The sequence below is a fragment of the Ascaphus truei genome, chromosome 5 (assembly GCF_040206685.1).
Source record: "Ascaphus truei isolate aAscTru1 chromosome 5, aAscTru1.hap1, whole genome shotgun sequence".
Lineage (NCBI taxonomy): Eukaryota > Metazoa > Chordata > Amphibia > Anura > Ascaphidae > Ascaphus > Ascaphus truei.
This window is the reverse complement of record NC_134487.1, coordinates 301,211,371-301,499,728: the sequence shown is the minus strand read 5'-3', so window position 1 is coordinate 301,499,728 and position 288,358 is coordinate 301,211,371. Positions and strand designations below refer to the sequence as shown.

The following is a 288,358-nucleotide window of genomic DNA, read 5'->3' as shown; positions in this document are numbered from 1 at the left end:
CTAGCCATCGGCGGGGGGGCCTCCTGACTGGGGGGCTAGTCTCCGCCTCTCTGGCCCGCCCCCTCACCTCCCCCAGCCGGGGAGGGGCTACAGGTGGGCTACTTAAAGCCCAGCTGGTGGGAGCACGACCTGTTCGCTGCCTGCCAGCCATTTCCCACCCATCTCTTGATAGAGAATAGTGTAGGCAACCAGAACACCGATAGGTAGCTAATTAAGTAATAATCCCTGAAGAACAGGGCATTACTGGCCAATAATGCCCTGGCTGGAAGAGTTGAAGGCCCGAGGCGAAGCCGAGGGACTTTAACCCAGCCAGGGCATTATTGTCCAGTAATGCCCTGTTCTGAGGGGATTACTACTATTATAGGCTAAATGTAGGATTATTTCATAAATAATAGACACTTTTGTATAGTTAAATAGATTTTTTATTAAAATAAAATGGTAAATACATGAAACCACCTCTATATACGCTTACACTGCAGCTATCTATATCCACACACTGCCGCATCCTCTGTGTACACACACACAGCAGCTCACATACAAACTGCTGCTACACACACACACACACACACACACACACACACACACACACACACACACACACACACACACACACACACACACACACACACACAAGCACACCACACACAACACAGTGCCTCTACACACATACACACACAATGGAGCTCTAGACACACAACACCTCCTCTACACTCACTACACAGCACCTCTACACACTCAGCAGCAGCTCTACACACACAGCAGCTCTACACACACACAAACTCTGCTGCTAAACACACATGCTACACCCATAAACACTGCTACTGACACACACTGACACACACTGACACACACACACACACACACACACACACACACACACACACACACACACACACACACAGTAGCTCTATACACACACACACACACACACACACACACACACACACGAGCACACCACACACAACACAGTGCCTCTACACACATACACACACAATGGAGCTCTAGACACACAACACCTCCTCTACACTCACTACACAGCACATCTACACACTCACCGGCAGCTCTACACACACAGCAGCTCTACACACACACAAACTCTGCTGCTAAATACACATGCTACACCCATAAACACTGCTACTGGCACACACTGACACACACTGACACACACACACACACACACACACACACACACACACACACACACACACACAGTAGCTCTATACACACACACACACACACACACACACACACACACACACACACACACACACACACACATATCAGCTCTACACTCACAAACTGCTGCTACACATACAACAGCACAACACACACACACTGCAGCCACAATAAAAAATGCAACCACTTACTAAACTTTGCACTCTCCCCCCCAGCTCTACACACAACACAGCACAACACAGCACCTCTACACCCCCACACCCCCACACAAAACACTGCACCTCTATACACAACACACTTACTTCTTTGCAGTCTCTCTCCCCCCCCCCCCCCCTCCAATTCAACTAAGGGAGGAAGATGGTGTATGGGGGGAAGAGAGGTGAAAGAGAAGTGAAGGAGGGGGGAAGAGAGAAGTGGTGGAGGGGAGAGAGAAGTGTTGGAGGGGAGAGAAGAGGGGGTAGGGAGGTGAGGGGGGAGAGAAGTGAGGGGAGGGAAGAGATGTGAGGGGGGAAGAGAGAGGTGAGGGGGGGTGAGAGAGGTGAGGGGGGGAGAGAGGTGAGGGGGGGAGAGAGGTGAGGGGTGGAGAGAGAGAGAGGTGAGGGGGGAGAGAGAGTTGAGGGGAGAAAAGGGGTGAGGGGAGAATTGGGGGGAATGGAGATGTGGGAGAGAAGTGGGGGGACTGTGATATTAAGTACAACTACAGTAGATACAAAGAAATACAAATTACCTTAGTGGCACAGGCAGTAGATGTGAGGAGAGATACTGTATTACTTTGTTGCAAACAACAAAGTTAAGAGTTGGGACACAGCAGCATCTGACAGCACTAGCAAGCTGCCAGAGAGGGAGGGGGGAGAGGGGGAGAGAGAGGCTGCTTGTTCAGTGTGCTCACAGAGGAGAGGAGCGGGGCTGCTGCAGCTAAGTTTTAAACTTGCCGTTTTTTTCCCAGTGCGAGCCCCTGCTTCTCTGCTTTGAGGTGAGTTGACAAGTTGTCAAAAATTGCGGGCATTACTGAATGAATAATGCCCGGAATTCTGACCAATCAGAGGGCAGGGATTTCAGTAATGCCCGGAATTTTACAGCTTTAGCCTATAATTGTCAACAATTCCACTGTTTACCTGTCATGTTTTACATGTGAATATTGATGTCTCTTTGTGCTGTTTCTGTATGAAGTCTTTATACTTTATACAGGTGGCTCAATCGGTTCTTGCTTCAGCACGGATATCCTGAAAACCTGACCTGTTCAGGGGGTCTGAGGAATGGAGTTGAGCACCCCTGGGTTAGAACATCAAAATTAAAAGAGTACATGAGACTATTAAAACGTTATTATTAGATGTTTACTTTTTTAATCAATAGATTCATTGGTGACTATTTCCACACACTTTTATTATGAGATCTGATATTTATCTCCTTTGATTCCAATACAATACATTGTTTTTGTTTTTCAACATCTTAACTACTTCTTTGTGGGTTATTGTAATTGTACGTTCTTGTAATCCTTTTCTGTAATTTAAGCACTGTATTTAATATATATATATATATATATATATATATATATATATATATATATATATATATATATATATATATATATTTAAAAAAACATTTAATAAGTGATTCTTTGGGCTCTGAATGCACACTCTGGAAGGAATATTTACAGTTACATATTTACATTTTCGGACACAGATTTTGGTATGTTAGTTTTTCTATCATAAACAGGGACCTGAGACTGGGAGATTTCCCGGCTTGCTAGTGGCCGCCCCTCGGTGTGCCGCGCATCACCGACGCGCGGTCACGCGTCATCGGGAGCCTGCGCCCCCTGCACGCGCGTCCAGGGCTCCCCGAGGGAGCCCTGGTGTCCCGCGATGTGGGGGACGGCGGCAGGGGGTTCCGGGGGACCCGGCGGACCCGGCAGCGGTAGGGAGAGCGCCCCGATCGGAGGGCGCTCTTCCGCTGCTTCGGCGTGCGCCCGTCACCCTCCGGCGCGCGCCAGGCTACTGCTGCGGCCGAGAACGGGCAAATGCTCGAATAAACTCGGCCGCAGCAGTAGCTATGATTGCAATTGAGTAAGGGGTTAATATTCACTCATTGGAGGTACCTCTGTGCAGGAGAAAGGTGAGTTGGCTAGAGTAGCCGTGTGTATTAACCCTGATTACATATCTAAGTCATGCGCTCACTTGTGTGCTGTTCATGACAGGTGGTTTATGGGGACGGATTTAGGGGAGGTATTACTCATTTGAAGGACCTTTGTGAAGGTGAAGAGTGGGCCAGCTTGTGGGCTGTGTATTAACCCTTGTCCCGTATGCAGGTCACGTGCTCACAGGTGTGCCGTGCGTGACACGCCAAACATCCTAGACCACTTTATGGACCCCCCTGGACCTGTTCCATGAACTCCAAGTTTAAGAACCCCTGAGATAGAAGATGAGGGAGAGAGAATTTAAACGACACATGGAGAGACACCTGTGCACAAGAAATGCGAACCCCTGAGATACCTGGGAAATATGCTAATATGATATGCAAATGACTCCTATAAGCATATTTCCCAGGTATCTCAGGGATGCCCATTTATTACTCATACCCATATTTCAGTGTCTGGAGGAAGCTAAGGCTGAGTCCCCGGTGGTCGCGGCGACACACGCTATGGCGACACACCACAGCAAAGCCCTCTATGGGGCAGGCGCCAGTGGCAGTGAAGACAAGAATTTTGTCTTCCCGTGCTGCAACGCGGTTCTGTGGTCGGCGCGCAGCCAATGGCAGGGCAAATATGCCCTGTCATGGCCATGCCCCCCTTCATGGCCCCGCGCTCCCCTATAGCTCCCTTACAGACCGCCGATCGCAGCTGTAGTCTCTGCACGCACCGCCATGCGCGCGTGCAGCGGGGAGAATTTTGGCCATAGCCTAACACCACCTCCAGGTGAGACATGCTTAAGGAGAGGCGTGTTATATGAAGCTAACGTGAGGCCGTGGTAACCTATCACGCTATTAAGCCGATGCTAATGAGAACAATGGCGGCCGGTGTTTCGCATATAATTAGCTTGGTGGATTTGCGTTAAACTCGGGGAACAGAATGTCCATTACTGATTGTGATAACAGAACATTATGAGTCCGGAGTTAACGGAGCATTGTGGATCAGGACCTTATTTGGTTAACCAATTAACATCACAAATGCATTTGCCTGGGCTCAGTAAAGCTGTTGGTCCTGTCCATATCCCGCTGAAACCTGGATAGTCTGAGGTTGGCGGCGACTCAAGTAATTAGAACTGAAGTATAAAGCGCAGACGTGGGACCTGCAGAGCTGCAGTATCCTCCCCGTCCTGATCCCAAATACTCAAAGGAAACAATTTGCACAGAGTTTCTGCAAATAACTATAATGTGTCATATGAAATGTAGTAAAACAGCACATCATCTTGTATATAGTCACAGCCATTATTCCAGCTGCTTTATGCTAAAAAAAAAAAAGGTCTCTGATCATTGAAAAAGTTAGCTCTCTAAAACTCTAGCAATTTATTTTTTTTTTTTAAACTCATTTGATATTTTCTGTATTTTCATGCGATTTCTCATTGTTGGGTAGAATGGATTCATTTGTAGTTAAGGTCATTTCATTCCAGTCCAATTATATGTGTTACATTATCTGTGATTTTCTCACTAGGCACCAACTCACGGCTTTATTTTCTCAAAATTACAGCAAATTTTAAGGATATATTACTTTCCCTTTTCTAAGTCAGATCGTGCTTCGAAGGGTCAAAGCGGCTTACCCTGCGTTATAGGACATTGTCACTGGATGGAATAGTCGTACTCCTTTTGTAAACGTAATTGTGCATTTTTTTTGCCTATGCATGATCTTAACGCAGCTAAATTTGAAAAATCCCAAACATTTTTTTAATAAATAATTTCTGTAGTATTGCATAATACTGTATTTTTTTCGAACTCCTAATGCCATTTTTAAGGATTTTAAAAAAATGTACTAATCATCCTTTGGTTGCTACAGCAACCATTTAGAAAGTTATATCTACTTCCTCTTTTGAAACAGGCTCTGATAGACACCTTTTTTAGCTCTGCCCTTTGGCAGCAAAGTATCACTAACGGATCTGTTGCTGATTTCCAAACAGCAGACTGTCTATTACTCTGAAAGCTGTAACAATAATGTGTAACACTTAGCAATATAATGTTACATATCAGCTGCAGCATTTCACAGACGGCAGCACAAAGTTAAAAGGCGGCCATTTCGTTTGACCCATTAAAGACTTCCGAGTACGTAATTATGCACGATATTCATATCTGTACCTGTGAAACCCACTAAAAGAAGCACTAGAGAAAATAGCACATTTCCCCATAAATAGTTATTTTTCTTCATCAGTCTTCCAGAGTTTGGAAGTGTGTGGAACGCAGATGCTGAGTAACTTTAAGACTGAGATTCAGGTCTAGAGGCAGTGTGCTTTTTGTTGAATTCTGAGGCCGGTGAAGGTGTGAGCGTTATTTAATCGTGTAAGCTGAGACAGAAAAGGTATCAAAAGCATCCATTTCCTCTTGCAATGTTTGTAACTGGAGACTGTGGGGCCTATTCTAGTGCAGAAGCTTCGCTAACTTTGTTGCTATCTAGAACGGTTTGGCATTTGTGTTATCACGGTATTCAGAGAGAATCTGAAACCCTCTCACACCGTGGAGGTAGGAAAATGGCAATACTGCTTGGCTGTGACGGTGCTCGTCTCAAATCAGGAAGCGGCCCCGCAGGGCTGAGGTAGGGATGCAGAATAACTGACCAGAGCCCAGGGACAGAGTCCTGTTAGAGTATTCGTAGTCGGTAAGCAGGCAGGTCAGGGCTGGCGGCCAGTGGTGCAGAGTCCAGGTGACAGATAAAAGGTCAGGGCGGGCGGCAGAGGTGCAGAGTCCAGGTGACAGGCAAAAGGTCAGGGCGGGCGGCAGAGGTGCAGAGTCCAGGTGACAGGCAAAAGGTCAGGGAAGGCGGAAGGCAGCGAGGTCGGGGTCACGGTTCCGGAGTCAGCAACAGGGATTCTAAATGCAAAAGGGTAATAATGCGTGACGGCGAAGATCAAACGGAGCTGCAGCAATCAGAACTTTGCTCGGCGACTCCCACCAGGAAGTGCAGCCTTATACAGCAGGCTGCCAGTACACAAAATGGCCAGTTTGAACCTGAACTGGCAGCAAAACCCGGCATGGATCGAGCAGAATCCTTACAGTAATCCCCTCTCTAGGAAAAAGCTCTGGGCGATCTAAGCCGGTTTGGTAGGGAATCTCCGATGAAATGCCCGGACCAGTCTAGGGACGTTCCCGGATTTGATCCATGAATTCTCTTCGGGTCCATAACCCTTCAAATGGACCTAGTATTGTAGCTCGCCCTAGGATCTACGGGAATCCAGAATCTGGCGTACTTCAAGTTCCTCCTGGTCGTCCACCAGAAATGGTCTAGGAGGAGGGAGAATAGGAGGAGAGAAAGCGTTCTGGACAAATGGTTGGATGAGGGAGATGTGGAACACTAGATGTATCCTTAAGTTATCTGGAAGTTCCAGTTTGAATGCCACCGGGTTGACGTGTTTCAGAATTTTGTACGGTCCAATGAATTTGGGCTCGAGTTTGGAGGAGGGCCGTTTCAGTCGAATATTTTTTGTAGGCAACCAAACTTTATCTCCCACTTGAAACGGGGGAGGTGGTCGTCGATGTTTATCCGCCTGGGTTTTTTGCTGGAGGGCGGCTTTGGTCAGATTGGTCTGGATCTTCTTCCAGTGATTGCAGTTCTTGGATCTTATCATCCACTGCAGGGACTCCGGAGAGAGGACTGGAAGAAGGAAGGGGAACAGGATGGTACCTGTAGGCACAAACGAATGGAGATTCGAGTGTGGAATCGTTCATCATATAGTTGTGGGAAAACTCTGCCCAGATCAACCCAGTCATCCTGTAGTTCAGATACAAAACATCGCAGGAATTGTTCTAAGGACTGATTGGCCCTTTCAGTGAGTCCGTTGGACTGGAGATGGTACGAAGAAGAAAAATGAAAGGAGATGCCCATTCTTTGACAAAAGGCCTTCCAAAATCTTGAGACGAATTGGGATCCGCGGTCTGAGACTATATCCGTCGGCACTCCATGTAGATGAAATATCTCTTTAATAAAGATTTCAGATAGTTCTGAAGCTGTGGGTAGCTTCTTAAGGGCAACAAAATGGGCTTGGCATGTGAAGCAATCAACTACTACCAGTATGGTGGTCATACCCCTCGAGGGTGGTAGCTCCACAATATAATATATTATATAATATAAAATGGAAAGGTGGGTCCACGGGTGGGTGGGGACTGGCGAGGGCTGGAGCAGCCCACAGGGTAATGTCCTCTGCACCTTAGTCTGGGTGCATACAATGCAGACTGCCAAAAACTCCTCACCGTCTTTGCGGATTTCTGGCCACCAAAAGATTTGTTCAAAGAAATCACGTGTCTTCCTAACTCCCGGGTGACCAGCCATCTTGGAGTTATGATCCCATTGCAACACTTCATTTCTAAATTGGTGAGGGACAAATAGATTGGACGAATGAGTGGATGATGGCCTTGGATCCTCTGCCTGAGTCTGTGAAATCTGTTGCAGAAGTGAAGATGTAACTGCAGAGATTATCTGTGCAGGTGGAGTGATGGGCCCCTGCTCTATCTGTTTGGCATCGTCTGGAGAAAATTGCCTGGCCAGTGCGTCTGCTTTGATATTCTTAGATCCTGGACGATAAGAGATCACAAAGTTGAACCAAGTGAAGAAGAGAGCCCACCTTGCCTGACGCATTCTAAGTCTCTTTGCTCCTTCAATGTATTCGAGGTTCTTGTGGTCTGTCAGGATTGTGATGGGAGAAGTTGTCCCTTCCAGTAATTGTCTCCATTCTTCTAGAGCCATTTTCATAGCTAGTAGTTCCCGATTACCAACATCATAATTCCTTTCTGCAGCAGATAGTTTCTTTGAAAAGAAGGCACAGGGGTGAGTTTCCCATGAAAATCCTTCTTTTGAGAAAGAATGGCTCTGGCTGCCAAATCAGAGGTGTCCACTTCCAGTACGAAGGGTTTTCGTAAGATCTGGGTGGATCAATACAGGTGCGGAGAAAAGGCGGACTTGAGTTTCTCGTAAGCCAGAAGAGCCTCAGGGGGCCATATCTTGGGATTTGCCCCTTTCTTAGTAAGAGCCGTAATGGGCACAACTACGTCAGTAGTAGTTGGCAAACCCAAGAAATCGTTGAGTCCGTTTGAGGCCTATTGGTAGGGGCCAATCCAGCACTGCCGATACTTTCACACGATCCATCTCAAATCCAAGGGAGAAGATAACGTATACGAGGAAGGAAATCTTCTTCTGTTCAAACTGACACTTCTCGAGCTTGGCAAAAAGGGAGTGATCCCGAAGTCTTTGGAGAACCTGTCTAACCTGTGCTTGATGTTCGGACAAAGAACTGGAAAAAATAAGGATATCGTCCAGATATACCACGAGAAATCGAGTAGATCCCGGAAAATCTCATTGATGAAGTTTTGAAATTCGGCCGGTGCGTTGCATGACCTGAAAGGCATGCCCAAGAATTCGTAATGGCCGTCATGGGTATTAAAGGCCGTCTTCCATTCATCACATTCTCTGATCCTAATTAAATTGTAAGCTCCTTGAAGATCCAGTTTGGTGAAGATCGCAGCCTTGCGTAAGCTGTCGAAAAGTTCAGGGATGAGGGGTAGGGGGTACCGATTTTTTACAGTGTGTGTTATTTAGTACAGGCAGCACCAGCAGTCAACTGTAATAACACCTTGTTTTGTTTATACTGATAGTATGTACATGTTTATAGTGATAGTATGTACATGTTTATAGTGATAGTATGTACATGTTTATAGTGATAGTATGTACATGTTTATAGTGAACATAGTCCTTCCTTATTTAAAAATCAGGCAATAAAACAATTAAACATTCTGGCAAATCATGCTTTTGAGATTGTATGTTAGACCAAAATGTTCCTTAGTAAAATGTGCAAAATGTTTGTATTTTTTTTTTTTTTTAACAGGCTTTTCTTTTACAATTTTATTATACATAATTAGTGTGCCATTTCATTTATTAATTGCCCTGTTCTTATGCGCATAATGAAAAGGTTTTGCTTTGTAAGCAACATCCTATGTAAATAGATGCGGGCTTTGTTTCACCAGAAAGAAGAGCAGTAATTAAAGATAATTACACACTCAATAGACAGTAGCACATTTAAAATTCAAAATTGCAGAAATAGTGGGGGTTGGAATTTGCTGCCAATTTATTTGGCAATGTCTGTTCCTCTTTATGTATTCAATATTATATTTCATTCCAGTGAACTAATGTATCTCCTCTGGCTGAGATGACATAATTAAATGACACCAATATCAGACTAGCACCCTCTCTATCCATCTTTAAAACTGACCTTAAAACACACCTGCTTAACGAAGCATATGAGTAGCTCCGTGGCTAATACTATACACCTGATACATAAACCCTTGCCCCCTGCAGACGCACTTACCAGAATACAAAAAATGTGAATCAAGGCGTTGAAAAAAATATATAATAATATATGCAAAATATTTGGCTGCCTAAGTGAAGTGGAGGATCTCACACCTCCACAGAAGTTTGCTAGAAAGAAAAAAAGACCCCGGGCACACAAATATTGCTGATGAAATCTATAAGTGTTATGGTGTACCAAGTTTTCTTCAGAATAAGCAGATTAAACAATGTGCTGATATTAAAACCAAAAAAATATTCATTAAAATATACTTAAATAAGCACAGAAAAAAAACTTCCATATGTGGAAGTGAATTGAATATGGAAACCTGTAACTTGATTTAAGCTTAATCAAGCCCGCATAATTACATAAAAAATAACAAGACAAATATATCCAAAAAATGGACGTGGTCTAAAAAAGTTTGATTGGACCCTTTATAACGTGGAAACTGGCTGACTCCAGTAACTCCAAAGTTGGATTGCAATTTGAATGGGTATTGAACACAGTACTTTGTGTATAAATCTCTTTTTATCCAGAGGGATATATATTAGAGTCCGCGTGGATTGTTTATGCCAGATGTGGCTGTGCCCTGGTAGCCGGGGATACATGTAGATTCAGTTTGAAGTGTTGGCGTGCTTGCACCAGCAGAGATGTTGATATGCTGTGATGTGTAGAATGGTTCTCTACCAGAAGTTATAAGGACTGATTATTGGCAATGTTAATGCTGCATATTGGGATATTTTGGTGGGTAACAGTCTATGCACAGTTCTTATTCACGGACTGCTACAGGTAAGGGCGCGACCCTCCGCCGTTGGATTCTGTCCGATTTAGAGTTGGAGTCTGCTTCCCGTGCCTGCAGATCTCTCACGGCTGCAGTGTCCGTCTGTGCTAGTTACCTTGTTTTTGGCGTTGTACTCACACCTCAAAGGTCCTCGCAGCTGCCACTTGGCTCTCCATGCTTCGCTATTCCTCCGCTCCAACTTCAACTGAGTTAGTCATGTACTGATGACTTAAGCTTCGCACCAGGATCCACTCCAATCCGTCACGCGTCTATCACCGGCACGCCAAGCAGGTAGAATGCTTTCTCATCGGTAATCCAATTTGGCGCCAAACACGTACAAACAGGTGTGTGGGAAATGCAATACGGGAGCTCACAGGTTTGCAAGTTGCAGGTGTCTCACCCTACGCGTTTCACCACAGGTTGGCTTCCCCAGGGGTATGATTGCTGCTGTGAAAGGCTGCCTTTTATAGTGAGCACAGATGTGCTTCTTAATTGGTAAAGTTCTCAATCCAATTTCAATATGTAAAACTTTTCTTTCTTACCTTTTAGCACCGGCATTGTGCATGGGCTCTATTCCCGTCCCTCACGTCTAAAGCATGTTGTGAAAACATATTTAACAACCTTCAAACACATTTACATTCTGTGGAAACTCATCATAAGTGTTTGAGATATTTGTCACTAAATTATACATTTTAAATAGATGTTTTGAGAATGCTATAATAACCATAGGTACTTGTATTAATATGTATTTTCATATCACCAACATACGAACAGATACAAGTCAATATGCATGGTCTCAAGAATTGCTGATATGCTGTGTGCTAAAAAGTATTCTACTGCCATCTAGTGACTGAATTAGATATAAACAACAGATGTTTATCCTGAAATTTCGTATCGCAGAACACATCTAAGGCCTCGGCCATGTTAACTGCTTGCTGGCGCGCTCCCGCTCAGCACTGAGCCCCTACAGCCGCAATTAGAGCGGCTTTAGTAGGGGCTCACCAGCGCTTCCGCGCGCTTGCGGAAGCGCAGGTCTTAGGGGAATTTAAAATTCCCCCACTTGCCGGCGAGACAGGCCGGTCCAATGAGGGCGAACCAGCTCTGTGACGTCACTGGCCCGCCCCCTGAAGGCCCGCTGACGGCGCGTGCGGTAAGCAACCGCAAGGCCAGGGAAAGCACCCGCTTTCCCTGTGCCTCAGCGCGCCTCAGCGAGCAAGCAGGGAGCATGGACTCGGCCTAAGATTAATTTAAGGACCAACATGTTATTTGGATGCATTTAGACACTTTCTATTAAAGCTCCATTGATGTATTTAAAAATGGGGGACATAACAAAAACTATTGAGAGACTATTCAGCTTTATATATAGTGTATTAGGACTAGAGATATATGTCAGAGACAATATACACACAGTTCTTATGGTACAGTAGATATTTGTGTCAAAAGTTATGATGTAAAGATCACCATATGTAGATATATTGAAGATACTTTTTAATGATCATTTGTACAATTTAAATGTATAATTATTCATTAATGGGCATTTCACTGGAGATAAAGGTATGAAATGTAAGACAGAATTGGAAAATGTTGCAGTAATTGCTAGCAAAATTATAGTAGTGAGCACTTTATTGGATGGAAGTATGTTTAGAGAAAGGATACCAAGTCGAACTAAATATTGTGTCCCAAGGAGGTCAAGCTCTTGAGTGTATAAATCCAATATGATTCGGTTTGGGAAATGTTCTTAATGAAATCCCCCCCCCCCTCCAATTTGGTTTTACCAACTGAATGCCACAAAAGGTTAGATTATCCGGTTTACAATTGTGTGTCTCCGTATAGTGTTTAGAGACATCTACACCTCTCTCTATATTGCGGATATGTTCCTTGATGCATACTTTTAACGTTCTTTTTGTACGACCCACATACTGGTTCCGCACTCACACGATAGGATGTATACGACACCTTTGCTGTTGCAAGATATCCTTTCTTTTATAGTGAATTTCTCTCCCGTTACTTTTGACACAAATTCGCCCATTTTGCTTGGTTGATTTCTTCTGCAATGATAGGCTCTGCAGTTCATACATTTATGAAAACCCGCAGAGCCTTTTTCTAACCATGTTTTTTTTCTGCATCCTTTCAGAAAACTTGGAACCAATTTTTGTTTGAAATTCCTTGCCTTAGAATAGACCATTTTCGGCCTTTCAGTGAGAACCGCCCCAGGAAGATTATCTCCCTGCAATATGTGCCAATGTCGTCTCAAGATGTTTTCGATTTTCTGTGACCCACTGCTCCACTGTGTAATGAATGGAATGAAGTCATCAGATTTTCCAATTGGCTGTGCATTTCTTGTTTTATAGATTAAAGTTTCCTGTCTCTCTATTGTACGCACCTTCTGTAAAGCTTTGTCTACTATATTTGGGTCATATTTGCGTTCTATAAATTTATCTCTGAGAGAGGCTGCCTGAGTAATGAAATCCTCCTTCTTTGAATAATTTCGTTTTAGCCTACGAAATTCCCCATGGGGGATATTATCTAGTCATTGTTTTTTATGGTCACTAGTGGCCAATATAAAAATACTGCAACTAACAGGTTTGAAAAATGTTTTTGTGTTTATTGCTCCATTTTCAATGCTTATTTCCAAGTCCAGAAATTCAATGCAAGTTTTGCTGTATTGATATGTGAAATGTAAATTTACATCATTGATGTTGATGGCTCTGAAAAATTCCAACAAAGTATCCTCTGAGCCTCTCCAGACAATGACCACGTCATCAATTTACCTGTACCAGAGCACAAGACTCGCACCGAGGATGTTGTTGGACGATATATTATGGTCCTCCCACCAACCTATAAACAGGTTGGTGTAGCTCAGCGCGAATCTGGGTCCCATGGCGGGACCTTTGATTTGTGGGTAGTCGTCATCATCATACCAATAAGTGTTATGGCTTAAAATAAATGTAATCCCTCTGATTATAAACTCAATTTGGGCCTCTGCAAGATCCTCTCCTTGTTGAGATTATATAAAGTGGCGTCACATCCCTGCTCATGATCAATACACGTGTACAGGGATGTGATGTCACATGTTGCAAAAATGAATTCTTCCTCCCACCCCAAATTATCCAAGATCTTTAAAATCTGGGTTGTATCCATAAGTACGACCTCAAACCCTTGACATACGGTTGCAATAAAATATCTAGGTACTCAGAGAGATTTTGGGTCAAAGACCCAATCCCCGATATTATTGGTCTCCCAGACGGGTTATTTATGTCCTTGTGTATTTTTGGAATGTAATAAAATACAGGTGTTCTTGGGTTTGGTGTGTAAATGTAATCATATTCCTTCTTGCTGAGGATGTCTGAGGCCAATCCTTCATCTAGGATTAACTTGAGTTCATTTTTGAAGTTCTCAATGGGATTGCTTTTTAATTTTTTGTATGTAGTTGTATCTCCCAATAGTCTGAGGGACTCTTTTTTGTAGTCGGACTCGTCAAGAATAATGCTCCCCACACACCCTTATCTGCTGGTTTAATGACAATTGCGGTGTTATGTGAGAGCTCGTGTAAAGCCTTGTTTCATCTTTAGTGATGTTGTCCCTAATGACTACCTTTTGTGTCTATTTTGTCAATATCAAGCTCTACAAGTTTTTGGAAAGTCTCCAAGTATGGGCCTTTACAGAATGTTGGGAAGAACTTGGAGTTTTGTTTTAAAGACGTATGTCTATACTCAATTTCAGCTGTATTTGTGATTGCAATTGAATTTCTGGCACTGGCTTCTGTTTTAGATTTCAGAAAATACCTTTTGAGGGTCATCCTTCTTAAGTATTTCTGAAGATCGATGTATGTCTGAAACTTATTTATTTTGCTGGAAGGAGCAAAATGAAGTCCTTTTTGTAGGACAGATTCATGATGTATATTTAAGGGAAATTTACCAGAACGCCCTCCTGCTGTCTCTGTACGTTCTTCCTACCTACCAATTAGATTGTAAGCTTTTAGGGGCAGGGCCTCCTTTTCCTAAATGTTACTTTTATGTCTGAAGCACTTATTCCCTTGATCTGTTATTTGTATTATTTGTTATTTATATGATTGGCACATGTATTACTGCTGTGAAGTGCTACAGTATGTACATTAATGGCGCTATATAAATAAAGACATACATATATACACACATACATACATACATGCACATACACACACATACATACATACATACACATACACACACATACATACATACATACATACACACACACATACATACATATATACATACATACATACATACACATACACACATACACACACATACATACACACATACATACACATACACACATACATACACATACACACATACATACACACATACATACACATACACACATACATACATATACACACACACACATACATACATACATACATACACACATACATACATACCTCAATGCATTAATGTCTTGTCAGCTTCTTATCATTTGGAGAGCACATTTGGCATTTTGTACATTATAACTCAGTTTGTCCTATTTGTTCTACTCATTGCTTTTGGCATAATCTCAAATATTCAACTTTCTATACAGAACCTTGCCAGCTATTAGGCACTTGTGTTGCCTGGTTACCTCACTGCTGGGAATGCAGAGTTTGCATTCTTCCCTTGCTTTGTGCAAAACCGGATACAACCAATATGTTTTTGGCACAATCATTTTAAACACTCCACAAAGGTTTCGCTGGGTTCAGTCTTAAAGCAGCACTCCTTGCCATTTGGTGTAAACATGATTATAAGGGGGAGGGTAAGACAGAAAGTGAGCAACACTGTAACCGAATATATTTATCTTTACATAATACCTGTAACTATAAATATATATTTATCCAATTGTATAATTATGATGCTAAATAACAATATAATATATAATTATTAAAGGATTTGTTATTATTACTTTAAACAAATGTATTTTTGCGATGCATGCATTTTTATTTTGATGGGGCTTAGTTTTAACCAATTGGGCATTAGAGGGACAAGTATTGGACCCCTCGTCGCCCTTTAGGGTGCTGTCCTTTATATACTGTATTTGCATGGCTGTACCCAGCATCTTATCACCCAATGTAGCCGACACAAAAGAAGCTTCCGGTGATTCATCTGTAACACTTTGATATTGTTTGTAGGAATCTTTCATTTGCTAATCTAATCATTAAGCCTCTTTGAAACATGATGTATACAGGTATATACAGTACATGATGTATACAGATATATATAGTACCTGATGTATACAGGTATATAGTACATGATGTATACAGGTATATACAGTACATGATGTATACAGGTATATACAGTACATGATATATACAGGTATATACAGTACATGATGTATACAGGTATATACAGTACATGATATATACAGGTATATACAGTACATGATGTATACAGGTATATACAGTACATGATGTATACAGGTATATACAGTACATGATGTATACAGGTATATACAGTACATGATGTATACAGGTATATACAGTACATGATGTATACAGGTATATACAGTACATGATGTATACAGGTATATACAGTACATGATGTATACAGGTATATACAGTACATGATATATACAGGTATATACAGTACATGATATATACAGGTATATACAGTACATGATGTATACAGGTATATACAGTACATGATGTATACAGGTATATACAGTACATGATGTATACAGGTATATACAGTACATGAAATGTCAACTATTGTGTACAAATCCTGTGGGGTTTCTAAATGAATTAACACAACGATAAAAAAAAGGCTCAATAATCGTATGACTGTGAATGGGATATTGAATTCCTTGCAAATTGACTTTCTCTTCTTGTATCATGATATATATATATATATATATATATATATATATATATATATATATATATATATATATATATATATATCGATAGATAGGTAGATAGATAGATAGATAGATAGATAGATAGATAGATAGATAGATAGATAGATAGATCATGATACAAGAAGAGAACAGTTAGAAAACGTAACATGCAGCATTCCACAGGCAGTGGTCATCAATTCCCGTGTATTTGCTGATGTACACCAAAATGTATTTTGGGGATCTTTAATAAATTGTATCCTTTGTCAATATACATGATGTGTTATCTGGGGTGAGCGCTTCTAACAATCTATATACACTTTTCTCTTTTCGGAATGGTCTCCATATGAAGCAGCATCACAGTATACTCTGTATTTACACACCACCTATTCCTTCCCCCACCCCTCTCCCCTATCTTACTCTGGTTGGATATATTCACATTTATCACATACACCCTTAAAGTATTAACACTTTTCACATATATCACTCACTATTTAGTGATTTTACACAATACACAAAAAAAATATTTGTTTTTATTATATAGTATTTCACTTTTCCCATCTCTTTTGACGCTATCATTTTTTCTATATTTGTAGATATGTATTCAGTGATATGAAAAAGAAAGTACACCCTCTTTGAATTCCATGGTTTTACATATCAGGACATAATAACAATCATCTGTTCCTTAGCAGGTCTAAAAATTAGGTAAATACAACCTCAGATGAACAGCAACACATGACATATTACACTGTGTCATGATTTATTTAACAAAAATAAAGCCAAAATGGAGAAGCCATGTGTGAAAAACCAAGTACACCCTTACTGCTTCCATAGGAATTAAGATGCTAAGTAGCAGACAGGTGCTGCTAATCAAATGCCCTTGATTAATTGATCATCAGCAAGTGTGACCACCTCTATAAGAGCCAACGTTTTAGCAGTTTTCTGGTCTGGAGCATTCAGGTGTGTTTTAACACAATGCCAAGAAGGAAAGACATCAGCAAGGATCTTAGAGAAGCAATTGTTGCTGCCCATCAATCTGGGAAGGGTTATACGACCATTTCCAAACAATTTAAAGTCCATAATTCTACAGTGAGAAAGATTATTCAAAAGTGGAAAACATTCAAGACAGTTGCCACTCTTCCCAGGATTGGACGTCCCAGCAAATTCACCCCAAAGTCAAACCGTGCAATGCTCAGAGAAATTGCAAAAAACCCATGAGTTACATCTCAGACTCTACAAGCCTCAGTTAGCATATTAAATGTTAAATGTTCATGACAGTACAATTAGAAAAAGACTGAACAAGTATGGTTTGTTTGGAAGGGTTGCCAGGAGAAAGCCTCCTTTCTCTCTGCACCTAGGCCTGTAGGGTGTTCCCCCGTTACCTCAGTTGGGTGTGTGTGTTTCAAGAATGTGACAGTTGTGGATACCCTTTTCCAATTAATTCATTTTTATTAACTCTGTAGTTCTGTCTGGCGAATTTAATCCTGGTGTATTTGTCCTGGTCTCCTGTGACAATTCCGACCAGAGGAGGGAGCTGCGGAGTCCCTGGACAGGCGCCAGACAGGAGCAGCATTGAGGAGACTTCCTCACCCTAAGGTAAGATTGTTGAGGTGTGTGTGTTTGAGTGAGGGGGGGGGGGGAAGAGCGAGAGGGGGAAGTGTAAGGGACATTTGATTTCAGAGGCCTCACACTCTTTCCCCATAACAAGTAAACTGATTAAACTCCTTAAGTGTCTCTCATCTTCTCCGGAGCAGCATTTCCAGCGTTGCGTTGTTATGGAGATCCAACATCACATGGTGACGCGTTGCCATGACAATGTGACATCACCTGGTGATGAGTCGCCATGGCCACACGGCTTCTGGGGTTGTCTAGGGATCCATCCAAGTGTACCGGAAGAATAAAAGACTGTTCCTGTTTTATATACTCCAGCTCTGTTGGGGCCTGCAGGGAATGGAGACGCTGCAACATGTAAAGAACTAAGCAAGAAGCCTAAAGCCTGTCCTGTTCATCCCCACTACCACCGGCAGATGCTCAGGGCCTTCCTGTGAACCAATAGGTAGCACCATCACAAAGTAATCACAGTGATTCTCCCTTGGGGGGGGGGGCACGGGTTACAAGTATAAGAATTTGTGCTCCCCAAAAAACTTTCAATGCCTCTGTAACAGGGGAGTTATCCCTGTTCAGGTAATGTGCCTCTAATCCAGCAGTGTGGTGGTTAACTGCTGGTAGTCAATTAACAAACACCACCTGCCTGATTAGATTGCTTAGAAAAGCCTGTCTTTTGAGACAGGAAGTGAGACTCCTTAGCTCACACGTGAGCTGAACTTGGAGACAGAGCCGAAATTCCTTAGTCCACAACTGGGCTGAACCAAGGAAGGACAGATGTCTTGAGCGACAAGCTGACCACAAGACAAAGGGGACAAGATTCTAACCTGGAGCCTGACATTTCCTGTGCACACAAGGGTGCGGTTCCAAGAGAGCAGAGAAGCTTCCCCTACAGCAGCCCAGCTAACAGATAAGACTTTCATTTATAAGACTTTTTATATCTGTTCATTTCATGCTATATGTTTGGGGCTGGGAGACATGCTTATCTAAAGGGAGTGGTGGATTGCATAGTATTTCACTAGAAATACTCCCAAGTGAATAGAAGCTTTGTTTACCCTTGTTTGTATGGTTTCCTGATGTTAAGGAAACAGGCGCAATAAAAGCCTTATTTAATTTCACCATAACCAGTCTCCCTTGCATACCTCTGTGAGCGTCCGCCTACAGCCTCAAAGCACATTTTTTGGTGCTTTGTTTTTCAATGGGTTTGCCCAAGTTTTCAGCTTGGAGAATTTCTTAAATATAAACATTAGAACATACATACTTTCTAAAGCTTACCCAGCCTTTCAGGATAGTTGGGTCTTAAGAATTAAAATCGAATTAGCATGCATGTGTAATAACATAAAAGAACACAAGATGGCAGTCATGACTTATACTTCCACCTGGGAAGCGTTTCCTGGGTCTAAGGGTCCGATGCTCTAAACTCCGTTAAAGTTAGAGATGGGCAGTTTATGTAGCTCACTCTCGATAGACCAGGGATGACACCACTATTTCTTACCCCTGAGTTTTCCCCGGGTATAGTTGGGTCAAAGTTTGAAGCATGGAGATCGAGGGGCATCCATAGGATAGTAGATGTTATGGACATGGACAAGTTTCTTTCGCGCCGGTATGATATCCCAAATCGAAATTTGGCGAAATTTTCTTGTATCTTCAGATTCGGGGTTTTGTTCAAGGTGGAGGTCTAGCTCCACCCAGGACATTTTTCGAGACACTGTGCCGCAGGGCTCCAATTCAAAGAGGGTCAACTTCGATCAGGTACTCGGCGATCTTTCTCCATCTCTGGGATAAGAATTCGCTTTCATAGCACAGTGGGAAAGAGACCTAAATCAAACTCTGGAACCAGAAATATGGGGGGGAAATATTTGAAGCAGCGGCCACAAGCTCTATGTGTATAGTGTACACAGATCAAAGAAAATGCATGCAAAGTACTACATAGGTGGTACCTAACCCCGGAGTGTTTGGCCAAGATGCATCCGGGCACGTCCCCTATGTATCCCATTTCCCGTGTCTCCCGGGGAGTCAGCCAACCAAAAATAGTATAAGATACAGAGGGGTATGATTTGATTTGAAGTATGTTCATGCATATATATATATACTTATTTTTGCCGTTGGTCATTGATTGTGTATTGTTGTGTAAAGGTCCATAGGGGACCTGAAATGCTGTTTTTCCCCTGTTCTTGGCTGTCACATTAAACGGAGAATTTCATTATGAACTTGTGAGTAGAGCTCTACTTTGTATCTCTGTCTTAGAGGATACCTGCACTTTGAAGAAATAGTTCCACCTGATGAAGGGCTTAAACTCCCCGAAACGTTGTGATTGGAGTTCTCTGCAATAAATATGCAACTCAGATACTGAAGGTCCGAGAATCTTCTATTTCGTTTGCAGCGGAGAAAACGTTTTACTTTTGAAATATGTATATATATATATAAAACATCTTACAAACAACAGCTACATTTGCAACCTAATCTACGATTTTAGTAGACCCCGCCCATCACCAAACGTACATGACCCACCATTCTTTGTATACGGAGGGTCGATGGGAACAAGTACAGCATGCCGATCCCTCCAACTGCATCTCTCCTAAAACCCTGTTAATCCCTCCCCTTGTCTTCCAACGCACCAATTAACTCCATAACGCACTTTCAAATATCCCCTTAACAGGACGCCATCTCTTATCTTCTTGCCACGCAGTGGGAAGGGACGTGGAAGGATATCCTTGTTTTAGTATTCCTAGCATATGAAAGTATGTAATCACATCTGGGCTTGCAAATAACTAGATCTGGTGTCTCTTGAAAAGTGTTTTTCTGCGCTGGCAGATGGGTGAAGCGTTTCTTCACGATGTTTGGAGACCACAGGAATCTGTTCCTGCGTAAACCATGTGTAATAAAACACTGAACATTGTCATAGCAAAGCTAGAGGAAGACCTTTTCCTTTACATAAACAGAAACACAAGTGACGAGGGCCCACTTGTTTGGGTTACACGCGGATCAGAACATTCACTGCCACCGGCATAAAAAGTCACTCTTTTCTTTTATATTTATTTTGCACAGGTTTTTAAATGACCTGCGCCCCCACTTTGCGCTCCCCTGTATAAGGCACATAGGAGGAGTGGGTAATTATATCCCTATATAGGAGTGATTGACTGTATTGGATGTTATATATATGAAGAACCAAAATTGTGGGTTTAATGTGCACCTTCCGGACTCCTTTTAAAAGTTTTTTTCTCAAGGAGAGACAATTTAACATCTAATTAGAAAGATCTGAATCCGGAAAGAGTTTTCCTGTTCTGACACTGAAGTAAAAGGGTTGATCTCTTTCGTATTCGTGAGATACTCACAAGTTCGCGGTTGTACAACAGTCTTCTTCTGGGATTCCATGTTTTTTTATGTATGCATTTACGTATATAATGATTTAAGGCTTAAACGGAATTTTTGCATTCAGTAACGAAGGTCACATTTTTTAATACATTGTTCTATTTTGTGACTGCTGTCCTTTAAATTTCTCCGTAGTCCACCATTGTCTTTCTCAACAGGAATTTATTGTTTCTCTCCGTGCGCCGGCCTCCATTTCCTTTATTATACCATGCGACACCTTCACGCGAACGCTCCACAAGCCGGCACTTTGTACATATCGACTTCCATGTATTTTGTTCACTTATTTTTATTAATGTTGCCCTTTTTAAAGCTCTGTAAAGTGATTAGTAACTTTTCTTATCCTAGAACTACCTTGCATGAAAGAGATAGCTGCTTGTATTTTATTTGATCATTGGGGATACAACAAAATGGCTTCCCGCCTCCCAAAGCATTAATTTCCATTGTTCCAATTATTGCTTAGTGAACGGCACCAGAGCCTTGGTCACACTCAGAATGGAAAGGGGGGACTTTCTTTTCCGTCCTTGATTCTGGGTGATGGAGCAGGGCCCTGTGATAACTAAACGACGTTAGCAATTTCATGCAGAGATGTTAGTCTCCAAAGACCAAAAACCAGCAAGATTTGGGTGTTCTAGGGCAGGGGGCTCAACTCCAGTCCCCAAGTCCACCAACAGGTCAGGTTTTCAGGATATCCCAGCTTCAGCAGAAGTGACTTTGACTGAGCCTCTGATTGAGCCACCTGTGCTGAAGCAGGGATATCCTGAAAACCTGTCCTGTTTGGGGGGCTTGGGAACTGGAGTGGAGAACCCCTGCTCTAAGGCACCACATGACATTTCAATGAAAAAGTGCTATTTTCATCAGTGAGACTCCATTAGATGCTGAATAATTCAAGTGGGGTTTTTTTGTCTTTATGTTCAGTCAAAAATAGAAAAGATTCTCGCAAAAATAATAATAATACAGAATGACGAGAAATGTTAAATTCCCTAAACTAAAGAGATAGCGCCAAATAATGTACTGCCCCGTGCCAAGCCATTACACCGTGACTCTCACCCGCGGCGGTGACCTCGGGGTGTTAATAACCCCGGACCGGGGTGTCACATTATAGATAATATCTCTGCACAGTCAGAATGTATAAAAAACAAACACACAATGATAAATGTACAAGTATCACCTGCATGTGCACACACAAAAACAAACACACAATGATAAATGTACAAGTATCATCTGCATGTGCACACACAAAAACAAACACACAATGATAAATGTACAAGTATCACCTGCATGTGCAGACACAAAAACAAACACACAATGATAAATGTACAAGTATCACCTGCATGTGCACATACAAAAACAAACACACAATGATAAATGTACAAGTATCATCTGCATGTGCACACACAAAAACAAACACACAATGATAAATGTACAAGTATCACCTGCATGTGCACATACAAAAACAAACACACAATGATAAATGTACAAGTATCACCTGCATGTGCACACACAAAAACAAACACACAATGATAAATGTACAAGTATCACCTGCATGTGCACACACAAAAACAAACACACAATGATAAATGTACAAGTATCACCTGCATGTGCACACACAAAAACAAACACACAATGATAAATGTACAAGTATCACCTGCATGTGCACACACAAAGAAATGGGTTAGAACATCTGATTTAAGCTGTATTTGCTCCCCCCGCGCGCTCCTAATGGCTTTTTAATGAAATTCTATACGTTGGCGCACTCAATGTTTTTAATGTTTTGAACATTTTCAAGCTTTTCTAAACTCAGTAATAAACTTCACGAAAATGTCCGCACTTCACCATAGCACGAGCTCAAGTGTGCCACGTATGTCCGATATATTGTCTAGTGAAATAAAGACAGTAGCAAGTGGATTTTATGCTGTTTTATTTCATTTTTAGTGTTTTGAGCGTAGAGAGCGGTGCACAGGGATTTTTAAAATATTCATACGTCCCCCAAATTGTTTGTGTGAAAAAAGGAAAATGGTGCTGAAGTTTCTGTGCAGGAGACGTGGGCAGGAGACGTGTGCAGCAGGAGACGTGTGCAGGAGACGTGGGCAGCAGGAGACGTAGGCAGGAGACGTGTGCAGCAGGAGATGTGTGCAGGAGACGTGGGCAGCAGGAGACGTGTGCGGCAGGAGACGTGTGCGGCAGGAGACGTGTGCGGCAGGAGACGTGTGCGTCAGGAGACGTGTGCGGCAGGAGACGTGTGCAGCAGGAGACGTGTGCAGCAGGAGACGTGTGCAGCAGGAGACGTGTGCAGCAGGAGACGTGTGCAGCAGGAGACGTGTGCAGCAGGAGACGTGTGCAGCAGGAGACGTGTGCGACAGGAGACGTGTGCGGCAGGAGACGTGGGCAGCAGGAGACGTGTGCGGCAGGAGACGTGTGCGGCAGGAGACGTGTGCGGCAGGAGACGTGTGCGGCAGGAGACGTGTGCGGCTGGAGACGTGTGCAGCAGGAGACGTGTGCAGGAGACGTGTGCGGCAGGAGACGTGGGCAGGAGACGTGTGCAGGAGACGTGTGTAGCAGGAGACGTGGGCAGCAGGAGACGTGTGCGGCAGGAGACGTGTGCGGCAGGAGACGTGTGCGGCAGGAGACGTGTGCGGCAGGAGACGTGTGCGGCAGGAGACGTGTGCAGCAGGCGACGTGTGCAGGAGACGTGTGCAGCAGTTTAAAAGAAGATGAATAGTTTAGGGGAAATCAAAACAGGCTTTTATTAGCCGGGGTTTACACAACAAAACACAGTTTAGGCTTCCGGAAAAAGAGAGCAGCAAAATAACCAGCAGTCCCAGGGTGTCTTCCTGGATTAGAGAGACGTAGTCCCCGCGTGGTCTCTCCAGCAGTCCCAGGGTGTCTTCCTGGATTAGAGAGACGTAGTCCCCGCGTGATCTCTCCAGCAGTCCCAGAGTGTCTTCCTGGATTAGAGAGACATAGTCCCCGTGTGGTCTCTCCATCAGTCCCAGGGTGCCTTCCTGGATTAGAGAGATGTAGTCCCTGTGTGGTCTCTCCAGCAGTCCCAGGGTGTCTTCCTGGACTAGAGAGACGTAGTCCCCGCGTGGTCTCTCCAGCAGTCCCAGGGTGTCTTCCTGGACTAGAGAGACGTAGTCCCCGCGTGGTCTCTCCAGCAGTCCCAGGGTGTCTTCCTGGACTAGAGAGACGTAGTCCCCGCGTGGTCTCTCCAGCAGTCCCAGAGTGCCTTCCTGGATTAGAGAGACGTAGTCCCCGCGTGGTCTCTCCAGCAGTTCCAGGGTGTCTTCCTGGATTAGAGAGACGTAGTCCCCGCGTGGTCTCTCCAGCAGTCCCAGGGTGTCTTCCTGGACTAGAGATCTCCCTCACTGAGAGCTTCAGGCTTTTTTAAAGGACTCACGAGTCAACAGAGCAAGTTAATTAGGACAGTCTGCTCTAAATACAACAAAAGACAAAAATACTCAATGCTACATCCAATGTGACAAAATACGTCGTGTAGTTAAATACTTCAATGTTACTATTCACGAGTAAGGGTCATTTAGTTAAACCCTTTGGCCAAAGCGTTATAAGCCTGCAGCCACGTCACGGCATGACCACTATGCAGCCACGTCACGTACTATGCAGGTCCTAACACTACCTGTGAGAATTCTCAGTTACCCCTGCTGGAGGGAGAATGGTCTCATTGGGCCTGTCCTGCACAGGAACATGGAAAAACCTGCTACTTAAAAAGTGGTGTGGGGTGAGCCTGAACCCTGGGAGGAGGGGCCACTAACCTCCAAACCACTGAGACCAGTTGAAAATTAAAATGAATCAACACACAATCCCAGCAATCCCTTACCCCAGAACCCCCCCACGGTCTGCTCTGAATGAACCTGCTCGGTGCTGGGCTCCAGCTCTGCGCACAGGTTTCCCTGCAAAGCTCTTTACACAGGGAAGCCCCCCTGTTACAGGTACCTGTTATTAAACCAACAATGGTTGGGAGTAAATTGTGTGCAATCGTTTGGCACATAAATCAGGATCACATATCTGTGAAGGAACTACCAAGCGTTAGTTAAAGAGACGTGAAGGCCCACTCAGAATAAACACGCCCTATTTCTATTCATGTTTAACATCCACTAAAGGTGCAGTGTCTTCCGCATGTTTTTGCAAACACACAGAAATGCTACATATTGAAGAAATATTCAGCACCCTGTCTTCATTATATTACATTTTCTTTGAACAAACATTACACTAATTTAATAAAAAAAAATAACATTAATCCTTTTAGGGCCAGTACGTCAGTGGGACAATATTCTGGCTCCTGGATCGTGTCAGTTCTAACTGTTTTTCTCCTACTCTCACCGATTTGAAGCCGGTTTCATTGTATTCACATTGATTCACCCAGCTTGCTCCAGTCTCCCAAACGTCACATCGTGGTTAGACCGCTGATATTCACATTTGGAGCGGACATGTAGAGGAGCAAAATGTGCCCAAGCCGCCCGCCTGCCGCATTAACCATACAGTATATAGCAGCCAAATAGCTAATAGCTGGTGATATCCCAGGCCGGTCGTTAGGCCTGTCTTGTCTATGTACATCATCATCATCTTCAGCCCTTAGCGATCCACTGCTGGATGAAGGCCTCCCCACTGCAGCCTCTCTTCTCCATGTTTCTGCAACACATTTTCTGAATTCCTCTTCTCGTGATTGGTCCTCGTCTTGGTCTTTTCATATCTCTTTGAATCCAGTCGAGTACCATCTTTGTGATAATGTCACAGACTTTTCTTTGCCTGTGAAACATTCTCTTTCCTGTATACACAGGGAAGAGGAGACCAGCCAACCTAGAACAGGTAATACGGTATTTATAAACAATGTACAACATATTGATATACTAACCCATTAGAAACCCAAGTAGCTAGTTAGTCACAGTAACCCCATGGCTAGCTGGATATTTGGACTACTAAATGGTTAACCAGCAGGGTGCGACGATCACCATTTTATGCATGACGACATTCATTGTAACTCCTGAGAATTTACCCCTTGGCTAGTTAATAATCAGGCCAGTATTATATAAACTCTCTCATATAAAATGTAATATTGTATTCACACCAGTTTTCCTATGCCTGAATTATAGCTTAGGATCTTGACTTCATAATCCATGCAATGCAATGTGCTTTCTCTTTTTCTACTGGATTTTATCAATGAAAAGGTCACAGAGCACTCTGCACCATTCCAGCTGACATAACATTAACCCCTGGTGCCTGAAGTGCAGGAACAAGGCGTACAATACAGATATATATATATACAAACAAAATACAGATGTGTTACTGACAGGTAGGTACTGTATAATGGCAGGCTTGACCTTTATTAAAAGCAGTCACATTTACCCGTCTCGTCACAGCGCCAACTTCAGATGTGGTGGGTTTTGGGAGACAAATAAAAGGCAAAGAGAATGGTGCAGGGAGACACTGATTGTGAAACATTTCATAATCTGTGCAATTCCAAAGTGCGGGGAAACAGCCTCAGGAGAGGAAAATCCGGCTTGTGCAGCCAACACAACATAGCCAAACTATTTCTTCAGAGTGCAGGTCTCCTCTGGGACAGAGATACACAGTGCAGGTCTCCTCTGGGACAGAGATACAAAGTGCGGGTCACCTCTGGGACAGAGATACACAGTGCAGGTCTCCTCTGGGACAGAGATACACAGTGCAGGTCTCCTCTGGGACAGAGATACAAAGTGCAGGTCTCCTCTGGGACAGAGACACACAGTGCAGGTCTCCTCTGGGACAGAGATACAACGTGCAGGTCTCCTCTGGGACAGAGATACAAAGTGCAGGTCTCCTCTGGGACAGAGATACACAGTGCAGGTCTCCTCTGGGACAGAGATACAAAGTGCAGGTCTCCTCTGGGACAGAGATACAACATGCAGGTCTCCTCTGGGACAGAGATACAAAGCGCAGGTCTCCTCTGGGACAGAGATACACAGTGCAGGTCTCCTCTCACACAGAGATACAAAGTGCAGGTCTCCTCTGGGACAGAGATACACAGTGCAGGTCTCCTCTGGGACAGAGATACAAAGTGCAGGTCTCCTCTGGGACAGAGATACAAAGTGCAGGTCTCCTCTGGGACAGAGATACAAAGTGCCGGTCTCCTCTGGGACAGAGATACAAAGTGCAGGTCTCCTCTGGGACAGAGATACAAAGTGCAGGTCTCCTCTGGGACAGAGATACAATGTGCAGGTCTCCTCTGGGACAGAGATACACAGTGCAGGTCTCCTCACAGACAGAGATACACAGTGCAGGTCTCCTCACAGACAGAGATACAAAGTGCAGGTCTCCTCTGGGACAGAGATACAAAGTGCAGGTCTCCTCTGGGACAGAGATACAAAGTGCAGGTCTCCTCAAAGACAGAGATACAGAGTGCAGGTCTCCTCTGGAACAGAGATACAAAGTGCAGGTCTCCTCTGGGACAGAGATACAAAGCGCAGGTCTCCTCTCAGACAGAGATACAAAGTGCAGGTCTCCTCTCAGACAGAGATACAAAGTGCAGGTCTCCTATGGGACAGAGATACAAAGCGCAGGTCTCCTCTCAGACAGAGATACAAAGCAGAGCTCTACTTACAAGTTCATAATGTTCTCCATTTAAGTGACAGCCAAGAACAGTGGAAAGAACACGCTTCAGGTCCCATGTGGACCTTTCATCAGGTGAGGATTTTTATTTTCTAAAGAATCTTCCATCCAAAAAATCTAAGCTCCAAAATCCCTTCTGTGTCTACCATACCATGCCATACCACACCACAGGGTGCACAAACTTCTTCAGCCGGCGTCAAACGAAGATTAATTTAGGGCCTCATGCAGAGAGCAGCGCTATTAACAATCTCGCCATTTTCCGGTGAAAATCACGCTAAAAACAGCCGAAAATGGCGAGGTAGGAAAAAAGCGCCATTTTTTTTTTCTAATTGAAAATCTCGCCGCGCGGCTGGCGAGAAACTACATCTCGCCAGTCTGAAAAATATCCAAATTCAGAAAGGCGCGCTCGCCATCTAGCGGCTGTTTTTGGCGTGATTTTCGTCAATTTTCTCCGCCAACTAAAGTTGGCAAGAAGCAGGAGCTCGCCGGCTATAGGGAGAAAAAAAATGCGCGAATTTTTTTTTCTCCCTTTCAGCTGCGCGCATCTCCTCATTTACAATTCTCCACATGCAGTAATGCTAAAAATAGCGGATTTCGCCCATTTCTGCGTATGGAGAATAAAACTCTCCATTAAAGCTACTTTTTCTTAAACTCTCCAATTTATTCTAGCGCTGCTCTCTGCATAGGCCCCTTAATCTCTCTGAAAGGTTCCTCCTGCTCACCACATTATTTCTATTCCTGGGTCCGAATCATATCTGAGTTCAGGTTTTACAGCTCATGTACTGTAATTTAAAACTAAAACCAAAAGCTTATACTGTATCTATAAAAGGGAATGAAGTTTCTAATATAAATACATTATAGTTACAGGTGGGTCCAGTTGAGAAAGAGCTAACAGCTGTTACATGGAAATATTGGAGAAACAATGTTATTGAGTATCGCAGTTCAGAATGATGGAAATTAAGCTGTCTTATTTAGTGCCAATGACAGCTGCCAAGTGCTATAGTCAGGGCTGAATTAAACCTTTAGAGGCCCTAAACACTTAAAAGATTTTGGTGCCCCGTATATATCTAGTTAAAAATATAAACAATAATAAACCGTAAAATAACATTTTATTTTTCGAAATGAAACAAAACTTACAGTAAGATGGAAAATAATGTTTATTTTTGTATACTTCCACTTTATTTACATTTGAAAAGTTTTCTCCTACTTGTTCTGATTGCAAAGTCTTTGATCAGATCCTCAAAACTAATCTTGTATGTCATTTTTTTCATTTATTGTGGGAGCCCCTTTTCGTGGCACGTGGTCCAGCTGCACCGTTTGCAGTTTTGCACCATATGGCCCATGGTAAATCCGGCAATGGAACATTTCCGGGGGGCCCCCTTCCCTTGCTTCCCTTTTGCTTAATGGTTAATCCAGCCCTGGCTACAGTCTGCCCCAGATAATGACTATCCATAGAAACACTTGGTGCGCCTGGTCTGCTCATTTTCCTGCCTGTTGTAAAACCTAAGACCCTAATTGATCCCTTTATATATTTTATTTATAAAATGATTTACCAGGAAATGATACATTGAGAGTCACCTCTCGTTTTCATGCATGTCCTGGGCACAGAGTTATGATGACAGGTACATGTTACAAATACATATTCTCTCACTTTATTCAGTCAACGGAGCAGAAGGAAAAACAAAGAAAAGGAGCAGTGCATGTCCGACGCGTCATTCAAGAGGAACCGCAGGAAACCTGGGGCTTGTAACCTGCATTTACAGGACGAACTTTACACTGTTGTTCACCTATAGTTATTTATATTTTAATGCACGCGAACGCAGGATACGGAGCGCAAATACTCCCAGGTATATGTAAAAAGAAAACAAGGAAATATAACACAGCAATACAAAAAGTCAGAATATCAGGGAAAGATAGGCTCAAAAAGGGGCCTTTTCCCGCCTCAAGCAGGTGGGGGTTAAAAACCTCGGTAGCCAAGCAATGGGGTGTCAGCAGGTGATCCGGGAAGCAAACAGCAAAGTCTCCGCTCATAGAGATAAGAGAGAACCAAACAGAATGCAAACAGGCTTTTACTAGACACATACACGTATTCCGCCTCTTCCGGAAGGGACATCGCGATTCTGTTGGGAGGGATGAGAGGGACGCTGTGTGTCTCTGGAACTGCTGTGGGACCCTGTGTGGTCTCGCTGTTTGTTTTATCCAATGTTTGTGAGTGCAATACCTTCACTTTCTGTGTATTTGTCTAGTACAAGCCTGTTTGCCCTCTGTTTGGTTCTCTCTTATCTCTTTGCGTTAGACTTTGCTGTTTGCTCTCCGGATCACCTGCTGACATCCCACTGCTTGGCTGTTTTTAACCCCCACCTGCAGCACTATATTCCCTTGTTTTCTTTTAACATATTGCACTATCAATATATTCTTTTACCTTCACATATCCTTGCGCTTCCTGGAGAATCATCGACAGTATCTACCAAGAGGACAGACAGAGAAATCCTCGCCGGGTTATAGCAGCATCAGTATATGTGTCTGTATAAGTATCACCTTTTGATTATCTAATCACTGTTTACATTTTATTTTTATTTTTATTAGAAGTGTCTATATAAGTACTGTATCACTAATATCACTATTTTTAGCAAGATTTGATTTATTTAATTAGAGCGCCCCTATTTGATAAGTTTCCTTTTCACATTCTTTTAACATATAGCTGGGATTATTTACGCCCCGTATTCTGCCTTCGCGTGCATTCAAGACGATTGGAAAAAGTCTCATCCCATCGGAGCTGCACTATTCCCTATGGATACATTGTTTATAATCTTTTATTGTGGTTCTTTTTTCCACTGTGTTTATCACAATATTTTTCACTAATTTAATTCACGTTGTTCAATTCACATGTAATTGTTTAAGGATTTTTTTTTTTTTTTAAATCTAAAGTGTTATTTGTGCTTGAAGTTTATCACCTTAGTTATTTATATTTATAGGATTTCGCATCCAATCACCACTATCTTTATTACACTGTATTAACTCTTTGGTTGCCACTGCGCTCATTTTGAGGATACATTTTTACTTTAATTGTCATGCATGAGATTCAATATCTCTTACTCTTAAAAATAGTGTCTGAAACCACCTTACATTTTCCTTTTTGTTAAGCCTAGTGTAAGGATTCGTGCCGGGTTTTGCTGCAGTTCGGGTTTTCCAGGTTGCCTGCCCTTTTTGGCCATGTTGGTTACTGGCAGCCTGTTATATAAGGCTGCGGTTCCTCGTGTTAGTCGGCGAGCAAGGTCCTAGCTTTTGCAGCTCCTGTCGGACTTCGCTGTCACACTTTTCCCTTTCGCGTGTTTGGATTTCTCTGTTGCTGACCCCAGACCGTGACCCCGACCTCGCTGTTTTCTGCCTGCTCTGACCTTTTGCCTGTCACCTGGACTTTGCACCACTGACACCAGCGCTGACCTGCTGCCTGCTTACTGACTTCGGATACTCTAACAGGACTCTGTCCCTGGGTTCTGGTCGTTATTCGCCATCCCATCTCAGCCCTGCGAGTCCGCTTCCTGATTCGAGACGAGCACCGTCACACCTAGAACCTCATCAAAATATCATCTGCTCTCTCTCTCTGCACACGGCATATACACGTGATAAAGATGTTACTTTCTAAAGTATTTGTTAAGAAGACATGTGCAGATTTTCCATCAAAATCCAACTCTGACGCGGATTGGCGAATTCCTTCTAGCCACGGATTTCCACAGATTCATCTTAAAAAGTCAGATTTTCTTAAATGTGAACAACCTAAGTAGTTCCCTCTGATAAATGAAAAAACAAAACCTTGGCGGGAAAAAACAGCAAGATGTAGGTGTAGGTGGAATTCCATACGTTTGCACAGTTTTTGAATAGGAAAAGGGTTTGACCGAACCCTCACGGGTTTGCGAAACAATAAGAGTTAGAAATGTTGCAGCCGAACTCTGACACATCCGCACCCTCACCAGCCATTGTGCTAGAAATGTTTGGAAAATTTGATTGCAACATCGGCAAAGTGAATCTCGGCAGGTTCTCACCGCTACCGTGTGTACTATTTGTGGTCATTTTGTGCACTTCCTTTGTCTTTTCAGTATATAGAATTAAAGCTGCCATTTAAAAAAAAAATATATATATATTTCCCATTCAATATGCGCATCAATACAATCTGCACACTGACAAGTGATTAGCTAAACTGCAGAACAATCCGTTCTCCTGTAATCGATCGCTTGCTCCGGGTTATTTAATTCAGTTCTTGCACAGCATTGTGGGCAATGTAGTCCTGGAATATGATTAACTGGGCAGTTACTAGATTCAATTGGTGCACTGCTAGAGAGAGGGCGGGGCTCACGATCCAGAGCCAATCAGGGGAAGGGGCTGTCACTTTGGAAATGCTTCTTACATTATAAACATTAAAAATGTCTTTAAAACATTTTTTTTAAATGCTACAAGTATTTTCTCATAGAACAGAACTGATTTATTTTAAAAAAACACACGTAGGATATTGCTTGAATTGCAGCTTTAAGAGGTTTAATTAGAGTTTGTACTGAGGCAAAATGACCCCACATTTGTTAAATTGTCAGAAATCTGCTCCTACGGATAATAAAAACAACGCAAACTTGGATAAAGTTTCACCAAAGCAGTGAATCCTCAATACATTCAAAGTGGGCTGACAATTATCTGCGACATGCAGCAAATAAATGAACTGTAATTACAATAATTGCTTGCGCCTAATATTTTGGCTTTGATCTTTTTGCTCTTCAGAGAGACAGTGAACTTGTGAAGCTCGCTGCCCCAGCTTTATCTTTTTGTGTACTTAATGAAACATTTTCCCACAGCTCCCTGGACCACTTCCTTCACAAGCCCCACACTGGGAACAACACGGCCTACACATCTGCCCAACGTTTGGAAGTCTTCATAGGGTATTACACGGAGAACATGAGCTATTGTTTCATGTGAGTTAAAGCCCTGCGAGGACAGCTGCTTAATTACTTTTTCCAAATGATTCTGAGAAAGCCGTGGTAGATTCTGTGGGGAACCTATCTGTACGTGAAACATTTAACTGAAAACCTTTCGGGAGATATACGTTTTACTTGAGACCTTGCAAAGTATGGCAGACATTCTATACCAAGAAAACGTCAAATGACTATCAGAGAAAACACATACTGTACAAATGAAAAAACACAAAGGAATGAGCAAACTTTGCTCCAGTTGCTTCGCTGTGAGTTCATTACTTGCATTTTTGGGGATTTGTTATTTCAATGTATTACTGGGGTTTTGGTTAAAAAAAAATGTTTGTGTTTTTGGTTTTAGTATTTCTGGAACTCGATGGATTTTGGTTTCAATGAAAAATGATGGAAACACCTTTAAAAAAAGCAGGAATAAACTACAATAATATTATAATGTATAAAAAAAAAGCTTAAATAAATAGGGTAACATTTTGCCTTGGTTCGCAAGCTTGGGCCAAAGTTTGGCACAAAGAGTGTTTCTGTGTGGTATTGTTAATGGCAGAGTACTTCCTTACAATCCTGGGTAAAGGGGTACCTGCTGAAGTCATGCTGTCTATTGATAGCATCAAAGTAATGTGATACTAATACTGTGACTGGTATTGAACATCTTTAAAAAAATTCTATAATTGCTCTAGCTAATACTACAGGCTTAGGGTACATTTAGTATGAATATATACATGAATACATGCAGTGACATTTATTCACATAGGTTAGGCTTTATGGACATGTCTTTATTTAACCTCAACTACTGTGTCACTCTGTGTCACTCTGTAACTGTGTGTATCTACGCTTTTCAACACCTTCCTGCTATTGTAGAAGCTAACCTCAGTTTAAACACCTCTTCCCCCGGCCAACAGAAGATGGGCCACATCAAAGTGTCCCAAACGTCAGTTAGATGGTGCATTAAAGTGCAGGTGATGGTCAGTGGCTCTTGTTACATTGTTTCTCAGGGGCGGGCATCCGGGCAGGCTGGTGCCGTGAGCAAATGAATGGAGCTTTTCTTTAACTTTATTATAACAGTCCATAATACAACTTCATCTTTAGGAGCGTTCATGCAGCATTCCCCAAAGAGGCACAATTCTGTCCTTTGGTGTCACATCATGGCAATGCATTTTCCCAAATGAATGTGGCCGCTCCAACCTCCACTGGGACCCGTTAGCAGGGTGCCCGAACGTTTGAGGAAACACACAGTATCCCCCTAACATAGTTTCTGCTCCCCTCTATTCAGGACAGCGGAGAACCTATCCCTTCTGGCAGCTATTGGGTGATACTCTAAGAAACCTATCTCTAAGGAACTTATGATGGAGTGCCGTGCCATCCCCTCTTGTGGGTAGGATGCACCTAAGGGCCATATAGAAGGAAGTAGTGTATATTGGTGCTTCACCATAGATAGCTCATAAATGATATATATCATATTGGATCCAAGTTCAAGGACATGTAGAATAATCCATCCATAACATCCCAGGGTGAAAAAATAGACGCCTGATGGTGCCCACGCGGGTACCCCAAAATAGGTCTCCTATAATGGTATATACCACCCTGGGGGAAATATATCAGTCAGTCCAGCACTGGGAGGTAATAGTATGAGGGGCATAAGCCCTTTACCTTCCTTGGTGGTGTCCTTGAAGGGTGGTTCCGATCCAGCGTGCAATCCTCTCATACAAGCAGCAAGGGTGTAGAGGAGCACAGCAACGTTTCCTGGCAGCATACCAGCTAGTGGACCGCCAAAATCAGGGTAACACCAGACAGGGAATAGTATTAAAAGGATACTTTAATGGTCAGTATATAGACAGCAATGGTAGGGACGCACCTACGCGTTTCGTCCGTAAAGGACTTTCTCAAGGTGTAACTAGAGGTTCATAAGTGCATCCTTATATTCACAAACCTTTTCGCGCCAAAATCGCGGCATCCGTGACGTCATCTCCATGCGACTGATGGTCCCGTCGCTGCTGTGATGCGAGCCAGACTCCTAACTCACGCCCAGAATGGAGAAGACGAACACAAACGCCGCGATTGGCTGAGAAGGCAATACAATTGAATGTTAAAACTTTAATCAAAAAAACTACATCAAGCACATAATAGTACACTGACAATTCATGTAGACAAAACCAATGGATAGAAGACTGAGCCTGTCCTCTTAGAAAGAGAGGAGGACAGACAAGAGCAATCAATAACAAGTGAAAAAAATTAAAAACATGAAAAAAATAAAAAAAATATGAAAAAAATATAAATAAACAAGGTTAAAATATATACTTAATATGGGAACCAGGTTAGAAGTAATCAAATTAAATGAAAATGAAATAAAATTAAATTAGTGCCTACAAATGTATATGGAGTATTATACACTAGTGGTAGTGATTACTAAAACTAATTCCGGGCACCACATTAGGTATATAGGTACATGTATCAGAGGATGCTAAGGGAACATGGAACTCTCATTCCCCATCTCAATATATTGTGAAAGCTGGAATCATATACTAAAGATAGTATAGATAGATTAAGTATAATCTATAATTTAGTGTATCAATTAGTGCTTTGTATTGAATCCAGCAGACAATATAAGAAGTGCACAGAAATACTCATGATAACTTATAACATAGGTGATTGAGAAGAGCTTTGTTTAGACCAAAAATAATCAAAGCGGAGATATCTATAACAGAAAACCAAAAGATATATCATGTGATAACAATTAATCAAAGAAACTTATTTTAAAAAGTGCTGAATATAGATATCTATATATGATTGATATTATTTAAAGAGAATGTAATCTAATTTATTGTCAAAAAATTAAAAAAGAAGAAAATCAAATGATTAAACCCTTAATAATACATGATTTTGTTTTTGCATAAACATGTATAGATGTAATCTCTTAAGTGTATGGTCACTAGAGAGGCACAGAAATCCAAACATATATAGAGGAAACAACATTTACTGATTAAACATGATCATTAGAGATATAAAATATAAATGTCATTGTTTACAAATATAGGAGATGATTTGACCCGTATGATCATAAGCACCTCAGACCCATATGTAAGTTACTGAACTGAGGAAAAACAGCTATAAAAAATGTGTGAGATCCCAGTCAATGTTCATACCGTGAGGCACCCTGGTCCTTAATGTAAAGATCCAGAATGCCTCACGGCGATCCAACTGTAGGGTTCTGTCACCCCCTCGAATTGAGGGAGTAACTATTTCAATGCCCTGGAAAGAAAAATTGGTGGAACCCCCTCTGTTACAGCAAGAAAAGTGTTTAGAGACAGGGTGACTGAGATCTCCTTTACATATGAGCCTGAAGTGCTCCATCATCCTGGTTTTGAGACATCTGGTCGTACGGCCTACGTATTGGCATCCGCACCCACACGTAATAAGATAGACAACAAAGGTTGAATTACAGTTGATAAACATCCTATTATTATGAATGGTTCTATTTACAGTAGATGTAAATGTATTACCTTGTTTCATTTTTGGACATATTTTACATTTATTGCATTTGAATGTCCCTTTTGGTAGGTTTGCGTGATTTATTGTGGCTTTATTAAAGAGGCTTGGTGAAAGAGTATTGGCTAGAGTTCTAGCTTTTTTGAAAACTACTCTTGGACCTGATGAGATTATTGGTTTTAAGACAGGGTCTAAACATAGAACACACCAATGTTTTTTCTAGATATTCTTTATCTGTTCTCCCTGTTTGCTGAAGGGGGTGATAAAAAGTGGACACTCATCCAGAATGGGCTTTCTTGGGGACCGCTTGAGTAGGTCTCTCCTGTCCATGGCTGAGACCTCTCTAATGGTTCTAACCAGGTCAAAGTGATTGTAGCCCCGCTTAATAAAGCGGTCATATAGATCCTTGACCTGTATATCAAAGGACTCATTAGTGGAACAATTGCGTCGGAGTCGTATTAGTTGGCCCTTTGGTATACTTCTAATCAGGGCTTTGGGGTGGCAGCTGTTAGCGCGCAAGAAGGTGTTCCGAGAATTCGGTTTGCGGAACACATCTGTGTTGATTTTAAGTGAGTTATTAATATAAAGATATAAATCAAGGTAGTGTATGTGATGATAGTTGAAAGTGTATGTGAATTTAAGATTGAAGTTGTTAGTGTTAAGTGTCTCAATAAATAATAATAACGTAGTGACATCACCATCCCAAATAAACAGTAGATCGTCGATGAAACGACGGTAAAATAAAATGTGCTCCCTATAAGTGTTCACTTCTCCAAACACGTGGATCGACTCCCACCAACCCATAAAAAGGTTGGCATATGAGGGGGCAAAACTTGTCCCCATATTCCCTGTCTGGAGTTACCCTGATTTTGGCGGTCCACTAGCTGGTATGCTGCCAGGAAACGTTGCTGTGCTCCTCTACACCCTTGCTGCTTGCCATATAGAAGGACCCTATAATTGGTTGTGAAATTTCCCTCAATGGAAAATAACAAAGGGGCTTCTAATCTAGTTACTTACTACAAACTGTGTCCATGCATTTTTACAGGTAAGACCCCCTCCTCTGGTTCCTCCTGGGACCTGACGATCCTGGAGCCCCTATCCCTGCCCATTTATACCCCTTTCTCCCTACCCCTGTAACTAGGCAGAATAAGGGCGGGCTTAGATCTATGCTGAATCGCCTCAGATCAGGTGACCCTTCTAGCATGTTCTAGAAACAAGGATTTGCTAAACACCTGGCTAAGTACTTTGCAACATTTGCATCCTGACTACTTGCAACATTTATCTAATGGCTATTACTAGGATTAACTCTAACTCCCTGTTAGCCCCTTAGATTAGTGAGGATCGCACAGGGGTGCTACATAATATAAAGATATTATTATTATTATTTTAAGCAATTGGCTCTTTATAAAACCGAAGCACACTGGCAATAAACTGTAAAAAGGACAGAAAGTAATTGGGGTACTACACGTTTGTGTATGGATCGCCTCATTGTGAGCGGCACTGGCTCCTGCTGTGATGTTCTATGTGAACTTGGTATTTTTCTGCCATTTGCCAAGTAGAATAAGTGTATTCAACGTTATTTCATTCTTGCCTTGTTTACTAATGCACAAAGCAATTTATTGAAAGTTTGGATGTTTAGAAGGGTCACCCCAATGACTGCAGTGTGTTCTTCCTGACCAGCAAAGAATGTGATTAGGAAAAAAGTTCAACCACAATTACGAATGCTGGTTTCTTATCACTGCATTCCAGATGCCTTGGGGTTCATTTGATTTAAGCTGCAACGTTTTAAGTATTTTTCACAACTCTATTGGCAAACATTTGAATGAAGAGATCTGGGCAGGGGTACGGAGCAGGTGCAGGGGAGATAGCATTGATTTTCCATTTATGTACTGTGGGTGAAACAGCACAATTACATTCAGTCTCATATCTGTAGTGAGCAGTGTCATAGATAATGGAAAGAAAAAAAAACAAGAAAGAAAGACAATACATTTTAAACACTTCAATATTTTTCTCCCGAATTTTAAATTGCATATAGATTGTTGGCATAACAAATAAAGCATTTTTAATGAATGGATTTCCAGAGATACTGTATTTTTGGACATTTGTAGCACTTATTGCTTAACAGTTCTGGAATTTGTTAATAAACTGTCTTTTGTCATAACACAATATTTACACTTACCGATAACATTCATAAAAAGACATTTATTAAAAACCCTACAGGCAAAAAAAATATACATTACATGAAATGTATAAATAAATAAAAAGGGGAACATTGACCCATGTTCACAAAAAAAACTGCTTCAGAATTGCACCTCCCAGAATTGACATGTGGTGCTGTGACAATTAGGAAGGGGCCTGTGTTCCGCCTTTAGTGCACTTTCACCGGCGACAGTGGATAATTTCATTTTTCTTTATTATATGTTTTTCATTATGATTTTGCACATAGTTAAAAAGGCTTTCAGCAGTTTTTATTATTTAAATGCCTTTATATATTCGCTAAGGATAAGCACGACTGAGGGTTTGAAATACAAAACCCGCAAACAAGGGGATTGACCGTATTCCCTGAACATTGGATTTACAGGCTGCCGTGGACCCTGTGACCGTAACTACGATCCAAAGGGAAACTTGAAACAAAACATAATTTCCTGTTTTCGGATCTATTCTGGCAGTATTCCCCCTACCCCCTCCCCCTTCCCCTTCCCCCTCCCCCTCCCCTCCATCCCATCCCATGCAGCATTCGCTCTGCCTTTCAATTGGTGCCATTTTGCATTGTTGGGTTATGGTGCCGATGGGACTGGGACTACGCTGAAGGCTCGGCACATGATTTAAAAAAAATACGTTTTTATTGCAGTACGAAAGGGGGAAAAAAGCAAGAGATACAAAGAGAAGCCGAGGAAACAAAGAGAGAGCAACAGAAAGAAAGAATAAGAGAGGGTCACCCAAAAACAGAGGCACAGACTAGCGGAAGCAGAGGCAAAGGGGCAAAAAGACAGAAAGAGAGAGACACATCAGTTATATTCAGACTCTAATCCCATCCATTTCAATTCATATTCTACTATTATAATAAATATGTGTTATTATACAATAATTATATTAAATAATAATAATAATTATATAACATTTACAACTGGTTGCATTTTCAAAGGCCCATCTAACTGTTCTCTCTACTTATATACTAATATATACAGGCAGTCCTCGTTTTACAACGAATGGCTTATCCAACGCTATGCAATGCATACCTATATTCATTTTTACAACGCCAAAACAGCTTATCCAACGCTCTTACGACACTTTGCAAAGTTGTTTATGTGTATATAATATATATATATATATACATATATAATATAATATTATATTATACTATATAATATATTATATTATTAAATTACATGATATATTATGTTATATTATATATATAATACAGTATATACATTATCTAATGTATGTGTGTGCTGCGTATCTTATTGCCTGAGTAAAATATTTTGTGTATTTTAGCATTAAAAATGCCTTCAGGAACGGAACCTTTCATTTAAACAGTGTTCCTATGGGCAAACGTGTTTCGCTTTAAGACGTTTCGCTATCCAACGCCATTTTGAGTAACGCATTGTGTTGGATAATCGAAGACTGCCTGTACCTGACAATTCGCCATTCATTCCCAGCTGTTTTTTTAACACGTTACGTTACACTGGTGTTGCATATAGATACACTGTAGCACACCTACTTTCTGCTAGTAATACACGAGCCATTTCCATTTGTTGAACACTGTTACATTACACCCATATTAGGTAGGTGGTTGGCAGATAGAACCATGTGACGTCTCTACACTAGCCGTTCATTTCCTGTTGGTTGCGTGTTTGCCGTGCAGATAGAGCCATCTGACGTCTCTATACTAGTATACAAGCCTATTATTTTCAGGCAGGTTACACTGTGACACCGAGTAAAGTGTTTGCCATACAGATTGCACCATCTACTCTCAGCTAGCAATACACTAGCCAATCATTTCACAATGTTAACCTCTGTAACACTGCAAAGATGTTGGGTAAAGTGGTTATCATACATATAGCACCTACTCTCTGCTAGTATACTAGCCGGTTCACACTGGTGCTGCTTAAAGAGACACACACATACAGTAGCACACCATCAACTCTTGGTAGATCACCAACGCACTAGTCAATCATTTCCAGTTAACACCAATACTGATATGTTCTGTAACGTGGTTGGTATAGAGATAGCACCATCTGACCTGTCTCTATTCTCTGCTAGTACTGTATACTAGCCAATCAGTGTCACTTTGTTTAACCTTTTTTTAGCATGTTCTTGTATAGCGCTGCTAGTTATAAGTAGCGCTTTACAGAGACATTTTGCAGGCACAGTCCCTGCCCCGTGGAGCTTACAATCTATGTTTTTGGTGCCTGAGGCACAGGGAGATAAAGTGATTTGCCCAAAGTCTCAAGGAGCCAACACCGGGAATTGAACGAGGCTCCCCTGCTTCACACTCAGTGCCAGTCAGTGTCTTTACTCACTTAGCCGCTGCTTCTCCCAGGCTCCCCTGCTTCACACTCAGTGCCAGTCAGTGTCTTTACTCACTGAGCCGCTGCTTCTCCCAGGCTCCCCTGCTTCACACTCAGTGCCAGTCAGTGTCTTTACTCACTGAGCCGCTCCTTCTCCCTTTTTCATGCTTTATGATGTTATTTTACAATTGTTCTGCTTATTTTAAAATTTTGACACAACTTTTAAAAACCCAACACCAAAAATTAACGAAAAAAAAACAAAACCAAACACATCAAATCTTTGCAAAAAAAAACATCACAGATGTTTTATTTTAGACCCAAAACCAATTACACCAGTGCAGGTCCCACCGCTAAAGCAGCAATCCACGGAGGTTTTCTTTCTTTCCTTTTTAATGCAGGATTGAAGCAGGGGGTCTCCCGAGCTGAACCCCATTAATTTCAGCTCCGGGGCCCCCCTGCTCCCAGAGATACTTACCTCCAAAGGAGTCGCGGGTCTATCTCTGCAGTTTATAGCTCCCGCGTTATATGGGCCAATAGGAAGCCGCGCCGGGTGATGTCACTGCTTCCTATTGGTCCACAAAGCCTGGGAGCTTTGAAAAGCCGCCATAATGTGAACCCTGGAGCGGCTTCCGGCCCCCCATATGGAGGTAAGTACCTTAGGAAGCAGGGGCCCCCAGAGCTGAAATAATGGGGTTCAGCTCCAAAGACCCCATACTTCAATCCTGTATAACAAAATGTAAGAAACCCCCCCTCCCCCCCCAGCTTTTATTTAATATTCATCACAATATTCAGCTATTTACGTATTAATATTTTATTTCATATTTACATATCGACTATATTTCTAAAGCATTTTTTAGGTTTTATTGTCATATAACTTTACAACTAATGTTATGTGTTAATAATCATTATTACACGAGGGTGACATAAATTCAATCATTTGATAAGCTGCAAACCCATAGATCTGCAAGACTTGAAAATGTGATAATACTCCCCAAAAATGAAATTATCTGAAAAAAATAGTGGATTTCCACTCAGCTCTCTGCTTTATTTATTTCATTGATACCGTGCTACAGTATTCACAAATACTGTTAATACAGAACAGCTGTTGTCAGTATGCTAAGTCCCCCTGTAGGTCGTGGGAAACTTTATCCACCTAAAAAATACATCCTCCATATATATATTTAATATCAGTTGTGTCTAAATGTCCCCAAAAGAATTAGGATTTAACCACAAACACTTGGCCAGCTGCCTGTTTTATAGCAGTTGTGCCATATCTTGTTAAGAGTTGATTTATATTGACATAAACTGCTCAAAACTGAGAGGAAAATCACATTTAAATGTGAAACATTTCAACAATGTATGTGGGGAAGTTGTAACTCAGTTCTACTTCATTGAAACTCCTGGCCACTGTAGGAAGTTGTAGATATATACATACAAATATGAATATACCACGGGGATTAATTGGGTAGTCATTTGAAGAAGTTGAATTGTTATTTGTACTGTCAACAAACTATGGATGGAATGATTTCCCAGCGATATCCTCCGTCTCAGAGATCTTATTAGTCTCAGTTTGTGTAACTAATAGCCTCAGCTGCTGAAACAACGCTTGCTTTAAATTATCAGTTGCATTATTTTTATGTACCTTAACTAGGGTGGTCCCCCGGAGTTTATCCTGACCTCTGGGACCTCCCCTCCGCTGCGGGGTCACCAACAGAAAGTCGTGCCTTCACCTCCCGATGACATGGCAGATTTCTATTGGCCATCAGAGCAAGGCTGACTCTGGCAGCCATATTGTGCAAGTATTTTTGCCCCGATGGAGAAACCTACTTTCTCTACCTACTGTTGGGGTATTGCAGATCATCTCCAAGGGACCCCTAGTTTCCATAGTATATAATCCAACCCCCCGCCTCCACCCAGAAAAATAAACAAGCACAATGAACCGCTGCTGTAAAGGTACAATAACACCAAAGAAAATTGAGGATGGAGCGGGAATGCAAAGTACACTAAACAATGTTTCACTGTGTCAGTAAGAGCGACGCCATTTTTTTTTAACACCACATGTAGATCTTGTGTAATTCATATTCTGAGTTAAGGGTATGGCAATTATACTTTTAACTCGCCAAATAGCTCCCATGAATTAAAATAGCTGCCAGTCACTCTAAATTTATGGATATCGTTTTTCCTTTCTTATCATATTTGGAAATGCATAACTCTATCATAGCGAGACCAGATGATGCTGGGTTATAGTATATAGATGGTAAAAATGATAATTTAAAAAAAAAAAATTCTTATAAATGTTTAGATTAATTTGTTCTGAGAGCTCTCGGATATCGGGTGGGTGTCTTATTTTGTTTTGTGGTAATGTCTGGTATTTGTGCAGTGTTCTTGGATAATATATGAGCCGTGGTGTGGGGGGGAGGTGTCTTGGGGTGGGGGAGGGTGGTGTGGGGGTGAGGGGTGGTGTGGGGGTGAGGGGTGTTGTGGGACTGTGGGGTTATAGTAGTTGTTGATAAGTTTTTTTTCTTCTTCATGAATTATTGTATTTATATTGTTTCATGTTATTCAAAAAAGAATAAAAAGATTAATGGGCTTGACTTAGCGGTGTTGAGCCATAAGACACATTCCACTGCTGGCTGACCCTTTACAGCACACTGACCGCGAGTCATCAAAATGCGATCCTTGCTATTGCGCCCGAATTGGCGAAATCTGCCATTGACTTTAACGTGATGACTCCCAGCCATTGTATCTTCCGGCACCAGAAGGGGACACGGTTTAGCACTACTTAGTAAATATGACCCTTTTATTGATACAGTATGCTGCTGTATTCTTTATGGGGTTTTTTATACCGCAGCCGCATTCATCACCAAGAAGTATTTATAGTATTTCTAGGAAATATTATAATGTAGTATTGTTACATAGGTTTATAAATTCAAACCCCACAAACTTCAGTTTACCAGCATTCTATCACAGCAGGTGTTTAATAATCTATAATCTATAATAATCTATAAATACTTGGATTATCGAACTGGTTAAAATAATGATCAATTCTTTAAAAAAAAAAACATATCATCTTTTTATATCAATTAAAGATGTAAAAGAGTCAAACATTTTCAAGACTTTGGGCTATAACTGCAAAAACAACAGACTATAAAAGTGTTACTTTTAAATAATGATAATATAAATCAATATTACAAATCAAAACAAGCAATAATATTAAACTAACAAGTTAAATGTTAACATTTAGAATATTTTTACACTGGCATATTATTAACGTTAACAATTGATGTATTATTATTGTTATTATTATGATTATTATGATTATTATTATGATGTGTAATATTATTATTAATATTATTTAATATAATAATTTGCCAAAGCAAAACACACACACACACACACACACATACACATACATACATACATACAGGCATACCCCGCATTAACGTACGCAATGGGACCGGAGCATGTATGTAAAGCGAAAATGTACTTAAAGTGAAGCACTACCTTTTCCCCACTTATCGATGCATGAACTGTACGGAAATCATCATATACGTGCATAACTGATGTAAATAACGCAAGTGTAACAGGTTCTATAGTCTCCCCGCTTGCGCACAGCTTCGGTACAGGTAGGGAGCCGGTATTGCTGTTCAGGACGTGCTGACAGGCGCATGCGTGAGCTGCCGGTTTCCTATTGAGCGATATGTACTTACTCGCGAGTGTACTTAAAGTGAGTGTCCTTAAACCGGGGTTATGCCTGTACATACATACATACATACATGCATAACAGAAAGAAATCAGCGCTAGGACTAACACAAATGAAATATTATAAGTGAGTAAATGAGTGACTAATAAATGTACTGACCCAGGTGAAATGAGCTAGCAGGATGCAGCCCTAATGAGGATATGCCTATCTTGATTAAATGGAAGAAAGAAAAAAGGCGCAATCCTGTATAGCAATAAAAAACAGGAACATTTATTAATTAAGCAAGGAAGGCTAGGTGACTGAACAGATTAAAACAAACACAATGATGCCAATAGACACAATAAACACAATATATGACAATAAAAAACAAGAGTACTCTTGAAAATAAAAAAGAAGGGAAATGTCACCAAAAAAATGTCCAATAGCGCAAATGTAGGAGGCAGTGAGATGTGGGAGGAATTGTCACTTGATAGGTAGCAAATGACTGGAGCAACAAATGGGGAGAGGTATTTGACCTGTCAGATGATAGATTGCGGATGCAAACGTGGAAAAATCAGGCTGATATTGACCTCTATAGATGGAGATGGGAGGTAGGCAAATAGCACAGACAAGGGATTAAGGAATGGTCTCACCAAAGGATGTAACCGCAATGACCACAGGGGTCTCCGCGTCCCTCCGTCAGCACACCAACGAAATAACGCTGGAGATGAACACGTGATGCTGATCCGGGTAACACTGGAGACGCTGTTCCACTTCCACTTCCTGGATTACCCCCTCACACAAGACAGCTGTATTCGTTCAAGTTGAATATTGACTCGTGTCTCTGCTTGATGTCAGACTCAGACTCAGCCAGACAGACAGACAGACAGACAAATACAGCCTTCCACTTTGTTCCGCCAATACAACTGAAATAGTTGCTCTCACTCCTCACATGCGATTAGACACTCCTCTCACAGTTTCATCAGCTGTTGCGCCGACTTCTTCAAGGGTGAATTCTAGGGGATAAGTGGTGAACCTTTATAGGGTTGTCTTAAACCTGATAGGTTAATTAGTAGGAAGACAAATATGATGTCTCTTAAAGAGAAATACATACAGAAAATGACCATCAATGAAACTAGCATAGGGCCAATATATAGCACAAAAAAATCTAAGGTGATTGGAATAGGGCTGCAATATAAAACATATATAATAAGGCAAGTCAAATTAAGAAAAAAGATATTATTAAATGTTACATACCAATATGCCGCGTGGATATCTGTCATTGGAGTAACACTTGGTAGCTGCTGCTACATGTTTTATGTGGAGGACTAACTATTTTCGTCAAAATAATACAGCTACGATCGTAGGAACGGAACTCTCGCGAGATCGTGTGACGTCATCACGTCATCACGTCCTGCGGATGTCCCGGATGAACACAGAGGACGGGAGATGCCGGTATAAGCTGGGAGCTCTATCTGAAGCCTCGACTGTCTGCATCAGAAGATCGTTTGAGACCCCAAAGTACCGTGAGTACTGAGAGTACAATAGGTACAGTGAGAGACCCAAGCAGGGCTCACTTAAAACGGGGACCATATCCAGTCCTAGGAAACTGTGGGCACTATAAGTAGTGCAGGTGCAAAGTGTGACGTCATTAGAGCTCACGGCTACTCGAAGTGTGTATATACAATGCCTCATACCTGGATAAAAACACAGGTGCTTCGTTAAAGACTGTCAAAAACCAGCTGAATATTAGTAATCCCTATGAGTGTGAGATACTCTGAATTCTCAACCGTTTTATTATTATATTAATTTTTAATAAACTGTGTTACACTATTTGTATGTTTTTTACCTTCCTTTATATGCAACGCTACATACGAGATAACATTGGGCTGTGAAGTACGTGCCATTGGATGTTCCAGAGTTTCCATACTGTTCCAGATCCCAGAGTGGATACAAGGCTCGAATCAATTCATACACTGTGAGTGCATATCGTACCATTAAGGGGTTAAATTGTTAGAACATACTACCCTATGTTTCTTTTTCGTGTCTCCACTTGTGCCTAGGTCAATCTTTTGGAATATATATATATATATTCAGTGTTCGACAATTGTATACATTTACTCGCCCGGGGCGGGTGGATTTAACCCCCGGGCGAGTAAACATTGGCCCAAGCAGCACACGTGTTTTTTTTTTAAATTCCCCCGTTCGCGCTGAAATTTCCCTGCTCGCGCTAAAAAAAAAAAAAAAAAAAAAAAAACTCCCCTACCTGACTCCTGATTGGCGCGCGCTCCAGGCTTTGTGGGCGCGCGGCCAGGCTCTATATGAGCCCGCCCCCAACGAGCGGCCATTCTGCCTGGAGCTCTGTTGGAGGGTAAGTACTCTCCATGCTGCGGCCCCTCTGCTCCTTCCCTGTGATCCCCCTGGTCCCCACATGGCTCCCTACTCCCCACCGCGGAAGCTCTCCTGTCCTCTGCTCCTGTCCCATTCCCCTCCTCCTGTCCCCTCCTCCTGTCCCCTCCTCCTGCTCCCTTCCCCTCTTCCTGCTCCTGTCCCCTTCCCCTCCTCCTGTCCCCTTCCCCTCGATCCACCGATCGATGTCAGGGGCGGGAGGTCCCCGCTGCTGCAGCCCGGTTGGCTTGCGGGGGGGGGGGCTCGGCCCTCACCACGTGCCTCCCATGCGTCCCCTACCTTCATGATGGCGCAGCCGCCGCATGAGGTGGGGGGATGTCGGCCTGGCCCCCCCCCCCCCCCCCGCCAAGAGCATCATGCCGCCGCGGGCTGGGGGGGAAGAAGCAGCCTGCAGCTTGGCCGTGCACTGTGACATGCCGGCGAGGGGAGCAGGGCAGTGGCGGCCACGGCGGGGCTGACTGTCACATGGGGCGCCCAGTGGGGGATACCTCGCCACGTGCCTCCCACCCACCCTGCTGATTGGGGGGGGGGGATGTCGGCCTGCCCCCCACACGAGCGGGAGATGGGCGCGGGTGGGTGGGGGATTTGCGTGGTGCTGGTCGCGGCCTTTCCTCCCCTGTGTGTGTGTGAGCATGTGTATGTGTGTGTGTGTGTGGGAGAATGTGTGTGTGTGTGACACCAGAGGTCCCCCCCAGTCAGTAACCCCCCCCCCAGTCAGTCACCCCCCCAGTTAGTAACCCCCCCAGTCAGTCACCTTCCCCCCAGTCAGTCACCCCCCCCCCTGTCAGTCACCCCCCAGTCAGTGTCAGTCACCCCCCAACCCCAGTCAGTGTCAGTCACCCCCCACCCCCAGTCAGTGTCATTCACCCCCCACCCCCAGTCAGTGTCAGTCACCCCCCCACCCCCAGTCAGTGTCAGTCACCCCCCCACCCCCAGTCAGTGTCAGTCACCCCCCCACCCCCAGTCAGTGTCAGTCACCCCCCCACCCCCAGTCAGTGTCAGTCACCCCCCCACCCCCAGTCAGTGTCAGTCACCCCCCCACCCCCAGTCAGTGTCAGTCACCCCCCCACCCCCAGTCAGTGTCAGTCACCCCCCCACCCCCAGTCAGTGTCAGTCACCCCCCCACCCCCAGTCAGTGTCAGTCACCCCCCCACCCCCAGTCAGTGTCAGTCACCCCCCCACCCCCAGTCAGTGTCAGTCACCCCCCCACCCCCAGTCAGTGTCAGTCACCCCCCCACCCCCAGTCAGTGTCAGTCACCCCCCCACCCCCAGTCAGTGTCAGTCACCCCCCCACCCCCAGTCAGTGTCAGTCACCCCCCCACCCCGTCATTGTCAGTCACCCCCCCACCCCCAGTCAGTGTCAGTCACCCCCCCACCCCCAGTCAGTGTCAGCCACCCCCCCCACCCCCAGTCAGTGTCAGTCACCCCCCCACCCCCAGTCAGTGTCAGTCACCCCCCCACCCCCAGTCAGTGTCAGTCACCCCCCCACCCCCAGTCAGTGTCAGTCACCCCCCCACCCCCAGTCAGTGTCAGTCACCCCCCCACCCCGTCATTGTCAGTCACCCCCCCACCCCCAGTCAGTGTCAGTCACCCCCCCACCCCCAGTCAGTGTCAGCCACCCCCCCCACCCCCAGTCAGTGTCAGTCACCCCCCCACCCCGTCAGTGTCAGTCACCCCCCCACCCCCAGTCAGTGTCAGTCACCCCCCCACCCCCAGTCAGTGTCAGTCACCCCCCCACCCCCAGTCAGTGTCAGTCACCCCCCCACCCCCAGTCAGTGTCAGTCACCCCCCCACCCCCAGTCAGTGTCAGTCACCCCCCACCCCCAGTCAGTGTCAGTCACCCCCCCACCCCCAGTCAGATGTTCTGTCACCCCCCCACCCCCAGTCAGTCTCAGTCACCCCCCACCCCCAGTCAGTGTCAGTCACCCCCCCACCCCCAGTCAGTGTCAGTCACCCCCCCACCCCGTCAGTGTCAGTCACCCCCCCACCCCCAGTCAGTGTCAGTCACCCCCCCACCCCCAGTCAGTGTCAGTCACCCCCCCCACCCCCAGTCAGTGTCAGTCTCCCCCCCACCCCCAGTCAGTGTCAGTCACCCCCCCACCCCCAGTCAGTGTCAGTCACCCCCCCACCCCCAGTCAGTGTCAGTCACCCCCCCACCCCCAGTCAGTGTCAGTCACCCCCCCACCCCCAGTCAGTGTCAGTCACCCCCCCCCACCCCCAGTCAGTGTCAGTCACCCCCCCACCCCCAGTCAGTGTCAGTTACCCCCCCACCCCCAGTCAGTGTCAGTCACCCCCCCACCCCCAGTCAGTGTCAGTCACCCCCCCCCCACCCCCAGTCAGTGTCAGTCACCCCCCACCCCCAGTCAGTGTCAGTCACTCACCCCCCCAGTCACCCCTGCCCCACCCAGCCACTCACCCAGAAAACCACTCAACCAGCCAGTCACTCACCCAGCCTCTCTCTCTGTGTATCACCCACCCTCTGTGTGTGTCACCCACCGTTTCTCTCCTCTGTCTCCCCCACACTCTCTCTCCCCCCCACACACTCTCTCTCCCCCCCACACTCTCTCTCTCCCCCCCACACTCTCTCTCTCCCCCCCACACTCTCTCTCTCCCCCCCACACGCTCTCTCTCCCCCCCACACGCTCTCTCTCCCCCCCACACTCTCTCTCTCCCACACACTCTCTCTCTCTCTCCCCCACACTCTCTCTCTCTCCCCCACACTCTCTCTCTCTCCCCCACTCTCTCTCTCTCTCTCTCTCCCCCCCACTCTCTCTCTCTCCCCCCCACACTCTCTCTTTCCCCAACACTCTCTCTCCCTCTCTCCCCCACACTCTCTCTCCCTCTCTCCCCCACACACTCTCTATCTCTCTCCCCCACACTCTCTCTCCCCCCCCCACTCTCTCTCTCCCCTCCACACTCTCTCTCTCCTCCCCCACACTCTCTCTCTCCCCCACACTCTCTCTCCCTCTCTCCCCCACACTCTCTCTCTCTCCCCCACACTCTCTCTCCCTCTCTCCCCCACACTCTCTCTCCCTCTCTCCCCCACACTCTCTCTCCCTCTCTCCCCCACACTCTCTCTCCCTCTCTCCCCCACACTCTCTCTCTCCCCCACACTCTCTCTCCCTCTCCCACACTCTCTCTCTCTCCCCCACACTCTCTCTCCCTCTCTCCCCAACACTCTCTCTCCCTCTCCCCAACACTCTCTCTCCCTCTCCCCCACACGCTCTCTCCCTCTTCCCCACACTCTCTCTCTCTCCCCCCCACACTCTCTCTCTCTCTCTCCCCCACACTCTCTCTCTCTGTCACTCACACTCTGGATCTCTTATTTACCCTATATATCTTAACTGCCCTATACTACACCGAAATCTTAACTACCCTATACTGCTTTCTTCCAGATCTGGCTCAAGCTTCACACGGAAGACATCGGAACCCCCCCCTAACCCAGAAGACAGGTAATGAACACCTCCCCAATGTATAACATTGCGGGAATGAGCGTACCTGGACATTGAGGGACTGCAGATCAGGTAAGATCCCAGGTGGGATTGCTGCTTTAGATATTGTGAAGCGGGGACATCCAGACATTGGTTAAGGGGTTCAGGAAACTAGTCATTCACATCTGGCTTTTATTTCTAGATCTGACATTTACACACACACATGTAACAAGGACTAATTGTAGTATAATGTAATACAATAAATACATTTATGTCAAAAACGAATGTTGTTCTGACTAGGAATTTATTAAATGTATTTTATTTATATATTTTATTTTAAAGCGGGGTTGGGGGCGGGACTAGGGGCGGGTTGGGGGCGGGACTAGGTGGCGAGTAGATTTTTTGGTTGGGCGAGTAGATTTTTGGGTGATTTGTCGAACACTGTATATATTATATATATATATGTATATATGTATATATAATTATTATTATTTTTTATTTTATTGTGATGGAGATGTTTCATAAGATGTTTGCATGACATAATTTGTTATTTTGGTCCCATTTCAGATTTCAGTCTCTTAACAATTTACTACATTTCTGCTGGACATCCATCATTAAAGATGTCTTCAGGGATTTCAGATATTCTTGCCCCGTTTTTTTTCCTCGAGCTTCTGCCCATCGCTGCGGTCTGTTGTTCATTAAACAGAAGTCAGAACTTGTTTCCTTTTTATTTGTTGATACACAGAGTTTCTTTAATAATATGGAAACAGGGTTCAATCAAAAGTAATTGAACAATCTGGAAATCCTCCTAAAAAAGATCCTTATTATAAGGGTAAGACGTCACAGAAATAAAGTTAGCACACACTATGTGTATTTTTTAGCTATATTTTTTTGTGCAGGAAAAAATGTTTGTTAACGCTTTAGGCGCTGGGGCAGTGTCCAGTGCTCTGTAACTCAATGATTTGCGGGGGAGAAAATCTCCCACACACATTTAACAGGATGACTCTTATTTTTCTCTGTAATTGATGACTCCGCTTTATTGGTTTCTTCATCAGGGTGTCAAGATCTGTAGAATGAGATGTGACAAAGGATCGCGCTTCGGTTTAGTAATTTAGCCTGGTGAATATATTGTGCGCTTGCGTTATGATACGCTGCCGTTCCCTCAAAGTTCCATTCTGTAATCAGTGATTTTGTGGGGTGCAGTGGTCTACTTTGCAATAAATTTTCTCACTTTAAATACTTGTGTTGCATGATGCATGCTACATACTGTAGCTAAAAATACAAGAAGAAGAATATGCTTCTTTGTTAGGTTATAGACACAGCTGCCAGCAATAAGACTAAAATAGCAGTGGTTTTGCAAGTTTTCGGGGTATAAAATGGACATATACATTATGTGCAGGAAACGAAATATGTCTATTGTCAGTCTCACAGTTTATTCACATCTGCATCTCATAGACTTCAATGGCATTTCATTGGCGAATATTATCTTTTGCATTAAAATGCCTTTTTTGGGGACCTTACCACTCAACTCTCCCTGCATGTGTTCCTTTTAGGTTGATATCTCCGCAAAGATCCAAGATGTCGGTGTCACAGGAGACTAGGACTAAGACACCAGGGATCAATTCGCCAGACAGAAACACAGAGTTTATAATAATTTATTGGAAAAATGAATATCCACAACTATGTACAGTAAATCAAGACACACACTTACAACTGGGAAACTGGGGTACCCTATAAACGTAAATGCAGGGATCTTCCTAAAGAGATTTTCCCTGTTCTGTCTTCCTGCAGCTTGTCCAAGTTGCCTCACAGCTTGTTTCCAGCTTCTTCTACTGTAGCTGCTCCATAAAACACTCTCAGCTCACAGCTAGCAAAGAGCTGATCTTCTCTAGCCAGGTGTTTGTAATATGACCCTCCCTAATTGGTGGGTGGAAAGGGCAACACAATCACAATTACATGCAGAGCCTTACTTGGGAAGATCGCAGCCCACTTTCCAACATTCTAGCAGAAAACAAAATAACCCCTGGTCCCTGAAGTGCTGGAACCAGGCCACACACAGCCACCCACCCACACACACACACAGCCACCCACACACACACACACACACACACACACACACACAGCCACCCACAGCCACTGCCTTCCCAGCAGGGAAAGCAAAGAAACAGCACTCAGCAGTAGTATGTAGCAAAAAGATTGTATTCAAACAACATGATAGCACATGTGTAAACCAACGTTTCGATCCACTAAGGACCTTCTTCAGGGGTGCACCTCCCTGAAGAAGGTCCTTAGTGGATCGAAACGTTGGTTTACACATGTGCTGTCATGTTGTTTGAATACAATCCTTTTGCTACATACTACTGCTGAGTGCTGTTTCTTTGCTTTCCCTGCTGGGAAGGCAATCTGTTGCATATACTTGTCTTATGGAACATGCACCTGATGATTTGACTCTTTTGCTTGGCGTGCCAGCTGTGCTCTATCTATATCTATCTGTGCATGTGTGCATGTGTGCATGTGTGCTTGTGTGCATGTGTGTGTATATATATATATATATACAGTCATGTGAAAAAGAAAGTACGCCCTCTTTGAATTCCATGGTTTTACATATCAGAACATAATAACAATCATCTGTTCCTTAGCAGGTCGAAAAATTAGGTAAATACAACCTCAGATGAACAAAAACACATGACATATTACACAGTGTCATGATTTATTTAACAAAAATAAAGCCAAAATGAAGAAGCCATGTGTGAAAAACTAAGTACACCCTTACTGCCTCCATAGGAATTAAGATGCTAAGTAGCAGACAGGTGCTGCTAATCAAATGCCCTTGATTAATTGATCATCAGCAAGTGTGACCACCTCTTTAAAAGCCGAAGTTTTAGCAGTTTGCTGGTCTGGAGTATTCAGGTGTGTGCTAACACAATGCCAAGGAGGAACGACATCAGCAATGATCTTAGAAAAGCAATTGGTGTTGCCCCTCAATCTGGGAAGGGTTATAAGACCATTTCCAAACAATTTAAAGTCCATCATTCTCAGTGAGAAAGATTATTCAAAAGTGGAAAACATTCAAGACAGTTGCAAATCTTCCCAGGAGTGGAATTGCAAAAAACCCAAGAGTTACATCTCAGACTCTACAGGCCTCAGTTTGCATGTTAAATATTAAAGTTCATGACAATCCAATTAGAAAATACTGAACAAGTATGGTTTGTTTGGAAGGGTTGCCAGGAGAAAGCCTCTTCTCTCTAAAAAGAACATGGCAGCACGGCTTAGGTTTGCAAAGTTGCATCTGAACAATCCACAAGACTTCTGGAACAATGTCCTTTGGACAGACGAGACCAAAGTGGAGATGTTTAGCCATAATGCACAGCGCCACGTTTGGCGAAAACCAAACACAGCACATCAGTACAAACACCTCATACCAACTGTCAAGCACGGTGGTGGATGGGTGATGATTTGGGCTTGTTTTGCAGCCACAGGACCTGGGAACCTTGCGGTCATTGAGTCGACCATGAACTCTTCTATATACCAAAGTATTCTAGAGTCAAATGAGGCCATCTGTCCAACAGCTAAAGCTTGGCTGAAATTGGGTCATGCAACAGGACAATGATCCCAAGCACACCAGCAAATCTACAACAGAATGGCTGAAAAAGAAAAGAATCAAGGTGTTGCAATGGCCCAGTCAAAGTCCAGACCTCAACCCAATTGAAATGCTGTGGCTGGACCTTAAGAGAGCTGTGCATAAACAAATGCCTACAAACCTCAATCAACTGATGCAACGTTGTAAAGAAGAGTGAGCCAAAAAAACTCCACAACGATGTGAGAGACTGATAAAGTCATACAGAAAACGATTACTTCAAGTTGTTGCTGCTAAAGGTGGTTCTACAAGCTATTGAATCATAAGGTGTACTGTACTTAGTTTTTCACACATGGCTTCTCCATTTTGGCTTTATATTTGTTAAATAAATCAGGACGGTGTAATAAGTCATGTGTTGTTGTTCATCTGAGGTTGTATTTACCTAATTTTAAGACCTGCTAAGGAACAGATGATTGTTATTATGTCCTGATACGTAAAACCATGGAATTCAAAGAGGGTGTACTTTCTTTTTCACATGACTGTATATATACATATATATATACACACACACACACACACACACACACACACACACACACACACACACACACACACACACACACACACACACACACACACACACACACACACACACATACATATACATATACATATATATATATATAGTGACAGAAACCAGGGGATGGTAATAAATTCCATATATGGGGCTCCAGGGATACTGAACAGTTTCTATCCTGTTTAGGCTAGAAGTGCAGCCTCATAATACATGCAGTGAAACATCTCCAAATTTAGTGAATCCCATTCTATGGCGGAACTTGCATTGGTGACTTAAGGCTGCAGTTCAGTCTTTTTTTTTGTAATTTATTTTTTTACTTCAATAGTTTCATGTGGGCAATCTCTAATTACCTAAAGAACTGCATAGCTGCCGGTCAATTCGTTCTCCGTCTATTGATCGGCAAAGTTTGGCGCCATCTTTAAATATGGGGAATGTAAATCGTTGCTATAAAACCAAGCATGCTTGTTAAAATAGAATACAAGAAAATTGGTCTTTCAAAGTTGTTGTTTTTTAAACAAAAAATGCTAAAAGTATTTTTTCTTACTACAGAACTGATTTATTAAAAATTAAAACACAAATGCAGAATATTGCCTGACCTGCAGCTTTAAGAATGTTGCAACTTTTTTGCAAGCCCCGAAGTTACCACATTTGCAGACTCAGGGGAAGGTTTTATGAATTCTTATTCTAAGTAAATTATTTGTTATAAATGTAACATGTTAATAATATTTCTCAAATGTGTGCGTATCAGTTAGCTGGAGACGTTTACATCCCTTCGAGCATAGGAGAATTTTTATAAGGAATCCCTGCAGGTGCCCTAATGACGTACGGTGTGCATAAAGCAAAGTGCCCCCTAGGGGCCCTTACAACGTACATCGTACATCATTGCCCTCTGCTTGCTATGTAGGGAGCTGCAGGGAAAGTCAGATCCCCAGGCGTGCAGCCGTCGATCGGAGACGCGAGTAGGATACCGCTCTACACGGAGGAAACAGCCGGGAGATTCCAGTCATAAAGGTACCTACTTACAAGGCACAAGTTCGCTGGGCTAATTGTAAGTAGGATTTTAATATTAACATTGGCGGAGAGTTGGTCCTATCAGGATTCATTGGAGCTTATCACACATCACAGCTCACTTTGCGGCATATTATTTTATTGCAGTATTTTATTGTTTTATTAACCCAATAAATAATAAATAATATTCTTATGGAATATGTTATCATAGCACTGAAGTGTTCAGTCCATTACAATTGTAGTCCTGTTTTTCCCCTTGGACTATGTAGTCAAAGATAATGTACTATTAGTGCCCTGTTTTTGTCTTTATTATCCACATACATGCTGGCTTGCTGTGAGAATATTCTGGAGCCACGCATCAGCATAACAGACCGGGAAGAATCCACGGAAGAGCTATCTGTTTGCGGTCCACTTTGGGTTGTCATCCTTGGCACCATACAGGTCTTTTTTGTTATCAGAATTGTGATGTCCCCATCACAGCGTGGGATCTTATGTCCCAGATTAAGGCAGGAAACTTATTATTTCTCTATATGGGGTTTATTTATAGGGTTAAATAATACACTAACAGGCCCACCATCCCTTTAAGTCAAAACAAATCCTAAAATAAACACCTACCCTCTTAGGAGACTAACTATACATGCAACTTCAGCCCCTTACTAACGGGATGGACAGCTAAGCTTGTTACCACCCCAAAACAGGTACTATTATAGCCAAACATATATAGCTCAGAGAATCTCTCCTCTTTAAGTCCAATGTTAAGGACATCCCTGCTTCAGCACAGTCTCTCACCCATCCTTCCTAGGGGAACTCAGTCCTTTGAAAACTCAGAGAATCTCTCCTCTGTAAGTCCAATGTAAGGACAGGACATCCCCACTTCAGCAAAGTCTTGTGTCCTTCCTTCTTCCTGGGATTAACAACTCAGGCAGTCCTAGCAGGCTCCGCGACCACCGTCCAGCGAGCCTATGGGACTGTGCCATCTTCCACAGCTGGGGAGAACTCTTCTCTGCCCCCCTTCTCTGGGAACAGCAGTTTCTCTCATTGTGTAGTCACTTCCTGACTTTTAAAAAGGAGTTCAGCCTTCTCAATTATTTTGCAGCTGCTGCTGCTGGCTTCTCTAGGGAAATTAACTATCTGTATGCTGGAAAGTCCCATAGCTGCCCTATTCCAGCACCTAGAGACAGTGATTGTATCACATAATGTAACAAGCCTTTTTTGTTTCTATAGCAACCATTCGCAAAGTGACAGAGACTGAGTCAATAATCCTAATTTAGTGAACCCTCGAGCCGAATCTTCGCCGATCGATCACAGGAGAACGGATCGATTGGCAACTTAGCTAATTAATTATCATTGTGTGGATTGTATTGATGCACATATTAAAGGGGAAAAATGTAAATCAATAAAAAAAATGGCAGCTTGGACTACTGCTTTAAGTAAAGTATTAAACAGATGAATGCAGTATATGAAATCAGTTTTAGAGGGGGCTTGTTACAAAATGACACTCCTTTACTATAAGACATGCTGACCAAAGACAAATGACAATTTTCCATGCTTTGAGCTCAGTACTTATCTAGCGGTGAGGTGCAGGCTGAGTAATTGGCCTTCACGTTCTGCCAGTTGGCAGGAGTTTCAGATCGCTTTCTACAGTAAATACTGTTGCTAAGGATATAAAACAAGCTCTTTTGAAATATGCTTCTGCAATAGGAACTGTTCTACTAAAAAACACTGTACGTGTGTGTAACGGGTATTCCCTGTGAATACTAGCGTTACTGCCGTGCTGTGCAACCTGTGTGGCTCTCAGGAACCTAAGTCTCCGCTGAGGAGCCTGGGGAGACATACATATATTACTATCTCGTGGTGCAATGCCTCCACGTGGGAGGGATCCCAACGGAGTGGGAGGAGGCCCTCTCAGGAAATAATCACATTAAACGAACAGTGGCAAAACAGAACTGGCTTTACTGCATGTTACTGGTTAACAACAAATAACAGGTGTCCCTCCCTTGAGGGGACACTAAATACTGCGGTTAGCAATCCGCTTTCCCCTTACACCGGGTGATTCCACCCCGTGTCCATAATCCCCACACAATCTGTCCACACCCTTTGAGGGAGAAAACACATGACTGCGCAGTCACTAGTCCCGTAACAGTATTAAACAGTAAAGTTGGTGCACTTGCTGAACGGGGTTACCTGCCGAGCACTCCTGTGCTCGGACCTGCAATCGAACTTCATAAAGGATCGGTGGACGGAAAGACACCGCAACCACCATCCGGGGCGAACGGCCTCTGCAACGGTAGCGACGGTATAGGCCCAACTCTCTGGCAGTACGCGCAGTGTCGGCTGGGTCTATGCGGAACTTTCTATATAATAAGGGTAATGTCCCTGACTGGGGCCGGTCCCTACAATACTCAGCTGTAGTGTCGTAGGGCTATGTGGGGCCTGAGGGGCTGCTGGCCTAGTGCAGAGAGTCACTGACTCCTGCACGCTTTCTCCTTCCCTTAGCTGCTCCCGACACCAACTGAACTGCGTATGCAATCCCATGCATATATCTATCCCTTGAGGGGAGATTCTCCAACCCTATTGGTTCCTGATGTCACATGGGACGCTCCTGTTACTCATGGGAGATATGTCCCTAACTGTGAGGTTAGCTCCTTGCGCGCGTCTCCTGCGCATGCGCAACTCTGCCGAGCAATATTCACTGTACCCTGCACTTCGAGCCGCCGGGACCTTAACAACGCGACGGCGGCCTTAGCAACGGCCGGCACGCGTTCCTGAAAACAGCTGTAAGTGCAAGGAGAGAAGCCTGGCTACATGTGTAATATCTTAATCAATATTGCAAAAGCAAGGGACTACTCTGAAAAAAAATTCTTCTTTTGTGGCCTCAAGGACCTGGTTTCTCGTTAATATGAAAGTCTGTAATTCATCAGGCGTGACGGTTCAGCAATAAAACTCAGCGCACAGATTTGCTGTTTGAAGTGAAGCAATATTTCCCATGTTTGATGCACATATCAATTTCAGCATTTCAAACATGCCAATTAAATTTGATATTGCAGTACCGCTGACTTTTACTTTATTTTAACATAAATACTTTATTTTATTACGTTTGTGGTGTCTGGCCGTAAAATGGATTAGCTGTTCTTCTAGTTTTATCACTAGCTCAACTGAACCGTAAAACTGCATATTTCTGCATTTGGAGAGCATCTTACTATAAATATACATGTAATCAGGGACGCCGAGAGGGGGGATAGCTGTGGCCGGTGTCCCAGGCTCGCTGGCTGGGGGGGGGGCCCGGCCGGCGGTGCAAATTTGCCCCGACCTCTGACCAGGCCCTGCTGCCAGTCGCGGCCAGGCCCCGGCTCTCGGCTGCCTGTAAGCCTCTTCCTTTCGTTGTCCCAGGCTGCCGATCTTCCACTGTCGGCGCACGATGGGGCTCTCAACTATGCATGTATCAAGGGGCGAGCTGGGTAAACAGTAGATGAAAATACACAATAATGTGTTTACCCACAGCAAACAAAAAAGGTTTATAATTGGAATATATCAAGGAGATGCGCCTGTATAATATAAACATTGCCATATAAAAGCCTCCATGTCGAGCCAGGCATATATATACATGTATATATATATATATATATATATATATATATATATATATATATATATATATAAATATATATATATATATATATATATACACACACAGGCAAATCAACCTATAAAAAAGTGGTATAATAACCACAAGAAAAGCGTGTAATACTCAGCTGAAGTAAAGTGAAATAATCAGGAGTCCATGATAGTAAATGATCCCCGCTGAGCAAAAAAGCCCTTCCTAGACCCTGTGAAGGAAATCACCCTCCCCGCACTCTATCCAAATCGGCACAAAGATTCCTAGCGGAAAAAAGTTCTTTGGAGGTCTCTCATGCGTCCGTCACACTCAACGCGTTTCGCCCATAGGGTGGGCTTCTTCAGTCCTCAAGGGCCACCAACAGGTCAGGTTTTCGGGATGTCCCTGCTTCAACACAGGTAGAGCACAGGTGGCTCAGTCAACGACTCAGTCAACAACTGAGCCACTGACTGAGCCACCTGTGCCGGAGCTGGGATATCCTGAAAACCTGACCTGTTGGTGGCCCTTGAGGACTGGAGTTGGCCGCCCTTGCACTAACTAGTGTGTTCAATTTTATGATACATCCAATCATATCTTTATTAGCAGCTTAAGCAATGAAAAGGTTAATATGTAGTTAGGAGAAAGCTATACATATACATATACATATATATACTTAGTTAAGTTACGGTGGGTAAAAAAAGTGACAAAAACCCTCCACAGCAAAGCATATAGCAAATGGAAATATTCCTGTATGCTCATTTGCATGTCTTAGACAGGTCTGCAGCCCCGCCTTTCACCATTATCACCCAGCACACAGCACTTCCACTGCAGCAAGGGATTCTGGGAAATGACATGCAAATGTGCACACAGTGTCACCTTATATATGAAACAAAGAAAAGAAAAAGCGCCCGATCCTAGTACATTATTTCTAAAATATAAATTTAATAACTTCCATAGCTCACAAACAAAAATAGTATTTAGGCGTTTTATGAGATAAATACTCATGCCCCAATCAGGTCGCTGGAACTCCGCTCCGATTATATTATTTATAATAGTTTTTATTACTGGACATATAGGCACAGTCTTTTTTTTGTCTGTATATATATATATATATATATATATATATATATATATTGTGTGCAAGAAAGAAAGAGTGACCCCGCATCCACTCTGGTAGTTTGTGATAACCATAAGCCGGTAGATAACGGTGTAATTACCATGATCGGCGGTGCTCACGGGCCTGTAATTATGAAGCAACCAAAGGAAAAGAAGCCCGCTGAGAGCACTCCGGTGTACCAAAATGAAAAATACCATTTATTGATTGACACATGAACATAAAAAACAGTGCAGAATAGTTAAAATATGGCGTAGCCCCCAGACACGAGCACTACAGAAACACTGGAGCTGAGGACTGGTGAACTAACACTATAGTCACCGGTACCTATAAACACAACAGTGGGAAAGCACCTACGTCCACAGTGAGGTAAGTAGATGACCAATGGTACATAAATGGCACAGAACCACACAGTTAATGAAAAAAATGTCCCGAGTGCTTAAAGGAATGCAAATTACCAGCTGCCTATGGAAAAATATATAAATAAACAGTACTCAAGGTGAAGCCTGTATAAGCGAGATAGAGTCAAATCCCAAAGCTGAGAGTAAGCTGTATGTAGATAGTCCTCTCAGGCTGTAGACAATAACAATAGGCAGTCAGCAAGCCACATCAAGTGAATATTGGTGGACACATATGAAAACGTGTGATAATAGAAGTCCAATAAACATCTCACTGGAAAAGTTCATGTAGATGCTTATATTCCCAATACAAGGCAACAGTGTTCTGAAGTATAATTACATGTACTCCACAAGGAGAGTGGTCCAGCGCTCCCACTCCTGCGCATTTCGTCCAGCGACTTAAACTTGGAGTGGTGAGGTAGCTAGAGCGATGTGCTGTTTTAAAAGGACTTTTTCGCGCCTAGAAGGTGAAGCAGCTGATCTCAATCGCGGCTCCCGGAGGTGAGTAAGCGCTTCCGCGTGTCAGCGTGAAACGCACAGCAAGGTCCGCTACTTCCGCATTTGAGCTGTACGCGCTTTTGCGCATGCGCAGTAAGTCTCCCTGCCGGTATCAGGTCTCGTCTGTATTGTCGGCCAAAGTACACACATAATAACAAAGTACCCTCATACTCCATCTCTCCCAGTGTCAAGCATATAGGAGGGTGTCCATTATGGGAAAGTTGAACTGTTAATCCTAGAGGTGTACACGCGTGGAGTTAGACCACATAAAAAGGGCATACAGAGTGCTCTAATACGTAGGTGCAAGATGAAAATGCCTCAGTCTTGCACCAAAATCGCCTTGATACAGAGACCCCTAAGTTTTCTCTGGATAGAAAAAAAATACTTGACAATGAAGTAAATATTTTGCTAACCAGATATTTGATAGGTTCAGTAGCTTCTAAAGTTGTGCAAAGCCTTTAAGAGGTTTTTGTTAAGCCTTATATTTTGGTATAACACAAGCACGTGCCTAAATTAAAATCCCAATATTAACCCCCTGTAACCGTGGCCAGTTCACATTTGGGGCTGTAGGGCATTTTTACAAAAGTCTCCTGGGTGAAAAATAGTGGAAAACACAAAAACATTCCGGATTTATTAAATGTGCATTTTTATGTAAAATCTGTTTTGAAGCCAGAAGTCTTAGATAATCGACTCCCATTTATCCGACGTCTTCCAAGTACAAAACCCGTGCGGCAAAGACCGCGGCAAAAGGAGGAAACGCATGGCAACAAGTGGCATGGTGTTTGCTTATTAATCCGGTGATATTTTTGCTTAAACTCACCGTCATGTTACAGATGGAAACGTCGATGCGCTCTTTCCTATACCCCAGACATCATTAATTATACTGTACGGGCAGATGTTTGTTCTTGGAAATTGTACGACCTGTGTTGTGTACACTGCAACATTATCTAAAACAAATATATACCGTATGTTATTATTAACAGCTGGGATTTCACCTTTATATATGTTATGAGTGTGGTGGACACATAGTTGTTGGTTATAGTGCAGTGTGCTAGATTGTCACAGATGCTCTAAGATTTCCTTATAAGGTAATTGAGCAGGAATTCCTGCTCTTCATACTGCAGAAGCAGCACTTTGCGAAGACCACAGTTAAGTATAGTTTGGATGGCTGTGTTTATACGCCCTAATATTTTGTTGAAACCGATGTCAAACAAAAATCTGCTTATTTGCATGCAGATATTAAGTGATTTGACAAAACTGTAATTTCCATGACAAATTGTATTGTAATTTATAAGATTTCAAAAGAAATATTTATTTCACATTTTCCAAAACCTGTGAAATATTTCAAGAAAATAATCATTTCAATACATTGCAAAATGAATACACACGGAAGAAATACACATCTGTCAGAAATTAATACAAAAACATCCTGTAATATGGTAGTATTTAGGGACAAGACTGCATACTGTGACATAGAAATTAAAACAATTACAGCTTTAAACAGACTTAATGCTAAAGTTCATGAGGGAAAATATCAATTTCACTCTCAACAAACCCTTTTGGTAGCAGAAAATATCAAATGCAAATATCCATACTACATGGAATGGATTCATAATGATATGATCTAGTTTCAATATTTTATACAATATATTTTATGATGAATCTAATCCCACGGCACCACGTGTTTGGCAATGAAACAGAAAGATCCATATTGCTGAAATGCAAAGCTAATTTTCAAAGCGAATGCAAAGATGGGTTCTGTCAGCCGAAAATATGTCATGGATTATTTGTGCCTGGGGATGAAATTAACTAGTATATATTTGGACTAGGATCGCACATAATGAATGCTCACGGTGTATCATATAAGAGGCCTACATGGCCGGCCTGTATTTAGGCCCAGATAAGGGGTGGCATATTTCAGGGGGGGGTGACACATTTCGGAGGGGCGGGTGCTGCAGTTACAAAGGCCCCTCTCTCTTCCCCACAACAATTAAACTCATTGCCAGGGGAGAGCGCCGGGCCTCTGTAAAGGTCTCTTACCTCCTCCTGCAGTGCTACGGCGTTTAATGATGCTGCAACGTCATATAGTGATTCGTTGCTATGACAACATGATATCACATGGCGTGCCGTTGTCATAGGAACGCGTTGTCACATGATGTCGGGACGCTGCAAGAGGAGGAGGTCAGGGCGGCGAAAGGGTAAGAGCCGATGGGCGAGAAAATTCTAAAACCGGCCCTGCTATAAGGTTTCTATTAAATGCAAAACACCATTCAATCCAACGAAGGGCCCGCCATATACATGTAAAACAAATATATAATCGCTGCGCTTCTCCGTGTAAGGAGCATGCAGCTGGCGAAGAGATAGGCCATACAAATGTGAAAAACAGACAGTGAATCCCTGCGCTTCTCCCTAAATATATATATATATATATATCCCCATTTATTGCTATGCCAAAGGGAGAAGCGCAGGGATTCACTTTCTGTTTTTCCCACCATATACATGAACTGACAAACATCGTTTGCTACCATTGTACATTTCCAGGCTAATATCGTATCTTAGAAATGCTTTGCGCGTAAGTATCTTTCATATGGCTCATGTTAAGAAACTAAACAAGTTCCATGCATTTGAAAATAAGAACATTATTGCAATCTTTAATAATATTAATGTCTTTGCTGATGTCGCCTCTTATTTTACAGTTGTATGCTCTATAATAGAGAGCTTCTTATTATACGGCAGTATCCCAAATATACCCTGTATCTGCTTGTATTGGTTTTGTTTTTTAGGAGTGTAAAAATGGTTGCTGATTTGATCTCGTCGGAGGTAAATAAATACATTTCAAATTCATTTTAGAAAAAGATTTCAAAAACAAAGTAAAGAAAAGTGAACTGCACCTTTAAATATGTACAAAGACGGGAACATGTTAACCGATTTAATGCCTTGAGATTCACGGGGTTAAATATCGCTATCTAAGGTGCCCTAGATGCTGCCAAGGGCTAGCGATTTGTAATTCCTATTTAACCCAAGATTTGCTCTTTATTCAATGCAATAAATATTTCGAGTCCAGTATCACAGTTGTTAAGATTGATCATTGTCTTTGTGGGGCTTTTATCATGTTTCGGTTGCCCCCTGCTCTTCTGGTGTAATAAACTGTACTTTGGGCGCAATGAGACCCGAGTTATTTCTTCGCATCGAGTTGTTTCTTCGCATTGAGTTGTTCCTTCTCATGGAATTCCGTTTCCTCAGTGAGTTCTGATGAGACAGTTCACTTTTCTGAAGCGTTTGGATTAGAATAGATGGTTTTTCGTCCAACTCTCTGGCACTGCAACGGGGAGCTGCCACTTTAACGGTGTTTCCAAACTTGGAATAATCAACTGAATAAACCCCTTCTTCTTCAGTTACAATAGATACAAACCGATGTCCCCATTGGATTTCTTCAGTGACGTAGGAGGTTCTGGCTTGAGTTGTTATACCTGTGGTTTCCACAACTCCTTCAAGTATGACTATAACTTCCAGATCTTGAGTGGACAAGTCAGAGGCAGAAATCTCATAGAGCGGGCTACGCTTGTCTATCACGTGGCAAATAATCAAAGGAGCCACAAGGAAAATATTGTTGCTCTCGATTGAATTCTCAATTGGGATGTCTATTTGGTGAATGGGAACGACTTCCCCTTCAGCAGTGACAGTCTTCCGTACAACCTGGATCCTCACAGAGGCGCTGATAATCATGCTTTTCCTCAGGTCTCCAACCCGGAGCATGAAGCATAGTTTGCCGTTACGCACGGCTATGACGGCATATCGGCTGAAGATCAAGGTCTCTGCCCTTCTGTGCGACTGGGCTGTTTTCATAAAAATGCAACCCAGCATGACCGCATTAATGATTAAGCCCACAATGTTTTGCATAATCAAGAGGGAGATTGCCAATGGGCACTCTTCCGTCATCATTCTCCCTCCAAAACCAATGGTTACTTGGACCTCAATGGAGAAAAGAAAGGCAGAAGTGAAAGACCTGTTAAAAACAAACAAGTAATTAATACACTGGGTGAAATACATGAAGGTAATAACAGTAAGATCCCAACTCATCTAGCGCCCTCCTGAAAGATATTCCCATTAACAAAATACCTTGTTCCCTAAATTATGTTAACCTTATTTTATGAGATTTATATTTTTAGTTGGAGTTAGGGGTGTAGCTATAGCCAGGGCAAAGTTGGGGGGCCCGCTCTCCCCCCCTGTCGGTTGCCCATCTGTCTCTCTTCAGATAGAGACAGGCTTGGGTGGGTTGGAGGGGATCAGAGGATGATGCCGGTTGAGGAGAGAGGGTCGGGGGAGGGAGGAGAGAGAGGGTGGGGGGGAGGGAGGAGAGAGGGTGAGGGAGGGAGGAGAGAGAGGATGGGGAAGAGAGAGAGTGGGGATGGGGGGAAGGGAGGAGAAAGATAGAGGATGGGGGGAAGGAGGGAGAGAGAAGGGGGAGAGGGAAGAGAGAGGAGGTGAGAAGGAAGAGTGAGGAGGGGGAGTGGGAGGAGAGAGGATGGAGGGAGTGGGAGGAGAGAGGATGGGGGAGAGGGAGGAGAGAGGATGGGGGGGTGAGGGAGGAGAGTATATGGGGGAGAGGATTGGGCGGAGAGGGAGGATAGAGAATGGGGGGGAGAGAGTGAGGCTGGGGGGAGAGAGTGAGGATGGGGGGAGGGAGAGAGTGGAGATGGGGGAGGGAGAGAGTGAGGATGAGGGGGACATAGACAGAGGATGGGGGAGATGGAGGAAAGCAAAAAAAAGGGGGGGGGCACATTTGTCCCAGTTTTTTACATTTGAAAATCTGGTCACCCTAAGGAGGGGGAGATCTGATGATGATGACGTGGGGGGAGTGCTGATGATGAGAGGGAGAGAGCTGATGATGATGATGATGATGATGATGATGATGATGATGATGATGATGATGATGATGATGATGATGATGATGATGATGATGGTGAGATAGTTGATGATGAGGAGGGGGGGAGAGTTGAGGAGGGGGAAAGAGCTGATGATGAGGGGGGAGATGAGGAGGAGAAATCATGATGAGGGGGGAAGAGATGAAGAGGGGGGAGATGAGGAGGAGAGATGATGAGTAGGAGGAAGAGGGGGAGAGATGATGGGGAGGGGGAGAGATGAAGATGATGATCAGGGGTGATGACGAGGAGGGATGGGGAGAGATGATGAGGGGGAGAGATGATGTTGTGGAGGGGGAGAGATGGTGATGATGAGGAATGATGATGAGGAGGGATGGGGAGAGATGAGGAGGGATAATGAGATAAAGAATCAGGGAGAGGATGGGGGAGGGAGAAAAAATTGCAGTCAGTATTAATATTAATGGGGCCCTGAAATTATTTTTGCCCGGGGACCCGTGAATATCTAGCTACGCCACTGGTTGGAGTCAACACAAAGTTTCCATGAAATCTTGTACTACTGTAAACGGTGCAATATTCTAAGCAAACTGGTTGTTCTAACTGAGAGTTACATCTCCCAACCGAAATAGTTGGGAGGAGGAACAACATTTAAGGTCCCATATGGACCTTTCATCGGGTGAAAAATCCATATGGGACCTGCAACGTGTTCCTCCTCTGTTCTTGGCTGTCACAATATATGAAGAATTGCATTGTGAACTTGTGAGTAGAGACGTACGTTGTACCTCTGTCCTAGAGGAGACCTGCACTTTGAAGAATGTGCTTGGCTATGTTGTGTTGTTGCACAAGCAGGATTCTCCTCGTCTGAAACGGTTCCCCCGCATTTTAGATACTGGGTTGACATCTACAGTTAGCAGACAAATTCAAATGTCCAGGCCCAGTCTTGGTACCAAATGTTAAAGTAAAACCATCAGATTTTCCCAGCAAGAAACTATGAATAATATGTTTCCTCTTATATTTGACACAATCAGCAAAAATGGCATTGTGCATCAAAGCAAAATGCCATTGCACTGATAAAATGAAGGATGAGAGGGAGTTTTTTCCTTTATGTAATGAGATAGAGGCTCACTTAGCCTCATGGGGAGAATTTGAGGGTTTGGAATCCCATGCACTATTTACATCTATCACGACCTCCCATGCTATCCCACGGTAGTGCAAAGACTGCACAGTCAAAGACTGATTGAGCCACCTGTGCTGAAGCAGGGACTGATTGAGCCACCTGTGCTGAAGCTGGGATATCCTGAAAACCTTACCTATTGGGGGGTCTTGAGGACTGGAGTTGATCACCACTGGGCTAATACAGTTGTGTGTTTCACAGTTATAAATATTTTATAGGCAATAAGTGCAACAATACAGACATTACGAATAGAGAATAGTACCATGCTAGCCAGACATAACCAACAGAGAATGGTACTGTGTTAGCCAGACATTACGAATAGAGAAAAGTACCATGCTAGCCAGACATTACCAATAGAGAATGGCACCGTGTTAGCCAGACATTACCAATAGAGAATGGTACCGTGTTAGCCAGACATTACCAATAGAGAATGGCACCGTGTTAGCCAGACATTACCAATAGAGAATGGTACCGTGTTAGCCAGACATAAACAATAGAGAATGGTACCGTGTTAGCCAGACATTACCAATAGAGAATGGTACTGTGTTAGCCAGACATTACCAATAGAGAATGGTACCGTGTTAGCCAGACATTACCAATAGAGAATGGTACCGTGTTAGCCAGACATTACCAATAGAGAATGGTACCGTGTTAGCCAGACATTACCAATAGAGAATGGCACCGTGTTAGCCAGACATTACCAATAGAGAATGGTACTGTGTTAGCCCGCAGAATAGGCCATGAACAGCAAGGAAGAAGTGATACCTTTAATACTTCACTCGTTGTCATAAAGAATGCAGCTTTCAGGACCACAAAGGTCCATTCTTCATGCAGATGTTACCTGAGCAAAGGGCCATTGTGAACCTGAAAGCATGCGCTCTTTTTAACAACAAGTTAGCTATGAAAGATACTTCTGCCTTACGTTTTTATGTCTAATACAGGTAATAGTTACACATATTCATCAAAATGTCTCATTTTTCTTTGTAACATTTGTAACATCCATCTCATTTCATGTAATGTTATTTGATATTTGCATTGGCGGCGGCGGCCTTACCTGCACGCTCCTCACACACCAGCTTCCTCAAATAAGACAAGAAGTGTCAAAATAATTGTACGTTTTTGGTGGGTTAAGCAGTGAAACGGCACTTATTGGATGCTACATCCAAATATGATCATTACTCCAAGTTCATTTAAGGATTTTATAGCCATCAGTTTTGGTTGTTTATTTTAATAAAGTTATAAATAACTTGACCTAAATATAACAACACTGTAATAAAAATGAATATTAGCCTAAAGTCTTCCAGATGTTTCCAACTAGATGCCATTTTACAAAGTGTTCCTCCCTTCCTCCCTCTTAACTTACTTTACATTGGTCACACATGGCTCCAGGTATTTTACATTGTTCCTGATCATGTCCATGTCTCCATGGGCAAAGGCCACAAGCCACCACATCATGGCGAAGAGCAGCCAACTGCACAGAAAGGACATGGTGAAGATGACCAGTGTATGACGCCACTTCAGGTCCACCAGAGTGGTGAACACGTCCTGCAGAAAGCGTCCTTGCTCCCGAATGTTTTTATGGGCAACATTGCATGCTCCACTCTTGGCAACAAAACGGGCTTTGCGTGTACGGTCACAGACCCGTGGTTTACGTAGATTCTCAGCTGCAATTCTTGCTAAGACATATTCCTCTGGAATAATGCTCTTCCGGGCTAGCATTCTGCTGCTATCATGCTCTTCTTCCGAGCAAGAGATTGATGATTATATATCGTAGCTCAAGGGATCCATTCCCACCTGCTATCTTCTGAAGGAGTAATCTAAAGCAAAAAAAGGTGAGACAAGGGTCTTTATTTTTATACATGCATCAATGCAGACAACTTCCATACCTGTAGGTTAGAATATATTTGAATGGGCCAAACACGTGGTCTTCTTAGTATAAATATATAATATAGTATATTTATCTTCTGAAACATCATGGGTCTTTTCTGTAACATTGGTCAATTACAAAATATCACTGGCTACAACAGCGTTTCTCCAATACGTCTACTAAAACTTTGAACTAAGTAATAAGAAAAAAATAGGCAAATACACTTTTAAATGGAAAAGAAAAACAAAACTCCACTAAACACCTATTTTCTGCTCTATAACCCAACATACTGTATATTTGAAAATAAATAATAATGTATTTTAATATCCCACATTGTCCCACCACTGAGATGACATTCTAGCAGCTCATTTCCGGAGCACTTGTCTACGTGTTAGCCTCTAACGTGGTGAATAGACTATGGAACAATGCTTTTATAATTCAGATTTCATTGGAGAACCTGAGGAAGAGTGATCCATGAACAAACATTAACCCTCGGAGTAACCAAAGAAGTAGCCACTCCATCATGGGGTCAGGCACTCTACTCATGTTTAGTGGCTACACCATGCCCAATGAGTGCTTGTTTTTCAGGTTATCTGTATAGGGGAAAGACCAGGGCAACAATTAAACTCAGCAATGTACAGTATTGTGGTATAAACTCTGTTTGATTCCCTGGAGAGAAAAAAGATCTTTTTTTTTTCTGTCTAAAAAAAAAGTCATGTTTTGTTCACGTGAATCTTTTTCTTACTGTAAATATTGATTTCGGAGTTTTCAAACTGTTCTGGCCATGAAATAATGTACCTTCCCAGGACCCTCGTGCAGGACTATCAGTATATTTGCAAGTTCATAAATAATATTTTTAGTACTTTGTGTTATTTGCAGGAATGCTACAGAACCAAGCTATTTTAAGAAACATTCAATGATTAAGTATATTCTTTTTCCTCGTACAGACAAGGAGAGCAGGGTTTATCAAGACGTTACCATTTGTGCAATGCATTACAGCCCAATCTCTCACCTTACATCGCAGTCTTCCAGAAGTTTCGCAAGGAAATGAGCACGTGTATGAATGTTGGCATTATTAAGCAACATTATGTCTTTAACTCAGTCTATTGAATAAGATGCTGGGTTTCCAAAGCTGCTTTGATAGCAGCTGCAGTTCCCATTCATTGCTAGGCAGAGGCGCCATACTGCAATGCTGGCCCAGTGAGGTAAAGGGTGTGAAAGTCAAGGACGTTTCTCTAACAAAACTCTGAAATTACGCTCAATGGTTTCAAAACATATTAAACTTCGGGAATTTTTAGCAGATTGTGTTTTCTCACAATTCTCTATTATTGTCCTTGTTTTTTCAATGTTGACCCTTTTACTGCCTGAGGGTTCAGAACACACTCAGCGTTTGGGTCTGTCCAACTTTTGAGGTTGAAAATAGAGGCAGTAAAGAAGCCAGTGCAATTATCTATTAAAGAGACGGACGCTGAAACTTGTGTCATTTTCTACAGCGCTGATTTTCATTTTGTACTGCGCTGTGACGTATGTTGGGGCCTTATAAATAAATAACAATAGCGCCTGTAGCGGCAAAGAGTCCATCAATACAGGATTTTCTGTGATGAGTCATTAACCGCTGGAGAGTCACAGACCAATGTTCTTCATAGCCATAAGGACCCTCTGGAACTGAAGGGGCTATTATTATTATCAGCTGATGTACAGGAGCAGTAGGGTTGGGCTGAAAGAGGGTAAATGGCATACAACTGATTACCAATATTCCATGTAGTGATACAAAGGTAAGGAGGTAAGGTTCACACAGAAGCTCCTCCCCAATCTGCCACCATACCAGAGGGTTCTGCAGCAAAAGGCTTCAGCACTGAGTGTGTGAATAGTTCACTGACTCAGGGCTGCTGCTCACTGCCTAATGAGAGGCTAATGAGAGGCTAATGAGAGGCTGCCTGCTGAGCAGACAGTTCAGATAGAGACAGCTTGACAAGCTTTGAAGAGCTGGATCCAGCACGTGCTTTCAGAGTTACAGTTCTGTATCCTGTGTCTGTTATGTATCACAGCCCCCAATTCATACAAACACATCAAAATCAATATTTCCAGTTAACAACATAATAATCCATTAACAATACACATTGTATTTGCTTTTCTATTCAGCTAATTAGTTTAAGAAATGCATTAGCAGCAAACAGCCTTTCCTTTGCCAGGCTTTTGGCTGTGTTTTGTGAACTGAAACTAGTAACTATTTAAGGTAACTCTTCCCTGTAATACTGGAGGAATTCCAGTGTTAACCGGAATATTATGAAATATCACTATCTTTATACTACATACTACCCCAAATGTACCAACACTAAGCATGAACGCAAAGCAGGAACCATGGCTCGCCCTGCTGATATGCACCCACAGTCTGGGAAAGGAATGGGATACTCACTGCAGTGCCACATTGTAACGGAGATGCTGTGACTTTACTTCCAGAGGTGACTTCACAAGACAATCAGAAAGCTCCACGAGGTTCTGATGGAGAAAGTGTGAGTCGTTCTTTGGGAGAGGGTCCCAGATTCAACTGACATCAGCAGAGGGCACAGGAGGGGGGTTCAGATCTCCATACCCTGGGAATGCTCAATCCCTGCAGCCAGATATCTTCTGCTCTGGCCCCTTGCAGACTGCGCCTGTCACTGTCCTGCTGAGGTTTCCTTTCCAGCCACCTTCACCCTGTTTTCCAGGCTCACAGTTTGGGGAAGTTACTCCGGGAGACTTTTCCTTCAGCCCAAACATCTACTGACGTAAAGGGGAGGATTGTCTGTGACTTTTATCTCTGCTGCTGCACAAGACCAGAGAGATTACTGAGATGTCCCAGGAAGAGACTGGCTGTTCTCACTGCAAGAAGTGACCGAGTCCCAGGCAACACACAACTTTGTGCCCTGTGATAAAGAGACCTCATGTGCCAGGGGAGTGAGATCTTTTCATTGCAATGCAGTGTGCCGTGTGCTGAGCTGGGTACAATCAGATTGGGAAGGTTACCAGGTTGCAGACGTTCACTGGCACATTAAACAAAAGATTTATCTGATCATTCCTTAATTGAATGTTGACAATTTGGCAATGTTTTTTGCCCAATGAGAATTTAAAGTCTCCCCCTTCCCCCCCTCCAGCAATAATTGCATTTTTAGTTATAAGAAAAGCAATCTGCTGCCTAACTTGGATCAACACTGGATTTAATTAAAAATAAAAATAATGTAACAACAAATAAACACGCTTCTAGGTTGGTTCTATATTGCTGTTTTGAAGACATTATTAATGCAGAATGAAATAAAGTTGGATACATTTTTTTGTAATTGTATCAAAATACTGTACATTTTTAATTCCATTTTTAGATTGTTGATGCAGGTGCTTCTTGCTGGCAATGCTGGGGGCTAGTTTAATTAATGGTAGCGTGTGTACCTGGAATATACTGTATGAGGTCTTCCCTTTACAGCCGCAATCACAAGACTGGAACTTGGGGGGTCTCCAGGGCTATTTTTATTGCTGGGGACCCCAGTCCCTGGGATACGTATCGTTGTAGGTACCTGCATATCAGTCCCCTAAAGGGGAAACATGGCGATTGAAATCTTTAGATCAATAGGAAGCCGACATGTCATTTTTGTGTGGCTTCCTATTGGATGGCCATTTAAAACCCAGTGCAGCACCAGGAAGTGGCACCAGGGGTCCCCAGAGCTGGGGGGGAGGGAAGGGGAAAGGGAATGGAAGGGTAGAGGGAAGAGGGGAGGGAGGGGGGGCTTGGTAGGGGGAATTGCTGCTTCCAAGTTTCTATTATTTTTTTGCAGAAGAAATATCATTAAAGCTGGGGAGCTCAGGTCACACCCACTAACTAAAGACTTTTCCTGGACCCCCGATAGTTGAGCAGGGGGATGGAGTAGTTGCTAAGCCGTTGAGCAGGGGAGCAGGGGCGCAGGGGGTGGGGAGACGGGGGGCGGGGAGTACACACAGGTTGTTGGGGGGGGGGGAGCACACACAGGTTGTTGAGCGGGGAGGGAGCAAACACAGGTTGTTGAGCTTGGGGGGAGCACACACAGGTTGTTGAGCAGGGGGGCAGGGAGTACACACAGGGTGTTGGGCGGGGGGAGCACACACAGGTTGTTGAGCATGGGGGGAGCACACACAGGTTGTTGAGCAGGGGGGGCAGGGAGTACACACAGGTTGTTGGGCGGGGGGGGGGAGCACACACAGGTTGTTGAGCATGGGGGAGCACACACAGATTGTTGAGCGGGGGGGAGCACCCACAGATTGTTGAGCAGGAGTAAGGGGAGCACACACAGATTGTTGAGCAGGGGGGGTGGGGTGGAAGAGCCTGTTTGTACCTGTGGACCCTGCAGAGGCCAACTTCCGAGGTCGCTCTGCCGGGCCAACATCTGCTGTAATTCTTGGTACCGTTGTGCTGGCTCTCACCACCTGTCCATGGTCCTCACCACCTGTCCATTGCCCTCACCACCTGTCCATGGCCCTCACCACCTGTCCATGGCCCTTTCCACCTGTCCATGGCCATCACCACCTGTCCATGGCCCTCACCACCTGTCCATGGCCCTCACCACTTGTCCATGGCTCTCACCACCTGTCCATGGCCCTTACCACCTGTCCATGGCTCTCACCACCTGTCCATGGCCCTCACCACCCATCCTGGGCCCTCACCACCCATCCATGGCCCTCACCACCCGTCCATGGCCCTCACCACCCGTCCATGGCCCTCACCACCTGCCCATGGCCCTCACCACCTGTCCATGGCTCTCACCACCTGTCCATGGCTCTCACCACCTGTCCATGGCCCTCACCACCCATCCATGGCCCTCACCACCCATCCATGGCCCTCACCACCCGTCCATGGCCCTCACTACCCGTCCATGGCCCTCACCACCTGTCCATGGCCCTCACCACCTGTCCATGGCTCTCACCACGCGTCCATGGCTCTCACCACCTGTCCATGGCCCTCACCACCTGTCCACGGCCCTGCTCACTGTCACCTCTCCTTGTGACATTGGGCAAATAACATTTTCTCTTTGTAAATCAGGCACCAAAATGAGATGGAACTCTGTGGGATGGAAACTCGTGCCTGTAAAAGGTTTGTATGCACGTTCAACGCTACATAAGAATATTACTGAATAACAATGTTTTCCTTTTCTTCTATGCAATGTTTTTTTTTTACCACTTATCCCTGTATTGTGTCTGGTGTGTTTTATATAATATATAATAATGTTTGTTAACTAATTACCACTGCTTTTCCTAATCTTTGGTTTTTATTGTTGACTATTCAGTAGATCACCAGAAAATGGTGTTTACCAAAGAATTTGGAGATTGTGTTTCAGTTACCTTTGTGACTGTTTATTTGGTAAATGTTTTATGCCTAATGGGAATGTAAAGTTATATATATATACATATATATATATATATATATATATATACATATATATATACACACATATATATATACACACATATATATATATACTAGCTGAGAGACCCGGCGTTGCCCGGGATGTAATGTTCCCGTTCCTCTCTCTCCTCCCCCCTCTCTCTGTTTGTCCCCCATTCACATCAATCCAGTCCCCCCCCTCCCTCCCTCCTTTACAGCTTCATGTAGCGTGTGTGCGTCAGTCACTGTGTGTTTGCTCGCGCGTCAGTGAGTCTGAGGCAGAAACACAAACACACACAGACTGACTGACGCACACACAGTCAGTGTGTGCCTCAGTCAGTGTGTGCGTGCGTCAGTTAGGCTTTGTGTGCGCGTCAGTCAGTGTGTGCGTGCGTGCGTCAAAGGGAGGGGGGGGGCGTCAAAGGGAGGGGGGGGGGCGTCAAAGGGAGGGGGGGGGGGCGTCAAAGGGAGGGGGGGGGGCGTCAAAGGGAGGGGGGGGGGGCGTCAAAGGGAGGGGGGGGGGCGTCAAAGGGAGGGGGGGGGGCGTCAAAGGGAGGGGGGGGGCGCCTCAAAGGCATGGATTCCTCCCCCTGCATTTCCTGCAGTGGACAGGAGGGGGGGGGCAGTGGACAGGAGGGGGGGGGGCAGTGGACAGGAGGGGGGGGGCAGTGGACAGGAGGGAGGGGGCAGTGGACAGGAGGGAGGGGGCAGTGGACAGGAGGGGGGGCAGTGGACAGGAGGGGGGGGGGCAGTGGACAGGAGGGGGGGGGCAGTGGACAGGAGGGGGGGGGGCAGTGGACAGGAGGGGGGGGGGGCAGTGGACAGGAGGGGGGGGGCAGTGGACAGGAGGGGGGGGGCAGTGGACAGGAGGGGGGGGGGCAGTGGACAGGAGGGGGGGGGGGCAGTGGACAGGAGGGGGGGGGCAGTGGACAGGAGGGGGGGGGCAGTGGACAGGAGGGGGGGGGCAGTGGACAGGAGGGGGGGGGGCAGTGGACAGGAGGGGGGGGGGGCAGTGGACAGGAGGGGGGGGGGCAGTGGACAGGAGGGGGGGGGGGCAGTGGACAGGAGGGGGGGGGCAGTGGACAGGAGGGGGGGGGCAGTGGACAGGAGGGGGGGGGCAGTGGACAGGAGGGGGGGGCAGTGGACAGGAGGGGGGGGGCAGTGGACAGGAGGGGGGGGGCAGTGGACAGGAGGGGGGGGGCAGTGGACAGGAGGGAGGGGGCAGTGGACAGGAGGGGGGGGCAGTGGACAGGAGGGGGGGGGCAGTGGACAGGAGGGGGGGGGGCAGTGGACAGGAGGGGGGGGCAGTGGACAGGAGGGGGGGGCAGTGGACAGGAGGGGGGGCAGTGGACAGGAGGGGGGACAGGAGGGGGGACGCAGTGGACAGGAGGGGGGACGCAGTGGACAGGAGGGGGGACGCAGTGGACAGGAGGGGGGGGCAGTGGACAGGAGGGGGGGGCAGTGGACAGGAGGGGGGGGCAGTGGACAGGAGGGGGGGGCAGTGGACAGGAGGGGGGGGGCAGTGGATAGGAGGGGGGGGCAGTGGACAGTGACACACACACACACACACACACACACACACACACACACACACACACACACACACACACACACACACACACACACCTCAGTTGATGCGCCCTTTTTCAGTTCCGTTTGGCGCCGGAGGTGGGGAGCGACACCTACCTGTACTTCCGGGCGCCGCCACCGTCTGACTCGGCGCCGCGAGGGAGGAAGGGGGTCCGCCATCTTACGCGCCGCGTGGCAGCTGCGGGAAGCGAGGTGATTTGGAGCGGGGAGGGGGGAGAGGTGATTTGGAGCGGGGAGGGGGGAGAGGTGATTGGGAGCGGGGAGGGGTGATTTGGAGCGGGGAGAGGTGATTTGGAGCGGGGAGAGGTGATTTGGAGCGGGGAGAGGTGATGCCGCTGGGGAGGGGGAAGAGGTGATGCCGCTGGGGAGGAGGAAGAGGTGATGCCGCTGGGGAGGGGGAAGAGGTGATGCCGCTGGGGAGGGGGAAGAGGTGATGCCGCTGGGGAGGGGGAAGAGGTGATGCCGCTGGGGAGGGGGAAGAGGTGATGCCGCTGGGGAGGGGGAAGAGGTGATGCCGCTGGGGAGGGGGAAGAGGTGATGCCGCTGGGGAGGGGGAAAAGGTGATTTGGAGAGGGGAGAGAGGTGTGTGTGTGTGTGTGTGTGTGTGTGTGTGTGTGTGTGTGTGTGTGTGTGTGTGTGTGTGTGTGTGTGTTTTTTTTTTTATTTTTTTGGACCTTTGGCCCGTCACTCCGCCTCAGGCCAATGAGAGGTGTGGGGGGCGGGCCAAGGGAGTGGTGTGAGTGTGTGAGGCCAATGAGAGGTGTGCGGGGGCGGGCGGGCCAAGGGACCAATGAGATTGCCGCTAGGGACACCGGACATCCAGCAGGCAGGCATGCATGCAGGCAGGCAGGCAAACAAACATACAGTGCTTTCACTAATATAGTATAAGATATATATATATATATATATATATATATATATATATTACAATTAGTCCGGAAATAATTGGACACTGATACAAGTTTTGTTATTTCGGCTGTGTACCAAAATAAATTCAAGTTACAGTTAATTAATGAATATGGGCTTGAAGTGCAGTCTATCAGCTTTAATTTGAGGGTACTCACATCCAAATTGGAGAAAGGGTTTAGGAATTAAATCTCTTTAATATGTAGCCCCCTCTTTATCAAGGGACCAAAAGTAATTGGACAATTGACTCAAAAGCTGTTTCATGGACAGGTGTGGGCAATTCCTTTGTTATTTCATCATCAATTAAGCAGGTAAAAGGTCTGGAGTTGATTCCATGTGTGGCATTTGCATTTGGAAGCTGTTGCTGTGAACCCACAACATGTGGTCAAAGGAGCTCTCAATGCAAGTGAAACAGGGCATCCTAAGGCTGCAAAAAAAAAAGAAAATCCATCAGAGAGATAGCAGAAACATTAGGAGTGGCCAAATCAATTGTTTGGTACATTCTGAGAAAAAAGAACGCACTGGTGAGCTCTGCAACACAACAAGGTCTGGACGTCCACGGAAGACAACAGTGGTGGATGATCGTAGGATCCTTTCCATGGTAAAGAGAAACCCCTTCACAACATCCAACCAAGTGAAGAACACTCTCCAGGAGGTAGGCATATCATTATCCAAGTCTACCATAAAGAGAAGACTTCACAAGAGCAAATACAGAGGGTTCACCACAAGGTGCAAACCATTCATAAGCCTCAAGAATAGAAAGGCCAGATTAGACTTTGCCAAACAATATCTAAAAAAGCCAGCCCAGTTCTGGAACAGCATTCTTTGGACAGATGAAACTAAGATCAACTTGTACCAGAATGATGGGAAGAAAAAGTATGGAGAAGACTTGGAACGGCTCATGATCCGAAGCATACCACATCATCTGTAAAACACGTTGGAGGCAGTGTGATGGCATGGGCATGCATGGCTTACAATGCCACTGGGTCACTAGTGTTTATTGATGATGTGACAGAAGACAGAAGCAGCCGGATGAATTCTGAAGTGTATAGGGATATATTGTCTGCTCAGATTCAGCCAAATTCGGCGAAGTTGATGGGACAGCGCTTCACTTTACAGATGGACAATGACCCAAAACATACTGCGAAAGCAACCCAGGAGTTTTTTAAGGCAAAGAAGTGGAATATTCTTCAATGGCCGAGTCAATCACCTGATCTCAACCCGAATGAGCATGCATTTCACTTGCTGAAGACAAAACTTAAGGCAGAAAGACCCACGAACAAACAACAACTGAAGATAGCTGCAGTAAAGGCCTGGCAAAGCATCACAAAGGAGGAAACCCAACGTTTGGTGATGTTCATGCATTCCAGACATCAAACAGTCATTGCCTGCAAAGGATTCTCGACAAAGTATTAAAAATGAACATTTTATTTATGATTGTGTTAATTTGTCCAATTACATTTGAGCCCCTGAAATAAGGGGACTGTGTATAAAAATGGTTGCAATTCCTAAATGTTTCATACAATATTTTTGTTCAACCCCTTGAATTAAAGCTGAAAGTCTGCACTTCTATTGCATCTTGGTTGTTTCATTTCAAATCCATTGTGGTGGCGTACAGAGCTAAAATTATGAAAATTGTGTCAGTGTCCAATTATTTCCGGACCTAACTGTATATGTAACCCCCCTCATAAAGGGTTACTAGCAGTGGTAGCAAAGACTAGGCCCGCCCTGGTTTGCTATGGGGATCCAGACATCAAGCAGGGGTATTTGAGGAGGAGAGATGATTCTGGAAGGTTAGGTTGCAGCAGGACATGAGGAGAGGATCCTCGGGGAGAGTAGACACCCATGTTGTTAAGTTTCACAACTATTAGGAAGGGGACCTGGGCCTTTTTACCGTAAATGAACAAGATATGTACGTCTATTCAAGTGCTAAGCAAGGGCAGTGTTCGAAGGACAGTATTCATGTATGATGTAACATTAAGGGCAATGCGTCAATATATGGATGACCGGTCCCTGTGTTGGGGGACACCAATAAATTATAGTTATGCTATAAAAGTACATGGCGCCCCTTATTATACAACCTTGCTACCTCATCGCCCAGCCGCCTGAATCCAACCCGTGAGTCAAGGTAACTCATGCTGAGTATCCATATACACAAACCACCAATGTAACCTCCCTAGGAAGCCAGGCAGGGAGAGTTACATCCATTTATGATGATGTCGCCATAAACCTAAGCGATGAAACGCGTAAGAAGAGTGTGTTGCCATTGGCTGTGCCAGGAGCCTGCTGTATAGCGCCTTGTAACTACGGAGGGGAGCTGTGGAACTTGGAGGAGTGAGATTGCTGTAGCCGGGGGACCTGTATGTGGACGCACAACACTGGAGACACCTGGCTGTGAAGCAGACACATGTTCCCAGCCATGTGATTTGGAGCCCCATACCGGAAGACGCACAACGGAGGGCTGATGCTTACAACCAATGCGCATATTTTACTGAATTGTTGTAAGTGACCTTAATTTTAGCTTGTGATGTTAATACCTGAAACCCTCTACAATATGGCACCCGCGCTGTCCCTTTTTTTCATATATATATATATATATTATTTATATATATATATATATATATATATATATATATATATATATATATATATATATATATTTATATAATATGGTTCATGTTTGTGGTTAACTGTATGAACACAAATGTAATGCTTCATTTACAATAGCTGGTGATAATACCCTAGTACCCACTTCTGTAATGGACAAAGTAATACATGTTAATGGAACAACAACAAAACACTAGTATGAACTTTATTACTCTCTAAATTAAAAGCAATTGGGAAATAATACAATCTCATATTTTTCTGGAGGGGAAAAATGAAAAGATCTGTATTATGATACAAACAAGAAATTCCCCAAAGACAGATTTTTGTACAGTTTAACCGCTTAGCAATTCTATGCATTCCACTGATGTCTTAAAATTCCATTTTGTGGGATTATTCTGGCAATTGGTCTGAGTGGATATTTGTTCTCACATTATCACTTGGAACATGAGAAATATGTCAAATTACTCATTTTCATCAACAAAAAAACGAGGGCATGTGTCAACCTATTCACTTTAGATCTATTAGACTTTAAATCTATTCACTTTAGATTGTGATTCACTTTTGTGCTACAGTTTTTCAATTTTAGTAAAAAAAAATGACATAAAATAAAATTACTAAAGTAATACTATTAGTTTTCTTTTAATCTAGAATGACTTTCTCAGTTGGATGCGATGCTTTATGGAGCTGGGCGAGTTCGAAGGGTCAAATTCCAACTGTTATCGACCCCTCTGAATCACGGCTCACCCTGTTGGAATCCAATTCTTTGGTGAAAAGGATGCAAAGCCTAATTTCCACTTCTGAGTCAGGTACCACGAAACGCAGCGTTTCCTCCCTGTAGAGCGCGCGCTCCTCCCATCCTTGCTAGATGGAAAATAATTAAAGAATAAAAAATATGAAAATGTATCTATATAATGTATATCTTTATAAATTGGGGATTGCCTGTGGAGATAGGAACAAGATTGATTAGATTCAAAACCAAGCAAACGTCGGTGACATCATCTCAGGGGCAAAGAAATGAAAGTAGAAGTGGGCTGGAAATATCAGAAGAAGAATTTCCAGGGATATCAAAAGACCAAGACGACGACCAAAAGTAAGGTTGAAATCAGAGAGTTTGTTGGAGCTACGTGGAGACGAGAGGCTTGTAATCACAGTATCGGGCAGATGATTGGGAACGCCTTCATCCTGCAGTGGATCTACAAGGGATGAGGATGATGATGATGATATATAGATATATTGTAGCACATATATTTTTATGCCCTTGTGTAAATATGTCTGTAAATACATAATTTAAAATGAAATATAATAAACATAAAATATGAATACATGTAACAAATATTTTTATTAAGTACAATTTTAGTAAAGAACCCAGTGGAGTAAATATATATGTACTATAATATAATTTAATATATTTGTGTTAAATAAGTTAATAATACCATTTCGTTCATAATAATATCATAACACACATAGATGTATTTATTTATTTTTTTAAATCTCCAGAGATCCACATTTTACATTTATTTTATAAATTTGGGAATAAAACTTACAGATGGACAGTAACTCTCGGTAATGCCGAAGGAGAGAGCATTTCAGCAGGTGTACACCTGGTTGATGTGGGAACCTATGTACCAATACCCCTGCAGATTACTTGGCATGACGAAAGCTCTGATTTCACAGTGGGTGCCTGGGTATGGTTGGTTTTACCACAAAACAAAGGAGGACATAAGCATGGGGAAGTGATAGCAAAAGGGCAAGGAGCGACCAGATTGGTCTTAGTACAAGGGGCCCTTCACCCTGATTATGTTCCTGCCTATCGTTTAATAGCAGTTAATTGATATTTGTTTTCCTGTGTGTTTTGCTGTGTCCGTGGATATCTGGGTGCTCGGGATCCGCCGCATACTGAACACTTTTTCCAATCAAACCAACCAGACGAATTGTCGGATGTGTGGACCCACCTCAGTACGTGAAGAAGGTGGTTACCCGTATATGAATTGATGGATCTTTGGAACCACCTCAGTGTGGGGAGAAGATGGTTACCCTTATTTGGGTGTCCCATGGACCATGTGACACTGTCTCCAATATACAACCCATTGCAGTTTTAGTATGTTACCCATCTGTAAAAGTTAATTTCCAATCCAGAGAGGGGCTTGTTATGTAAAAACAAGTCTAGTATAATGCAATATTTCTTTTTATTGATCCTTATGACAGTAAGAGAGTGTGACAAATGAATGAACACACCCACCTTCCCCCCTCCAAACAGTAATCACTTTGTGCTGAACTGAAGGAAGGTTTGGGGATAAAGATGACATTTTCAGATCAAGTTAGAAAAGAAAAAGCAATCAGCAAAAAGAACATTTAAAAAAGATCAGGCATGTTAAAAGATTTAAAAACATTTCAAAATATCAGGCAGATCATAGCACATTACAACAGACCCCAAATCCTCACTCGATACTGATTTTAGTGCAACTGTATTTCCCATCTAATTCTTAATCAGATTTGATTGGCTGGGCTTCGTCAGAAACTCGGCTGTCAAACAGTCTGTAGAGTCTCTGACGGGACTGGTTTTTGGCAAGTGCAAGTTTTCTTGGAAACTGTGCAGTACTGTATACTGAACGTTTTCATATCCACTAGCTGTATTTATTGTATTAGAATGTTCAATAGACTAAACATACAGTACTAAAAATACTTTATACAGCCTTTATGTTACGTTATACAAGCACCTCTTCAAATACTGCCCCCACCCTTCCATAGGTCCTTACCTACTCTATAGCAGAGGGTCTGCATGGGTCTGACTCATGCTTCCTGGTGAAGGTCTCACCTCCTCTGCTGATTGGATCCCTATGTCATTCTAATAATTCTATGTAGCGCGCTTTCCCCCACCCCCTGGGAGATGTGTGGCTAAGGTGTATGGGTGTGGTGCAATACCTGATGGTGCCCAGGAGCTCTGAGCCTCTGCTGCTGATTGGATCCCAATGTCATTCTAACAATTCTATACAATCTTGTATTTGGTTGCCGCCACTGACAACACAAAGCGCATGCGTAGAAAATGTGCACCATTCTCCACTGCTTTGTCTTGGTGCGCATGCGCATAATCCTGCTGTATGGAAAAGCGACATCACATGCTATACGGACTACACGGTGGCCGCCATTAACAATACAATGCATGTGCACTACATTTCACTCACAGCGCTACCTTCTCCTGAAAGTGATTAAGCAATTTCATTAGTTGAGTCACACACTGCATTACATCATTAACACGATACGTTAATGCACAATGTCACGTAATAGTGGGACATACATGACACACAATCCCACATTTATAGTTGCAATAACGTTGGCTGCACCTGTAGATTCACTAAGGTCCATGGAGGTGAAACGCACCCGACCCGGTGAAGCGGCCATTAACTTCATCGGACACATAGACCCGCAAAAAAACCTCTGTGAATCTCCCCATTGTATTTCAATATTCTACGATGTAGCACCCTACTAACTGGGAGTGATTCAAATGGCTTCCTATATATTCTTCTTATATGTGTTTCCGAAAACAAAAAAAGACTATTCCTCCCGCAGAGCAAAAATGAGCACTAATTAAGTGTTGAGTTCAGTAAATGTCCATGCCAAAATGACAAATGATTTAGAAGCATTACCGCTGAATATCTACTAAATCAGTTTGTCCCAAGAATGGCTAACAATAGGGGTGGGTAGCGGGCGCGATATATCTCAATGCTTATTTTTGACTTGTGAAACCATAAGTAAATTATGTAGGGTCACATCTAACAAATTAAAAGACAACCTTTTTAACACCACACCCCATTACATAACTAAAGCACATATTTCTATAATTCAGCATTTAAACGTGTTATTCTTTCAATGATTTGATCCAACCAGCTGTTTCTAGTCATAGAAATTGCGATCTGCTTTTCTTTATACATGTGCGTATTTGATGTGTGCATTTGTCATCGCTAGTTCCCTTCCGTTTTAACTCTTTAAAACGGTGCGGCACATTCAGTGATACCAGGCATCAACGTTTTCCATGAAACGTCAGAGTGTTAAAAGATTCATCAGCAATAGGGTGTCTTATTGTACACACCACAGTATCTTTCCTGTATGTTTTATGGTTATATTTAGCATTGTTGATCATGGGTATCACTGCTCTAAAATACAATAAATCGTTAAATATCAAATTAAAAGTCATTCCAAGCGAAGACAAAATAAAAAGCAGAAAATCGTCTACATCTAATGTTTTTTCCATGATATTTAGCTGCTTACGTTCTGAGATCATATGGAGCGAAGCAGAGGATATCGCTAATTTGTGAATAATTCTTGTAACCACCTTCATGACTTTGAAAACTCGATGCTGTGCAGGATAGTTTATTTGCTTGATCAGCATACAAATGACACACTGTTACTTATACATGCAGTATACATCCTAATGATGAAATTGAATAATGTGGTTACAGATGCAGCAGCCATTATTAGAACAAATCACGGCGCTGTTCTCGTGTGCGCTGCTGTACTCCACGCGGCATTAACGCGGCCAATCACACCCGGCACACGTGTTTATCGCGGTTGCTTTGTTTGAATTTCATGGATTCTGTATTGCATCCGTGGCAGAAATGAATGAATTGTAATGTGTACAGAACTGTGCAACTGGGTCACTGTGTCATTGTGTTACTGTGTCACTGTGCTACTGTGTCACTGTGTCACTGTGCTACTGTGCAACTGGGTCAATGTCAGTGTTTAACACTAAAATGCCATTTTCTGCACTCGCGTCTTATGGCGGGAAGGTTGGAAGAGATCACGCACCATGACATGGGTATTCCGAGGTATACAACTCTACCCCCGCTGCTGGAACATCTACCTCCGCTGCTGGGGCTGCTCCCGCTGCTGGGGCTTCTACCTCCGCTGATGGGGCTTCTACCACCGTTGCTGGGGCTTCTACCTCCGCTGCTGGGGCATCTACCTCCGCTGCTGGGGCATCTACCTCCCGCTGCTGGGGCTGCTCCCGCTGCTGGGGCTTCTACCTCCGCTGATGGGGCTTCTACCACCGCTGCTGGGGCTTCTACCTCCGCTGCTGGGGCTGGGAAACTAAGAAGCCTCACATTTAATGAGTTGTGAATAACCTTTCCAAATTAATAGGGTCTCTACTAGAAGCACTGCAAAAAATCAGCACATTTGGGGGCGCATACTGGAGCGCATTATCGCTCGGGGCAATACTGTCCGCACCATCAATATGTTAACAAAGCGATGTGCGGACAGTAAGGCCAAAGTGAAGGGAAAATGAGCAGACCATGCTGTAGAGTCAAGGAAGACCGAGGGCCGCATGTCCCCTTGCACCTGACCCATCTGGAGCTGGTCAGCTCCCTTATCTCACACTCCCAGGTAGTGGGACTACCTGAGCTTGTGGGCTCCACGTATTTTGAGAGACCTGGTATGTGACAATACAGTACATATATAATGCACATGTAAACATGTCACTTTGGACACTACCTAGAACATCAGAGCAAACAGTACTGTGTTATTTGCCGAGCACTCACACATACAGGTGAGGAATACTTAGCTAAATAATATACGTGACATGCTTACATGTGTGCCCCATAAGATTACAAAACTCTATAGGTCACGCCTTGCACATTGCAGTAAGGGATCAATCAGTATAAAGTGATCCTTTGTCTATTTCAGGACCATGTAACTGCTCACTAATCAGAATAACAGTAGTTTAAGCTACACTTAAAGAGTCTCATTATAGTGGCTCAGTGAGTAAAGACACTGGCTGGCACTGAGTTTGAAGCAGGAGGAGCCTGGTTCAATTCCTGGTGACGACTCCTTGTGACCTTGGGCAAGTCACTTTATCTCTCTGTGCCTCATTCACCAAAAACATAGATTGTAAGCTCTGCGGAGCAGGGACCTGTGCCTGCAACATTTCTCTGTAAAGCGCTACGTAAAACTAGCAGCGCTATACAAGAACATGCTATTATTATTATTATCTCAAAAATTTCATGTCTATCTTGATTAATCATCTTAAGAAAGTTATCTAAACACACACTGTACCCAACACGTATCTCCTATGATTCACCATCAGCAACCTGCTGCTAGTCTTAAGGTTCACTAAAGAATTTTGTTGGTCTTCCTTCTGCTAACGATCACCCAACTGCCTTACCAACTTACCTGTGTTCCTCAAATCATTTTCCTTTCTAAATGCATTCCAGGCTTCTGATGTTAGCCATTGCAGACCTGTTAGAAATAGTCACTTTCAAAGAACTTATCGTCCTAAAGGTGTCAATGTAATTGCTATAACGGTGAAGGGGGTGTCTGCTTAGCGTGTAATAACTGGTAAGGGAGGGGTGCTATCAGGGAACTGGTAACAGTCTAATTATTTACAAAAAAGGGTCCCCCCTGATGCACTCTACCTCACAGAAAAATGTGAAATAAAATATAACTTTTATTGAGCATAATAAAATTATTAATTAATTAATAGAGTAGCTCTGATGAAGTGCTGTGTACAGCGTGAAACGCGTAAGAGCGGCTTTTATTTTTCCTGCACCATGTTGTCTGCCGACCATTAAAAGATTTTTTCATTAAGCACTTTTTCTACTGCACGGCTGTGCTCCGTCCTTCCTTCTTCTCGTGGGATCACCTTTTTGTAAATAATTAGACTAAACGTAATTGCACCACAAAGGGTGATACAGTGTAGCATGTTCCAGCTCTCACTCGTGTGCCTGGGAGTAACGGCTTTCTAACGTTTCCCAGCAGTTTGTGGATCACGACCTCTCTATATTAGCCTGCTATAATGTTCATAAAAGTAAGAGACGTGTTTCAAAATGCCTTATTTGGCCTACCAAATCTATACTAATGTGCTAACATGTACCCATGTTCTGTATGTATGTGCTTACATGTACCCATGTTCTGTATGTATGTGCTTACATGTACCCATGTTCTGTATGTATGTGCTTACATGTAACCATGTTCTGTATGGATGTATGTGCTTACATATACCCATGTTCTGTATGTATATATGTGCTTACGTGTACACATGTTCTGTATGGATGTATGTGCTCACAAGTACCCATATTCTGTATGGATGTATGTGCTTACAAGTACCCATGTTCTGTATGTATGTATGTGATTACATGTACCCATGTTTTGTATTGATGTATGTGCTTACATGTACCCATGTTCTGTATGTATTTATGTATGTGCTTATATGTACCCATGTTCTGTATGTATGTATGTGCTTACATGTACCCATGTTCTGTATGTATGTATGTGATTACATGTACCCATGTTTTGTATTGATGTATGTGCTTACATGTACCCATGTTCTGTATGTATTTATGTATGTGCTTATATGTACCCATGTTCTGTATGTATGTATGTGCTTACATGTACCCATGTTCTGTATGTATGTATGTGATTACATGTACCCATGTTTTGTATGATGGTATTGGATGATATGATGTTTTACTTTTTCAGGATCATCGTACAGATGTCGTATGGCTGCAGAGCAGGAGGAGGAGGAACCCGCAGTGACCCTCTATCTCACGGTCCGGATGTCACAGCGGAGGGTTTACATACTGTATAAAGCCGTTTTAGTGAGATTCTGCATTTACACAGCTGCTATACTCACGTGTTAGCTCTAATATCCTGCAAATAGAATGTACCCATAAGGAAGCTATCTCAATCTTTCATTAGGTGAATATCGGAAAAAGAAAAGTAAGTGCAGTCTCTGAACAGCACGGATACTCAAAAACTATCATTTTATTAAACATGCAATTTAAAGTAAAAGGGCATTCTATACTTCACCGCTCTAAACATGGTAACAATTGGATGCAAATTTGTGCTCTTCGTTCCCCTTCATCCTTGCTGCCTAGAGCCTACGCAGTAAGAAAGCTAAATGCAGAGATTTGGGAGCCAGGTTATCAGTGATTCCCTTATTGATTTCTCATGAAGTGGGAAAATAGACACCGTGGGTCCCGTGTTTCAGTGCCATGCACAGATACATTTGTGTTGCTCTACAATGCGTCAAATGCACCAAGATTGTTGCACTAGATCAGGGGTGGTCAACTCCAGTCCTCGATGGACCTCGCAGGTCATCTATTAGGGATATCCCTGCTTTAGCACAGGTGCTGCAATCAGTGTCTCGGTTAGAAGGCCTGGAGTTGGCCACTCCTGCTCTAGAACCTTACATCTGGAGCAGATTTCTACACCAACCTCAGACCTGGCAGATTTGCTGATGCAGAATGAAAGGAGTTAAAGTAACACACAGAGGTGCAGAATTTGTGATATCTCGTTACATTCTGTGCTTATGTAACGCCGCCTTTCTCAAACTGACTCTCAAAGCGCAGACAACGGAGCAAGGTTCTCGATACATTGACGCTGAGCTGCAACAACAAAAAGTGACACCATTTGTGCCAGTTTTCCTCCGAAATTGCCCTAGCACATAGAGCAGCTAGGATTTCCCTCTCACGTCAGAACATCTTCAGAAATATATTCTGCGAATACAAAAGTCTGACTTAACTCGCGGGTCAATGTTCAATATACTGTGAAGCCGTCTTCTTTCCGCCCAACAGGAACACGTTTTAGGCTCATTCATTGGAATAGCATATTGCCATAAATCCCCAAACGTAAAGGGCTGCATAGAATATAGACAGAGCCATGTTAAAATGTGATGAGTGAAGAAAAGTTTATTCCAACGTGCCATACAAATATTGTAAAACTTAGAGAAAAGATTCAGATCTGTTTCTCGGCAGTACATAAGATCATGCTTTTTTTAAATAGCAAATATAAACACATTTTTTTTTAGAAAACGCTATAAAAATACTGCGTGCTGCGTAAAAATCCTTCACATGTCGGCACGGACGAATGAAGCAAAGATGCCATCTTCCTGTGCTAGAAGGTTTTCTGGGGTGTCGTACTCGAGAATATTGCCCCGTCGCATAACTATCACCAGGTCCGCCGTGAGAATGGTATGCACGCGATGCTGCGAAGGATAAACATGCGTTAGTACGTTTGGTACATCAGTTTCACCAAAGGATTTCTACTTTAGCTGAATTTCTTATGATCACGTGAACATTGTTACTTTTAGCCATATTTACTGAGTAGTCTCCTGCCATTAGACGCCTTTGGGTGCTGGAAGGTGCCCTACAGCCCACTCACACGTCGGAAGGTGTGTCATGGAATAGCAATGTTGGTAAATACTGTAGCGCTCAATATCCTGGAATGTTTTGAATAAGTTATATTCAGTCTCTGGATGGGATCCATGCACAGATTGTCAGGACACTTTGTACTGATCTGACATACCTGTGTTACTATGTCACCGTCATGGATTGGGACACCCCTACGTTCCAATGATGTAATACATATATAATTTGGGAGTGATTGCTGCATTGGTGCAGAAAGCATGAAAATGTTGGTGAAATCCCAGTTAGAAAGGGATAGAAGCTAATAGGTGCTACACCTAGGGCCCCATTAACTAAACCAAACAACTGAATCTTAATGCCATTGAAATGAATTATTTTAGCATGCACTAATCTACTTGTGTTCCTTAGTAAACGAGGATTGTATTGTTATCACCGACATACCAGAGCAATCCAAGCAGTGTTTTTCTTTTTTAAGCAGGGGGTCTCGGGGGCTGAACCCCATTCATTTCAGCTCTGGGGCCCCCCTGCTTCCAGAGGTACTTACCTCCGCAGTAGGTGCCGGTATCCCTCTGCTTTTTATAGCTCCCCCATCACATAGGCCAATAGGAGGCCAAACTGGATGACATCACGGCTTCCTATAGGCCCGGGGACCTTTGAGAAGCAGCCATTATGTGAACTCTGCTAGCCGAGCAGAGCGGATACACACGCACCTACTACGGAGGTAAGTATCTACATAAGCAGGGGGTCCCCGCAGATGGAATTTACCGAGTTCAGCTACGCAGACCCCCTGCTTCAATTCTCTGTTAACATTTTTGTTTTTTAAACTTCGCCAACTTGGATTTCCGCAGGCAAAGGGTAGCAGCCTATGGGGCAGGTTTAAACATTATAACGTTCAGTGAAAGTGTGACACGACTGTCTGCTTTCACACTATAAACTGTTGTTGGCTGGGATTGCACGTTAAAGTAATGGCAAGATAATGCAATGGCCAATTGGAGTCATTTTTATTCATTTACTAAGGCTGCGATGATGATTAGGATTAGAGGATTTTATGCTCAGCAGAAGGTTTCACCACATACGCAGCCCAGAAACATTTGTGAATTGAGGATGTAGTTAGAAAGATTAACAGTGGAACTGGGATTTATTTTACAGTTGAATAAACAACTCGAGTAATAAATAAACTCAGTTGGTCACTGTAAGCTTCTCAATTTACTGTACCTGCCGCTGAAATGGCACGGTTCCTGGTGCAAAAACAGAACAAAAAAACCTTTTGGCTCGTCTGAACATCTTGTCATTCTTTGGACTGGATGGAAGACTTGGGACCTGCGATTTACCAGTACCGACCAGTACCGACCAGTACCGACCATTATCTCAACCTCAAAAAAACATATCTATTCACTAAAGTCCTATCATTCTCCTAAACAGATAATGACAGATTATGTAGTATTTTTCACTGGCCGTCTCTAATTACCAGTGTTTTGTTTGTATTTAATCCAGTTTGTTATTGTATATTCCTAAATCATAACCATGCAGTATATGTTTACGTTTTTCTTTACTTTTTATTTTATTGCCCTTAAAGCCTTGTTATTTTGTGGGGAAGGCGTTAAAATGATGCAAACAGTTATGCAGCGTTTGGAAAGAAAACAAGACTGCAATAATTTACTGGCAGTGGGAAGACTGACCCACATAGCCAGGCGCCTCGGATCCCGGTGTCAGATCTGGCAAACGTGAAGATGGCACCATTAGCAGCAGATAAACGTGCCACTATGAAACAGCCAGTGTTACAGTGTTACAAACCCTTTCTTTTCTGATGACTTCGCAGATCAGATGGTTATAAGGATTGGTGTGTCCAAACCAACAAACACATGTCTCCCAGCACAGATAGAGACCTCCTATACAGTCACATAGATGTTGATCCTACTGTCCTTATTATTGTAATACTATTTAAGGATCAGAACTATAACTCCTAAATTCATATAAAACTTTGTGTCCTTCATTGAACAATAACAATAATTTTCAGTCACATTTTCAATTTAGATTTAAAGCAGCAATACTACAGTATTTTCCAACTTTTGTTAAAATTATTTTAATATGTAAAGCTAGCATGTGACATTGGATAACTCTACGTTCTTACCTAAGCTGACAAACGTTTGGTGCTCCTGTGATAAATCTGTCAAAATCCTGATTGTGCGCCAAACATAAGGGCCGCCTTTCAGTTTCAATCAATCCTTCAGTCAGTGTAACTCAGCAGCTACAATGTATTCTTATATTACTAAGGTAACATTATCTATTGTTACAGTTTGTAGCTCAAACTGCTGAGAACATTTGCAACAAATTATCCCAAACAGGAAACTGTCGCAAAGATCTTGCATTTCGGGTGAGGTAGATTAAACCCTGCTATAGAAATCAAAGGATGCTTGAAAAATCCTTACAAATGGCACGAAGAGTTGAATAAAAAAAAACAAAAAACAAAAAAAACAGTCACTATGATCTAATACTACAGAACTGATTTATTTAAAAAAAATAAAAATAAAAACATAAGATTTCAGTAGTTTTGCTGCTTTAAGACTCATCACATTAGAATACATAGATGTAAGATATATTCCTTATACATCACATCAGATTTAAGACTAATTGAGAATCTGATCTACCAACCAGAGAGGCAGAAGATTTCTGGGAAGACTGAACAGGCGTAATCTATTTGTGGCTTTTGACCAGGTAGGAAAAGAGTCCATCCACGTTCAAGAGCAGGTTTGAGGCAGTATCGCTCTCTATTAAAATACCCTCGGAAAAGGCTAACACGAGGTCTGCATCCACGATGGTGGACACTCGGTGCTACAAAGAAGGAAAAGAAAGACAGGAGGAAGAAAAGGGTAGAGGGACAGTCAGCCGTGTTAAAAGAGAAACATGTAGCTGCTGCAAAGGGGAGAAGATATGCGGGTCTGTGATATTATTAAGCAACTGAAAAAAACGGTCCTTAAATGCAAAGCAAGTACTATATACAGTATGGGCAGTATACGCATTACTAATTGCACGTAAATACATGTCAAGAATAGAGTCAATAAAAATGGAAAAGATGATAGAGCCGGGGTGGGCAAATCCAGTCCTCCAATCGGTCAGGTTATCAGGATATCCCTGCTTCAGCACAGGTGGCTCAATCAGTGGCTCAGTCGAAGACAGCCACTGTGTAAGAGACGTGTTCAGAGGTACATATAATGGAGATCGATTTGGGTGAAATTATATCTTGGCTTTATTGAGGCTGTTCCTTAATGCAAAAACACAAAATAACAGACGCCTATCCCTGTGTAAGGGGTAACTTACTTCTTCAGTCCCTTTCTGCAAGGCTGGAGGGATAATCCCATTACCACCCTATTCCCCAAAGTCTCAGGAGGTACCTTAAAGCAGGTGTCCCTTCATGTCAGTTTCTGGTAGGTTCCTGGGTCCCCTGTGTCCAGGAATATAGGTCTCTGGGTGTCTTGATCTCTGCAAAGCCTTTCTGCTCAAGACCTCTGTGTGCAGGCTTCCCTGCTTTCCTCTTGTCAGCTCCCTTGTGTACTAAGGAAAAATCTCCTTCCTGTTTCTGGGAACAGGCTTTTTCACAGAGCTGTGATTAGGCAGGTGGAGTGGTTGATTGCAGGCGTGCAATTAACCAGCACACTGCTTGATTAAAGGCAAGCCTGTTAACAGGGATAAGACCCTGTTACACACTGATTGAGCCACCTGTGCTGAAGCAGGGATATCCATAAACCCTGATCTGTTTGTGGCCCTTGAGAACTGGAGTTGGCCAGTCGATGACTGAGCCACCTGTGCTGAAGCAGGAATATCCTGAATACCTGACCTGTTGGTGGCCTTTGAGGACTGGATTTGCCCACCCCTGTGATAGACTTATAAAAGACTAAGGTAAAATGAAAATGTAAGGATGAAAACACACATATCGAGCGGAAGATAAATGTATCGTAATGCACATTTGAATTTTTTTTTTTGCTTGCGGCTAATATTAGAATCTTGTTCTACAGTTTTCCGGAATGTAAAACATTTTAAAAGCCAAAAAGGGCGTTTGTCACGGGAGAAAAATGACAGGCCCAGATGTTTTATAGATCACATTATAAGACTATCTGCATACCTCTCTATAATCACTTCTGCAACCTGCTGGGCATGCCACGCAAGCGCATCATTTCATATTATGCAACAAGGCGCACGCCACTAATTCGAAATTCTTCAAATGATTGGTATTTTAATTTTTTTAAATAGACAAATGCCCTTTATTTGGTAAATTCAGTGCTGCTTCACAATACATAAGCCAGTCCCAATTTCAATGAAAGGTTCAATCATCGGATAAGAAACGCACATGCGTGGAGAATCACTAAGCACGGACGCAGGGTATTGCACCCTGACTTAAGTTAAGGGCAGGTAATGACGGAACGGAGTTCAGTGCATCGGTGCCGAATGAATCTCCCCACACTTCCTTATCGTGCGGTACCTTGTTCCATTAATAATGCGCGATCCAGATCTTCATACTTACAGCGATAGTTACTACAGTGCGATCCGCAAACGCAGTCATCACCACCTTCTGCAAGATGTTTTCCTGCAAAGGAAAAGAAAAGTTAGTACATTGACATCTGTACTAATAAATATGTTATATAAAGCACTGTGGTGCACGGCTTGTATTATATCTCACACGTGCCATTAAATACAGTATTTTTTTGGAACACTTCGTGGGGCCTCACGTAGAACACACAACTACACGTATGAATTAATTACACTAACAACCCTAATAATTACACCGTTTTTATGTTTCATTTTAGAAAACAGTTAAATGATGTGTTGTTATAAAAATGCTGATTATAAGATAGACACTACAATAAAAATGCAGGAATCAAACATGCCCGACTGGTAATCCAGACAAACGTTTACTTACTGTGGCCATATCTATTGAAGCTGTGGCTTCGTCCATTATAAGTATACTGCTCTTCCGAACGAAAGCTCGGGCTAAGCAAAAGAGCTGCCGCTGTCCCACGCTGAAATTCTCTCCTCCTTCAGTTATCACCGCATCTGTTAAGGGATGGACTCGAGTTAGGCCTGTGCTAGCAAACCGGCCACTGAAGGCTCAGAGCCTTTGTTAGGACAGGCCTAACTGATCAACAGTATTGCACTTAAAGATCAAGCTAATGTTGAATATTGCTACATACACACCTCCCACCGCCTTAAACGTATTTGGTTTAGAGAACAGAGATATTAGCTTCTTCCAGCGACATTTGGAAGGAGGAAAAGGGAGATCTAGAGGCCTATGCTATAAGCCTCAATAAGCCACTTATCGAGGCCTTTTCGCCAAAAAGGCCTATTGCTATTCAGTAAGCCTCGATAATTGGCCGATAAAAACCTTTTTCTGCATTTTGTTTTCTCAAAAAGCGTCAGGTTCTCACATTCGTGCAATTCTGTTTTAGTGATAGATTAATGTAATTGATGTGTAGTTGAGGGTCATTAGTTCTTTAATTGTTGTGCTGTTTAGGGGGTGGTGTATTTCTTTGATTATTGTGTATTTTTGGCCTTAATTATTTTTATTAGGGTGACCATTGAGTGATATAGTGACTTATCACGCCCATATTATATGGATAAGATATACCACTGTGCCAATCAATGGGTACAGGATGGGTATAGTGGGGCTGGGGTAGGTTTTTAGTCCTCTAGGGTGGGTAGTGTGGGACAGGAGATAACACCATAATTACTATAGCAGTTATTAACAGCTAAGGTGATTAAGGGGTTAGGGGCCATTAGATTGTATTTTTTCTTGTATTGTTGCTGGCATCGGAGGACATGGACCTGCAGTATGCTGACAAGGACACCCATCATGATGGCAGGGGTAAGTTGAACTTTTTATTTACTTTATTAATGCTGGCTGGCTAATGTTTGATTTTATAATGGGCAAATGCACTATTATCCATATCGAGATAATAGAATTTTTGCCCATTACTGTACTGTGTGTGTTTGGGGGGGTTGTTGGGGTAGAGGAGGTGGGTAGTAGGGTTGATGTGTTTATTTTTCTTTCTTGGGGATAGAGGGATTGGGTGAAGGGGGTAGTAGCCACAAGGATGGATGTTTAGGTCTTCGGGGGGGTAGCAGGACTGGTTAACCCCTTCATTACCATAGCGGTTTCACCGCTATGGTAGTGAAGCGGTTAACTCCTCCCACAATCTTCCAGGCGGCCTAAGCACCCACCATGGGACTACTATCTCCTTCAGCCACCCCCTCTGCCCCAAGAAACAGGCTATTGAGGTTTAATCCCTTCATTGCCTTAGCGGCTGGGCGCTAAGGTAATGAAACTGTTTTAATATAAATTTTAATACTAGTGTAAATGAGCAGGGGGTCTCCGGAGCAGAACCGCGTCGATTTGAGGTCCAGGGACCCCCTTCTTCCTGAGATACGGGCCCCCGATATGGGGTGCCGGTATCTCCTATGCATTTAAATGTCTCGCGTCACGTGACCGTGCGAATAAAATGCATAGGAGGTACCTGCACCCCATAACGGGGCCTGCATCTCGGGAAGCAGGGGGTCCCCGGACCTGAAATCAACGCGGGTCTGCTCCGGAGACCCCCTGCTCATCTACACTAGTATTAAAATGTATACTAAAAACTTTTGATCTCTGGCGAGATATGCGCAGGGAGAGGCGGCTCTCTCTGCCATCCAAAACAAATCGCCTGGTGAGGCTTTTTCAGAGGGGCGATCATCACGCCGCCGGCTACTCGCCCATTTTGGGAATTTTGCTATCACAGGCAATCAAGGTGTTCTCAACACTGTGATAGCAACTCTCACAAAAACAGGCTGCGAAAACAGCCCAGCGATTTTTTTTAATGAAGAATACTAGCATAAGCCCCTGATCTTCCATTTGCTTTTGTTGTAGTTTAAATTTTCATCAGCCAGAAAGAAGAAAAACATATTTTTTTTCACCTAAGTATCAGACAGTTTCCCTTAAAATATGGAGAGTGTGATGTGATGTAAGTATGAGAGGAACCTAAAAAAACCTTTTGGCTCCTAACATTAATAACAACTTTTAAATCTTATTCTCCAAGTGGCGTTTCCAAAGCAACAATAGAAATAATGCTATTTGGTTGAGTGCTGTAGTACCTACTCTCAACTAGGAGCATCTGGGGGCAGATTTGGCTCAAGAATAGAACTGAAAGTAGGATAATACCTTGCAGGGTTTTGCTGCTTTAATATTATTATATAATAAGGGAGTAATAAAGCATGTTTTGTTTAGACGTGATTATTACCATTATACAGTGCTACAGTATTTTATTCCGGCTGTTCATTTTATAATATACTGTACATACTCGAACACTGAGCCACTGATTGAGCCACCTGTGCTGAAGCAGGGATAGCCTTAAAACCTGACCTGTTTGTTTCCCATGAGGACTGGAGTTCGCCACCCCTACATGAATGCATCTTTATTTTAACACCGACTTTCATTGATGCACAGAATGGTGATATTACCGATGTTACCATACAAATATTTGAAATAGTTTGTTAATCTCCTTCCAGTTCCCAATTGAATGCTGTGAAATTGCAAAGACTTTACTTACCGTAGACCACACACAAAAAAAAGAAGTTAGTTCTGGAAAAGAACCGTCTTTTTCTCCTTGTAAAATGTATCTCCTCTAGAACAAGCCTACTGTACGTCACAACCGCACCGGAGACAATCAACACACACGGCGACACGTGCAAATGATTTTAGAACAATAAAAAGGAAAAGTAAGGCTGAACGGATCCACAAACAAACGCACTTAATAAGACGCACAGATACTGCACGGCAGTTTTCCACTGTCAAGTTATTAAATATGTTATTAGTCACATATGCAGCAGCGTGATGTTTTATGTCTTGTTTGCACGAGACGCCCTAGCTCAAGGTTTGTTCGAATGACTTTAAATGGAAAACTTGGAGTCTGTCTCTGAACCTGGCTTCATCTCCACATGATTCTCAAAACTGCTTCCGATCAACTGGAAAGCATGCGCACAGAGCCTGGGCTCTACATCAAAAACTCATTACTCTCCAAGCATATGATTTAAGATGATAGGCTTTGCTCAGACCTACCCAGACCTCCTGGCAGTGCCTTCACAAGGTTCTTCAGCTGTGCAATTTCAAGAGCTTCCCAAAGTCTATCATCGGTGCATTTGCGTTCTGGATCCAAATTTAATCTGTACAAGAAGCAGAAGCCCCGACAATGGTTTAATTGTTTTGGTTTGGTTGTGTTAAACGCCCTAGTTAATGACGTAAAAATAATAAAAAAAAGCATTCCTGTAAGATTACTCAAAGGCAGATGTTCAGGTACGTGGACATTTTTGAGACCACGTTGTTTAGGGTTAGAACCACATAAGGAATATCTCCGACAATGCAGTTAGTATTGTGAATGATGCATTCATGGTTAGGATGCACTCTGAACTTACAGCTGGAGTTCTATATTACAAAAAAAAAACGCTGTGTTTAAAAAATTATCTAAAGCAGCTTTCCCATAATTTCAGGGTTTTCTGATCTGTGAATATTAGTTTCAAATCTGATTACTTTATTTCATCAGAAAGCAATGACTAAAAAAAAATATATATATATATATATATATATATATATATATATATATATATATATATATATATATATATATATATATATATATATATATATTGATGAGAAAATAATTTATGAGCTACATAATATGTGTGAGTCCATTATGTTCAGTTTATGGGTTAGTGAGATACATGTTCAGTTTATGGGTTAGTGAGATACATGTTCAGTTTATGGGTTAGTGAGATACATGTTCAGTTTATGGGTTAGTGAGATACATGTTCAGTTTATGGGTTAGTGAGATACATGTTCAGTTTATGGGTTAGTGAGATACATGTTCAGTTTATGGGTTAGTGAGATACATGTTCATTTATGGGTTAGTGAGATACATGTTCAGTTTATGGGTTAGTGAGATACATGTTCAGTTTATGGGTTAGTGAGATACATGTTCAGTTTATGGGTTAGTGAGATACATGTTCAGTTTATGGGTTAGTGAGATACATGGGTTTTACCAGTAGCCTGTGCAGCTGACAATCATGGAAAACAACTAGTCTTAAAATCTATTTTGTGGAAGCCTTATTAAGGGTTTGTAAATGTAGGAACCTGTTTCATAAGGGATGAGTATGTCTAAAGATGGGTGTATTTGGAAACAATGAAAAGAAAAACTCTTCTTTTCTTCCATCTTATCTTTCCTATCCACTTTGTACTCACAGATTAGTAGATCAATAATTAGCCATGAAGGGAAAAATATGTAAACAACCAATAGATCATGAAATACTTAATTTGAATATTGATTATATATCTCAGATGTGAACATTGATATTGGATCAATAATCCTTGCACAAGTTGTATCGTCTTCAATGTGACTTTCCTTTTGTAAAGTAAAAAATGTGTACTGTATGTCTCAAAAATTGCAATAAAAAAGATTGAAACAGAAAAATCGCGAATAGGTTCCAATTGGGGGATGGGGAGGTTTCAAATATTCTCTTTTACGAATTTGTGATTATTATTCGCTTATTTTTGCCTTTTCGAGCATTCACGTAAAATAAAAAGCTAGTAGCATTTTCCAAACTGTAATGGATTTGTGAATATTCGAAAACGCGTCAAATGCCATTTTCGAGGTGAATGAGAATCACTAACTATGTCCCGAAGCAGGGAATGTTGGGAAGGAATCAAGTAACAGAACTGAGGGCCTTACTGAAACAAACCGTATGTGGGGAGATGATCTTATTAGGTCCTTTGTCATCAGAGACGCCTGTAATGCAGGGATGGCCAACTCCAGTCCTCAAGGGTCAGCAACAGGTCATGGTTTATGGATATCTCTTCTTCAGCACAGGTGGCTCAATCAGTCCCTGCTTCAGTACAGGTGGCTCAATCGGTGTCTCAGTCTTTGAAGTGGGATATCCTGAAAACCTGACCTGTTGGTGGCCCTTGAGGACTGGATTTGGCCGCCCCTGCTGTAACGCATTGCTTCACATTCATTTTCAATACATTTAGGCCCCATCAGCACGTAAGAACAACATCAGCAAAGTGATATGTAGGATTCACAGTGCTCTAATAAAGGGAACCGCACCCTAATCCCGCCTCAGATGCACCTGACTGAATGGAAGGGAACGCGGGATTGTGGGGAGATACCCAACACCTGAATTTGGTGAATTTCCCTCATACAAGTGAAACATTCTCTTGGATTCCTTTAGAAAAAAATTGGTCAATTGGGAAAGATGATATTAATCTTAGCAGCATAGTAAGAGCTAACATTGAACACAAGGAATGTAAGGGAGTATATATTATTCTGTTGTCTCTTGGGCAATAATGAGAATAACTGTTTCTGTGCGTCCTTCTGCATTCTGCACACATTTGCTTTCACACACGTTAACCAGTTATAACTGGAAATTATTCCAAATAAAACAGAACAGGGTTCAAGCATTGATCACTTGCATTTTTTTTTTTTACTTTTTAAATATGTTAATTGATTTTGCTAAATGCTTTGAGTGTATTATGCTATGTATTATACTGCAAAAGATTAATTAACAAAGTATTTCACTCCAAGAAACTCATCTTAAAATTAATGTCAAAAATAATCCAACAGACCTCGTCCTATTACCCTTTGCTCATATTTATGTACTTAACAATCCTTAATCGAGGACAGCGTAAATATATAATTTGATCTTTAGGCTGGATGTCAATCACCTTCTATACAGTACATCGCCTAATAGTGCATGAATCCAGCATGTACACGATGTTAGTGTAAGGATATTGTTTGATATTATAAGCCCCCAACCCACCAACCTCTAAATATTCCCCCGCCCCAATTTCCGCAGTGGTCAGCCTTCCGCTCATAGCCAATGGGAAGTCATGATACCCTTCCACCATATTGATTCATAGAGAATAAAACCCATTTAGGGGATTCGTGCTTCAACTTTCATCAACATACAGATGCAGCTCTGGTTTATTTACCATGGTCTTCAAACTACAGCCAAAAAGTACGTTCAAAATAGATAAGCAGAGAACTGAAAGGTCAATCCAGGGATTTGGAGGCAGCGGTGTAAAGGTACATACCGAATGGAACCACTGAATAATACGGGATCTTGTAGAATAATGGAAAGTCTGGAGCGAAGAGTGTGCAGAGGAAGCTTGGAGATGTCAATACCGTCAATTACAATTTTCCCTGTGTAAGCAAAATATAATGCAAGAGAGAAACAAGCAGTGTTCGTAATTACTTCCAGCATGTACAGGGCCCGTATATAATAAGCAGTCTTCTGACATAACATCGCTCCTGGCACAGTAAGACACCTTACAGCTCATTGCATGTAATAGACTGTAGGGTGTCGTTCCGTGCTGGAAGCGGTCTCATAGTTATAAAGAATGTAACTACTGTACTAGGTGTTCTGTGTCCTAAACAAAACTTGATGAAACAATGTCGTGCATCTAATGCTGCTAAAGAAAAATACATAATACTGCATGAGGTCGGTCAAGACGCTCTTTTCAAGCCTGAATGAGATACTATTGCATGATTGTTACATGTAAGTAAATAACACAAATCTGATTACACACAGTAGGAGGAGCCGAGGATTTGGAGAATGACTCCCTGTATTTGCTTTATAATTGATATGATTTTATTGTTATTCAATTTATGATGAACCAAAATGTAGAAAGTGAAGCAAATCAGTTACAGACACAAGAGAAAGGCAATTTGAAATGATCTGAAGGGTATTGTATTGATACAACGAAGGATGGGGGAAAATCGCTGTGAATATGGATAAAGATTTCTAACCTTCCCGGCTGCACAGAGGATAGTATAAAGGATAGTATAAAGATTTTCATTGCCACAGTCACATGCAATTCTGGTTTTGGTGTGTTTAGCTTACTACCAGATTTACATACCTATAAGGATTTTATATATTGTATATATTTTTTTCTAGAGGTTTACTGTACATCTGCTGAATGAGCAGGAAAACTTACAATCCCATTTTGAATAGCACACAATGAATATCTGTTCACATGTCTAATAGTTTTATCAACGAATACATTGTTCTTCCGACATTACTGTTGGAAGTACTATAATTCATCCAGTAGCCCAAGCACGCTGCCTAGGGGTCACACTCGATTCCTCCCTCAAAATCTCTTCTCACATTCAAAAGGTAGCAAAAAAACTGTCGCTTTGTCCTCCGCAATATTACCAAGATACGCCCTTTCCTCTGTTGCTCGGCTGCTAAAACTCTGACTCAGGCTCTCACTCTCTCCCGTCTCGATTACTGTAACCTCCTGCTGTCCGGCCTTCCTGCCTCTCACCTGTCTCCCCTTCAATGTATCCTAAACGCTGCTGCCAGAATCACTCTACTATTTCTGAAATCTGTCTCAGCGCCTCCCCTGCTGAAATCCCTCTCCTGGCTTCCAATCAAATCCCGCATCTCGCACTCAATTCTCCTCCTCACTTTTAAAGCTTTACACTCCTTACATCTCAGGAGTGCAGCTCCTCCTTATATTTCAGCCCTAATTTCTCACTATACACCATGCTGACTCTTGCATTCTGCTCAAGGATGTCTTCTCTCTACCCCCTTTTGTATCTAAAGCCCTCTCCCGGCTCAAACCTTTCTCACTGACCGCCCCACACCTCTGGAATGTCCTTCCCCTCAATATCCGACTAGCACCCTCTCTATCCGCATTTAAGACCCACCTCAAAACACAACTGCTTAAGGAAGCATATGAGTAGCTCTGTGCCTGATACTATACACCTCATACATAAACCTTGGCCCCTAGCAGACGCACTTACCAGAACTCCCTCCTACTGCCTCTGTATGTTCTTCCTACCAACTAATTAGACTGTAAGCTCTTCGGAGAAGGGACTCCTTTTCCTAAATGTTACTTTAATGTCTGAAGCGCTTCTTCCCATTATGTGTTATTTGTATTATTTGCTATTTATATGATTGTCACATGTATTACTGCTGTGAAGCGCTATGTACATTAATGGCGCTATATAAATAAAGACATACATACATACAATACAAACATGCTAAACATACATGGTTAATTCATATTTTATAAGTTACTGCAATATAAAACATGTCGTCCTTTCTACAGAAATAAAGAATATCCAACCTCAGATACCCTTTTTACTTCCACATTATTTGTAGGCTGTAATCATAATTATTATGACATTTCCGTGAGCGGAAACAGGATGACTTCCAGCGTAGAAATGTTGCACAACTAGAATCAGATCAATGATTACGTTCTGCTTCACCGTTATTGCGTTTGTCTTTTACGCTATAAAAACTGCAGTAACACAGATGTAATAGTGCATTGTATCACACCAATATGCGTGTGCAGTCGCTGTGGTATTCTTTTACATCATTTCCTAAATTCCCAGTTATAAGAAAAGGAAACGTAATCACATTAACCAACCATCAAATATATCCACCATTCTGAAAAAAGCTAGCGACAGCGACGATTTGCCACTCCCGGTCCGACCACAGATCCCGACCTGCGTAACGGAAAACAGAACGTGAATAAAACACCCGTTAAGCAAATCAATTGTAGTGTTCCACAGATAGGGGGCAGGGTGGGAAAAGGGTGCAGATACATTCTCCTTCAGTGGTTATTGGCTATGAGTGATACAATGTACTGTACCTTCTGCCCTGGCTTAATGTAAGCCTTGACATGTTTAAGAACGGGTTTCAGGTTATTCTCATATCTGACACACAAATCGTGAATTTTTATTTCTCCTTCCTTTGGCCAGTCCTCGGGGACCTGCGATGGATCTGAAATAATTGCGAATGCAGGCGAAAAGTATGGGTGAAAATAATCATATTAAAGACATGGAATTACTGTATGCCACGGGTGACCCAGTCTCATTTCTTACGGACAAATTAATTTAGTTCAGATTTTAGCTACATTTCTTCTTTTAATTTTACCAGAGAAAAATGAAAACTCTTTGTTTGAAGAAGTGGATGGCAATCTTATGCTGATGCTTTTATCCCCCAAATCACAAAATAAATATATGAATATATATTAAAGTATGAAAAAATAGAACTCTGCGCAGGTCACCGGCTCACTATAGAGGAACAGACTTTAATGCGTTATACACACGGTTCAGCAGTAATCCTCATCCTCAGAATCCCTCAGACAGACCATGTTTTACTGTATATAGTGAAACAATACTTTCCGTGTTTATAAACTAACTGCAACTTGTACCCTCTCCTAAGATTTGGGATAGATGGAGTCTCCTGAGAAAAGAGTTGAACCCCGCTGTTCTACAGGGAACCTTAAAGCATTAATCCCCCTGCCCTACGTCATCCTTTTTAAAACTTTATTTATTGTTTTCGGGTCATAATTTGGACAGGAGTATCTTTTAGAGCTGAACTGTGCTATTCTCCGCTCTAGGGGATCCCCTGAAATGTACCTCTGTATGTACCCTCTGAAATGTACCTCTGTATGTGCTGCTTATATTTTTCCTCCCGAAATGGCCAGCCGGTCATGCTCACCACTGTGGGCCAACAGGAAGCTGCTCAGTGAATAAAGACACTGACTGGCACTGAGTGTGAAGCAGGGGAGCCTGGTTCAATTCCCGTTGTCGGCTCCTTGTGCCCTTGGGCAAGTCACTTTATCTCCCTGTGCCTCAGGCACCAAAAACATAGATTGTAAGCTCCACAGGGCAGGGACCTTTGCCTGCAAAATGTCTCTGTAAAGCGCTGCGTACAACTAGCAGCACTATACAAGAACATGCTATTATTATTATATGACATTGACGCTTCCTATTGGAGGACTCTGGCAGCCATCTTCATTTTTCTGTTTGTTTCACCTGCTAACGCAAAAGGTACATTTCTTGGGAACCAGCGCTGAACATAGGGGAGTTCAGCTTCGGGGGACTCCCCACTGAGATTATGATAATCAATCTGAAACCCTTCAGTGTACATCTGATTAGCCCCAAAAGCGGATGCCTGTTGGGGCTTCCCAAGAGCTGCTCCCCTCTGCACAGGACCAGCGTGTTAAGGGTCAACATTTGTTTGTACTTTGTGGAACGTCAACCCCACCCACTGGAATATTAATGAGCTAAGAGGACAAAGTATTTTGTATTCGCAGCTGCATTAATTCTGAACGCCTTCAGTGTACATCTACGTCGCCCCAAATGCGGACAGCCGAAGGGCAGCTAAAGGGTGTGAGCCGTTTGCTGCCGTTCGCTGATGTTTGGTGATGTTAAAGTGTTTCGATTTCAATCTGAAACTCACCAGCCCCTTTATCCCTTGTACCCAATTTTCCAACTCTGTCTGTCTCTGAAATGTCTGTGAATTGACTGAATAACCCTGTTCTTTTAATGTAACCATGTATTGTTAGTACTCTATGCCCAGAACATACTTGAAAACGTGAGGTAACTCAATTAATTACTTCCTGGTAACACATTTTAGAAATAAAAAAAATAAAATAAGATAAAAATAAGAGCCACAATTTGGGAGGGGAGCAGCTGTCTTAGGGAACTGAGGAAATGTTTAGACGATTGTGTAAGGAAGAAAAAAATGAATATTTTACCAATAGTTCCTTCATAAGTCTCAGATTCGATGTTCATGAAGCTGTTCACCTTCTTCACTGCGCCTATTTGGACTTCCAAGTCTGCTAAGTTTCTTACTACCCAGTTCAGATAATTTGTTACCTAAATTCCAAGGAGAAAATGAGTGAGATACGGGTATTAATGCCCTGGATGTGACGTGACTTGCAAATACCTGAAGAAGAACTGTTACTTTTTATAAAGTGCCAGCCTTATATGCAGTTGCAGTACATAAAAGGCAAGTTGACAATTTAAATGATGCTGACAAAATATACAGTACAGATAACAAATAGAGCCCAAAAGAGGGAGCTTGCTCTAAAGAGCTTATAATAATCCATCTGTGATTTGATAAAGTGCCTCAGAAATGCCGGAGGTTTTGTTTATAAAATCTTGAGAAAATAAATTCAGAACAGAAATCTGGATCTGATCTATCGGTCCAATTTGTTTTTTTGTAAAAACAGTCATATCTGTGCTATAGTTATATTAGAATTATTAAATAATGCTAACTGTCGCCAATTATATAGTTGTGTGAAAAGATACTGTTCTTTTTTTTTAATGCTTTCGTCCCTCTCCTAGATTTTGCCCATTTGTGTAGATAAGACTATTTTATCATAAAACAGCTGCGGTACTCAATGCCAATTAATACTGTATGTCAATGATGCATAGGGTAAGTGCTATACAGTACGTACCGTCAATGCATAGGTGAGGCCCAATCCTACGAGCCCAGAAGTAAGTCCGTTAATAATGGAAGCTACGGCTGCCGTGAGAACAATACAAGCTCCCAAGTAATCCTAAATAACACAAGATGGTGTAGTGGCCCGCATTATATTTAAAACACACCATTATTTTGTAGCTTTATTGCACAAACATATAGTATACTATATCTGTTATAATATTTATATACATTTGCAAATCTGCTTTACTCAAACATTTCACCAATATGACTGGAAACTTCATGCAAGCGAAACAGGACAGGTTCTCACATCTCTACGGGTGACTGGGCTGGGCCACTGCTTATTTATCTCAAATTGGTTTATTATGATCATTCCTTGCATCATTTCTAATAATACAGGTGTACAGGAAATGTGTACAGTTATTCTCCACATGAAAATTAGCCATCCGAGTGCTCTACACTAAGGAAGCATGAGAGACCCTGATATGAGAGAGAAAGAGAGGAGGGAGAGAGAGAGATAGACGGGGACGGGGAGAGGGAGAGGAGGGAGAGAGAGAGAGAGAGAAAGAGGGGGAGAGAGGGAGAGAGAGAGAAGGAGAGAGGGAGAGATACAATTTATAGAATTGTAGAAGTCCATTGCACTGTCCAGAAGTGAAGGAACAGCAGTACTAACATATCACTTTTAGTGGCAGGCAAAAGAATGATAGGGGAAGTTAAGAGAACTAGAGCTGTGTTGCATCAAGAAGACAGACGGTAGATTAACAAATAAACACAAACCTAAAATAAACAAAAGTAGAAGACACTTAGAGAAAACTTTCTGGGACTGTATCAATTCAGTGTAGCTATTGATCTACGGGAGGGGTTCTCAACTCGTCCTCAAGCCCCGCCTCCCAACAGGTCAGGTTCTCAGGATATCCCGGCGTCAGCACAGGTGGCTCCGTCTTTGACTGAGCCACTGATTGAGCCACTTATCCTGAAAACCTGACCTGTTGGGAGGGGGTTGGGGCTTGAGGACTTTATGATGAAGTTTTATTTACTTGATACGGTATTTATTTTGGATTTACTTTGAGAAGTGTTCCAGTTTAAAGAAGCAAACATCCGTGTTCTCTGGCCTGTGACCTTTTCTAAATGAGCACGGTGTTAGGCTTTTTGTTTTACAAATATTTGGTCACCAAACAAAGCCGTGAGTGTGTTCTGTAAAACACCGCAGGCTTCCACTGCAAGCGGAAAAACACAAAGTAACAGTGTTACAATGTCCAATGAAAACAAAAGGCTGGTACAAAGCCTGGACACAGCACCCCCAAACAATACAAACTGCCCGGGAATATCTACATTTATAGGGAAATTCATTTTTATAGATCTTACTGGGACAAGATACATGAGATATCAACATTATTAATTGCAGCCAAAGGATGTAACACAAATAATACTCCATGTTTTATGTACGGTAACATTCATTTGTGATGTAATGAGAAGGGCAAGGTCGTGCTTTACCCTCCAATACCCTGCCCGCTACACTGCCCACTACCCTGCCCACTACCATGCCCATTACCCTGCCCACTACCCTGCCCACTACCATGCCCATTACCCTGCCCACTACCCTGCCCACTACCATGCCCACTACCCTGCCCACTACCATGCCCATTACCATGCCCACTACCCTGCCCACTACCATGCCCATTACCATGCCCACTACCCTGCCCACTACCATGCCCATTACCCTGCCCACTACCCTGCCCACTACCATGCCCCTTACCCTGCCCACTACCCTGCCCACTACCCTGTCGCTTATACTGCGCACTACACTGCCCACTACACTGCGCACTACACTGCCCATTACATTGCCCACTACCCTGCCGCTTACACTGCGCACTACACTGCCCATTGCCCTGCCCATTACATTGCCCACTACCCTGCCCACTACCCTGCCGCTTACACTGCACACTACACTGCCCACTACCCTACACTGCCCACTACACTGCCCACTACCCTGCCCACTACCCTGCCGCTTACACTACCCACTACTCTGCCGCTTAGAGTGCCAACTACCATGCCGCTTACACTGCCCATTAACACTGCCCATTAACACTGCCCATTAACACTGCCGACAACCCTGCCGCTTACACTGCCTCTTACACTGCCCATTACACTGCCTCTTACACTGCCTCTTACACTGCCCTTAACACTGCCCATTATTACACTGCCCATTACACTGCCCATTATTACACTGCCCATTACACTGCCCATTACACTGCCCTTAACACTGCCCATTATTACACTGCCTCTTACACTGCCTCTTACACTGCCCTTAACACTGCCCATTATTACACTGCCCATTACACTGCCCATTACACTGCCCATTACACTGCCCATTAGGTAATGCTTACCCTGCCCATTACACTGCCCATTACACTGCCCATTACACTGCATTTCCAAACTTTTGTCTTCATTACGGCCCATAAAATTATTTTGTTATAGCTTGAATTTCCATGTTTTCTCTTCACATCATATTACAAATAAGAACAGGGAACTTCTGCTGTTACTTGGTGTAGCACATTTATTAATTAAATATTATTAATGTAAAAGCTGCGATTTAATGTAGAAAGCTATGGACAAAAAGAATAGAAAAAGAAAGCTCGTGCCATCGGGGAATATGTATATACTGCATAAACAAGCAAAGGGCATATCCTGGAAATGAACTCTGACCTCCATGTCCGCTCAACCACCAAAATACCGTAACGCGTATCATGGCTTCTCTTGCCAAAGCTTTGTACCTCTGATGAACTTTGTACATCGGACAAAGCAGCGAGAGAAGCCGCGAAACGCGTTACGGTTTTGGCGGTTGAGTGGACTTGGAGGTCTGAGGTCATTTCCACGATATGCTCTTTGTTTATTTATGCAGTAAATACATATTTCCCGATGGCACGCGCTTTCTTTTTCAGGCTGGCCACTCTGCTGGCGCGGTCAGCCTCGTCATCCCCTAGAAAACAAGCGTTTTCGCCATGACGTACAGTACAGCACCAGCTACATCATAGGGACACCCTAAAGGTTAAACACTTTTCAGGCATTATAATACCCATAGGGGATTCTCTCCTGTTTTCAGCCATTTACTGTTTGTTTCCACAGCTCCTAAATCACAGTAAGATGTAAACCTGTACTTACCGTTCTGACCTCCAGCCATCTGTTGGCAGCCGATAGAAACAAATAAGCCATGTTGTTAGTGTCGGTCAGCTCCAGCATGCGCTGCTTAAATCTGGCTTCATGCCTGCAGATGAGAAAGTGTGTTCCTATAACCTGCGCTGTCACTGACAGTGTACACAGCACTGATAAAGAAGCTCCCCAAACAGCTTGCATGCTAATTTTAATACCCGAAGTTCAGGAAAACAAAGTCATTTACCCACAGGGACTCACTGTGCTTGAAGCCTGGTTCTTCCAGCTCAAAGATAATGCCATTTATTACCACCTGGGATGGCGAAAATCTTTGCGCACGCTCTCAAATTTGTCAAATTTTGGCCATTCATAGCTGGTGATAAATGTGGGCTATAAAAGAGTGAATTTAGCTAGAGATCACCAACTGTGACTATCTTACTTAGAGAACCGCCAAATATTAAATTTCAGAAATGTTTCGCCCAAACTGTTGGTGAATATTGGCAAAATATACTGGCACATTTTGGCACATTTTGTGAGTTTTTGCTTAAATAGAGAAATGTTCATTTTTCAAAGTTCAAATCAACAAATAGCCCTCGATCGAGCCACTTATTGAGCCACCTGTGCTGAAGCAGGGACTGATTGAGTCACCTGTGCTGAACCAGGGATATCCTAAAAACCTGACCTGTTGGTGGCCCTTGAGGATTGGAGCTGGCCACCCCTGGTGTAAATGAACCAGCTATTACTTTTGCCAGTCTAAAAGAAGAACCATGTGCCTGGCAGACAATGACTCATTACATTACATTCAATCACACACTACATTACTACTTTACAGCATATGGCTTCTTAAATAAGCATTTAAAATATATCTATATCTTTCATGTTCCAACAATCTATTATTTAAACATAAACAGAGTTCAAGGATAAAAGTGTTCTCTTTGTATGAAAAGGCTCTGCTAATTGCAACGAAAGTCAGAGAACCAGTGTGATAGACACGGACGGAACGTTCTTTTCATGGATTCCCATATTAAAGATATGCTTCTTTTTGCCAAGTGGAAAATCTGACACACGTAGCCTGCGTTTCTTCACACACAACTAGCTCATCCTCTATTAGTAGCCATCTGATGAACACAAAGTCATAGCTATTATAATCCATTTAACTGCTGTGGCAAAATAATTAAAGAAGCTTGCGAGAAACTGCATAGAGACACATACAATTTAACCTGTCGAGTAAGACACTTTTCTGAAGACGTCATTACAATGTTTACCTACCTGTGAATTCTACGAACTATATAAAAAGCACCCACACAAATCCTTTATTCACACCCTATCTACTCCTTCCTGCTGCTGGGGATCTCCCCTAAGCCTGAACCCAGACATACACACCTGCTTTCACCCACGCCTCCCTGCCTCCCACTCTCACCCACGCCTCCCTGCTTCCCGCTCTCACCCACGCCTCCCTGCTCTCACCCACGCCTCCCTGCCATCGCTTCCCCTGCAAATGGTGTTAACCTTCTGATCTAATACTCACTAACCTTAAAACTCACCCCACAAGTTAAGCATCCCAATATCCTGCACTCATGGCTATTGTCCCACACTCAGCCACTCCTAAAACCCATTGTGGCCAAGCACTGCCATCTACAGCACTTATTCCCTCACCTGCTGTCTCTGTAAGTCTCCCATCAAACATCTTAGATTGTAAGCTCTTCGGGGCAGGGATTTCCTTTCCTATTGTGTGATTTTGCTGCACTTATTGTATTATTATAATTCCCTGTACTGTATTCTTTGTGAAGCGCTGAGAACACTTTTGGCGCTATATAAAGACATACAATACAATATAAAATACTAAGACTTACATACAAGGTCAGTTTTTTATATGAAGATTTCTGATACATTTGTAAAAAAAAAAAAAAAAAGTGGATTTAATTGGGAAATAATCTATTTTCTTGATAACTTGGTTCAAGCAGTGAGACTGTCTTCAGGGAACACAGAGTGTGAAAGAACATTTTTGCTGTAATCCTATCCCCCCAATAAGTTGCCAAAGCATACAGTATAAATGAATATTGTCCTTGCTAGTCTCCAAATAGGGGCATGAAGCTAACTTCACGTGAAGCCTAACCGCGGGTCTTCACAGCCCGGTAATGTCCTGCTAAGTCATCGCTTCTCCGATTCAATGGGTGTTAGTGATAATGAAACACGAATGATATGTCAGTCAAACAGCAGGTATCCACTAAAGACTGTCAAGGTTCATACAAGGACTTAACGTCACATTAGTAAGGGCAGGGGGGTTCAACTCCAGTCCTCTAGCCCACCCCAACAGGTCAGGCTTTCAGGATATCCCAGCTTCAGCACAGGTGGCTCAATCAGAAGCTCAGTCGAAGACAGGGTTTTCATTTCCTATTGTCTGATTGCACTTGTTGTAATATAATTCCTTATACTGTATGGTCTCTCTAGTAAAGCGCCACGTACAGCTGTAGGCGCTATATATGTAAAAATATACCTACATAGTCAATAGTTGACTTGAATCCAAGTTTTCCGCGGATCACACTGCTTCGGACTATAAGGAATAAGGGGCCTATGCAGAGAGCAGCAGTAAGGGGAATAGCGGCATTTTTTGGAGAAAAATGCCTGTAGAAAGGCAGGTACTGGCGAGTTTTAAAAAAAGCGCAATTTTTTATTTTTTTTGCAAATTTCGCCGCGGGGCTGGAGAGAACCTAAATCTCTCCAGTGTTGAAAACTGCCGTATTCAGAGAGGCGCGATCGCCATCTAGCGGCTGTTCGCGCCAAAAAAATGGCGCGATTTTCAAAATTTTGCTTCTCCAAAAAAATTTGGCAAGAAGCTGGAGCTCGGCGGCCGGTGGGGGAGGAAAAAAAAAAAACGCGATTTTTTTCCCACAAGTTTCAACAGCGCGCATATCGCCGGTTGAAACTCTCCATATGCAGACAGGATTCTAAATGCAGTTTTCGGACCTTTCTGCATATGGAGAAAAAAACTCTCCATTAAAGCTACTTTTTATTCCCCTCTCCAATTTTAAATAGCGCTGCTCTCTGCATGAGGCCCTAAGTCCCTATACTGGTTCATTCCTTCATAACACTGCAATGATGCCGATCAGTCATTTTTCCACATTAAGCAGAAAGGATTGAATATGAAAATGCCACCTCAGCTAAAAAGCTATTAATAGTTGCAGTTCTTGACCAGAGTTGTACATATTATTAATCATACTGTGATCCTGGATCTTTGGGGAATAGAATATATGAAAATTGTCCTCCTTCCAGCCTCAAATTCCTGCTCGGAAAAATGCCACACACACATTTGTTACCATGTTGGAATGATCTGTGTTATAGCAAACAGGACCGCAAACAGGACGGGGCTCGGAGGATAGCTTCCCCCCACACAGGGGCAGATCCGCAAAGCTCCGTTAGGGGCAGATCTGTGCAAATACCCCAACGGCAGCCCAGTGCTACTCCTTAAATAACGTCTGGTTATTTTGTTTCCAGCCGTTAGTGATAATGATACGCACAAGAGGCGCGTCCACTAACATTCATGTTAACGCAGAGATTTAACATGATATTAGTTCGGTCATATTTAAAAGTGGCTTTAGCTCCCTCGGTATAGTGCTTAAGACTAATAAAATAGCGCTACCTCTCCTGCTAAATCCCTATTACCAGTGCCTGGGCAGAGCTAACGCCACCTACAGGTAAGACTGGCATAACGCGATTCATGCTACGCTAACACAAGGTGCTACGGTCACATGGCGCTACGCTAGGGTGAGGTTTCAGGAGTCCAAAATTAAAGGGAAGCGCAAGGGTGACCAGACGTCCCGGATTAGCCAGGACAGTCCTGGTTTTTAGCCGTTTGTCCCGGGTCCCGACTTTTCAGGCCACGGTCCAGGTTTTTCTCCGCGTTGGCCGCACATGTCCATGCACAGTCAGTAAGAGAAAAACCAGGACAGTGGCCTGTAAAGTAATTCGCGCATGCGCAGTCGACACTCATGAAAGCGCAACATTTGACCCGGTTTCTAACGGAACAAACATGGTCACCCTGCATTAAACCTATTCTAATGAGAAAAGGAAAGGCCGTTCTTTATACATCTAATTAGCTTTGTGGATACCGTTACACTCGGGGAAAACACAAGATGTTTTTTGCCCTGATTGCCAATCTGTCCCATGTATTTAGCAGGGATTCCTAGGTGGGGATTGTCGCTACAGGGTCACAATTTCCCCCTCTCTGGGAGCTGTTCCACCAGAGTTTATACCGTCACGTTACCTAAAACAGGAATGGACGTGATTCCCCCGGATGTATATCCACAAAGCCAACAATATGCAGAAAGAACGACTAACATACATCTTATTGGAATAGGCTTAATGTCACCTTATTGTAGCCCTAATGCTTTATCTTCCAATAATGTAACGTTAAGGATATCTTAGTGTTACGCCGGCCCAGACCCTTAAATAAAGAGGTCAGGGAAATACCCCTATGTTAGTTAACTCCTGCCTAATTGGGGCATTACACCCACCCAGCAAGAAAGAGAGCTATGCTATGAGAGCCAAGGGCTATAAATATCCCCTCAAAACACACCTTCAGACAACACGTGGAGAGACACCTTGCGTAAAAAATGGGAACGCCTGAAACACCTGGGAAATATACTAATAGGGGTCATTTGCATATACTATTAGCATATCTCCCAGGTGTCTCCGTGGTGGCCATTGTTTCTAAGGTAGATTAATCGATTTTTTTAAATCAATCCACAAATATGCACAATTGTGAATAAAGGCCAAATTCTAAGATTAGAGAATAATTTGCCCATCCCTAGGGATTACAGGTATAATACACTTACTCAAACCTATTAAATGTTTCTGATGATTCCGATGCTCAAAATACACAAACAACGTAGTGTTTCTATATATACTGTATAATAATTACATTATTTAAGCCAACTACATCAGGAATTTTATTGCCTAATGCAATATCCTTTATAAAAATCCAGTTACATATAAAGGACACTGTATTTTGAGTGAATAATATAATTGGGAAAACACTGGCTCCTGGGAGCTTGTTAATGTTCCCACCCCAATGTTGTCCATTGTCCAAAGTTTGTAACCCTTTCTTCTCGGCTCTAGTTTGGAATATGGGTCCGATAGTAAGACATAATTAGGGTTACAGTTTAATTTATACAGCCCCAGTGTCAACATGTTCAAAATGAGTGGTGAGAGCTGGAGAATGTAACAGATTTCTTAACATTGATACATGCAGTTACTTAGATAAACATAGAGTGTAAGCTCACGCGAGCAGGGACTGTGTGTGTGCCAATCCCATGCGCAATGCTGCGTACCGCGCACTATACGGCAATTGTGAAGCACTTTGAGTCCCATTGGGAGAAAAGCGCTGCTTTTTAACTTGTTTATTAATGACCTTGAGGTTGGGATCGAGAGCAAAGTCTGCATCTTTGCTGATGATACTAAATTGTGTAAGGTAATAGAATCAGAGCAGGATGTAATTTCTCTTCAGAAGGACTTGGAGAGACTGGAAACGTGGGCAGGTAAATGGCAGATGAGGTTTAATACAGATAAATGTAAGGTTATGCATTTGGGATGCAAGAATAAAAAGGCGACTTACAAATTAAATGGAGATATATTGGGGGAATCCTTGATGGAGAAGGATTTAGGAGTGCTTGTAGACAGCAGGCTTAGCAATAGTGCCCAATGTCATGCAGTAGCTGCAAAGGCAAACAAGATCTTATCTTGCATCAAACGGGCAATGGATGGAAGGGAAGTAAACATAATTATGCCCCTTTACAAAGCATTAGTAAGACCACACCTTGAATATGGAGTACAATTTTGGGCACCAATCCTAAGAAAAGACATTATGGAACTAGAGAGAGTGCAGAGAAGAGCCACCAAATTAATAAAGGGGATGGACATTCTAACTTATGAGGAGAGGCTAGCTAAATTAGATTTATTTACATTAAAAAAGAGGCGTCTAAGAGGGGATATGATAACTATATACAAATATATTCAGGGACAATACAAGGAGCTTTCAAAAGAACTATTCATCCCACAGGCAGTACAAAGGACTCGGGCCATCCCTTAAGGTTGAAGGAAAGGAAATTTCACCAGCAACAAAGGAAAGGCTTCTTTACAGTAAGGGCAGTTAAAATGTGGAATTCATTACCCATGGAGACTGTGATGGCAGATACAATAGATTTGTTCAAAAAAAGGTTGGACATCTTTTTAGATGGGAAAGATATACAGGGATATACAAAAAAAGTATACATGGGAAGGATGTTGATCCAGGGATTAATCCGATTGCCAATTCTTGGAGTCAGGAAGGAATTAATTTTTCCCCTTAATGGGGTTTTTTTGTTTGCCTTCCTCTGGATCAATAAGTAAGTATAGATATAGAATAAAGTATCTGTTGTTTAAATTTAGCATAGGTTGAACTTGATGGACGTACGTCTTTTTTCAACCTCATCTACTATGTAACTATGTAACTATGTAACTATGTAATTATTATTTCATTATTATTACTTATAAAAACACATTCCCACTCCGGTAACTAGCTGTATTAGAGGTTAAGGAATCCCCTGAATGGGAAACCATTGACCTTCGAAGAGGAAAATAAGATGGCACATGGACTGGCTAATAATTGTTCATTCATTGTGCCAAGAACGCCAACATTTCAGCTGTGTAGAACAGCCTTTATCAGGTGAGGGCAACCAGCCGCTATGGACTACTGACCTTCTCCAGAGATGCAAAATGTGAATATCCTCGTGGGAGAGCAAGATTTCATTATATTATACCCAGCATGGATTGACTGAAATATTTCCATGTGCTGTACATCTCTACATCATATTACTGATCAACAGCTAGGGAAATCTATAACATACGAGGCACGTACTTGAATGCTCGAATGGTTGTGAGGCCTTCTGCCGTTTCTGAAAAGTGGCACAGCAGGGGGAGCTGGGTATTGTCATCGAGTTCCTGGAGGTCTCTGTGTTCAAAGGGAAATAAAACCAGGACAGAAAATGAGTGAACAGAACACACATACCGTGTATACAGAGGACACAGAGTGCAGGTGCAGGTGTGTGCAGGTGAGCGCAGAACACAGGTGTATCTGCACAGGTGCAGGTGTGTGTGCAGTTGAGTGCAGAACACAGGTGTGTGCAGGTGAGTGCAGAACACAGGTGTGTCTGCACAGGTGCAGGTATGTGTGCAGGTGAGTGCAGAACACAGGTGTGTGCAGGACACAGGTGTGTGTGCAGGTGAGTGCAGAACACAGGTGTGTCAGAGACACTTACAGCAAATGTTTGAAAAGATACTGGAATGCTTACAGAATAAAAGCATTGCTTAACCCTTGCAGAGCTATGCGTCACTGTCACCTCTGGCAGCGGACAGGTTAAACCACCCCAAAGATAGACAGGTGTGACAACTCCTCCCGATTTCTTGTTGACTCAGATGTTATGCTACACCAGGGGTGGCCAACTCCAGTCCTCAAGGGCCACTAACAGGTCAGGTTTTCAGGATATCCCGGCTTCAACCTAGGTGGCTCAGACATTGACGACAACATCTGTGCTGAAGCAGGGATATCCTGAAAACCTGACCTGTTACTGGACCTGGAGTACTGGAGTTGCCCACCCTTGTGCTACATTATCTAAAACATTTCCCGTATCACTTGTTAACGTTTAATAACATTCTATGTACAGCTCTGCGCACACTGTCAGCGCTGTATAAGAAACCAATATTATAGCGCATGAGGTTATTCCCATCTGCAGATCCTATTACTTTCCACAAGACTGAAGAGACCTCACAGCTTGCATTAAAATAATCAATATACACGGCCTTATCTTTATTCAAACATGTGCATGCGCCTCTGGTGCCGCAGATCCAACAACACCAGAGTGCCCGCAGATCCAACACCAGCAGAGTGCCCGCAGATCCAGCATCACCAGAGTGCCCGCAGATCCAGCAACACCAGAGTGCCCGCAGATCCAGCAACACCAGAGTGCCCGCAGATCCAGCATCACCAGCGTGCCCGCAGATCCAACACCACCAGAGTGCCCGCAGATCCAGCATCACCAGAGTGCCCGCAGATCCAGCATCACCAGAGTGCCCGCAGATCCAGCACCACCAGAGTGCCCGCAGATCCAGCATCACCAGAGTGCCCGCAGATCCAGCATCACCAGAGTGCCCGCAGATCCAGCACCACCAGAGTGCCCGCAGATCCAGCACCACCAGAGTGTCCCCAGATCCAGCACCACCAGTGTGCCCGCAGATCCAGCATCACCAGAGTGCCCGCAGATCCAGCACCACCAGAGTGCCCGCAGATCCAGCACCACCAGAGTGTCCACAGATCCAGCACCACCAGAGTGCCCGCAGATCCAGCATCACCAGAGTGCCCGCAGATCCAGCATCACCAGAGTGCCCGCAGATCCAGCACCACCAGAGTGCCCGCAGATCCAGCACCACCAGAGTGTCCACAGATCCATCATCACCAGAGTGCCCGCAGATCCAACAACACCAGAGTGCCCGCAGATCCAGCACCACCAGAGTGCCTGCAGATCCAGCATCACCAGAGTGCCCCAGATCCAGCACACCAGAGTGCCCGCAGATCCAGCAACACCAGCGTGCCCGCAGATCCAGCAACACCAGTGTGCCCACAGATCCAGCATCACCAGAGTGCCTGAAGATCCAGCAACACCAGAGTGCCCGCAGATCCAGCATCACCAGCGTGCCCCCAGATCCAGCACCACCAGAGTGCCCGCAGATCCAGCATCACCAGAGTGCCCCAGATCCAGCACACCAGAGTGCCCGCAGATCCAGCAACACCAGCGTGCCCGCAGATCCAGCAACACCAGTGTGCCCACAGATCCAGCAACACCAGAGTGCCCGCAGATCCAGCATCACCAGAGTGCCCGCAGATCCAGCATCACCAGAGTGCCCGCAGATCCAGCACCACCAGAGTGCCCGCAGATCCAGCATCACCAGAGTGCCCGCAGATCCAGCATCACCAGAGTGCCCGCAGATCCAGCACCACCAGAGTGCCCGCAGATCCAGCACCACCAGAGTGTCCACAGATCCAGCACCACCAGTGTGCCCGCAGATCCAGCATCACCAGAGTGCCCGCAGATCCAGCACCACCAGAGTGCCCGCAGATCCAGCACCACCAGAGTGTCCACAGATCCATCATCACCAGAGTGCCCGCAGATCCAACAACACCAGAGTGCCCGCAGATCCAGCACCACCAGAGTGCCTGCAGATCCAGCATCACCAGAGTGCCCCAGATCCAGCACACCAGAGTGCCCGTAGATCCAGCAACACCAGCGTGCCCGCAGATCCAGCAACACCAGTGTGCCCACAGATCCAGCATCACCAGAGTGCCCGCAGATCCAGCACCACCAGAGTGCCCGCAGATCCAGCACCACCAGAGTGCCCGCAGATCCAGCAACACCAGCGTGCCCGCAGATCCAGCAACACCAGTGTGCCCGCAGATCCAGCATCACCAGAGTGCCCGCAGATCCAGCATCACCAGCGTGCCCCCAGATCCAGCACCACCAGAGTGCCCGGAGATCCAGCATCACCAGAGTGCCCGGAGATCCAGCATCACCAGAGTGCCCGCAGATCCAGCAACACCAGAGTGCCCGCAGATCCATCACCACCAGACTGCCCGCAGATCCAGCATCACCAGCGTGCCCGCAGATCCAACACCACCAGAGTGCCCGCAGATCCAGCAACACCAGAGTGCCCGCAGATCCAGCATCACCAGCGTGCCCCCAGATCCAGCACCACCAGAGTGCCTGCAGATCCAGCATCACCAGAGTGCCCGCAGATCCAGCAACACCAGAGTGCCCGCAGATCCAGCATCACCAGCGTGCCCGCAGATCCAACACCACCAGAGTGCCCGCAGATCCAGCATCACCAGAGTGCCCGCAGATCCAGCATCACCAGAGTGCCCGCAGATCCAGCACCACCAGAGTGCCCGCAGATCCAGCATCACCAGAGTGCCCGCAGATCCAGCATCACCAGAGTGCCCGCAGATCCAGCACCACCAGAGTGCCCGCAGATCCAGCACCACCAGAGTGTCCACAGATCCAGCACCACCAGTGTGCCCGCAGATCCAGCATCACCAGAGTGCCCGCAGATCCAGCACCACCAGAGTGCCCGCAGATCCAGCACCACCAGAGTGTCCACAGATCCATCATCACCAGCGTGCCCGCAGATCCAACAACACCAGAGTGCCCGCAGATCCAGCACCACCAGAGTGCCTGCAGATCCAGCATCACCAGAGTGCCCCAGATCCAGCACACCAGAGTGCCCGCAGATCCAGCAACACCAGCGTGCCCGCAGATCCAGCAACACCAGTGTGCCCGCAGATCCAGCAACACCAGAGTGCCTGAAGATCCAGCAACACCAGAGTGCCCGCAGATCCAGCATCACCAGCGTGCCCCCAGATCCAGCACCACCAGAGTGCCTGCAGATCCAGCATCACCAGAGTGCCCGCAGATCCAGCACCACCAGAGTGCCCGCAGATCCAGCATCACCAGAGTGCCCCAGATCCAGCACACCAGAGTGCCCGCAGATCCAGCAACACCAGCGTGCCCGCAGATCCAGCAACACCAGTGTGCCCGCAGATCCAGCAACACCAGAGTGCCTGAAGATCCAGCAACACCAGAGTGCCCGCAGATCCAGCATCACCAGCGTGCCCCCAGATCCAGCACCACCAGAGTGCCTGCAGATCCAGCATCACCAGCGTGCCCGCAGATCCAGCACCACCAGAGTGCCCGCAGATCCAGCAACACCAGCGTGCCCGCAGATCCAGCAACACCAGTGTGCCCGCAGATCCAGCATCACCAGAGTGCCCGCAGATCCAGCATCACCAGCGTGCCCCCAGATCCAGCACCACCAGAGTGCCCGCAAATCCAGCAACACCAGAGTGCCCGCAGATCCAGCATCACCAGAGTGCCCGCAGATCCAGCAACACCAGAGTGCCCGCAGATCCAGCATCACCAGAGTGCCCGGAGATCCAGCATCACCAGAGTGCCCGCAGATCCAGCAACACCAGAGTGCCCGCAGATCCAGCACCACCAGACTGCCCGCAGATCCAGCAACACCTGCGAGCCCACAGATCCAGCACCACCAGTGTGCCCGCAGATCCAGCACCACCAGAGTGCCCGCAGATCCAACAACACCAGAGTGCCCGCAGATCCAGCAATACCAGAGTGCCCGCAGATCCAGCAACACCAGAGTGCCCGCAGATCCAGCACCACCAGAGTGCCCCCAGATCCAGCAACACCAGAGTGCCCGCAGATCCAACAACACCAGCGTGCCCGCAGATCCAGCATCACCAGAGTGCCCGCAGATCCAGCATCACCAGAGTGCCCGCAGATCCAGCATCACCAGAGTGCCCGCAGATCCAGCATCACCAGAGTGCCCACAGATCCAGCATCACCAGAGTGCCCGCAGATCCAGCAACACCAGAGTGCCCGCAGATCCAGCAACACCAGCGTGCCCGCAGATCCAGCACCACCAGAGTGCCCGCAGATCCAACAACACCAGAGTGCCCGCAGATCCAGCATCACCAGAGTGCCCCAGATCCAGCACACCAGAGTGCCCGCAGATCCAGCATCACCAGAGTGCCCACAGATCCAACAACACCAGAGTGCCCGCAGATCCAACAACACCAGCGTGCCTGCAGATCCAGCATCACTAGAGTGCCCCCAGATCCAGCACCACCAGAGTGCCCCCAGATCCAGCACCACCAGAGTGCCCGCAGATCCCGCACCACCAGCGTGCCCGCAGATCCAACAACACCAGCGTGCCTGCAGATCCAGCATCACCAGAGTGCCCACAGATCCAACAACACCAGAGTGCCCGCAGATCCAACAACACCAGCGTGCCTGCAGATCCAGCATCACTAGAGTGCCCCCAGATCCAGCACCACCAGAGTGCCCCCAGATCCAGCACCACCAGAGTGCCCGCAGATCCAGCACCACCAGCGTGCCCGCAGATCCAGCATCACCAGAGTGCCCGCAGATCCAGCAACACCAGAGTGCCCGCAGATCCAGCACCACCAGAGTGCCCGCAGATCCAGCAACACCAGAGTGCCCGCAGATCCAACACCACCAGAGTGCCCGCAGATCCAGCAACACCAGCGTTCCCGCAGATCCAGCAACACCAGCGTTCCCGCAGATCCAGCAACACCAGAGTGCCCGCAGATCCAGCATCACCAGAGTGCCCGCAGATCCAGCATCACCAGCGTGCCCGCAGATCCAGCATCACCAGCGTGCCCCCAGATCCAGCATCACCAGAGTGCCCGCAGATCCAGCACCACCAGAGTGCCCGCAGATCCAGCATCACCAGCGTGCCCCCAGATCCAGCATCACCAGAGTGCCCCCAGATCCAGCATCACCAGAGTGCCCGCAGATCCAGCACCACCAGTGTGCCCGCAGATCCAGCAACACCAGAGTGTCCGCAGATCCAGCATCACCAGAGTGCCCGCAGATCCAGCATCACCAGAGTGCCCGCAGATCCAGCACCACCAGAGTGCCCGCAGATCCAGCATCACCAGAGTGCCCGCAGATCCAGCACCACCAGAGTGTCCGCGGATCCAGCATCACCAGAGTGCCCGCAGATCCAGCATCACCAGAGTGCCCGCAGATCCAGCATCACCAGAGTGCCCGCAGATCCAGCATCACCAGAGTGCCCGCAGATCCAGCAACACCAGAGTGCCCGCAGATCCAGCACCACCAGAGTGTCCGCGGATCCAGCATCACCAGAGTGCCCGCAGATCCAGCACCACCAGAGTGCCCGCAGATCCAACATCACCAGAGTGCCCGCAGATCCAGCAACACCAGAGTGCCCGCAGATCCAGCACCACCAGAGTGCCCGCAGATCCAGCACCACCAGAGTGCCCCCAGATCCAGCACCACCAGAGTGCCCGCAGATCCAGCACCACCAGAGTGCCTGCAGATCCAGCATCACCAGAGTGCCCACAGATCCAGCATCACCAGAGTGCCCGCAGATCCAGCATCACCAGAGTGCCCGCAGATCCAGCATCACCAGAGTGCCCACAGATCCAGCATCACCAGAGTGCCCGCAGATCCAGCAACACCAGAGTGCCCGCAGATCCAGCATCACCAGAGTGCCCGCAGATCCAGCAACACCAGAGTGCCCACAGATCCAACAACACCAGAGTGCCCGCAGATCCAGCATCACCAGAGTGCCCACAGATCCAGCAACACCAGAGTGCCCGCAGATCCAGCATCACCAGAGTGCCCGCAGATCCAGCAACACCAGAGTGCCCACAGATCCAACAACACCAGAGTGCCCGCAGATCCAGCATCACCAGCGTGCCTGCAGATCCAGCATCACCAGCGTGCCCGCAGATCCAGTATCACCAGCGTGCCCGCAGATCCAGCATCACCAGAGTGCCCGCAGATCCAGCATCACCAGCGTGCCCGCAGATCCAGCATCACCAGAGTGCCCGCAGATCCAGCACCACCAGAGTGCCCGCAGATCCAGCATCACCAGCGTGCCCGCAGATCCAGCATCACCAGAGTGCCTGCAGATCCAGCATCACCAGCGTGCCCCCAGATCCAGCACCACCAGAGTGCCCGCAGATCCAGCAACACCAGAGTGCCCGGAGATCCAGCATCACCAGACTGCCCGCAGATCCAGCAACACCAGAGTGCCCGCAGATCCAGCATCACCAGAGTGCCCGCAGATCCAGCATCACCAGAGTGCCTGCAGATCCAGCACCACCAGAGTGCCCGCAGATCCAGCATCACCAGAGTGCCCGCAGATCCAACAACACCAGCATGCCCGCCGATCCAGCATCACCAGCGTGCCCCCAGATCCAGCACCACCAGAGTGCCCGCAGATCCAGCAACACCAGAGTGCCCGCAGATCCAGCACCACCAGAGTGTCCGCGGATCCAGCATCACCAGAGTGCCCGCAGATCCAGCACCACCAGAGTGCCCGCAGATCCAACATCACCAGAGTGCCCGCAGATCCAGCAACACCAGAGTGCCCGCAGATCCAGCACCACCAGAGTGCCCGCAGATCCAGCACCACCAGAGTGCCCCCAGATCCAGCACCACCAGAGTGCCCGCAGATCCAGCACCACCAGAGTGCCTGCAGATCCAGCATCACCAGAGTGCCCACAGATCCAGCATCACCAGAGTGCCCGCAGATCCAGCATCACCAGAGTGCCCACAGATCCAGCATCACCAGAGTGCCCGCAGATCCAGCATCACCAGAGTGCCCGCAGATCCAGCATCACCAGAGTGCCCACAGATCCAGCATCACCAGAGTGCCCGCAGATCCAGCAACACCAGAGTGCCCGCAGATCCAGCATCACCAGAGTGCCCGCAGATCCAGCAACACCAGAGTGCCCACAGATCCAACAACACCAGAGTGCCCGCAGATCCAGCATCACCAGCGTGCCCGCAGATCCAGCAACACCAGAGTGCCCACAGATCCAACAACACCAGAGTGCCCGCAGATCCAGCATCACCAGCGTGCCCGCAGATCCAGCATCACCAGCGTGCCCGCAGATCCAGCATCACCAGAGTGCCCGCAGATCCAGCATCACCAGCGTGCCCGCAGATCCAGCATCACCAGAGTGCCTGCAGATCCAGCATCACCAGCGTGCCCGCAGATCCAGTATCACCAGCGTGCCCGCAGATCCAGCATCACCAGAGTGCCCGCAGATCCAGCATCACCAGCGTGCCCGCAGATCCAGCATCACCAGAGTGCCCGCAGATCCAGCACCACCAGAGTGCCCGCAGATCCAGCATCACCAGCGTGCCCGCAGATCCAGCATCACCAGAGTGCCTGCAGATCCAGCATCACCAGAGTGCCTGCAGATCCAGCATCACCAGCGTGCCCCCAGATCCAGCACCACCAGAGTGCCCGCAGATCCAGCAACACCAGAGTGCCCGGAGATCCAGCATCACCAGACTGCCCGCAGATCCAGCAACACCAGAGTGCCCGCAGATCCAGCACCACCAGAGTGCCCGCAGATCCAGCAACACCAGAGTGCCCGGAGATCCAGCATCACCAGACTGCCCGCAGATCCAGCAACACCAGAGTGCCCGCAGATCCAGCATCACCAGAGTGCCCGCAGATCCAGCATCACCAGAGTGCCTGCAGATCCAGCACCACCAGAGTGCCCGCAGATCCAGCATCACCAGAGTGCCCGCAGATCCAACAACACCAGCATGCCCGCCGATCCAGCATCACCAGCGTGCCCCCAGATCCAGCACCACCAGAGTGCCCGCAGATCCAGCAACACCAGAGTGCCCGGAGATCCAGCATCACCAGACTGCCCGCAGATCCAGCAACACCAGAGTGCCCGGAGATCCAGCATCACCAGACTGCCCGCAGATCCAGCAACACCAGAGTGCCCGCAGATCCAGCATCACCAGAGTGCCCGCAGATCCAGCAACACCAGAGTGCCCGCAGATCCAGCAACACCAGAGTGCCCGCAGATCCAGCAACACCTGCGAGCCCACAGATCCAGCACCACCAGTGTGCCCGCAGATCCAGCAACACCAGAGTGCCCACAGATCCAGCAACACCAGAGTGCCCGCAGATCCAGCATCACCAGAGTGCCCGCAGATCCAGCATCACCAGAGTGCCCGCAGATCCAGCATCACCAGAGTGCCCGCAGATCCAGCATCACCAGAGTGCCCGCAGATCCAGCATCACCAGAGTGCCCGCAGATCCAGCATCACCAGAGTGCCCGCAGATCCAGCACCACCAGAGTGCCCGCAGATCCAGCATCACCAGAGTGCCCGCAGATCCAGCAACACCAGAGTGCCCGCAGATCCAGCAACACCAGAGTGCCCGCAGATCCAGCATCACCAGAGTGCCCACAGATCCAGCAACACCAGAGTGCCCGCAGATCCAGCATCACCAGCGTGCCCGCAGATCCAGCATCACCAGAGTGCCCGCAGATCCAGCATCACCAGAGTGCCCGCAGATCCAGCATCACCAGAGTGCCCGCAGATCCAGCATCACCAGAGTGCCCGCAGATCCAGCATCACCAGCGTGCCCGCAGATCCAGCACCACCAGAGTGCCCGCAGATCCAGCACCACCAGAGTGCCCACAGATCCAGCAACACCAGAGTGCCCGCAGATCCAACATCACCAGAGTGCCCGCAGATCCAGCAACACCTGAGTGCCCGCAGATCCAGCATCACCAGAGTGCCCGCAGATCCAGCAACACCAGAGTGCCCGCAGATCCAGCACCACCAGAGTGCCCACAGATCCAGCATCACCAGAGTGCCCACAGATCCAGCATCACCAGCGTGCCCGCAGATCCAGCACCACCAGAGTGCCCACAGATCCAGCAACACCAGAGTGCCCGCAGATCCAGCAACACCAGAGTGCCCACAGATCCAACAACACCAGAGTGCCCGCAGATCCAGCATCACCAGAGTGCCCGCAGATCCAGCATCACCAGCGTGCCCGCAGATCCAGCATCACCAGAGTGCCTGCAGATCCAGCATCACCAGAGTGCCCGCAGATCCAGCATCACCAGCGTGCCCGCAGATCCAGCAACACCAGCGTGCCCGCAGATCCAGCATCACCAGAGTGCCTGCAGATCCAGCATCACCAGAGTGCCTGCAGATCCAGCATCACCAGAGTGCCCGCAGATCCAGCATCACCAGAGTGCCCGCAGATCCAGCATCACCAGAGTGCCTGCAGATCCAGCATCACCAGAGTGCCCGCAGATCCAGCATCACCAGAGTGCCCGCAGATCCAGCAACACCAGAGTGCCCGCAGATCCAGCATCACCAGAGTGCCCGCAGATCCAGCATCACCAGAGTGCCCGCAGATCCAGCAACACCAGAGTGCCCGCAGATCCAGCACCACCAGAGTGCCCGCAGATCCAGCATCACCAGAGTGCCCGCAGATCCAGCAACACCAGAGTGCCCGCAGATCCAGCATCACCAGAGTGCCCACAGATCCAGCACCACCAGCGTGCCCGCAGATCCAGCACCACCAGAGTGCCCGCAGATCCAGCATCACCAGAGTGCCCGCAGATCCAGCACCACCAGAGTGCCTGCAGATCCAGCATCACCAGCGTGCCCCCAGATCCAGCACCACCAGAGTGCCCGCAGATCCAGCAACACCAGAGTGCCCGGAGATCCAGCATCACCAGAGTGCCCGCAGATCCAGCAACACCAGAGTGCCCGCAGATCCAGCACCACCAGAGTGCCCGCAGATCCAGCAACACCTGCGAGCCCACAGATCCAGCATCACCAGAGTGCCCACAGATCCAGCAACACCAGAGTGCCCGCAGATCCAGCACCACCAGAGTGCCCGCAGATCCAGCATCACCAGTGTGCCCGCAGATCCAGCAACACCAGAGTGCCCACAGATCCAGCAACACCAGAGTGCCCACAGATCCAGCATCACCAGAGTGCCCGCAGATCCAGCATCACCAGTGTGCCCGCAGATCCAGCAACACCAGAGTGCCCACAGATCCAGCAACACCAGAGTGCCCGCAGATCCAGCATCACCAGAGTGCCCGCAGATCCAGCATCACCAGAGTGCCCGCAGATCCAGCATCACCAGAGTGCCCGCAGATCCAGCAACACCAGAGTGCCCGCAGATCCAGCACCACCAGAGTGCCCGCAGATCCAGCATCACCAGAGTGCCCGCAGATCCAGCAACACCAGAGTGCCCGCAGATCCAGCATCACCAGAGTGCCCACAGATCCAGCACCACCAGCGTGCCCGCAGATCCAGCACCACCAGAGTGCCCGCAGATCCAGCATCACCAGAGTGCCCGCAGATCCAGCACCACCAGAGTGCCTGCAGATCCAGCATCACCAGCGTGCCCCCAGATCCAGCACCACCAGAGTGCCCGCAGATCCAGCAACACCAGAGTGCCCGGAGATCCAGCATCACCAGAGTGCCCGCAGATCCAGCAACACCAGAGTGCCCGCAGATCCAGCACCACCAGAGTGCCCGCAGATCCAGCAACACCTGCGAGCCCACAGATCCAGCATCACCAGAGTGCCCACAGATCCAGCAACACCAGAGTGCCCGCAGATCCAGCACCACCAGAGTGCCCGCAGATCCAGCATCACCAGTGTGCCCGCAGATCCAGCAACACCAGAGTGCCCACAGATCCAGCAACACCAGAGTGCCCACAGATCCAGCATCACCAGAGTGCCCGCAGATCCAGCATCACCAGCGTGCCCGCAGATCCAGCAACACCAGAGTGCCCGCAGATCCAGCAACACCAGAGTGCCCGCAGATCCAGGGAAAAGGGAGACCAAAAAGCGCACCAGCACAAACGGAGCAGGAAGAAACCAGAACAAAAAAATGATTAAAAGGGCACTTAATGTGGCAAAAGACCCATCCAATGCATTTCGAACGTCGCAGCGTTCTTTTTCAAGGATCCCGCAGATCCAGCATCACCAGCGTGCCCGCAGATCCAGCATCACCAGAGTGCCCGCAGATCCAGCATCACCAGAGTGCCCGCAGATCCAACAACACCAGAGTGCCCCCAGATCCAGCACCACCAGAGTGCCCGCAGATCCAGCAACACCAGAGTGCCCCCAGATCCAGCACCACCAGCGTGCCCGCAGATCCAGCATCACCAGCGTGCCCGCAGATCCAGCATCACCAGCGTGCCCCCAGATCCAGCACCACCAGAGTGCCCCCAGATCCAGCACCACCAGCGTGCCCGCAGATCCAGCACCACCAGAGTGCCCCCAGATCCAGCACCACCAGCGTGCCCGCAGATCCAGCAACACCAGCGTGCCCGCAGACTTTCCAATGTAGACATATCGATCATTTTAGAAAAGAAAAGCATGGTTGCGACAACCCCGGTGATGAAAATGAGCACAACATGTATGTCGTAAGCGGTACGTCATGGCAGCCCCATGCACGGCGGCTCCTGGTACAGCGGCCCCTGGTATGGCAGATCTTGGCACCGTGGCCCCTGGCATAGTGGCCCCTGGCACGGCAGCCCCTGGCACAGCGGCCCCTGGCACAGCGGCTCCTGGCACAGTGTCCCCTGGTATGGCAGATCTTGGCACCGTGGCCCCTGGCATAGTGGCCCCTGGCACGGCAGCCCCTGGCACGGCAGCCCCTGGCACAGCGGCCCTTAGGACATTAGCAGGTATATAGGGCACAGTAAATGTTACTTTAGTTCCTGATTCTTGTATAATTGGTTTAGTTTGCATATAATACTTACTTGGAGGCGACTCTGAAGTATTTCTGGATAAAGTAAAAAGCGATTCCAAGCGGGACAAGAGCGATTAAGAACACTGGGGTCGCGTAGGAAATCACCCCAATGGCCGAGAGACAGAGTAAGGTGGAGCGAGTAAGGGACTCCACTGTAGGGGGGATGTGCTAATGCAGGGACAAATAAGAGAATATTGGGATTTGGTTAAATCAATTGTACAAAATCTGAACATTAAATTAAATAAATGGTATGGCGACTTCTTCTTAGAAAACCTAATTCTGCGCTTGGCTCCGGGGAAAACTTTCCCTTATGACGCACTCCTCCTTTCCTCGCTGCCACTTGGCGGCACGGAGGGAAGGGCGGAGGATGGTAGGGATGAATCAGCTAGCTGTGAGGGGAGGGCGGGAGGCGCAACAATTATATATATATATATATATATATACAGTGATTTGTGTCTTATCTTTCTACAATATACTTTCTACAAATTCAAACCTGAGCGCTGTCTGCTGATTCCCATGCGAACGGTATCGTATGCTTATTTACTTATTAAGGGACATGCATCTACCATTTTTGGGTTACAATTGGAGTGCCGGCTGTTCACATACATATATATATATACAGTGGTTGACAAATCACCAAAAAATCTACTCGCCACACAAAAAAATCTACTCGCCACCTAGTACCAAACGTGTGCTGCTTGGGCCAATATTTACTCGCCCGGGGGTTAAGTCCACTCGCCCGGGGCGAGCAAATGTATAGGTTTGTCGAACACTGCATATACATATACATATACATATATACATATATATATACATATATATTTGTTTGTTTCAATAAAGTTTTTTGGCTGAATCAATTGTAACATCGCCCGAAGAAGAGATCAGTGTATCTTGAAAGCTTGCACAAATAAAAGCATTTATATATATATATATATATATATATATATATATATATATATATACTGTATACTGTATACATACACACACAATATATAAATACATATATACTGTATACACACACACACACACACACAAACACACACAAACACACAATCTATATACACACATGCATTTGGAGCAAAAAAAAAAATTATTACAATTTAAAAAATGTTGGGTTCAAAAATCACATAATCTCCATAATTTAAAAACAGAAATAATTTAGTGTCAAAACCAAAATACCCCGCCCATTAATAAGAGGGTTACTGCAGTATATTATAGACAACTTTGAACTGTCCCATCTACCAATTCATTTTCTGCTGGGATTTCACTGAGAGCAGGAGTGGCCAACCTCAGTTTTCAAGGGCTAGCAACAGGTCAGGTTTTCACGGTATCCCTGCGTTGTTAGCACAGGTGGCACAATCAGTGGCTCAGTTGATATCCCGAAAGCCTGACCTGTTGGTGGCCCTTGGGGACTGTTGTTGGCCACTCTTGTCTTAGAGGTTCTGTTGAAATAGATACAGGTGAATAGTAATTACAGGTGGCTTATATCTGAGATATTACAGGCTTATTGTGCAGTCAAAGCCTCTTTCAATAAAATAATGATTTCTCACCTGATCAATAATGTTCGTATCAGCAGAAAAACGATTTAAAATAAGGCCCAGAGGGGTTGTGTCAAAGAACCTACAGTATTGAACAAAGAACAAAGTAATATATTTGTAATATATGATAAGGTTACTGACGGACTTTAGAAAAGCATGGGGTATTTTAAAGAAGGATTTGTCTTCATCATGTACACACAGGCACAGTATGAATGGTACACACAGGTACAGTATGAATGGTACACACAGGTACAGTATGGATGGTACACACAGGTACAGTATGGATGGTACACACAGGCACAGTATGGATTGCTGTTTTTTCTTGGGAGCTTGGTACAATAGGCAGTCATTTCTGGTATTTTATAGTTTATAGTTAGACTCATCATGTCATATAAAGGATTTAAATATCTTCATTGAAGATGGGCCACAATTCTAACTGGGAACACGAGGGAATACTCTCCGAAGGACCTCCCTGCAGATGTGGGACTTTCTAGTTATTGAATTCACACATGCATTATAGGCAGTGGTCTGGGATCGGTGCGGGATTGGTGTAGGATTGGTGCAGGATTGGTCTGGGATTGGTGCAGGATTGTTGCAGGATTGGTCTGGGATTGGTGCAGGATTGGTGCAGGATTGGTGCAGGATTGGTGCGGGTTTGGTACAGGATTGGTGCAGGATTGGTGCAGGATTGGTGCAGGATTGGTCTGGGTTTGGTACAGGATTGGTGCAGGATTGGTCTGGGTTTGGTGCAGGATTGGTGCAGGATTGGTCTGGGTTTTGTACAGGATTGGTGCAGGATTGGTCTGGGTTTGGTACAGGATTGGTGCAGGATTGGTCTGGGTTTGGTACAGGATTGGTGCAGGATTGGTGCAGGATTGGTGCAGGATTGGTGCAGGATTGGTACAGGATTGGTGCAGGTTTGGTCTGGGTTTGGTGCAGGATTGGTGCAGCATTGGTGCAGGATTGGTCTGGGTTTGGTGCAGGATTGGTACAGGATTGGTGCAGGATTGGTGCAGGATTGGTGCAGGATTGGTGCGGGTTTGGTACAGGATTGGTGCAGGATTGGTCTGGGTTTGGTACAGGATTGGTGCAGGATTGGTCTGGGTTTGGTGCAGGATTGGTCTGGGTTTGGTACAGGATTGGTGCAGGATTGGTGCAGGATTGGTGCAGGATTGGTACAGGATTGGTCTGGGTTTGGTACAGGATTGGTGCAGGATTGGTGCAGGATTGGTGCAGGATTGGTCTGGGTTTGGTACAGGATTGGTCTGGGTTTGGTACAGGATTGGTGCAGGATTGGTGCAGCATTGGTGCAGGATTGGTCTGGGTTTGGTGCAGGATTGGTACAGGATTGGTGCAGGTTTGGTGCAGGATTGGTGCAGGATTGGTCTGGGTTTGGTACAGGATTGGTGCAGGATTGGTGCAGGATTGGTGCAGGATTGGTACAGGATTGGTCTGGGTTTGGTACAGGATTGGTGCAGGATTGGTGCAGGATTGGTGCAGGATTGGTCTGGGTTTGGTACAGGATTGGTCTGGGTTTGGTACAGGATTGGTGCAGGATTGGTGCAGCATTGGTGCAGGATTGGTCTGGGTTTGGTGCAGGATTGGTGCAGGATTGGTGCAGGATTGGTGCAGGATTGGTACAGGATTGGTGCAGGTTTGGTACAGGATTGGTGCAGGATTGGTGCAGGATTGGTGCAGGATTGGTGCAGGATTGGTGCAGGATTGGTACAGGATTGGTGCAGGTTTGGTGCAGGATTGGTGCAGGATTGGTGCAGGATTGGTGGTACTGGGGTATGGAGAACCGTTATTTTTTATTTCACTTCCTTTTTAGGAAATTCACGCTTACCTAATTGGAGCCAGAATGATCTTCTTGAGGAGGTTGTGATGCAGGTTTTTGGCGGCGGTAAGACCCATCCACTCCACAGTCAGAGATGTGATCAAGCACAGAACGATCCCCGACCCGCTGAGAATGCTAAACCCGGCGACATAGTAAGACCGGTCAAAGTTTGCTGCAGTCTATGGAGAAACATTATACAAAAGGTCAAACCAACCCCAAATAATGTATACAGTTTTACTGGACCCCATCAGATCCCATTCTGTTAGTGCAGGGGTGGCCAACTCCAGTCCTCAAGGGCCACCAACAGGTCACGTTTTAAGGATATCCCTGCTTCAGCACAGGTGGCTCAGTCAGTGGTCCTTGAGGACTGGAGTTGGCCATGCCCACTTTGTAATAATGTTGCTTTTATTTATTTGTTTTATGTGTGTTATGTTATTGTAACTGTGCTTGAATCCAGTTAATGATGATTTGTGTTGTTCTCTTGTGAAGCGGTGTCTTATGAAGTGCTCCCACGGGCATATGAGCGCTGACTTGCTGTATAAAGCAATGATGAATGTTACTATACACTTCACATTCTCCTTTACTTCCAACAAAGGCTGAGGTTGTTATTTGTACCTATTGTATCACTAAACATTTCCAATATGTCAAAGCCCTAATGTATACAAGAGCTATCCTGCTTGTAATACCTGTGCTTTAAATGATAGCCTGTCCCTCCCTCATCACCCCTCACACACACACAACCACCCCCCACCCCCACACACACACCCACCCCCACACACACACAACCCACCCCCACACACACACAACCCACCCCCCCCACACACACACACACAACTCATCCCCACAACCACCACCACCCCCACACACAACCACTCCCCCCCCAAACACACACCCTTCCCCCCCCCCCCCCACACACACATACACACAGAACCACCCCTCCCCACCCACACGCACATACATATTTTATCTACTAAAACTCATAGTTCATGGAGAAAATGGTGGTTTATAGAGATGAATATTAAAAAAACAAAGGTGGAGAACATTTGACCTTGCACATGAGCTGCTGATTTCCATTTAAAAAACACCCAGCGCAGATCCGTGTGCGTCTGCTCCCTTCTTCCACATTACACCAACTGGCACACAGGGTCAGTGGGATAGGTTTGGCAACAAAGAAAATTGAAAGAATATATACAAGACTTCTAATTTTAATCCATTTTTAGTGGATTAATTTTCCTCACTGTGGGTCTCTATAAGCACTTATATAGGGTTTGTTGGGGTTGTCTCACTGATTTTGTCCATTTTTTTCCATTTTTCTAACATGTTTCAAAGCACTACGGAGTTTTTCACTCTCCTCCATCTCCCTCGCAAAATATCTTCGGCTGAAGAGTGGAGGAGATGCAGAGCCCAGAGGAGTCTGGCGCCTGCGCAGAGACGGAGGTGACTGACTACCAAGTTACAAACAGCAGGGCAAACTCCGGGACCACATATCACCGGCAAGCAGTGACGTCACGCAAGATGAAAGATCGCGGGATTTCCGGATCGGAAGCCGACCAATTAGGATCGAGGATGGATGCCGCGGTGACTACGCACACGCCGAACGTGGACGTCCGTGCTCATGCAGTTGGTGTAATGCGGAAGAAGAGAACAGACGGACAAGGGCCCAGGTGGGAGAGCTGGTGATAATTTTGACGTTTTTCACATTGTTTAGGACAATACATACAGGACATTTTTGGGCGGAGGGAATGCCGGTCACTTGAAAAAGGCCGCTCTGGTGGTCGAAACGTGGTTTTAATCTGACAATAAATGTAATTTTTGAAAATCCGTAGTGCCCCGAATCATCCTCTGATTCTGGATTATTTTGGCAGGTATTCCCTGAGCCAGGAGCACTGTATGTATTGACAACATGTTATTTGGTGTGCAGCATATAACATTTTATTTGCAATGGTTAATTAACCACTTCAGTGCATGACAGCCCATAATGCATTGCAAAGCATGATTATGAGGGGAACGAGACACTGAAGTGTATATTTTGAATGTAACAATGTGATACAATTACAATGACTACATATTCCATTCTGTGAAACCAGCGCGGTGCTGACATGGCTGATTCCGATGAAGCATATACAAAGAAACTGGTACCTCTAAGTGCTGTATTACCGCATTGAAATCTGTGCCGTTGGTGCTTGTACTGTTTGGCCATGTCTTGGATTTGGAGGTCCAGTCAGCCAGCCAGTAGTCAATAGCCACGATGACCGAGTGTTTCATAAGCTTAGAGAAAATCATTAGAAAAAGCAAGAGAAATCCTCCCGAGCTCAGATATCTCCAGAAAGTCCTCCACGGCATCTTTGTCCTGAGTCGCATGACTGTTGACATGTTATCATCTTCGTCTTCCTCCTCTTCTTCCTCTGTATGTCAAAAGTATATAAAGTAACAGGGATGTGAACGTTTTAAAGTCTGTTAAAAGCGACATAATATGTTCATATTTGAACATTACCCAATCCTTTGTCCTTGTGGATAATACGGATAGCTGATAATATGGACTGCCGGTTAGCATGGATTACGGGTTTGTGGGAAATAATTGGATTTCTCCATCATTTTCACCCTTTAACATTTACTATATTTGATTAGATTACAGATGTAACCAACGTTATTGTAACCGGCGGCGAGCTGCAGCGGGACACACGCCGTACCCGCGGGAGGCGAGCGCAAGAAGGGGGCGGGGTTATCTCATCATCTCGCAACGCACGCTACGGGCATCAATAACGCCGGCAACATCTGTATGACAGATTTCTGAACAATTGTTGCTCATAACTAAAACATCAACATCACGATAATTACCTTTATCATACAATACTTGCCAAAGACACTTCTGTGCTTTGTGGATTGCTAAAATTGTGTAGCATTTAATAAAGGTAGATCAAATATTTTCCCCCCGTAAATAGATATCAGAACATAATGTGAGGCCCTTTTCCTAAATGCTTATTAATGCTCCAGGACATCTCCATTTTTGCCTTTTAAAAATAATTATTCTCTTGCATCTCAATGGATGCTACCAGTTCTTCCGGGCATTTCTTTATTATGATCATGGAAGAAATTTGAAGTCAAATTTTGAAATGTTTCCGTAACTTCTTTTGTCATGTACACACAGTAAAGGAAAGTAATTAGTGTAGTAACTTTGCTAACCTTTTGAGGCTATGTTTTAAGAGGCGGCAGACGGCATTTCACCGAGAATTGCCTCCAGCAGAGACATGATACTGTACCTTCACCTTCGTCCTCCGTCTGAGACTTGGCTTCTCTGGAGTACATTGCTCTCCTAAGGGTTTTCCTTTCCATGGTAGCGAGGTCAGCCTCTGTGTCCTAGAGCAACACGGATTATTCACGTAACAATAATGATATCGGGGACCGTGTATATAAACATGCAGAGCAGCGTTTTCATGCACGGAACCGTTTTCCTGTTAATAATAATAATAATAGCATGTTCTTGTATAGCGCTGCTACTTATACGTAGCGCTTTACAGAGACATTTTGCAGGCACAGGTCCCTGCCCCGTGGAGCTTACAATCTATGTTTTTGGTGCCTGTTCCTGTTCCATTCAATGGAAGAGACAGTTTGTTAGGAGCCACAAAGTTAACGTCACAATTTGTGACACAGATTGAAGGAAGATAAGGTGGGGCATAGATCAGCACAATTACATACATCTCATTATACTCTCTGCGGGATGTAACTTCCCCCTAACTGCTCCACAAATTGCTTTTGACACACGTGATGCAAAAATTGGAGCAAAGACCTTTGTAAAAAATGTTTTTCACATGAGAGCAAACTGAAGCCGACACCAGGAGGCCGGAGGGGGAGAACAATGTGCTGCTTCCCTCCTCGCTCACTCCATGCCAGAGTCCCCACATCCAAAGCCCAGGAGAACCCCCTCACTGACTCCATCATCTCAGGGATCCAGGAGCAGAGCGCGTTTCCTCCGGCGAGTTAAGTTTATAGGGTAAAGCTGGCACCAACACAGGATTCTGGGATACAGGCTGGGATCACTTTTATTTGTAAAACCTCAAACGTTTCTTCTTCCGATTTAAGAGCAGTCATTTTGTGGCCTTGAAACCACACGCGTAACGACCGGTCCCGTTTGTCTGACTTTAGCTTGCTGCAGCGCAAAACATCCGGGCAGCGTCAATATCATGTGAGTGTGCCTGGGTGCTTTCTGCAGGTGTGGGTGTGCCTGGGTGCTTTCTGCAGGTGTGAGTGCGTCTGGGTGCTTTATGCAGGTGTGAGTGTGCCTGGGTGCTTTATGCAGGTGTGGGTGCTTTCTGTGGGTGTGCGTGGGTGCTTTCTGCAGGTATGGGTGTGCGTGGGTGCTTTCTGCAGGTGTCGGTGTGCGTGGGTGCTTTCTGCAGGCGTGAGTGTGCGTGGGTGCTTTCTGCAGGTGTGGGTGTGCGTGGGTGCTTTCTGCAGGTGTGTGTGTGCGTGGGTGCTTTCTGCAGGTGTGTGTGCGTGGGTGCTTTCTGCAGGTGTGTGTGCATGGGTGCTTTCTGCAGGTGTGTGTGTGCATGTGTGCTTTCTGCAGGTGTGGGTGTGCGTGGGTGCTTTCTGCAGGTGTGGGTGTGCGTGGGTGCTTTATGCAGGTGTGTGTGCATGGGTGCTTTCTGCAGGTGTGGGTGTGCATGGGTGCTTTCTGCAGGTGTGGGTGTGCGTGGGTGCTTTCTGCAGGTGTGGGTGTGCATGGGTGCTTTCTGCAGGTGTGGGTGTGCGTGGGTGCTTTATGCACGTGTGGGTGTGCATGGGTGCTTTCTGCAGGTGTGGGTGTGCGTGGGTGCTTTCTGCAGGTGTGGGTGTGCGTGGGTGCTTTCTGCAGGTGTGGGTGTGCGTGGGTGCTTTATGCAGGTGTGTGTGCATGGGTGCTTTCTGCAGGTGTGGGTGTGCGTGGGTGCTTTATGCACGTGTGGGTGTGCATGGGTGCTTTCTGCAGGTGTGGGTGTGCGTGGGTGCTTTCTGCAGGTGTGGGTGTGCATGGGTGCTTTCTGCAGGTGTGGGTGTGCGTGGGTGCTTTATGCACGTGTGGGTGTGCATGGGTGCTTTCTGCAGGTGTGGTTGTACGTGGGTGCTTTCTGCAGGTGTGGGTGTGCGTGGGTGCTTTCTGCAGGTGTGGGTGTGCGTGGGTGCTTTCTGCAGGTGTGGGTGTGCATGGGTGCTTTCTGCAGGTGTGGGTGTGCGTGGGTGCTTTATGCACGTGTGGGTGTGCATGGGTGCTTTCTGCAGGTGTGGGTGTGCGTGGGTGCTTTCTGCAGGCGTGAGTGTGCGTGGGTGCTTTCTGCAGGTGTGGGTGTGCGTGTGTGCTTTCTGCAGGTGTGGGTGTGCGTGGGTGCTTTCTGCAGGTGTGGGTGTGCGTGGGTGCTTTATGCACGTGTGGGTGTGCATGGGTGCTTTCTGCAGGTGTGGGTGTGCGTGGGTGCTTTCTGCAGGTGTGGGTGTGCATGGGTGCTTTCTGCAGGTGTGGGTGTGCGTGGGTGCTTTCTGCAGGTGTGGGTGTGCGTGGGTGCTTTCTGCAGGTGTGGGTGTGCGTGGGTGCTTTCTGTAGGTGTGGGTGTGCGTGTGTGCTTTCTGCAGGTGTGGGTGTGCGTGTGTGCTTTCTGCAGGTGTGGGTGTGCGTGGGTGCTTTCTGCAGGTGTGGGTGTGCGTGGGTGCTTTCTGCAGATGTGGGTGTGCGTGTGTGCTTTCTGCAGGTGTGGGTGTGCGTGGGTGCTTTCTGCAGGTGTGGGTGTGCGTGGGTGCTTTCTGCAGGTGTGGGTGTGCGTGGGTGCTTTCTGCAGGTGTGGGTGTGCGTGTGTGCTTTCTGCAGGTGTGGGTGTGCGTGTGTGCTTTCTGCAGGTGTGGGTGTGCATGGGTGCTTTCTGCAGGTGTGGGTGTGCGTGTGTGCTTTCTGCAGGTATGGGTGTGCGTGGGTGCTTTCTGCAGGTGTGGGTGTGCGTGGGTGCTTTCTGCAGGTGTGGGTGTGCGTGTGTGCTTTCTGCAGGTGTGGGTGTGCGTGTGTGCTTTCTGCAGGTGTGGGTGTGCGTGGGTGCTTTCTGCAGGTGTGGGTGTGCGTGTGTGCTTTCTGCAGGTGTGGGTGTGCGTGGGTGCTTTCTGTAGGTGTGGGTGTGCCTGGGTGCTTTATGCAGGTGTGTGTGTGTGCGTGCGTGCTTTCTGCAGGTGTGGGTGTGCGTGGGTGCTTTCTGCAGGCGTGAGTGTGCGTGGGTGCTTTCTGTAGGTGTGGGTGTGCCTCTGTGCTATCTGAAGGATCACTTAAAGATGACAGTGCAGTCTTCTCCTGCCTTGGCATATCTGAGCTAACCTACTTTCTAAACGGCATGAAATATTACCTGTCAACAATATCTGGGGTTTCCGCGCCACCTCCTCTGCACAGCCACCTGAGCTCACCCTTAGCTGCCAGACTGCCTGGGTCCAAAGCTATAGTACGCTTTCAGGTAAGAGAGCAGTGGCCCTAACAGAAACAGGGCAATCCCTTAAAAACTCCATCAAGTAATAGTAGTGAGTGCCTGACAAGGGAGTCTGTGTGTGAGTGCCTGAGAATGAGGAGGTGAATGGGTAAGATCTTACGGGTGGGTTTCATATTGTGACTGGGTCTTCCTTCCCCAAAACGGAATGAGTCGTTCATGTGGCATAACAGCCACCGCCATTGTGTGGGTGATACCCCCAGTGTCCTCTTTTTGAATTGCAAAAATATGGTAACCCTAATAAAAGATTACAAAGGATCCTGTGATGTCAGGAAAAGGGAGCTGGAGGAGCAGGAATATCGGGATGCTTGATACGTCCCATCCCCATAACTCTTTTCAGGCAAGCGTTGACATATACTGCCCTGTTCTGGTTATTATCTTAAAAAGATTAGTAACAAGCACTGCAAAAATGTCAGGAACAAGCAATAAAAGTAGTTAGGGGCTCGGATTACAATCCTTATTACGGGGTATTTGGATCCGCTCAACAGGTTAAAGTTGTTTAAGTTAACACCGGGGGGAAAAAGGGGGTGTGATTGGAGCGCTAATGTGAAAAGTGTGAGGTAATGTGACCTGATTGAATTCAGGTAAACCCTTAGTGTGGGCTAGGCTGCCCGGTAACTAACGGACTGAAACAAAATCAGAAAATAGTAGACAAAAACAAATAAAACCGGCCTTACAAGCCCATAAATATGTGTCTTAGAGTCCGAAGATGGATGAAAAGTGTCCGAAGTTCTCCTGGTCTTGAGCTTCCAGGAAATAGAATGACCGTGTGTCCCATGATACAGTATGTGAATCAAACACAGGGAAATATCATAGTGCAATAGTGTTATTACAATACAAGACTGACACTACAAAAAACAAAGAACACTCGATACAATTGACTGACACTACAAACGAGACATACAAAACCAACTGACAAATAACAATGAAGACAGCAAATAGCAAGGCTGAAAATATCAAAGCTAATTTAATACAACATAAAAAACAATAAAATTGCTCATATAAGAATGACAAGGAGATGGCTGGTCCGGTACGTTAAAACCGGGGCCCTACTCACAAGGTGGTATGAGTATACAGGCACTGGGAATTAAGCGGCGGTGAGGTGTCAGCAAATCCTGCGCATCACGCTGGAGTGTCTATAGATGCACGCCAGTGCCTTCCTGCCTTCCTGCCTTCCCGGGCGGATGCTCCAATGCGGGGAGTGGATTTCCGGGGGAAATGAACCTCTTCCTACTCGCAACTTGGAACACGCACGTCTCGAGTCAATGACGTCAGATATAGCTAGTGAACTTTAACCCTACGCGCTTCGTGCGCTTGTGCGTCACTTATTCAGGGAATATGAAGTGACGCGCAGGATTTGCTGACACCTCACCGCCGCTTGATACCCAGTGCCTATATACTCACCTGGTGAGTAGGCCCCCGGTTTTAACGGACCGGACCAGCCATCTCCTTATTTGAGCAATTTTATTGTTTTTTATGTTGTATTAAATTAGCTTTGATATTTTCAGCCTTGCTATTTGCTGTCTTCATTGTTATTTGTCAGTTGGTTTTGTATGTCTCGTCTGTAGTGTCAGTCAATTGTATTGAGTGTTCTTTGTTTTTTGTAGTGTCAGTCTTGTATTGTAATAACACTATTGCACTATGATATTTCCCTGTGTTTGATTCACATATCACGGGACACACGCTCATCCTATTTCCTGGAAGCTCAAGACCAGGACAATTTCGGACACTTTTCATCCATCTGCGGACTCTAAGACACATACTTATGGGCTTGTAAGGCACCGTTTTTATTTGTTTTTGTTAAGTTAACACCAGTTATCTTACCCTGCAAAACATAAACATATAGTTTTCCGCATACAGTAGCTGTACAACTGAAAGAATGTTATGCTACAATGTTTATGTTATTATAATAAATCATCAAGTTCTTACCTTTTTTAATTCCTGATCTTGGCGGTTCATCAGAGTTTTCCAATGTTCGTAAAGTTCAACGTCGTTGTTCTGGATGTCCTTTAAAGTCCCCTCTCTTAGGACAGACCCATCTTTCATGGCAATAATCTAAACAAAAACATATTGACAGAAGAGGATTTACTGATTGGCTGTTTTTCAGCTTCATGCACATACTGTACAGTACTATAGGTGTATTTTATACTTTGAGACGAAAAATTACCTGAGAAAAGGAAGCCTCGGGAACGGTTCCCTAAATGTGATCCCTAGACCACACGTTGCCTCCAAATACTTTAATACTGGTTTCCCAACCACTTTACAATTCACAGGTGGCTGCTTTTACCTGCTTTTACCTGCAGCCTGTGCATTTGATATCACTAATAAAGTCTTTTGTTTTCGATACTTGTACGGTAATAAATACACTTAGATAGATTAGATTACTGAGATACAGATGTAGCAGGTGTTATTGCAGTTGCTGGTGCACGCCAGTGGGCATGGGCGTCCGCAGGAGGGGGCAAGGGGGGGCGCTTGCCCCCCCCCTGGATCCAGGGCCGCAAACAGGGGGGGCACAGGGGGGACAAGGGGTACTGCTTCCCGGGCCCCGTGGGTCAGGCCGGGCCCCGTGGGTCAGGCCGGGCACCAGTTAATTAAATAAATAAAAAATAAAAAAAGTTTAAAAAAATGGCGCCGATTCCCCGCTGTCCCGGCGCGCATGCGCAGGGCAAGCAGGGCCCGCTTCCCCCCGCTCCCAAAGTGGGACAGAGGGGGAAGTACAAGCAAAGCTCCTCTGCGGCCCGCTCCCCCTCTCGCTCCCAACGTGGGATGGAGGGGGAAGTACCAGCTCCTCTGCGGCCCGCTTCCCCCCCTTGGCCAGCTTCCCGCGCACCCACCTCCCACGTGCCCCCCGGCCCACCTCCCGTGGCCTTGCCCCCCCCCACCGAGCCCACCTCCCGTGCCCCCACCGAGGCCCCTCCCCAAGCCCACCTCCCGTCCCTGGCAGCTGCCGCGGGGATATCGGGGGGCAGAAGGGGATATCGGGGGCAGGAGGGGGAAGCGTCCGGCGACAAGCTGCACCCACCCGGTCAAGGTAAGTCACCCCACCCAGTCACTGTCACCTACTGTCACTGTCACCCACTGTCACTGTCACCCACCGTCACCCACTGTCACTGTCATCCACTGTCACCGTTACCCACTGTCACCATTACCCACTGTCAATGTCAACCACTGTCACTGTCACCCACCCAGTCACTGACTGTCACTCACCAAGTCACTGTCACCCACCCAGTCACTGTCACCTCACTGTCCCACCCAGTCACTGTCACTCACTCAGTCACCCAGTCACTGTCTCCCACCCACCCACTGTCTCCCACCCACCCAGTAACTGTCTCTCACCCACCCAGTCACTGTCTCCCACCCACCCAGTCACTGTCACCCACCCACCCAGTCACTGTTACCCAGTCACTCTCTCCCACCGTCATTCACCCACCCACCATCATTCACCCACCCACATTCAACATTCACCCACCCACCCACTGTCATTCACCCACTGTCATTCACCCATCCACCCACTCACTCACTGTCATTCACCCACCCACCCACATCATTCATCCACCCACCTACCGTCATTATCCCACCCACCCACCGTCATTCAACCGTCATTCACCCACCCACTGTCATTCACCCACCCACCCACTGTCATTCACCCACCCACCCACAGTCATTCACCCACCGACCCACCGTCATTCACCCACCCACTGTCATTCACCCACTCACCCACTGTCATTCTACTGTCATTCACCCACTTACCCAGGCAGGCAGGCAGACACATGACTTTTGTTGAAAATATAAAAATAAACAGGTTGCATTGTAATATTTATTCTGTATCAGAATAAGAAAACAGTTAAGTAAAAGTTGCGCTCTAAAAGATATTTTTTCGTGGTAGGTGCGCTATGGGTTCAGGGGGGCGCTATGGGTTCGGGGGGGCGCTATGGGTTCAGGGGGGCCTGCTCCTTTCATTTGTCCTGGGCCCCATGATTTCTGTTGGCGGCTCTGCCTGGATCACTCGCAGTCCTGGGCTGTTTTTGGCATTTATGGCGCCGTACAGTACGTTAACGGCGCTATAAACGCCAAAAACAGACTCTGGGTGGACCGGGACGGAGGTGGGTGGGTGCCCCTGGCGCCACGGCAGGCAGCTAGTGGTAGGCTAGCCTATGCTGCTACGCAGGAGGAAGCGCAGCGCACTGTCATTGGTAGCACTCGGGAGTGATGCGGCTCTCATTGGTAACACTACCTACCAATGAAAGCCGTCTCACTCCCAAGTCGGGACCAATCTGTGCCGCAGCCGGGACCGCCATTGCGCTGCGGTTATAAATTATGCCCCCCCCCCCGAAAAAATTTCTGCGGACGCCCATGCCAGTGGGTGCAATAACTTGTTAGCTCCGCCCATTTTTAGTGCGCCCCTAATTAAAACACAATGGCGTCTGCTCCCGCTGCCGCGCTCTGTGTGCCCAGCTACAACGTGTAGGAACAATGTCTACTACATCGGTACTGCCGAGTAAACGAGAATGTCAGTATTAGGTGATACCTAATTGATATTTTAGGACAAGCTTTCGCGAGCTCTCTCTCTTCCTCAGGTCAGCGATACTGATTTACAAACTATTCCATGAATTTAACACAGATACTTCTATTTAATGTACTGAGATATAAATGCATCGGTTAACAAAGTCAGATACTACAAACAACAAACAAAGTAACAGATACTACAAATAACAAAGTAACCGATACGACAAACAAAGTAACAGATACAACAAACAAGAAAGTAGCCGATACTACAAACAAAGTAACAGATACTACAAACAACAAAGTAACAGATACTACAAACAACGAAGTAACAGATACTACAAACAACAAACAAAGTAACAGATACTACAAACAACAAAGTAACAGATACTACAAACAAACAAAGTAACAGATACTACAAACAACAAAGTAACCGATGCTACAAACAAAGTAACAGATACTACAAACAACAAAGTAACAGATACTACAAACAACAAAGTAACAGATAATACAAACAACAAAGTAACAGATACTACAAAGTAATATATATTACAAAGTAACAGATACTACAAACAACAAAGTAACAGATACTACAAACACCAAAGTAACAGATACTACAAACAACAAAATAACAGATACTACAAACAACAAAGTAACAGATATTACAAACAACAAAGTAACAGATACTACAAACAAAGTAAAAGATACTACAAACAACAAAGTAACAGATACTACAAAGTAACTGATACTACAAAGTAACAGATACTACAAACAACAAAGTAACATATACTACAACGTAACAGATACTACAAAGTAACAGATACTACAAACAACAAAGTAACAGATACTACAAACAACAAAGTCAAGTGCAAGAACAGCACTTACAAATTATTCGTAATTTGTACGAAATTGTATGAAGTTGGTCCACAATCTGGAAACGTTTGAGCAGGTTTTGTAACTATTTCATACACCTAATTGGCATTTTATTCCAGTTTTAATGTAATTCAAACTGGATGTAGCATTCTCGGTCAAATAAAAAATGGAAAAGCAAAGTAAGTGTTCAAATCATGTGCTGTTATTGCATGCTACACGTGAGTTTAACATCTTACCCAGTCAGCTTGTGGCAGGTATTGTAATTTATGTGTAACCAGAACAACCGTCCTTTTATCTTCCTGAAGAAACTTCAAGATTCCTTCTTGCATTAGGTGATCACTTAAATGTATATCAAGTGCGGAGAATGGGTCATCCTAAGTCCACAGGAAAATAAAATACATGTAATTCCTTTCAACCAAGAATTTATATACAAATGATGAGCACCACAGAGGAATTTAAAATTCTATTGAATATTCATTGAACTATGTGAATTGTGGCTATAGCGTGCCACTGGAAACTATTCACGCAGCAAAAGTGACATTTTCAGCAGTTTAAAGACATTTTTGCAGAATATCACCAATCAGAAGGTCATTTCTTTATGACAAAATACATATATTTGTTTAAATGATTATTATTATTTGATCCACTAATAGACGCATTGATCTTTTACGCAAGTCTGCTAGTTCCTGCTCCTGTGTTTTACATCTCCCCTTCCGCTGCACCTCACAAGGCTCCTGGTTTTGGAATGCGTTCCCGAGGGGTTTGTATATACTGTATGTTGTTAAAATATATATTTAATATAGAATAAAGTATTGGATATGGTTAATAAAGAATATCTATTTGAATCAATTATTAGCATCTGTATTGCACTGAAGGGGTTATGCCAGGGGTAGCCAACACCAGTCCTCAAGGGCTACCAACAGGTCAGGTCTTCGACTGAGCCACCGGTGCAAGGATATCCTGAAAACCTGACCTGTTAGTGGTCCTTGAGGACTAGAGTTGGCCTCCCCTGGAGTATGCAATCCCCATAATGCAGCCATGCTTTGCTGTACAGAAATGGGTTACATGCTTTGCTGTACAGAAATGGGTTACATGCTTTGCTGTACAGAAATGGGTTACATGCTTTGCTGTACAGAAATGGGTTACATGCTTTGCTGTACAGAAATGGGTTACATGCTTTGTTGTAAGCTGACATAATACAGCTATTCCCTTTGTTCCCAGACATTAGAAGTACCCAGCAGCACAAGCCTGGTCACAGTAAGATACATATCCTTACCAGGAAGACAATGTTGGTATTTTGATAGAGAGCTCGTGCCACACATATTCGCTGCCGCTGGCCTCCACTTAAATTAAGCCCCTAATGAATACAACATCCATAAATAAGCTTGCATAGACAAAATATTTGTACAAGACGAGTCCGACCAGAGATGCCAAAATAACTCGAGCACTGTGCCTGTGACGTGAATTTTAATATAAATGTATCGTACAACTTTTCATTTTTGGGTTGAAGTTACTGATGTTGGCATACTGCAGGGTTTCTCAACTCCAGCCTCAAGACCCTCCCCCCCTCCCCCCACCCCAACAGGTCAGGTTTTCAGGATATCCCAGCTTCAGAATATGTCAGTCTTTGACTAAGCCTCTTTTTGAGCCACCAGTGCTGAAGCAGGAACTGATTGAGCCACCTGTGCTGAAGCAGGGATATCCTGAAAACCTGACCTGTTGGGGGGTCTTGAGGACTAGAGATGAGAACCCCTGCATACTGTATCATTCTAATGCTAACAAGAAAGCAGCAGCATATTTAAAGAAAGGGGCAACCTCACATTCTGAAACATTTTACGGCAGCAGAATGTCACGTCCGCACCAACACAACAGTTTGTACACTGTACATACAACAATTTGTACACTGTACATACAACAATTTGTACACTGTACATACAACAATTTCTACACTGTACATACAACAATTTGTACACTGTACATACAACAATTTCTACACTGTACATACAACAATTTGTACACTGTACATACAACAATTTGTACACTGTACATACAACAATTTCTACACTGTACATACAACAATTAAGCGGAACATATTGTTTGTTTGTCACTTGTTTAAGACAGCAGATTATGTTTTCGTGATAGTTATGTAGCACAATAAAAACATACCAACTCTCAAATAGCTGATCTTCCTGATAGCCCTTTCTCTCTCTCCACCCCCCCCCCCCCCCACTCACCCTCACTTTCAAGCTTCCTGCTAGCTTAATGTTGCAACCTTAAAGTAGTGGGCATTAGGGTGAAGAGAGGAGAAGATATGTGTGCAGTGGGTCACAGGAGAAGAGGAGAGAGCAGCAGGGTGCATGGGGAGATGAGGAGAGAGCAGTAAGGTGCATGGGGAGATGAGGAGAGAGCAGTAAGGTGCATGGGGAGATGAGGAGAGAGCAGTAAGGTGCATGGGGAGATGAGGAGAGAGCAGTAAGGTGCATGGGGAGATGAGGAGAGAGCAGTAAGGTGCATGGGGAGATGAGGAGAGAGCAGTAAGGTGCATGGGGAGATGAGGAGAGAGCAGTAAGGTGCATGGGGAGATGAGGAGAGAGCAGTAAGGTGCATGGGGAGATGAGGAGAGAGCAGTAAGGTGCATGGGGAGATGAGGAGAGCAGTAGGGTGCATGGGAGAGAAGTGGAGAGAGCAGTAAGGTGCAAGGGGAGATGAGGAGAGCAGTAGGGTGCATGGGAGAGAAGTGGAGAGAGCAGTAAGGTGCAAGGGGAGATGAGGAGAGCAGTAGGGTGCATGGGAGAGAAGTGGAGAGAGCAGTAGGGTGCATGGGGAGATGAGGAGAGCAGTAGGGTGCATGGGAAGATGAGGCGAGAGCAGTAGAGTGCATGGGGGAGAAGTGGAGAGAGCAGTAGGGTGCATGGGGGAGAAGAGGTGAGAGTAATAGGGTGCATGGGGAGATGAGGAGAGCAGTAGGGTGCATGGGGGAGAAGTGGAGAAAGTACTTGGATCCTTGGGGGAGTAGAGGAGTGTGCTTAGGTCCAGAAGAGATGGGACTTAGTTCTCCCTCTTGGATGGAGTTGAATGTTGGAATGTATGCAGAATATTTCAGTACATTCAGGGATTTTACTGATTTTACTTAGTCACAAGTCATACAAAGAATCAACTTTCATATTGAAGCAGTCGTAATATAAATCAGATTTCATTTTATACAAAATATACATCCCCCCCGTTGTTCCCAACTTGTTATTTCCTTCCTTATTAGCCACTTTAACTTAGGTTTTAGTTTCATAATAGCAACAAATATCAAACTTAGATTGTAAGCTCTTTGGGTCAGGGACTCTGCTTCCTCATTCTTCACTTTTATGTTTCATGTGTTTATTCCTATTTCTTCATCATTACACATTTTGATACAAATGAGGCTGCAGAGTTTGCTGGGGAACGTGGACACACTTTGACCCCACCTGGTCCGGCAGTTTGAATAGCGCCAGTATTACCCGAGAGCGGGTCCCACGGACGCCCATCCGGTGCTGAAGGAGGAGGGAGGAAGTGGACTTTTCTAGATAGGAAAGCTTGGCTGCACACAATCGGACATTTGGTCGCGGCCCGCCTTAGACCTTTGGACGTCGAGAGCCTTCGCCGCAGTCGCTCCGCCGCGGGACAATCCGCCACCGGCCGATTCACCATTAAGGTAAGTCAACGTAAGGGTGGGTTTCCGGTTTCCGGTTAGTGTAGGGGGTGAAGGATAGGAGTTTTTAGGGTAAGGGGTTTAGATAAGGGCTTTTAGGGTAAGAACTTAGAGTAATGGGGTTTTTAGGGTAAGGGGTAAGGTTTACCTTGTTACCTTGGCAGCAACAAGGCTGGCGGAGAGATGTCCCTGTGACTGTGGAGGGGAGGAGAGGAGGGGAGGGGAGAGGAGGAGAGAGGAGGAGAGGGGATGGGAGAGAGAAGGGGAGGGGAGGGGAGAGGATGGGAGAGAGGAAGGGGAGGAGAGGGGAAGGGGAGAGGAGGGGTTGGGAGGGGGGATGGGAGGGGGAGAGGCGGGGAGAGGAAGGAGGGGGGAGAGGAGAGGAGGGAGGAGAGAGGGGTGGAAGGGAGGGAAATGCTTGTGCAGCAGAGGGAGTCGTTGTTCTGCCTCCCACCCATATAATCCCAGCTTTAGCCTGGCAGCTGTACTCTTTGGCCCAGATCCCCTGCTAAGCCTTAGCACACCTCAGCCCCCATTCCTATGATTGAGAGTAAAGGTGTGCTAAAGCTTAGCCCCCGTTTGTGGATCCGGTCATTTGTGAACGATAGCAAATCTGACTGCATGGAAAGATCCAAAATAATATAAGTATATAAATATATATATATATATATATATATATATATATATATATATATATATATATATATATATATATATAAAATTATTATTATTATTATTTATGTTTTAATTTTTACCCTCTCTCCAATTTCTGTTTGATCTCCAAATGGCAAGAGGTCAATATCCGGCTGTAGAGAGCAGGCGTCAGTAACAGCTTTGTACCTGCAAAAAAACAGGAAGAAGTAGAAGCAGAAATATACATATTTTCACCAAGGGAACTGTGGCCGGAGCTTTCTATGGCTTGCATTTTACACTGAATATACAGCTCCTTTAGATACATATCATACATCAGGGGTAACCAACTCCAGTCCTCAAGAGCTACCAACAGGTCAGGTTTGCAAGATATCCCTGCTTCAGCACAGGTGGCTGTCTCTGCTTCAGCAAAGGTGTCGAAGACTGAGCCACTGATGCTGAAGCAGGGATATCCTGATAGCCTGACCTGTTGGTAGCTCTTCAGGATTGGAGTTGCCCATCCCTGTCATAGATAGTGTTAAGTTGAGATGTACAAAGCTGTGGCAGGAGGGCGAGAACATGTCATGTTTGCCCTTTTTTGAACCAGTGAAACATTTTGCTGCTTAGTCCGAGTTTGCGAGTGATTCGGCGATCATTAAATGAGCGATTCCTCCGAGAGGTTTCCGGAGGGGAACCGCGTTCATTTCAGCGCCGGCGACGTCCTGGTTCCCGAGACTATGGGACTTCTTGGAGATTTAAATCCTCCACGACCTGCTTTCGATGGGCCCGCGTGACGTGGGAGATTTAAACCTCCATTTTATTTCCCCTGGGGGGGATGATACCAACAGCACCTTACTAGACACAGGTCAACTCCCAAGACCCTCTGCTTCCATTACAGGGAAGAGAAATGGGGAGGGGGCAAAAAAAGCCGAGCAGGAGGAACGGCTCCTTCAAGTAATTCGCCTAATATGCTAATTTGGGAAAATCTGTAAAATTGCCGAAGTCGCAAAATCCCCTAAAATCGTTCTATTTCCTTAATGCTGAGACTATAAATAGGGCACACGCACACTGGTGGATCACTTTGCCCCCCCTAGGCTCACACGGGCAGGGTCGCTCCTACACCCCCCCCTTGTGGAAGAGCGACCCCCCCTCTCCTGCAGTGTAGTGGCTTTATGATGTAACGATGGCAACGCGCCATCATGTGACGATGCGGAGGCACTTGACGGCGGTCGCCATGACAACGTGACACTGCAGGATGGGGCGCCGCCTCCGGAGAAGGTTTATTTTAGGTTTTAAGACCCGTTTCTCAAGACAGGAAAATTGCCGCCCCCAAAAAAATTGCCGCCCCCAAAAAAATTGCCGCATGGCCTTGTGGGAAATTTACCTCTGCACACCCATCATTAGCTGGCGATATTTAGCCGGAAACTTGTCAAATGTTTTTCAAGGATGCGTAATTGGGGGGTAGGGGGGGTTTTTATTTAGCATTGTGGATAGTTTCCATCTCCAGAGGTAACAAAATCCAACTGCAGGATTTCTCTTACACTTGTTTTTTCCGGAAACAGGAATGGTGCGCCTGCGTTCTTTAACACGGCTGCTACTTACCTCTGCTTGATGAAAGGACTTCCAAATGTTATATTTTCTTCTACGGTGGCGTTTAGCAGCCACGGCTTCTGGCCGGCGTAAGCCACAGAATGTCTATTTTTGCTGTAAAGTAAAAAAAAAATATATATGGAATAATTAGGATACACCAGACTTTGTGCCGAATTGTTTGGTGAAATGGTTCCTCGTCCATTGACGCCAACCAAAAAGAAAAGAAAAGTGTGAATTCACGACAAGAGAAAATAAAAAGAAGCAAAATAACCAACCGTTCTTAATTTGTGCCAGTCTATTTGTATTATTACCTCCTCCCCGCCATATTGATAAATACAATTTTATAGGGAGAGGGGGAAGTAGAAACTTTCCTGATTGACAGCAATCAACATCAACAAGTAGATTGAAATCTCGATCTAGAGCATGGGGCTCAACTCCAGTTCTCAAGCCTCCCCCCCCCAAAGGTCCGGATTTCAGGATATCCTAGCTTCAGCAAAGGTGGCTCAATCAGAGGCTCAGTCTTTGATTGGGCCCCCTTTGCTGAAGCAGGGACTTATTGAGCCACCTTTGCTGAAGCTGAGATATCCTGAAAATGTGACCTGTCGGGGGAGTTTGAGGACTGGCGTTGAGCCCCTGTTCTAGTATGAAATCAAAGTGACCTGTTCAAAAAAACTCAAACACTGCGCTGAGGTCACAACAAGCCTCCTGCCGATTCAATAAAGCAGAAGACAGGTGACAGAGCCCGGGAACACCTAACCTCTTCCCCCACACACAATACAAGGACCCCAGCACACCTAACACAACCCTCCTCCATAGGAATGACCGACCCATATTAGACAAAGCTGGTAAACAGGATCTGTCGGTCATTGTACAATCCTAAATAAGACATAACATTAAAACATTATTACAGTATACATTTAAATATACCAAGTGGTCAAAACTTTTCTTCTTTTTCTTCTATTTTCATATCGGACGTCCCTTCCACACACGCCCTCTCTAAGCCATTTATTGAAGGGTTATGCGAATGCTCGGCCCTTATATATGCCTGTCGCTGACACATAACATGAGCTAGACAGCAGCTTGGTAAACTAACCAATCAGATTGGTTGATTTACCATGTTCTAACTGCTCTTAACACTGACGTAGGATGGTGGTGGGACGTTTTCTTCTACATGACACCATTGGTAAGGTAAGAGCAGTTCGAAGGTAGAAGAAAAGTCTGACATATTCTTTCAATTTCCAATGAGGATTATTCTAGAAGAGACGATAAATGGCTTCAATCAACATCGAGGGACCTTGGTGGCCAGGATTTGGGCAGGTCTTCAGACCCTGGTGGCCCTTTTTTTTCTTTTGGCCATGAAATGGTGATCCAGTGAAGACTGGGTTGTTTTTTACATTGATGGCATTTTGGAAGGGGGCTTTTTTGTGGTTGGTCATTATGACCACTATGGTTACAAAGGGGTAATAATGTTGTTATTTTATATATGTGTGTATTTGTTTTCACTAAGGGAGGGGGCACTAAACGACCCCGACGCACCCATACCCCTCATTCTATTCAACCAATGTCAGTCCCTTTGCCCTCCCCTGCTAAGCAACATTTCCTCCCACTCCTCCCCAGATTAATAAATAGGAAACTTGTCGGCGGGCCTGAAGCTAATCGTCTGTTTCTCTGGTTGAAATACAAGTACAACTAATTTTTTGCAAATGAGTCGAAAAGTGGAAAATAAATTTGGGGGGGGGGGAGCTCTGAAATATATTTGCAATGCCAAAGCTGCATTTGAACTGGGTCCAACGTCTGAGAGCGTGGAAAGCAGGGAATAAGTGAGCGCACGGGTAAGTGACTTCAGGCACAGTGGATACTGTATGTCCATTAGAGTTCTGCTTAAATGTTAGTTTAGGTGTATATGATTGTTTTAGTTCAATGTGAGAAATAGCACGGAAAGATACCCTGAAAGAGAGAGAGTATGAAAAGCGTCTAGAGACAGGAGACAAAGGGACATAGTCTATATCTGCCGGAGCGGCTGATTGGGCCGTTTCAGTGTATATAGAACAAACCCCGGAGTATTGACTGATCAAATGACTCAAAAAACACACTGGGCTGAAAAAGCAAAAAATGTAAAAAAAGCTAGACATGTAATGAATGGGTTAATTAAAAATATATACGCTAGGGAAAAAAAGAAAGGGGAAGAGAGAATTAAGGGAGCAAAAGAGGCAAATATAAAGGGCAATGTTACCAATTGTAAAATACTGGCTCTGTTTTTAACGAATGAAGAACGGACTCACGCAGATCCTCGGGGGTTGAGCAGACAGGTTTAGGAATGGTTATGGAAGGAAAGAGATTTTAGAAGAGCGGGGTACCACTGAGATTAGTCGGACTGCGTGTGATGGTGGCATCTCTACCGTGAAGAGGAGGTGAGATGCAGGAAAGGAAAAGGGATAGTTAAAAACTAAAAAATCAATCCACACAGAATGCCACGGTGATTACTGGTTCGAATCGCACAAAATAACCACGTGAATGTTATCATGCCACAGTTTATAAACATTGTAGTGAAATGTTATCTTCCAATTTCACAGACGTTATCGGAAGTGTCTAGAAGTAGATTGTCCAGTATGGTTAGAAGAACGAAGTAAATCAGGGGTGCTCAACTCCAGTCCTCAAGCCCCCCCCCCAAATGGTCAGGTTTTCAGGATATTCCTGCTTCAGCACAGGCGGCTCAATCAGTCCCTGTTTCAGCACAGGTGGTTCAATCAGAGGAAGACTGAGCCTCTGATTGAGCCACCTGTGCTGAAGCTGGGATATCCTGAAAACCTGACCTGTTGGGGGGGCGTGAGGACTGGAGTTGAGCCCCCTGAAGTAAATCATAAAGCACCTAATGTGAAAAAATGGAAAGCCAGAGGAAGCAAACCATTAATAATGTTATCGATTTCACACAGAGAAAAGAAATACCTTCTGTCTGCTTCAAAGACAGGGTCACTTTCATTTACACTGCAAGGTATGGGAGACACGTTTCAGTATTTCAACTAAGCACTTGAATATCTAGCAATCTAAGTACAAACGTGACTCTTTCTTCCCTGCAGTAAATAAGGATAGCAATAGTATAAATATATAATATCTGCTTTATTCTGAAACCCGGGTAGTTTGTGCTAACCAGGAAAAGAAACGTTTTAAAACCCTTTATGGTGAGAAATAGACAGACATTTTGGATCTCAGTGTTGTTTTGTAATATTTATAAACAGTGATTTTTTGGAAAAAAATATGTGCTGGTACCCGGCTGCGGGGGAAAGCGTGGTGCATTATAACTTCGCACAGCGTTACGTGACATCACGTCATGGCAACGCGGCACCATGTGACGTTGTGGTATCACATTTTCATGGCAACATGGCGCAGTTTGATGCCGCTTATTTATGGCGACACGTTATCAAAGCAGAAGATGCCAGAGATAAAGAGGAGAAGGTAACAAAAAAAAGGTGCCGGTACATTGTACTGGCGCGAACCGTCACAAAAAAAGCCCTGCTCATAAACAAACATTTTATAGCAAGCAGAGTTACCCATATGTAGTTTGGGTCAAGAGTAGTCATGGACATAAACAAGCTGTTAGCTGTTAACAGAATATACCTATAAGTGTTTGTGACCATTACATGTTATATGGACTCATTGGGAGTTGCAGCAAAGACTAATGTACAGATTTAGCCTGTGCCACTTGTGCTGGTGGCATACGTATAACACTGCCCGTATTCAAAAGGATTGAAATATATTATTGATATATGGACAGTAACACAACAGGCATTACACTGTGTAGCTAGTAACTACTCCCCCCATTGGGATTATTAGACTAGATAATACATTTCTGTGTTGAGCATGAACTCCTTACTCGCCCAATAAGTATGGTGCCCCAAATGCTATCTGGAGTCTTTTCCTGTGGTACATCCCAAATCTAGCCCTATTTAGGGATATCCTAAAATCGTGACCTGTTGTTCACAAAACAAATGTTATTCTGGGTAACAGATGTAAAACCATGGAGCTTATGTTTTGCAAACATTTTCAGCATGTGTATCGCTGGCAGGAACCAGAGATTTTTTCCAGTCACAGTTGTGGTTAACATTGGAAAAATAAACACAATTAAAAGTAAAATAAGAAAGCCTTTAAACAGAATAGGTTTATTGTGAGCTCTGCAATAAAAGTGAGATGGAGAGTTCCCCACCACCTCCCCCCCCCCAAAAAAAAGAAGAAAAGCCATTATGTAAAAGAAAGCTTCAGAGCAAAGACATGACATTATTAATGTCCAAATGTGGTTGAAAATCCTTTTATATCAAGTAATCAGAATAATACCATAATGTTGCATAAAATAAATATTAAATGAGAGAGAGAGAGTGAGAGAGAGAGAGAGAAAGGAAGAAAAAGAGAGCGAGAAAGAAAGAGAGAGTGTGAGAGAGAGAGTGAAATAGAGAATCAGGACAAGCACTTCAGGATCCAGAGGTGACATTTATTTCTCAGAGACAAATGTCACCTTTGGATCTTGGAGTGCCTGGCCTGATTTCCTCTATCAGATGTGCTGCCTTGGGGGGAGATAGAAGTGCTCCCCAGCTGCGGAAGCTGGCTAAAGAGGACCTACAGAGGAGAGTTTCTCTGGGCTCAGGTGGGGCCGAGTTCCCCAAAGAAGGAAAGGACGCAAGATCGTGCTGAAGCAGGGACGTCTTCTCCATAAGGACTAAGATAAGCAAAACCCTTACTATTGTATGCAGACTGTGTTACATTGTTGCATATGCCAGGGCATGTTTTGGCTTGGGAATCAGCTTAGCTGGCCATGCAGTTAGTGAGGTTGAAAGCTACGGTGTAGTTAGCTTTCCCTAAAGGGAATAGGAGTTTATATTATTTGGTTTTCTTAAAGGGACGGTGGGCCTGCTATATGATTTAATCCCTGTAAATAAAACCCCTGCAGTTAAACTTTATACAGCCGGGGCCTTACATCCGGCCTTACATTGGGACAAATGAGATTGCAACGTGGTCTGGGCATCACAATATATATACACATATATATTAAATATTTCACACCTAATACATAGTGAATTTGTGTAGGCCCACCAAAGTTTCCCGAATCCCAGAACTATAGTCCCGGGTTGCTGAGCAGTGGAAATGGGTGTGTACTTGGTTGGCCAGTTGGGTGGGAAGACACCTGTTGAACTTGGGTGGGCAGGTCCTTCTGCTTGAGCCTGGCAGAGGAAGGAGTCTGGCTAGTCGATCATGGATCTTGGGCCTGACTTACAATTGGCTGGATCCAACTCCTGGGATGGGCCCAGTCCTGGGACATGGCTCTTTTCAGTGGCTCTGCATCGGTGTATCAATGCAGAGCATATCTCCAGAACAGAAATAATTTAGAGATTGTGCAAAGAAGGACGCCTAATATGGTGAATGTTCTACATCGTAAAACTTATTTGGAAAGACTGAAGGACCCCAAGATGTACACCTTGGAGGAGAGAAGATACCGGGGGAATATGAATGAAAGTTTTAAACATATCATGGGTTTTAACAAGGTACAGGAGGGAAGCATGTTTCAGAAAGAGAAGTGTTAGAACAAGAGGTCATCCTATGTTAGGGTGACCAGACGTCCTGGTTTAGCTGGACAAGTCCTAGTTTTTAAGCCTTTGGCATGACTTTTTTGTCCACTGTCCCGATTTTTATCGGCGCCAGCTTCGCATGCGCGATAGACCCATACTGACCACGCATGACCGGCTGGCAAACACCTATCGCACATGTGCGGCCGGCGCTCGCCATTCGGGCATGCGCAAAATTTGTCCATGTTTTTCCCGGGACAAATACAGTCACCCAATCCTACGCAGCTGGAGGGCGGCAGGCTCGGAGGAGGGAAGGTGGGAGAATCTAATACAGTATGGGAATGAAAAACTGCTTGGGATAAACAAAAGGCAATCCTAGATATGGAAGAAATTCAAGGACCAAGTAGGGTCGGAGGTGTTGGAACATATACCCATATGGATAGATTAGGTTGGCGAAGAGGCACTTATCTACCGCTAAGGTCTGTGGAAGGGTAACGCCCCAGATCAGGTGTTAACTGCCATTCAAGTCAATCATTTCTATGTTAGCAAGGCATGTTATCCTCTCCAACAGATGGTGAAGAAAGGCAGTTGTATGCTGTATGCCTGCACATTGGCGTTATCACGTCACCCCATGCGTGTGTCATCCTGCAATTTGGGCAATGTCGTTATTATATTCAAATGCATCATATTCTTTTTGTCATTTACTTCCCTTTCCTTAGCACAGGGGTGGCCAACTCCAGTCCTCACGGGCCACCAACAGGTCAGGTTTTATGGATATCCCAGCTTCAGCACAGGTGGCTCAATCAGTCTCTGCTTCAGCACAGGTAGCTCAATCTGTCTCTGCTTCAGTATAGGTGGCTCAATCAGTGGCTAAGTCTTTGACTGAGCCACCTGTGCTGAAGCAAGGATATCCCGACCTGTCCTGGAACCAGATTCCATATTCTCTGTCTCCCTTTGCAGCTCATGGGATTAATTTCTCCCTAGTTTAGCTGCCTGTTATTTTCCCTGTCCCAGCAGCTAGCTGCATGTGAAAAGGCAACATTATTGTTACATGTTGTTTACACAGCCTGTGTTGGTTGCCTGCATCTCCTATTCTCCTAGCTGAGAGTGGGCTATTCCTACCCCCCTGTCCTTGCTGACAGTTAGTATAGTCTCACTTCCCTTCTAGTGTGACCCTTGCTCCTCACTTCCTTTTCACCCAGGACTCTGAGTGAGTACCTGCCTGCTATTTACCCCAGCAAGGCCTTTCTGTTTTACCCTGCCTCATCCTTGATACACTGCACTTCAGACAGAGAAGCACTCCACACCCACACTACATCTGCAAGTACCTTTCTTCCTGTGATTTCCCTCAATAAAACTAAGGCCGAGTCCATAGAAGGCACGTCCGTGCTGAGCCGTGCGGACGCTCTGCGCTGAGCCCCTGCATCCTCCATGGGGGGCTCATGCGAGCGTCCGCAGGCGTGCTGAGGCGCTGGATTTTTCAGCCGACAGCCAAGCTGTTTTTCAGAGCGCTGTCAGCTGAAAACATCCAATCAGCGCGGAGCAGCGTCAACGTGACGGCGCCGTGACGTTGACGTCGGTGCGTCGCGGGCGATTGGCCCAGCGACGTCACTGCCCCGCCTCCCTCAGTCTCCCCCCGCCTCCCGATCGCGCCCGCTGGCTCGCCTGCATGGGCATGAAATAGCGCAGATTTCAGCAGGCGAGCCTCAGCGTCAGCTCGCCTCAGCGCTGCTACCCCCCTCTATGGCCCCAGCCTAAGAAAGACAAAGGACTTGTTTGTGCTTTGGAAGAGGGAAGGCATGAGTTAAGCTTACTGGAACTATTCATACATCATTCGTGACCCTGGTTTCAGGAAATGACCTGTTGGTGGCCCTTGAGGACTGGATGCGCCCACCCCTGGATTAACATTACTTGCCATGCCTGATGCGGTGTAGCTAACACTCTGTATCAAAAGCAGAAAAGGAATCCCCAGGTTTCCTCCATTTGATACACTGCACTCTCCTTTGGAATGATTCATAGAAACCACTGACACGGAATGTTAATGACACGGAATGTTAATGACATGGAATGTTAATGACATGGAATGTTAAAGACACGGCTTTCAGTGACACAGGACACCCTACTGTACATTCCAAAGCGGGAACTCCTATACATTGCAATCCTACAGTAGCCGCGGCTTTGCCACAATACCTTTTAACCCCAGTTTCTCTAGTGAAGAAATTAATTGTTGATGTGATTTCAAAAGTCAACACTCAGTTTACAACTTACAATCCTAGCAATTGGCACCGGGTGTAAGGGAGAGGGGCGCCGGTGTAACAGAGAGGGGCGCCGGTGTAAGGGAGAGGGGCGCCGGTGTAACAGAGAGGGGCGCCGGTGTAACAGAGAGGGGCGCCGGTGTAACAGAGAGGGGCGCCGGTGTAACGGAGAGGGGCGCCGGTGTAAGGGAGAGGGGCGCCGGTGTAAGGGAGAGGGGCGCCGGTGTAAGGGAGAGGGGCGCCGGTGTAACAGAGAGGGGCGCCGGTGTAAGGGAGAGGGGCGCCGGTGTAACGGAGAGGGGCGCCGGTGTAAGGGAGAGGGGCGCCGGTGTAAGGGAGAGGGCCGCCGGTGTAACAGAGAGGGGCGCCGGTGTAAGGGAGAGGGGCGCCGGTGTAACGGAGAGGGGCGCCGGTGTAAGGGAGAGGGGCGCCGGTGTAACGGAGAGGGGCGCCGGTGTAAGGGAGAGGGGCGCCGGTGTAACGGAGAGGGGCGCCGGTGTAAGGGAGAGGGGCGCCGGTGTAAGGGAGAGGGGCGCCGGTGTAACGGAGAGGGGCGCCGGTGTAAGGGAGAGGGGCGCCGGTGTAACGGAGAGGGGCGCCGGTGTAAGGGAGAGGGGCGCCGGTGTAACGGAGAGGGGCGCCGGTGTAAGGGAGAGGGGCGCCGGTGTAACGGAGAGGGGCGCCGGTGTAACGGAGAGGGGCGCCGGTGTAACGGAGAGGGGCGCCGGTGTAACGGAGAGGGGCGCCGGTGTAACGGAGAGGGGCGCCGGTGTAAGGGAGAGGGGCGCCGGTGTAAGGGAGAGGGGCGCCGGTGTAAGGGAGAGGGGCGCCGGTGTAAGGGAGAGGGGCGCCGGTGTAAGGGAGAGGGGCGCCGGTGTAAGGGAGAGGGGCGCCGGTGTAACGGAGAGGGGCGCCGGTGTAACGGAGAGGGGCGCCGGTGTAACGGAGAGGGGCGCCGGTGTAAGGGAGAGGGGCGCCGGTGTAACGGAGAGGGGCGCCGGTGTAACGGAGAGGGGCGCCGGTGTAACGGAGAGGGGCGCCGGTGTAACGGAGAGGGGCGCCGGTGTAAGGGAGAGGGGCGCCGGTGTAACGGAGAGGGGCGCCGGTGTAACGGAGAGGGGCGCCGGTGTAACGGAGAGGGGCGCCGGTGTAACGGAGAGGGGCGCCGGTGTAAGGGAGAGGGGCGCCGGTGTAACGGAGAGGGGCGCCGGTGTAACGGAGAGGGGCGCCGGTGTAACGGAGAGGGGCGCCGGTGTAACGGAGAGGGGCGCCGGTGTAACGGAGAGGGGCGCCGGTGTAACGGAGAAAGTTCGCCAGTGTAACGGAGAGGGGCGCCGGTGTAAGGGAGAGGGGCGCCGGTGTAACGGAGAGGGGCGCCGGTGTAACGGAGAGGGGCGCCGGTGTAACGGAGAGGGGCGCCGGTGTAACGGAGAGGGGCGCCGGTGTAAGGGAGAGGGGTGCCGGTGTAACGGAGAGGGGCGCCGGTGTAAGGGAGAGGGGCGCCGGTGTAAGGGAGAGGGGCGCCGGTGTAAGGGAGAGGGGCGCCGGTGTAAGGGAGAGGGGCGCCTGTGTAATGGAGAGGGGTGCCGGTGTAAGGGAGAGGGGCGCCGGTGTAAGGGAGAGGGGCGCCGGTGTAACGGAGAGGGGCGCCGGTGTAACGGAGAGGGGCGCCGGTGTAAGGGAGAGGGGCGCCGGTGTAAGGGAGAGGGGCGCCGGTGTAAGGGAGAGGGGCGCCGGTGTAACGCAGAGGGGCGCCGGTGTAAGGGAGAGGGGCGCCGGTGTAAGGGAGAGGGGCGCCGGTGTAACGGAGAGGGGCGCCGGTGTAAGGGAGAGGGGCGCCGGTGTAAGGGAGAGGGGCGCCGGTGTAAGGGAGAGGGGCGCCGGTGTAACGGAGAGGGGCGCCGGTGTAACGGAGAGGGGCGCCGGTGTAACGGAGAGGGGCGCCGGTGTAACGGAGAGGGGCGCCGGTGTAAGGGAGAGGGGCGCCGGTGTAAGGGAGAGGGGCGCCGGTGTAACGGAGAGGGGCGCCGGTGTAAGGGAGAGGGGCGCCGGTGTAACGGAGAGGGGCGCCGGTGTAACGGAGAGGGGCGCCGGTGTAAGGGAGAGGGGCGCCGGTGTAACGGAGAGGGGCGCCGGTGTAACGGAGAGGGGCCCCGGTGTAAGGGAGAGGGGCGCCGGTGTAACGGAGAGGGGCGCCGGTGTAAGGGAGAGGGGCGCCGGTGTAACGGAGAGGGGCCCCGGTGTAAGGGAGAGGGGCGCCGGTGTAACGGAGAGGGGCGCCGGTGTAAGGGAGAGGGGCGCCGGTGTAACGGAGAGGGGCGCCGGTGTAACGGAGAGGGGCGCCGGTGTAAGGGAGAGGGGCGCCGGTGTAACAGAGAGGGGCGCCGGTGTAACCGAGAAGGCAAACACAAGAGACATGGAAGAACTAACAGCACTGCCGGGCTACACATGAAGTTCACAAATTGGTTACTATTCCACATGGCTAAAGCTGAGGATGTGTTTATCCTGAGAGACGTCCACTGACTGAGAACGAGGTTCCTTATTATTTCCTGATTACAATGGCAGTGAAATAAAAACAAAGTGCCCCAAACTGTCTCATTTTTGAGCGCCTGGAAACACGCAGTGTGGAGTGATGCTTTGTACTGCAGATTTCTGCAGCAGTAAAGGTTAGTAACAGAGAGGTTAGGTACAGTACATGTGCTGCTCCCCAGAATACTGCTAATTTTCCGGGAACGTTTCTCCGCCATTTTGTATTGCTCACATGGTGCTAATCTTACTTTGGTTTTCTTACATTACATGTGTAGGGTTATCGCTAATGTAAACACATCCTCCACAAATGGCCATTATTTTATCAACAATAGATCGCTCTATTAACAGGACCGGCTTTTACTTTTGCAGGGCTCAGTCCGGGGCTTTCTCGGGGGCCTCATACCTGGTCCTGTGTGCAGTCTCCTCCTCAGATGAAGCGGCGTCATGACATCACAGCGCCATGTGGCGTCCCGTTGTCATGGCAACGCAACGCCATTAGACGTCGCGGAGCCATGATAACGGGACGCTGTAGGAAGAGATGCTGCCGGACAGGTGAGAGACTGTTACAGACGCCCCGCGCTCTCCCGCGGCAGTCAGCGTTATTGTTGTGGGGCCTCTGTAACCGCAGGGCTCGGTGCGATGGCACCTACGGAACAACTATCAAGCCGACCATGGCTCTATAACAAGGGGTTGCCACGTTCAGTCCTCAAGGGCTACCAACAGGCCAGGTTTTCAGGAAATCCCTGGATAAAATAGTGGCTCAGCCAAAGACTATACTGGAGGCCGCCAACAGGGGGGGCCGCCGGGAACACTGTCCTGGGCCTGGCCCCCTGCCATCCACAATACAGTTACCTCTGTACATACAAGAAGGACCTTCCCTTTTTCTGGATGCCACCCCTATATGTCCCTCCCTTCCCTCCTCTCCTGCAGGACTGGAGGGCCCCCCCTTCCCTCAGCACTGCCCATCTATCCATCCCTTCCTTAGGCCTCCACTGGCCTGCAGGGCACTCCTGTGCACTGGCCATGTGGCTCAAGCAAGCCCACTTGTCCCAGGCCCATGACTCCCTTATACTACCGTGTGTGTATATATTTGGGGAGGGGGCTTATTTTGTGTGTGTGTCTGTGTGTGTTTGTCTGTGTGACAGGATGAGAAGGGGGAGTTTAAGAGATAGGGGTGTAAGAGGGGGAGGGGAGAAGTGGGGGTGTAAAAGGGGGAGAGTGAGAGTGTAAGAGAAAATGGTGGGGAGGGGAGATTCTCACAAGGCCGCCGACACATGGGTGGGGGGGGGGGGGCGGGTAGCCCCGGTGGAAACTAGTCCTGGGCCCCGGGAAACCTGTCTGCGGCGCTGACTGCCCCCACCTGTGCTGAAGCAGGGATATCCTGAAAATCTGACCTGTTGGTGGCCCCTGAAGACTGGAGTTGCCCCTACCAACCCTCCCCCCCCCCACCTCCCTCCCCCCCCCTGCTCTGTAACATAAACTAACCCCCAAAAAGGAAATGCATTCAGTAACCACATACTTTCCAGAAAGGTTTGTGAATTCCAATATCAAACAGAGTAAATTGACCAGATTATCCAGCCTAAGAAGTCACGTTATCATGCAATGTGTACACGGCCGGCGGACGCAAGAAAGTGAATGTTTAACATTATTTGGATTAATGATTAACAGAAGCAAAGAAAATGTGTTTTATACTTCAGTACCTTATATGTCCATCTGTATTCAATTCACCTTCAGGATGTCTGAAATTAGCAGCAAAATACAATCATGTTTGGGAAAACTAAAACACACTGCTGACTGTATACATACGTCAAAACTAGCAAGCGAAAACCAAATGTCAAGTCTGTGTTTCTACAAACAATACAATTCAATTCACATTCTTATATTATTTCCACGTTTATCTTTTAATGCTCTGCGCAAAGTACTTCGTTTTTGGTTTCATCTTCGGAAAAAAATTCAATGTAATTATCTCGTTAAAACAGACAACAAACTATAACCAAGTAGAATTATTATTTGTATTATTATTTACATCTGATGATTTACGTTCGTCTTATGACCGAATGGCTTTCCAAATAATGGAACATTAATAAGAATTTCTGCTTCAGTTAAAGGGGCAGAGATCTTCCCCGCATCGCCATCCCTGAAACGCTGAAGATCAGTGAGGGGGGAAACAAGGACTATAAAATATTAAAAACAAATCAAAAGGAAGGAAATTAGTGCAACAGCGGAAGGTGCAGTGTATACAGTGATGTATAAGCAAGCTGACACTACTGTAACTTTCAGCAAACTATTCTACCTGGCAACAAAAAAACACCCAGCACAAATCTCAGGCAGTAACTTATAACGGGGGGAGATTGTGACACCAGCAGAAAGTGCCGGTTACAGCAGCACATGCAGTGCAGTGGATGAGCTTTTCTAGCTGTGAAGGGGTTAATTATAATTCCCTATTATGCTGGATATAATGTAGAAGATAGACGTGCAATTAATCCGTATTCTGAAGAGTTTCTTGGTTTATGTTTGGGGCCAGAGAAACCTGGAAGTAGCATGCCGTACCCCGGGTAACAATATAACATAGCACCGTACCCCGAGTAACAATATAACATAGCACCGTACCCCGGGTAACAATATAACATAGCACCGTACCCCGGGTAACAATATAACATAGCGCCGTACCCCGGGTAACAATATAACATAGCACCGTACCCCGAGTAACAATATAACATAGCGCCGTACCCCGGGTAACAATATAACATGGTGCCGTACCCCGGGTAACAACATAACATAGCGCCGTACCCCGGGTAACAATATAACATAGCACCGTACCCCGAGTAACAATATAACATAGCACCGTACCCCGAGTAACAATATAACATAGCGCCGTACCCCGGGTAACAATATAACATAGCGCCGTACCCCGAGTAACAATATAACATAGCGCCGTACCCCGAGTAACAATATAACATAGCGCCGTACCCCGGGTAACAATATAACATAGCGCCGTACCCCGGGTAACAATATAACATAGCGCCGTACCCCGGGTAACAATATAACATAGCACCGTACCCCGGGTAACAATATAACACAGCGCCGTACCCCGGGTAACAATATAACATAGCGCCGTACCCCGGGTAACAATATAACATAGCACCGTACCCCGGGTAACAATATAACATAGCGCCGTACCCCGGGAAACAAATAATATAGCGTCGTACCCCGGGTAACAATATAATATAGCGCCGTACCCCGGGTAACAATATAACATAGCGTCGTACCCCGGGTAACAATATAACATAGCACCGTACCCCGGGTAACAATATAACACAGCGCCGTACCCCGGGTAACAATATAACATAGCACCGTACCCCGGGTAACAATATAACATAGCACCGTACCCCGGGTAACAATATAACACAGCGCCGTACCCCGGGTAACAATATAACATAGCACCGTACCCCGGGTAACAATATAACACAGCGCCGTACCCCGGGTAACAATATAACATAGCGCCGTACCCCAGGTAACAATATAACATAGCGCCGTACCCCGGGTAACAACATAACATAGCGCCGTACCCCGGGTAACAATATAACATAGCGCCGTACCCCGGGTAACAACATAACATAGCGCCGTACCCCGGGTAACAATATAACATAGCGCCGTACCCCGGGTAACAACATAACATAGCGCCGTACCCCGGGTAACAATATAACATAGCGCCGTACCCCGGGTAACAATATAACATAGCGCCGTACCCCGGGTAACAATATAACATAGCGCCGTACCCCGGGTAACAATATAACATAGCGCCGTACCCCGGGTAACAATATAATATAGCGCCGTACCCCGGGTAACAATATAACATAGCACCGTACCTCGGGTAACAATATAACATAGCACCGTACCCCGGGTAACAATATAACATAGCGCCGTACCCCGGGTAACAATATAACATAGCGCCGTACCCTGGGTAACAATATAACATAGCACCGTACCCCGAGTAATAATATAACATAGCGCCGTACCCCGGGTAACAATATAACATAGCACCGTACCCCGGGTAACAATATAACATAGCGCCGTACCCCAGGTAACAATATAACATAGCGCCGTACCCTGGGTAACAATATAACATAGCACCGTACCTCGGGTAACAATATAACATAGCACCGTACCCCGGGTAACAATATAACATAGCGCCGTACCCCGGGTAACAATATAACATAGCGCCGTACCCTGGGTAACAATATAACATAGCACCGTACCCCGAGTAATAATATAACATAGCGCCGTACCCCGGGTAACAATATAACATAGCACCGTACCCCGGGTAACAATATAACATAGCACCGTACCCCGGGTAACAATATAACATAGCACCGTACCCCGGGTAACAATATAACATAGCGCCGTACCCCGGGTAACAATATAACATAGCGCCGTACCCCAGGTAACAATATAACATAGCACCGTACCCCGAGTAACAATATAACATAGCACCGTACCCCAGGTAACAATATAACATAGCGCCGTACCCCGGGTAACAATATAACATAGCACCGTACCCCGAGTAATAATATAACATAGCACCGTACCCCAGGTAACAATATAACATAGCGCCGTACCCCGGGTAACAACATAACATAGCGCCGTACCCCGGGTAACAATATAACATAGCGCCGTACCCCGGGTAACAATATAACACAGCGCCGTACCCCGGGTAACAATATAACATAGCACCGTACCCCGAGTAACAATATAATATAGCGCCGTACCCCGGGTAACAATATAACATAGCGCCGTACCCCGGGTAACAACATAACATAGCGCCGTACCTCGGGTAACAATATAACACAGCGCCGTACCCCGGGTAACAATATAACATAGCGCCGTACTACAGGTAACAATATAACATAGCGCCGTACCACGGGTAACAATATAACATAGCGCCGTACCCCGGGTAACAATATAATATAGCGGCGTACCCCGGGTAACAATATAACATAGCGCCGTACCCCGAGTAACAATATAACATAGCGCCGTACCCCGAGTAACAATATAACATAGCGCCGTACCCCGGGTAACAATATAACATAGCGCCGTACCCCGGGTAACAACATAACATAGCGCCGTACCCCGGGTAACAATATAACATAGCACCATACCCCGAGTAACAACATAATATAGCGCCGTACCCCAGGTAACAATATAACATAGCGCCGTACCCCGGGTAACAATATAACATAGCGCCGTACCCCGGGTAACAATATAACATAGCACCGTACGCCGGGTAACAATATAACATAGCACCGTACCCCGGGTAACAATATAACACAGCGCCGTACCCCGGGTAACAATATAACATAGCGTCGTACCCCGGGTAACAATATAACATAGCACCGTACCCCGGGTAACAATATAACACAGCGCCGTACCCCGGGTAACAATATCACATAGCACCGTACCCCGGGTAACAATATAACATAGCACCGTACCCCGGGTAACAATATAACACAGCGCCGTACCCCGGGTAACAATATAACATAGCACCGTACCCCGGGTAACAATATAACACAGCGCCGTACCCCGGGTAACAATATAACATAGCGCCGTACCCCGAGTAACAATATAACATAGCGCCGTACCCCGGGTAACAATATAACATAGCACCGTACCCCGAGTAATAATATAACATAGCACCGTACCCCGGGTAACAATATAACATAGCACCGTACCCCGGGTAACAATATAACACAGCGCCGTACCCCGGGTAACAATATAACATAGCACCGTACCCCGAGTAACAATATAATATAGCGCCGTACCCCGGGTAACAATATAACATAGCGCCGTACCCCGGGTAACAACATAACATAGCGCCGTACCCCGAGTAACAACATAATATAGCGCCGTACCCCAGGTAACAATATAACATAGCGCCGTACCCCGGGTAACAATATAACATAGCACCGTACCCCGAGTAACAACATAATATAGCGCCGTACCCCAGGTAACAATATAACATAGCGCCGTACCCCGGGTAACAACATAACATAGCGCCGTACCCCGGGTAACAATATAACATAGCGCCGTACCCCGGGTAACAACATAACATAGCGCCGTACCCCGGGTAACAATATAACATAGCGCCGTACCCTGGGTAACAATATAACATAGCACCGTACCCCGAGTAATAATATAACATAGCGCCGTACCCCGAGTAATAATATAATATAGCGCCGTACGCCGGGTAACAATATAACATAGCGCCGTACCTCGGGTAACAATATAACATAGCGCCGTACCTCGGGTAACAATATAACATAGCGCCGTACCCCGGGTAACAATATAACATAGCGCCGTACCCCGAGTAACAATATAACATAGCGCCGTACCCCGAGTAACAATATAACATAGCACCGTACCCCAGGTAACAATATAACATAGCGCCGTACCCCGAGTAACAATATAACATAGCGCCGTACCCCGAGTAACAATATAACATAGCGCCGTACCCCGAGTAACAATATAACATAGCGCCGTACCCCGAGTAACAATATAACATAGCGCCGTACCCCGAGTAACAATATAACATAGCGCCGTACCCCGAGTAACAATATAACATAGCGCCGTACCCCGAGTAACAATATAACATAGCGCCGTACCCCGGGTAACAATATAACATAGCGCCGTACCCTGGGTAACAATATAACATAGCACCGTACCCCGAGTAATAATATAACATAGCGCCGTACCCCGGGTAACAATATAACATAGCACCGTACCCCGAGTAATAATATAACATAGCGCCGTACCCCGGGTAACAACATAACATAGCGCCGTACCCCGGGTAACAATATAACATAGCGCCGTACCCCGGGTAACAACATAACATAGCGCCGTACCACGGGTAACAATATAACATAGCGCCGTACTACAGGTAACAATATAACATAGCGCCGTACCACGGGTAACAATATAACATAGCGCCGTACCCCGGGTAACAATATAATATAGCGGCGTACCACGGGTAACAATATAACATAGCGCCGTACCCCGGGTAACAATATAACATAGCGCCGTACCCCGGGTAACAATATAACATAGCACCGTACCCCGAGTAATAATATAACATAGCGCCGTACCCCGGGTAACAATATAACATAGCACCGTACCCGAGTAATAATATAACATAGCGCCGTACCCCGGGTAACAATATAACATAGCGCCGTACCCCGGGTAACAATATAACATAGCGCCGTACCCCGAGTAATAATATAACATAGCGCCGTACCCCGGGTAACAATATAACATAGCGCCGTACCCCGGGTAACAATATAACATAGCACCGTACGCCGGGTAACAATATAACATAGCGCCGTACCCCGGGTAACAATATAACATAGCACCGTACGCCGGGTAACAATATAACATAGCGCCGTACCCCGGGTAACAATATAACATAGCACCGTACGCCGGGTAACAATATAACATAGCGCCGTACCCCGGGTAACAATATAACATAGCACCGTACCCCGGGTAACAATATAATATAGCGCCGTACCCCGAGTAACAATATAACATAGCACCGTACCCCGAGTAATAATATAACATAGCGCCGTACCCCGGGTAACAACATAACATAGCGCCGTACCCCGGGTAACAATATAACATAGCGCCGTACCCCGAGTAATAATATAACATAGCGCCGTACCCCGGGTAACAATATAACATAGCACCGTACCCCGAGTAATAATATAACATAGCGCCGTACCCCGGGTAACAATATAACATAGCACCGTACCCCGAGTAATAATATAACATAGCACCGTACCCCGAGTAATAATATAACATAGATCTGTACCCCGGGTAACAATATAACATAGCGCCGTACCCCGGGTAACAATATAACATAGCACCGTACGCCGGGTAACAATATAACATAGCGCCGTACCCCGGGTAACAATATAACATAGCGCCGTACCCCGGGTAACAATATAACATAGCGCCGTACCCCGGGTAACAATATAACATAGCACCGTACGCCGGGTAACAATATAATATAGCGCCGTACCCCGGGTAACAATATAACATAGCACCGTACCCCGAGTAACAATATAACATAGCACCGTACCCCGGGTAACAATATAACAGCGCCGTACCCCGGGTAACAATATAATATAGCGCCGTACCCCGGGTAACAATATAACATAGCGCCGTACCCCGAGTAACAATATAACATAGCACCGTACCCCGAGTAATAATATAACATAGCGCCGTACCCCGGGTAACAACATAACATAGCGCCGTACCCCGAGTAACAATATAACATAGCACCGTACCCCGAGTAATAATATAACATAGCGCCGTACCCCGGGTAACAACATAACATAGCACCGTACCCCGGGTAACAATATAACATAGCGCCGTACCCCGGGTAACAATATAACATAGCGCCGTACCCCGGGTAACAATATAACATAGCACCGTACCCCGAGTAATAATATAACATAGCGCCGTACCCCGGGTAACAATATAATATAGCGCCGTACGCCGGGTAACAATATAACATAGCGCCGTACCCCGGGTAACAATATAACATAGCACCGTACCCCGGGTAACAATATAACAGCGCCGTACCCCGGGTAACAATATAACATAGCACCGTACCCCGGGTAACAATATAACATAGCACCGTACCCCGGGTAACAATATAATATAGCACCGAACCCCGGGTAACAATATAATATAGCGCCGTACCCCGGGTAACAATCTAACATAGTACCGTACCCCAGGTAACAATATAAAATAGCGCCGTACCCCAGGTAACAATATAACAGCGCCATACCCCAGGTAACAATATAACATAGCGCCATACCCTGGGTAACAATATAACAGCGCCATACCCCAGGTAACAATCTAACATAGCACCGTACCCCGGGTAACAATATAAAATAGCGCCGTACCCCGGGTAACAATATAACATAGCGCCGTACCCCAGGTAACAATATAACATAGCGCCGTACCCTGGGTAACAATATAACAGCGCCATACCCCAGGTAACAATATAACATAGCGCCGTACCCCGGGTAACAATATAATATAGCACCGAACCCCGAGTAACAATATAACATAGCGCCGTACCCCAAGTAACAATATAATATAGCGCCGTACCCCGGGTAACAATATAATATAGCACCGAACCCCGAGTAACAATATAACATAGCGCCGTACCCCGGGTAACAATATAACATAGCGCCGTACCCCGGGTAACAATATAACATAGCGCCGTACCCCGAGTAACAATATAACATAGCACCGTACCCCGAGTAATAATATAACATAGCGCCGTACCCCGGGTAACAATATAATATAGCGCCGTACCCCGGGTAACAATATAACATAGCACCGTACCCCGAGTAATAATATAACATAGCGCCGTACCCCGGGAAACAAATAATATAGCACCGTACCCCGGGTAACAATATAACATAGCACCGTACGCCGGGTAACAATATAACATAGCGCCGTACCCCGGGTAACAATATAATATAGCACCGAACCCCGGGTAACAATATAATATAGCGCCGTACCCCGGGTAACAATCTAACATAGCACCGTACCCCAGGTAACAATATAAAATAGCGCCGTACCCTGGGTAACAATATAACAGCGCCATACCCCAGCTAACAATATAATATAGCACCGTACCCCGTGTAACAATATAACATAGCGCCGTACCCTGGGTAACAATATAACAGCGCCATACCCCAGGTAACAATATAATATAGCACCGTACCCCATGTAACAATATAATATAGCACTGTACCCCGGGTAACAATATAACATAGCGCCGTACCCCAAGTAACAATATAATATAGCACCGTACCCCGGGTAACAATATAATATAGCACCGAACCCCGAGTAACAATATAATATAGCACCGTACCCCGGGTAACAATATAATATAGCACCGTACCCCAGGTAACAATATAACATAGCGCCGTACCCCAGGTAACAATATAACATAGCGCCGTACCCCGGGTAACAATATAACATAGCACCGTACCCGGGTAACAATATAACATAGCACCGTACCCCGAGTAATAATATAACATAGCGCCGTACCCCGGGTAACAATATAACATAGCGCCGTACCCCGGGTAACAATATAACATAGCACCGTACGCCGGGTAACAATATAACATAGCGCCGTACCCCGGGTAACAATATAACATAGCACCGTACCCCGGGTAACAATATAATATAGCGCCGTACCCCGAGTAACAATATAACATAGCACCGTACCCCGAGTAATAATATAACATAGCGCCGTACCCCGGGTAACAACATAACATAGCGCCGTACCCCGGGTAACAATATAACATAGCACCGTACCCCGAGTAATAATATAACATAGCGCCGTACCCCGGGTAACAATATAACATAGCACCGTACCCCGAGTAATAATATAACATAGCGCCGTACCCCGGGTAACAATATAACATAGCACCGTACCCCGAGTAATAATATAACATAGCGCCGTACCCCGGGTAACAATATAACATAGCACCGTACCCCGAGTAATAATATAACATAGCACCGTACCCCGAGTAATAATATAACATAGATCCGTACCCCGGGTAACAATATAACATAGCGCCGTACCCCAAGTAACAATATAACATAGCACCGTACGCCGGGTAACAATATAACATAGCGCCGTACCCCGGGTAACAATATAACATAGCGCCGTACACCGGGTAACAATATAACATAGCGCCGTACCCCGGGTAACAATATAACATAGCACCGTACGCCGGGTAACAATATAATATAGCGCCGTACCCCGGGTAACAATATAACATAGCACCGTACCCCGAGTAACAATATAACATAGCACCGTACCCCGGGTAACAATATAACAGCGCCGTACCCCGGGTAACAATATAATATAGCGCCGTACCCCGGGTAACAATATAACATAGCGCCGTACCCCGAGTAACAATATAACATAGCACCGTACCCCGAGTAACAATATAACATAGCGCCGTACCCCGGGTAACAATATAACATAGCGCCGTACCCCGAGTAACAATATAACATAGCGCCGTACCCCGGGTAACAATATAACATAGCGCCGTACCCCGGGTAACAATATAACATAGCGCCGTACCCCGGGTAACAATATAACATAGCACCGTACCCCGGGTAACAATATAACACAGCGCCGTAACTCGGGTAACAATATAACATAGCGCCGTACCCCGGGTAACAATATAACATAGCACCGTACCCCGGGTAACAATATAACATAGCGCCGTACCCCGGGAAACAAATAATATAGCGTCGTACCCCGGGTAACAATATAATATAACGCCGTACCCCGGGTAACAATATAACATAGCGTCGTACCCCGGGTAACAATATAACATAGCACCGTACCCCGGGTAACAATATAACACAGCGCCGTACCCCGGGTAACAATATAACATAGCACCGTACCCCGGGTAACAATATAACATAGCACCGTACCCCGGGTAACAATATAACACAGCGCCGTACCCCGGGTAACAATATAACATAGCACCGTACCCCGGGTAACAATATAACACAGCGCCGTACCCCGGGTAACAATATAACATAGCGCCGTACCCCGGGTAACAATATAACATAGCGCCGTACCCCAGGTAACAATATAACATAGCGCCGTACCCCGGGTAACAACATAACATAGCGCCGTACCCCGGGTAACAATATAACATAGCGCCGTACCCCGGGTAACAACATAACATAGCGCCGTACCCCGGGTAACAATATAACATAGCACCGTACCCCGGGTAACAATATAACATAGCGCCGTACCCCGGGTAACAACATAACATAGCGCCGTACCCCGGGTAACAATATAACATAGCGCCGTACCCTGGGTAACAATATAACATAGCACCGTACCCCGAGTAATAATATAACATAGCGCCGTACCCCGGGTAACAATATAACATAGCGCCGTACCCCGAGTAACAATATAACATAGCACCGTACCCCGAGTAATAATATAACATAGCGCCGTACCCCGGGTAACAATATAACATAGCGCCGTACCCCGGGTAACAATATAACATAGCGCCGTACCCCAGGTAACAATATAACATAGCACCGTACCCCGAGTAACAATATAACATAGCACCGTACCCCAGGTAACAATATAACATAGCGCCGTACCCCGGGTAACAATATAACATAGCACCGTACCCCGAGTAATAATATAACATAGCACCGTACCCCAGGTAACAATATAACATAGCGCCGTACCCCGGGTAACAATATAACATAGCACCGTACCCCGGGTAACAATATAACATAGCACCGTACCCCGGGTAACAATATAACACAGCGCCGTACCCCGGGTAACAATATAACATAGCACCGTACCCCGAGTAACAATATAATATAGCGCCGTACCCCGGGTAACAATATAACATAGCGCCGTACCCCGGGTAACAACATAACATAGCGCCGTACCCCAGGTAACAATATAACATAGCGCCGTACCCCGGGTAACAATATAACATAGCACCATACCCCGAGTAACAACATAATATAGCGCCGTACCCCAGGTAACAATATAACATAGCGCCGTACCCCGGGTAACAACATAACATAGCGCCGTACCCCGGGTAACAATATAACATAGCGCCGTACCCTGGGTAACAATATAACATAGCACCGTACCCCGAGTAATAATATAACATAGCGCCGTACCCCGGGTAACAATATAACATAGCGCCGTACCCCGAGTAACAATATAACATAGCGCCGTACCCCGAGTAACAATATAACATAGCGCCGTACCCCGAGTAACAATATAACATAGCGCCGTACCCCGAGTAACAATATAACATAGCGCCGTACCCCGAGTAACAATATAACATAGCGCCGTACCCCGAGTAACAATATAACATAGCGCCGTACCCCGGGTAACAACATAACATAGCGCCGTACCCCGGGTAACAATATAACATAGCGCCGTACCCTGGGTAACAATATAACATAGCACCGTACCCCGAGTAATAATATAACATAGCGCCGTACCCCGGGTAACAATATAACATAGCACCGTACCCCGAGTAATAATATAACATAGCGCCGTACCCCGGGTAACAATATAACATAGCGCCGTACTACAGGTAACAATATAACATAGCGCCGTACCACGGGTAACAATATAACATAGCGCCGTACCCCGGGTAACAATATAATATAGCGGCGTACCCCGGGTAACAATATAACATAGCGCCGTACCCCGAGTAACAATATAACATAGCGCCGTACCCCGAGTAACAATATAACATAGCGCCGTACCCCGGGTAACAATATAACATAGCGCCGTACCCCGGGTAACAACATAACATAGCGCCGTACCCCGGGTAACAATATAACATAGCGCCGTACCCTGGGTAACAATATAACATAGCACCGTACCCCGGGTAACAATATAACATAGCACCATACCCCGAGTAACAACATAATATAGCGCCGTACCCCAGGTAACAATATAACATAGCGCCGTACCCCGGGTAACAATATAACATAGCGCCGTACCCCGGGTAACAATATAACATAGCACTGTACGCCGGGTAACAATATAACATAGCACCGTACCCCGGGTAACAATATAACACAGCGCCGTACCCCGGGTAACAATATAACATAGCGTCGTACCCCGGGTAACAATATAACATAGCACCGTACCCCGGGTAACAATATAACACAGCGCCGTACCCCGGGTAACAATATCACATAGCACCGTACCCCGGGTAACAATATAACATAGCACCGTACCCCGGGTAACAATATAACACAGCGCCGTACCCCGGGTAACAATATAACATAGCACCGTACCCCGGGTAACAATATAACACAGCGCCGTACCCCGGGTAACAATATAACATAGCGCCGTACCCCGAGTAACAATATAACATAGCGCCGTACCCCGGGTAACAATATAACATAGCACCGTACCCCGAGTAATAATATAACATAGCACCGTACCCCAGGTAACAATATAACATAGCGCCGTACCCCAGGTAACAATATAACATAGCACCGTACCCCGAGTAACAACATAATATAGCGCCGTACCCCGGGTAACAATATAACATAGCACCGTACCCCGGGTAACAATATAACACAGCGCCGTACCCCGGGTAACAATATAACATAGCACCGTACCCCGAGTAACAATATAATATAGCGCCGTACCCCGGGTAACAATATAACATAGCGCCGTACCCCGGGTAACAACATAACATAGCGCCGTACCCCAGGTAACAATATAACATAGCGCCGTACCCCGGGTAACAATATAACATAGCACCGTACCCCGAGTAACAACATAATATAGCGCCGTACCCCGGGTAACAATATAACATAGCGCCGTACCCCGAGTAACAATATAACATAGCGCCGTACCCCGAGTAACAATATAACATAGCACCGTACCCCAGGTAACAATATAACATAGCGCCGTACCCCGAGTAACAATATAACATAGCGCCGTACCCCGAGTAACAATATAACATAGCGCCGTACCCCGAGTAACAATATAACATAGCGCCGTACCCCGAGTAACAATATAACATAGCGCCGTACCCCGGGTAACAACATAACATAGCGCCGTACCCCGGGTAACAATATAACATAGCGCCGTACCCTGGGTAACAATATAACATAGCACCGTACCCCGAGTAATAATATAACATAGCGCCGTACCCCGGGTAACAATATAACATAGCACCGTACCCCGAGTAATAATATAACATAGCGCCGTACCCCGGGTAACAATATAACATAGCGCCGTACTACAGGTAACAATATAACATAGCGCCGTACCACGGGTAACAATATAACATAGCGCCGTACCCCGGGTAACAATATAATATAGCGGCGTACCCCGGGTAACAATATAACATAGCGCCGTACCCCGAGTAACAATATAACATAGCGCCGTACCCCGAGTAACAATATAACATAGCGCCGTACCCCGGGTAACAATATAACATAGCGCCGTACCCCGGGTAACAACATAACATAGCGCCGTACCCCGGGTAACAATATAACATAGCACCATACCCCGAGTAACAACATAATATAGCGCCGTACCCCAGGTAACAATATAACATAGCGCCGTACCCCGGGTAACAATATAACATAGCGCCGTACCCCGGGTAACAATATAACATAGCACTGTACGCCGGGTAACAATATAACATAGCACCGTACCCCGGGTAACAATATAACACAGCGCCGTACCCCGGGTAACAATATAACATAGCGTCGTACCCTGGGTAACAATATAACATAGCACCGTACCCCGGGTAACAATATAACACAGCGCCGTACCCCGGGTAACAATATCACATAGCACCGTACCCCGGGTAACAATATAACATAGCACCGTACCCCGGGTAACAATATAACACAGCGCCGTACCCCGGGTAACAATATAACATAGCACCGTACCCCGGGTAACAATATAACACAGCGCCGTACCCCGGGTAACAATATAACATAGCGCCGTACCCCGAGTAACAATATAACATAGCGCCGTACCCCGGGTAACAATATAACATAGCACCGTACCCCGAGTAATAATATAACATAGCACCGTACCCCAGGTAACAATATAACATAGCGCCGTACCCCAGGTAACAATATAACATAGCACCGTACCCCGAGTAACAACATAATATAGCGCCGTACCCCGGGTAACAATATAACATAGCACCGTACCCCGGGTAACAATATAACACAGCGCCGTACCCCGGGTAACAATATAACATAGCACCGTACCCCGAGTAACAATATAATATAGCGCCGTACCCCGGGTAACAATATAACATAGCGCCGTACCCCGGGTAACAACATAACATAGCGCCGTACCCCAGGTAACAATATAACATAGCGCCGTACCCCAGGTAACAATATAACATAGCGCCGTACCCCGGGTAACAACATAACATAGCGCCGTACCCCGAGTAACAATATAACATAGCGCCGTACCCCGAGTAACAATATAACATAGCGCCGTACCCCGAGTAACAATATAACATAGCGCCGTACCCCGGGTAACAATATAACATAGCGCCGTACCCTGGGTAACAATATAACATAGCACCGTACCCCAAGTAATAATATAACATAGCGCCGTACCCCGGGTAACAATATAACATAGCACCGTACCCCGAGTAATAATATAACATAGCGCCGTACCCCGGGTAACAACATAACATAGCGCCGTACCCCGGGTAACAATATAACATAGCGCCGTACCCCGGGTAACAACATAACATAGCGCCGTACCACGGGTAACAATATAACATAGCGCCGTACCCCGGGTAACAATATAACATAGCACCGTACGCCGGGTAACAATATAATATAGCGCCGTACCCCGGGTAACAATATAACATAGCACCGTACCCCGAGTAACAATATAACATAGCACCGTACCCCGGGTAACAATATAACAGCGCCGTACCCCGGGTAACAATATAATATAGCGCCGTACCCCGGGTAACAATATAACATAGCGCCGTACCCCGAGTAACAATATAACATAGCACCGTACCCCGAGTAATAATATAACATAGCGCCGTACCCCGGGTAACAACATAACATAGCGCCGTACCCCGGGTAACAATATAACATAGCGCCGTACCCCGGGTAACAATATAACATAGCACCGTACCCCGAGTAATAATATAACATAGCGCCGTACCCCGGGTAACAATATAATATAGCGCCGTACGCCGGGTAACAATATAACATAGCGCCGTACCCCGGGTAACAATATAACATAGCACCGTACCCCGGGTAACAATATAACAGCGCCGTACCCCGGGTAACAATATAACATAGCACCGTACCCCGGGTAACAATATAACATAGCACCGTACCCCGGGTAACAATATAATATAGCACCGAACCCCGGGTAACAATATAATATAGCGCCGTACCCCGGGTAACAATCTAACATAGTACCGTACCCCAGGTAACAATATAAAATAGCGCCGTACCCCAGGTAACAATATAACAGCGCCATACCCCAGGTAACAATATAACATAGCGCCGTACCCTGGGTAACAATATAACAGCGCCATACCCCAGGTAACAATCTAACATAGCACCGTACCCCGGGTAACAATATAAAATAGCGCCGTACCCCGGGTAACAATATAACATAGCGCCGTACCCCAGGTAACAATATAACATAGCGCCGTACCCTGGGTAACAATATAACAGCGCCATACCCCAGGTAACAATATAACATAGCGCCGTACCCCGGGTAACAATATAATATAGCACCGAACCCCGAGTAACAATATAACATAGCGCCGTACCCCAAGTAACAATATAATATAGCGCCGTACCCCGGGTAACAATATAATATAGCACCGAACCCCGAGTAACAATATAACATAGCGCCGTACCCCGGGTAACACTATAACATAGCGCCGTACCCCGGGTAACAATATAACATAGCGCCGTACCCCGAGTAACAATATAACATAGCACCGTACCCCGAGTAATAATATAACATAGCGCCGTACCCCGGGTAACAATATAATATAGCGCCGTACCCCGGGTAACAATATAACATAGCACCGTACCCCGAGTAATAATATAACATAGCGCCGTACCCCGGGAAACAAATAATATAGCACCGTACCCCGGGTAACAATATAACATAGCACCGTACGCCGGGTAACAATATAACATAGCGCCGTACCCCGGGTAACAATATAATATAGCACCGAACCCCGGGTAACAATATAATATAGCGCCGTACCCCGGGTAACAATCTAACATAGCACCGTACCCCAGGTAACAATATAAAATAGCGCCGTACCCTGGGTAACAATATAACAGCGCCATACCCCAGCTAACAATATAATATAGCACCGTACCCCGTGTAACAATATAACATAGCGCCGTACCCTGGGTAACAATATAACAGCGCCATACCCCAGGTAACAATATAATATAGCACCGTACCCCATGTAACAATATAATATAGCACCGTACCCCGGGTAACAATATAACATAGCGCCGTACCCCAAGTAACAATATAATATAGCACCGTACCCCGGGTAACAATATAATATAGCACCGAACCCCGAGTAACAATATAATATAGCACCGTACCCCGGGTAACAATATAATATAGCACCGTACCCCAGGTAACAATATAACATAGCGCCGTACCCCAGGTAACAATATAATATAGCGCCGTACCCCGGGTAACAATATAACATAGCACCGTACCCCGGGTAACAATATAACATAGCACCGTACCCCGAGTAATAATATAACATAGCGCCGTACCCCGGGTAACAATATAACATAGCGCCGTACCCCGGGTAACAATATAACATAGCACCGTACCCGGGTAACAATATAACATAGCACCGTACCCCGAGTAATAATATAACATAGCGCCGTACCCCGGGTAACAATATAACATAGCGCCGTACCCCGGGTAACAATATAACATAGCACCGTACCCCGGGTAACAATATAATATAGCGCCGTACCCCGAGTAACAATATAACATAGCACCGTACCCCGAGTAATAATATAACATAGCGCCGTACCCCGGGTAACAACATAACATAGCGCCGTACCCCGGGTAACAATATAACATAGCACCGTACCCCGAGTAATAATATAACATAGCGCCGTACCCCGGGTAACAATATAACATAGCACCGTACCCCGAGTAATAATATAACATAGCGCCGTACCCCGGGTAACAATATAACATAGCACCGTACCCCGAGTAATAATATAACATAGCGCCGTACCCCGGGTAACAATATAACATAGCACCGTACCCCGAGTAATAATATAACATAGCACCGTACCCCGAGTAATAATATAACATAGATCCGTACCCCGGGTAACAATATAACATAGCGCCGTACCCCAAGTAACAATATAACATAGCACCGTACGCCGGGTAACAATATAACATAGCGCCGTACCCCGGGTAACAATATAACATAGCGCCGTACAACTGGGTAACAATATAACATAGCGCCGTACCCCGGGTAACAATATAACATAGCACCGTACGCCGGGTAACAATATAATATAGCGCCGTACCCCGGGTAACAATATAACATAGCACCGTACCCCGAGTAACAATATAACATAGCACCGTACCCCGGGTAACAATATAACAGCGCCGTACCCCGGGTAACAATATAATATAGCGCCGTACCCCGGGTAACAATATAACATAGCGCCGTACCCCGAGTAACAATATAACATAGCACCGTACCCCGAGTAATAATATAACATAGCGCCGTACCCCGGGTAACAACATAACATAGCGCCGTACCCCGGGTAACAATATAACATAGCGCCGTACCCCGGGTAACAATATAACATAGCACCGTACCCCGAGTAATAATATAACATAGCGCCGTACCCCGGGTAACAATATAATATAGCGCCGTACCCCGGGTAACAATATAACATAGCACCGTACGCCGGGTAACAATATAACATAGCGCCGTACCCCGGGTAACAATATAACATAGCACCGTACCCCGGGTAACAATATAACAGCGCCGTACCCCGGGTAACAATATAACATAGCACCGTACCCCGGGTAACAATATAACATAGCACCGTACCCCGGGTAACAATATAATATAGCACCGAACCCCGGGTAACAATATAATATAGCGCCGTACCCCGGGTAACAATCTAACATAGTACCGTACCCCAGGTAACAATATAAAATAGCGCCGTACCCCAGGTAACAATATAACAGCGCCATACCCCAGGTAACAATATAACATAGCGCCGTACCCTGGGTAACAATATAACAGCGCCATACCCCAGGTAACAATCTAACATAGCACCGTACCCCGGGTAACAATATAAAATAGCGCCGTACCCCGGGTAACAATATAACATAGCGCCGTACCCCAGGTAACAATATAACATAGCGCCGTACCCTGGGTAACAATATAACAGCGCCATACCCCAGGTAACAATATAACATAGCGCCGTACCCCAGGTAACAATATAATATAGCACTGAACCCCGAGTAACAATATAACATAGCGCCGTACCCCGGGTAACAATATAATATAGCACCGAACCCCGAGTAACAATATAACACAGCGCCGTACCCCGGGTAACAATATAACATAGCGCCGTACCCCGAGTAACAATATAACATAGCACCGTACCCCGAGTAATAATATAACATAGCGCCGTACCCCGGGTAACAATATAATATAGCGCCGTACCCCGGGTAACAATATAACATAGCACCGTACCCCGAGTAATAATATAACATAGCGCCGTACCCCGGGAAACAAATAATATAGCACCGTACCCCGGGTAACAATATAACATAGCACCGTACGCCGGGTAACAATATAACATAGCGCCGTACCCCGGGTAACAATATAATATAGCACCGAACCCCGGGTAACAATATAATATAGCGCCGTACCCCGGGTAACAATCTAACATAGCACCGTACCCCAGGTAACAATATAAACAATATAAAATAGCGCCGTACCCTGGGTAACAATATAACAGCGCCATACCCCAGGTAACAATATAATATAGCACCGTACCCCGTGTAACAATATAACATAGCGCCGTACCCTGGGTAACAATATAACAGCGCCATACCCCAGGTAACAATATAATATAGCACCGTACCCCATGTAACAATATAATATAGCACCGTACCCCGGGTAACAATATAATATAGCACCGAACTCCGAGTAACAATATAATATAGCACCGTACCCCGGGTAACAATATAATATAGCACCGTACCCCAGGTAACAATATAACATAGCGCCGTACCCCAGGTAACAATATAATATAGCGCCGTACCCCGGGTAACAATATAACATAGCACCGTACCCCGGGTAACAATATAACATAGCACCGTACCCCGGGTAACAATATAATATAGCACCGAACCCCGGGTAACAATATAATATAGCGCCGTACCCCGGGTAACAATCTAACATAGTACCGTACCCCAGGTAACAATATAAAATAGCGCCGTACCCTGGGTAACAATATAACAGCGCCATACCCCAGGTAACAATATAATATAGCACCGTACCCCGTGTAACAATATAACATAGCGCCGTACCCTGGGTAACAATATAACAGCGCCATACCCCAGGTAACAATATAATATAGCACCGTACCCCATGTAACAATATAATATAGCACCGTACCCCGGGTAACAATATAACATAGCGCCGTACCCCAAGTAACAATATAATATAGCACCGTACCCCGGGTAACAATATAATATAGCACCGAACCCCGAGTAACAATATAATATAGCACCGTACCCCGGGTAACAATATAATATAGCACCGTACCCCAGGTAACAATATAACATAGCGCCGTACCCCAGGTAACAATATAATATAGCGCCGTACCCCGGGTAACAATATAACATAGCACCGTACCCCGGGTAACAATATAACATAGCACCGTACCCCGGGTAACAATATAATATAGCACCGAACCCCGGGTAACAATATAATATAGCGCCGTACCCCGGGTAACAATCTAACATAGTACCGTACCCCAGGTAACAATATAAAATAGCGCCGTACCCCGGGTAACAATATAACAGCGCCATACCCCAGGTAACAATATAACATAGCGCCGTACCCTGGGTAACAATATAACAGCGCCATACCCCAGGTAACAATCTAACATAGCACCGTACCCCGGGTAACAATATAAAATAGCGCCGTACCCCAGGTAACAATATAACATAGCGCCGTACCCCAGGTAACAATATAACATAGCGCCGTACCCTGGGTAACAATATAACATAGCGCCATACCCCAGGTAACAATATAACATAGCGCCGTACCCCAGGTAACAATATAATATAGCACCGAACCCCGAGTCACAATATAACATAGCGCCGTACCCCGGGTAACAATATAATATAGCACCGAACCTCGAGTAACAATATAACATAGCGCCGTACCCCAAGTAACAATATAATATAGCGCCGTACCCCGGGTAACAATATAATATAGCACCGAACCCCGAGTAACAATATAACATAGCGCCGTACCCCGGGTAACAATATAACATAGCGCCGTACCCCGGGTAACAATATAACATAGCGCCGTACCCCGAGTAACAATATAACATAGCACCGTACCCCGAGTAATAATATAACATAGCGCCGTACCCCGGGTAACAATATAATATAGCGCCGTACCCCGGGTAACAATATAACATAGCACCGTACCCCGAGTAATAATATAACATAGCGCCGTACCCCGGGAAACAAATAATATAGCACCGTACCCCGGGTAACAATATAACATAGCACCGTACGCCGGGTAACAATATAACATAGCGCCGTACCCCGGGTAACAATATAATATAGCACCGAACCCCGGGTAACAATATAATATAGCGCCGTACCCCGGGTAACAATCTAACATAGCACCGTACCCCAGGTAACAATATAAAATAGCACCGTACCCTGGGTAACAATATAACAGCGCCATACCCCAGGTAACAATATAATATAGCACCGTACCCCGGGTAACAATATAACATAGCGCCGTACCCTGGGTAACAATATAACAGCGCCATACCCCAGGTAACAATATAATATAGCACCGTACCCCATGTAACAATATAATATAGCACCGTACCCCGGGTAACAATATAACATAGCGCCGTACCCCAAGTAACAATATAATATAGCACCGTACCCCGGGTAACAATATAATATAGCACCGAACCCCGAGTAACAATATAATATAGCACCGTACCCCGGGTAACAATATAATATAGCACCGTACCCCAGGTAACAATATAACATAGCGCCGTACCCCAGGTAACAATATAACATAGCGCCGTACCCCAGGTAACAATATAACATAGCGCCGTACCCCGGGTAACAATATAATATAGCACCGTACCCCGGGTAACAATATAATATAGCATCGTACCCCGGGTAACAATATAATATAGCACCGTACCCCGGGTAACAATATAATATAGCATCGTACCCCGGGTAACAATATAATATAGCATCGTACCCCGGGTAACAATATAATATAGCATCGTACCCCAGGTAACAATATAATATAGCATCGTACCCCGGGTAACAATATAATATAGCACCGTACCCCGGGTAACAATATAATATAGCATCGTACCCCGAGTAACAATATAACATAGCACCGTACCCCGGGTAACAATATAATATAGCACCGTACCCCGGGTAACAATATAATATAGCATCGTACCCCAGGTAACAATATAATATAGCATCGTACCCCGGGTAACAATATAATATAGCGCCGTACCCCAGGTAACAATATAACATAGCGCCGTACCCCAGGTAACAATATAATATAGCGCCGTACCCCAGGTAACAATATAACATAGCACCGTACCCCGGGTAACAATATAACATAGCGCCGTACCCCGGGTAACAATATAACATAGCACCGTACCCCGGGTAACAATATAATATAGCGCCGTACCCCGAGTAACAATATAACATAGCACCGTACCCCGGGTAACAATATAACATAGCACCGTACCCCGGGTAACAATATAATATAGCGCCGTACCCCGAGTAACAATATAACATAGCACCGTACCCCAGGTAACAATATAATATAGCGCCGTACCCCAGGTAACAATATAACATAGCACCGTACCCCGGGTAACAATATAACATAGCGCCGTACCCCGGGTAACAATATAACATAGCACCGTACCCCAGGTAACAATATAATATAGCGCCGTACCCCGAGTAACAATATAACATAGCACCGTACCCCGGGTAACAATATAACATAGCACCGTACCCCGGGTAACAATATAATATAGCGCCGTACCCCGAGTAACAATATAACATAGCGCCGTACCCCGGGTAACAATATAATATAGCGCCGTACCCCAGGTAACAATATAACATAGCGCCGTACCCCGGGTAACAATATAACATAGCGCCGTACCCGGGTAACAATATAACATAGCGCCGTACCCGGGTAACAATATAACATAGCGCCGTACCCCGGGTAACAATATAATATAGCGCCGTACCCCGGGTAACAATATAACATAGCACCGTACCCCGAGTAATAATATAACATAGCGCCGTACCCCGGGTAACAATATAACATAGCGCCGTACCCCGGGTAACAATATAACATAGCGCCGTACCCCGAGTAACAATATAATATAGCACCGTACCCCGGGTAACAATATAACATAGCGCCGTACCCCGGGTAACAATATAACATAGCGCCGTACCCCGGGTAACAATATAACATAGCACCGTACCCCGGGTAACAATATAACATAGCGCCGTACCCGGGTAACAATATAACATAGCGCCGTACCCGGGTAACAATATAACATAGCGCCGTACCCCAGGTAACAATATAACATAGCGCCGTACCCGGGTAACAATATAACATAGCGCCGTACCCGGGTAACAATATAACATAGCGCCGTACCCCGGGTAACAATATAATATAGCGCCGTACCCCGGGTAACAATATAACATAGCACCGTACCCCGAGTAATAATATAACATAGCGCCGTACCCCGGGTAACAATATAACATAGCGCCGTACCCCGGGTAACAATATAACATAGCGCCGTACCCCGAGTAACAATATAATATAGCACCGTACCCCGGGTAACAATATAACATAGCGCCGTACCCCGGGTAACAATATAACATAGCGCCGTACCCCGGGTAACAATATAACATAGCGCCGTACCCCGGGTAACAATATAACATAGCACCGTACCCCGGGTAACAATATAACATAGCGCCGTACCCCGGGTAACAATATAACATAGCGCCGTACCCCGGGTAACAATATAACATAGCACCGTACCCCGAGTAATAATATAACATAGCGCCGTACCCCGGGTAACAATATAACATAGCACCGTACCCCGGGTAACAATATAACATAGCGCCGTACCCCGGGTAACAATATAACATAGCACCGTACCCCGGGTAACTATATAACATAGCGCCGTACCCCGGGTAACAATATAATATAGCATCGTACCCCAGGTAACAATATAATATAGCATCGTACCCCAGGTAACAATATAACCTTTGCGTATTTCTGCGCTCACATCTCTAATATAAATACACAGGCCACTTACTTGCTCCAGTGCACTCTGCCCTCAAACGTCTGCATCTCTCCCAGTATCGCCAGCAGCAGAGAGGATTTGCCACAGCCGACTTGTCCCACAATCATGGTGAGCTGGCCTGAAAGAAATACACCAAACATGGTGAGCTGGCCTGAAAGAAATACACCAAACATGGTGAGCTGGCCTGAAAGAAATACACCAAACATGGTGAGCTGGCCTGAAAGAAATACACCAAACATGGTGAGCTGGCCTGAAAGAAATACACCAAACATGGTGAGACGTTTCACCAATCTAAACTGTTTCATATTATGTATATTATGCAAGAACATACGCTCACTGTGTCTCTCCTACTGACAATGCTATTACACGATGCTGCACTATTACACGAGGCGGCACTATTACACGAGGCTGCACTATTACACGAGGCTGCACTATTACACGAGGCTGCACTATTACACAAGGCGGCACTATTACACGAGGCGGCACTATTACACGATTCTGCACTATTACACGAGGCTGCACTATTACACGAGGCTGCACTATTACACGAGGCTGCACTATTACACGAGGCGGCACTATTACACGAGGCGGCACTATTACACGAGGCTGCACTATTACACGAGGCGGCACTATTACACGAGGCGGCACTATTACACGAGGCTGCACTATTACACGAGGCTGCACTATTACACGAGGCGGCACTATTACACGAGGCGGCACTATTACACGAGGCGGCACTATTACACGAGGCGGCACTATTACACGAGGCTGCACTATTACACGAGGCTGCACTATTACACGAGGCTGCACTATTACACGAGGCTGCACTATTACACGAGGCTGCACTATTACACGAGGCTGCACTATTACACGAGGCGGCACTATTACACGAGGCGGCACTATTACACGAGGCTGTAATATTACACGAGGCGGCACTATTACACGAGGCGGCACTATTACACGAGGCGGCACTATTACACGAGGCGGCACTATAACACGAGGCGGCACTATAACACGAGACGGCACAATGACACGAGGCGGCACTATTACACGAGTCGGCACTATTACACGAGGCGGCACTATTACACGAGGCGGCACTATTACACGAGGCGGCACTATTACACGATTCTGCACTATAACACGAGGCGGCACTATTACACGAGGCGGCAGTATTACACGAGGCGGCAGTATTACACGAGGCGGCACTATTACACGAGGCGGCACTATTACACGATTCTGCACTATAACACGAGGCGGCACTATTACACGAGGCGGCACTATTACACGAGACGGCACTATTACACGAGGCTGCACTATTACACGAGGCTGCACTATTACACGAGGCTGTATTATTTATATGACCAGAATATGGAATTGTGTCTTGTTAAATAATAACAATGACTAATAACAGATGCACTAATTGTTCTGTTTTCTTTTCATCAATTGCAGATGAACCCTTTTGTGGTTCAATAAACTGAATAAGGGTTCATAGGTTTCATTAAGCATGAAAAAGTACTCATTAGAGGGGACACCGGTCACATGACACAGCTCTGGCGAGTTCATACCACGAATGTTTGGGGAGTGCCGTACCTGTAGGTATGTGGATATCTATGCTGGACAGTGTGGTGGAGCCGCTTCCCCAAGAAAAATATCCATTGGACACCTTTAATAAAAAGGCAAATATGAGCAGAAAGACACATTGTTACATTCCAATGATACTTTATCACAAGTGCTCAGACATATTGTCATACATTGCAACAGCGGTGAGAGACCTGGACATTGTGGTCCGAGTCCAAGTTACAGTAATTGGCTTTTGCAGATAATAGCAATATCATATTCAGATGTGATGTCACTGGTGGATATCAGCAAACGTTTGCAGCCAAAAACAACTGAATATTTAGCTGTTTTAAAGGAAGTCACCTAATGCTTACAGTCACCTAATGCTCACAGTCACCTAATGCTCACAGTCACCTAATGCTTACAGTCACCTAATGCTCACAGTCACCTAATGCTCACAGTCACCTAATGCTTACAGTCACCTAATGCTCACAGTCACCTAATGCTCACAGTCACCTAATGCTCACAGTCACCTAATGCTCACAGTCACCTAATGCTCACAGTCACCTAATGCTCACAGTCACCTAATGCTCACAGTCACCTAATGCTCACAGTCACCTAATGCTCACAGTCACCTAATGCTCACAGTCACCTAATGCTCACAGTCACCTAATGCTCACAGTCACCTAATGCTCACAGTCACCTAATGCTCACAGTCACCTAATGCTCACAGTCACCTAATGCTCACAGTCACCTAATGCTCACAGTCACCTAATGCTCACAGTCACCTAATGCTCACAGTCACCTAATGCTCACAGTCACCTAATGCTCACAGTCACCTAATGCTCACAGTCACCTAATGCTTACAGTCACCTAATGCTCACAGTCACCTAATGCTCACAGTCACCTAATGCTCACAGTCACCTAATGCTTACAGTCACCTAATGCTCACAGTCACCTAATGCTTACACTCACCTAATGCTTACACTCACCTAATGCTCACAGTCACCTAATGCTCACAGTCACCTAATGCTCACAGTCACCTAATGCTCACAGTCACCTAATGCTCACAGTCACCTAATGCTCACAGTCACCTAATGCTCACAGTCACCTAATGCTCACAGTCACCTAATGCTCACAGTCACCTAATGCTCACAGTCACCTAATGCTCACAGTCACCTAATGCTCACAGTCACCTAATGCTCACAGTCACCTAATGCTCACAGTCACCTAATGCTCACAGTCACCTAATGCTCACAGTCACCTAATGCTCACAGTCACCTAATGCTCACAGTCACCTAATGCTTACAGTCACCTAATGCTTACAGTCACCTAATGCTCACAGTCACCTAATGCTCACAGTCACCTAATGCTCACAGTCACCTAATGCTTACAGTCACCTAATGCTTACACTCACCTAATGCTTACAGTCACCTAATGCTTACAGTCACCTAATGCTCACAGTCACCTAATGCTCACAGTCACCTAATGCTCACAGTCACCTAATGCTCACAGTCACCTAATGCTTACAGTCACCTAATGCTTACAGTCACCTAATGCTTACAGTCACCTAATGCTTACAGTCACCTAATGCTTACAGTCAAAAACATTGAAGCAGATTGTGCCCCTTTCAGAGGATTTAGATATCCTTATGTCCCTTAAAGGAGGGAGCCAAAAGTTAGCCAGCCCAACTCGCTGTAATTGCAAGTGTCAGACGGGCTGCAGTGAGTTGAGATGTATCACTGCTCCCTTTGGCTTCTGCTTCTTAGAGAACAGCCTTCGCCTGTCCATTTCCACCTTCCTCGCGTGCACCTGGTGGGAATAAAGCGCGCGCACCTGGTGGGAATAAAGCTAGCGCACCTGGTGGGAATAAAGCGCGCGCACCTGGTGGGAATAAAGCGCGCGCACCTGGTGGGAATAAAGCGCGCGCACTTGGTGGGAATAAAGCGCGCGCACCTGGTGGGAATAAAGTGCGCGCACCTGGTGGGAATGAAGCGCGCGCACCTGGTGGGAATAAAGCGCGCGCACCTGGTGGGACTAAAGCGCGCGCACCTGGTGGGAATAAAGCGCGCGCACCTGGTGGGAATAAAGCGCGCGCACCTGGTGGGAATAAAGCGCGTGCACCTGGTGGGAATAAAGCGCGCGCACCTGGTGTGAATAAAGCATATGCACTTGGTGGGAATAAAGCGCGCGCACCTGGTGGCAATAAAGCGCGCGCACCTGGTGGGAATAAAGCGCGCGCACCTTGTGGGAATAAAGCGCGTGCACCTGGTGGGAATAAAGTGCGCGCACCTGGTGGGAATAAAGCGCGCGCACCTGGTGGGAATAAAGCGCGCGCACTTGGTGGGAATAAAGCGCGTGCACCTGGTGGGAATAAAGCGCGTGCACCTGGTGGGAATAAAGCGCGCGCACCTGGTGGGAATAAAGCGCGCGCACCTGGTGGGAATAAAGCGCGCGCACCTGGTGGGAATAAAGCGCGCGCACCTAGTGGGAATAAAGCGCGCGCACCTGGTGGGAATAAAGTGCGCGCACCTGGTGTGCACCTGGTGGGAATAAAGCACAGAAGAATATTTTTCGTTCTCTTTTCGTGCGTTACACTGCGCTCAGCTTTGATGGGTTAGAATTTTTGGAGCATATACACAATAGTCGTCGCTTTTGGCCCTGTAGCCAGGATTACTTCTGTGTAAATAAGAAGAAAGAAATCTGTTCATAGAAACCTTGATTGCCACTTCTTCGGTCTCCGAGGGACGGCGCTGCCTCCGTGAAGGCGGTTCCATCTGGTACCTCAATGGCTGCTTCCGGTTAATGGCTTTTGAATGCTATTAATTACAGAGAAAAACAAAAAAAGACAAATTGTTTGACTGCTATTTTTATAACATCTGGGGCAGTAAAACATGTTTCTATTTCCAGTCAGAGGTCCCTTTCATGTTTAGTTCTTTGTTAAACAGACATCTAACCACATCAACGCAGTTACGTAAAGAACAAGCAATTATTCGCTGCCGCAAAATGTTGCAACGTGATTTTCCCCCCCACGGACGCGTTTTCCGTGTGTTTCGCAGACATAAGGTCGAAGATAAATATAGATTTTCAGAGCCTGTTTCAAATAGCGTTTCAGACAGGATTAGGTCTGGGAAAACCACAATGCAATGGGATTCACTAACCTCCTCTATGGATTAATGCAGGGGAGTGCAAACTGGGGGGCATGAGATTTTCTGGGGGGGGGGGGGGCACGGCGCTTACAGAGGCCCCGTGCTCTTCCCCAAAGCATTTAAATTGAAAGCCGGGGGATCGCGCAAGGCCCCTGTAACGCCTCTTACCTTGTCTCCAACGGCTTGGAGCGACGTATCGCCGTGGCAACACAGCAGGGTCAGGTGATGTCACATTGATATGGCCCTGCAGCGTCATTTGACCCCGGATACAAAGTAAGAGGGGGGGGGTTGGCTCGAGCAGGGGGGAGGGGAGAACGGGTAGGGGACGCAGGGGAAAGAGTTTGCGCACCCCTGGATTAATGCACTGCGTCCTGTCTTAATTTACAGTACAGTCAGGTAAAGCCGGATTGCAGCGCATTACCAAAGGGACTGCTGGGAAAAGATGCAAGCGCAGGTGCTGAACGCTCCGGACAAAGAAGTCACATGTTGCCCACCACCAAAGGAAGTGACATGTAACGTTTACTAGGTATACTTAAACATATACAGTATCACTGTATAAACTTCACAACACTAATTAAAAAATGAACGGTGGTGTGGTATACAGTATTTTGCTAAATCAACAAGTATTCAGACTCAGAAATGAATAATAAAGCTAAATCACACGTAAAGCAAAGTACTGAAGCCCTGATAGTATTTAGCGAAACCACACTGGGGACTGATAGGCTGTGGGTAATGTATGCAAGTGTGTCAGGCTAAGGGCGGTATAGGCTATGACAGCGGTGCGCAAACTGGGGGGCGCGCTAGATTTTCTGGGGGGGGGGGTGGGTCGCGGCAGTTATAGAGGTCCCACGCTCTCCCCCCAGGAATTTAAATTAAATGCCGGGGGACCGCGCGAGGCTTTTATAATACACTTACCTTCCCGCGACACGTCGTCCTGGTAAACCAGCATCAAATGACGCCGCGGGGTCACGTGACGACATGTTACCATGGCGGCGTAACGTCACATGACCCCACGCGTCATTTGATGCCGGGGTCGAGCAGGGAGGGGAGGAGGGCGCGTGAGGCTCCGAGGAGAGCAGGCAGGGGTGCACACGGGGAAAAGTTTGTGCACCCCTGGGCTAGGATGTAGGTGAAATTAATTACCAGAAAATAGAGAGATCCAAATAAACCTATACTGGCACTAACTCATTACAGCATAAACAGTGTCACAGTCACTGGAAATGATGCATGTGGTATACACAGTATCAGCCAGCATACAATGTAGCAACAGTGCACTGCTCCATGCTAGAGAGAAAAGCTGGCTCATAATAGCTGAGGCACAAAGAGAGTAACAAATGAGGAAGTGTCAGGCTTACCAGATGATTAATGCTAGAGAGAGACTACACTGAGTTATATCCCCACTTAGATATCCCTCTTGCTAATCCCTACAGCTGTATCAAGCACCCACCCAGAGACGCTGCTGCAGAGTCAGCAATCAGTCATTTATAACAAGCATATTGCTAAAGAGGCTGACGTCCGTTTCCATCCTGCAAGGGAGATTCGTCAGGCGCGAAACGTACGTCGGGCTCCTTAGCAAAATGCTTGTTTTAGCGGTTAGGGTAGGGGATTCATTTAAGGGGTTTAGCAGTTAGGGTAATGTGTTAAATTAAGAGGCTTTTAGGGTAAGAGCTTAGGGTAGGGGGTATTAGGGTAAGGGCTTAGGGTAGGGGGCTTTAGGGTAAAGGCTTAGGGTAGGGGGCTTTAGGGTAAAGGCTTAGGGTAGGGGGCTTTAGGGTAAAGGCTTAGGGTAGGGGGGTTTACGGTAAAGGCTAAGGGTAGGGGGTATTAGGGTAAGGGCTTAGGGTAGGGGGTATTAGGGTAAGGGCTTAGGGTAGGGGGTATTAGGGTAAGGGCTTAGGGTAGGGGGTATTAGGGTACGGGCTTAGGGTAGGGGGTTTTAGTGTAAGGGCTTAGGGTAGGGGTTTAGGGTAAGGGCTCAGGGTAGGAGGTTTTAGGGTAAAGGTTTAGGGTAGGGGGGTTTACGGTAAGGGCTTAGGGTAAGGGATATTAGGGTAAGGGCTTAGGTTAAGGGGGTTTTAGTGTAAGGGCTTAGGCTAGGGGGTTTTAGGGTAAGGGCTTAGTGTAGGGGGTATTAGGGTAAGGACTTAGGGTAGGGGTTTTTAGGGTTAAGGCTCAGGGTAGGGTTCTTTTTGTAAGGGCTTAGGGTAGGGGGTTTTAGGGTACGGGTTTAGAGTAGGGGTTTAGGGTAAAGGCTCAGGATAGGAGGTTTTAGGGTAAGTGATTAAGGTAACGGGTTTAGGCACTTACCTTTGCAGTGACGCTGGCGGCAGCGGAAGGTTCTGGCGGTAGGGTGAGTTGCGACAAAGCGCCGGCGGCCATTTGGTTGCGGCAAAACAGCAACGACCAAATGTCCTATCCCATACTGGCGCTCAGAGATTCTCAAACATGTTTTTTATGAAGCAACAATGCACGTTCAACATAAAGGCGCATTCAAAACATGCGACACTTATAGTGCACTAACTGGGCAAGGAGAGATGTGCCTACTTAAAGCAGGATGATCGTCTTTTGCTTATTATTATTTTAGATTATTAATCATTACTTAAATCACTAAGCAGGGGCAGAAAGTATTATTTGTGCTCAGTGCTTATTATATTACATCTAAAACTGACTCTGTGGGAGCCACGCACACGTTACACATCAGGGAGGTTACAGGTTAGAAAAGAGCCATCACGTGAATGCTGTGTAACCCGGCAGGCCTTACATGTAAGATCATCAACAAGGATCAGTAAAGTGTAATGTGATTAAGGCCTCGGGCATGGTCAGCGCTTATGCTCTGACCCGTGCTGAGGCGCGCTGCTGCTCGGCAGTGAGCCCCTGCAGCCGCAATGAGAGCGGCTTTAGCAGGGGCTCGCGCACGCTTGCGGAAGCGTGTGTCTTACCTAATCTTCAGTTTTGGCGCTCACGGGAGCGCAGGGCCGGTCACGTGAGCGATTTGCCCAATGAGGGCGAACCAGCTCCGTGACGTCACTGGCCCGCCCCACGCCCACAGACGGCGCGCGCTCTAAAGCCAGGGAAAGCACTCAGCCTCAGCGCGCCTCCGCACGGCTTCAATGTATGGACTAAGCCTAAAGGTAAACTGAAGGAGATGTGGGATGCAGACTTTCTATGTCTATCAAAGTATCATAGACACTTAAATGAGTACGCCGTGCATTAAAAAAAAAAACATTTTTTATACAGTATTGAAGCAGGGGGTCTCTGGAGCTGAACCCCAATAATTTCCGCTTCGGGTAACCCCGGCTTTTGACACACTTACCTCAGCAAAGTTTAAAGTTCCACATCACGTGGGCCAATAGGAAGCCGGACCGGATGATGTCACGACTTCCCAGAGACCCGCCGGGCGCGGGAGCTTGGAAAAGCGGCCATTACATGAACCCCAGCTATAAGAGAGGCTTCCGGCACCCCCTATGGAGGTAAGTATCTCTGGGAGCAGGGGGTCCCTGGAGCTGAAATTAATGAGGTTCTGCTCCGTTGAGCCCCAACTTAAAACCTATGTTAAAAATTTGTGAAAGACTTTACATATTACCGCGCTCCTCCCTATATATATATATATATATTGTACATATTACCGCGCTCCTCCCTATATATATATATATTGTACATATTACCGCGCTCCTCCCTATATATATATATATATTGTACATATTACCGCGCTCCTCCCTATATATATATATTGTACATATTACCGCGCTCCTCCCTATATATATATATATATATATATATATTGTACATATTACCGCGCTCCTCCCTATATATATATATTGTACATATTACCGCGCTCCTCCCTATAGAAGTTTGCTGCAGGTAAAAAGATCGGCCTTACATATAGAAAACAAAAAGAACGATTCCGGCGCTCCTACCAATCAGGCTAAAATACAATAGTGATCTCATGAATAAGGGTTTCTGGCTCATCTGCTTTACATAGCAGTTCCTTGGAGGTGTGTGTCTCCCCCCTCCAGGACTGAGCCCCTACCAGTTTCCCAGTTAGTACAGGTACAATACACCCCCCAGTGTCAGTCTGCACATCACCCTCCGAGAGCAGGTGAATGTATAAGGCTGACAGAAAGAAATATGTGTAAGTTTTATTATATTCACAGCAGGGAATTTGTGCACCCACAGTTTACCTCTATAGTGAGGTAACTATGATACTGGCTTTGGCCAGCTTTTAATTGCACTACTCACAAAAGCATAAGCTTTATTTAACCCCTTCAGGGCTTTCTCACTTTTTTCACTAATCCATGGGACATTAATTACATATATTCAGTGTAGGTACCTGCAAATGTGGTTATGCCGTGACGGCGCTTTGGCCAAAGGGTTTAACAAAATAACCCTTTTTCATGTCATTATTATTTCATTTTAGCCTAAATGGTAGGAGCGCAGGAATCGTTCTTTTTGTTTTTCTATGTTAAAAAAATATTTAAAAAAAAAACGCATGGATTGCCGCTTTAAAGGAGCAATTATACATAGTCGGACAGAAAACAACCTTTGGTAAAGAACAGTCTAATTTGCTTCCTTAAACAAGTCTAACCATGCTAATAGCAAATGTTTGTCTGCTTTTCATTTTGGGGGAAATGAAGTACAAACTGAATTTCTTAGGGGCCTCTGAATGGGGAAGTGTTTTCTTTATACTTAGCCCCTCCCCTCCCCCCCCCCCTCCCCCCCCCCCCCCCCCCCCAGTCCTTATCAGAAAGCCAATAAGAGTTGGTGAAATGAGGGGGCTTTGCCTGTGCAAGCATTTGATGCACAGAACACACAGTGACATCAGACAAAAGGGAGCAGCCAGATTAAATCATGTTCACCAACAGGTTTACAAAAATAATTAAAAAAATACTTATGTGGGAAAGATTTAGTTAAGAAATGCAATCAAACAAACAGATGTCACCCCTTAAACATTTCACTGGCATTAGTTTCCTTGAGGGACTGCCCCTTTAATACGGCACCCCAGCCAAAAATAGGAAGAAAATGACTATCAGAAACATCATTCAAACTGTAAAACTAACCCACCCTCAATGCTAGTTCAGTACTTCAGGCTACCGTTTCAATCCAGCAAATTTCGTTAACAGTGAGACATGTAAGCAATTTCTAGGTTACTCCTAAGAACAGACAGAGCTGAGATTCGTTGGTCCGCATTCAAATGCATTTTATACATAATACATGTTATGGCTGTGAGAGGCCTCATCGTTTCCAAATATTCATGCATTACGTTATCTGCGGATGATCATATTGCCTGCGTAAACTTGTACGCAGGTCTCGTATAACACATATACACAAAAGATTCGATTAACACCACAGTACACAGAGTATTTTCAATCACAAAGGTTCTATTTATTGGTAATATAGAACAACGTACTATTCCGGTGTGTTTTCTGCAAGGATCAAATGGAAGGGACGAGTCTCCGTTTCTCCAACTGTCCTCTCTAATCTCGTCACTTATAAAGAATTCATTCAATTTCTGTACACTAAAGGGAAAAATACAAAGATATTTAATCTGTGACATGTACTGCTGGAAGGAAATCATCTGATGGCATTTTAACCCAAGTTTGTATCCCATTTTTATTCAAAATACCTACAAATAACACCCCAGCTGTACATAAAGTAGGAATGGGCCACAAGAGGCGATAATAAGGGCGTCAGTCAGATGCAAACACTGCATTGTTTCAGCACGTATTGTATCTCAGTACTTCTTTCTCCGCTCAGCTTCCCTCACTTAATTCATTATTAATTGTGCCTTTTGTCTTTTATTATTATTATTATTATTAATCACCTCTAAACACCAAGTAAAAATAGAAAACGGTATTCAGCATTTGGATTACTGGATAACTTTGTGTTTTTTGTCTGTGCGGTTGTTCATGTGTTCTGTCTCTACAGGCCAAACGCCCTGACTCATTCTGATTACATTTTGAGGGTACCTTCCTGCCATCCTAACAGATCTATATGTATACATGTATTTCTGGGGTTATAGGTTGCTGGGATTGTGTGTTTATTAATCCTAACAGATCTGACAGAAGTTTCAACCAAGTCGCTGCCGGCCCCCATCTTGGAATACATTTTTAGTTTTTAAGCGATAAAAAAAAAAAAGACATCTCATCGATCGGATTCTTGATACAAAACATTAAATCTATTATTTTACAACTTGTACTAGTGCATTTTCAGACACTTTGCTTGAACTGTTTCGACGGAATGAAATATTTAAAATGAAAATGAACGGGTAACCACAGTAATAAACAACAACAATAACAACCACAACAACAATAACAACCACAACAACATACTTTGACATCTAGGTGGCAGTGATAAGAAAATGGCGGATGAGAAACTGTATTTCACTTATTGTGCTTCGGATAGAGAACGGATTACGATTTTTGAACATTCAGAATGTTGAAAATATTGACGCTAATTTTGTTTCTTGCTGCTTGGGTTTAGGACCCGGCTTGTGATGTCTCGGATAACACTGAACCCTGACCTTGCACACATCATCCATGCAATGTTTACTCGCTCGTCCCGCAGCGCGCTAGAAAATACAGCATTTTCCTAGTCAAGACAAACACGGACTATATGGTTTGACAAGAAAATAAAAGCAGCCAGATATAAGGCATGAACACACATTCCCAGCTAGCTCAAACTCCCACACCCACCACATCATGAATATATATTTATGTCAACAAGAGAGCTACTGAGCGTGGCGATTGTCTATAACAAGAGACACATATGTTTTGTCAATGGGATGTAGCATTGGGCACCCCTGTCTCTTGTTACATACAGATACAAGGCATTATTACGCTGCTCCGTGATTGCAACCGTGGCATGAAATGCTTCCACATCCACATGATTACGTACCTGACGAGGGCTTTTACGGCGAATCTGACCACCGTGGAGAGCAGGAAAAGGGGAGTGACCAAGATGTGAAACAAGGAGAGTGACGCAAAGGCGTTCGCTGGGGTCAGGGGACTCGTGCTCACGTAAGCATGAGTCACAAAGGTCTAGGGAATATGTTGGACAGAATTGGACAAGTTAGTTACCATACATATAACAAGATTCGCAATACAGAATAGCCCTCATTAATTCATTTATTTATTTTATTTATTTATAAAATGTGTTACCAGGCAGTAATACATTGAGAGTTACCGCTCGTTTCCACGTGTGTCCTGGGCACAGAGTTACTGTGTGTAACTGAACTCCCAGATATCTGGGAAGGTCTATACACCTCTGAGTTTGGGAAGGGATAGGGGGAAATCAAAGGAGAAATCATATATTGGAGGCATTTCTTTATGAGGGGCGCCAACTCAATTTTTGCTTTTAAAAAGCTGTATCCCTGAAAAAGATCTTGGCAACCTATATTATAAAAAGAATAAGTAGAAGATAAAAAAAATATCTTCGTTTTTCTGACCCAAACCTCCCTGAAAATAGTTTTAGAAAGAAAGAAAGAAAGAAAGAAAGAAAGAAAGAAAGAAAGAAAGAAAGAAAGGGAAAATAAAATGATTGAGTGAGGAGGAGGAGGGGGATTGGGAGGGAGGGAGTGGGATGGGGAGGGAGGGGAGGGGGGATGGGGAGGGGAGGGGGGATGGGGAGGGAGGGGGGATGGGGAGGGAGGGGGAGGGGGGATGGGGATGGGGAGGGGGGATGGGGAGGGGGGGGAGGGGGGGGAGGGAGTGGGATAGGGAGGGAGTGGGATAGGGAGGGGGGGAGAGGGATGGGGAGGAGAATTGGGAGGGAGGGGGATTGGGAGGGAGAGGGTGCATCAGAAAGACAGCATAGCTGCACTGCCAAACTAATGTTAAACATTGCAAGCCTGATTCAACTTAATTGTGGTTGCCACAGTCAGACTCCATATCACCCCAAATTATTCTACATCATGCATGAGAAAGGACTGACCGGGATGTCCTATCTCATATTCGGAATATTACAATGCTTACATCTATTTATAATATACAGCAATGCGCTCCTGGTTATTATGAGGTTTACATTGCACATTGTTCTATTGCCATTTGTTAAACTGGTATAAAAATATTCTTACACTACTGAAAGGACATAGAAAATGGACTTACTGCGAGCACGGCTGCTATGGGCATCGCTGCATTCATAAAAACTGGGCAAATAAGACACAATTAAGCATTAAACATTGTGCTATTGGTTGACAATGTCAAAACTTTCCTACAGAACATAGCAAACATAGGTGGAGATTCATTAAGCTCCAGCAAAGGGGACGGGAGTTTGATCACAAGCCATTTAAATCAGTGGGATTGAGCTCTGGTACCCCTTATCGGAGTTTAGTGAATCCTGCTGGCGTTTAACTTTGTTGATTCCTTCGAAGTTATTTAATAAAAGCTGTATGTTTTTTATCTCTCCTTACAACACAAACTGAGTTATCAGAAAATAGCGTCTCACACTGTTATCATACAACGTCCCGAATCAATACTGGGTCTCCCCATTATTTCCCAAAGTAGGCACGGGATCACACTGGCCGCTGTCTTTATGCTGCTGAGCGTAGCTCTTGCTTCATGGTGTACAATTAATGTGTATGTCACCTATATACCTCACTATATAGTACGTATGGGATTACAGGGTGGCTCATGTTGTAAGACATTTAATTTGCCAGGAGCTTTAAAACATACACACCATTTTCCTTTAAAGCAGGGGGGCGCAACTCCAGTCCTTAAGACCCTCCAATAGGTCAGGTTTTCAGGATTTCCCAGCTTCAGCACAGGTGGCTCAATCAGAGGCTCATTCGAAGACTGAGCCTCTGATTGAGCCACCTGTGCTGAAGCAGGGATATTGTGAAAACCTGACCTGTTGGTGGCCCTTGAGGACTGGAGTTGAGAGTCTCTGAGTTAATGGATTCTAGAAATGATATACAGCACAGTATGTAGATATCATTAACCCAAGCTGTGCTGAAATGCGGTGTAATGCGGCAGGCGTAAGATTATAGGGATCCATGTTAAAATGGATAAGAAGTAAAGCGTGACACTGTGCTAATTTGCATGTCATTACCCAGAATCCCAGGCTGCAGAGAAAGTATTGTGTGTTAAGAGATAAAGCGGACAGGCAGGTTTGAGGACCTGCCTGGGACGTGTGAAAGTGCCCACACACAAGTGGGGTTTGATTTGCTGTAGAAATGAGATAAAACTGGGTGACATCCTACTGGAGAGTGACGTGTGAAGGGCGAAGGTTTGCAGACTTGTCAGCTCCTTCATTCGCGTCTCTTCAACGCTAGAGCAGAAAATGTTCTCCCACGCGTACAGCTTCAGCAGCTTTATGCCTTTCAGGATCTCGTTCGTTTTCTTTAATCTCTCGGTAGAATAATCCTTATTGGAAAGGGAAAAAAATTCCCGTTAAAGCCACTAAGTGATTAATTATTGCGGTCCTAATATTTGTTACTAGGATCATGATTTCTTATCCAGTGGAACACAAATATTGTATGTGCCAAACAAAATGCCGGATTTATAGAATTAGTTATGTTAGAACTGATGTATCTTCAAAACTCAGCACATACCAGGGGCGGAGCTATAGCCCGGGGGCCCGCTCCCATCCTCCCCCCCCCTCATTGCAGGGCCTGAGATGCAGAAAGGAAGCACAGAGGGAAATTCCTTCCTCTGCAGAGCCTCTGTATTTGGGTGGGGCCTAGGTCAGGAGGCGGGGCCTCAAGTAGTGAACCGTGAGGCTGGAGCTGCAGCCTGAGAGACAGGCTGGGAAAGGTGAGAGGGAGGGAAGAGGCGGGGCCTCAGTCAGTGGGTGAGGCTGGAGCTGCAGCCTGAGAGACAGGCTGGGAAAGGTGAGAGGGAGGGAAGAGGCGGGGCCTCAGTCAGTGGGTGAGGCTGGAGCTGCAGCCTGAGAGACAGGCTGGGAAAGGTGAGAGGGAGGGAAGGGGCGGGGCCTCAGTCAGTGGGCGGGGCTGCAGCCTGAGAGACAGGCTGGGAAAGGTGAGAGGGAGGGAAGGGGCGGGGCCTCAGCCAGTGGGCGAGGCTGGAGATGCAGCCTGAGAGACAGGCTGGGAAAGGTGAGAGGGAGGGAAGGGGCCTCAGTCATTGGGCGGGGCTGGAGATGCAGCCTGAGAGACAGGCTGGGAAAGGTGAGAGGGAGGGAAGGGGCGGGGCCTCAGTTAGTGGGCGGGGCTGGAGATGCAGTCTGAGAGACAGGCTGGGAAAGGTGAGAGGGAGGGAGGGGGGGGCCTCAGTTAGTGGGTGGGGCTGGAGATGCAGTCTGAGAGACAGGCTGGGAAAGGTGAGAGGGAGGGAGGGGGGGGCCTCAGTTAGTGGGTGGGGCTGGAGATGCAGTCTGAGAGACAGGCTGGGAAAGGTGAGAGGGAGGGGCGGGGCCTCAGCCAGTGGGCGAGGCTGGAGGTGCAGGCTGAGAGACAGGCTGGGAAAGGTGAGAGGAAGGGGCGGGGCCTCAGCCAGTGGGCGAGGCTGGAGGTGCAGGCTGAGAGACAGGCTGGGAAAGGTGAGAGGGAGGAGCGGGGCCTCAGCCAGTGGGCGAGGCTGGAGGTGCAGGCTGAGAGACAGGCTGGGAAAGGTGAGAGGGAGGGGCGGGGCCTCAGTCAGTGGGCGAGGCTGGAGCTGGTTTTCAGCATATCCCTGCTTCAGTACAGGCGGCTCAATCATTGGCTCTTTCGAAGACTTCACCACCTGTGCTGAAGCAGGGATATCCTGAGTTGCACACCCCTGTCTTAGCATCATATGTAATATTTGACAAAGTATTTTATGTTAACAACACTTAAAGCAAAACAACAACATTAAAAATGTAAGAGCTGAAAAATCGAACATATGTTAATGGCGGTCCCTGTATAAACTGATATTAGTAAATGCAGTCGAACTAATCTCTAAAATGTTCCAAAATAATATTAGCCGTGAAGCAATGTAAGAATTTGACATTTCATCCTTTAGCTTTGACTGCTTGGTAAATCAAATCTGTACTGTATAAAACCTGCCTGATTTGGGTCCGAAAGAGTTTTTGGGACATTAACCAGTAATAGTGGTGAAAGAGGACGCTTCAGACTAGTGTTCAGGCCATGTTCACATGTAATGCTAAGCCAAAAGACTGATATTTTACAGAGCTATAAGGTATCATCCATATGTGCATTACATTTAGGACTTTACTCACAAGTGTGCTCTTCTGAACCTCAGCAAGCTTTGTGGCAATGAAGTACTGCACAGGAGCGAGTAGCACTATCACGGCTGCACCAACCAATGCGCTGAGGCCCAGCAGTTTGTAAAGGAGGATAACTCCCATTATAATCTGAAAAACACAGCGTTACCATTTTTGGAAAAACACAGCAGAAACTCCAGACATAATAACAATAAAAAATGTTTCAGAGCACACTACCAACAATGTAAGAGTATAAGGCTGCGCTCATAGTGCCGGCGACGCGATGGTGACATCGTGTCGCGTCAAAACAAATGCATTATCGCCGTCGTCGGCGCTAATAGTGCACGCGACGGCGACAAAGCGACGGAGCGACAGTGCTACCAGAAATCTGGTAGTCACTGATATTTCATTTTTCCGGCGACGGTCTCCCCTTTTGGCCAATCAGGAGCTTCTCCGTCCCTCTGCCATCCCCTTTAATGACGTCACCTAAATTTGAAATACAGTACAACTCATCGCAATGGTGACGGCGACGGGTGACGTCATCGGCCGCGTTGCCGTCGCCGGCTGTATAAGCGCAGCCTAACTGTGTTGCGACTTCTGCGTCTCACAGTCCTTTCACCATACTGTAATGTGCTTCATTCAGAGATCACTAAGGGGACTATTATATAAGCCTTTATAAATAAAAAAAAATTGCTGGGCCGTTTACGCCGCCTGTTTTTGAGCGTTGCTATCACGGTATCAGAAAGCATCGATTGCCTGAGATAGCAAAACCAAACGGGCGAGTAGCCGGCGGCGTGATGATCTCCTCTCTCAAAGGGTTCACCCGGCGATATGTTTCCGCTGCAGAGAGAGCTGCACCGAGAGAGCGCCGCCTCTCCCTGCGCATATCTCACCTGCGATCACAAGATTTTAATATACATTTTAATAATATGTAGATGAGCAGGGGGTCTCCGGAACAGAATCGTGTTTATTTCAGGTCCGGGGACCCCCTGCTTCCCGAGATACAGGCCCCGTTATGGGGTCCGGTATCTCCTATGCACTGAAATGTCTTGTGTCACATGACCGTGGGAATAAAATGCATAGGAGATACCGGCACCCTATAACGGGGCCTGTATCTCGGGAAGCAGGGGTTCCCCGGACCTGAAATCAACTCGGTTCTGCTCCGGAGACCCCCTGCTCATCTACCCCAGTATTAAAATGTATATTAAAACAGCTTCATTACCTTAGCGGCTAGCCACTAAGGCAGGCCTTCACAACTCCAGTCCACCGAGGGCCGCAAACAGGCCAGGTTTTCAGGTTATCCCTACATCAGATAATAAACTGATATGTGAAGAAAGAATCCCCACATCAAGATCCCTATAATTTGCACTCAAAGTACATTCTTTTAACACAGAGATATAATAATCCCAAGAATATCAATATTCCAAAGAATGGAGGATATTTATTTTATTCTTGTGTATTTTTGGCCTTAATGATTTTTATTAGGTTGACCATTTAATGCTATAGTGGCTTATCATGCCCATATTATATGGGTATGATGAACCACCGTGCCAATCAAAAGTGGGTTATCGAGGTTTATAGAATAGGCCCCTAAGTATTCATCACTCACCTCTTGGATTGCTTTACATCAGGGGCGGCCAACTCCAGTCCCCAAGGGCCACCAACAGGTCAGGTTTTCAGGATATCCCTGCTTCAGCACAGGTGGCTCAATTGGTGGTTCAGTCTTTGTCTGAGCCACCTGTGCTGAATCAGGGATATCCTAAAAACCTGACCTGTTGGTGGCCCTTGAGGACTGGCGCTGCCCACCCCTTTTTACCGTAAGCTATTAAACTAGCAATGCCTAAGAATTTCTAAGTGATCCCACTTTATTAGGTTCATTTAGATTAGAACCCCAATGCAGAAGCCTGCTTATTTTCCGAAAAATATATAATTCTTTAAGTTTCTTTTGAAAATGCCTAATTGATTGCATTGACTGTGAATGAAAGCAAAGTAAACATTTTGTTCAGGTTTTACTACCAGCTCCCACGTATGCGTCTTTATCACATCCGGGAGCATGAATTCCCCTCCTCTGCTCCATGCTCCATGCTCTACATGTCTTTTCTTCCTTAATACGGCCAAGAACCAGAAAAGAAAGTGCTGCACAACAAAACCAGGCAGAAAAACGGACCATAGGTCCCCGTACCATGCTGCACGAGAATCTCTGCTCGTAAATGTCAATAAAAAAGAATTAGGTAAACATCTATAATAATAATAATAATAGTAATATTTATAGTTAGAAAAAACGTATCAAATAGTTTCAATTAAAAAAAATAGTTCATTCAACATTTTTTTGCTGACCCCAAAATGGTGTTACCAAGGAGTATATAACCCAGGGACACGAGAGAGACGAGAGAGAGAGACGAGAGAGAGAGAGACGAGAGAGAGACGAGAGAGAGAGACGAGAGAGAGACGGAGACGAGAGAGAGATGAGAAAGAGACGAGAAAGAGAGACGAGAGAAAGAGGCGAGAGAGACGAGAGAGAGGCGAGAGAGACGAGAGAGAGGCGAGAGAGACGAGAGAGAGATGAGAGAGAGATGAGAGAGAGACGAGAGAGAGAGACATGAGAGAGACGAGAGAGAGACGAGAGAGAGATGAGAGAGAGAGACGAGAGAAAGAGGCGAGAGAGACGAGAGAGAGATGAGAGAGAGAGACGGGAGGGAGGAGAGAGAGAGACGAGAGAGAGAGACGACAGAGAGAGACGAGAGAGACGAGAGAGACGAGAGAGACGAGAGAGAGACGAGAAAGAGACGAGAAAGAGAGACGAGAGAAAGAGGCGAGAGAGACGAGAGAGAGGCGAGAGAGACGAGAGAGAGACGAGAGAGAGACGAGAGAGAGAGACATGAGAGAGACGAGAGAGAGACGAGAGAGAGATGAGAGAGAGAGACGAGAGAAAGAGGCGAGAGAGACGAGAGAGAGATGAGAGAGAGAGACGGGAGGGAGGAGAGAGAGAGACGAGAGAGAGAGACGAGAGAGAGAGAGATGAGAGAAATAGACGAGAGAGACAAGAGAGAGAGACGAGAGAGAGAGAGACGAGAGAGAGAGGCGAGAGAGAGAGAGACGAGAGAGAGACGAGAGAGAGACGGAGACGAGAGAGAGATGAGAAAGAGACGAGAAAGAGAGACGAGAGAAAGAGGCGAGAGAGACGAGAGAGACGAGAGAGAGACGAGAGAGAGACGAGAGAGAGAGACGAGAGAGAGATGAGAGAGAGAGACGGGAGGGAGGAGAGAGAGAGACGAGAGAGAGACGAGAGAGATGAGAGAAATAGACGAGAGAGACAAGAGAGAGAGAAGAGAGAGAGAGAGAGACGAGAGAGAGACGAGAGAGGGACGAGAGAGAGACGAGAGAGAGAGACGAGAGGGAGAGACGAGAGTGAGAGACGGAGATGAGAGAGATGAAAAAGAGGCGAGAGAGACGAGAGAGAGAGACAAGAGAGAGAGACGAGAGGGAGATGAGAGAGAGAGAGAGACGAGATAGAGATGAGAGAGAGAGACGGGAGGGAGGAGAGAGAGAGACATGAGAGAGACGAGAGAGAGAGACGAGAGAGAGAGACGGGAGGGAGGAGAGAGACGAGAGAGACGAGAGAGAGAGACAAAAGAGAGATGAGAGAGAGACACGAGAGAGACACGAGAGAGAGAGAGAGACACGAGAGAGAGAGACACGAGAGAGAGAGACTGAGACTGTTTTCCCCAGAGAATGAGGGGAGATAGAAGTGCTCCCCAGCTGCGGAAGCTGGGACAGGACCTACAGATGAGTTTCTCTGGGCTCAATGTGGGATTGAGCTCTCCTAGAAAGGAAGGACAACAAGGCCGTGCTGAAGCAGGAACGTCTGCTCCAAAAGGACTAAGATAAGCAAAACCCTTATTATTGTGTGCAGAGCCTGTATACATTTCTCAGGTGCATATATCAAGATAAAGGATCCAGAGGGGGCGTCAAAACATTGGGCCAATAAAATAGTTTTTTTGCATGCCTCCCCCTTTGTCTAAATATATATATTTGTGTGTATGTATGTGTAAGTGTATATGTAAATATTTTAATAGCTGCCATCGGTGTGTACCATGGTCTCTTATTCATTTACTGAGAACTCATTTTTGTTACCAATGTTTCCATGTTTTTGGATAACTGCTCTGTGAGGTTTCTTCATGTAACAGTGATATTGCCAATGTGGGCACTATCACCCGGAAACTCCTATTGAAGTCAATAGGAGTTTCCGTCCAATAGTGCCCCGATCAGCACTATCTCAGTTTAAGGAATAACCCCCTTTAGGGAAATAAAAATATCTGCCAAATCCTGCAGGTCCCTTGGGCCAATAAAAAGCTGAAACGTCGTCGGGGGTATGACCTTGTGGCTTCCATGTTGGACAACCATTTAAATGTAACATATCAGGAACTAAACTGGCTAATATCTGAAAACCGAGGCGGTCTCCGGAGGTACAAACTGCGCTGGTTTTCTCCAGAAGACCCACTGGTCTGTAAATAAATGGTGACATTTGGCAGGATTCCTGCTTTATTACACGCCCATTAATACCAGCAGAGGTTGATGATAGGCGGACCGGAAACAAATGTAAAACCTGGAACTGTAACACGTTACTTTACCGGCCAACTAGAAATCCCTCTATATAACAAATTGTGTTAACCAATTTCTCAGTACTTCCTAATTTGACATTGTTGTAAGGCAGGCTGAGCACAGCCTGGACATCTCCGCCCAGGCACTACAGATAAAGACAACAGCAGTAACATAACCCCTATTAATGTGGACACATGTAGTACTTCTTACTTATTAAATATGGCAGCACGTAAACCTCTGAATTTACAGTCTAAGTTCAACAAAGGCACAGTTCTGTTCACACACATACAGATTGCTGCATGCAGAAGGTATGCCCTAATACTGTATATTGCCCTATCTTTAAATCCGGGATCACTGCTAATACCATTACAATACTAGAGCATCTACAATGTTGAATTGTTTCTAAATTTACCAGTGTGGGCTCTAAAGCGCATTGATTATACTGTAACTTGTTGGGTTTTGGTTCCTCTAAAAAATATGCCCTTACTTTGATGCTGTACCTGAACAGGCATAGCCCATAGGTTGGGACACAGGAACAAGAACCACATCAGTTGATTGGTTTCGATGGCAACCAAATTATTAATCTGGCCCAAGGTCATCTCTCCCATGGACATGTTGGAAGTAGAAAGTCTCAGTATCTTATTATATATCATTGCCTGCAACAAAAAGTTACACATAGACACTATATTAGCAAATTATCTTTATACATGTGATATAGATATCAACTGATAGTTTTTTGTATTTAGATATTTGGCCTCTAGATGATTGTTTTATGTTACAGTATATATTATTTACAGTATCAAATTAGTAGATGATAAATAATGTTATTAAAGCATCAGTTTGGTCAGGGACAGAGATTCCCTCCATGAGATAAAGTGATGGTGTGTTTCAGACTTGGCCCAATACTGATGATATGTGTTTTAATTGTTGAAAAAACTGAAATATTATACCAGTAAGGCCCCGCGGAGATTGATGCCGGTTTCTATGGTGACGTAGTACGAGGCCTGTAAAAAAGTTCTTTGGAGTATAAGGGCCAAAAATAGGAGAACAGCCAGCACATAAGGATTTTCTAGGAATTCCTTGGAAGAAAGTAAGTATGGGGAAAATTCCTGAAACTGAGAAGCAAATAAATAATATAAACAACTAGCATATGAGATGGAGAAAAGGATGTGCACTGTATACAATGTCAACATAAGCAATTATCTATGTTAAATCAACGATGACAGGCAAGGTGCCCTAGAAAACCATGAATAACGCATGCAATTAAAGAGATTTTTATTTTATAAATTGAGTCCCTAAATATAAGCAGCCAGTTAGAAAACACCATGAGGAAGCCATATATATATATATATATATATATATATATATATATATATATATATATATATATATATATATATATATATATATATATATATATATATATATATATACATACACATACATATATTATATATACATACATCTATATATGGATTAGTAAACAAGATGATGAAGTCAAACAAGAGTAACCAAACGTGTTTCTTGCCTCAGTCGCCGGTATTTGCGTTGGTCCAGCCGTGGAGTTAGTTTTATTTATTTCGCCAAGTCGTTGAACTATTCCCGAAATGCAGAGAGGACCAGCAAACCCCAACAGATCAGCCAAGTAACGGAAAGTACTACTCAGCAGGATTGGTCGACCAAAAGCCCTATAAATGGCCAGCCAGATAGATGGCTTCTTATTAGGCTGGTCTGCTACTTTTTTCTGCAAAATATATTAGGAGGCAGGTACTTATTATATAATACTGAGATAGGTTCCAAATTAAAGACTGTTGTTGATATTGGATAGTAAGACTAGACAGTAATATATTTAATATCTTCAATATAAGACCAGGGTGCAAACTAGCCTTTAAGAAGACTGTTCATCTTAACACATTGGAAACTCCCATTACTTTGCCATCATACCCGTGTTCTCTTTCACACTGATGTTTTTGAATATCTATTACATTAAGGAATTCTATTGAACTATCATACACTGTCCCCTTCTTCTTTTCCCATCTATGTCTTGGCTGTGTTTGTCACTCAACACACATTCTTGATCTCAGCCCATTCCGACTGACAATTTCCACACATAACTACAAACAGCGTATATCCCTTTACTGCATATACTCTCCTAACTCCCACTGTAAACTACCATTCTACAAATTGTATGTAATCTATGACTTAATGTACAACTACTATACCTGAAGAAGAACCAAGTGAGGTTCAAAAGCTTGTATAATGAAAACTATTGTTGATCCAATAAAAGTATTGCCTACTGCCTACCTTTTTTCTTTTTCAGATTTCCACATATAATAAGAGATCAATACAGCGTTTTCTAAGACAGTTCGTGGAAATGGGTGCAATGCAGATACTGCAAGACTGCAAAAGCAGGCAATGTACAATCAAGTACGCAATCTGATTGGCCAAAATCCAAGTAGTCCTTTAAAACCAGAGTCAGAGAAATATCTCACCTCATAATGGAAAGATGTGGTTTCTGCCAAATGTCAGGATTTAAGCATTACATTGCTTACCCCCCTTCTAGAGAAGCTTAAATTAGAAAGAGGACATCTTCACAAGATATTGAATAATAGCCTTTTATTTATAACAGGGTTTTTGGGAACTTCACTTATTTATTACAGACTCCGAAAGCATCAGATAACATGTGCCTTTTAAGCTTCAAACATTGTAAAAGATTACGAATATCTGGCTATGAAGGAGAAAGATGTGTTAAGTAGCATTGCTGAGCAGCATTTTAAACACAAAGCTGAATGACTTATTATCCATATTAGGTATTTTTTTACCTTTTGTTCTTCATATGCATCTTTCAAGCTGACATAGTTTGTAAGTGCTCTCATAGCTATTGGCAATTTTCCAATTATTTTCAAATCTATGGGCCTCTTGTGTGCTGAAATGATAAGGGTGTTCATCCACCAGTATGTTGCTTTTGAAAGCAAATTAACAAATGGCTGAAGAAATCTCACTCCTAAATCCTGGAGGTCTTCCGGTGGTTTTACTTTCTGGGGGCTCATAGAAAATACATACTTCTAAAACAGAAGAGAGACAAAGAACAGACGTTACATTGTTACAGAAGAGAATGTGCTGCTTACGGTAATCAGTGAATAAGGAGGTTAAAGGTACTGTACCATACCCTGACTCGAATGACATTGATCTCCACTGCCATCAGCAGGCCATAGAGAATGACCATTGTCCCAGTGATACAGAAGCGTAACTGGTGTGGCCCTATGCCTTTCTCACAGTACTTCACGAGCTTGATGGTTTTTGAGATAAAAGCCAATACCCAGTAAAGAAACAGAGCTGCAAAAAGGGGAAGAAAATGTGAAAAGATTCTTCTAGAAATGTATTGATCTACTTACTCTTCATTACACCAATACTGTGTAACTCTTTGAACTACAATGTGCTAAATTATTTTATCCAACAATCTATTGTCATCGACATTTAAATCCGTGTTACTTAATCGTTACTTTTAAGGAAAAATATAAATGCTATATTTTAAAGCGTTTGTGCTCTGTTTTTTATTTTTTTAGTTCTCTTGGCGCTATTAAACATTGCGTGAACTAATAAATCTGTTGTCCCTTTCTATGTTGGTACAGCATGACCCTATTCTCCTAAATAAAACTATAATTCCTTGTATTTAGCTTATTATTAAACACTTGTAAATTCCCAGTCATGTGACTTGCCGCCTTACTTCTGCAGTGCTAGCAGCACAATGAAATCTGCGTTTGGCCTCTTACCTAAAAGTAATTTGGGGAAATTTGACGTTTCAATATTGTGGTAGTAGACTATAGATGTGGTAGCAGCTACAAACCCCATGATAGCAGGCATGAAGAGGTGCAGATGGCGAGAAGCCATGTGTCTAGAAAGATAAGAAAGAAAGATAATGAACAAAATCAGAGCTATTCATTTCTGTTTTAGAGATATCCAACATTTAATATATTTCCAGCAACAATGTCCATATGTTTAAGCATTAATGTTTCATGTGATGAACTGCAGTGCGATTTTACTGAGTATCTAATATGCGTGAAGTACCAAACAAAATGTACAGGAACTCACAAAGCTGAGAAACATACAAGCAAAGACTATTTGTTGATATGTGGGGTTAAGAAATGTGTACTGTTGTGCAGCATATAAGAATCCCACGTGTGAGCTCATTCACACGTCTCAGACAGGTCTGCATCCCTGCCTCTCCCCATTCTCTCTTAACATACAGTGCTTCCACTGCACCCAGGCATTCTGGGTAATGACATGCAAATGAGCACTCACACGGTGTCACTCTTTATTTCTTATCTATTTTAACATGAATCCCTATAAGCGTCCGCCTGCTGTATCACGCAGCTTTTCAGCGCATCCTGGGTTAAAGTTTAGAAACTCAAATTGAAGCCAGTGGAAGTTTCTATCGCACGATCGGCACTATCACTCTTTAATAAATAACTTCCATGTGTAAACTTTTCACCAGACTTCACAAACTGTCCGACATGTTTACAAAAGTTGGGGCTAAAAGTGCTCTGAGAGTCAGAAATGAACACTTCCTGGTTTATGTCAAAGTTTTTGTGACATGTGGCAGTCGATGTGACTGTATGTGAGTGTGTCTCACATTTATACCGACTGCTCTATTTCTACGTGTGTTAGCAGCACGTAATGTGCCCGCCGCTGGCAGCGAACAGCGGATGCAGACAAGTGACAAGTATTGCGATAAGTTCTCTTTCTGTTCTAGGTGCGCGTGACTCAGTGGTTTGTTGGTGATGATGTTTATCTGGGTTGTTTATCCTGCTGCGGAACTCCAGGGATAAACACTTATATACACACTGTTACCTATTGCGAGTCCCAAAAAGGGTGGTGACTATGTCAGGGGAGTTTTGGTTTTCTATTATTTCCTCCCAAACTTTTTATTAGAAACATTATACCCCCTTGATACTGGATGGGTCCATAGCACAAAGGAAAACGTGCTCATGTATGTTTCCCAATTGTCTCCGGGGTTAGAGCAAGAAAATTGGGAAGATCTCAAAGGGAACAGTGCTTCAAAAACCTTTTAAGCAATAACCAGCAGAAAGCACTAATAAGTGTTGTAAGAAAGTCCGAGATGTGTCCACATGAAGAGATACAATGTAAATCCCTGTTAGTGTTGCCTCTGATATATGATATATTGTATCAGTACAGTGACTATTGAATAAGCGGACTGCTGAAGGCAGAGGTCTGTTTCACACATGCAAAAACTTGATGTACTCAGTGAGCATAACGTGATCTCCATTTGTAATATGTATACGAGTCGCGCTTGAGGTAAAGCAGAGGTACTCAGGGGATCTCTTCAAACGTGGACTGCAGTCGGTGTGATCCTGCCGGTAGACCGTATGCAGGCGGGAGAACGAGATGGCGGTGCACAGCTGGAAAAATCACCAGGGGTTGGAGTACAAAGCAATAAAAAATGTATTGGCACATTAATGGCAAGGAGTGTCTTTTAAACCTTGTCCTTCATGTGCCAATACATTTTTCACTGCTTTGAATTCCAACCCCTGGTGATTTTTCCAGCTGTGCACCGAATCTCGTTCTCCCGTCTGTCTCCGGGGTTAGCTTCAATATTGTATTAAAAAAAATTAATTAAATCTTTAAACTGTACTTTTTGCTTTTGTAAAATGTATTATATTTAGGGTGCAGGGACTTACGTATCGGAAACAATGCCCTCTGCGATTTCGCAGACATGCACAAACAGGAGCGCAAACGTTAATATCCATCGCAGGTTATGTCCAGGGAAATGCAGCCACGTGTTGTGATGAATCTGCACCTTTGAGCTTTGACTTCCCCACCCTGAAAATGTTAGAAAACAGAAGTTAGAGACAGGACACAGCCACTAATTCCACCATGTCCAAGGCTGCGTCCATGTTATCACGCACACGCATGGCATGTCCAAGGCTGCGTCCATGTTATCACGCGCACGCATGGCTGAGGCTGCGCCCATGTTATCACGCACACGCATGGCATGTCCAAGGCTGCGTCCATGTTATCACGCGCACGCATGGCTGAGGCAGCGCCCATGTTATCACGCACACGCATGGCATGTCAAAGGCTGCGTCCATGTTATCACGCGCACGCATGGCTGAGGCTGCATCCATGTTAGCACGCACATGCATGGCATGGCTGAGGCTGCGTCCATGTTATCACGCGCACGCATGGCTGAGGCTGCGCCCATGTTAGCACGCGCACGCATGGCATGGCCGAGGCTGCGTCCATGTTATCACGCGCACGCATGGCTGAGGCTGCGCCCATGTTAGCACGCGCACGCATGGAATGGCATGGCATAGGCTGCGTCCATGTTATCACGCACATGCATGGCATGGCCGAGGCTGCATCCATGTTATCACGTGCACGCATGGCATAGGCTGGGTCCATGTTATCACGCGTGCGCATGGCCGGGGACGCGTCCATGTTATCACGCGCACGCATGGCTGAGGCTGCGCCCATGTTATCACGCGCACGCATGGCTGAGGCTGCGTCCATGTTATCACGCGCACGCATGGCTGAGGCTGCATCCATGTTAGCACGCACATGCATGGCATGGCTGAGGCTGCGCCCATGTTAGCACGCGCACGCATGGAATGGCATGGCATAGGCTGCGTCCATGTTATCACACGCGCGCACGCATGGCATAGGCTGCGTCCATGTTATCACGCACATGCATGGCCGGGGACGCGTCCATGTTATCACGCGTGCGCATGGCCGGGGACGCGTCCATGTTATCATGCACACGCATGGCCTGGCCGAGGATGCGTCCATGTTATCACGCACATGCATGGCCTGGCCGAGGCTGCGTCCATGTTATCACGCACACGCATGGCCTGGCCGAGGCTGCGTCCATGTTATCACGCACACGCATGGCCTCGGCCTAACGCGGTCACAGGCAGGGCGGCCTTCATTCCCAACTGTTTTGTTACAATCTTATTTTTTATTTCACCTTTTCTATTGCAAAATCATGAAAACTGGAATTTCTATCACCTCTGTGACTATGGGGTATTCATTACACTGTGCGGTAGTGCCCTGATTAGCACTATCAGAGTTTATTGAATAAGCCCCTACTGTATATATTTCCCTCATGACACTAGACCTGTTTCTGCAGTACTTGGATTCTTCAATGTTAATATAAAGATCGAACACTATTGTACTAAATGCTAAATGTTATATAAGTAGTATGAGGTACTCGTGGCTATGAGCAAGCATCAGAGTATTAATGTGCAGTATATAGTGGAAGGAGAAGAAATGCATTCACCGGGACATGGCATTTTACGGCTGATAAGACACCCCCCCCCCCCCCCGTACCTGCCCATGGTCCTATCTGCTGTAGGACTCACACCCTGTCTGATCCTTGGAGCTTCCGTCTGTATTCCGGATTTCGCCTTATGTCTATCCCAAACATGTGGGAATTCCCTTACTGCATTAGCATTTACCACCTCTGCTGAGAGGCTATCCCAGGAATCCACCACCCTTTCAGCAAAGCAGTAGTTCATTGCCTTTCCCCCGAGACTGTCACCTTCCAGCTTCAGAGCGAGGCCTCTTGTTTTAGCCCTTCTCTTCCTCTGTTGTAATCCTAACCCCCCCCCCCCCCCCCCCCCACCTCTCCTCCAAGCTGTATATCTTGAGGTCCTTCAGTCTTTCCTGGTAAGTTTTATGCTGTAGACCCGGGGTAGCCAACTCCAGTCTTCAAGGGTCCCCAACAGGCCAGGTATTAGGGATATCCATGTTTCAGCACAGGACTGAGCCACCTGTGCTGAAGCAGGGACATCCTTAACCTGATCTGTTGGTGGCCCTTGAGGAGGACTGGAGTTGGCCAGCGCTGCTATAAATCACGCACCAATTTACGAGTTCTTCACCCTTTACAACCAAGCATCCTGCCGGCTTTCCCAATTGAGCTGTGCTGAAGCAGGGATATCCTGAACACTTGACCTGTTGACAGGGCTTGGGGACTGGAATTGAGCACCCCTGCTCTAATCCACCTAAATTATTATTCATGAAACTGTTCAGAATGAATACTAGTGGTGTGTCTTATAAAAGGTGTAAGAGTAGGATACTTACCAATAAACAATATTGGAAATGTTATAAAAAGGAGGAAAACATGTGGAACCAAAGTTAGGGCATCCAGGAAGCAGACATTGTTTAACACACCATTGTTGACGTTGTAGGAAGAACTTGTGTCGTTGCCACAAAATGAGAGGCTCATTCTCTCTGTTGGGCCTACTGAAATGAACACACAAAAAAACACAAGACACGCAATTGAAGAGCAGCTGGATTATTCTGATCTCCCACATTACATTATTTCTCAATTAGGCACACAATCGGTACACAGCACATGATGGATAGCTACGTCTTTATACACTGTAACCAAATCTCATTATCTTCCGCTGGAATGTTCATGCTATGAATAGTATACCACCCGTGGGTATCACATACTGTAGCATGCTTAGGAAATAAATACAGTCTGCCGGGTACATTGGGCACAAAGAGGAGTAAACTTTTAATGGGCAAGAGAATGGTCAAAAATACTCCCAAATCAAGGTGACACGGAAAAATTGGATGACTCACAGGAAAATGCAAAAATTACATTTTGCGAGAAAAATGTTTATTATATACTGTAGTTTCTGGGGCAAACAAAAATATGTTTTGGGAAAGCACTGCTTCTCATTTTTCCAATTACTCAACACATTTATTTTTAATGACGTTAATGACAGGATGAGCAAGGTTGGGGTGCTAGCACATCCTGTCATTAATGTCACAATGGAGGCCAAACGTCAGTTTGCCGTGAATGCGTGTCACCGCCTTGTATTGCCGTGAATGCGCGTCACCGCCTTGTATTGCCGTGAATGCGCGTCACCGCCTTGTATTGTACCTCCTGCCTCTTGACACTTTAAAACTCTAATATTGGCCATTTCAATATCGGTTATTGTTAGGGTGACCAGACATCTCGGTTTTTAGGCCTTTGTCCCGATTATCTATCGGCACCGGCCGCACATGCTCGATCGGCGCATGCTGAATTGGCATTGGCCGGCTGCTGGTGCGCCACTGGCGCACGCGCACGAGCGGTCGGCAAGAGCCAATCGTGCATGCTCAAAAGCGAACGGCAAGTGCTCATCGCGTATGCGCAGTCGGCGCTCACCGTTTTCTCACGTGCAATCACGAGCGCAACTGCGTGTGCATGCGCGACATCTGTCCCGGTTTTTGCCAGGACAAATATGGTCACCATAATTATTGTAAAGAATTCAAACTAGGGGTCCTCAGAGGCGGAACCGCGCTACTAGGGGTCCTCAGAGGCGGAACCGCGCTACTAGGGGTCCTCAGAGGCGGAACCACGTTACTAGGGTTCCTCAGAGGCGGAACCGCGCTACTAGGGGTCCTCAGAGGCGGAACCGCGCTACTAGGGGTCCTCAGAGGCGGAACCGCGCTACTAGGGGTCCTCAGAGGTGGAACCGCGCTACTAGGGGTCCTCAGAGGCGGAATCGTGCTACTAGGGGTCCTCAGAGGCAGAACCGCGCTACTAGGGGTCCTCAGAGGCGGAACCGCGCTACTAGGGGTCCTCAGAGGTGGAACCGCGCTACTAGGGGTCCTCAGAGGCGGAACCGCGCTGTTTTCAGCTCCTGGGAACCCTCCAGCTCCCAAGATACTTTCCGGTTTAGTTGCTGGTGTTACTACCTGGACATTTAAATGGTCATCCAACACCAAGCCACAAAGTCGTCCATCCCCCAACCCCCCCCCCCCCTAATGTGGCAGTTTCTTATTGCACTCAGGACGGGCAAGATTTGGGAACCATTTTCATTTCTCTTAAGGGGAGGAAAACACCAGCAACTAAATAGGTAAGTAATAACCGAAAGGCGCGTATTACGCGCATAAAATGTGAGTAGGATCACTATTATTTATTATTGGGATTTTTTCTATTTTTACTGTGTTGCACTATTGTGTATTTTTTCTCCCCTTTTTTTCGATATATACCCACCTGGATGCGCGTGCGCTCCTGATCTTTTTGCCTTCATCACCTTAGTGGTCTTGGGCTGAATCCACTTCAGAAGCAGCACCCATTACAGGACAGTCCACATTTATTTTCTTTGTATTTATTTATTTGATCCTTTTATTGATTTACTACAGCATTTGCGCTCCATACTCTTGTTCTCATGTGTATAACTCTATGTCATGGAATGTAACCAATTCGAGGGTGTTGTTTGTAACACTATAAAACAATCCACACATCCAATGTGTGTATGAAATTCAAATGCAAACAATTAAATACTTAATCAGACACCCTCAAAGGATTTTCCTTAGGGGAAACCTACAAATATTGAGGAAATCTAAACAAAATGTTGTATATAATAAACTTAAAATATCATCACAATGTATTCCTGCAAAAAAGTATATATAAAAACAAGATATAGGTGAATTTCACCTATATCTGTGTATGGGAATAGAATGTAAAGAGCAGAGATAACTTTTTGTTGTTGTTGTACTACATATATACACACACGCACACACACGCATTAATTCCAACATCTGTTTTTATAGTGTAGAACTTAAGGGATGTATTTTTTTATTTAGACCCCTGGGGATTTGCTGAGACATGTGGGATTCATTAGTCGGGAATATTTCGGTGGAAAATAAATGAGATCTCACTCTCCCGTTGATCTGTTGCTGGCGAGTGATGTGATTTCACCATTGCTTTTACTGCCACAGAGGGTCCCTCATTCCCAAGGAGCAAACCACAACTGTGGTGTGATCTGTCCATTGAACAATAAAAAAAATGGTGTTTTGTCTAAAGATGTAACAGAAATGAAACATTCATTTATATACACTGGATTTCTGAACATGCACATACAGGAGCAGTCCCCTTACCCAATTTTAAAGTACACATTTTTATTGATGTAGCCTTTTAAAAAAAACTTTTTCCTACTCTCTACAGTATTCTAGTACCTTAGCTGTGACAAGTGCATTTCCGTGCGAGAAATGCCTTTTCGCACAGACCTGCATGTCGCCATATTCTAAAAGCACTTTTCGCATGTCCAAACCGTGCCATATGGTTTTAATAAATGGAATTTAATCTCGGCTCTGTAGATCTGTGCAGTGCGGCAAAAATGTCTCAAACTCACATATGTTCGCAATTCACTGGTATTCTAGTACCTCCGTAAAGTCAAAAAATGCTACATTATTCTCACCAATTGCCCCAACAGGTGTGAGATTGGCAGCTTTAGCCCTGCTGGACAGGGACTCCCTAATTCCATGTGATTAATTACCTCTTTCATGTACCTTTTCTCTGTACTGTCTACCTAATCATGTACAGTATGTAACCCTCCCTGCCGGCTCTTAAGGTGTTTACATCAGATAACTCTGTACATGGCCGGGCTCAGTCTCTCATACCGTGTCAGGGTGCTAGGTCAGTGCAGGCTGGTCTCAGCCTCTCATACCATGTCAGGGTGCTGGGTCAGTGCAGGCTGGGCTCAGCCTCTCATACCGCGTCAGGGTGCTGGGTCAATGCACGCTGGGCTCAGCCTCTCATACCGTGTCAGGGTGCTGGGTCAGTGCAGGCCGGGCTCAGTCTCTCATACCATGTCAGGCTGCTGGGTCAGTGCAGGCCGTGCTTAGTTTCTCACACCGTGTCAGGGTGCTGGGTCAGTGCAGGCCGGGCTCAGTCTCTCACACAGTGTCAGGGTGCTGGGTCAGTGCAGGCCGGGCTTAGTCACTCACACAGTGTCAGGGTGCTGGGTCAGTGCAGACTGGGCTCAGTCTCTCATACCGTGTCAGGGTGCTGGGTCAGTGCAGGCCGGGCTTAGTATCTCACACCTTGTCAGGGTGCTGGGTCAGTGCAGGCTGGGCTCAGTCTCTCATACCGCGTCAGGGTGCTGGGTCAGTGCAGGCTTGGCTCAGTCTCTCAGACCGGGTCAGGGTGCTGGGTCAGTGCAGGCTGGGCTCAGTCTCTCACACAGTGTCAGGGTGCTGGGTCAGTGCAGGCCGGGCTCAGTCTCTCATACCGTGTCAGGGTGCTGGGTCAGTGCAGGCCGGGCTCAGCCTCTCACACCGTGTCATGGTGCTGGGCCAGTGCAGGCCGGGCTCAGCCTCTCACACAGTGTCAGGGTTCTGGGTCAGTGCAGGCCGGGCTCAGTCTCTCACACAGTGTCAGGGTGCTGGGTCAGTGCAGGCCGGGCTCAGTCTCTCATACCGTGTCAGGGTGCTGGGTCAGTGCAGGCCGTGCTTAGTCTCTCACACCGTGTCAGGGTGCTGGGTCAGTGCAGGCCGGGCTTAGTCTCTCACACAGTGTCAGGGTGCTGGGTCAGTGCAGGCCGGGCTCAGTCTCTCATACCGTGTCAGGGTGCTGGGTCAGTGCAGGCCGTGCTTAGTCTCTCACACCGTGTCAGGGTGCTGGGTCAGTGCAGGCCGGGCTTAGTCTCTCATACCGTGTCAGGGTGCTGGGTCAATGCACGCTGGGCTCAGCCTCTTATACCGTGTCAGGGTGCTGGGTCAGTGCAGGCCGGGCTTAGTCTCTCACACCGTGTCAGGGTGCTGGGTCAGTGCAGGCTGGGCTCAGTCTCTCACACAGTGTCAGGGTGCTGGGTCAGTGCAGGTTGGGCTCAGCCTCTCATACTGTCTCAGGGTGCTGGGTCAGTGCAGGCTGGGCTCAGCCTCTCATACCGTGTCAGGGTGCTGGGTCAGTGCAGGCCGTGCTTAGTCTCTCACACCGTGTCAGGGTGCTGGGTCAGTGCGGGCTGGGCTCAATCTCTCACACAGTGTCAGGGTGCTGGGTCAGTGCAGGCCGTGCTTAGTCTCTCACACCGTGTCAGGGTGCTGGGTCAGTGCAGGCTGGGCTCAGTCTCTCATACCGTGTCAGGGTGCTGGGTCAGTGCAGGCCGTGCTTAGTCTCTCACACCGTGTCAGGGTGCTAGGGTCAGTGCAGGCTGGTCTCAGTCTCTCACACCGTGTCAGGGTGCTGGGTCAGTGCAGGCTGGGCTCAGTCTCTCACACAGTGTCAGGGTGCTGGGTCAGTGCAGGCCGGGCTCAGTCTCTCATACTGTGTCAGGGTGCTGGGTCAGTGCAGGCCGGGCTCAGCCTCTCACACCGTGTCAGGGTGCTGGGTCAGTGCAGGCTCGGCTCAGCCTCTCATACTGTCTCAGGGTGCTGGGTCAGTGCAGGCTGGGCTCAGCCTCTCATACCGTGTCAGGGTGCTAGGTCAGTGCAGGCTGGGCTCAGCCTCTCATACCGCATCAGGGTGCTGTGTCAATGCACGCTGGGCTCAGCCTCTTATACCGTGTCAGGGTGCTGGGTCAGTGCAGGCTGGGCTCAGTCTCTCACACAGTGTCAGGGTGCTGGGTCAGTGCAGGCTGGGCTCAGTCTCTCACACAGTGTCAGGGTGCTGGGTCAGTGCAGGCCGGGCTCAGTCTCTCACACAGTGTCAGGGTGCTGGGTCAGTGCAGGCCGGGCTCAGTCTCTCATACCGTGTCAGGGTGCTGGGTCAGTGCAGGCCGTGCTTAGTCTCTCACACCGTGTCAGGGTGCTGGGTCAGTGCAGGCCGGGCTCAGTCTCTCACACCGTGTCAGGGTGCTGGGTCAGTGCAGGCTGGGCTCAGTCTCTCACACAGTGTCAGTGTGCTGGGTCAGTGCAGGCTGGGCTCAGCCTCTCATACAGTGTCAGGGTGCTGGGTCAGTGCGGGCTGGGCTCAATCTCTCACACAGTGTCAGGGTGCTGGGTCAGTGCAGGCTCGGCTCAGTCTCTCACACAGTGTCAGGGTGCTGGGTCAGTGCAGGCCGTGCTTAGTCTCTCACACCGTGTCAGGGTGCTGGGTCAGTGCAGGCCGGGCTCAGTCTCTCATACCGTGTCAGGGTGCTGGGTCAGTGCAGGCCGTGCTTAGTCTCTCACACCGTGTCAGGGTGCTAGGGTCAGTGCAGGCTGGTCTCAGTCTCTCACACCGTGTCAGGGTGCTGGGTCAGTGCAGGCTGGGCTCAGTCTCTCACACAGTGTCAGGGTGCTGGGTCAGTGCAGGCCGGGCTCAGTCTCTCATACCGTGTCAGGGTGCTGGGTCAGTGCAGGCTGGTCTCAGTCTCTCACACCGTGTCAGGGTGCTAGGGTCAGTGCAGGCTGGTCTCAGTCTCTCACACAGTGTCAGGGTGCTGGGTCAGTGCGGGCTGGGCTCAATCTCTCACACAGTGTCAGGGTGCTGGGTCAGTGCAGGCTGGGCTCAGTCTCTCATACCTGCTCAGGGTGCTGGGTCAGTGCAGGCTGGGCTCAGTCTCTCATACCTGCTCAGGGTGCTGGGTCAGTGCAGGCTGGGCTCAGTCTCTCAGACCTGGTCAGGGTGCTGGGTCAGTGCAGGCTGGGCTCAGTCTCTCACACAGTGTCAGGGTGCTGGGTCAGTGCAGGCTGGGCTCAGTCTCTCACACAGTGTCAGGGTGCTGGGTCAGTGCAGGTTAGGCTCAGCCTCTCACACTGTGTCAGGGTGCTGGGTCAGTGCAGGCTGGGCTCAGTCTCTCATACTGTCTCAGGGTGCTGGGTCAGTGCAGGCTGGGCTCAGTCTCTCACACTGTGTCAGGGTGCTGGGTCAGTGCAGGCCGGGCTCAGCCTCTCATACTGTGTCAGGGTGCTGGGTCAGTGCAGGCTGTGCTCAGTCTCTCACACTGTGTCAGGGTGCTGGGTCAGTGCAGGCTGGGCTCAGTCTCTCACACCGTGTCAGGGTGCTGGGTCAGTGCAGGCTGGGCTCAGTCTCTCACACAGTGTCAGGGTGCTGGGTCAGTGCAGGCTGGGCTCAGTCTCTCATACAGTGTCAGGGTGCTGGGTCAGTGCAGGTTAGGCTCAGCCTCTCACACTGTGTCAGGGTGCTGGGTCAGTGCAGGCTGGGCTCAGTCTCTCACACTGTGTCAGGGTGCTGGGTCAGTGCAGGTTAGGCTCAGCCTCTCACACTGTGTCAGGGTGCTGGGTCAGTGCAGGCTGGGCTCAGTCTCTCATACTGTCTCAGGGTGCTGGGTCAGTGCAGGCTGGGCTCAGTCTCTCATACCGTGTCAGGGTGCTGGGTCAGTGCAGGCCGGTCTCAGACTCTCACACCGTGTCAGGGTGCTGGGTCAGTGCAGGCCGGGCTCAGTCTCTCACACAGTGTCAGGGTGCTGGGTCAGTGCAGGCTGGGCTCAGTCTCTCACACCGTGTCAGGGTGCTGGGTCAGTGCAGGCTGGGCTCAGTCTCTCACACTGTGTCAGGGTGCTGGGTCAGTGCAGGTTAGGCTCAGCCTCTCACACTGTGTCAGGGTGCTGGGTCAGTGCAGGCTGGGCTCAGTCTCTCATACTGTCTCAGGGTGCTGGGTCAGTGCAGGCTGGGCTCAGTCTCTCATACCGTGTCAGGGTGCTGGGTCAGTGCAGGCCGGGCTCAGCCTCTCACACCGTGTCAGGGTGCTGGGTCAGTGCAGGCCGGGCTCAGTCTCTCACACAGTGTCAGGGTGCTGGGTCAGTGCAGGCTGGGCTCAGTCTCTCACACCGTGTCAGGGTGCTGGGTCAGTGCAGGCTGGGCTCAGTCTCTCACACCGTGTCAGGGTGCTGGGTCAGTGCAGGCTGGGCTCAGTCTCTCACACCGTGTCAGGGTGCTGGGTCAGTGCAGGCTGGGCTCAGTCTCTCACACCGTGTCAGGGTGCTGGGTCAGTGCAGGCCGGGCTCAGTCTCTCACACAGTGTCAGGGTGCTGGGTCCGTGCAGGCCGTGCTTAGTCTCTCACACCGTGTCAGGGTGCTGGGTCAGTGCAGGCTGGGCTCAGTCTCTCACACCGTGTCAGGGTGCTGGGTCAGTGCAGGCTGGGCTCAGTCTCTCACACCGTGTCAGGGGAGGGGGCTACATGGACATTACTGCAAACATTACTGGGCAATGATGCCCTGGCTGGAGAAATTAAGGGTCTTTAATCCAGCCAGAGCGATAATACCCTTGTCTGCATGAATTATTACTGTATAGGTTAAATGTACAGGATGTGTGTAAGAATTATTTTTCTAACATTATTTATCTGTCCATCTAATTGGGTGTGCCCCATGTGCTCAGTTACCGCTCCCCTCTCTCCCTGACCGCTTGGGCTCTTCAGTTACCCACTACCAGCAACTGCTAGTCCACGCCGTTCTCATACTTAACCATCAGGGTCCCCCTCCCACTCAACAGGACAGTCCTCACAGCAACTGTGATGGCAATGTGCCAGAGAATATGGGGCATTCATTAATAATCCCCAAAGAACGGGGCATTACTGGCCAATAATGCCTCGGCTGGAGGAGTTGAAGACCCAAGTTTGGCCAGTAACGCCCTGTTTGAAGGCGATCATTACTATTATATGCTAAATGTATGATTTTTTTCCCCATAAATAATATAGGCACTTTTGTAGTTCTATTGATTTTTATAAACATATTCAACATTTTCTTTTGTGCTTTTACTGTACTTGTTTATTAAAATAAAAATGTAAATACCCTAAAGCCCTCTCTATACACACACACAACACACACACACACACACACACACACACACACACACACACACTCTGCATTTCCCCTCAGTACACACACAAAAATAAACACACACTGTAGTCCCCCTCTATATAGAAACACAATAGATAAACAAAATTGTAAATACACTAAAACACACACACAAACACACACACACACACACAGGTTGGGGGAGGAGTCAGTGCCTGGCTGCAGGCAGGGTGGGGGAGGAGTCAGCACCTGACTGCAGGCAGGGAGGGGGAGGAGTCAGTGCCTGGCTGCAGGGAGGGTGGGGGAGGAGTCAGTGCCTGGCTGCAGGCAGGATGGGGGAGGAGTAAGTGCCTGGCTGCAGGGTGGGGGAGGAGTCAGTGCCTGGCTGCAGGCAGGGTGGGGGAGGAGTCACTGTCTGGCTGCAGGGAGGGTGGGGGAGGAGTCAGTGCCTGGCTGCAGGCAGGGTGGGGGAGGAGTCACTGTCTGGCTGCAGGCAGGGTGGGGGAGGAGTCAGCACCTGGCTGCAGGCAGGGTGGGGGAGGAGTCAGCGCCTGACTGCAGGCAGGGTGGGGGAGGAGTCAGCGCCTGACTGCAGGCAGGGTGGGGGATGAGTCAGTGCCTGGCTGCAGGCAGCGTGGGGTAGGAGTCAGCGCCTGGCTGCAGGGTGGGGGAGGAGTCAGCGCCTGACTGCAGGCGGGGTGGGGGAGGAGTCAGCGCCTGACTGCAGGCAGGGTGGGGGAGGAGTCAGTGCCTGGCTGCAGGCAGGGTGGGGGAGGAGTCAGTGCCTGGCTGCATGGGTGGGGGAGGAGTCAGTGCCTGGCTGCAGGCAGGGTGGGGGAGGAGTCAGTGCCTGGCTGCAGGGAGGGTGGGGGAGGAGTCAGTGCCTGGCTGCAGGCAGGGTGGGGTAGGAGTCACTGTCTGGCTGCAGGGAGGGTGGGGGAGGAGTCAGTGTCTGGCTGCAGGCAGGGTGGGGGAAAAGTCACTGTCTGGCTGCAGGCAGGGTGGGGGAAGAGTCACTGTCTGGCTGCAGAGAGGGTGGGGGAGGAGTCAGTGCCTGGCTGCAGGCAGGATGGGGGGAGGAGTCAGTGCCTGGCTGCAGGGTGGGGGAGGAGTCAGTGCCTGGCTGCAGGCAGGGTGGGGGAGGAGTCAGCGCCTGACTGCAGGCAGGGTGGGGGAGGAGTAAGTGCCTGGCTGCAGGGTGGGGAGGAGTCAGTGCCTGGCTGCAGGCCGGGTGGGGGAGGAGTCACTGTCTGGCTGCAGGGAGGGTGGGGGAGGAGTCAGTGCCTGGCTGCAGGGAGGGTGGGGGAGGAGTCAGTGCCTGGCTGAAGGCAGGGTGGGGGAGGAGTCAGTGCCTGGCTGCAGGCAGGGTGGGGGAGGAGTCACTGTCTGGCTGCAGGGAGGGTGGGGGAGGAGTCAGTGTCTGGCTGCAGGCAGGGTGGGGGAGGAGTCACTGTCTGGCTGCAGGCAGGGTGGGGGAGGAGTCACTGTCTGGCTGCAGGCAGGGTGGGGAGGAGTCACTGTCTGGCTGCAGAGAGGGTGGGGGAGGAGTCAGTGCCTGGCTGCAGGCAGGATGGGGGGAGGAGTCAGTGCCTGGCTGCAGGGTGGGGGAGGAGTCAGTGCCTGGCTGCAGGCAGGGTGGGGGAGGAGTCAGTGCCTGACTGCAGGCAGGGTGGGGGAGGAGTAAGTGCCTGGCTGCAGGGTGGGGGAGGAGTCAGTGCCTGGCTGCAGGCCGGGTGGGGGAGGAGTCACTGTCTGGCTGCAGGGAGGGTGGGGGAGGAGTCAGTGCCTGGCTGCAGGCAGGGTGGGGGAGGAGTCAGTGCCTGGCTGCAGGCAGGGTGGGGGAGGAGTCACTGTCTGGCTGCAGGGAGGGTGGGGGAGGAGTCAGTGCCTGGCTGAAGGCAGGGTGGGGGAGGAGTCAGTGCCTGGCTGCAGGCAGGGTGGGGGAGGAGTCACTGTCTGGCTGCAGGGAGGGTGGGGGAGGAGTCAGTGCCTGGCTGCAGGCAGGGAGTGGGAGGAGTCAGTGCCTGGCTGCAGGCAGGGTGGGCGATGAGTCAGTGCCTGGCTGCAGGGTGGGGGAGGAGTCAGTGCCTGGCTGCAGGCAGGGTGGGGGAGGAGTCAGTGCCTGGCTGCAGGCAGGGAGGGGGAGGAGTCAGTGCTTGGCTGCAGGGTGGGGGAGGAGTCAGTGCCTGGCTGCAAGCAGGGTGGGAGAGGAGTCAGTGCCTGGCTGCAGGCAGGGTGGGGGAGGAGTCAGTGTCTGGCTGCAGGCAGGGTAGGGGAGGAGTCACTGTCTGGCTGCAGGGAGGGTAGGGGAGGAGTCAGTGCCTGTCTGCAGACAGGGTGGGGGAGGAGTCAGTGCCTGGCTGCAGACACGGTGGGGGAGGAGTCAGTGCCTGGCTGCAGGCAGGGTGGGGGAGGAGTCAGTGCCTGGCTGCAGGCAGGGTGGGGGAGGAGTCAGTGCCTGGCTGCAGGCAGGGAGGGGGAGGAGTCAGTGCCTGGCTGCAGGCAGGTTGGGGGAGGAGTCAGTGCCTGGCTGCAGGCAGTGAGGGGGAGGAGTCAGTGTCTGGCTGCAGGCAGGGAGGGGGAGGAGTCAGTGCCTGGCTGCAGGCAGGTTGGGGGAGGAGTCAGTGCCTGGCTGCAGGCAGGGTGGGAGAGGAGTCAGTGCCTTGCTGCAGGCAGGGTGGGGGAGGAGTCAGTGCCTGGCTGCAGGCAGGGTGGGGGAGGAGTCAGTGCCTGGCTGCAGGCAGGGTGGGGGAGGAGTCAGTGCCTGGCTGCAGGCAGGGTGGGGGAGGAGTCAGTGCCTGGCTGCAGGCAGGGTGGGGGAGGAGTCAGTGCCTGGCTGCAGGCAGGGTGGGGGAGGAGTCAGTGCCTGGCTGCAGGCAGGGAGGGGGAGGAGTCAGTGCCTGGCTGCAGGCAGGTTGGGGGAGGAGTCAGTGCCTGGCTGCAGGCAGGGAGGGGGAGGAGTCACTGTCTGTCTGCTGCCTTCTGTCCAATCACCTCCCCTGTCTGAGAGCTTCTCTGACAAGTGAAAGCCCGGGCAAGGAAGGTGCTGGATGTGGTCGGCTTGGCGATGGAAAAAATGGATCCAGGTGGAGGTTTTTAGTACAACTTCAATCTTTATTCATGGTCCCAGGCTTGGGAGCGCTGCAGTCACGGTTACAATAAGATTGACATGGTTGTACCTTGTTTCATTCATACAGTGATCACACTATACATAGTTCTTCCCTGGGTGCCTCCTGTTAACACTCCTGGGAGGTGTGTACACGTGTTACTGACAGGACTACCTGTATTGGATTAGGCCCCAGTTGTTGAGCTTGCTTAGCTCTGTCCATATGATCATCCTATTTCTGGCCTCTCTAAGATCCTGTCCTGCCTCTGGGGAGGTTATTATCACCATCCTTTTTCCTGCAGGAAACTGCCACCATCTCAGGGGCTATTAACTCTGTATTTGGAGATCTCTTGTGGTGCTGATCTCCTGATCTCCTGACATCTCAGAGCCCTATCTAGGCAGCTCTCTGGCATGTCTGCATTCCCTTTCTTGGACATGCATATCTCTTCTGTGCATTGTTGTAGGTGTCCTGATGGTTAAAGCACTGTCCCTAACTAAAACACAATAAACATGGGGTCCTAATCTCTCCTTTACTAAGGGGACTTTCCCCCTCTACTCCCAGAGGCTCCTCCTCCTCTCCTTCTGGAACCTAACCTTCCAGGACATTTCCTCTGACTCTTATACCCCCCTTATCACATAGGCTGCAGCCTGTAATGACACATGGAACTATCATCCACTCAGTGGCAGATTTTCCATTAGGCCTATTAGGTCCAGGCCTAGGGCGGCAAAATTTGGGGGAGGCACAAATGTCCGCCCCCATATACATTTGCCACGCTCTCGGGCCTGATGGGGAGTCACTTACATATGCCGGGCACCTCCTTGCTGTCTCCTGTCTGCCTGCCGCCCTTCTCCTCCTTCCGATTAGAAGCGTCAAATGATGCCGCGAACGTCACCAACGTGGCGTGACTTGGCGTCTTGTTGCCATGGCGTCACATGACGTCATGATGCCGCCGTTACCATGGCAACGAGACGACGTGTGCCGTCGCTGTGGTGACGTCCGCTGCGTCTTTTGATGCTGTGAATCAGGACGAGGAGGGCGGCAGCATATTTAAGTGCCATGGGGCGGCGCTGCATCCACTGCTTAATTTTAACTCAGATTACATTAGTAACCAACAAAAGGGGGGGGGGGTTAATAACAAATGAATCAAACAATTGTAGCTACCCTAAGCATGTTTAACATGCAGGATAGAGACATAGGCCAGTATAGTAGCCACTAGGAGTCATGCACTCAACACTAAATGTGTCTCTGAGGTTTACAATGTGTATCAATCACCCCAACAAGTTTTAAATATCACAAAATTATCCGATTGTCCTGTACAGGCTGTTTCTGATATTGTGTTTCACCACTGAAAAAATATACATAAAGATTATATTATTTTTGCCAATCCATTAACGGTTTATCATGAGCTAACACCCCCCTCCCCCTGCCACCGCCCCTACAACATTAGAACAAGGAATAACAATAACTTCATTATTATTATTAAATAATTCAATAACAGAGCCTAAAGTTGAAGTTGGGTCCCGTAAGGTACAATAGGTTTCATGGAGAAGAATACATTAGAACTAAGAAATCATCATTTAAAACTTCATATCTAGTGTAAAACATAGACGTTCCTAAATGCAGCAAGAAACCATACGGCGATCCTAAAATCCCCACGCACAATATCAAACAATTAAGTAAATAATTCTATATTACATTTCAGCATGGCATCATAAAAACTAGTTAAAATATATTCCATTGCCATATTGGATACTGTTTTCTACCATCCCTGTAAAGAAGTATTAACAATGTTTCAGAAGGTGTACAGAATATTTCCTTCCATTTCCCTAACTTCCATAGATCTAACTTCTCAATATACTGTAGGCTTCACATATGTCTTTATATAGCTATATTCTGCAACGTAATCTTACCTTGTAAAAGTCCCCCCAAGAAATCAAAATAGATACAGTTCCTTATTGCAAACAAGGTTCATTCCGGTCCCAGGAGGGGTTCCCAGATCCCAGTAACATGGAGTAGGTGCCTGGGCTGAGAGTATTTTTAGTTTGTGATGAGATCAGTTGCTGCCTCCTATCCAGTTTCCAAGCTCTTTAAACTCCTTAGAAATCTCTCCTCTTGCAGACTCTTCACTCTTTTTGGTCTGAATCTCTCCAGAGCCAGAACAGCAGGAAACTGAAGCTAAACAACAAGGAGATCCACTGATTTAAGGCTTGTGTGTGATTCCAGGTCTCAGAACATGTCTCTTGCCTACAGACACAGTCACTGTGTGCACTGATTTCACAAGCTGCACCTCACTGGCATGTCATGTACTTAATGGGGGAAAACACTCAATGAATGTTCTTCTATCAGTAACATACCAGCAGTATAAGCAAACAAATAAAGCACAGCCGCGTATAACCATATACAAGTATGTGTGGGTCTGTGTGTACAGTATGTGAGTGTGTTAGTGAGTTTGTGCAGTGTGATAGAAAAGCATCAGGTACTGACATTAGTGGTTAGCAGCTATAAATAGCACCATTAACCCCCGCACTGCCAGAGCGGCCAGCAATGCCTTCCTCCGGGGGGAAGCCTGTACTTGTGCTAGATTGCATTTAGCATAAATGTACTTTAAAACATATACTTCTGAGTAGTGTTGGACCGAGACAGTACGGGGCCCCGCGCAGGCTAAAAATTGGTTGTCCCTCTTTCTGCAGCGTCCGAAGTCATGTGGCGACGCGATGACATGAAACCGCGATGCCACACGACATCCCATTGCCATGGAAACGCGTCGCCACGTGACGTCGGGATGCTGATAAAGGAGGTGGTGAAAAGGTAAGTGCAACAATCTTGCCTTTTTGCTGTGGGCGCTCCGACTTCGGCACCATCTTTAAAGGTCTGAGTACTGCGCAGCCTCGTCAATGTCGAGGGACATTTAAAGATGGCATGTCGGAGTGGCAGACGCGGGACTCGGAGCGGCAGCAACAAGGGACATTGACGAGGGTCGCTTGACCGCGTGACAGATTGACAGAGCAGTAGCGCAGGTCCTGCGCGCCCTGCCCCGCCATTCCATCAATGTGTCACTGTGAGGATTCGCCATCCTGGCGGTCGCAGACCGTCTCCTCACCCCAACAAGCCTTCCATGACGGACACTCAGGATGCGCGGTCTCGTGGTCCCAGTATGCGTGCGCGCACGGAACTTGCGCGGTCTGATCCCCGCCTCCCACTCTGACGCACAACGGTTGCGTTTGGCCAGCCTCCTGGCTGACGCGTGATACAAGCCCCGCCCCGCTCTGGTGATGGACAGGACCGGCGTGGGAGTGACGCTCGCTCTCGGCTCCGCCCCCTGACCTCCGGTGACAGGCGCGGGTCGACGCGCAATTGATCCCGCCCCCTCTTCTCCTAAGGTCACTCAGAATCAGCGTGGGTGTGACTCGCGCTCCAGGCTCCGCCCCCATCCCCGATTAGGCTGCATCATAGGGCACACCTGTGTGCTTACTTCCTGATTTCGCCTTTCCTGGCTATTGGAGGCTCCTCCTTTATATACTTCCTGCTGCATTCAGTCTTTGCTGAGCATAGTCTAGTGTGACGCCGTGCCTTGCTGCATTCTAGCTCCAGACCTTGCCTTGCTGATTAACCTCTTGTTGCCTGACCCTGCTTGTCTCTTTGATTCCGCACCTCTCCTCTCCTGATCCGGCTACGAATGACCATTCTCCTGTCTCCAGTCCTGACCTTGGCTAAGTACTCCAACGATCCGATATTCTCCTATCCTGAACCTGGCTACGTACCCCGACAATCCGCTACTCCCCAATCCTGAACTTGGCTACGCCCCCCTGACGATCCGCAACTCTCCGCTCCTGAACCTGGCAAGTACTTTGGAGAAAAGTCAATTTGTAATCCTGATCTGGCTTGAACGACTACTCTACATCCTAGGCACGCCCACGTGGCTGTGGGTCGGCGTTAACTAGTTCCCTACCTCAGCACCGTGGTCGTGCTTCGTTTGTGGTGAGCTACGCGTTACAGTCACGTGGCCCAGGCCCTCATCAATGTCCCTTGTTGCTGCTTCCGCCGCGCCAAGTCCCGCCACTGACGCGCCATCTTTAAATGTCCTTTGACACTGATGAGGCTGCGCCGGGCTTGGACATTAAAAGATGGTGCCGGAGTCGGAGCGCATGGCGCTCTTTTTCGGTTGGTGCACCGGAGAGCCGACCCCTTAATCCGGCACTGCTTCCAAGAAAGTCTAACACTCCTGATACTGTAAGCTTCTATGCACGGCGTTTAATGACTTTACTCTTTACAGCTGACATTACAACATTAAATGACATTGTGCAATACCCGTGTCTGACTTCAAGCACAAAAACATGAAACAATACCAGACATTCTGGGTTTCATTTTCCAACTGGTCAGTTGCTAACACAATTGAAAAAGGTGAGAGACAACTTTATATCCAGCCCTAACTCTTTGTAAGTAAGCCCTGCAGCCCGCAATTTATTAATGACCCCTTCAATGCTTTTGTGAGGGCTGCACTGAGTTACATAGTTACATACTACTGTGTAGATGAGGTTGAAAAAAAACATGCGTCTATCACGTTCAACCTACAGTATGCTAAATTTAGACGACAGATACTTTATCCTATATCCGTACTTACAGTAGATTGATCCAGAGGAAGGCAAACAAAAACCCCAGTGTTATATCATCCAATGATATCTCATAAGGGGAAAATAAATTCCTTCCTTACTCCAAATATTGGCAATCAGATTACTCCATGGGTCAACATCCTTCCCATGTATACTTATTTGGTATATCCCTGTATACCTTTCCTTTCTAAAAAGATGTCCAACCTTTTTTTGAACAAATCTATTGTATCTGCCATCACAGTCTCCATGGGTAATGAATTCCACATTTTAACTGCCCTTACTGTAAAGAACCCTTTCCTTTGTTGCTGGTGAAATCTCCTTTACTCCAACCATAAGGGATGGCCACCGAGTCCTTTGTACTGCCCTTGGGATGAATAGTTCTTTTGAAAGCTCCTTGTACTGTCCCCAAATATATTTGTATATAGTTATCATATCCCCTCTTTGACGCCTCTTTTCTAATTTAAATAAATAATTTAGTTAACCTCTCGTCATAAATAAGATTATCCATCCCCTTTATTAATTTGGTGGCTCTTCTCTGCACTTTTTCTACTTCCATAATGTATTTTTATGGCATGGTGCCCAAAATTGTACTCCATATACAAGGTGTGGTCTTACTAATGCTTTATAAAGGGGCATCATTATGTTTACTTCCCGTCCATCCATTGCCCGTTTAATGCAAGATAAGATCTTGTTTGCCTTTGCAGCTACTGCATGACTTTGGGCAATTTATCCCCAATTTGCAAGTCACCCGAGTTCTTGAGGGTCACAAGCTTTCTCTTCAATGAGTTTAATTATGGTCTATTCAGACAATGGTGCCTATTTAAAAAAAATAAACAACTTTACTGCCACAAGAGCCTCCGACATATGACTGGTCCCTCCCCCCCCCCCCCAGTGAAAGAATCACGCACAGGGTTTCATATGGCAGTTGCTGGATACAGTAGTTAGTAGCCACATCACTTCCTCTGTCCATCTAAGAAAGGAAACAATACTTTGGTAACATTTAAATAAGTAGCTTTAATATGCCTGGTGCACAGAAAAAATATGGCCTATCTTTAATTAATAAAACAGTGCCCGATGCCATATATGGGATGATATGAAATCATTTTAGAAAGATTCTTCACACAGTTCTGTAAAACCCATGCCATAAATAAGTAGGGAGAACTTGTCTATCCAATGAGCAGCGGGATGGGCACATTTTCTGCCCACATCCGAATCCGACGTGGATCTGCCAGGTCATTTGGCCACGGATTTCCACCAATCAGCCTCAAATAGGAAGGTGTTTTTTTCCTGTTACTGGAAATCTGTCCAACTGATCTGGAATTGGAACCTGCAAACTGAACCCGAATCCGCCAGACGGAATTATAATAGGGGAGGAGGATGTAAATATGGGGTCCAATCCGAGACTCTGAGCCTCATGGACAGATTTGAAAGAATCCGACAAGGGCTAAAGTGGATGACGTCTGACTTGGGATTTCAGAGTTCGGATCGGACACGGACAGGTTCGCCCATCACTAAGGAACCGCACAGGTACAGCCAAGTACCACTATATAACAATCTATACACAAGTATTGTTACAATTGTAACACGCATTTCTGCAGCTAATTTTGATCCATTACTTACTATTTCTTTACCCTGAGCTTCCCTCATACTTTACATGCCGAAGAATATACCATTAGTTTATTATTATACAAACAATTAACAAAATATAAAGCGCTAAAATGCCTCTATATTATACAGTATGGAGAACAGGTTGCCAATAAACTGTCCCTAAGTAACTATGCTGCTGGAATAAAAAGACGGTTCCTTAGTCCAGGGGGCTCATCTCCAGTCCTCAAGCGTCCCCAACAGGTCAGGTTTTCAGGATATCCCAGCTTCAGCACAAGTGGGTCAATCAGTCCCTGCTGCAGCACAGATAGCTCAATTAGAGGCTCGGTCTTTCACTGAGCCTCTGATTGAGCCACCTGTGCTGAAGCTGGGATATCCTGAAAACACGACCTGTTGGGGGGGCTTGAGGACTGGAGTTGAACACCCCTTCCTTAGGCTGCATCCTTGGTCGGGCAGACCATGCGGAGGCGTGCGCACGCTGACCAATCAAACTGCCCAAGGCAGGCGAACCAGCTCCGTGACGTCACTGGCACGCCCCCGACACACCCACGGACGGCGCGCGTACCATGGCCAGGGAAAGCACCCGCTTTCCCCCAGCCTCCGCGCGCCTCCACACGGCTGAACTTAGTCCGATTTCTTTTTATTATCTTTCCCTGTGAGAGAATCACTTTGGTGACATCGGATAAAGAAAGGGATTTACCTAAATAAATCAATGCCTGAGTTCCAGCCACTAGATCTGTGTGCAATACTTAGCATCTGTACAGAAATTATAGACATTGTTACATATTCACGACACTAGAGATTTCCCTCTCTTTGATTTCTCCCATTGTTTGCTTTTCTGCGTTGTTTTTGCGCTGGTTTTCTTTTTCATATATATTATTATAGCGGAAAGTCACAGCACGTGTTTATGTTATAACTAGAGATGCGTAAAACTGTCCCAACTGCGTTGCAGCATTTTTCGAACATTTCATTTTTTGTATATATATATATATATATACAAAAACAAAACAGAGAGCGCACGCCCCATAGTGTGATCCTGTACAGTTTAATGGGGAGGGGTAGGTGAGGGGGATTAAAAACACTTACAAAGTATAATGAAAATAAAGCAATTTGTGACAATAATATCACCACCGATGCAGGCCGTCCTGTGATGTCTTGGAATCCAACTGGAACCCTAGTGCTGTGCATCCGACAGTGTCCGCTCTTATCCGCAATCAATTGAAGTCCTCCACACAGTGTGTCAGCAGAGAAGGCCTCAATTCCAATCCTGCATGCTCCGGCCGTAAAGCACGCAGACAACGTGGTGACGTAATGTCGTAATTTTACGTCCCTGACGCGTTTCGTCACAATACTGCAACTTTATCAAAGGGATTTGAACACGAACAGTAGTGGCTGAATATATATACCAGAGTGTCTGCGATTCAATTGGTGCATCAATTTGTGATGCTTACGCCCCTACAAACGGGCCCAAATGTATGTAATTAAAAATATCACTTGAATTACTATTGATAATCAAATCTGGATCGCAGAAAACCCAAGAATATAATAATATTAATAGTATAACCACAAAATAAAATGATCCATAATCACAATGAAAATTAATTATTTAAAACATCATTAAACATATACCACTAAATAAAATTCGGAGAAATAGTTAATATATGATATAATCAATAATCATATAGTAATTGTTAAAAAATGAATATAATAAAAACGAATACAATATTAACCACTTGATTTCATAAATTTACATTCAATATTGTAATAAGAAAGTATCAATCCTAAAGGTCTAAAGTATATATATATATCTGTGTGTTCTGACATTCAAAACTGCACACAACCATGATGATGACTAATAATGCATCAATACATGATAAGCGCAAAATTCTATATGCCCTACCACCTAGATAGAGTATTATAGCATTTTCCATACAGGATACTAATATAGTAAAATGGAAAGGGGGGGTGGATGGGAAGGGTATGGAAGCTGTGAGAAGGAATGGGGGAAAAGGGAGGAAGGGGGGGGGAAAGGGGGGGAGGGAAGGAGGGGGGAGGGGGGGAAGGGGGGAGGGAGAGGGAGGGAAGGGCAGGAAAGGGAGGGGGAAGGAAAAAGGGAAGGAATGGGTCAGAGATGGGGGGAATGGACCAAAGAGCACAAAAACAGACCGAACCTATAGCTCATACCAGAGTACTGGTATCCAGACATTCATTAAGACCCCCGGGGGTTAGTGTCCCCAACCGGTGGATCCAGAATGTCTCCCTTCTACACAAAGATTTAAACCGATCCCCCTCTAGAGCACAGGGAGGAATGTGATCAATACCAATAATACTCATGGATCCAGGATCCTTATGATGTACAGATGCAAAATGTTTGGGTATACTATGGGTGTTGACTCCATTGATCACATTCCTCCTATGCACCAGGAACCTGGTACTAAGGGGTCGTGTGGTGCGACCTACATATTGAAGGCCGCAACCACATTGCAGGAGATAGACAACAAATGTAGTCAGGCAGTTGATATTGCCCCTAACACTATATCGTCCACTCCTGAGAGGGGAGACAAACTCTGATTTGGTATTTAAATGTTTACATGTAATGCAACGGCTTCTGTCACATCTCTGGTTACCCACCTGGCCCAAAGATGTAGCATCGGCAGTCACAACTAATGGTCTCAATTTACTAGGAGCTAAAATGTTTTTAATGTTTTTTGCCTTCCTGTATGTAATAGGTATTTTCTCTGGAAGTATGTTACCTAAATGCGGATCGCACTTCAAAATGCTCCAATGAGTATTAAGAATACCCTGGATAGATCTGTGGGATTGGTTGAAGGTGGTAATAAACCGTGAAACCCCATCGGTGTTTACTGATCTTTTCCTTGGTGCCTTGTAGCTGGTGTGTTTAATTGTAGAGCACTTATTAAGTAGCAATGATCTATCGGTGGCCCTTACCTTGCTGAAAGAGTCACAAACAAGATCAGGGTCATATCTCTTCAACAAAAATTTGTTACTCAGTTCCTTAGATTGGTTAATAAAGTCACTTTCCCTGGAACAGTTTCTTTTGAGACGATGAAACTGTCCCAGGGGGATACTCCTGAGCCACTGTGCGTGGTGGTTACTGGATGCATTAACATAATTGTTAACTGCAACGGGCTTGAAATGTGTGGTAGTAATGATATTACCATTTGGATCTGAAGTTAAAATAAGATCCAAAAATACCACTGATTTTGGACTAATATCAAATGTAAATTGCAAGCCCATATCATTGCGATTGAAGGAATCCAGGACATTGGAAAAAACTGTGAGATCACCCTCCCAAATGATAATAATATCATCGATGAAACGGCCATAGTATACGAGACCCCCCACCCAGCTCCAAATTTTGCCAGACAGATGTTTCTTCCCAAAATCCCATAAAGAGATTGGCATAGCTGGGGGCAAATCTCGTCCCCATGGCCGTTCCACAGATCTGTAAATAATAAGAATCCTCAAATAAAAAATATGCAAATTAGCTCATTTAAATCTGCAAATAGGCTTATTTTCCAGGGATATCATGTCTGCTCTAAGGTATCTTTTCATATGTTGTATAGAAAATTATTTGGAGAGGTGTATAGAGGATTATTTGGGGAAGTGTATAGAGGATTATTTGGGGAGGTGTATAGAGGATTATTTGGGGAGGTGTATAGAGGATTATTCGGGGAGGTGTATAGAGGATTAATCAGGGAGGTGTATAGAGGATTATTCGGGTAGATGTATAGAGGATTATTCGGGGAAGTGTATAGAGGATTATTCGGGGAAGTGTATAGAGGATTATTCGGGGAGATGTATAGAGGATTATTCGGGGAGGTGTATAGAGGATTATTCGGGGAAGTGTATAGAGGATTATTCGGGGAGATGTATAGAGGATTATTCGGGGAAGTGTATAGAGGATTATTCGGGGAAGTGTATAGAGGATTATTCAGGGAGATGTATAGAGGATTATTCAGGGAGGTGTATAGAGGATTATTCGGGGAAGTGTATAGAGGATTATTCGGGGAGATGTATAGAGGATTATTCGTGTGGGTGTATAGAGGATTATTCGGGGAGGTGTATAGAGGATTATTCAGGGAAGTATATAGAGGATTATTCGGGGAGATGTATAGAGGATTATTCGGGGAGATGTATAGAGGATTATTCAGGGAAGTGAATAGAGGATTATTCGGGGAAGTGTATAGAGGATTATTCGGGGAGATGTATAGAGGATTATTCGGGGAGATGTATAGAAGATTATTCGGTGAAGTGTATAGAGGATTATTCAGGGAGGTGTATAGAGGATTATTCAGGGAGGTGTATAGAGAATTATTCAGGGAGGTATATAGAGGATTATTTGGGGAGGTATATAGAGAATTATTTGGGGAGGTGTATAGAGGATTATTCAGGGAGGTGTATAGAGGATTATTCAGGGAGGTGTATAGATGATTATTCAGGGAGGTGTATAGATGATTATTCAGGGAGGTATATAGAGGATTATTTGGGGAGATATATAGAGGATTATTTGGGGAGGTATATAGAGGATTATTTGAGGAGGTATATATTGTAAGTAATTGGGTACTTTCTATATTCTGCAGCAAAATCCCTATTTAAGAATTCGGAGCTATGTTGTGAAACTATAAATGTTTTCAAAATGTATCAAAGTGCTGTGAACATTTCCCACAGCCCCAGGTATGCCTCTAACCTGGGAGGGAAGATTTAAATGGTTCTCCCGGGGCTTAGGAAAAACTTGTTGAATAGAATAGAAATAGCCGTGTTAGTCCAGTTGGGATAAAGCCGAGCAAATGAGCAGTCAGTATTAGGTGACACCTGTTTGAAATGAAACTTCTTTAGTGGCACCTAGGGAATTTTGATGGGGCAAATTTCGTTGAAGGCAACGAAAAAGCGTAACGGAAGTAACGTCATTCCCAGGTAATGGCCGCGTATGCGCAGAGGCGGCCGCCGGGGGGCGTGCATGTGCAGAGGAGACCATACATACACACACACAGACACACCAACCACCCACTGTTATTAGAGGAATTCCCAGCGAGTATAAATATAGATGTGCAAATAGCAACATTTTTAAAAAAAAGTACCAAAAAAAAAAAAAAAACAGGGGGTGTGTGCTGAGCATGCGCGTTCTAAGTAAAACTTCTTTGGGTTTTGTCACTGAAATTGTGTTTTGATTTTTATGATTTACAATGAATGAAAGACTTTTGAGAGTAACGGCGTTTAGATTCTTTACAATCCAAAATAAACGTATCTTACTTTAGTTATCATAAGTCAATTATATCACGTATTCCAAGTGATGGTATGGAAATTGCAACACAAAAATAACCATCACAATTTCTGAGACAAAACAGTGACAAAAGACATACAGAAGTAGAAGTTTCCCTTACAATGCGCGTGCTCAGCACACACAACTTTTTATTTGGACCACCGCTTGATATTGCTTTGGAGGCTTCCTCTCTTTGCCTCGGGTCCAGCGAGAACTTGTAGAATGGTTTTCTGATGAAAGCACCGCCAGTAAAATCTTGGTGATTTATGAGTGTCTGTTCTAGGGCATTAATAGGGTTTTGACCTACATTTTGTATTGAGCTGGAAACGTACTGTAAGTGCTGCTTACTGCTCAGTATCTCTCTGGACAGAAGCATCCTGCTGACAGCTGAGACTGAAAAAGAAACAAGTAGGAGTATCTGGTGACTTCCATGGGGTTATCAGCCACTTCTAAATAAAGGGCGCCCCCTTGCAAGAACAATCCACACATTCTGGGCAATTCCACTGTAAGGTTGGATATGGACATTGGCAGCTGCCTTCTTCTCTCACTGCTCTCTTTCTATTCTCCCTCAAACTGATACAAGAACAGCAGTAGAAGAAAGGAATTTTTCTCTGGTAAATGGTAACGGAGCGTGTCATTTAATACATACATTCAGTGTTACAGATCTCGTCCAATACGTATTGCAGAAGACAGAAATATATATACTTCCAATGTTAAAGGCATCCCCATAAACCTGATGTCCCTCAATTCCGCATGCTCTACATATGTCACCATGGATGTCTTGTAAATAAATGATGCATGGCAAAGGGAAGGGGGCAAAATACAATTTTATATTCTAATCCTTTGTATGTTATAGTGTAGATGGTTCTGCCCAGGGACAAAAAGAGACATTCCCCGACTGGAAGAAAGAACTTACCCTAAGAGATCCAGGGGACATTAATCGTTTTGATTCCGCTTTTGATGAGATGACACTGGAATCTGATCAGCTCTTTGCCGGCACAGGCAGTAAAAATCCTTTGAAGGAATCCTGCGGTAGCAGCAGCAGAGGATCCCACACAGAATGAGCCAGCCTGCAGACCCGGGCATGCTGATGCCATAACACAAAGCAAGGGGGGGATGGGACACACATTTTTCTGTGGAGATCTGACTCTGCATAAGGGTAAAAATAAGGACATACAGGCATACCCCGCATTAACATACGCAATGGGACCGGAGCATGTATGTAAAGTGAAAATGTACTTAAAGTGAAACACTCCCTTTTTTCCACTTATTGATGCATGTACTGTACTGCAATCGTCATATACGTGCATAACTGATGTAAATAATGCATTTGTAACAGCCTCTATAGTCTCCCCGCTTGCGCACAGCTTCGGTACAGGTTGGGAGCCGGTATTGCTGTTCAGGACGCGCTGACAGGCGCATGCGTGAGCTGCCGTTTGACTATTGGGCGATATGTCCTTACTCGCGAGTGTACTTAAAGTGAGTGTCCGTAAAGCGGGGTATGCCTGTACTAACAAACAACCTATCAATTCAATGCACAGTAATCTCCCAAAGAGTGGGTTCATTAAGATAACAAGATGCTAGGAACAGCCAGGGTTTTCAATTTGCACTGGCACTAATATTATTACGTCAAAATATTTGTATTGCACTTACCTACTGTAGAAAGTGGAAAAGAAAAGCACAAAAAAAACCCCTCATAGTATAGTAAATTTGTATAAAAAAGGGACATGGTTACAGTGGTAAGATATGCATGTACAAAATAAAGAGTTCAAAGCAATGGGCCATTGACCGTGTAACCTTGGGAGGCCACGAGTCGTCGTGTCCCCGTCCGATCAGGATCCTCAAGGTGGGTGAGGATTGCAGGGACTGTCCCTAGTAGACCAAAGGGGGGTGGAGGCGCCAGATGAGGAAATCCTCCGCAGGCGCCGTCTGTACCTCCGCCAGGTGGGTGTAGTGCGTTCCACTGGAAACCGCAATTACGATGCTGCTTTGCCCCTACACCCAAACCCTCGCTGTCAGTAACGCCACAAATTACATCAACACTTCAAGCCCGCTGTCTAGGGCAGAGTTTCCTCCTCCAACCCCCTCCCCCCCCCCCCCCCCCCCCCCCAGGGGGTCAAAAGATTTTTTTGGGGAGGCGCGGTGGTTACAGAGGCCCCATGCTCTTCCCCAAGGCATTTAAATAAAATGCTGGGAGAGGCGTGAGTCCTCTGTAACGCCCTTATCTGCTTTCTGCCAGTTCTTCAGCGACGCATCGCCATGGCAAAGTGTGTCAAATTATGCTGCGGGGTCACATGACGTCACATGACCCACGGATCATCATTTGACGCTGGGTCCTAGGAGAGGGGGGAGGGGTCCGAGCGCTGGGGCTGCCAGGCAGGGGGGTGCAGCTCAGGAGCTTTGCACACCCCTGGTCTAGGGAAGGGGCACGCAAACGTTTTTTGCTGCACCCCCCCCCCTGCCTGCTCTCCTTCGTTGTGTGCCCTCCTTCCTTGCCTCGCACGGCGTCATTTTATGCCGCAGGGTCGTGTGAGGTCACGTGACCCGCGGCGTCAATTGACATCACGTTACCATGGCAATCGTTTTGTCACATGACCCCGCGGCGTCATGACACCGCGTTGCCATGGTCACGCGTCCTGAAGCCGGCTGAATCCCGGTAAGTAGAGGTTGCAGAGGCCTTGCGTGGTCCCCCGGCATTTAAATGCCTTGGGGAAGAGTGCGGGACCTCTGCAACTGCCCGCGCCCCCCCCCAAAAAAAATCTTGCGCCTCCCAGTTTGCGCACCGTTGGTTTATGGGTCATCTTTGGCTCTGATCTCTTCTTCATTCCTCACATTCAGCCCCTCATGAAGTCCTTGCTTCAGCACCTCAGAAATACAGCTCAACCCCCTTATGTGCTTGGGGTCCAAAGAATCACATCGCGTTATAAGCGGATCACGTTAGAAATAATGTACAATTGTATGCATTGTACAATAAAGTATTTAAGATACCAATAATCGTGTTGTATCGTATTCATAAATACGAAAATTGGGAGCCACGCATGCATCGCGTTATAAGCGGATTCGCGTTGTAACGGGGTTGAGCTGTATTATCAAGATACAACCCTTTCTCACTCATGATGCAACTAAAATCCTAATCCATTCACTCATATTGTCCGCCTATCCCAATTCCAACCCATCCAAAATGCTGCTGCCAGACTAGTCTACCTCACTCAACTGCTCCACTTTTGCTGCTCTACTATGCAAATCCCTACAATGGATTACACAAGCTTCACAAATTCTCTAGTATCAAATTTAAAACCCTGGTTCTAATACCCTTATAGAAGGGTATATATAGCTATCTCAACTCGATGTTCTAGAAGCAGGTTCCTCTGAATTCTGCAGGGGGCCTCACCATGAGTCCTGTAAATATATTTAAGTGTATTGATAAGTATATTAAGAGTATCCTGTCCCTGTTAATGGTTTTCAGTAAAGGAATATGTCCTATTTAGTCAGAGCCTATAGTAATGGCCCAAGAGTATTCTCATGCGGGAAGAGGCGTGAGCATGTGCTTAAGAGGAGTTTTCAGAGTAGTTGTTCCGGAGCATAATTGGATCAGCTCCACCAGAAGGTCCTTAGCAAACTCCTAATCCAACATGCATGGACGAGGTATGAAGTACACGGTCCCGGGATACTGCTCCCCCAGTGAGTATAGTGTATTCCCAGCAGGGGCCCACTTGAGATGGGGCATTACAGACACTATGCAGGAGATTGCTAATCTAACTAATACTAAGGGACACAAGCATACAGTGAGTAGCTCCCCAGCGTAGGGGTGAGAGCCTCCACGGGAAGAAGCACATGGTTTGCCATAACGGGGCGTAGCGGGAAAACAAACGGGCCACATCTGTAGTCACCTAAACTCCTTAAGAGCCAGACAGGGAGGGTTACATAGCGTAACTTTCTAACAGAATGTCCTGCGGGGTCACACATCCCATTATCATGTCCTAAGTACTGGTTACATTGTGGCTTTTCCATAATAACGGCGAGGTTAAATATTAATTTTGTCTTTCATAGTAACCAAAACAACCTAGTTTTGCCTTCTCACTCGTCTTTCTACAATCAGAGACCGAGGTCTTTCATGTTTTTGTTCTTCAACCTACAGTAAGTTACATTTTTGAGTCATGAAGCCTAATTTCAGATAAGGTGTTGGTCCCTATTCATTCTTCCAGTTCTGAACCTAAAGCAATAGTGTGCTGACGAAAACATGTTTCACATACAGTAAGCTCCCACACAAATGTAAGACACATCTTTTATTAGGGCTTTTACAAGGTATTGAAACAAAAGTAAAAAGGATCAATGTCTTTGGCTAAGTATATTACAGATAGGATTGTTTCTCTCAGCACTGAACTAAGACAGCAAGAAGAATGTAAGTGGCTCAAATTTTGCACATGTGTTTTTATTGCCACTATTATAACAAATAACTCTTACATCGCTTTAATGAAACCCAACTGAATAGCTGGGTTCCTCAACATTTATGTTCAAGAGACACCAATTATTATTATGTATGTGTAGCCCCTTTCCCCTGTGTATAGGGTGACTATGTGTGCTGCGTTACCTGGTTGGCTTACAGCAGGCCTGATCCTCCGCGACAGAGAGCCTGGAGCCTGGGGTATACCCAACGTGTATGATGACAGCGCCTCCACCTGGGAAGGATCCGCACACAGTGGGATAGCCCCTCCCAAGACAATGTACCCAGTAATTACACACAGGATGTTATATAACAGTGTTTGCTGGACACCTAATAAGTATAACAGATAATGCAATACAACACATACAGTATATATATACAACCGCAGATTATTCACACAGTACTTGGGGTGCAGGGGCACCTGTGTCCCAGTGTCCAAGTGTCCAGTCCACAATTGTCACTCCCTCCCCAAGTGTGTGTTACAGCGCTGCCCACAGTAGGTGTGTTATCGTTGGTGCATTTGTTGGTATACCTGCCCGGGGCTCCAGCACCCGGGTGTCGCTGAAAACACAAAACTCTGCATGGGGTGGACTCCCGCTGGAGTGTCCCACCTTAGGATAGTCTCTGTCTTGATGGCCTGCTCTTGTCCCAGACCGCAGGCTCCAGGTCACTGCTGCACTCTCCAGTCACTGGATCCACGCCTGGCACTATCAGGACTAAGGGAAGCGTCCCTATCTGGGGCCTTCCGTATAGCACCACAAGCTGGTAATGGTCGGGACCTAGCTGGGACCTGAAGGGGATAATCTGGCCTAGTACAGCGGAGCACTTCTCCCTGGACCTTACCGATCCCCTTGCTGTCCTGCTCCCGACTGGCATGGCTCTCTAAGCATGACAAATGTTGCAAAGTCCTGCTGCCATTAATGTTGCAGTCCTATTGGCTGTTGTGCGCCACGTGACTACCTCCCAAAGGCTCATGGGGATTGTAGTTCCCCTTGCGAGCCTATCTCCTAATGGCCGCCGCAACTATCCCTTAATGCGCATGCGCAAGACTCAATCGCGCATGCGCAAACCTCCCCAAGATGACGATGCCCTCTAATAGGTACCACCGCGGAGGTCTGGTGACCCGGTCACCCCTTCGACCGCCTGCAGCTCCCCACACTTTGCCGGGTGTCCGCACACCCTGGCGCCGACTCCCGCGCGTCCCTGCAGTCAGCCGTAGCCTCCCCACAGCAGCGCTACCAACCAGGAGGTAAGGGGGTACACGGGGGCCAAGGGGGTAATCTGGCAACATCTGCATGTATGTATATCTTTATTTATATAGTGCTGACAGTGTACTCAGTGCTTCACAAAGACAATACAGGGAATTATAATAATACAATAAGCGCAGCAAAGTTAGACAATGGGAAAGGAAATCCCTGCCCCGGAGAGCTTACAATCTAAGTGGTATGTTGGGAAATTTACAGAAACAGCAGGCGAGGGAATAAGTGCAGTAGATGGCAGTGCTTGGCCACAATGGTTGGTGGGAGTGACTGTGAGTGTGGGACAGTAGCCATGGGTGCAGGCTATTGGGATGCTTGATTTGTGATGTGAGTTTTAAGGTTAGTCGATATTAAATTAGATAGATTAACACCATTAGCAGGGGAAGAGGTGGCAGGGAGGCGTGGGTGAGAGCAGGTGTGTATATGGTTGGGTTCAGGAGAGATATCCCCAGCAGCAGGAAGGAGAGGTGGTGAGGGGGAGAGGGGGAGAGAGAATATCGGATTTGTGGGGGTGCTTTTTATTGAAGGTTAAAGAAGTTGTTGGGAAAGAGATGTATAAATAATGGGCAGTGTAAGGGCACAGGCATAGGTGGAGGGGAGATGAAGAAATGTGGATAGAAGGAGGGGTGTGGGGAAGTTGGAGAGAACAGAAACGTTTACAAAAGGAGTGAGGAAACAGCAAACGTTCCTATAATTGAAATTAAGTACCTCAGTATGGCCAATTTGTATAGTTACTACAGTATTTACACTTACTATTTTTTTTAATGCTGTGACAGCCACTTTGCAGGATCTATGCTCTCATATAAAGGCAGGAAATGTAAGGATCTGTTTTTAGTTTTATTATCGAAGGGCATAAAACAAAACAAAATACCTAGCTCCTCTCTGGAGTGCTAACTAACACACAACTAGAAGTTGGAGAGCTAAGCTCTTTATCAACAGCCAGCCTTGAACCTGTGCAAGAGACAGCATCTGCACTGTGCAAGAGACAGCATCTGCCCTGTGTAAGAGACAGCATCTGCACTGTGCGAGAGACAGCATCTGCCCTGTGCGAGAGACAGCATCTGCACTATGCGAGAGACAGCATCTGCACTGTGCGAGAGACAGCATCTGCCCTGTGCGAGAGACAGCATCTGCACTGTGCGAGAGACAGCATCTGCCCTGTGCGAGAGACAGCATCTGCCCTGTGCGAGAGACAGCATCTGCACTGTGCGAGAGACAGCATCTGCACTGTGCGAGAGACAGCATCTGCACTGTGCAAGAGACAGCATCTGCACTGTGCAAGAGACAGCATCTGCACTGTGCAAGAGACAGCATCTGCACTGTGCAAGAGACAGCATCTATGCCCTCAGGGTTTGAGCTCAGTCCAAAAACTAGCAGCCTCTAGGCAGAAGCCCATCAATTAGCCCCCAGGTAAGAACAAGGGTACAACCCTTTGAGGGGCTGGGGCCTAAATACCTTCCTTCCAGCACTTTGCATACAGTATGGCTGCATCACAATACACTAAAATCAGATCATAATTAGTTTTTTTTTTCATGTAGTAATAGTATGATATTTTTCTTCTACAATGCTGACAGTGTACGCAGTGCTGTACATAGAATTTTTCCAGGCACGAATCCCTGTCCCTTAGAGCTTACAATCTATGTTTTTGGAGCAGGGAGAAAGAGTGACTTGCCCAAGGTCACACGGATGGACACTAGGATGAGAACCAGGCCCCCTGCTTCACACTCCGCCTCTTTGTTCTGAGCCGCTTCTTCAGCCTGTACGTCCTTAGACATACTGTATGGGCATATCATTCAACGGGCAATGGGGACAATTCTGGGGTAAAAACACTGCTCCACATGTAGCAAAGAAAAAATACTATTAGTTTTAAAGGGATTTTTGAAGTGAAACTTCTTTGCTGGCACCTGGCACAAATCTCCTTCTTGGAGACGGAAGTATGTAACGTAAGTGACGTCGCCACCAGCGCATGCGCAGAGCCAGGGAGACGCACACAAGCACACACTCAATAACTGATAGAGTTCACCCAAAAATCTGAACATTTACAATGAAGAGAGACCATGTGAAAGCTGTACAACTGGACAATGTCCACAGCTATCAGATGGAGAAAGGAACAAAGTAGCTGCAGTTTCCAGCTACACAATATGCTGCTCCGCGCTCTGCGCTGCTCCTTCGCTCCGCGCTCCTCCTTCGCTCCACGCTCCTCCTTCACTCCGCGCTGCTCCTTTACTCCGCGCTCCTCCTTCGCTCCGCGCTCCTCCTTCGTGCCGCGCTCCTCCTTTGTGCCGCGCTCCTCCTTTGTGCCGCGCTCCTCCTTTGTGCCGCAGTCTTCTTTCAGTGTGAAATGATGCTGCGGTGTCACATATCGTCACATTGCAATGACAATGCAATGCCATGTGATGTCGCCGCGTCATTTAACGCTGAAGAAGGCGAGTGGCACAAAGGAGAAGGTAAGAATTTTACAGAGGCCCCACGCTTTCCCCCGGCAATACGGGGGGGGGGGGGAGGGAAGGGAAATCTGCCACCCCAAAATGTTGCCATCCTAGGCTCGGGCCTAATGGGGAATCCGCCGCTGCCTACATCACACTGGGAATCCAGACTCCTGGTCCCAGATACGAACAAGCATCCCTATGGATCTGGTATTACAGACTCAGGCGCACAAAGGATACACATTTATACACAAAGAAAGGTTGAAAGCGATCAACAAAAGACACCTGAATGCATTCAATATTAACCAAAGTAAGTGGTGGCCGGAAGTATTCAATCCGTGGGATATATAATTCCCATACAGCCACGAAATTCTAAATGTAAAATGTTACCTTTAGAATTACGTGGCTATATGGGAATTATATATCCCACGGATTGAATACTTCCGGCCACCACTTACTTTGGTTAATATTGAATGCATTCAGGTGTCTATTGCATTAAGGGAGCCGGGTTATACATTACATACCAGTACAAGACATTGCACGCACAGTTAGAGATACGATTTAATTATAATGTTATAGGCGTATGCAGCAGTTACAGGCCAGATTAACATCCGAGACAGCTTTAGTTTTGATTTGTAATATCTCTCAGGTCATTAGGTTTTAATCTCCAATAGCGAATGAATGACTGAGTAGATTGTATGTCTCAAAGAGTACTAGCTGAGCCTCGCTCTTTACTTTACGTGCTACTAGTGCTTTAAGTAACAGAGACATTGCACAGTACACAGACATCAACACTTCCCTCTGTCACAGGTGACTGTTTTCCAAGAGTTGAAGATTTACCTTTTAATTTCAGCTGTCTACCCTTTGCAAGAAGGACTTCCATTCAACTCTTTTCTGCATCAAAAGTTGGGCAGCTGTTTTCAAATAAGCCTAAAATCTGAGTCACATATCTCCTGAATGCCACAGTATAAAAAGAAAAGAATCATTGACAGAAAGCATGGAAATGCTCATTGATAAGCTACGTCCAGTCACAAAGTCGTTCATTCCTTTTCCCTCTCACATATATAAATTGTTTGGGGAATTAAACTCCGATAACTAGAACAGAAAAATGTTATCAGCGATTTTCTGAGAATGCCTGGGATATTGTTTGTAGCATTTTGTGCAAGCGATGTTTAAATCAGGGCCCGTCGTGCAGACGAGAGACGAGAAAGACGAGTAAGCTTGTGTCTGGAGCACTTCCTATTAAGGATCTCATCCCAAGCTTGTGACCTAGAGAGCCATCCCGAGATAAAAAGCAAATGCACACAAAGTATTTATTCCCAGGGTCAGATAAACAGTCGTTCTTGCAACACGCACAGTTATGTGGATCACGTCAGGCTGTGCGGAAGATGATGTTACCTTTTACATGTCCACAGTTGGGAAATGTGTACTTTCCCGTCGTGCTTACTGTATGTAATATCCAGCAATCACAAAGGCTTCCAACGCTTCTCTCGCGCAATGTTCTCAGGGTAATATCTTCTTAAGGATGCATGTTTTATATCACTTGGGGCCGCAGGCTGGAAACAGCTGTTAAGTATTAATGACTGTGATACTGCGCTCAGGTCTGCACGGATGTTTCTCTGCATTAGCCAGGAGGGGCTTTAAATGAAGAACAAATTAAACAGCAGTTCTCATGCATCTCATTATTTGTGCGCCTGGAGTTTTGGAATTAAAACAGTGGGAAAAGAGTCGCCCTTCATATTGTCACGCAGCAAGATCAAAGGTCGCATATCTTCCTTACTGTGTCCCCTACAATATAGAGTGTTACAAATGAACATGTTCTTGGATTAAATAAACAATAAGTACAAAGGGGAAAGTAAGCCATCAAGTTCCCGGACTGTGTGAAGCTTCCAACAAGCCATTCAAAGACGCAACATGAATGGGGATCATTCACTAAAACCCTCTTAAATGAGACCGGAAGTTAAAAGCTATTAATGGATTTCAAATCCGTCAAACAAAGAATACAGACCTTTTGTGAAAACAATTGTCTGTTAAATGGAATTGTGTACAGTAGGTCAATAACACAATGTCAACCAGGCAATAGCACCATAATGGTTAGGATGTCTCGGGTCTCCATTGTCTGGTGATGACCCAGCTCCAAAGAACCCTATTACAATCCTCTTTGAGGCATCTGTCTATTCCCACGTCCACGAAGAAACAGGAAAACAAATGCCAAAGAGAAGCAGGGGGGGGGGGACATTTTAGATCCTAAAATAATGTGATAAAGAAATGTAGCAGTTTCGTATTTGTAAAGCTTTCTCCAAGTAGAGCAGTGCGAGATGGCAGGACCTCAGCCATCATTCATCCACCACCATTAAGGTCCATGGGGGCAGCACATGATAAGGCAGGGCTATGTGTCTTAACCCTAATTATCTGGCTTTGCATGCAACAGGCTTTACCATCGCCATGCAGATAGTATGGTGTCCACTGTGTATAATAGAATAATGCACAAACAATGGCTTCATGGCAAAAGGTATACAATTTATTGCACCTAGGGCACAAAGGCTATTGCAATGTTTCCAATGGAGATGGCACTAGTTCTCAATCTAGACACGTTGAAGAGCACGTACGTGGAAAAGATGGTGCTCAAGCAGTCTGCCGAATATATACCGGATTTCCTCGATTGTAAGACGCACCATTGATTTAATAACAATTTTTAGGGGAAAAAGAAACACTACATTAAATGTCCAGAAAAAAATGTTTTTACTAGCAGACACTAGCATACATTTATCCGTACAATCAGACTTCCTTCTTCAGGATCACATTCAGAGTTTGAGTCTAAAGTTTCTTCTGAATCACGATCAGGATTTTGTATTCAAATGCTGGTTGTTCTGCTAGTATTTACACCTTGATAAAGGGCACACAGCCCGAAACGCGTAGGTGTGTTACCTGTGCTGCTGTTCTAGGGGTCATGTCTGATTCTCTTGTGGAATAAAACATTTATTTTACCTGTGGGCCCCCTCCTGCTTTTTTTTGGCACTGCACTGCCTTTTCTTCTACATTGTTACCGGAAACCTGGCTTACTGCGAGCTCGGTCGCCACATTGTAATCCTATAACTTCTACATTAGGAAGAAAATATATATACAGTATTTCTCATAACATTTACTTGGAAACGATTTATAATTGTATAACAAAATCTATATACCGCTGTAATAAACAACGCTTGAACAGCATCGCGGTCTACTATTAGGACATCATCTCCTTGCAGGCGGAACATGACGACATTAACTCTTTTGCTGCCAGAGATTTCTTACAACGAATTATTCCACTTTGCCTTGCAGTCCCCTCGGGCAGCAATAAGGTTACCTGCAATTACATAGCAAGGTATATAAGATGGTACTTACACATGAAGTCATCACGAAAATTCTAAATTATGAAGGATGCAGGAAGCCCCCCTGATTTCTGCTTCTTTCACAGGTGCATATTGTAGCCCACATATCTGACTTACAAACAGCTGAGCCCACTTTTTATCAACATGTAATGACAGACAATGACAGAGCGAGTGGGTATGTGTGCCTCACTATATCTGTGCTCATGTGTAGTACTTGTATTAGCAGCTGGAGTAAGAAGCCCAACCCAGTCCCATACGCTGCGTCACCTACAAACAATTGAATCGTTATTTTTTGAGTAATCATGAAAATAACATTAATATAAATATTCAAAATCATCAAAGACGGGTGAATGATGAAGGATATTGGAATTATGGCAAGACCCCGGAAACCTAACTACCATATTTAGGGTGCAAATGTGCGACTCACACACCGCCTGTACATTTAGGGCACGGAAATGTCTGCGGTTCCGGAATATTTCTTCCCTTTCACAAGGTGGCGCTAGCGTAACATGCATGCAATCTATTGTATCTATCACGTTAGGTAGTCCGGCTATAAGATAGAATAAGATAGTGTATGGTCCTACCCTGCTGTCCTCTCACTACAAAATGTCATTTATCTCCTAGCGCGTCTTTTCAGGGCATGGAGTACTTGACTGAAACACGCTATAATATGGGCGGCGATATTCCTCCCACCACAGTCAGCACAGACTGAAAAGACCCAGAAGCAAAAAAAGTGTAATGAGCCGATGAACTTGACTAAACCTGAAACAGCATTTCTCCTGTCAGCCAGGGAATCTGTTTCTTCCCGAAGCTCTTCATACAGAGCGATTATAGTATTTCTGATCAAATAGTACCTTTGCACCACTTTCTCTTCACTTAATCCTGCCGAGGCATTTCTCTCTCTGAGTACCCTGGCCCTAATATGTCTACTCTTGTTACGCTCTTGCTCCTCCTCTGCAGCTCTCTCCCTCTCCTTGAATATGTCTTCCTCTGTCTCTCAACCACTCCAAGCCACGGATCAAATTGCTCCAACCAATTGGAACTGCATTAGGCAGTGAGGCATTTAAAGTGAGGTTTTTAAGTGATACAGTTAGACTACAGTTTGACTAGAGGTGACTGGGGAATGCTTCTTTCTGCAAACTCTTTAACTCAAGACAACAAATGGTAAGCTATTCAGATCACACTATGATCCCATGCTTGTTAGCCTGCATAGTTTAACCCCCCACCCCTTTACAACTTCTTTCACTGCAGCCTCTCCCAAAACTGACTGCACAAAACACTGAAACCCTGAATTGACCCTAGCATTGCAATGCAGCAAAACACATGACAAGGTACAGGTTCACCCCTGCTGTTTAGTCTGCACACACTCACTCTGCTCATAACAGCTCCATGCAACACTGCCTACCTCTGGCATCATGAACCTGCTATGTCTTTTAACTTTTTTCTTTCTCCTGGCCTCATGGAGATGTTACTCCCTCTATCCACTACAAACTCCTCCATCCTGGCCCGCACCCAACATCACCATACACCCTGGACTACTCAAAAGCCTTGCACTATCTACTGAATGTTGGTGGAGAACTCTAAAAACCAGCACACCAACCACTGCTCACTCTAATGGAAAACACCACAAATTTACAACTTGTAAACAACTACCCAAATTTCTTCTCATACTATTACTCTCTCTAGCAGGTGATATTGAAACTAACCCAGGTCCTCCCATTTCAGCTCTGTCCCATGCCCCTGAGAATTCCACCTTTAAATTCCAAAAAGGGCTATCTGTCGCCCATATAAACATCCGGAGCCTGCTGCCCAAACTAGACGAACTAAGGGCATGGTGCCTTATGCATAAACCCAAAGCCATCGTTCTTACAGAAACATGGCTATCCTCTAAAACCCCTGATGCAAATATCGCCATTCAGGGATACTCCATTTTTAGGAGAGATAGGTCAAAGAGAGGAGGAGGGGTGTTATTTTATATTGCAGACACCTTACAATTTACACTGCTACATTGCCCACCAAGTCCACCCTCTTTTGAAACTCTAGTTGGCAAAATCTGCCTCCCCTTTTCTAAGCCCATCTTGCTTGCTGGCATCTACCGCCCCCCTAAAGCCCTTCCACAATCCTTGACTGATATCACCCAATTTCTTGCCTCCATTTCCTCTCTGAATGAGAAGAGTGAGCTGCTAGTTCTTGGGGATTTCAACTTCAATTGGCTTGACCCTAAAAACCACAAAATCCAGATACAACTCAAGTCACTTAACCTATCGCAACTCATTTCCCAACCCACACGAATAAACCTGAAGTCGCATAACCATTCCTTGCTAGACTGGATTCTCTCCTCAAACCCCAGCAGAATCCAATCCTCTGGCATCCTTCCTGACATTTTCAGTGACCATGCAATAGTGTACTGTGTAAGGAAAATTAAACCGCCCCATTCAAGCCCCAAAGTTCTCCTAACTAGAACATTTAAAAACTTTAACCCACAACAGTTTCTGGATGACCTTACCAACTGCCCATGTCACAGAATCGATTTAATTCCCGACCCCGATTCTGCGCTCGACTATTTCCAATCCGAGTTCTTAAAACTCTGCGATACCCATGCTCCACTACGCAAAATAAGGGTACGGGGGGCCCACCTTCCATGGGTTACACCTGACCTTATAGCACTCTACCAGTTCAGGGATGCCTTGTGGAAAAGCTACAAAGTAACTGGCACTACCAAGGATCTCAATCACTACAGATGCCTGCGGAACGTGTGCACAAGGCAAACAAGGCATGCAAAAGCACAATATTACTCTGACAATCTCCTCCAGAATACATCAAACCCAGCTAATTTCTGGAAGGTTATCAACAATATATTCCAGCCTCCTAACCATCAACAACCAAGTAATATCACTAAGGGGGATATTACTCTGACAAACCCCACTGACATTGCAAATGCATTCAATGATTACTTTGTGGGGTGTGCCACTAACCTATTAGCGAAACGCAGCACAAACCCCAAACCTGAATCTCATCCTGGGAGTACCCCTATAGTCCCACCCCCTCCCAACACTGCCCACAATTTTCAATTTAGCCCAGTATCTGAAGAGGAGATTACACAAGCGCTCCTCAAACTAAAACTAAGCAGCCAATGTGGACCCGACTTACTACAATCTAGGTTCCTACGACTTGGTGCCCCAGCCATTGCCAAACCAATTGCGTCGATAGTCAACTCTATCCTGTCTGCAGGCCATATCCCTAAGACCTGGAAAACTGCCAGAGTTGTCCCAATCTTCAAAAGTGGGGACAAAAACACTGTCTCAAACTACAGGCCAATCTCACTTCTCCCAATTCTATCCAAAGTTATGGAAAAATGTGTCCACTCCCATTTAAGCGAGTTCTACACCAAGACAAATTTCCCTAGCCAATTCCAGTCTGGGTTTCGTCCCAAACACTCCACCGTAACTACCCTGCTAAAAGTTTGCAATGAAATCCAGTGTGGAATGGAACGGGGACAACTCACTGGTGCAGTATTCCTAGATTTTGCAAAGGCTTTTGACACAGTTGATCATGCTATCCTGCTTAACAAACTCCAGAGCTCTGGAATAGGGAAACATGCTTTAAACTGGTTTCAGTCCTACCTATCAGGAAGATCCCAACATGTGTCCATCTCAGGCTCTAACTCCAACCCCCTGGATATCACCTGTGGTGTCCCGCAAGGCTCTGTTCTGGGGCCCCTACTCTTCTCAGTGTTCATTAATGATCTTCCCACAGCTTGTAAGGAAGCCTCAATACACATGTATGCAGATGACACAATCCTGTATGCACACAGCCATAGCCTCTCTGACCTTCAACACATACTTCAGTCTGACTTTTTGAGACTCAAAAACTGGATTTCCCAAAACAAACTGTTTTTAAACACTGACAAGACTGTAACAATGGTATTTGGGACCAAGACTAAATTTGTAAAGCTTCCAGTGACTGAGCTCCTGATTAGAACCAACGCTAAAACCACCCTAACACCTGTCACTAGTTTTAAATACCTGGGCTTATGGTTTGACTCCCACTTAACATTCGGGATGCACATTGATACCCTGACAACCAAGACCTATGCCAAACTAGGGGTACTTTACAGGAACAAATCCTCCCTAAGTCTCCTGGTCAGAAAGCGTATTGCACAGCAGATGCTAATGCCAATTATTGACTATGGAGACATAGTATATGGCTCGGCTCCTCAAACCCACCTTAGCAAACTTGACACCCTCTACAATTCAATTTGTCGTTTTGTTCTCCAATGCAACTACAACACACATCACTGCGAAATGCTCAAAGAACTAGATTGGTCATCACTAGAGTCTAGGCGCAAAGTTCACCTTTCCTGTCTCACCCTCAAATACTTTCTGGGCAAGCTACCCAGCTACCTGAACAAGCTCCTCACCCCTACCACATGCAGTACCTATCACCTGAGATCAGACTCCAAAAGACTATTCATGGTCCCAAGACTCAACAAAGTATCCGGACGTTCCTCCTTCTCCTTCCGTGCACCCCAAAACTGGAACAACCTACCAGAGACTCTCATATCCACCACCAGCTTAAGTTCTTTCAAATCTAAGGCTGTCTCACACTTTAATCTGGTCTGTAACTGTTTCATAAGCTCATAATATATATTTTCTTTAACTGTGCATGCAATGTCTTGTATATAAATGTATACCTTGTTCATTTATGTAACTGTATTTGTAACCATGTATTATTTGTTTTACTCTGTGCCCAGGACATACTTGAAAACGAGAGGTAACTCTCAATGTATTACTTCCTGGTAAAATATTTTATAAATAAAATAAATAAATAAACCACTCCAAACCCTGCAGTCACGGATCGAACGGCTCCAACCACTCCAAACCCTGCAGCCACGGATCGAACGGCTCCACTGTTGCCAGTATGGGACAGGGGAACACCTTCACGAGGGTTAAAAGAGGACAGTAACGCCCTTCCCTTGGCTGCCCATAACAGGTGCTAATTATTTGCGATATTTGAATAGACGCTGCGCATGGGCTTTTGATGAATTGCACGCGCATAACCATTTCTATACTAAATTACGTGGTGTGACTGATCGTTATAACGTTTAAGTAATGCATCTGTAAAATATGCCATCGTTTATGTGATAACATGTTAGCAACACAAATAACGCCATTTTCTTTTACTAATGGGAGTCACGTCCCTTTGGGCCTTTTATTTATTTATCAAATGTTGAGAGTTACCTCTCGTTTTCAAGTACAGTATGTCCTGGGCATAGAGTTATAATGAGAAGTACATAGTTACAAATACAGTTACATTAAGTGAGCAGGGTTACACATTACATACAAGACATTGCATGCACAGTAAGAGATAATATATGTGATCTTGTATATAATGTGAACTGTGTGCCACAGCTCGGATACTAAACTTCAGCTAACTTAAAATCTCATTTTATTAGGGGAAGTTTATTATTAGACCGGCAGAAGGTAACAGAACATATTAAAACAGTGGTATTCCAGGTAATAATGTCAAGTCATTTTGCAAATGTAATTTAACCTCGTCAGTAAGTCACTAACGTGACATTATTACAGAGGTTCAATTCCTGTACCAAGACTTTCCATGGTGACGTATTACAGATCACAGTACCACGTGCACCGACACATTGTATCATACACGGTTTCCTACTTTTCACTCTTGTAGCCGAGGCTCTGTGCTGCACTTCCTCTGGCTGAGAGCGTGAGAAAGCGTCGCTGCTCACTGCGGTCTGGTGAGAGAAACAAGTTTCACCCCATCTGTGTCTGTGTGTGCGTTTACTTACTATTCCCTTTGGACTCTCAATTTAAAGCAATATACTTTTTTAAACTGTATCACATGGACTACACAAGGCAGATTCCTTTGATTTGATGAGAAAGAACTGTCCCAAGAATAAAACTCTTAGCGTAGCTGAGAATTACCCCGGGATTGTACAATTGAGTCTTTTTATTGCAGTGGTTTCAAATTTTTATGAAAAGAAGAACCCTTTAAAGACGAACTGACCGTTACATTGAACTTTGCTCCCATGTCAAAAAAATAATGCTACTTTATTTTAGTCACATTTCAATCGCTCTAAACATTATACTGTGACATTTAATCATCTTTATAAATGATTAGATTAAAAGATATGGCAATAAAATGACTGGATATTGAATGGCAAAATATCTGCCATTACCATAACCCCACGGTTCATGTTGGCTGCTAAAGAGGCTACAACTCTGGCTGAGGAGAGACGTCCAGCGGCGAGTTTGCTGTGGAGAGACAGCCGGCGGTGAGTTGGCTGCAGAGTGATGGACAGTGGCGAGTTGTCCTACTCCGATCCTGAAATTCACGAGACAGCCGAGAACCAGGTCAACTGAGCTCTGGTCTCAGGTGAGACTTCAAGAAAACACATTGCAAAGGGACTGCAGGTACTTTAGTAAAATGTAAACTATAATAAACTAGCAGTTGTGCTAAAGTCCAGAAACTCACATTTTCAAAATGATTTTTAAATAATGATAAGAATGATCTCAGCAGGTTTTGTTACCAATATGTGGGATTTTTCCCTAATAACTCGAGCTGCCATGTTCTTTAATAGTGCAGGATGCTCAACTCCAGTCCTCAAACCACCCCCCCCCCTCAATCAGAGGCTCAGTCTACTTACTACTTAGATTGTAAGCTCTTCGGGCAGGGACTTCTTAATGTTACTTTTATGACTCAAATGCTCATTCCCAGTATGTAATATTATTATGTCACATGTATTTCTGCTGTAATGTGCTAAGTAGTGTACATAGATAGCGCTATAGAAATAAAGATATACATATACTTCTCTGAGACCAAGAAGCCTTACAGGATTACAATGAAAGTGGAATTATTATTGTGTTTAAAGTTTTTCACATGGTTTTGCAACAGATTCTGCATCTGTGGAATATTTGTGTGTAGTTATACTGCCCTCCAGTGGTGATTACAAATGGCTGCATCTGGTCCCTGGTAACAAGCCAATGTGTAAGATGAAGCTGCCTGGCTTTAGAATACCTTTTTGACAAAACTCGTGAGCAAGGCAAGTGCACACTAAAAAACTGCCAATAAATACAATCTATGGATGCTCTGGGGACTGTATGACTGGTACTGCACTGAACAACAAAAAGGAAAGTGCTGAAAGCGCTTCTGCTTATGTAGCCAGGTCACTTATTACCTCTCCCCACCAGTAAGGTCATGCACCAGGCAGGAGGTATATGCAAACAGGAACAGGTTTATTACTCTTCTGTACAGTTACAGGAACAAGGCAGGTTCTGCCCGATGCAGTAATCTCAGATATTCACTCAAGGATGGTCCCTGGACTGTCACTACAGGCCAAGGGCACCCGCAGCCGTCCTAACTCTTCCCCGCCTCCCTAGCAGAGGAAGAGGTATGGTCGAATATAAGCGCTTCGGCGTGAAACGCGGTAGAGGACCCGCCAGGACTCTACTTCCATGCTTTTTTAACAATAAATTTGTTCACGGTCATATCGTCCAGCTCTTGCTTATTTTTGGCTGTGCACCGGCTTTCCATGTCCTGGATACCTGCAGTAATGGCAGTAACACTGTAACTTTAATAAAAATGTCTGTGTGTCTCCCACCAGGTATAAGGTGGTGAGAATAAGGTTATTTCCAACTATGAAATGTATTGCTATAGCAGTGTTTCCCTGTGCCCGCGCAAAGGAAAATGGTTTCAAAACCCAGCAGCCCACAGCACAGCGCAAGGCATACTAACTTCTGCTAGGAAGGTCCTAGCGCGCTGAGATTTGCTGTGAGTGCTGGGTGGGTAAAATCAAGAAAAGGATTATAACGCAATTTTTATAAAGTTAGATAAAAATTGATGAATGAAAGTCCCCCTATTTTAATTGTTTCAACATTATAGGCATAAGGGGATTTTCATCCAGACGGCCGGAACAGAGGAAAAATCTTAAGGGCTGTTCTATACAGCATGCGGCCGTGCGTTCCTATGCGAACGCGCGTGCATGTGCCGCATGCTTTTCATGTATATAGTGCCGGGAGCTGCAGGTTAGTGAATGTGTGTATATGTGTGTACATGTGTGTATATGTGTGTGTATATGTGTGTGCATGGGTTGTGTGAGTGAAACTAAGTCCTAGATAGATTTTTTTAAAGAAAAAAAAAAGTTTAATAAATATTTTTTTTTTGTTTTACAATCGTTGACACACACACAGACACACACACACACACGCATTTACGCATTCATGCATACATACATACATACATACACACATACACACCAATACATACATTTGAGCGCAGGCAGCGGCGCGAAAAGATGAATTTCTTCATCTTCGCCGCTGCCTGTCGGCTCACCTCTCCCTGCCGTTTTAGCCAACTAAAATTCCGCGCGCCACTATAAAACGGCCCTAAGTTGTAAATTACTGTAATTTAGAAGTGTATAGCAGGAAATTCCTGCGAGGTGAGCAATGGATATGTAACGCGGACTTCTAAGACCCCCCGCTGGTTCAGTTCCACAGTGTCTGAAAAAGTCCGTAGTTGAAAAGATTTAGCCGACTAAAGTGTGAATTGGGGAGGAGAAATGCCAGTACCCCCATCTTACTAAATGTCTGGGAAAATGGCCCAGATGTCTGGCCATCTCATTGCCAGGTAAGAGGGCTTGGTCTGGTATGCTAAGCAGCAAAGGTGCGAGGTTCGCGCATGCCCTTAGCAAACTAAGAAGCCCCTCTGCCAGGTTTTGCCAAGTATGGGCATCTCTGGGATAGGTGGGAATATTATTCCCACGAACGAGATTGGCTGCAGAGGGTACAGATAGGGATTTTTACTGCATACGAATCCCTGCAGAAGATCGGGAGTCAGATTTATCTAACCTGGATTTTAAACTTTGCAACATCGTAACCCAAGTCAAGAGTTTGCAAGAACTAAGGTATCCAGAACCAATTCTACGGCGTTAGAACGAAGTAAGCAGCTGCGCAGGAGAAACAGTGGTTGCGAGAGGCACCACTATCCAAAGACTGTTTTCAGCTCTGTTTGCGCACAACTCCCGCTCCTGGGAAATTGTGCCAGAGACTCTATTTCTAAAGATTTCCTTCCGGGAATAGAATATTTCGTTTTACCCCGTCCCAGTATGTGTATTTTAGTTGTAATTGTAAACTAAGCAGTGTATGTTCATTCTGTAAATAAATCACAATTTATTTTATCTCTTGCTTTGCTCAATCAAAGGATCTGGGTATTTTGGTGTTAAAAGTTCTGGTCTACCGTGACACTGGGGCCCGCCACGAGAGGACCGCCAGACGGGCCTGGCCAGAGGTCGGGCCCAACATGCAGTGCCGGTCAGGCGGCCCCCCCCCCCCCGACTCACCGGGACCGGTATGCCAACCCCGGCAGACCCACCCTGTTGGTGGCCCTGGTCAGAAAACATGTGTTTTATTTAATCTCACCTGGCTTCAGTAACTCATATCCTACAGTACATATTATTACTTTGTGCCTCAAGTCCTCTCAACTGGAGACACTACTACATTCAAAGGCTCTCACCACCTCCAGGTTGCTGATTTAACTTGTTCAGAGCCTGCAATACAAATCAATGATCGAATAGAAAGAATCTTTAAACTACATATTTTGTTATTGCAGTTTGAGAGGGGGGAGAGAGAGAGGAGAGGGGGAGAGAGGGGGGAGAGAGAGAGGGGAGAGAGAGAGGGGAGAGAGAGGGAGAGAGAGGGGAGTGAGAGAGGGGAGTGAGAGAGGGGAGTGAGAGAGGGGAGTGAGAGAGGGGGAGAGAGGGGGGGATAGAGAGGGAGGAGGGAGAGAGAGAGGGGAGAGAGAGGGGAGAGAGGGGGGAGAGAGAGGGGGAGAGAGAGGGGGGAGAGAGGGGGAAGAGAGGGGGGAGAGAGGGAAAGAGGAGGGAGAGAGAGGGAAATAGGGGGGAGGGGAGGAGGGATTCCTTAATGAGCAGGGGATACTTGTGTCACTTTTCTGTTCTTTCACCAACTACAACGGCGGGCACCCAAAATAAACTACAAATCCCATGAGCCCCTGCGCGGAGTGACGTGCCCAGGGAGGGCTGGCGTTCTGATTGGCCGGAATGCCTGTAGACGTGTAACCTGCGCCGGGAAGCAGAGGCTCGGTGTCATGGCGCTGCAGGAGCAGGGCAGGGATACCGGTGCTGGGGATTGCGCCCCCTCCGTGCCGCGCAGCGACTCGAAGCGCGGGCACCTGGCTGCCTTGGTGCTGGCCCGCGGCGGGAGTAAGGGGATCCCGCTGAAAAACATCAAGGAGCTGGGGGGGAAGCCGCTCATCGCCTGGGTGCTGCGGGCGGCCGCGGACTGCCGGGGGTTTGACAGGTAACTGGCGGGCGTGTTTCCATGGTAACCGCCGGAGATGGGGGCTCACAGTCACCGCAACCTCCCCCCCCCTCACAGTCACCCCAACCTCCCCCCCCTCACAGTCACCGCAACCTCCCCACCTCACAGTCACCGCAACCTCCCCCCCTCACAGTCACCGCAACCTCCCCCCCCTCAGTCACCGCAACCTCCCCCCCCTCACAGTCACCGCAACCTCCCCCCCCTCACAGTCACCGCAACCTCCCCCCCCTCACAGTCACCGCAACCTCCCCCCCCTCACAGTCAACCCAACCTCCCCCCCTCAGTCACCGCAACCTCCCCCCCTCACAGTCACCGCAACCTCCCCCCCTCACAGTCACCGCAACCTCCCCCCCCTCACAGTCAGCCCAACCTCCCCCCCCTCACAGTCAGCCCAACCTCCCACCCCTCACAGTCAGCCCAACCTCCCACCCCTCACAGTCAGCCCAACCTCCCACCCCTCACAGTCAGCCCAACCTCCCCCCCTCACAGTCAGCCCAACCTCCCCCTCCTCACAGTCAGCCCAACCTCCCCCCCTCACAGTCAGCCCAACCTCCCCCCCTCACAGTCAGCCCAACCTCCCCCTCACAGTCAGCCCAACCTCCCCCCCCTCACAGTCAGCCCAACCTCCCCCCCCTCACAGTCAGCCCAACCTCCCCCCCCCCTCACAGTCAGCCCAACCTCCCCCCTCACAGTCAGCCCAACCTCCCCCCTCACAGTCAGCCCAACCTCCCCCCCTCACCGTCAGCCCAACCTCCCCCCCTCACAGTCAGCCCAACCTCCCCCCCTCACAGTCAGAGCAACCTCCCCCCCTCACAGTCAGCCCAACCTCCCCCCCCTCACAGTCAGCCCAACCTCCCCCCCCCCCCTCACAGTCAGCCCAACCTCCCCCCCTCACAGTCAGCCCAACCTCCCCCCCCTCACAGTCAGCCCAATCTCCCCCCCTCACAGTCAGCCCAACCTCCCCCCCTTCACAGTCAGCCCAACCTCCCCCCTTCACAGTCAGCCCAACCTCCCCCCCTCAGTCAGCCCAACCTCCCCCCCTCACAGTCAGCCCAACCCCCCCCCCTCACAGTCAACCAACCCCCCCCTCACAGTCAGCCAAACCCCCCCCTCACAGTCAGCCAAACCCCCCCCTCACAGTCAGCCAAACCCCCCCCTCACAGTCAGCCCAAACCCCCCTCACAGTCAGCCCAACCCCCCTCACAGTCAGCCCAACCCCCCCTCACAGTCAGCCCAACCCCCCCTCACAGTCAGCCCAACACCCCCCCCTCACAGTCAGCCCAACACCCCCCCCTCACAGTCAGCCCAACACCACCCCCCCCCTCACAGTCAGCCCAACACCCCCCCCTCACAGTCAGCCCAACACCCCCCCCTCACAGTCAGCCCAACCCCCCCTCACAGTCAGCCCAACCCCCCCCTCACAGTCAGCCCAACCCCCCCCCTCACAGTCAGCCCAACCCCCCCCCCTCACAGTCAGCCCAACCCCCCCCCCCTCACAGTCAGCCCAACCCCCCCCCTCACAGTCAGCCAACCCCCCCCTCACAGTCAGCCCAACCCCCCCCCTCAGTCAGCCCAACCCCCCCTCACAGTCAGCCCAACCCCCCCTCACAGTCAGCCCAACCCCCCCTCACAGTCAGCCCAACCCCCCCCCTCACAGTCAGCCCAACCCCCCCCTCACAGTCAGCCCAACCCCCCCCTCACAGTCAGCCCAACCCCCCCCCTCACAGTCAGCCCAACCCCCCCCCCCTCACAGTCAGCCCAACCCCCCCCCTCACAGTCAGCCCAACCCCCCCCTCACAGTCAGCCCAACCCCCCCCCCTCAGTCAGCCCAACCCCCCCCCTCAGTCAGCCCAACCCCCCCCTCACAGTCAGCCCAACCCCCCCTCACAGTCAGCCCAACCCCCCCCTCACAGTCAGCCCAACCCCCCCTCACAGTCAGCCCAACCCCCCCCTCACAGTCAGCCCAACCCCCCCCTCACAGTCAGCCCAACCCCCCCCTCACAGTCAGCCCAACCCCCCCCTCACAGTCAGCCCAACCCCCCCCCTCACAGTCAGCCCAACCCCCCCCCCCTCACAGTCAGCCCAACCCCCCCCCCTCACAGTCAGCCCAACCCCCCCCTCACAGTCAGCCCAACCCCCCCCCTCACAGTCAGCCCAACCCCCCCCTCACAGTCAGCCCAACCCCCCCCCTCACAGTCAGCCCAACCCCCCCCTCACAGTCAGCCCAACCCCCCCCCCCTTAGTCAGCCCAACCCCCCCCCCCTTAGTCAGCCCAACCCCCCCTCACAGTCAGCCCAACCCCCCCATTCGCATGCAGTCAGCCCAACCCCAGCCCAACCCCCCCACTCGCATGCAGTCAGCCCAACCCCCCCACTCACACGCAGTCAGCCAAGCCCAACCCCAACCCCTCCACTCACATGCAGTCACCCCAACCCCCCCCCCCCACATGCAGTCACCCCAACCCCCCCCCTTCACATGCAGTCACCCCAACCCACCCCCCTTCACATGCAGTCATCCCAACCCACCCCCCTACCCTCACATAGTCACACAGTCATACCATTTTCGAGTGAATTTCTGTAATGTGGGAAAATAGCATTAAAATGTGGATAGAATTATAATGTACTGTACAGGTTCTGCCAAAAAAAAGTATATAGGATTTATCTAGTTTTTATGTTGGGGATATCGTTACTGTGGCTTGTACATTGCCATCACCAAGAACTCCATACATTTCTCCAGCATCCAGAGGTACAAATACCCCGGAAGTGTTAAGACTAACAATAGATATTAGTACACCTCTTCTGGAACCAGGATCACGTGGGATGTGAGAGCCTTTTGAGAGTACACAGAGTCCTTTTATTTTCTTCAACTTTAATGTGGGAGTCAAAAACAAATACAAAGGGTACTTGCAGATGGTAATGTGCCGTGAGAGGGTGCTTCTCTACGTGAAGGTGCTCTGTTATGGGGGGGCGGTAAAAAAGGATGGCCTTGCAGGGGTGTAATGGAGGAAGCATGTACTCACTAAGCCAGCTCGTTAGAGCTAAAGCACATGTTCCTGTGACAAGCAGGAAGGGTCCAAGGGCCAAAGTAACTGCTATAAAGGCAGGAGAGTAGGATTGAACCAATCTTCTATCTACTGTATGAGGATTGGAAGGTTGTCAGGGCAACCAACTAGAACTGTGTGAAGGGCAAATGTAGCAATAATGTTGCTTTACACATGCAGCTAGCTGCTGGAACAAGGAGAATTACAGGCAGCAGAACAAGGGAGACAGGAATAGTCAAAACTGCAAAGGGAGACAGAAAATGTGTAACCCTGTTCCAGGACAACACCTGTATTGTATCAATTAAAATAATGTACAACAAATGTTGTCTGTCTGTACTAGGCAGTATTTTCTTGGCAGCCTGGTCCATATGTATGGGTTTTACTTTATATATTGATAATCACTAAGTAGTGTTTAAGCTTTAGCGCTATTATCACTAACTATTTATCGTTTATCAATTAAAATAATGAGCAACATTTGTCCCCTTTTGTTTTCAGTGTATGGGTTTCTACTGACAATGACGACATTGAAAAAGTGGCAAAGCGTTTTGGTGCGCAGGTACATCGCAGAAGTGCTGCCGTTTCCAAAGATAATACGTCCTCGTTGGAAACCATACAAGAGTTCCTGACTCACCACCCTGGTACAGTATGTTTATAAGATGACCTGCGTGATCATGTTACGTTTGCTTAACTAACCCCTGATAAAACAGCCTCAGTACCAAGAAAGGTGAAGGGTTTTCTAGTAGAGGTGCAATTTCTTAGGTTTAAAGGGAACCAGCGGCTATAATATGCATGAGATTTAAGCCCCTGATTTACTAAACTGTGAGAGCCCCTTAGAGTCCATAACGTGAATTGTCCGTAAGGTACAGTACTTAAAGGCTGCGCTTATAGTGCCGGCGACAGCAGCGCAACGTCACGTCAAAACAAATGCATTGCCGCCGTCGCGTACGCTTATAGTAAGCGCGGCGCACCGGCTTGGTCGCGATCGCTGGATGTCATCTCAATTAGATTTTTCCTGCGACCGCAGCCTGGCGTCTCCGTCACTATAAGCGTAGCCTAAGGCACAGGCACCTCTTGGTAAATATTACCTAACTGTTTGGGATTGATGTCTTTCCTGTGAGACGAGGCTAAGGGTGGGATTCACAAAGCTATGTTAGGGCATTTAATGTCACAATAATGCAACATTCACTGAAGTCGGAAATGTAAGGTTAACGTTCCTTTCCTCTCCGTCCATCTGGCAGCACGTTGGGTTATAACTGAGGTACTGTACGACTGGAAGAAACTTGTACCAGTCCTATATAGGGGCACCTCCCCCTTTATCTGCGCAGTGTTTTTCCTACCTGGAGCTAGGAGCCTGTGCAATCATTTGAGTTTATTATTTTTATGAGGCTCCTTCTGGGGAAAAGCGGTTAATAACACACCATCTATGCAAAAAGGCTACGGGAAAGGGGCTATCTCGAATGTGAGGCTGGGTCTCTGAAGCAAGGGTGGTAATCGCTTACTTTTGGTGGGGGCGGTAAAGTGACATATTCCCAACATCCCCAGGACCCCGCTGAGATGCCGCGAGACCTGCAGCTTGTCACCGGCGGAGACGGGTTGGGAGGGGGGGGTCCGACATTGCGTCCTGCAGAGGTGGAGTCACCCAAAATCCCCTTACAGTGGTCAGATGTCTGCGCTGGGCGGTGTCGACCTGAAGCACGGTCAGGATGAATGATGGTGGCTGATTTCACTTCCGGGTGCTGGACACCATGCGGCTGGCGCTCCTTTAAAAGAATCTGGCTGCGACTAGCAAACAAGCGATGGTAGAGGAGACGGGCGCTGGGAATACAGAGTGCAGAGAAGCACCTACTCTGCGGATTCACCCTTTACCTGCGGTCTTGGAGTCAAGTACTGGAAGGGTAATTACACTGGCAAAACCTTCTGAGGTGGGTGGGACTTTCCCCTTATTTTGTGTATATATAATGTATCCGACAGATGTCGGCCTCCCACAAGTCAGGGCTTGAGGCCCCCCATGAAACTACTACAGATGCCAGAATTCTGGGGTATCGACACCAGGCCAAGAAAAGATTGCTGTCCAATGCGCTAGTATTAAGGGCAGTCTTGAAAGTTCTTAAAGCCTTCCAAACCCAGTTGAACGGCAAGTCCATCAGAATCTAAATGGACAACATGGTAGCAGCCACGTATATAAATCGCCAAAGTGGTACAAGAAGCCCAGCACTCATGAAGTAGGCCATGTGGATTCGGTTATGTCAGAAAACAGTTTGTCAACAGTTCACATCCGAGGAAGAGAGAATGTTTTGGCAGATTTCCTCTGCCACCGGAAAATTCTCCAGGAAAAATGGGTTCAGCACCAAGAAGTTTTTCAACAAATAACAGATGGGGCGATGACAGAGATCCGAGTCAGAGTGCTTGTCGGGAACATTTAGTTGCAACTACTCTGAAACGGGATTTTGGACTAGCGTCCATGTTTCCGAGAGTCCTCAAGAAAATGAAGTAGGACAAATACAGTGGTGGCAATCATCCAATACTGGCCCAAAAGGGCTTGGTTTACATAACCATTAAACCCATCAGCAGAATCATGCTGGATGCTACAAAACAGGAAGGACCTTCTGTCTCAAATTCACATACACCACCTTAGCATAGAGAGACTGAAGTTGCCAGTTTAGAAGCCAAAAGGCGAATAATGAGACAACAGGGTCTCTATCTTCACTGGTTATGGGAACCATAGTTACATAGTTATATAGTTACATAGTAGATGAGGTTGGAAAAAAGACATATGTCCATCCAGTTCAACCTATGCTAAATTTAGGCGACAGATACTTCATCCTATATTTGTATTTAAAGTACATTGATACCGAGGAAGGCAAACAAAAACCCCAGTGACACATCTAATATCTCATAAAGGGAAAAATAAAGTCCTTCCTGACTCCAAATATTGGCCATCAGATTTCTCCCTGGAAAAACATCCTTCCCATGTTGACTTATTTGGTATATCCTTGTTTACCTTTCTAAAAAGATGTCCAACCCCTTTTTTGAAGATCTCTATTATATCTGCCATCAGTCTCCATCACACACACAATTTCAGCAAGCTCAAAGCCGTGTGTGTGTGTGTGTGTGTGTGTGTGTGTGTCAAAAGGAGTGGTACTGAGTGGGCCAAATGTATGCAACAAAAGACAGAAATGCCCAATGCTGCATCCAATGTGACAAATACATGGTAAATACTTCAATATTCTCGTGATTTAGTTAAACCCTTTGGTCAAAGCGTTATAAGCCTGCAAGCCGCATCAAGGCATGACCAGTGAGAGGGTCCTGCACGCACTGTGAAAATTCTCATCTACCCCCGCTGGGGGGATAATGACTGCAGTGGGTCTGTCCACACAGGAACCTGGGAAAAACCTGCTACTTTAAAAAGGGGGTGAGCTTAAACCCTGGGAGTAGGGGCCAGTAACCTCCAAATAACTGACCAGTTGAAAATAATTTTCCGATGACAGTGCAGTATCCTGACAGTGCAGTATCCTGACAGTGCAGTATCCTGACAGTGCAGTATCCTGACAGTGCAGTATCCTGACAGTGCAGTATCCTGACAGTGCAGTATCCTGACAGTGCAGTATCCTGACAGTGCAGTATCCTGACAGTGCAGTATCCTGACAGTGCAGTATCCTGACAGTGCAGTATCCTGACAGTGCAGTATCCTGACAGTGCAGTATCCTGACAGTGCAGTATCCTGACAGTGCAGTATCCTGACAGTGCAGTATCCTGACAGTGCAGTATCCTGACAGTGCATATCTTGTCGTGAAGATAAAATGTAAACACAGCGGCTGTTAGTTTGATTGTTAAGATAGTGAATAAGGAGTTAACATGGTAACACAGCGTCTGATCCTGCTTTAGGGAAGGTCGCATTATTTCCCCTAATTTAGTTAGTGAGACCCCTCTCCCTAAATACATTTTCAGTCCTTAATATGACTTGTATGACCGCCAATACTTGGTGTGTGTATGTTAATATACAGTACTGTATTCCCTTTCTACATACCTCATCCCGTGAGGGTAGATTTCACACAAGTGAGTCTTGCATTTTAATTTGTTACTTCTCTGAACTGCTACTTCGGACCACCTCTGTTTTACAGATTCTTCTGATTTTTAAGAGCCGGTCCTCAATTTTTATTTTATTTATTTTTCCAATAGAATGTGAATACATTTTTCATTTGGTTAATTTGTTCGGTATTTGGTTCATTGTGAATGCCATAAAGAAAAATAAGGGTTTCGTGTATATAGAACCTAAAGAATACTGCAAAACAAAACTAATATGCAGCCCTGCCTGATAGCATTCAATAGTTGCGATATTAATTACCTGTTTAAAGTGGTAAAGTTAACCTATGAACATGAGAAGGTTGCAGTAGATTTACTTCACTTGTAACCTTTCTTTTCGTTCTGTAGAGGTTGATATGGTTGGAAATATTCAAGCCACATCGCCGTGTCTTCATCCTGAAACCCTCTCAACAGTGATCCAGATGATTCGGACAGAGGGCTATGACTCGGTGTTTTCTGTAGTAAGATATCACCTGTTGAGGTGGAAAGACCTGTCAGGCACAGGTAACTTTAACTTGTCCTGAATGTGTAATCTTCTAAAAACAATAAAGCGGACTTAGTTTGATTTACATTAAGGGGAAAGTGCAAGCGCAAACCATCCCACACCGAATGACTAACATAGTAAAAAAAAAAGTGTGTGTGTGTGCTCTTTTTATAATACACCCCTGCCTAGCAGTGCTAGAAGGGACTATCCAACGTTTCCCAGAAAAAGGTTCCAAAAAGCACAGTAGGAGCACAAAATCTCTCTGGGTATATATTAAAGTAGCAGTCTAAGTGACATGGCTTATATATCTATCTACCTATCTCCAGTTTTTCGATCCTGAACCGCATTGATTTCATCTCCGGGGACCCCGTGCTTCTTGAGATACTTGCCTCTGTAGTGGGTGCCGGTACAAAAAGACTCTCTTCTTTGCTTATAGAGATTCACTCTGGGATAGTCGGCATGTTCGCTCAATTCTCCGCAGTGCAGTGAATCTTTATAAGCAAAGAACGCCTGTTTGTGAGGTTTGTTAATCTGTTATTATTTGTTGATGGTAAAATCATATTGCACTATACCCCTCTTTGTTTTCTGAGGGACTCTGAGATGGTTACATAGAACACAAAGTTATCCACCAACAATCTCCGAAGCCTTGAATACCACCTCCACTTGTGAGTGCATTGGCAACTTTTTAAACACTTTTTGGATATAAGACACACAACACAATAGTGCATTCTTTTAATATATATCCTAATATAATTTCCACTCCTGCTGTGCTTTTTGGAATAAGTTGATTTGGAGAAGATCACGAAAGCATTGGTCCTACTTTCCTGATCCAAAAATGTGTTTTCCCCATCAAGATAAAATACTTATCTTACTTACGGGAAATATACCCGTAACACTTTATTATTTTATTTTTTACATCCATGTATTCAAGTCATTTAATTCTTTTTTTAATTATTTTTAAAAAGATGTCTTTAAATTAAAACATCCAGACAGGCACAATAGCGCTTTTTATTGTGGTTTGGAAAGAGTTCCTGTTTTTACAATGTTATAAATGAATATTGTTAAATAAAAATTTAGATCACAATAAAAACCTATATTTCTTGTGTGCGTTGTTGCACGACAAATCATAGTTTAGTCTAGTATTGTGTTACATATTGTCCTGCTGTTTTTACAAGGCAGTTCTCCATTGCAAGATTTCAGAACTGTGTCATGAGTTGAGATGTAGTTATGTGCTGCAGGGTAAAAGGATCTATATCTGTACATTTACACGCATTTTGTATATTTCACTTCTTGATGGATTTGCCTATGTAAACATTTGATATAACGATGTCTTTATATGCCTTTAATGTGACACATTCTGTAGGGGTTATTCATTATAGATCCGATTTGGTCTTTATAGCACACAAACAACAATTCATAAAGCTCCATTCATAAAGTAACCTTTATATTGATATTGTATTCGTGTAGGTGGGGTCGCAATGGCTATGAACTTTGACCCAACGTGCAGACCACGTCGGCAAGACTGGGAAGGGGAGCTGTACGAAAACGGGGCATTTTATTTTTCTACAAGAGAAATTATCACCAAGGGTTTTTTACAGGTTGGCTTTTGCATTTCATAAAATCTTCCTGGTGAACTTCTTTAATGCCTCTTCCCAGAGGATATGCATGTACAGATCTCTAGTTTGTTTATACAATTAGTTATAGGACTTATTTGTCCAAATGCTATACCCAGTATCGGTTGTTATTGGTAATCCACTTAAATAGCAATTAACTGTTAATAATTTATATCGCACTTTAGTGAATAAGCCGCATGGGGCAGCGCCTGTATCGTTTGGCGGACCCCATCCCACTAAACTTCGCTTGATGAATTTGTCCCCCTTCCTCTGAGTATTATATACATTAAACTCCTGTATGTAGGAGAAAGCAGAGCAGGCCGGAGTTTAAACCAGGGGTTCTCTGACTTCTTGCTCTCGGAGCACACCTGTACATCATGCCCAGTTGCTGAGGCACCCCTACAATAGTGCAGACGTGCGTGAACAGGGCGGGCGCTAAACCGGTGGCATCCAGGGCGGGCGCTAAGAAGCAGATGCGCCCGAGAAGCGGACACTAAACCTCGCAGCTCTCTCCTTTCCATGCTGTTTCTTCCGGATATGCTTGGCCCCGCTCCCCCAGTACTTGTGACTCTTACACTTCCCAGCAGCAGCCAATCAGGATGGAGGAAACGGCCCAGCCTCTAGTGGCCTTCTACCTGCTCTGTGAAAATGGGAAATACCGTGACGCCCTTCTGATTGTTCCAGGTCCCCACGGAACCCCGGCCGAGAAACAAACCGTGCAAGAAGCTTAATGCGGATTGGAAGATGTTTTTCTATTTGGTGTCATAGAACCGGTATTGAAAAGGCTTAAAAGAATATACACAGCTGTACGAATGTTGTGGCAACCTCGGTCCTTTTACAAATGTAAAGCGGTTCTCCGTATCCCTACACACTTCAGTACGCGTTTCCAAGGGGGCAGTGGAAATGTATGCTGCCACATGTATACGGAGAACATGGCAAATATTTCAGTGGTTGTATGTAATATGTCGGCCATTTCTCTGTTGGTAGTTTCTATTCCAAAAGGTTTCATCGTTTTCTACTTCTCTGTTTTTAGTTGTTAGACTTGGGATTCTTAACACACACGTATATACAGTACACGCATTGAAACACGCGTGTTGAGGAAGGAGGTCAGCAGAAGTTCCAGCTCATGTAATTATATTTATATACAGTAAAGTTCACATGTGGCTTCAAGGACTGACGATCCCTTATAACAGCCAGTCAGCGACATCAAACGGTTTGCACAGGGAGCTAATTTGTGTCCAAGTTGCTTAACAAACATTAACTATTTTGGTATGCTCTTGTATTGGGCAATTAAGTCTGGCTGTGATAAATATAATACGATTATATCTATAGAGATATCTATAATATATATATATTATAGATATCTATCTTCTTTGCAACATTTGAAACTCTACCATTTTAGAGACAATCCAAGCCTTTTTTATTATGCAGAATTGAAGTAGGGGGTGTCAGCAGCTGAAGCACATTTATTTTGGCTCCGGGACCCCCAGCTTCCGGCGGTGCTAACCTCCATAGGGGGCGCCGGCAGCCGCTCCAGGGTTCACTATATGGCTGCTTTTCAAAGCTCCCGCTCCCTGTGGGCCAATAGAAAGCCGTGACATCACCCGGTGCGGTTTCCTATTGGCCCGTGTGACGGGGGAGCTGAAAACTGCAGAGATATCGACGCCCCTTACGGAGGCAAGTATCTCCAAAAGCAGGGGGTCCCCAGAGCTGAAATAAACAGCCTCCCGAGACCCCCTGCTTCAATCCTGCATTTCAAAATTAAAAAAAACCGGCCTGGATTACTCCTTTTTAAGATACAGAAAATGTGCTGGGATCTCCACACGCCGAAGCAATAGAAAAGCTGCTCCAATGTTTGCAAATTCTCTTCTATCTGGGAAAAGTGCCGTAGATCATTTTGAATTTAAATACTTAATATGTGTGAAGTAGAAGTCTTAATATCAGCAATAACCCCAATATATCAAACACAGGGCGGGTACGCTGCGTTCTATGAGATGAAACCGGAGCACAGCATTGACATTGATGTTGACCTTGACTGGCCAATTGCTGAACAGAGAGTTAAAAGGTAAAACCATTAAATGCAGAATATCTGCGCGTCACCAGCACCTTCCTTAGGGAATAAATGCAGAATATCTGCGCGTCACCAGCACCTTCCTTGGGGAATAAATGCAGAATATCTGCGCGTCACCAGCACCTTCCTTAGGGAATAAATGCAGAATATCTGCGCGTCACCAGCACCTTCCTTAGGGAATAAATGCAGAATATCTGCGCATCACCAGCACCTTCCTTAGGTAATAAATGCAGAATATCTGCGCATCACCAGCACCTTCCTTAGGGAATAAATGCAGAATATCTGCGCATCACCAGCACCTTCCTTAGGTAATAAATGCAGAATATCTGCGCATCACCAGCACCTTCCTTAGGGAATAAATGCAGAATATCTGCGCATCACCAGCACCTTCCTTAGGTAATAAATGCAGAATATCTGCGCATCACCAGCACCTTCCTTAGGGAATAAATGCAGAATATCTGCGCATCACCTGCACCTTCCTTAGGGAATAAATGCACAATATCTGCGCGTCACCAGCACCTTCCTTAGGGAATAAATGCAGAATATCTGCGCGTCACCAGAACCTTCCTTAGGGAATAAATGCAGAATATCTGCGCGTCACCAGCACCTTCCTTAGGGAATAAATGCACAATATCTGCGCGTCACCAGCACCTTCCTTAGGGAATAAATGCAGAATATCTGCGCATCACCAGCACCTTCCTTAGGGAATAAATGCACAATATCTGCGCGTCACCAGCACCTTCCTTAGGGAATAAATGCAGAATATCTGCGCGTCACCAGCACCTTCCTTAGGGAATAAATGCAGAATATCTGCGCGTCACCAGCACCTTCCTTAGGGAATAAATGCAGAATATCTGCGCGTCACCAGCACCTTCCTTAGGGAATAAATGCAGAATATCTGCGCGTCACCAGCACCTTCCTTAGGGAATAAATGCACAATATCTGCGCGTCACCAGCACCTTCCTTGGGGAATAAATGCACAATATCTGCGCGTCACCAGCACCTTCCTTAGGGAATAAATGCAGAATATCTGCGCGTCACCAGCACCTTCCTTAGGGAATAAATGCAGAATATCTGCGCGTCACCAGCACCTTCCTTAGGGAATAAATGCACAATATCTGCGCGTCACCAGCACCTTCCTTGGGGAATAAATGCAGAATATCTGCGCGTCACCAGCACCTTCCTTAGGGAATAAATGCAGTATATCTGCGCGTCACCAGCACCTTCCTTGGGGAATAAATGCAGAATATCTGCGCGTCACCAGCACCTTCCTTAGGGAATAAATGCAGAATATCTGCACGTCACCAGCACCTTCCTTAGGGAATAAATGCAGAATATCTGCGCATCACCAGCACCTTCCTTAGGGAATAAATGCAGAATATCTGCGCATCACCAGCACCTTCCTTAGGTAATAAATGCAGAATATCTGCGCATCACCAGCACCTTCCTTAGGGAATAAATGCAGAATATCTGCGCATCACCAGCACCTTCCTTAGGTAATAAATGCAGAATATCTGCGCATCACCAGCACCTTCCTTAGGGAATAAATGCAGAATATCTGCGCATCACCTGCACCTTCTTTAGGGAATAAATGCACAATATCTGCGCGTCACCAGCACCTTCCTTAGGGAATAAATGCAGAATATCTGCGCGTCACCAGAACCTTCCTTAGGGAATAAATGCAGAATATCTGCGCGTCACCAGCACCTTCCTTAGGGAATAAATGCACAATATCTGCGCGTCACCAGCACCTTCCTTAGGGAATAAATGCAGAATATCTGCGCATCACCAGCACCTTCCTTAGGGAATAAATGCACAATATCTGCGCGTCACCAGCACCTTCCTTAGGGAATAAATGCAGAATATCTGCGCGTCACCAGCACCTTCCTTAGGGAATAAATGCAGAATATCTGCGCGTCACCAGCACCTTCCTTAGGGAATAAATGCAGAATATCTGCGCGTCACCAGCACCTTCCTTAGGGAATAAATGCAGAATATCTGCGCGTCACCAGCACCTTCCTTAGGGAATAAATGCACAATATCTGCGCGTCACCAGCACCTTCCTTGGGGAATAAATGCACAATATCTGCGCGTCACCAGCACCTTCCTTAGGGAATAAATGCAGAATATCTGCGCGTCACCAGCACCTTCCTTAGGGAATAAATGCAGAATATCTGCGCGTCACCAGCACCTTCCTTAGGGAATAAATGCACAATATCTGCGCGTCACCAGCACCTTCCTTGGGGAATAAATGCAGAATATCTGCGCGTCACCAGCACCTTCCTTAGGGAATAAATGCAGTATATCTGCGCGTCACCAGCACCTTCCTTGGGGAATAAATGCAGAATATCTGCGCGTCACCAGCACCTTCCTTAGGGAATAAATGCAGAATATCTGCACGTCACCAGCACCTTCCTTAGGGAATAAATGCAGAATATCTGCGCGTCACCAGCACCTTCCTTAGGGAATAAATGCAGAATATCTGCGCGTCACCAGCACCTTCCTTAGGGAATAAATGCAGAATATCTGCACGTCACCAGCACCTTCCTTAGGGAATAAATGCAGAATATCTGCGCGTCACCAGCACCTTCCTTAGGGAATAAATGCAGAATATCTGCGCGTCACCAGCACCTTCCTTAGGGAATAAATGCAGAATATCTGCGCGTCACCAGCACCTTCCTTGGGGAATAAATGCAGAATATCTGCGCGTCACCAGCACCTTCCTTGGGGAATAAATGCAGAATATCTGCGCGTCACCAGCACCTTCCTTAGGGAATAAATGCAGTATATCTGCGCGTCACCAGCACCTTCCTTGGGGAATAAATGCAGAATATCTGCGCGTCACCAGCACCTTCCTTAGGGAATAAATGCAGAATATCTGCGCGTCACCAGCACCTTCCTTAGGGAATAAATGCACAATATCTGCGCGTCACCAGCACCTTCCTTAGGGAATAAATGCAGAATATCTGCGCGTCACCAGAACCTTCCTTAGGGAATAAATGCACAATATCTGCGCGTCACCAGCACCTTCCTTAGGGAATAAATGCACAATATCTGCGCGTCACCAGCACCTTCCTTGGGGAATAAATGCAGAATATCTGCGCATCACCAGCACCTTCCTTAGGGAATAAATGCACAATATCTGCGCGTCACCAGCACCTTCCTTAGGGAATAAATGCACAATATCTGCGCGTCACCAGCACCTTCCTTAGGGAATAAATGCAGAATATCTGCGCGTCACCAGCACCTTCCTTAGGGAATAAATGGACAATATCTGCGCGTCACCAGCACCTTCCTTAGGGAATAAATGCAGAATATCTGCACGTCACCAGCACCTTCCTTAGGGAATAAATGCAGAATATCTGCGCGTCACCAGCACCTTCCTTAGGGAATAAATGCAGAATATCTGCGCGTCACCAGCACCTTCCTTAGGGAATAAATGCAGAATATCTGCACGTCACCAGCACCTTCCTTAGGGAATAAATGCAGTATATCTGCGCGTCACTAGCACCTTCCTTAGGGAATAAATGCAGAATATCTGCGCGTCACCAGCACCTTCCTTAGGGAATAAATGCACAATATCTGCGCGTCACCAGCACCTTCCTTAGGGAATAAATGCAGAATATCTGCGCGTCACCAGCACCTTCCTTGGGGAATAAATGCAGTATATCTGCGCGTCACCAGCACCTTCCTTAGGGAATAAATGCAGTATATCTGCACGTCACCAGCACCTTCCTTGGGGAATAAATGCAGTATATCTGCGCGTCACCAGCACCTTCCTTAGGGAATAAATGCACAATATCTGCGCGTCACCAGCACCTTCCTTAGGGAATAAATGCAGAATATCTGCGCGTCACCAGCACCTTCCTTAGGGAATAAATGCACAATATCTGCGCGTCACTAGCACCTTCCTTAGGGAATATATGCAGAATATCTGCACGTCACCAGCACCTTCCTTGGGGAATAAATGCAGTATATCTGCACGTCACCAGCACCTTCCTTGGGGAATAAATGCAGTATATCTGCACGTCACCAGCACCTTCATTGGGGAATAAATGCAGTATATCTGCGCGTCACCAGCACCTTCCTTAGGGAATAAATGCCGAATATCTGCACGTCACAGCACCTTCATTGGGGAATAAATGCAGAATATCTGCGCGTCACCAGCACCTTCCTTAGGGAATAAATGCCGAATATCTGCACGTCACAGCACCTTCATTGGGGAATAAATGCAGAATATCTGCACGTCACCAGCACCTTCCTTAGGGAATAAATGCAGAATATCTGCGCGTCACTAGCACCTTCCTTAGGGAATATATGCAGAATATCTGCACGTCACCAGCACCTTCCTTGGGGAATAAATGCAGTATATCTGCACGTCACCAGCACCTTCCTTGGGGAATAAATGCAGTATATCTGCACGTCACCAGCACCTTCATTGGGGAATAAATGCAGTATATCTGCGCGTCCCCAGCACCTTCCTTGGGGAATAAATGCAGAATATCTGCACGTCACCAGCTCCTTCCTTAGGGAATAAATGCAGAATATCTGCGCGTCACCAGCACCTTCCTTGGGGAATAAATGCAGAATATCTGCGCGTCACCAGCACCTTCCTTGGGGAATAAATGCAGAATATCTGCGCGTCACCAGCACCTTCCTTAGGGAATAAATGCAGAATATCTGCGCGTCACCAGCACCTTCCTTAGGGAATAAATGCAGAATATCTGCGCGTCACCAGCACCTTCCTTAGGGAATAAATGCAGAATATCTGCGCGTCACCAGCACCTTCCTTAGGGAATAAATGCAGAATATCTGCGCGTCACCAGCACCTTCCTTGGGGAATAAATGCAGAATATCTGCGCGTCACCAGCACCTTCCTTGGGGAATAAATGCAGTTTGTGTTAAAGGTGCAATGATGGTAACATACGCTTTTACTTCCATATAAAGCAGCTGTAGCAGGACTCCTCCTTTCCCCCCCAGATACCTACATACTGCAGGCACAGCTCAAGAAGTGGGGATTTATTAGTAATAGGATTTATTAGTAATAGGATTTATTAGTAATATTACAGCACATGGCCCAGGCGTACTTCAAATGGGGAAAAAGGAAAGTGACGACCTGCGTATGCACGGGGATCCGCTTCAGACTGTGCGCCTATGTCGGATATGTATGCCGGCTTCCATACTTATGGCCAGGGTCTGCGCTGATAATTGGGGGAGGGTTGCAGACCTGTCTGGCGTGAGTGTGCGCACCATGCGATGTTTTTGTATGCTATACGGTGGAGTTTGTCACTTTTTTTTTACACAGCCTAACGTATTTAAAGTGTTAGTCATGAGGTTTATTGTTCAGTTTGAGCAGTTTAAACTGGTCACATGTCTTCACCTTCCCGTTTTTATATTGCTGGAGCAAGTAACCGAGGATAGGTTTGTGCTATATCTGAGAAGCCGAAGGCACGCGCACGCGCACTTCAGCCCATTTCATACCCTGGCTGCCGAAAATAGAGATGTTTTAATCAAGATTTTATAATGTACATTTTTAGATTTTAAGGCTCCTTTTTTTTTTTTTAATGGGTTGCCTACTCTTCGATGCATTATTCCACGTACTTCTGGTGATTTGTTGATTTTTAATCAGATGTATACATACAACCCTTTTTTTGTAGCAAGGTTTGACCATTTTTTATCAATTCTGGGTTGACACTGCATGATACAATAATATTTTTCATATGATCAACTACTAAGGAACAGGAATAGTATCATTTCTACCACCCACCTTTTTATGTTTTTTGAGGCCTTTACTTGGTAAGATCGCCACCAAAAACATTTCCAGCAATACTGCTCTTCCAGGGGATAAAAGCCGTAACCCTGCATATAAGGGCATATCGGCAGAAAGAAATCCAGCAACTATACAACTATCCCACATCGCTGTATATAAAGCTCATAGATAAAAGAAAAATAGTTATCTTTGTTAAAATAAAACTGACGCCTATTAACAGGAAATACTGTTTTGTCTTTTAGGTATGGCTACTTTGGGAAAAATAACCCCAAGGTAGTGAAGTTATTGGTGTGTAATATTGATGGATGTCTCACAGATGGTCGTGTTTATGTGAATCAGGACCACGAGTTAATCTCTTATCATGTCACAGACCTGGATGGGTTCAGAATGTTAATCGAGAAACATGTTGAGGTAAAACGTCAAGTTAGTCTTTTATTGAGCACTAGCTGAGAGACCCGGCGTTGCCCGGGATGTAATGTTCCCGTTCCTCTCTCTCCTCCCCCCTCTCTCTGTTTGTCCCCCATTCACATCAATCCAGTCCCCCCCCCTCCCTCCTTTACAGCTTCATGTAGCGTGTGTGCGTCAGTCACTGTGTGTTTGCTCGCGCGTCAGTGAGTCTGAGGCAGAAACACAAACACACACAGACTGACTGACGCACACACAGTCAGTGTGTGCCTCAGTCAGTGTGTGCGTGCGTCAGTCAGGCTTTGTGTGCGCGTCAGTCAGTGTGTGCGTGCGTGCGTCAAAGGGAGGGGGGGGCGTCAAAGGGAGGGGGGGGGCGTCAAAGGGAGGGGGGGGGCGTCAAAGGGAGGGGGGGGGCGCCTCAAAGGCATGGATTCCTCCCCCTGCATTTCCTGCAGTGGACAGGAGGGGGGGGGCAGTGGACAGGAGGGAGGGGGCAGTGGACAGGAGGGAGGGGGCAGTGGACAGGAGGGAGGGGGCAGTGGACAGGAGGGGGGGGGCAGTGGACAGGAGGGGGGGGGCAGTGGACAGGAGGGGGGGGGCAGTGGACAGGAGGGGGGGGGCAGTGGACAGGAGGGGGGGGGGCAGTGGACAGGAGGGGGGGGGCAGTGGACAGGAGGGGGGGGGGCAGTGGACAGGAGGGGGGGGGCAGTGGACAGGAGGGGGGGGGCAGTGGACAGGAGGGGGGGGGGCAGTGGACAGGAGGGGGGGGGGGCAGTGGACAGGAGGGGGGGGGGCAGTGGACAGGAGGGGGGGGGCAGTGGACAGGAGGGGGGGGGCAGTGGACAGGAGGGGGGGGGGGCAGTGGACAGGAGGGGGGGGGCAGTGGACAGGAGGGGGGGGGCAGTGGACAGGAGGGGGGGGGGGCAGTGGACAGGAGGGGGGGGGGGCAGTGGACAGGAGGGGGGGGGCAGTGGACAGGAGGGGGGGGGCAGTGGACAGGAGGGAGGGGGCAGTGGACAGGAGGGGGGGGGCAGTGGACAGGAGGGGGGGGGCAGTGGACAGGAGGGGGGGCAGTGGACAGGAGGGGGGGCAGTGGACAGGAGGGGGGGGCAGTGGACAGGAGGGGGGACAGGAGGGGGGACAGGAGGGGGGACGCAGTGGACAGGAGGGGGGGCAGTGGACAGGAGGGGGGGGCAGTGGATAGGAGGGGGGGCAGTGGACAGTGACACACACACACACACACACACACACACACACACACACACACACACACACACACACACACACACACACACACACACACACACACACACACCTCAGTTGATGCGCCCTTTCTCAGTTCCGTTTGGCGCCGGAGGTGGGGAGCGACACCTACCTGTACTTCCGGGCGCCGCCACCGTCTGACTCGGCGCCGCGAGGGAGGAAGGGGGTCCGCCATCTTACGCGCCGCGTGGCAGCTGCGGGAAGCGAGGTGATTTGGAGCGGGGAGGGGGGAGAGGTGATTTGGAGCGGGGAGAGGTGATTTGGAGCGGGGAGAGGTGATGCCGCTGGGGAGGGGGAAGAGGTGATGCCGCTGGGGAGGGGGAAGATGTGATGCCGCTGGGGAGGGGGAAGAGGTGATGCCGCTGGGGAGGGGGAAGAGGTGATGCCGCTGGGGAGGGGGAAGAGGTGATGCCGCTGGGGAGGGGGAAGAGGTGATGCCGCTGGGGAGGGGGAAGAGGTGATGCCGCTGGGGAGGGGGAAGAGGTGATGCCGCTGGGGAGGGGGAAGAGGTGATGCCGCTGGGGAGGGGGAAGAGGTGATGCCGCTGGGGAGCGGGGAGAGGTGATGCCGCTGGGGAGGGGGAAGAGGTGATGCCGCTGGGGAGGGGGAAGAGGTGATGCCGCTGGGGAGGGGGAAGAGGTGATGCCGCTGGGGAGGGGGAAAAGGTGATTTGGAGAGGGGAGAGAGGTGTGTGTGTGTGTGTGTGTGTGTGTGTGTGTGTGTGTGTGTGTGTGTGTGTGTGTGTGTGTGTGTGTGTGTGTGTGTGTGTGTGTGTGTGTGTGTGTGTGTGTGTGTGTGTGTGTGTGTGTGTGTGTGTGTGTGTGTGTGTGTGTTTTATTTTTTTGGACCTTTGGCCCGTCACTCCGCCTCAGGCCAATGAGAGGTGTGGGGGGCGGGCCAAGGGGGTGGTGTGAGTGTGTGAGGCCAATGAGAGGTGTGCGGGGGCGGGCGGGCCAAGGGACCAATGAGATTGCCGCTAGGGACACCGGACATCCAGCAGGCAGGCAAACAAACATACAGTGCTTTCACTAATATAGTATAAGATTACTGAGCATGCTGCTTTCTATAGGGGCCGATTCTATATGGTCCGAAGTCTGAAAATTTTCAGCCAAAAACGGCTTGATCGACCTCTTTGGCGCATATACTGTATAATCGGCTTATATCTCTCTCGCCAACATGTGAACCTTCAGCTGGTTATACACACATACACACCCACAGACTAAAGTAGGGGTATTGTGCAGTAATACTGTTACACAAGGCAGAAGAGCTCTGACCATATTTTCATAGGTTTTGTGCTAAAGGGCAAGAGGCAAACAACAATATTAGAAAAGAACCCTAACTCTGCGCTAGAAGTGACATGTCACGTTTTGCAGAAAAGGCGTGGCACCTGGTAGCAGCGACACAACATTTAAAGCTGCAGTACAAGCAATATCCTATGTGTGTTTTTTTTTGTTTTTTTAATCAGTTCTGTACTTAGAGAAAATACTTGTAGCATTTTTTTTTTAACACTTTTTTAAAGAGATTTTTTTAATGTCTTCTAATTTAACAGGCCTTTTTTTTTCTATAGAAACCGTTTACAAAGTCACATCCCCCTTCCTCTTCTAAGACAGGCTCTGGCTCTTGAGCCCCGCCCTTTCTCTAGCAGTGCACCAATTATATCTAGTAACTGCCTGGTCACATGATCTTCCCCACAGAACTTTGCATCGTGGGTATTGTTTCGCAGCAATAACAGTGAATTAAATAACCCGGAGCAAAGCGATTGATTACAGGAGAATGGATCGATCTGCAGCTTAGCTAATCACTTGTCAGTGTGCAGATTGTATTGATGCACATACTGAATGGGGAAAAAATAAATATATATTTTTAATACGGTAGCTTGAACTGCAGCTTTAAACCGCTGGGAAAATAATTTTTAAGTTTACGATTTTCCTTTGAAAGTAGGTGGTTTAAATAAAGAAAAGCAGCAGCAAGGATTGGGAACGCTTCTTTACTGTAACCTCCGTATATTAACATTTCCCGTGGTGTTTTTTTGTTCGGAATAGGTGCGGTTAGTCTCTGAAAGGAATATTAGCGCCACATTGCGTTCTACACTGAACTTTCCCTGCACGATAGAAGCTAATGTTGCAAACAAGAGACAACTGGTGGAGAGGTGGATAACGGAGATGGGTTTATCAGACTGGAGCCAAATATCGTACATGGGTAAGTGCCTTATTTTATGTGCTCATGAGAAACAAAACAGATCACCAAGTGTTCTATTTCTGCGTTACTTTATACTTACTCGCATTTTCCTGTGTATACACTCTGCATCTCTTAGATTTTTATTTTTTTAACTCCTAATGACATTTGTAATTTTTTAATGTACTGATCATCCTATGGTTGTTACAGAAACCATTTAGAAAGTCACATCCACTTCCCCTTTTGAAACAGGCTCTGATAGACACCTTTTTATAAGCGCTGCACTTTGGCAACAAAGTATCACAAACAGACCTGTTGCTGTGTTCCAAACAGCAAACCGTCTATTACTCTGGAAGCTGTAACAATAATGTGTTGCCTAGTCATATAAAGTTACAGATCCACTGCAACATAGTCAGAAGGCAGCCATTTTGTTAGGCACACAATCAGGATTGTTACAGATGTATGACAGGAGCACCAAACAGTTGCCAGCTTGGGTAAGAATGTAGAATGATACATTGTCACACACTTTACATGTACAAATAATAAAGCGAGATGTAATACTGTTGCTTTAAGTTGGCCTTTTAAGTAAATGCAAATACTTGACCGTGTACAAAGCACTTGAAGCCTCGGAGGTTCAAAAGCTCTGTACACTAATTTCTGAATGTGAATGTTGATCTGCTAAAAGGAATCACAACATGCAGTGTAAAAACCACAAACATGCCTGGGTTATTATGCTTCGACTAGAATGGTTGAACCGTCAGGAAAGCATGTGGGGGAGAGAGGTACGGTTACTAATTCGTCTTAAAGTATGGGATAACAAATGAATGATTTGGTTCATTTTATTACGATCGTTGAATAAATCTGTAACATGCACTGTTAATGTGTTAATTTCATGGTACAGCCTGTGAACTCGGGAATGTGATGGATCTGAAAATACCAGGCCTTTTTAACAAATCTAGCAGGAGCGTGAGAAGTTAGCTGCGTCACACACGTGCGTGAGACGATAGCTACGTCATGCATGTGCGTGAAGTTAGCTGCGTCACACACGTGCGTGTGCCTCAAAACGGTAGCTGCATCGCACACATGCATGAGAAGTTAGCTGCATCACATACGTGCGTGTGACGATAGCTACGTCATGCATGTGCGTGAAGTTAGCTGCGTCACAGACGTGCGTGTGCCTGAGACGGTAGCTACGTCATGCATGTGCGTATGAAGGTAGCTAAGTCACACATGTCAATGTGCGTGAGACGGTAGCTACATCAATATTGTGTGAAAAGAAGTGATAAAAGGCGCTAACAACTCTTTATGAAAGTGAAAATAATAATAATAAGTGTTAAGTGATGAAAATGAATATAGTATCTAAACACCCAGCTCAAAACCTCTCTGGTGGGACCTGTTTCACGGGTTCCAAGGTTTAGCAATTTCTCAAACATCCAGGGGGAGCATGTAGGGGAATAAGAGAACAAAATACACAGATATAAGTGCAGACGTTTCTTAAATCAATTAAATTAATAGACTGCGTCTTGGCTCATATAGTTGTTCTACTCACAGGACATTAGAGTTTATAAAGGCAGCTGGCAAATTGGGTTGCCACCCATGCAGATAACTGTAAACAGGACCCCCTTTCAAATTCTCCGTCAGCAATGATAGCATATAAAATGAGAGAGAAAGCTACATAGTGCGATCAAATTGGAAAACTTTATGTATTAAAAAAAAAGGGTAAAAAATGCGCACTTACAATGTGCCAATTTAAAATAAGCATATATCACACAAGGTGAATTGGAGGTATCCCGAACTGCTCACCGCCTCCCTTAGGTATTTGGCTGGCTTCCATGGCTCTGTGTCCCGAATCGGAGCTTCCTTCTGTGCGCCCGTCTGGATGTGTGACGTCACGGCTGCAGGGTAGGTTTGCTACGGGTCGCCTCCAAGCCCAAAATTGGTCCACTCAACGCGTTTCGCCCAGCTACCAAGAACTGTTGTCGGCCTTTATAAACTCTAATGTCCTGTGAGTAGAACAACTATATGAGCCAAGACGCAGTCTATTAATTTAATTGATTTAAGAAACGTCTGCATTTATATCTGAGTATTTTGTTCTCTTATTCCCCTACATGCTCCCCCTGGATGTTTGAGAAACAGGTAGCTAAGTCACACATGTGCGTGAGAAGGTAGCTGCGTCACACACGTGCATGTGTGTGAGACGGTAGCTACGTCATGCATGTGCGTGAGACGGCAGCTACGTCACAGACGTGCATGTGCGTGAGACGGTAGCTACGTCATGCATGTGCGTGAGAAGGTAGCTACGTCATGCATGTGCGTGAGAAGGTAGCTATGTCATGCATGTGCGTGAGACGGTAGCTATGTCATGCATGTGCGTGAGACGGTAGCTATGTCATGCATGTGCGTGAGAAGGTAGCTACGTCATGCATGTGCATCAGAAGGTAGCTATGTCATGCATGTGCGTGAGACGCTGGCTATGTCATGCATGTGCGTGAGAAGGTAGCTACGTCATACACATGTTGTGCATGTTTACTTGGACAGGAGACATGACTCATAAAAGTACATTCATGTTCTAGGTCAGGAGCGCTCAACTCCAGCCCTCAAGCCCTTACCAACAGGTCAGGTTTTCAGGATATCCCAGCTTTAGCACAGGTGGCTCAATCAGGAGCCTGAAGCAGGGACTGGTTGAGCCACCTGTGCCGAAGCTGGGATATCCTGAAGACCTGTTGTGGAGTGCTTGAGGGCGGGAGTTGAGCACCCCTGGCCTAGATTACTTGGTCATAATGGTGGGTGTTTAAAGAAATCCATAACGCATTGATTTCTTATGTAAGCAGCGACACAAAACAGAAGTGTCAGTCCAGGTCGGTAAGTCAGCGCGTGCCTTGGATTTGGTGTTTATGGAACGCATAACATGCAACGGGCTAAAGATATAAACCAGGAAGCATACTGAGGTTAAACCCCCACTTGCAGGTGTAAGTCTGCTCTGGAATGAACGCATAACATGCAACGGGCTAAAGATATAAACCAGGAGGTATACTGAGGTTAAACCCCCACCTGCAGGTGTAAGTCTGCTCTGGAATGAACGCATACCGCCCTCTTACTTCCTGAGCAGCATCATTGTGCCGCGGGGCTGACACGCCGTGCCAGCTAGCAGAAGGTTGGCGATGGGATACGTGCAGTGCTCGAAGGGTGTCTGTGGGCGCTTCTTGTGTATCTTATAGCAGCGAAAAGAACTTGGAAGAGCAGCGAAACGAGCCATTGTTTGTCTGTGGGTGTGTGGCTTTTATAGCTCATTAAATATAAACCTGCAGTGTATAATTGAATTTAAGTTGGTGTTTATCTTCGATTGGAGCTCATTGTTACCAAGGCCTGTTAATTTCATACTCCAATACATAGTGGACTTTCCCACTAGTGGAAAGTGACCGAGATAACATGAGTGGTTCAGTGTATATTTAAGGAAGTGCTTCCCCCCACGACCCTCCTTCCACGGTGGTTACATGCAAAAAAAGGACTCATTGTAGTTGTGTGTTTCTTTCCAGGAAGCAGCTATTCGGATGTGGAGTGCTTGCGACTCGCCGGCTCCAGTGGCGTTCCCGCAGACGCATGCCGGGCTGCCAAGATGACGGATAGTTATGTCTGTAAATATAATGGTGGTTATGGGGCCATCCAAGAATTTGTAGAGCACATTATGTCACAAGGTGACTTGCAGATCGGGTCCGTCACAGAAAACCATCAACAATAAAACAGACATTTTCTTTATCTTTACATGCAAAACTATATAATAATAATATTACTGTCCTTGGCAACATTTTAGGTAAAAGCTGAACTTTGTTTTCGGGCGACCCCTTAGTGACAGAGAAACTGTGAAATTGCAAAATATTCCTAAACCAAATTTTTGTCTTGCATTGCAATTGATAAGTAACAATATTCTCGTCGGCTTAATAACATGCGTGTTTTTTGTTTACATAAACGTACGGTTCATTCCTCAAACATAGAGACAGGATTTTTTTATTTTTTTATCTGTTCTGAAACTTCAGACGTAGGAAATAAGCTTTTAATAAAATGACTGCTAGTAATACTGAGCATAGGAAGTGTATTTCCCGGCTAGTAATACTGAGCATAGGAAGTGTATTTCCCGGCTAGTAATACTGCGCATAGGAAGTGTATTTCCCGGCTAGTAATACTGAGCATAGGAAGTGTATTTCCCGGCTAGTAATACTGCGCATAGGAAGTGTATTTCCCAGCTGGTAATACTGCGCATAGGAAGTGTATTTCCCGGATTGCAATACTGCGCATAGGAAGTGTATTTCCCGGCTAGTAATACTGAGCGTAGGAAGTGTATTTCCCGGCTAGTAATACGGAGCATAGGAAGTGTATTTTCCGGCTAGTAATACGGAGCATAGGAAGTGTATTTTCCGGCTAGTAATACTGCGCATAGGAAGTGTATTTCCCGGCTAGTAATACTGCGCATAGGAAGTGTATTTCCCGGCTGGTAATACTGAGCATAGGAAGTGTATTTCCCGGCTAGTAATACTGCGCGTAGGAAGTGTATTTCCCGGCTGGTAATACTGAGCATAGGAAGTGTGTTTCCCGGCTGGTAATACTGAGCATAGGAAGTGTATTTCCCGGCTAGTAATGCTGAGCATAGGAAGTGTATTTCCCGGCTAGTAATACTGAGCATAGGAAGTGTATTTCCCGGCTAGTAATACTGCGCATAGGAAGTGTATTTCCCGGCTGGTAATACTGTGTATATGAAGTGTATTTCCCGGATTGCAATACTGCGCATAGGAAGTGTATTTCCCGGCTAGTAATACTGAGCGTAGGAAGTGTATTTCCCGGCTGATAATACTGAGCATAGGAGGTGTATTTCCCGGCTAGTAATACTGCGCATAGGAAGTGTATTTCCCGGCTAGTAATACTGAGCATAGGAAGTGTATTTCCCGGCTGGTAATACTGAGCGTAGGAAGTGTATTTCCCGGCTAGTAATACTGCGCGTAGGAAGTGTATTTCCCGGCTGGTAATACTGAGCATAGGAAGTGTGTTTCCCGGCTGGTAATACTGAGCATAGGAAGTGTATTTCCCGGCTAGTAATGCTGAGCATAGGAAGTGTATTTCCCGGCTAGTAATACTGAGCATAGGAAGTGTATTTCCCGGCTAGTAATACTGCGCATAGGAAGTGTATTTCCCGGCTGGTAATACTGTGTATATGAAGTGTATTTCCCGGATTGCAATACTGCGCATAGGAAGTGTATTTCCCGGCTAGTAATACTGAGCGTAGGAAGTGTATTTCCCGGCTAGTAATACTGAGCATAGGAAGTGTATTTTCCGGCTAGTAATACTGCGCATAGGAAGTGTATTTCCCGGCTAGTAATACTGCGCATAGGAAGTGTATTTCCCGGCTGATAATACTGAGCATAGGAGGTGTATTTCCCGGCTAGTAATACTGCGCATAGGAAGTGTATTTCCCGGCTAGTAATACTGAGCATAGGAAGTGTATTTCCCGGCTAGTAATACTGAGCGTAGGAAGTGTATTTCCCGGCTAGTAATACTGAGCATAGGAAGTGTATTTCCCGGCTAGTAATACTGAGCATAGGAAGTGTATTTCCCGGCTAGTAATACTGAGCATATGAAGTGTGTTTCCCGGCTAGTAATACTGAGCATATGAAGTGTGTTTCCCGGCTAGTAATACTGAGCGTATGAAGTGTGTTTCCCAGCTAGTAATACTGAGCATAGGAAGTGTATTTCCCGGCTGGTAATACTGAGCGTAGGAAGTGTATTTCCCGGCTGGTAATACTGAGCGTAGGAAGTGTATTTCCCGGCTGGTAATACTGAGCATAGGAAGTGTATTTCCCGGCTGGTAATACTGAGCATAGGAAGTGTATTTCCCGGCTAGTAATACTGAGCATAGGAAGTGTGTTTCCCGGCTAGTAATACTGAGCGTATGAAGTGTGTTTCCCAGCTAGTAATATTAAGCCTAAATGTCTAATAAAACAAGTGAGTTGTACACATTTTAAATATACTATTGATGCTCAAATTCTGATTCTATAGTTGACAAATATTTGGGGGAAAAAACACATTTTTAATATGCATTTAATTTTCAAAAACAGCATCTACAGAAAGTCCTGTCCACGTTAACCACTGTTGCTTTTATAAACTGTTTGCCAATCCTTTTTTATGTCTGGTGTTTTTGGGAGGGGGGGGGGGGGGGTTCCTCGCTGCTTCTCAGCAGGGTATCGGTATATCCTAGCAGACATGTGGTTTGCATCATGAAGCATTAAAGGAAAAAATTATAATAATTTATATGTGGTGATCCAGGGGCGCTCAGCTCCAGTTCTCAAGCCCCCCAAAGAGGTCAGGTTCTCATGATATCCCTGCTTCAGCACAGGTGACTCAATCAGAGGCTCAGTCGAAGAATGAACCTCTGAGCCACCTGTGCTGAAGCTGGGATTGCCTAAAAACCGGGGGGGGGGGGGCTTGAGGACTGGCGTTGAGCACCCCTGTTGTAATCTATTCTCCAAGTACTGCCTCTGTATCTCTGAGATTGCTAAATAAATCAACATGACGGAAGCAACTCACTGTAGTGTCGGCGAACTCTGCCTTCTCAGAAAGACTGACATGGCCCTAATGTATGGGACTTCAGCATCTTGGTATGCACTACACTGTAATTTAATAGATATATATTTTATAAATAATTAATCGGTTGAATTTAGGGGCGATTTGAGTAATTTTACATGGTCTTACATGTATAAAACCTTGTTTACAAATCTTGAAACCAAAGTAGAGGTGTAAGGTAAACCTGATGGGGTGTTTTAAATTCTTATCTCGAGAAGAATCGTTTATTTCTGTTTATCTCATCCTTTGTCTTAATTGTTTATTGACGTAATGAAAAGATTTTGATTTATTTTGCAAGCTGTTTTAACATTTAGTTCGGTATGCTTTAAAATAAAATAATGACGAATTGTAATGTTTCATGAATGTGAACTAGTATCATTGGGGGCCTTATTTATTCAAATGCATGTTTAAATGCCTTCTGTTTTGTTTTAACCTTTTGGCTGCCAAGTGCCACTCATCTTCCGGGATCCAGATCATGCGATAGCTCGGGATAGAGAGAGCGTGATCGCGACCTGTCCCCAGTTACATAAATGAACGCGGTCACCTCCTGCAAAAATAGCACGACGTTTCCTGCACATCATTGGGTCCCTGGCATGCCAGTTCACATGTCGTAGAACAGGCCAGGTTTTCAGGATATCCCTGCTTCAGCACAGCGGCACAGTTAGTCTGCACCACCTGTACTGAAGCAGGGAAATCTTGAAAACCTGACATGTTGGTAGCTCTGGAAGACTGGCGTTTACTACCCCTGATCTATACTAATTAAACACACCTCAATGGTTATTAGCAGGGTTATTAGCCGACATGGAATCACACACACATACTGTTATTACATGCATGTCTCACTCTCTCATATTGAACAACAAAATCTTAACATGAACTAAATCTCCCAGGCATATCCCATCACATACTGTCATAACACTGAAAGAGCCACTATTCGCACTTTGAGTTCCTAAATGAGCCACACATTTTTCACTAAGTGAGAATACCGGGCTCGTTTTAACCGTAAGTGTAACAATACCTTCCCAGTTATATGAAAGTGTGCCGCTCCCCTATAACTGCAGTGAGAGAGATTGCTCAGTAAACTGTTCATTTAGACCGAATCATCCCATACCGGGTGTAAGTAGTAATCTGAGGACACAGCAGCCAAACCGGTTTGTTTGTTTTTTGTATTACCTGCTTACCCCGTGTTCCAGCGCACGCTCGTAGCACAGATCACATCACAAGATAAGAGAATAACAAAATCTCAATAAAATGTCATAACAGGCAATTCAAACCATACATAGCCATGGCATACATACTGTCATAATAACACTGAGACTCAAAGCAAGAAAAGACCAAAAAATGCCATATTGCTTTTTGTTTTCACCTACTGTAGTCTAAAATTCAAAATTAGTCACTTGTATTTTCCATATTAAGAAAGAATGCAGTGTTAAATTAACCTTATAAGTGTACTTACATGTATTGTTCTGTTTAAATGAACAGTCTGTTCTTTCATATCAATATAACTGAGCTATGAAAAATGCGTTGTTTAAAATGGGATTTATCATCATAATATTTACATAACAGCTGAGGCTCGGTTACGTGGCGGCTGTAGTACTTTAGACCATGCAATTTCTTTGTCATTTCAGCTCTCGCTTTCCTTGCTTGAAATAATTTAATTTCTGAGCGCACGTTTCACATTAACACTGGAAGACCAAGAATATTCAAAGCACATTCTGCTAAATCGGGTCAACGGTTTAACTTTCCATTCCAATAACCATGGACTGTTAGTGAATTGTTTTCTGGTATTGGTTCTGCCAAAGTACTGATGAAATTCATTTTCCAGACCATCGGCGATTGAGAACACTGAAAATAAAAGAACATCATTTTAAATACGCTGCCTAAACTCTCCTTTCTGAAATGGGTCAAGGATCCCTGTGTACCAAAGGGATGCTGCTTGCGCTTCACATGCTATGGTGGGAGAAGGCGTTACCCTGAAGCATTACACCTCACATGGCGTGGTGGGAGGAGCGTTATATTTTACTTTCCGATAGGCGCTTTGTTTGGACCCCATAGTAAACATTTAATGCACACGTGCGTTTTCAGATTCACGCGTTTTGATGACATTAACCACTGGAGTCATATTTTCCGGTAGAAACTTTAAGACGATACATGATGCTTCTGTTCTCTTCACTGTTTATATGCACTATAAGAGCCCTCACATGTTTCCCAAAAGCATCAGAAAATGGGGAAAAATGTGTGGTGCTCTAAAAGAAGGCTCAAAATGTATTTTGCACAAAACTGTAACATTCAATGATTTCATATAATATCCTTGAGATGAAGACCCCTCCGTAATCAATAAGTGGAAAACAATCCAACATAAATTAAATCACTTCTCCATTGATTAGTGGGCTAGGACCCCCACAAGCACTGCAGTAAGGGGCCACACAATAATAAATGAAAGTGTCCCAACATGAAACATCAGAATGGAGTGTTTGCCAGTGATAAATAACTCACATTTGGAGTGGATGTTGTCCTTGTAGATATCAGACTTTCTTCTTTTCCAATGGGGGGTGTGTATTCGTTTTTTCTGATGGAAATAGACGTGAAACAAAGAAAAAGCAGGCACTATTCCTCAAGGAAAAACAAAAAAAATTAAATAAAGTCAAGGAGAGCGTTTGCCCTTAAAAAATATTTAATGGAACCAGCAAGAAAAATACAGCTACATTACGGGGTACAGGAAGGTGGGGGGTTCCTGTACCCCGTAATGTAGCTGTATTTTTCTTGCTTTAATAGTGCCTGCTTTTTCTTTGTTACACGTCTACTCCCAAAAGCATCAGACCTTCCAAAATAAAACGGAAAACCATCTTGTCTGAGTAAGCGTTATTACTTTCTGTGGTACTCCCTGTCGGGGGCACACGCCATGGTACATTCACTGGCGTTCACGTGCAAACTTAACAAGAGCACCAGAATGCATAATAAAATCAACCCCTCTTTTGAATACTTCACATGAACTCAAACAAGTGACCAGGGTCAACCTAGAAAAGGAAACTCTTTGAAGTCTGTTTTTGTGTCTTTGCAACATTTTGTCATATATAATGTGACAAGTGGAGTGCTAGTGGGCAGGGCTAAATGTATACAACAAAAAACAGAGAAGCCCAAAGCTACATCCAATATGACAGAAATACACAGTGAAATACTGTACCTATATATTCTCTTGAAAAAGGGTCATTTCGTTAAACCCTTTGCTTGGTATTTCACTGTATTTCTGTCATATTGGATGTAGCTTTGGGCTTCTCTGTTTTTTGTTGTATACATTTAGCCACGAAACTAGCACTCCACTTGACACATTATATATATATATATATATATATATATATATACACACAGAACGGTATCATCTATTTATTTATTTTTTGATTATTGAAGCTCGGCTAACACGGTACTGATACCTCTACATCTTATATCTTATATTATATATTAGTGAAAG

The 288,358-nt window shown here is 46.1% G+C and overlaps 3 protein-coding genes and 2 long non-coding RNA genes across 18 annotated transcripts; 2 read left to right on the top strand and 3 right to left on the bottom strand.

The window, feature by feature from the left end:
* Positions 1-62,401: 62,401 nt before the first annotated feature.
* KCNJ8 (potassium inwardly rectifying channel subfamily J member 8) lies at positions 62,402-72,081 on the bottom strand. Of its 2 annotated transcripts, none has more exons than XM_075602930.1 (3): positions 71,452-72,081; positions 68,532-68,985; positions 62,402-65,120 (listed from the first exon to the last, which is right to left on the bottom strand). In XM_075602930.1, the coding sequence occupies exons 2-3, from the start codon at positions 68,885-68,887 to the stop codon at positions 64,223-64,225; spliced, it is 1,254 nt and encodes a 417-aa protein (XP_075459045.1). In that variant the 5' UTR covers positions 68,888-68,985; positions 71,452-72,081; the 3' UTR covers positions 62,402-64,222. The 2 variants fall into 2 exon arrangements, with proteins under 2 accessions (XP_075459045.1, XP_075459046.1); XM_075602931.1 differs by lacking the exon at positions 71,452-72,081 and adding an exon at positions 70,048-70,795.
* Positions 72,082-88,179: 16,098 nt separating this feature from the next.
* On the bottom strand, positions 88,180-236,581 carry ABCC9 (ATP binding cassette subfamily C member 9). 11 transcript variants are annotated; one of them, XM_075602920.1, is made up of 42 exons: positions 236,429-236,562; positions 225,924-226,188; positions 212,528-212,689; positions 210,127-210,268; positions 208,201-208,322; positions 207,597-207,763; positions 207,250-207,492; positions 205,956-206,171; positions 205,378-205,542; positions 204,928-205,083; positions 199,841-199,975; positions 197,883-198,045; positions 196,789-196,829; positions 195,581-195,723; positions 194,094-194,202; positions 188,255-188,356; positions 185,571-185,643; positions 183,993-184,098; positions 160,454-160,492; positions 151,364-151,402; positions 148,430-148,531; positions 146,953-147,037; positions 143,795-143,875; positions 142,755-142,892; positions 139,072-139,197; positions 133,909-134,005; positions 132,788-133,053; positions 130,658-130,827; positions 128,824-128,893; positions 127,284-127,441; positions 114,967-115,059; positions 108,084-108,186; positions 104,938-105,039; positions 104,233-104,353; positions 102,337-102,467; positions 102,112-102,190; positions 99,769-99,877; positions 96,745-96,848; positions 93,577-93,710; positions 93,181-93,243; positions 91,314-91,493; positions 88,372-88,501 (listed from the first exon to the last, which is right to left on the bottom strand). In XM_075602920.1, exons 3-41 carry the CDS (start codon positions 212,670-212,672, stop codon positions 91,356-91,358), a joined length of 4,776 nt encoding a protein of 1,591 aa, XP_075459035.1. In that variant the 5' UTR covers positions 212,673-212,689; positions 225,924-226,188; positions 236,429-236,562; the 3' UTR covers positions 88,372-88,501; positions 91,314-91,355. The 11 variants fall into 11 exon arrangements, with proteins under 11 accessions (XP_075459034.1, XP_075459040.1, XP_075459035.1 ...); XM_075602921.1 differs by lacking the exon at positions 225,924-226,188 and having other exon boundaries at positions 236,429-236,581; XM_075602923.1 differs by lacking the exon at positions 225,924-226,188 and having other exon boundaries at positions 212,528-212,686; positions 236,429-236,560.
* Positions 131,666-148,696, top strand: LOC142496278 (uncharacterized). Of its 3 annotated transcripts, XR_012801935.1 has the most exons (4): positions 131,666-132,312; positions 143,194-143,291; positions 145,938-146,200; positions 148,390-148,696. It is a non-coding gene; the product is annotated as an uncharacterized LOC142496278 (long non-coding RNA). The 3 variants fall into 3 exon arrangements; XR_012801936.1 differs by lacking the exon at positions 143,194-143,291 and having other exon boundaries at positions 131,672-132,324; XR_012801934.1 differs by lacking the exon at positions 143,194-143,291 and having other exon boundaries at positions 131,673-132,312.
* A 17,672-nt stretch (positions 236,582-254,253) lies between the features above and the next one.
* Positions 254,254-264,976, bottom strand: LOC142496275 (uncharacterized). The gene is made up of 2 exons (XR_012801933.1): positions 264,762-264,976; positions 254,254-254,583 (listed from the first exon to the last, which is right to left on the bottom strand). It is a non-coding gene; the product is annotated as an uncharacterized LOC142496275 (long non-coding RNA).
* CMAS (cytidine monophosphate N-acetylneuraminic acid synthetase) lies at positions 257,117-285,252 on the top strand. The gene is made up of 8 exons (XM_075602917.1): positions 257,117-257,355; positions 260,912-261,054; positions 264,848-265,003; positions 266,451-266,581; positions 268,567-268,661; positions 274,680-274,848; positions 278,148-278,304; positions 281,817-285,252. Exons 1-8 carry the CDS (start codon positions 257,144-257,146, stop codon positions 282,017-282,019), a joined length of 1,266 nt encoding a protein of 421 aa, XP_075459032.1. The 5' UTR covers positions 257,117-257,143; the 3' UTR covers positions 282,020-285,252.
* Positions 285,253-288,358: the final 3,106 nt, after the last annotated feature.

Bases quoted from the DNA above. Each gene is read 5' to 3' on its own strand.
- KCNJ8 (XM_075602930.1), bottom strand. From the start codon at position 68,887: ATGCTAGCCCGGAAGAGCATTATTCCAGAGGAATATGTCTTAGCAAGA. The intron at 65,121-68,531 runs GTAAGTTAAGAG...TGTTTTTAACAG, and splicing joins CCATGTGTGACCAATGTAAA to GTCTTTCACTTCTGCCTTTC.
- ABCC9 (XM_075602921.1), bottom strand. From the start codon at position 212,672: ATGAGCCTCTCATTTTGTGGCAACGACACAAGTTCTTCCTACAACGTC. The intron at 207,764-208,200 runs GTAAGAGGCCAA...CCCTTTTTGCAG, and splicing joins TTTCCCCAAATTACTTTTAG to CTCTGTTTCTTTACTGGGTA. The intron at 185,644-188,254 runs GTTTCTATGAAC...TTTTTATTAAAG, and splicing joins CCGAAGAAGTGGCAATCAAG to GTGTCCAATGGATATTTTTC.
- CMAS (XM_075602917.1), top strand. From the start codon at position 257,144: ATGGCGCTGCAGGAGCAGGGCAGGGATACCGGTGCTGGGGATTGCGCC. The intron at 257,356-260,911 runs GTAACTGGCGGG...TTTTGTTTTCAG, and splicing joins GACTGCCGGGGGTTTGACAG to TGTATGGGTTTCTACTGACA. The intron at 266,582-268,566 runs GTTGGCTTTTGC...TATCAAACACAG, and splicing joins TCACCAAGGGTTTTTTACAG to GGCGGGTACGCTGCGTTCTA.